Here is a 288,358-nt window from a genome sequence, read left to right as displayed (position 1 = left end):
CTTTACTCCCATCTCTCTCAGTATCTCATCTGTCTTCGTTTCAGCACCTTAACGAGTGTTTTCACAGCGTATTTTGGACATCTGTGTTTTTTTTCCTCGACCGTGCCTGTTTTGGGGGCTTTTTAATTCTTGCTTCTCCTCAGTGGATTTGTTTGCCTTATTCTGGATTTGACCTTTCCCCTGCCTCACCGTCTCCGTAAGCCTTTTTGTTCATTGGCTCCTTTTCCCCAGTAAATTTGTTGACCTGCCTCTGCTCAGCCTCCGGTGTCTGCGTCTCCTTCTGTTTTCACCGTTAACCGTGTTTGCACGAGCGTGACAGCAGCAGGGTGAAAAAGCTACCGTTCCTCTGTCCAAGCACCTCTTAAGCTCGCTAATTATTATTTTTTCGTATCATGTTCGTTCGTCACACACACGTACATAACTCTAAAAACCTATAATTAATGGTTTGAGGGCGAGTTAAAGCATGTAACTGTTTCCTGACAAGAAACAGCGAGGCAACCTGACGGGGGCCTTTGGACATTATCACAGTATCGTAGCCCGTGTTTGGTGTTTGTTGTGCCTGCAGGCTACAGAGACCCAAAAACCTGTGCTCACCGGCTGTATCTGGCAACCGGAGAGACGCTGCACGGAAGCAGTAGGTGGACAGATACACTTCTCATTAAGAGATAATCATTAAAAACTAATGAGGAAGGCAATTTCCATCATCTTTTATCTCGTCTGACAGGAATTACGTGCTGATGCTTGATGTCCCAAAAATTCCGGCAAGTCCTCGAAAAACAAATCCGAAATAAGTCTCTGTGGCCCAAAGTCCGTCCATTATTATACAGAAATATCTTGATATTAAAAAATATCAAACCTGCAGCCTGGAATTTGGGTGTTACCAAGTGACAGGGACCTTTCATTTGGAAAAGAAATTACCAACGTTGTTCTATCATGTTTTTAGGTTTTTCTTTCCCCTATCCAAGGGGAATCTCACAAACCAAGTCCTTTCTCTCTTTGTCTTGATCTCAAGAAGGTCATCCATGCTTTTGTTTCACCTCAGTTAGATTTATTCATCGTATTCAGAGTAGAGCCAAAGAACGAGCCCACACACTTTTGGCTAGCGCATAAAGCAGCTGCTCGGCTATTAACACATACCAAAAGACAAGATCGCATAAGGCCTGTTTAAGCCTCTCTTCGCTGGTAACAAGTGATACGTTTTAGAGTTGATGTAGAGATTTCAATGATCACCTTTATTGTTCAGCCACCAGCTACATTGCTGAATCGCTGCTCCTCACTGAGCCAGAGCACAGCCTTTCGATCCTTGCGCAGGGATCTGGTGGCACTTTCCGGGGCCTTGTTCAAGACTAAAGGTGATCGGGCTTTTGCAGGCAGCGCCCTCGGCTATAGAGCTCCCTGCCCAAGAATCTGAGGCCTGAGGGTCAGTGACGCCTTTTAAAGGTCACTTCTCGAAATGTAATCTTTTATTAAAAGCCTTTTTTTTATAACTGTGTTATTATTACTGTTGGTGTCTCTTTTTTGAATCTCTTGTTGGGGATTTCATTCCACTTTATAATTTTATTTTTAATAATTGTAATTGTCTGATTTCATTTGTCTCAGCCCTGAAATGAAACACTCTGTAACTTTTGCTTTGAAAAGTGCTGCATGGTTGAAGTTTATTATTATTATTATTATTATTATTATTATTATTATTATTATTATCATTATCATCATCATTATTATTATTATTATTATTATTATTATTATTATTGTAATATTTTGTGCAGATTACACAAACAAATATCATAATTTGTCAATTTTAGCCTTGTTACCCATTCCTTACAGTATTTATGCTACAGTCAGTGGGGCCAACCATGTTCTGGCACCAGGTCCTGTGTAACGCTGTCGTCCTACACTACACTGTAGTTACATAGTGCAGAAACAAGTGATGATGATATGTAATGTCAGAGAATTCTACTCATTATGTCGTCTACAGGAGTTTGCATGGACGCCCCTTTCTTGTAATACCACTTTGAGCCTCCAGGGGCTGCTGAGCCCTGTTACTTTGCACCAACACTCTCCTGTTGTTACCAGCTCCGGGTCATCTCAGGAACCTCTAGCTGTGCAGCCAACTAGCTATCGGCGGCTAGCACTTACACTGAAAGGTAATAGCGAGCAGCAGTTAGCAGTCACTCTGGTGATACGCGGCCTCCTCCCGTTTGTTTGGCGTGACCTTCAGCGGTTAGTTAGTTCTTACGTTTTGCACCTTTAATTCCCAGACATAAGACTGATAACAGACTTCTAATCTCTCAGGCAAAATGTTTCATAAAACTATTTGAATAGTAAAATATCTTTTTACTCTGTGACCTTAAACAGTTTCCCGCCGTCCTGGTCTTGGATTATAAGTCTGTTTGACTGCGTCTCCACTGGTGATATATTCTGTCTATCCTCCGGGCCACTGTGGATACTTTATCGACACTGATGTTTCATTGGGTATGACTGCAGAGTTTGAAAGCAGTACGCAGCAAATAATGTGGCTTATATAGATATGTGCTCAGTCAGTTCACTAACACCCTGTCTTGTGTCTGAATCCCCCACACCGCTGTGCACATAGACAAATGTATCCATCTATGTATTCATTTGTGTGCTTGTGTTTGTTTGTTTTCACGGTATACTCCAGCCAGATTAAGCAGATATCACACCAAGCAACACCTACTGCACCATAAGTTAACAAACAATAAAAGAAGCGGTGTGGTACAAGTAGGTGCCAGAACTACCCTATGTCTCTTATTACAAATACCACTTTAAACAGCGGAATATTGGTTTGGCACTGCGAGCGAATATCACACATTATAAAAAAGCATGCCAAGGATTCTGATTCAAAGCACTTGCATATTCAGAATCAAAAAAATTCAACCACCTTACCCTTCAAGGTTAAAGTGTCTGAAATGCATTTTAAATCTGCCAACAATTTTTGGATTTTGGTTAGCGTTTGATCCTGTGAATGTGAAAGGCTCTCTCCTTGGTGTTACGCCAAAGTGTTCATTTAAAAAAAAAAAAAACAACAAAAAAAAACAACTTTTGCACAATGTCATGAGTTGCAGGCTAAAATCCTTGGCCTATCTCGGTCGCTACCTGGCAAACCTGGAATCAATCATCCAATCAAGCAGAGCGTTTGCCCCCCCCTCCAAAAAAAAAAAAAAAAATGGAGCTGGTGGCTGGAGGCAGCTTTTCACTGCAAATTATAAAAACGAAGCAGCGCATCTGAGACTCATGTAGCTGCTTGGCGGTTTCATTTAAATTTGCATTACACTAGTTTTCTTGTGTTGATCACCTTTTTGTTGGACCTCATAAAGCACATTGATTCAAAATCCACTTTTTTATGTTGCATTTCTTTTACAGACTATGTGATCAGTTCAGTTTTGACCGATACATAATGCAGTTAGCCTCTTTAAAGATTTAGGAGGAACTGCACTGTCACCAATCGTGTAATATATGACATTTATCGCAAAGTCTACTGGAATATCAAAATAGGAATCCTACCAGTGAAATAAACGCAGGCCTGAAATAGTTAAATATGCACCAGAGATGCTGGTTTGAACAGTGTGGTGGAACGTGCCAATGTTCACAGATAGAAGGCAAACAGTCCACCAAGGCATTGTTGTCAACAAAACGGCAGCGGCAGCTTTATCTTTTCAAATGCCGGTGCCACGGTGAGGACAGGGCAGAATATGGAATTATAGCACAATAATACAGATTGGCTGGTAACAAGGTTAGAGGCTGATAGGATTTGGGGGGAGAACCTTGTGCTGCATTTCTGCGCAAGGGTGACTGGAGTATCAAGCCCTGGTTAAGAATAATGGTTTCCCTTCAGGAGGATGTGAAATTGGATTGCTCATACAAAGTGCTTGCCGAGGATAAACCTGTGTTATCCAATTATCCACCTAAACTACATTAAAAAGAAAAAAAAAATAGCGGAAGGTGTGGAGTCCTGGCAACATCGGTGCCCTAGACTGAAAATAACAGAATAACAGACAGGGGACAGAATAATACACAAATGAAAAAAAGGCAAAGACTCGTGCTTGCACATCAAAGTCACGGTGTTCTTCATACAAAATTGTGAAAAATTACCCTGTGGAGAATGAGCATTTACTTATTTTTCACGTCAGATTATGTGACAGTAGGGGGAGAGATGTCGCTTCCCTGAGCCTGCCTCCTCTGATAACCTGCTCACTGCACGCCGGAGCCAATGCAGATAGCACCGACGCCCAACAGAGGGCAATAGTTTATTGCATAATGCATTTCACACCCCAAGCACAGATTTGTAAATTAATATCTCTTAAACTTAATAATTCTTATCTTCACTTTAATTATGGTCATCTTCTCTGCAGCTGTGACATTCTCTGCAGAGACACACACTTGATTAGTGTTGCACTGCTGACAAAAGGTTTTTCTGCGATGGCACGAAAAGAGCCTTTAAGAATCGGTGCTTTTTGGATGCAGGCGAGAAACATCCTCTTTTTTTTTTTTTTTTTTTTACACTTGATTGTGGATAGCTTTAAATGCCGACACTGATGCAACACGGCCAGGAGCGCCGTTTGAGCCCTCTGCTAACAGAGCCTCGTGTCGCTGCAGAGATGTGTGCACAGCTGACTTTTTTCCTGTTTTCATCCAGTGTTGTGATCACGGCAACGGCACAAAACATCAGATGTAGTGACATCGCCTGCCGACATCGACTGTAATGCGGAGATGTATTGGGCTACCTGTTTGAGCACTTCCCCCGAGCGATCGACTCGGACGCCTTCCTTTACAGCAATTAATCGCTGCGCAGGCTTAAAGTTCGCAAATGTGGCGCCGTGATGATGCACGTAGCGAGGCGTGCTGTAAGCTTTTTGCTTTTGCAGCTCATTTAGAAGAGGAATTTCCATTTCCTAATGAGAGTGATTCTCAATAGGAAATACAAAAAGCCTTTCTACTTCTAAAAGAGTCAGTCAGCACACATTTGCATAAAAAAGCCTTTGATTACGATAGATATTGCCTGCAGTCTCAAAAACACTGGCCCGGGGTGGCTCTCCAGTCAGTTAGCCTCCAGTTATGGCTGATATTGTTCTCTGATATGAAAAATTATGCACCATGTTGCTCTGCTTAGAAACGTGGAAGTGACTCGCCTTCCTCATGTTCAAATTATTGAAGATTACATGCTAATTGGATACCAAATCCAAACACACAAACACATGATGATAAAACTTTTTTTTAAGCATGTGCTTTCTACCACAAGGGAACGATAAGCGATGCAATGAGTTCATAAAGACGGCTTTATTGTTGGCAGGATATATAAAACACCCGGCTTGGGACTCAGCATCCAGACAGACCGACTAAGTAAAAGATTAAAAGTGAAACTTCTAAAGTGGGAAATAAGATGAAAACCACTGGCTTCTGAAAAAGAGAGAGGACCAATGAATTAGTTATCAACCATTACTGACAAACCCGGCCGACTTCATGCCTCTTAAAACGCAAAGAAGACGGGAGCGGGTGGGTGGGTGGGTGGGGGGGGGGGGGAGGCGGAGGATGGGTGGGGGGTCGAGGGAATTAAAAAAATATTCTACATTTGCTGTCATGCTCTTTGGAATATATTATTAGGTACAAATGGGGAATGTAAAGCAGTGCAATCCAAGGATGGTATCACCAAGGCGAAGGAGACCCCGTGCTGCAAGATGTTTTTTTCTTTTTTTTTCTTTCTAAGTGACAGTACCGCTGACCTCCCACTGTATAACGGATTGTTCTTAAATACAGTAATTAGTGTGTCTGACGCTGTGAATACTCATTTATTAAAAGTAGGAGGGCTGGGTTTCTGGGGAGCGGAAGTCTGGCCCTACCTAGGCCTTTGGCCCCCCGTAGGGGAGTGAAGTGTCGGTGAAAAAGCTCAGCAGGCAGGAGAAGCACCCTGTGCCACGGGTGATCGGTTGGCGAGCGGCAGCAGCACCACGAGGAGCTCTCTTTGAAGGGCGGCGCAGTAATGACCTGTCCTTACTGTGTGGCCTCCAGTGGCGCGCCGAACCTCTGCCACCGCGATGCTGCTTTCAGATTAGGCCTGCAAGTGCCACATATGCGAGGGAGGGTGGAGAGGATCACAGGCTCCGGGTCAGTCTTGTCACACTGGAGCACTGCGATCGTTTTGGGCATGTGACAGGTCTGGTGCAGGCGGAGGACGTAGAGGGGAGTCCAATCGCCTGTTGGCCCCCCTGACACCCACTGCCATGTAGACCCGCGGTTCCCTGCAGCAGAGGGATGATTGCATGATCGGGGCCTGGTGCATTTGCGCCCCCCGTGACTATGATAGTCCCTGGCGGCAAGCATTTTTTAGTTCACTGTCTCATGCTCCTGTTAATTTGATGACAGTGAGTCTCGCACAGCTGCAGGAAAGTGTGTGCGGTTGCATTTCATAAATAATATCACTTAGTTAAACCACTACACGGGAGGGATGTAGCGCAAAAAGAAAAGGATCACGACGAAACCCACCAGAATATCGGAAAGTCTTTTAAATGCAATGCTTCTCTGTCCGTTACTTTCACTCTGGTGGATATAGCGTACAGATTAGCCGTCCGTAATGGGGAGGCTATCATGATTGAAGTCCCTACAAACATGTCATGAGCTCTCCAGAAGGGTGCACGACATCTTGGCAGCATGAAATTACAATGTAATGACTCATTTTCTGCCAAGGGCATTGTATAAGATAAGTATAATGGAGTTTTTATACCGAGGTGCACTGGGGAGAATGCTGAAATCTGTTGATTTTTTATAGATGCTCAGTTTTTCTGTGATAAAGTACATAAAAAAAGTGGGCATGGATGTAACACTCGGTTCAAGCTTGCAATGGTCATTTTCATCTCCCATTCTGCATCTCATATTCTCTGATAAGAAAGAATTCATTGTGGCAAAATCATCAAAACTGAAACGGAGAAGAGAGAAAGAAATGCCATGTACTGGGGAGTTATTCTGTCAGAATAAATGATAGCAATTAAATAATAGATTGTTGAATTTGAAAGGAAATGGGTTCATTGTGGGAAAGCCTCTGTGTGATTACAAAGAGATGAAATCTTTCTTTACATGTAATGAGAAGTGTCGTCACTTTGCCCGGGCTGCAGAATCCTAGACAGGTCATAGCTGGAAAATTCATTTCCCCGTGTCCCAATTAGAGCCCGGAGGATCCCAAAGCCTACTGTGATGTGACATGGCTCCATATGAGCTCCAAGGCAGGGCCCCACGCTGCACACCACACAGCACTCCGGGTGCGAACAAAGCATCAGCTTCTGATTGTGCTTTCTGGTATCGCCCTGAGACAATCTGCAGTTCTTTTGAGGAGTTTTCTGGCTATGCAGATGTTCCAGTGCTCGCGGAGCCCGCGGTGATGGTGTGAAAGAGGACTGAGCTGCCACCGGGAACGTCGCATGTTTTCTCAACTGCACTTTCTCGAGCGTTATGTTTTTGCATCTGCAGAGGAAGGACCTAGTGACTCAAATTTAGATGCAGCCCTGATGAACTCAACATGAACTGGAGCGAAAATTTCCATCAGATCTCAATCTACCTTTTAATCTAAATCCATGTTATTCTTCATCAAAAGTGCTGTATCTGAGGAAGACAGCATTATAAATTAAAAAGCATCAGTATCTTCTCAACTTGTTAAACCCGGTTACATATACAGTAACTGCAGCCTATATGTATGTCGATGTCATTTTTGTCTTTATTTGAGCATAATTTAACACAATAACTGGATGATTTGTGTGCCAGGAGCCACTAAACCGTTTCTACCATAAAAAAAAATGATTGAATTGGACCTGTCTTGGTGGACTAAAGCCTCCAAAGTGATAACGACGGCTCTTTCTTCTCTCATTCTTTTTGTTTTTCTTTTTTTCATTCCTCCTAATTCACTTTTTGTTCGCCGTGTTTTGTTGTTGGATGGCTTTTTGGAAAAATGGCGTCTTTGTCAGAGAAAGATGGCAAAATCGTGACAGCCGCCTAAAAACATGTGCCCGGTGATGTCTGCGTCCCTGCTACTCCCCATCGACTTATCTGCGTCACTGTACGGAACTGACAGTAACTCAGTCTGTGAGAAAAAAAAAAAAAAAGGCATCAACACCACCAACGGTGACTGAAGCGCTACCGTATGCGTTACAAAAAAAAAAGCACCTGCAAATACATTATTCATTGTCTCAACATCCAAAGCAATTTGATATACTGATGTGTTTCTATAATCTTGATCCTCTTATAATCTTTCCCGATTCCACTGGACTGCTTTGCTTTGAGTATTTCACGTTTCCATTTTGTGTCTAACAAGGCCCGGTACAAGAAATACACAGCAGAGACCTTAACAAATCATATTCAAATATATTCCTGTGAATGTTCTGAAGTTAAATCATAAAAATATGATTAAACAATGCCCAAAAGTGACAGGGCTTTCTTCTGCATTGCTCTCATGTCGGCCATAAATAAACAAGCGGCGGCTGGAACACAGAAATCAGCTGGCCGAGGGTAAAAAGAGTTATTTGTTGCTTTCTGAATGACAATGCATCTCAGACAACATAAATATGATTTATGTGCGGGACTAAAAGGAACACTGTTAAATGGCATGCCAATAATATTTCAAAGCAATTTCGCCCCCTTTGTCTAAGATGTTTCCAAATGCCGCAAAGAGCGCTCTGTAGGTCATCCGTGTTTGCTTGTGTGTCCCACAATTACCTCTACAGTGATTGAGCATAATTACACTTTTGCTGTGCATACCGCATGACATTTTCAGCGATGTAAACTAACAGCAGGGTAGGGAAAAGACCTCTGCATAATACTTCTGAATCCAAGTCAAGATCTTTCATCGTTTTTAATCAGAACTTGAGCCGACGATTAGGTGCGCATGATTGATTTACCACGCCATCTGCTACCATCTGTATGTGGGCAGTTCATATATGTTAAATATCAGAAAAAGTCAGAATTTACAACGTGATTTTTTTCTTTTTTTGCAGTATTTGGATCTCTAGGATGTACTCTTCAAAAGACTTAGAAGATCAAACAGGTGGGAAAAAAAAATCACAGTCCAAGCTAATTAAACATTAAGATCTCCAACATCTCTATTCTAGTTTCTTGTCTCACCCCTATGCTAATGTATTCCACTGGAATCCATTCATTACAGTCCAGTTCAATCGGGCACATTTTCAGCCACGGTGTCAAGAATGTGTTACACAATTTTACTGGCTTACAGTCGGAGAAAAACAAACCGTGCTGATCAAATAAAAGTCTTGTAATTCTATTTCCTAGATTTTTCCTGGGAGGTGTGCAGCAAGGGACAGGAACAGAGTGCAGTGCAGCCGCTGTAAATCCTGGACAGTTACTGCTCGATACCATCAACAGGGGCAATGGAGGTATAAATGGTCCCAATAAAGGTTAGAGGTTTTTTTACGGTTGCGTCTATGGCAACCAATTGGTTTCAGAACAAAAAGCATCCAATCATCTATAGTATGGCGATGCTATAGACAGTGTCTTTCCTCTGGGTCTGTTATTCATTTTGCTAATACCAATTATCACTGTGGCTACTGCGTGCTGCTACCCATACCTTTCACTACTATAACACTTTAACCGATGACGAGATGTAATAAAAACCCTTCACCGTGAGCAACTGAATTGTATTTCATGTCCTGGCATGTCGGTGCTCTAACATCCTCTTGATATATTGTGTGGTGAACTCCGCGGGATTATCTAGCGCTCCTCGCTAGCTGTGTGGAAAATGTGGCACAATAGCTAATATTCTTCCCAGGGGTTTATGTGGGATTTGGAAGGTCGGGTAACATTAAGAACCACTGGTGGATGATGCTGTGGAAGAAAATTACTTACCTGAAAATAACTTGCTCTCAGAGTGAAGTCTGACAATATTCCAAATGAAGTGTTCGATGGGTTGTATTTATTAGAGCGCAGATCAAGTCTTTCCGGAGATGGAGAAGACAAAGTGTGGAGTGATGGAGAGCGTCGGCGTCAATTACGTTCACAACAGCGGTAAGAAATAGCACGTCTCAGTCCAGTGTTCTTAATCACCAGTAAACTGAACGATTCTATTTAAAAGTCGTCTCACATATCAATGGTATACACTGTTTATTATGTCGAGCCGGCTATTCATCATAAATTAATTGGAAAAGGAACAATTTCTTTTCAAAAACAAGTTGAATTGACCTGAAAGAAGCTGCCATTTGCCACAAGTAAAATAAATCATTCGTCACAATGCATCTACTCACACTTCTTCATAGTCGCACCCCATGTGTAAAACTAGTCACATTACAAACACGTTCACATCATAGTATACAAGGCATACTCTTCACACAACACATTATGGAAATACTGTTGAAGGAGACTGTCTTCCCAAGGATCAGTGGTTGCAGAGAGCGCATCATAATGATGTTCTTCTTCAGCCTCTAGTGGCTGCAGTAATTGTGATGGGAACAACGGAGAAGGTAAGTTGGTGTTATCCCCACGTCCTCGTACAGTACATAAACGACTGATTAGGTTGATTGCTAATGGCTCCCAAAACGACATATATGAGAAGCATGTATGACTATAAGGGAGTACTGGCAACAGGCACTGTCCAAGTTGAAAACAGTTGTTGTTGTTGCCATCCGCTAACAATCTACTATGAATTAAGTAATTCAACATACATTTGCAAATAACACTTGTTTAAGTGAATGTTAAAGATGAGGCTCTGGTCCAAATGTTGTGCTGCTGACATGGGTCCTAGCTGAGGAAGTTGCTGCTGGCTCTAATGTTAAGTTGGCAGGACTACAGTAGCTGCTGGGTAGCAGGGAGAGAGCTGATCAATCCTAGATCTGGAAACTGATGTTGGTTCTGAGTTTGAAGGGGTATGTCCAGTCCTAGATTGGCACCAACCCCCTCCATATGCGGTCTTTGTTAGTCATCATGATTACCATGGCCATTAGAGGTGTCTACCTGACGACAAATGTTCCTGTGCTTCAAAAATATCAGACTTTAACTCAGAATATCTTTTTGCTTGCAGACTGGGGAGGACTTGTGTCTGAGCTATAGCCAAAGTGTCAGGAAGCTTGTTAAAAAACGAGTTCTGAGCTTTGCTTTTTTTGGTAGGTGGGGTGGCCGGTAAGCTGAAATAGTTCAGAAATCAACTAAACACCACCGACTGTAAATGCATTAAAATCATCCTACCGTGTGCATGCAAGACTACACAGAATTAGTTACTAACCAAATAGTGCAGAAGAAATAGTACACGCACACGGTGATGACTTTGCATAACCAAACCCTAAAAACTATAGTTGGGTAGTAGTATGGTTGTGTCATTATTGTGACATTGTGATTTGCTGAGCAAGGAGAGAAGCCAGAGGCAACCCTGGGCTGCAGAAGAGGAACAAAGAAAAGAAGCATTGTGTGTAAAACTGGCACATTTAATATGTATTAATCAAATGTGCTGGAACAACAACTGAAAAAAGATTCTACCTGTTCAAGAGTAAAATTGCATTTAGGCTGCAGGCCAGTGCTACATTATGTTTCAGCCCTTAATTGTGTCATTCAGATTGAAAACTGACGCTTGTGTGCTTCCTGTTTTTAAATGGGCCTCTTTTCTGCTGCACATCAGACTTCTCTGTACTTTCCGCTCTTATTGGGTTCAGCTATTGTGGCTGCTATTACTTTTCTGCAGCCTCATCTTGATAGCCACAGCTCACTGCAGGCTGTGTCCCTATGACACACTTGCACAGCAAATGGCCCAAAACGTACCCCAAAACATCCCCAGCACTATTAAAAAGCCAATTCAGGCAAATGGGGAAACCTTGGCACACACAAGGTGGTAATCAGACGCAAAGTGCTAATAATATTATGAAAGAGAGATGGTGTTACTGAACTCATCCATCTATCTATCTATCTATCTATCTATCTATCTATCTATCTATCTATTTAAAAGATTTATTCAAGCAATCTGTGATGCAACAGAACTAAAATGGACCGAATGAGTCACGGGTTAATTATGAAGGATAAAAGAGATGGCGGTGAATTAAACGGCGAACAGGTCGAAAGTTAAGACTTCTGTGGGTAGACTTTTATTATTGCTTCACTGCTTTATCGGCTCCACATTAGAAACATTAGATTTGAAGTCAAACATCATTCCAGCCATCGGTGTAACGATGCATACATTGGGGTGGTTTGTGTCTCCCCAATACCGCTAATATACCAATATGTCCTCCATTTACGAACCCTGTCATAAGAACTGTCCCTTGTTTCCTATTTAGCAGTAGGGCCAGGGTTGTTAACTGCAGCTACCTGTGAGTGTCAGTATCACCCGACTATGCAGTAATTACAGGTTTAGATATTGGCTGTTTAGTTTAAGAAGTTTAGGTACGAAGTTGTGTTGGGTGAATGATCCCAGCAGGACGAGGCTGCGGTTTATGTCCAATGTGCAATTAATATTGTATTTTTTGCCTTAGTTGACTTATTCTTTTCAGTTTTTTGTATTATTATTATTATTATTATTATTATTATTATTATTATTATTGTATTTAGTTTTCATTTGCAGCTTGTTGAGGATTAGGCAACAAAACTATTTGGTCAGGTTTAGGAAAAGATTATGGTTCGGGGTTAAATGAGACCCTCTATTGTGTGTAAATAGACACATTATATTCCTACCTGTGTGCAAATGGCATAAAAGGGATTTCTCATTCCAGTGGTGGGACTATAGTGCTGAACCGACTTCAATAGCTCACCGGACTTTAAGGATGGTCTTTTGTTGCACAACATTAAAAGTGACCCCCCGCGCCTTTATCCCAGTGATTGAGGAATATGGGCCCCTTGGTGCTAATAGCATCTGCCGATGATAAATTACAAACCATCTCCAAATATTATAAGTAAGGCTCAGGCTCAGAATAACTGTGGATTACCTATGCCATAGTATATCTTTATGTAGAGTCATACTTTCACCCCTGTTGGTCCCCCAATGTCTGACTGAAGATTTTGATCTTGATCTGTCCTTAAAAACCTGCATAAAAATAAAAAATGTTTGTGGTATAATCGTGTGTGCTGATTCTTTATGAAATCACGTGAACTAACAATATTCAGAATAAGCAATAAGCAACTCAAGTGCTGAACATGTCTCATTTGCTTAACAAGACTTGAGCGGTGGCACAACAGAAAACAATAATTATTCGTATCACCTGAGCTGGCAATTTCCGAAGTGTTATGAGTTTCTGCATGCGGATTATGAGTGGCTGTTAAAAAATACCTCAGTAGCTGCAGTACACACTGCAGGAGTGGATTTCATCAACATGGCCTGCTGTAAATCCTCGGCTCAGCAGGGGCTACAGTTTATCACAAGCACAAATCTGCTCCCTTTTCTTACTTGATCCATTCACTGATACGCAAAGGAATTCAATCAGGCCAAGCCTTCTGACATAAAAGGGATTTCTCATTCCAGTGGTGGGACTATAGTGCTGAACCGACTTCAATAGCTCACCGGACTTTAAGGATGGTCTTTTGTTGCACAACATTAAAGGTGACCCCCCGTGCCTTTATCCCAGTGATTGAGGAAGTGCTAATACTCATCATAGGTCAGTATTGAAAGATGCTTGGCAACATCATACCTCATTGAGAACAAAACGGGCAGCATCCGCTTATTTTGTCAGTTCCTACATCAAAACGACTGCAGCAAAGTGTCCTCCCTGATTTCAATCTGCAGACTTGCAGTGCAGTTAGGCTGTGCCATTGTTGGGAAAAGAGCATTTTTTTTTCCCCAATACAAAGACATCAGCTGGAACACATTGTGCCTGCGGGAGGAAATCTTTGACGGTTTACAGGAATACACCTAAAGTAATTTAAGGGTAAAAGTCAGTACAGAGGCATGTATGGACGAGATGGATTTTTCCCTTCTTAATAATTTAGAGTTTCTGTGCAACCTTTGTCCATTTTGAGATCCAACTCCTACTAAATTCTTGAATGTTAGGACCTGGAGCGATACAGAACGAATCGTGGTTATACGTTATATATCAGCAAAGTTGCCAACATAAATATGTTTGGCTCTGTCTGTTTTTGTTTAACATCCAATGCAATATGGTTAAGGTGAGGGACAGAGTGCGGTTAGAGACAATATGTTGGCTATGGTTAAATGTTAACTGCACATAGTTCACTGCCACTATGTAACAAACTAGAGAAACAGCATCTCCAGAACAAATGCATGTGTCCTTCACTCAGTAAGGCCGGGGACAAAAGGAAAGATTCATCTGAACACACACTGCTAACAAAATTCTGTCAAACAGTAAATTAGGCAGTGAATTGATATTCTGTCACTGCAGAGCCTATTTCTAACCTCAAATGTATTCACAGTCACATTTTTTGTGCTTAGCACAAGGCCCTGGGTTCAATCCCCAGTAGAACCACTAAACTTTATTGTATTCTCACTGTAGGCTACTTGGTTTAATGTGTCATTATTATATATATGTCATGATGTCACATGTACTCATATTTACCTACTGTAGGGTGGCTGTGGCTCAGACGCTGGTAGAGCCACCATCTAGGTATCAGAAGGTCTCTAGTTCCATTCCCCTGGTCTGCATGTCAAAGTGTCCTTGGGCAAGACACTGAACCCCAAACTAATGTGCTGGTCGGCACCTTGCATGGCAGCCACCGCCAGCAGTTTATGTAAGTCATTTTGGACAAAAGCATCTGGTAAATGCCCTAAATGTAAATGTTAGCATGCTCAAAGACTGACTGCGCACTGGTGTACATTTTATTTCATTATTTCCACCCCAGCCCCACAGACAGGCTCAGTTGCCACTGCCATGGATAAACATGAGATCCTTTTCGTTACCATTGAAGATGACAGATTGCATTGAATAATATATTGCTCTAAAAACAGAGGTACCAGCCAGTGTGCATCAAAAGTTTGGGGTTTAGAAGTTAACTTTAACTCCAGAGTTGTATTTTGGCAAAGCCCCTTCAATCACTGGGCTTAATATTCTGTCACATAGTCCTGTAGCGTCGACGAAGATTGCATTGTTGAGAGAAATTATAAGACAATCTGCAGCTGAAGTCAATTTACTTTGGATTTACTTGGGTGGATTTCAGATTCATTCATGCACCGCATTGTTTTTCTTTTGTGTTTTTTTATTTATTTATTTTTAATTTAATTTTATAATTCATTTCATAAACTGATCAAAAGGACTCACTGATTTCTGCCTCTGACTCGCATCATTCCCTGGCAACAGCAGGCCTTCCAAAGTCTACGTTTATTGACGATATTAGGGATACAGAACAGGGAAAAAACTGAAAGAAAACTATTGCAGAATCCCTTCACAACTCAAGATACTGGGCTAAAATACAATGTATTTATGATGAGAAAACAGGCTTTGGGATATTGACTCATTCCATTTGACGTGAGAGAAATATTTTGGAGGAGAAATTCTTCGGTTGGTATTTTCGGTGTTTAATGGAGAAACATGACGGAAAGCTTAAAACACAACATTTGCAGATTACACAGAGATTAATGCTCAACCAGACTGAAATAATGCACCATGATAATTCATTTGTGATAAAGACATATTTCTGTGTATTACACTCCAACATGCAACATTAAGAAGCGTAACAGCTTAGGGGGAGAGCGATTCCTGTGACATTACTGCGAGTCGCACTTGTGCATGTCTCACTATCTCTACAGGTCTGTGTTTCAGAGGACATTTCGGGCAGTAGGTGATGCTTTCATAATGCTGTGGTAAAGCAATTTCCTGGCAGCAATTCGGTCAGGGAGGAAGAAGCGAAAACTTGAAATTGAATCAGTATCACAACAATGGGAAAACATGCTTCCATAAATATTGATTCCTCATCTGTGGAATTCCACAAACACAATTTAACCTCGGGTGGATAAACATGGAATGAACAGCAAACACCGATGAAAGTGCATAATCTCACAGAGAGAGTGGGAAACTGCGAGGTTTGAGTGATGTTTAACTGATTTTAGGTGATCGCGGGATGAGCAGGTCGACGGAAAATTTACTGGTTTTTATTCCGAATAATAAAAACGTTGATTTTTTTTTATTGTAGGTTCATCCCAAAGGCGCAGTCGCGAGTTACAACTCCCAATGGCGATGGGAGGTTCTGTTAAGACTTCTCTTTTGTGCTCTGTACATAAAGCATTCCTATTATTTTTTCCTTCCAGGCACAAAACAGAAACAGCTCACAGTAAAGAAGAAACTTTTACATGGCGGCTCGAAAAGTCCTGGCTCTGCCTTCAGCTTGTAAATGAAACATTACTCCTCCTTTTGCTCCTCCGAGTGTGGTGGCTTTTCATTTCATGCCTCATGTTTTGGATTAACAAGCGCATGACACGACGGCACATGTAAATACGTTTTCGATTTTTCTAGCGTCGCAAAAAGTGAAGTTATTCTTTTGAGTTTGTTTCGTTTTCCACGCCCGCAGATGAGCCTGAAGTTTAATAAACATCGAGCCAGGTTTAGGAACTCAATTTGTCTCGAACGGACTCATTAACGCTGGGAGATGACTCTCGAGCTGAAAGTGTCCACTCTCGCCTTTGATTAGAAAAAAAAATCCAGTAATAAATTGGTGAAGAAGGTTGGTAATTGTATGTGTTTTTTTTTTTTTTTTTACAGCACTTTTTTTTTTTTTTTTCTCCGTCATGTCTCTCCTTTGAACACATATTTGTCATTGAACTCGATGGTAAGCCAGGTCATTAAGAAATAGCAAGCAGTGCAGAGGGCACAATTCGACTTCACACGCCAGCGAAACTGAAAAATAACTGATGCTGATTGATATCAACCGTTCATACTCACTTCTTGTTAACTTTGTGCTTTTATTAACGCAGATTTACATTCAAGCTTTGACTCTGCTTGTTATTGACGGATGTAGACTTTAATTCCCTCACTGTCTGAGACCTTGAGAGCGTTCCGCGCCTGAAGCGGTCCTTACTGTCTGCGGGGTGCCACAAATGCCAGTGCCTCGGACTGTTATTTGGCCAAAGGCTAAACTGCGCATTAACGGGCCAGATTTATTCACAGCCATGAAAATATTTAACACTGGCAGTCATGTTGTCATTACGGCTCGCTCCTCTCGTCATCGATCACGCCGTTTATATGTTGAAAACCATCCTCAACGCCTTGCGTAAAAAAAAAAAGGGAGGAACCGCGAAAAATGGCGGCGAGTGGCGTCATGCGATTGCGTCGGCGCGTTGGCATTTCAGACCGCTTTCTTCTAACTTCTCCCCCGAAGCGATGGCGTGCTGCGTGTGCATCTGCAGTAAGAAAAAAAAAAAGATGGCGTGATTTAATACAGCACTCCTGTTTCTTTTTCCTTCTTTTTGTTCTATTAACATGTGATTCATTAACACACCATTTACCCGGTTTGGTGGGTCTCTGAGGTCACGGCTCGGATGGTGAACCCACTGGATATGTGGATACTGGCGGCACATGAGGGCTGCGCGAACGTTTGATATAACCCTGCCACGGCGTGCTTGAGAACTGAAAAGAAAGGCAAGAAGTGCGACTGGGGGCTGAGGGGGCTACTAACAACAATGCGCCAGCCCCTGCTGCGGCCACCATGCTGGCTTTATTAGTTTAGTGGCGCAAGCCTCCCTCCGTGGAGAATGTGTACGAGGCAGGATGGAGGGGGGAAGTAATGCTTTGTTTGCCTGTGCATATGTCTGTGGGTCCATCTCCTTGTGTGCTTGTGCTCGTTACAGAAGAATATGTGCAATATACGGCTTTGTGCATTTTATTCTTTTATATACTCGCGCGTGGGCAGGAATCTGCGTGGGTGTGTGTGTGCATGTCGAGCTCTGTGATGTTCCCGGCACATTCTCTGATAGACACGAATCTCCGAGAGAAATAAACAGACGGTGACGCAAAGGCGCACAAAATGAAAAGAGCCTGTGAGGACCCAAACAAAACAAGACTGTAAAAATCCCTTTAAATGGCCAGCTCCGAAACAATGCCCTAACAAAGAGAGCTGACCTATTGAATTCTAATTATTGCTTTTAACATGGCCTAATCTGAATGTTTCTGCAAGCCAGAGGTTGTTTTCTAAGAATGTCAGGACTCGCCGCAGCAGTCTTCTCAGATGCATACGTCTTAGGGGCTGGAGACGAGGCGCAAGGTGCACTTCTTCAGGCACGAACGCCAAATAAGAGGAAAGGTTGGACTAGGTGTTGCAAAATTGAACAGCTGCAATAGTAAATAAGGTTTATGTGGCAAGGGGAGAGCAGTCTCTCATCAGTCACCACGGTAACTGTGAATGTTGTTGATCCCTTGGGGAGGAAGAGGCGTCTCTTTCTTCACACCAACACACTCACCTCCACCGCACACAGCCGCAATGTATCCAGCTCTAATCTCGAGTGTTAAACAAAGGTTTTTCTCCATAAACAGTGCAACATGTTGGTGCTTAATTAGTTTTGCTTTTTTTTTTTTGCATAAATCTATGTTGTGAAGGAACATAGCACGCAGAGAAAGGGAGAAGAGAAGTTTCATGGGGGTATACGATTTGGTTGTTGACCGGGTGACAAGAAAACTAAGAGACCTTGATTCAAGTGGGCTTAAAGCAGTCAAGCTGATAGTTAAACACAGCGATGCTGCCAGGAGAGGAACAGTAGGGGAGCCAGCAAACTATCTTCTTTTTCAAGACGTTTGCCAAGGAACTGGCTTTGGACCAGCAGCCCGCATTCTCGCTCTGAATCCGAAAACAGCAATTATTTTCAGTTTGCAGCGTGTTTTATCATGCATACACATTTTTTTTTTTTTTTCCGAAAACACAGATGGAAAAGAGTGAACTGTTAAGATTTTGACTTTGTTTGTTTCGGTGCCACCTTCGTCGCTGTGATTTTTCCCTTCTAATAATAACTGATTGTGGTGCAACAAACACTTCCCCTGTGTTATCTTTTATGACTGAGGGGAGGGGAAGAAAAAACTGCCTGAAACGAATTCAAGGGGGGGGGGGAGATGAAGCAGTCAAAAAAAAGTCCTACTCCTAGAGACAAATTCGACATGAAACTTTGTGAAGTTGCCTTTCATTCATTAAACGAAGAAGTTTTTTTTTGGGGGGGGGGGGGGGGAATCAGCATTGACTGTCAAATCAGTGCAGGGGAGAGCGGAGGATACCGGCTAGTGCTACTCCCCGAGGCGGAAATGAATCCTCCTCTTGTTTCCCTGTTGATCTCTCCCCGGTTGACATGTCCTGTTTTCCTCTCCGACTCATTCGGAAGCTAACAGGCTCATTTGAGCCATTTCTACAGGGAGACATGGATGTAGTCATTTGAATAGAGTTGCTTGGACCCGGCTCACGGTGGCATGGCTTCCTGCGCATTCAGGCCAATTCGTGATTGCCGTGCGGGGAGCCATTGTTGGTTCTTTTTCATTGCAGGACAAATCAGCCATTCAGCGAGCGTGTGCTTTTGAACTTCATTTACCCTTTGGAAAAAGAATAAACGCTGGAGGAACGTGCCACAATAAAAGTGAGCCTGTTAAGCTATTCTGATGTAAATGGTTGACACGTTTATAAGCGCGGGGAGGTTGTGCGCTTTCGTAATCGCACTTTAGCAGGTTCAAATCTCGCTTTTTTTATTATTTTATTTTTTTGCCATTTCCGCGTCGTATCTTTGACGGTACACATTCCATCCAAGAGAATGACTTCTCTCAAGTGCCACCTAAACTTGAAGGTTTCTCTGTGGACGGTATGTGGAATGATTTCAAATGGCAATGATTCTATGTAAAGTACGTGGCGTCTGCAGTATACCTGAATGTATTATTTCAGAAGGGCCCTGCACCGGCTGACCTTACCGCACGCACACAACCTTTTCTGTGCTTTTTCCATCAGTTTGCATTTCATCACACACTATACAAGCAAGGTTATATTGAAAGCTGTGAGCATGAACTGACATCCTGCCATTCAAAATTAAATGTGATTTCTCGAGATGTATCCTTAGAAACCAAGTAAGCCACGCTAGCCTCAAACTAGGCCTGTCACTGGTTTCTTTTGAGAAATATTGTCTCTCTCCCTCTCTGTGATGTGTCTGACTGAGAGTCACTCGCTGCGGAGACGTGAGTAACTGAAGGGACATGACAGAAAAATCAAGTTGCGTGATGCTGCCTGTACGCGGTGCGTGTGCTGCCGAGGATGAAAAGGTTTTGAGACGCGCCGCCGGCCCCTGCGGTTCACCCCCTCGCCGGGAAAACAGTCAAAATAGCAGAGTGATTAAACGTGTTTGGGGGGAAATTATGATTATTTCAGAATCCTGGCTGTATTTTTTCGGATGGAGGATAATCTCCTTTATGTAATTTTTGCAAGAAAAACACAAAACAATATTGTTGAATCACAATATTCACAGTTTAGCACCGCACTAGTCATTTGCATGCTTTTCCTCTTTTTTTTTTCCAAGGTAATGTTTGCCATCAGTAGCGCGTCAAGCCGTGTCTCGCAAGGTCAAAGCTCGAGGCTACACCCGCGCACTCGAAAGCCACATGGTAAGTAATTCATCACAATAATGATTCCTTTGAGATTACAAGCCAATGCATTGATACATTATTTATTTGGGGGATAAAGTAGATGGCAATGGGAAAAGCTAGCCCTTCGTGCATTTGGTTGAAGGACATAAAAGTAAGCACGCCGCTCTGCTGCTTGTTTCTCGCGCCCCTGGCCATGTTGTAATGAAAGTTCTGGCATTGTAAATATATGGCGAGGAAGAATTGTGGTGAAAATTGGGTTGTGATGTTTTTCAGTGTTCATCTGACTTCGGGGGTTCCCTCCACTCACCTGGACATACAACATTTATTTATTTATTTATTTTTTTGCTTTTCAGTGACCATCAAGGCCTCGTCTGGTGGAGCTCAAGGACTCAATATTGCTGTAAACTTTGGGTCTGGACGGCACCGGTTCAAAAATTAGACACAAGGGGTTTTTTGTTTTACTCCTCTTCCTGGAAACGTAGGCGAAAACATTCATTTTAAAAACTGCTGCTACATCAAATATCCATCACAGCGTTTCCTCCGGATGTGAAGTGATGATCCCGGGATGGAGAGGGCTGCGGAGAGCCGAGGCTTATTGTGGAATTTGAGTGCTGCATTTTAATGCAAAAAATCAAGTACTTTCAAGGTCATCCATTTATTTTCAAAAGCTTTAAAGGATTAGATTTTTTTCTTTTTAAGTTTTCTCCGACATACAAACTTTCAAGGGTTTCCGAAGCCTGTGAAGACCCTGAGGTACCATTCCCCTCTAAATTTCAAAAAAATTTTGTGTGCTTTTGGTAACATTGTGTTACCTCGCTTGACATATTCAGCAGGTGAAAAAAAAAAAAAAAAAAAAAAACAGAATAAAAAAAAAAGATTTTTTGTGACCTGTGAAATGAGTTGGTACAGTGTGCCCAGCATGACTTTTTTTGCAGATAGGACCCGGAGCCTCGGAGATAGGATCATTTAAACAAACGATTCCTATTTCAGTCGACGTTGTTGGAGTTAACATGCCATACTAGTTTTTACTGATCCGTCTCAGTTGTTTCATGCACAGCGGAGGGACTATGCAAACTCAGATTTCCCGAGCATATCAACTTTATCTTAGACACATTCAACAAACTCATCGCAGCGTGCCCACGCTTTCATTACAGGTCTCAAACGGATCGCTGCGGAGAAGGGGTTTTTAAAGAGAGTTCAGATTCAAATGCGAGCTGCGTGTATTTTTTTTAATTTGTTCAAGACGTTCTTCATGAGCCTTTTTGTGCCACAATGCGCTTAATTTCAACGCGTTAAGCAACTTCGGTTCCCCTGACTCACTTCATTCCTGCAAGTCCACTGTAGGGACACTGCTAACAAAACAAAGATGCGGGAAATGAAATGATACAATTATAGCTTCTAATTGCACTGTTTTTGCCGGTGAGTCGTCATCATTGCCACTTAAAAGCCGGTGATTTCAAAACAGGCCAGTGAGGGATCCAATGCAGTAGTCACATCAATTTAATACGTCCTTTACCAACAGCAGCTCCCGTGCAGGCTGATGCAAAATCCATACCGCAGCCTGCTATTTTCCTCCACCTTAACAAACTTCACAGAAGAATGGATTCAGTTAGGTCGGTGCCCCCCCTCCCCCCATTCATTCCAAGCTGAAACACTATGAGTAATTATTTGGCAAATCTTCCCCATGCAAACAGTGGCTGTCACCAGGAGCAATAACATCGAGCAGTGTCAGCCTGACCTGTGATTCTAAAACCGGCTGTTCCAATCAGCCTTTTTCATTACCGACTCTCGGAACATCATTGTAGCTTCACAAAGCAGTTGAAAGCACAAAAAAAAAAAAAAAAAGAGGCAGAACAACTGAGCCGGAACTCTCCGCTTTTCAGATTGTATTTCTCTGGAAACACAGTACAAACTTTTTGTTTTTTTGTTTTGTTTTGTTTTTTTAAATAAGACTTTCAGCGTCGGTTTGACCTGAACTAAGCGCTACTGCAGTTTTTTTTTTTTTTTTTTTTTTTCTGGCACATGACACATAACAACAAAGCCACAGTGCAAATAATGGTATACTGGCAGAAGAGGCTGACATGCAGGGTTCCACTTCACAAAGCTCACTTCACTTGTGCCCTGAGGAACATTTTTTTGAGCGAAACTTTGGTTTGACCTGATTTTAGTGCGAAGAGAAACAAGAACAGCGCTCGGAGCCGCTCTTGAAAGTGACCTCTTCCTTTTCTCTGCTTATTGTTTTTTTTTTTTTTTTTTTTTCTATCTCCCTCTCTTGTGAAATGTGTTCTTGTCCCTCTCCACGGGGAGGTCGGAGGTCGGGAGAGAGGGGTCGGACACAAAGCCGTGTCCGTGTAGTTGGGGAGGGATTTCGTGTCTCGCTCGAGATGCTTAAGCAAGGGCAGGTTACGGGGGCTGATTATAGGACGGTCCCTCCGCCGCCACGCCGCCCTTGTGACCGTAAAAAGCTTACAGTGACCTTTCGGAATGTCATACCCCCAAAACACCACCGCTGTGGGATAATGGGCCCTCGCCGTCACAGAAACACAGCCTCACGCACAAGAGGAAAACATGACCCGAGAAGCTCGCAGGAATATGTAAATGAACCCCGAGCTGGAAATGATCAAGCAAAAAAACTTAATCCTGACATAGATCAATAGTCAATCTGTCAATCAATCTCGGGCTGGCAAGTCTATCAATATGCTGACGCTGACAATGATCCAGACACTTGACCTTTTCCGTGGCTTAAGTCTTGGCATGGGGGCTTGAGAAGGTCTGACAGTAGAGCGCGTCGTGGGCGCAGGGAAAAGATGGGATGAATCACAATTTGGATTTTATTGGCAGGGTCAGAAATTAACAGGGGCCACCAGGGGGAAACGATACCCTTGAAAGTTCAGAAAATGCCTGTGAAATAAAAAATGAAGGGGAGGGGAACAAGCCCCCCGATAGTAATGGATACCCTCTTTTGTGTTTCAGCGCCCTCACATTATATTCATTGAGCTGTCAAATATTCACATGTGAATGTGCCAACTGGGTCGTTTGTGGTGATTTGTTGCAACCTATAACAGCGTGAGTCTTTCCAGTACGTCTTGGACAAGAATAATGGAGCTGCTTTTTTATTATTTTTTTTTTTTTTGTATCAGAAAACAGTGTGAGTGGTCACAAACACACACACACACACACACACACACACACACACACACAGCCTGCAGCGAATGTTTGACTTTTAACTGATGTGCTGATTTATTTCTGTTAACAAGTTGTGGATGTTGGGATATTTAATTACCAAGGTGCAATGCGAGTACAAAACTTAAGATACAACATTGAAGGCAGCCCCTTATTTCTTAATATACAAATACTTCAAAAGGAGGGGATGAAGAGAAACTGACAAATTAGAGAGTGACATGTGGTGGTGCACTGTAAATCAAGATTTAGTTTTAATTAAACCTGTGAGCGGTTATTAATTATTGTTATATGTTTGTTTGTTTTTTCTTCCAAGAAAAGCTGTTTCATTGCTAAATCAAATTAGTTGTTTGCACTTATCAGATGAAATAAGCAGCACAATAATCATGTAAAGCAAAGATTAGTTATGTTTCTGTAAGCAAACTTCCCAGCATGCATTGTTTGAACTAAAGCTCTCCTGAGACCCTTCTTGTTCATAGTTTGTAGGAAAAACATATGGAAACTTGCTGTGTGTCTTCGATACAATTCATATTTATATATGTATAAATACATAAATAAATACATAAATAAATATATATATATATATATATATATATATATATATATATATATATATATATATATATATATATATACATATATATATATATATACATATATATATATATACATATATATATATATATACATATATATATATATGTATATATATCAATGATACACAATACCTCTTTTGATAACTCAACAAAACGAAAAGTTCTTGGCACACAAAATAGGATAGTTTTTTTTCCTTTATTAACAACCTGCACAGTTCTGGTACAGAGAAAAATAAATAAATCACTGGTCTGTTTGCTGCAAGTTAAATTTCAGACAGAATAATTAAGACTGAATTGACCAGAGGTCCTCATGAGCACCTGGATAATTCAGCTTTATAACAGCTTTGGTACTCTCAATACTATACTTAACATATTACTTTTTAACAGAATTTGTATCTTTTAGCACTCTTAAAACTTTTGTTTTGACAGGCTTAATTGATGCCAATGTGCAAATCAGTTTTCCATTTCAGCAACAGAACTTAAAACATTATGATCAACATGGAAACTAGTTTAACCAAGTTGTTTTTCTTTGTGAGATAGTCACTCATCTCTACAGGAATCCCAAAATTGTTTATTTAGCCGATCTGGTTCTCAAAGTTCTTTGAATCCAGGCATGTACTTTGGGGTCTGAAAATCAGTCCTGCAGTGCTGAAAAGCTGAGGCAGGTAGAGGTATGTTGAGCTTCAGTGACACGTTCCAGACTGCTGGGAAAGATTTCAGGACATCCATGGTATCATCCGGGCAGGCCAGGTAGAACTCTAGCTTGGTTTCCTACAGTTTATGCTGCTTGGATGGGCCTTTATCTGATGTTCGACTTCCTCTTCACAGGTGCAGTGAGATTTTCGTATCTCTCCAAGTGACTCACATGCTTTCTGTAGGAGTGACATCACACACATATAAGACGTACACAAAGATAAGAGAAAAGTGGTTCACCTGACAGAATTGTTATATAAATGTTTAACGTTGTCTTTGTGCGGAGTTGACGTAGATGATTAACAACTATTGGCACACAGGGGACGTTAGCCTTCAGACCTTTCGGCTTAAAAGCTTTTACTGACAGAACATGTATTTATTTTAACCTAAATCACCATTCAACCCCTAAACCTACCCAAGAGGAGCTCTCTGCCAGAAAGCCCTGGCAGAGAGCCCTGAAGAGTAACGTCTCACAACAGTGGCAAACGGAAATTAATTGAGGATTATTGGGTTGTTGTTTTTTTTAACCGAGTGCTAGCTAGTGGTAGCTCTAACGTTATAGTATCAAAACAATGTGTTGTCATAGCATTGCTAACGTTGTAAACTGCCCAACTGGGCCTACAAGAAATGCTAAATGAGCTAAAGATAACAACTGAAAATACACCTTACCTGTATGTGTTTATTCAGATTTGACGAAGAGTTCTTTTATCGCAGAAGCTCGTGGTTTTTAGGTTGGCACAGGACACAACGCATTCGCCATGAATCATTCTTGGAGCCGACAACCTCACACAGTTCTCTTAAATAAGGTCATGAATGGGGAATGTCTTGCTTCTCCAAATATGATGCGTCGCCGTTCCCTGGTTTGTTCACTTTCTTCCTCCATGTCGCTGCTGCAAGTTTTCTCTCCAACATAACCTGTAACTCACGGCTCTTCTCTCCACGGTTGACTTTCCCTCTCTAGGTAGTTACGTGTTATACATCGTGTCGTCATCTGCGGAGGAAAAAAAATAAATAAATAACAAGCCTGTTTTGACAATGTAAGGAGTGGAAAGTACAAAAAAAAGGTTTTTAAATGTAGGGAGTAAAAGTAAAAAGTCGTCAGAAAAATAAATACTCAAGTAAAGTACAGATACCTGAAAAATCTACTTAAGTACAGTAACAAAGTATTTTTACTTTGTTACTTGCCACCTCTGGGCATAACATTATGACCACCTGCCTAATATTATGTTGGTCCCCCTTTTGCTGCCAAAACAGCCCTGACCCGTCGAGGCATGGACTCCACTAGACCCCTGAAGGTCTGCTGCGGTATCTGACACCAAGATGTTAGCAGCAGATCCTTTAAGTTCTGTAAGTTGCGAGGTGAGGCCTCCATGGATAGGACTAGCTTGTCCAGCACATCCCACATATGCTTGATTGGACTGAGATCTGATCAATACGCCACACTCGTTGTTGTACTCCTCAAACCATTCCTGAATCATTTTTGCTTTGTGGCACAGTGCACTATCCTGCTGAAAGGTCATAATTGTGTATTTACACCAATCAGGCATAACATTATGACCACTGACAGGTAGAGTGAATAACACTGATTATCTTTTCATCGTGACAGCTGTTAGTGGGTGGGATATAATAGGCAGCAAGTGAACATGTTGTCCTCAAAGTTGATGTGTTAGAAACATGAACGATGGGCAAGCGTAAAGGATTTCAGCGAGTTTGAGGGCCAAATTGTGATGGCTAGACGACTGCAGCTCTTGTGGGGTGTTTCCTGTCTGCAGTGGTCAGTGTCTGTCAAAAGTGGTCCAAGGAAGGAACAGTGGTGAACTGGCAACAGGGTCATGGGCAGCCAAGGCTCATTGTTGGTGCTTTGGGAGGGAAGGCTGGCCCGTGTGGTCCGATCCAACAGACAAGCTACTGTTGCTAAAATTAAGTTAACGCCGGTTCTGATAGAAAGGTGTCAGAATACACAGTGCATCGCAGTTTGTTGTGGATGGGGCTGCATAGCTGCAGACCAGTCAGGGTGCCCATGCTGACCCCTGTCCACCACCCAAAGCACCAGCAATGGGCATGTGAGCATCAGAATTGGACCACAAAGCAATGAAAGACAGTGGCCTGGTCTGATGAATCACTTTTTTTCTTTTAGTTCACGTGGATGGCTGGGTGCATGTGCGTAGCTTACCTGGGGGACGCATGGCACCAGGATGCACTATGGGAAGAAGGCAAGCCGGTTGAGGCAGTGTGATGCTTTGGGCAATGTTCTGCTGGGAAACCTTGGGTCCTTCCATCCATGTGGATGTTACTTTGACATGTACCATCTACCTAAGCATTGTTGCAGACCATGTACACCCTTTTATGGGAACGGTATTCCCTGATGGCTGTGGCCTCTTCCAGCAGGATAATGCGCCGAGCCACAAAGCAAAAATGCTTCAGGAATGGTTTGAGGGGCACAACAATGAGTTTGAGGTGTTGACTTGGCCTCCAAATTCCCCAGATCTCAGTCCAATCGAGCATCTGTGAGATGTGCTGGACAAACTAGTCCGATCCATGGAGGCTCCACCTCGCACCTTTACAGGACTTAAAGGATCTGCTGCTAACATCTTGGTGCCAGATACCATAGCACACCTTCAGGGGTCTAGTGGAGTCCATGCCTCGACAGGTCAGGGCTGTTTTGGCAGCAAAAGGGGGACCAGCACAATATTAGGCAGGTGGTCATAATGTTATGCCTGATCGGTGAATATACTGGCCCTAATCCTCTTCTGTTGTACAGTTTTGCAAACTAAAGCATAGCTCTTTTTTTGTATTATTTAAGTGTATGTACTGTATGTTTACCTTAAAATAGATATTTCATAGAACTTAGAAAAAGAAAACAATTTGTATGAACTTAAGATTTTGAGCAAAACCTACTAATTTATACGTGACATGTCTACTTCATCAGCATGGTTCCCTTTAAAATTATTTCATAGTTCACACAAATTACTCCCCGGAAAATGATGAAAAGCGTGTGAACAGGGGGTTGTCGGATCGGATCAGATCAGATCAGCGAAGCATAGGAGGAAAAAAGAGAAGCGCCCCGAAATCGACACAAAGCCTTGAGAAGAATAGCGATGATTTATTATCAATAGTCAGACAAACTGGGCCAACATGCTCATCACGTTTATTTTTACTTCCACACAAGTGTGCTTGATTGTTCTATTTTACAGAAAATTCTATTTATGTGATTCTAAGTACACCGAGTCATTCCAGGTATGGTTTATTTGGTGCAGCCACTGATAGATGATTTCTCAATACGTTTCTATTGTAACAGCAAAAACAGAAAGCAGGAATATGTTGAAAATATTAGCATACACATGATTCTGTGCAGGTTTAATCCAGCACTGGTTTATAAATGCTGAAAATAAGTGTACATTTATAAGACCCACCAACACTTTCCACAATCAGGGTTTTTTTTTTTTTGTCAGCATGCGAAACATGCAATGTTTTTTTTTTTTGTGTTTTTTTTCCTTCTTCGGGACCTTGAAAGTGTCCATGTGACTACATGTCTCTGACCATGTGTTCAATCAAAGCTCTTTTAAGACCATTTATCCTTGGAGATGCTTTATATTACTGTACATGGACAGGCAACCTGAGTGAGTGCTTTTAGCTTGTTCTGTGTTTTTTCACAGTGCGGTGTGGAATGTTTCACAAGCAACACGCGAACATCCCGAAATTCACGGCAAACGTACCTGCAGAATAAAAACCTAAGAGCTGACAGCATAACCTCCACCAGGCAGTTAACACGGAACCATGAGGCCAATTACATACATTAATTAAGTGAAAGGCAAAGTCCCACACACAGACTTACAATTGCGCGCACACACACACACACACACACACACACACACACACACACACACACACACACACACACACACACAAGCACGCCAGAGAGCCACGAGACAAATGCAGGTAAATACCTGATATGACAGATCCAATCCTACTTGTGTAACGTAAACAGGGATGGATAGGTGCAGGGCTAAACAAAAGATTAATAAAGAGTTGTGCTTCTGAGATGTGACGAGGGCCCCGGCATTACACTCATTCATCTTTCACTTTGCTTTTCCTCCCGGCCATAATATTTCTCATCAATCAGCAAGTAAGGTGTCAAGTGAGAACAATTCAGCACAAAGTGAATGTCAAGCTCTCTTCACTGCCCATTTTCCAATCTGGCAAATGAATGGCTCTCTGATGCTGATGAATATGTATTGATAGTGTTGAGATTTTTATGCAACAGGGGGGCCAAGATGACCTCACATGCTAATGTGCGGTGGACATCTTCCCCCTCGGTAATAGGACAAATGAACATCTTGTTCTTTCCGCGCGAAAACCACTTAACTGCTCGTGCACACGCGCTAGCGATGTTCCACATCATCTTCACCGGAGCTCTGTCACAATTCTGTCGCTTCTATTTTTATTCCCATATAATTCTCTTAGCTAGCTCTTAATTGCTCTCCTACAGTGAATCCACATATGAACGCGGGTGTGATATGCTCATTAGCAACTTTGCCCCTAAAACAGTCATATGCACACTGCGATCCTTGAGGGATTACATTATTGTTTAACTTTTTAAATTAGCAAAGCAGAGCTTGTTTGCGTCTCTGCTTGATCGTCACTTTTTTAATTATGTTTTAATGTTAACAATTAGTAGTGAAGTGGAGTCAGCAACACTTGATTGGTATCCTTCATACACGGGGCTGTCTAAATATGTTTTATTGGTAAGAGTAATTCAATAAGACCAAAAAAGAAAAAAAACAACAACTTTATATTGTTGGAAATGTTAATCCGTTTGAGGAAGAGATTTCAGAACAGTAAAAACAGGTGGATTAAGTTTTTTTTTTCTTCTTTGTTTTGTTTAAATGCAAAGCATATGTGTTTTGCATTCGTTTTTAATCCTCAAGATTTAAATATCTCGTGCATAAGTGCACGAAAAGTCCGGAGTGATAAATGAAGCCCCCTTTAAAGATGAAAAAATAATAGCACTAAGTAGGCTTTGAACTACAAGATACTAACACGCTGTGTGAATGACAGATAGTCATGACTTATGGACTACCGTCAGCACTTTGCAGAGCATATGAATTATTGTGCTGTTTACACATCAAGTCCTGACAAACATCAATACTTTATTACCCGGGAAATTATTTGCAATCTATTTTTATGGTGCTTACGCTGTCTGATTAAGCTAAAAGCTGCTGTCAGTGGACAACGGCCCCTAACACCGCCAGATGAAGCCTTTCATCATATATCTTTGCATTGAGACCCCAACAAACTGATCCTGTGCGGTACGCTGCAGTATGTACAGACTGTATGGATGCACAGAGCCTGCATTTACAAACTGCTTGTTATTTGCAAACTTCAGTGCTTTTGTGTGTGTGTGGGTGTGCTGTGACCGCAAATGCACATTTAGTTGTTTTCTTCTCATTGGAATTCATGTTCTGGAGATTAGAAAATTAGTGCATATTTACATATGATGATGCTTCATTTGCATTAATGCATAATGCGACTATTTGAAAATGTTCTATTATTGTCTGGATGTAAGTAATCTACTGGGGAAGTTTCATGTTTATGTCTGTTGGGTTAAATGTTTACCCTATTCACCATTTTTATTCAACAAGAAAAGGTATGGATTTTACAATACATTTCTTTATAGGCTATTTTCTCATAATGACTTCTGTCTCAGAAGCCAGAAATCTCCACTTTACTAGCACTAACATACAGCCAAATGTTCAGGTTGTATTCCTATCTATATTTTGTTCATACATCAATCATGGCCTGAATTAATATAACATTACATTCTTATAAACATGGCAGAAGTGGATCTTATATCGCTCTTCAGGGCATTTTATGATGTATGAATTGATTTTAAAGGGATATCCAAAACCTTTGAATTTAATATGTTAAGAAAATGAGACAATCATTCTGAACCTGGCTTCATCCGGTGTTCAAATGTTTTGCTCTAGAAATGTACACACAGACATTTATTTTAATTAAATAACATCTCATCTGCACATTTGAACATACAGTCTTAATGTTTTAATGCAAGTAATTAGCTGCGATGGTTTCATGGTGATTTTAATTACCATTCGTACCCTTTACATGTAGCTTCCACATTACTAGCTAACACAAGTGTATAAGCTTTAACATGTAACATATCCACATCAAGATGCACTAAAACAACTTGACCGTGGTTATTGTTTTGTTGCTTTTTACATCAGTTATTCTAAATGTTCTCTAAATGTTAAAATAAGTAATTTTATTCCAGCTAACTCTGTAGATGCTAGTTAGAAAGCTAGTTTTCGTTTGGTCACCGGTTGTTGGAACTTCCGAAACAAACACCAGGTGGCACATCTGAGAGCAAAGAAGTCTGCGAAAATAACCAAGTGTAACATGAGAAATACTTTACTTTATCACATGAATACTGTAAAGGTTACTTTTGAATTAAGTATTTGAGGAATTATGTTGCAGTCATTTAAAACAATTTCACATTTAAATGTGTGCGCGCTTCAGAAATACTATTGAGAACCTTTTTAATACGTAATAAATATTTTCGTCTGCACCCAAATTTTTTTTGTTGTTGTGGAGAATCGGTCATATATAAATCACAACATACATCATTTATAACGAGAAGCATCTGATTCAATATATATTTCATATTCAAAATCATAAAGTATGCAGTGCCACAGTGTTTTTGCGGCAATCAATAAACCAAAGTGTAAATGTGTATCTCGGGATAGCCTTAGCCTTGACCGCCTCATGCACACCTAGCAGTACGTACCATCATTCCTGAATTCTATTTGAGGGATCATTTCTTGGCTGTCAGCAGCACTCCACTCTCGTCTCACTCATCACTCAGAAACACATACATTGGGATGGGAGTAGAGGATTGGTCATTTGATGCTGTCACTTTCTTTTCACACCGCCCGCTTACTTTCTCCCCCAACGTCACTCGGCAGAATAGCAAAGTAAGTGTCAGCACTCAAGTGTGTTCCTCTAACCTAACTGCACACCCACCGGTCCACCCACCAATCCATCTCATCCATCCATCCGTTCAGCCATACGGTATATGTCAGAAAAGAGAGGGAAAAGCGTCTGACAATGACATGGCGGCCATCTGTTACTCTGTTAAAATGGAAAATTTATTGCGTGTGACGGTGGAGATAGTTGTTAAAGTGGAGGTTATGTGGTCCTGTGTTATCTAATTCTATTTTTAAGACACAAGTCAGTCCAAATCATTGTACAACATAAAACAAGAAAAGAGACAGCATAGGACGGAAATCTATCTATCTATCTATCTATCTATCTATCTATCTATCTATCTATCTATATATCTATAAAGCAAGAAATCTCAGTCTGCCTTTTTTTCTAACCATCCATCCGATTCAATATTAATACATTTTGAATAAACAATAAATACAGCTCTGTGCAGCAGTGGGTTGCGTGACTATAGCCCTCTGACTTAATGGCTCTGCGGGCTGAAGCTCAGCTCACATATGATCCTTGTCATGTGATCTCATGGGGAAGCAGACTTAAACAAAATGGAGATGAGAGTGCTGCAACAATTGTCTGTAGTAACACATTGCAGTGAGAAACTAGAATTACAGTATCGTGGTTATAGGCCTCCTTGCACCAGTCTTATTGCTGTTCGTGAGCTGTGGCGTTGAATAATGGCACAGTGAAGTTGAACTTTGGCCCTTTGGACATACTGTAAAAGGGCCATCACGTTGTCATTTCATCCTATGAGATATTCATGTAAAAAAATGTGTTACATCATTTGTTGAGAATGGCCAAAAGGTCTCAGCTTCTAGTGGAGTAGTATGCTAACTAACATTAGCCACAAGGGTTCACAACACCATCAGCTGATCCATGATGCCTCTCACTGTGTTATAATGGTCTAAAAATCAAATATGTTTGGTGTTTTTGAAGTGGCCCAGAAGGGTCTGTAAGCAGTTGTGGCGGATTAAGACTGCATCTGTAAATCTCTCATATTACTTAACTTAACAAAGCATTGAAATCAACTAGATGGAAATGTTCTCTTCAGACCTTTATTTATTTTGCCCTGCTCAGGTAAGTAAGTTGTTTTTAAGCGTTTTTCACTTTTTGATTCAGATATCCATCTTCACCTTGCACAGTGTGATTTACCATTATCTGCTGTATCGGACCATAGTTTAACTAAAGATTCAGCTCTTTACTGTCAGAGCCTTATTTACAAAATAAAGTTATTTTTAGATTGTGCAGTAGGGGTGGGACGATACGGGTAACTCACGATTCGATACTGTGACGATATTTGGCCCACGATAGTGATAATATCACGAAACACGATATCTGCAATATTCAATATATTGCAAGAAATTTCATCAACGATATATCACGATATGCGACTGAAAAAGAAAATCGTCTTATGCATCTATTGCATTTATTTTATTTTATTTTCTATAAATTTAACATGCCTTGATGTGTCCAGGTTGACCCAAAGCACTTATATGTTCCCACTTCCCAGGTACTGGATGGGTGAACATAACTCTGCACATAATTGGTTGCATACTGAAATGTGCCCAATATTTCATTTAATTTTTATGTTATTCTTATCTTGTTTAGCTATTGTTAAACTAAAACGGGCCCAAGTTTACATAAAACAAGTTGCCACTGACTTTTCAGTTTCAGAAAGCAATGTCCTGGTTTACATAAGACAGATTAATGTTCATGCACTTTAATGTGTCCAGGCAGCTCAGGGTTCTCTCCAGACGGTGGAACAGCAGCACTGCGCCGCTATACACATTTTCAATGTTAGCTGCTTTATAGTGGGTGTTAGTGGGCTGCCGCGGTCTTCTCGCTAAAAAAAGCGCCCCCCGGCTGACAGTGACGTCCATTCGTCCGTCGGTCTGGACGGACAGACGAACACTCATTTACCCTCATTTACGGGATTAGCGCGCCCACAAACAGGACAGGAGAGATTAAGTACTGACGGTGACAACGGGGTAAATCCATAATGTGTGTTGTAATAAAATATTGATATTTGCCGTCAGTATATCGATTATTTATTGCGACAGAGAGCACAACAATATATTGCAATATCAATTTTTTTTCCCACCTCTATTGTGCAGCATTATCTGCATTGTTTATCTGCAACTGTGCTTTTGTGGAGTTTGTAGAAGACATAACAGGACCTTTATTTGTTCATATTATTGTTTGCTAGTGAAAAAGCAGGTTATTTTCCCATCATACCCATCATTTGGTAGTAAATTATTCTTTGGGAAACATATTGGCTTATGTTGTCTTTTTTAAATAAATTGAAATTGTTGAACTTTATTGCACAATGTTATTGCAGCAACACTGCATATTTTCTATCAATGTGGTGTATGCATACCTGCATACAAAAAAATTGTATAGTTATAGTCATTATAGCACAACTAAACACTTTCTTTGACCCAGAGTTATTTTTAATGTATATTTTTCGTTGGTTTATTTACCAACTTTTTTGACCCTGTGTTACAGACAAAGTAAATTTTACCTCCACTGTCACAAATTATCTTTTGTTTTACTAAAAACAGCTAGTTGGCTATTACAGTCAGCAACCACACCATGTTTTAGTTTGGATAGTAGTGGCAGTAGTATGAGAAACAACACCAACAACACCTTGTCTTGAATTGTTTTGTATTCGTACTGTACTGGGTGAAGTTATACTATTATTGGTTATTGGCTAAATTGGTTGAGAACCATTTAGGGGGACATGTTTCCCTATTTAGTGTCCCATATATTCTGTGTTTCCCTCATCTCAGCCCTGTAACATGTTAGAGTGCTGTTGTCAAACAAGAAATGCAGTTTAGCTGGCAATTAAAGATTAAGTGCAATGATTCTTATTCCATCAGGGAAATGCTTGCTCTGTCTTTTTCTACCCTGAGCGGTGCCTTTGATGGCCCATTTAATTTGTCACTGTTTCTCCATGCTCAGCCAATTTTCATTAGGTTGAGGCAGTGTGGCCCCTGTCGACACGCGTACTAACACCCATTTCTTGTTGGCCATCATGTCCGAAACGTAAGCATCTCGTTTGTATTCCCCTCCCTCCCGCCTCACTGTCTGCCTCGCTCGCTCACTCGCTCAACCATGACAGACAAAAAAATCCCTAGCTTTTTGCTCATCTTCTCCACTTAACTTTAATAGTGTGAAAGAAGAATTTGCATGTTTGAGATCAAGAGATAAGAGAAGAAGAAAAAAACACGTCATTGTCATCTTAACACAGTATACCTTGCTGTTACCAGTCACCGAGGCAATCTTCCCCACCCCCCTTTTCCTCCCCTCTCTGTCTGCCGCTGTCTGACAGAAAACAGGACGACTCTTCAACTATGCATAGTGTTGACCAATCAGAGTCTTCATTAAAACCTGGCTATATGTGAACTCTTTTTCGGGTCTCTTGAAGATGAAGGGGTCAGCGTCTCTCGTTGCACTGTCATTTTAATGAGAATTATTGATGACCGTGCTGATGACATGCACAGCTCAGACAGATTAGCCACAGATTTTTGCAATCGTGTAAATAAGACCTCTGCATAATTGTGTAACATCCTGCTGATCTGTGCTGCCAGAGAGTCACCAACCTTTTTACATACAGATATCACCATAGAAACTGTAACTATAAGAAACTAAGGCAACATTAATCAAATTAAACAGGCTGAGAAAAAAAAAAGGGACATATTGGGCGAGGATCAAGGTAAAATTGTGGATTTATAGCTGTTTGGATCCAAATAGCCCATTACTGGAGCCATCCATGGTAATGTGCTATAACATTCTTTGGATAACAACTACTGCATTTGGATGGAATTTCTATGCATGCTTGTTTAGGGAGATGCTTGTTACTGAGTGGGTTTATTAGTTACAATGCAAAATAACAAGTGTCAGAGATTCATTATAATCCAGAAAAAGGAAGCGCTGTTCGTCTGAGTGTGCTCATATTCAAATTAAGTACGAACACAAAAACCATTTTGCAATCAAGTGTGACGGTAGCTTCATGGCAAAGCAGAGTATTTCACATATATAGCCACAAAGTTTCCCCCCTGGGTTAGAGCTCTGTGAGTCAGGAACAATTTCAGTTCGAGTTTATTGTTTATCTGGATCCCCACTGGTTGTTTCCTTGGCAACAATGACTCTTCCTGTAGTCAATATTCAAAAAAGATACATATAGTCATGCCGTAATTAATTAAGTTACAAACAAGAAAATCACATCAAAGCCATAAATACAAATACAAAACTTTAAATCATTTAAGAGTCAGCGCAGTCGCCAGATGAGGGTTGGCATTCAACATTACTGCAAATCATATATGTGCCTACATAATTACCTACCATAACATATTTTACAATACATGTCATATCAAATTACACTGTATAAGATGGCTTCCATGTTCGGGAGCAGAGAATAAAGGATGGTAGCATTACAGCAAAGCGAAAGGACTGCCAAGCCAGGGACTACTGTGCGAGATAACATTTCAACATTTGAAAGCGTGACACTATTGGACATTTTTGATGAGTGCCATTTTTATGGCAACAAAAAAATATATAATGGCAATGAGTCTTTCACATCACTGTGGAGGAATTCTGGCCCACTATTCTTTGCAGAATTGTTTTAATTCAGCCACATTGGAGGGTTTTTGAGTATGAACGGCCCGTATAAATTCATGCCACAGCATCTCAATTGGATTTAGGTGCGAACTTTGACTAGGCCACTCCATAAGCCATTCAGAGGTGGACTTGCTGTTGTGCTTTGGCTCATTGTCCTGCTGCATAACCCAAGTGCACTTGTCCTTAAGGTCACAAGCTGATGGCCGGACATTCTCCTTCAGGATTTTCTGGTAGTCTGCAGAATTCATGGTTCCATCAATTACAGCAAGTCATCCAGGTCTGGAAGCAGCAAAGCAGCCCTAGATCATCACACTACTATCACCATTTTTGACTGTTGGTATGATGTTCTTTTTCTGAATTGCTGTGTTAATTTTACGCCAAATGTCTTTGGAGCATGAAGATGTTTTTTGGCAAATGTTAGACGGGCCTCTGTGTTCTTTTTGGTCAGTAGTGGCTTTCGCCTTGGAACTCTCCTATGGGTGCCATTTTTGCCCAGTCTCTTTCTTATTGTTGAATCGAACACTGACCTTAACTGAGGCAAGTGAGGTCTGCAGTGCTTTAGAGGTTGTCCTTGATGAGTTGCCGATGCGCTCTTGGAGTAATTTTGGTGGGCTGGTCAGTCCTGGGAAGGTTCACCACTCTTCCATGTTTTCTCCAATTGTGGATAATGGCTCTCACTGGGGTTCGCTGGAGTCCCAAAGCTTTAGAAATGGCTTTGTAACCCTTTCCAGACTGAGAGATGTCAATGACTTTGTTTCTCATCTCTTCTTGAATTTCTTTGGATAGGAATGATGTGTTGCTTTTTGAGATCTTTTGGCTTACTTCATGTTGTGAAAAGGAGCTTTCCAAAAAATGTGGTTAATCACAGTTAATTTCTGATTTAAGAAGGGGGGACAATTACATTTTCACATAGGGTCAGGTTGGTTTGGATAGCTATTTTCTCAGGTTATCTGTCTGATATTAAGATTTGTTTGATGATTTCAAACATTTAAGTGTGAAAAAAATAGCAAAAACCAAAGAAATCTGTAAGGGGGCAAGTACTTTTTCACAGCACTATATATCATTCATCATTGCTCAAACCTAACCAAGTCGAGCCTAAAAAATGTAAAGTTGCAACATAAATATTCTATATACCACATATCTTTCCAGAAGTTTGGTTGTCAGCAGCTCTTTAGAGTTTTAATCCACAATAGAAGTTCCACTCTGCACTCTTAACCTGCCTCTAAGCCCCTATTTACATGTTTCATTTTGATATTTGGATAGTTTCCAAATATGGATGCCTACCATTATGACGCTATTAGGAAAGCTGAATAAAAAAAATCATAAAAAAAACTTTTTGATAGAAGTCACCTTTATGCCAAAATAATGTATTTTATGGCATTAATGTCTTTGTCATGTAATCCTCTTTGAAACAGAGGAGAGAAAGTGAGGCAAAAGCGTCTCATGAAAGCTAAGCCAATCCCACTGGGATTTTGCTTAAAACCTGGCAGGAGTCTAACAAACTCTGACTAATAACTGCATCTTGCAGATGGAGTTTTTCTAAGGACAGCGAGTGTGCTGAAGGAGAAAGCCGCATTCAGCAGATTAAGCTCAACTCTTGAGGCTCAGTTAGGAGTTCTCATCCTATTTCAGTGAATTTCACACTTTTAAACTCTCTTTCGATACCACCAAAATGTACTTGATTCCTAATCTAATGGGCAAACACACTTGAGTGTTTATATGAATCCAATGCAGCTCTAATGCACAGGGGTCTATAAAGGTGGAATAGCCGTAAATTCTGCTTTCAAAAAAAGACAGTCAACTTTTCCTGGAAAACAAAATGTCTGCATATTGTTTTGGCTTGCACAGTGCTTATGCAGTTTTACGCCGTGGGCGCACTACTAGGCAGATATCCTTGGCTCCCGGTGCCTCCTCCATTGAGCACAGAGCATTGCAGCAGGCAAGGCCAGAGGCCAAGCAAATATTGCCCGTCTCACCTATTCACATGAATTATAGAATAAATTCTGCATGAGCACAGCTGAGCTGCCTGATATATAAATTTGATGGGTAGTTCTCGCAGCTAGTTTTGCGGAGTGAGAAGTGCATCATTCATGACAAATAAAGTATTATGGTCCGAGTATTTAAATAATTAAAGCCGCTATCACCGAAAGCTCAGTTTTGCTTCCTGAGAAGAACAGAGAAGTTTCCCTGCATTTGTAATTGAAAGTATACTTCAGAGATTTTGTCGGAATAATACATTAGTGACATAAATTCACAAAGGGTTTTATTAGAGGAAATAAATCAGTGTCAGCGGCAAATACATACGGTCAAGGCAGATAGTACGTCATCGGCATATTTCCATAGGGAAATAAAATTGCCTCATTCTTCGGAGTTCTATGTGAGAAGAGATAGAATTGAAACTTTCTCACTTTCTTTCTGCTTCACTGGTTCAAGATAACCATTGTGGAGACCGACGCTTTTGAAATCACCCTGGAGGCCCTGTAAGACTACCAATACTGGGGAGTCCCTTGATTTAAGAGGTGACAGACGGAGAGAGTACAGCCAAGCCTCACTGTTCTCAGTGAGCCCAGAGACAGACAGGGCAGAACTGTGTTTAACATGGCCAGTTAAAGTGCTCATCAGTTACTGATTGGATCTGACACTGGTTGTACTCAGTTACTGATTGTTCTCTATTTAAAATAAAAACAACTATTTGTTAGTTTCCATTATTACAATGTATGTCTGACATCTGCAAGACATCCATGCGCATTTAGATCAGGGCATCACACAGTCGGATTTACCACAGAAGAATGCACAGATCTGTTGTAAACAAAACTGTATCATTTTTTCCATCTGTAACCATCTAACTGAATGCCTTGGCTGGATTAGCGCCACAATGAGCCAATGGGCCTGTAAGAACGAAAGAGTATTAGGGCCAGGGGTGAGAAAAAAACATTTCAGGAGGAAGTTTTTTTTTAAATTTTCATTATGTTCTTCAAGAAAAAAGTCAAAATGTCGAGATTAATCTTAAAATACAATTTTGCGTAAAAAGTCGAAATGTCGAGAATAAAGTTGACATTTCAAGATTAAACAAAACGCCTTGCGTAGATGAACTGAACTGGTGAAACTGTACTTCAGAATCGGCTTTAGTAACAAAGACATTACTTCTCTTTTGGCTCATAAACACAGTGTAGTCTTCAGCATTAGGACTTTCAAGAGATTGTGCCGAAAACATCGTCCGGTCGGAAGAAAAAAAAAACACACACAAGCGTGGAAGAGGTGGATGCATTCATGCAAGCTGAAATTGAAAGGATGTAGAGATGGCAGAGACCGGATGCTCGGGCAGCCCTTACAGCTGTCAGTCGCTCCCACTCGCTCCCAGGTCGCTGGCCTAACTGTATTTGAGGGACCAGAAGAGTTGGCTTCATTCACAACATTTCGTCTTTATTCACGAAATTGTATTACGATTTTATTTTCAACATTTCTTTTGCCTTAAAGTACATAATGAAAAAAGAAACATCCTACTCTCATTGTTTTCCCTCATCCCTGGCCCTAATACTCTTCAGTAGTGTAAGAGCCAAACCTATAACCAAACATTTTATTACCAGCAGTCTGTATTTTGAGAAGACAGCTCAGAAGTTGTTTTTCACAGGAAGACCTCAGTTTCCTTCCTGCAGATACTAAGAGATAGACATGTTGACCATGGATCGGCCTTCATGGACGGAACAGATATAAAAGACATAACAATGTCAGACATCTCCCATTCATACGTAGGATTCATTCTTTCCTGATTAATTTCTGTCTCCTCTCTGCAAATACAAGGGCACGCCTGGCCCCTGGGTGCTCACCAGGACACCCTGATTGTAGATCCGTCCCCAGTGAATGTGAATGAAGATATGGCCCTGGCTGCTAATCAGCGTCAAACAGTTCTATTTTTCTTCTGGAAATGAGCGAGACGAGGAGGAGGTTAGAAGAGCTCCCCGGATTGCTCTTGTTTCATAAGTTTTCCTAACTTCAAAGAAGAAAAAATCATAAGAATCATAAAAATCCCGACCCCAGTTCTTAAGTGTGAGAGTACTGAACAGGCACCGTGTTGCTTGGGACCTAAATTTAATAAATTCAAAAGCTGTTTTGTTGATATTTGTTCCAGCAATGCCTGCCCTCAACCAGGGACAAAAGTCAGCTTGCCTCCAGTCCCCCTTTTAATGAAAAACACAGTACTGAAAGCCTATTATGATTCTGTGTCTGACAAATTGCTACAGTGTTGCACATTATATGCATATGCATATCAAGAAAATGAAATATCCCGGTGATCACAGTCACACTGAGCTTTGACTGACAACACCTATGAAGAAAATCCCCGAGATCGTTGTCGAGGTGTGTTTCCTTGCTGAATGAATGAATGCGTCTAATAACACATGCACTTAATTGTGCAATATCAAAACCTAATCTTTGGGTCTTATTTACTGCACCGCAACGCTGCCAAATGGCCCTGAGGATCTCGAGATATAAACAAAGGCGGCGCTGAAAGAATTAATGACGAGCTCACGGTGTGTCGCTGCTCTGAAGGTGAGAAAGAGATAGTGTGTGTGTGTGTGTGTGTGTGTGTGTGTGTGTGTGTGGGGGGGGGGGGGGGGGGGGGGGGGGGGTGAGAGAGAGAGGGATCCATCAGTCTTTTCATGTGAAGTAATAAGGTTAGAATACAGTTATGTAAGGGTCGGACCTGTTTGTGTCATGCCTGTATTCGCGCAGCTCGGATGTGCTGGTACACAATGAACGGCAGCAAAGTATTTATATTCCCTGGCAATGGACTGAAATGCACTCTGATGATAGTACAAGAGCAAAGTTGTTAAAGTTACAGGGAAACTTTGTCCTCGCCCATTAGAGGGTGACTAATTGACTTCTGAATTTACTGTGGAGAAAATCACAACTAATGGGATTTGTGTGCCCAGTGTGTGTTTAAGGACTGTAAATTAAACCCCCTCTTTTTTTTTCTTTTTTTTTTTCCAGCCAGTAATGCTCACTTAGCCTGGCAGGTACCAGGGCAAACTATTTGTTAATGTATGGCAATAAAGCGAAGGAGTCTTTTAATGATGTCTTTGCACAACCTGGACGTTGGAGGTAGGCCGTAGTTGTTCTTAACACCTCATCTGTCTGCTCGAGCAGCCCAATGAGGCGGACCGCCGCCGGACAAACGTTCAATGCACGCGCCAATCTGGAGAGCAAAAGAGTTGACCAGCGCCAAACAACCTGTGACATCGAAATGAGGAAGATGATAATGATCAGTGGAAGTGTACATTGAACTTGAAGTCTAACTATCCATTTTCTGTTGTCAAAAATAAGGGTTTTTTTTATATTGTTTAATTTTGTGTTATTCAAAGGAACAATACAAGGTAGTCGGGTTGTCTAAATTGCTGAGGTGCAGGACAATAATAATGTGAGTGTCCACAGCCTGCCGTACCACCAGACTACGGAGCAGCTTCATCCCCCAGGCTGTGATACTCCTCAGTTTCATTTTTTATTTTTAATTGAAATGCTTGTGTTTTTTAAAAAAAATGACAACAACTTTAAATAGTAGATGTTCCTTTATTGAATTTGCAGGCAACAAAGCAGTACAGAGGGAAATACGGAACAGCACAACAGCAAGTCTCAAAAAATAGAGACAATAATAAAGAGATATTGGAAAGAATAACTGCCTGTGCAAATGTGCAATGCGCAGAGTTCCTGAGATAATAAATAACAAGAACAACAAAAAAAAAAAATCAGTCTTTGTGACAGAGAAGTGTCCTTAACCTTTTTACCTTGTAACCCTGACATTAGTGCTTTGTGATATGGATTGGTGGTAGACCTCCATCCATAACAGTTTTCAGTCAAATGTCAGGGGACGCCATAATACAAACAGAAACAAAAGAAAACAAAGAAGAGACCGTGCTCCAATGGGGTCGCACCACCCGCAACGTCCGTCAACATGTTCACGTTGTGCCCCATGACCACTCAGTAGTCTATGGGCTCTATCTTAACGATCTGAAACGCAAGTATCAAACACAAAACACAAGTAGCTTTGTGGGCGGATCTCAGGCACTGTTGCTATTATGCCGGCGGGATAAATGACTCTCGCGCCCGACGCTAATCTAAAATGGGTTGGTCTGAAGTAGCTACATTACTCATAGGTGTGGTTCGGGCGTAACGTGCAAAAAACCAATCAGAGCGTCATCTCACATTCCCATTAAAAGCAGGCATGCTTGTTGCATGGTGGATTGCTATTATAATGGCAAATTTGCCAGGCTCACGCCAGGAGCGGTTCACAGCCGAGGAGACCGACGTTCTCGTCAGGGCCGTAAAAGACCGAGAAGTGGCATTGTATGGGGATGGGAGAGATCCATCCAAATTTGCTTTGGTTAAACGGGCATGGGAGGAAATTACCACAATTGTTTCTACGGCTGGCATCCCCAGGACATCGCACCGGGCCTCGGGAGCGGTGCGCAAGGGCCAGCCTAGGAGGGAGCAGCGCAACACCAAAGTGCAGAGGATCCAGACCCACTACACGACGTGGCAGCATTGTCAGACCGGACCGCACTGTCCGGGATGCGGCAAGGTATTAATGCCCGTCTTGACCGGGTGGCGATGTTGCTGCGGCCTCTCAGGCGCATCGCCTCAAGTCTCCAAACGCATCACCTGCTCCTGTTGTGCCCCTTCCTCCTTCCTCCTCCTCCCACTCCATCTCCGTCCACCCGCTCCACTAGGAGCACATCGCGCATTGCCACTCCCGGACCCTCACGGCTACAGCGGGCGCGTCGCATGCCTATGAGAGGGAAAAAGAATTAGTTCTTCTGTTTAAATCTTTTCAACTTTTTTCTGTATGGTTTGCAAAATTGTGAACTGCTTCCTTGTAGATGAGAGAAGCAAAGTGTATGAATGTTGAGCACACGCTACATTATGGCCAAGCATGCGCCTTTAAAATAGCATCTGAAGAAGCGCCACTGACTTTAGATTAGGTTTTTCCTGGTCTGTTGCGGAATTGTTTTCTGAAACAGCAAAATAGCACCAGTGAACGTTTGCGCCGGAACACACCTCCTCTTTTCGCTGAACCGCCCCCCGGGAACGCAAATTCATTCCCTTATTTAAGGACGTGGGTCTGTGGAGGGAAAATTCCAATGTGCGTCGAATGCAAAATAGGAATTATACAAGCGCCAGTGTACAAAGTCAATTGCGCTTTGTGCAAGATAGAGCCCTATATCTATATATGCCACCAAACCCATCTTTGAATTCTGCCTTCATTTTGCACTCAGCTACACACAGGTCAATTTTCCTGACTGCATCGTGCACAGTTTAACGCTGTTGGAGCTGATAAAAATCAGCACACAGACAGACAGATAGCCAGACAAGGTGAAAACAATATACAGCTATACTAGAGTGGACTGGTATGATTCTAAATGGAGTACAGTGATTTCCAACTTCAGACAAATGTAGGCCAGGGCTGTAAAGTTGGGGGCCAATTGTTCTGATCATACTTCCTAACTCCCTAGTCCGGGGCCCTTTGCTTGCACGATGTTCGTTTTCAAAAAAACTACCTTCACTTTGATGTCAGCTATACACCCATGGAGTTTCATGGCGACGGTGTCACAGCTGATGTGTTTAAAAATATACATCCCCCCTTAGTTTCTGATATTTATTCTCAACGTGCTTTACACAGCACATATGTGTGCTGTAGCAGAAAAAAACAAGTTTTCTTCTACTTTAGTTCAACTTACGCACCACTAATGTGAGGAAACAAATTCAACAGCTGCTAGCTGGCCGTTAGCACACTGCATGTTGCTAAGTGACTGGAAAAGCGATTTGATTCAACGCGAGGGAATGATCTGGGTTATCTGAGGGCCACGGTTAGGTATAAGTAGTTCTGCACACAAATTATTTGATCAGCAGACCGCACATGAATTAATCATTCCTTGAGACACATTACTAACATGTCTGCACACATGATAAAAAAATAATACTTAAGACAATATTTATAATACTTAATATGACTCAAAACATAAGGAACAACAAGATAAGGTGCCGGAATTCATATTATTTCTGTTATATGTCATATTGTTTTTTTTGCCGTGCAAAGTCGTACACACTTCCCCAGGAAAGAAACGATAAGAGATGCTGTAGGAGAAAACATACTTTAAACTTTATATTTTGCTAATCAATAGGAGCCAGAGCACCCCGAGCAAACTGTATGTTTGTGTCCATGTGGGGAGCTGTGTCAAGGGGTCGAGAATTATAAATTCTTCACGAGTAATCAGAGGACTGTGTTTGCATTGAGGAGAGTAATATTTTATAGCGCGAGTTGGTCCCGTCCAGGAAATAACTGGAAATAACAACTTATTTTCCTTATGTTGTTTGAATAAAGCTGGTCCCAGTGCATCACAGGCCTGGACTGACTCAGGCTTTGTTCTGCATCGTGGTTTGTACTGTTCAGTGTATTTATCAGTGAGTTATTGGACCAGCCTCTGTAGAACTGTAGAATAAAATAAATAGATATGTTACGCTTGTTTTGGATTAACATTGCAAAAATACAGCCGTGCGTTTTTGTAAAAAAAAAAATAATAAAAATGTCACCGTCTTTATTAGCCTTAGCTTGAAAAATTGTATTTGTATAGTCTTTATTCTAACCCATTTCAATCACACAGCTTTTTTTTTTATTACAAAATGAATCTGTCTGCATCTAGCATCCGGAATGCACTGAGGCTGACATTTAATTATTATTACTGTGTCTGTTTTGAGAGGTGGTGGTCTGAAATGCATTTGCATTAACAATGCAAAACAATATTTAGAGTCTAATATATCTCCAGGTCGGAGATAAGAGCGACACAGAATTAACTGTCAGGGAGTTTTTATTCCAAAACAGAAGAAAAGAAAGGTTTACAAAGTGAGTCCTAAATACTATAAAAACCCAACACTTACGTGGAGTCATTTGTATTGATCGACAGCCCCATTAACACCCTGCAGGTACACAGTGGTCAGTTTTGGAGTAAGTGCGCGGTTAAAAAGCCTGATGCATGAAAATAGTTTCACTTTGTTGCTCACAGCTGATGCCACTGATTATTCTGCACTTCTGCTGTTAAGCATTGTCCATCGCCTCTGGCTTTCCAGTCGCTGCCAAAAAGACTACCTAAGATTAATGCCATGACAAGGAGTCGAGGCTGATTGATGGACACAACACACTCCGCTGGATAATGACCTCAGATTGGCTGCTGCGCGAAAAAAGAGGCATACACAATGTGTTGTGCTCCGCCGTGAATTCTACAAAAAGTAATCCCTTGTGACAGATGATCTGACGGAGCAATTGTGATTTATGCATCGTCCTTTTTCGCACAGTTCCATAAAAACGATACTTTTCCCCCCCTTTTTGTTTTTCATTTCTTACATTTGGACGTACACATTACATCCCGTTTGACCTCACCGACCACCCCCACCCCCTCTCTTTTCCCCTCCCCCCCCCAGCGCATGCCTTTACACACATGAGTGAAATAGAAAGCAACATTTTCCAGCAAGCTTTGTTACCCATCAGTCATTGTTAGTGTGTGTCATGGAGAGAAAAACCCTTCAGAGCGCTGAGGGAGTCTAAGCTGGATCTGGGGGAACGGGGCGCCTAAGACTGTTGGGAGGGGACAAAGGAGCAGGGCTGGATCTAACACGTGTGAGAGTACGCACGCACACACCCGCCTCGCTAATTAAGATGCAGAACGGCACGCTGTATCTTTAAATATAAAATGCATTCGTCTAATTCACTTACATTCTATGTGAAGACCAACAAATAGAGTACTTTTTGTTAAACTAAAGTCCTCTTTCCAGCCGAAGTTGAGGAACTTGCTCGTGAAGACAAATCTGACCTTGTCGAGTCGAACATGAGTTGAATGTGGGCGGCTTGTTTTTTTTTTTTGTACAAAGGTTCCATTTTACATTATGAGGAGGTTATGTTTAGACTTAAGATACATTAAGACACCAGGCATGACATCGGTAGTAAACCTTGTGTCAGTACTAACATATAAAAGCTGACTTTGACGAGAAAAAGCTGCGTGTTTATCTTGCCGTGATAAAAAAGTTTGACTTCCTCTTTTCGGTCCACTTGTGCCGGCTTTGTATCAGGAGAAACCGGCGGGCACCGCCGTTTAAAGTTGATTTGAGACAAATAGATCATATGTGTGTATGTCACAAAGGAGATTCTTGGAAACCTGCTTAGGAGTGGCTGTAGCTCAGGAGGTACAGTGGGTTGTCCAATGATCTGAAGGTCGATGGTTCAATTCCTCCAAGCTGTGTGAACGCGATGGGTGGGCTGGAGCCGCTCCGTGGAAATGCAAATCCATTTACCTTTCGGTGTTCAGCAAGCTCTTCATGCTCAGCATCTTTCATGAATCGAACGTAAGCTCACTGTTGAATATGCTCAAGTTCAAGCATCATTCTGAGAACATTTCTATTAATGAGGCCCAAGGAATTGAGATTTACGCTGGTATTTGTAGGTTATGCACATGGTTTCTTCTGTCACTGCCTATTAATATATTATCAATAAAAATCCATCTTCCCTACAAGCCCTTGTATATTAAAACATACCGGCTGTCCATAGAGATTCGCTGGCTCAGAAGTGAAGAGGCTTGTTATTATAAGGTCTCAATATTTCATGATATCCCTGCACACTCCGAGACCCCACCATATAGAATTTTTAAACATTTAATGAGACAAATCGTATCTGGGTTTGCCTAATTAGGGATTTACACTAAATGGCTGCATTGCTCGTGCCCCTTTAATAAAGTGTAACAGCTCGGTGACCTCTCACACGCCGCTTGTTTTTTTGTTTTTTTCTTGCGCTGCTTCGTTAGCATGAGTGGCAGGGCTCCCCCCCCCCCCCTCAAACAGTGGTAGGCTAATATTGTCAAGTAACTGTCAGCAAATATTGGCAGCTTGATTGCCTTGATAGGCTCTCGCTTTGCTCGCTCTCCCTTCGGCTCGCTCGCGCCGTTTTTCATATGCATATAGGTGCTTACCAGATGAGGCAGACGGGGGAGAAAACACATTTAAGATTTGAACATGCGGCGAAGGGAAGAGTATTGTTTGCACAAATAACGTAGAGGAGGAGGAGGAGGGGGAGGGAGGAGGGAGGAGGCTTTGGACAAAAAAAAAAAAAAAAACACGGCATCTTTGGATTTGCACATTGTTATCACATCGGTGTCAGTGCTGTGACTGTGAAGCGGAGAAGACAATGAAAATCTTTACTTCCGAGCGCAGACATCCTTAAATTCAGCTCGCCTGACACATTTTTTTTTTTTTTTGGGGGGGGGGGGTGAGCACAAGTACAATCTCCATCTCTGGTTGAAAGCTGCTTTTTTTCTGTCGGAGGGGGGCCTGTTATTTGAAATTAATGAACACCCTTCAGCCAATCAGAATAGCATATTCACGATGGCCGCGTAATAATGTAAAAAAAGATGTTCTACAATCAATGCATATGCAGACTGCAATAACTGTAATGAAAATGAAGATAATAGTTCTGTCTGGAATGAAGATGGTCCTCAGATTGCTGCCGGACCAGATCCTATCATCATTATGACACCTGCGAGAGAGTGAGATTGAGGGAATGCGACAGAAAATAGATTTAGTGAGACGGTAGGAAAAAAAAAAAAAAAGGGGGAAAGATGAGAAGAGGGTGGGAAAAGGGAGATCTACAGCATCGACATTATTGTTAAATACATACAATCACAGCCAGAAAAATGCTCAAAGACCTGCCGGAGTGTCAGTACTTGACTCACCACTCTTATACCCCTCCATCCCTCCAGAATCACTTTCATAGCGGGTGTACTAGTGCATAAAGTCTTCCATGGCTGAGACCTGACAGCCTCAGATGCCAAAAATCCATCTTCCAATGCAATTTAGCACAGAGGGAGCTGGGAAGATGGGGAAATTATACAGGACTCGAGTCAGAGTTTTAAGGTAGCGGTGGAGGCCCACAGACACATTTGAAATGATGACAGGTTGCAGGAATCTGACAAGTCAAAAGTTAGCGACTCCAAAAATAAAATTTCAGTCACTTTTCTCCAGACCCTTGCGACACGCCAGAGTGTCGAGGCGCTGTAGCACACCTTGTCTTTGTTTCCACGGGCTCAAGATAACTAGCAGGCGCGGTCAATACTCCTCTGAAGCCGTCTCATTTCTCAACTCAACTGGGGAAAATGACAGAGATATAGCGGCGCCGATTGTTGAAAATCGACTAGCTGGAATTGAATCTTACTGTCGCTGAAGTGGGAGTGAATTATGAAAAACAGCCTGCGTGAGTTCAACATGTGGGTGCATCTTTTGAAATGAGTGCGTTTTCCACTATTTTGCATTTCTCAGGGTTTTGATTGGTGTAAGCTCTTTTTCTTGTTCGAATGCAATTAGAATGTTTGATCTACGATGCGCAGAATTACTCAGACATTCGGGGTGTTAATTATGAAAAACATCCGTTTGTTTTCACTACAGAAGAAACTTAACAGTTTTTCTAAAACACCAGATTTACTGTTGTTGCAGTGTGCTCAGGTCCATTTTAAGCTTCTGTTTCTGAAGGTCATTCTGGAAAGTATGTTTGGAATAAGAATATCAAACTTTGGATCCAAATGACCCAATTTGCATCAAAACTCACAACCACCACACACATATTCCTCAGCAGAAGTCATTTTTTTTTGTTTTGTTTTTCCAGTGGAAGCAGCATCTCTGATGGTGGGTCTCCTTTGCAGATAAAAGGCCTCGAATGTGCTCATGAATGACAGAAAAGAGAACTCATGATTATTACATTCACACATTTTTTTTTTCAGTTGTCAAAGCAGGTGATTGTAGTGATTGTGGTCTGAACATGCATGGTTGCAGACCAAAGAGGAGAGAAAACGACATATACCGTTCCAAAAAATGACACGGTCGTCTGCATATGACACTCAGAGATTACCAGCAAGACTTTTGCTGGACCTCCATCATACCAGACCTTCGTCGGATCTTCACCGTCATGTGGTTAACACTGTGAAATGGTCACAGTTTGGTTTTGGTTTCAGCACCAAAGCCATTTGGGTAGGTTTCAGAAAAGATGATGGTTTGGGTTAAAATAAGTAGCCCTGCATAGTTACGTAACTTAAAGGGCATCATCGCCCCTTTTTTTGGGGAGCAGTGCTGCGTTCGTGAGAAAAGTATTAAAAACCCTCTTGTGGCTCCAGAGGAAGCTGCATGACATCGGATAATTGCCTCCAGGGAAGGTGCATTGTGGGTAATGTAGGTGCCAGGTTTTGAAAAGAAAGAAAGCGTGGAATAAAAAACCGGCAATGTTTTTGTGACCAATTTCATTATTTGTTTTGAAACTCACCAACAGTGGCATAGGAGTGCAATGCTAGATCAGTGGGCTGCTTTCAAAACCTGATGCATACATTACCCACAATGCAACTTTGCCACTGAGTGACATCACTAAGTTACAATTTAACAGATTACATGCAGCTTCTTCTGGAGCCACAGAGGGCTGTATACTACTTTTTCCACATATGCAGTTGTAATCCTCGGGTCCTGTGAGCACTCTTTCATTTGCCATAAAAGCGTTTTGGAATTAGAATTTTAAAACAGGTGTGGTTGCCCTTTAAGTAACGTTGTATGTAACGTTACGCAGCTCTCTACAGGTACGTACTAAGTTGACTATTGGTTCAAACAGGTCCATGGACAGCAGTCCTCGGGGAGAACATCTGGGTGTGTTAGACCCATTCATCCAACCGAGTCTTTTCCATGTGTGGTTCTTGAAATTCTTCATCCCATCGCCCTGACTGACTGACTTCTTTGCTCCCATTCAGGACTACCCAGCATTTTTCTCATGTCTTTGAAAGATATATATTGTCCTCAAATGCTGTATTTACTTTGTGTTTGAAAACGTGTACATACTGTTTAATGAAAAAAGAAAAATGTCCTTGAATATGTTTATTATCATTTCAGTGGATGGTATTTCTTAGCAGCCGAGCATATCTTGAAAATAATTGCATGACATGCTTTGCTTAGGCATGTGACAAGAAAACCTGTATATACAGAGAGTGGGAGGCCACTGTTGGCTGTTCACTGCTGCCAGACATTTCCAAATGTGTACTGACAGTGCAGGGAATAATCAGTAACGTCCTTAATTCTCCTTAAGAGAATTAAGGACGTTACTGATTTAAAAAATGTAACGATTCAAATTATGTCTTTTATCCCCAAATGCTCCCCCGTCCCTCACCTCCATGTGAAGCATTCATCACGAGAATGTGTTCCAAGAATCTTTGTGAAACGTCTGCCCATGAATTGCAGTTGTTTGATGTTAGGAAATTGTTTTAAATATTCACCTCCGTTTTGAAGTTTTGAAGAGATCTCCTAACTAATTTAAGTTCTTGCGCTGATGCTAAAAATACCAGTTTTTTTTCTTTTTTTAAATCAAATTAGTTGTTTTTTTTGTTTTAATTTCAGAGAGTAGCAAAAGTTGTCGCTCAGCGCAGGTGACAGCTCAGCCGGTGCGAGCCGAGGCAATTACTGCAGATCCCAGGCAAACAGACACAACACTTCACACAGTGGTGATAATGGCTCGACACAATTGGACCGGCTGTATCGAAGACATAACGCGGTGGCAAACAGATTATGCAAAAAAAAACAAAAAAAAAAATGTGGAAATAAAAATAGATTACCCTCAACGTACATTAACACACATTTCAATAGCTGCTCATTTAAACATATAAAAACCGAGCTTCTCCTAATTGTGCCCAACACGGCGATCTGTGAGAAGTGTAATGCGGGCAAACTGCTCGCGTCCCCCTCAGAGGGGCACATGATCCAACTGTCGGATGCCAAAATGCCAATGGCTTGATTGACAGTCTCGTGTTAAACTGCATGTTTGAACTCATTAGCACATTAGGGCCTTGCTACGTCGGAGGACCCGCAGTCATTGTGTATTAATGTTGTCCTCTTGATTCTTTCAACTCGTCATTCAACGCGGCACCCTCTTGAGAGCGCGAGAATGTGACGGTGAGACATTTTCTGAAGAGCCTTTTCAACAAAAGGTTGTTACCCATTGATACTTCAGGCATAACGTTTATCCGAAGTACTATGTTCTTATGCTTTATCTATGGGATAGCTTGACCACATACACAATATTTAGATTAGTAACAAACACACACGTTTAGATAGATACTGTTTGTCTGTAAAAGGGGTGCCTGGGCCCAGATAGACACACAAGCACACATGCACACATAGCACATCAGTCAAAAGTCAGCATGGGCTCTTTCTTCACAACAGCTGTAATTCCAGTCTCAATCATAGCACAGTGCTGAGAGCTCAACATCAGTCAAGTCCACCCACTCCTATTCTCACATCTGTCACATCAAACAATCACGCTGAACTTTAGGGTTCAAAAAATCTTTCAAGCTTCGCCGGGGAAAAAAAAAAGGCAGACAGAACTGTAAGGGCCACATAAACATGTGTTCATGCCAGGCTTGCTTTCGGTCTCAAAAGGTGAGCAGTGGGACAGAAGTGCAAAAATAAACTAATAGATCTGAGCCGCGACATGCAGACAATATTACTTCGGCACAGAGCAGGTTACAGAAAAGGTTTTCTTTTTTTCTTCTTTTTTTCTTCTTTTAAACCAATGCTTGCATTTTCCTTTTTAAGTTGTGGCTGTCACCCTAATGCATCTTTCATGGAAGTGATTGACGTATGGTGTTATCACCCTCAGTGGCATTCTAAAGAGGGCTGGTGGCGCTCTCAATGCATGCTTCATTTTTAACTAATAGGGACAGCATATGGCTGGAAGCTCTCGCCTTGTCCCTGTTTGACAATGATGTATTCCAATCCCAGCTTGAAAAATGCTTGGTCAATGGCCAGCCTCAGTGTGTACTGTACACTGTGCGTATGGTGGAGGCTCTTCTCCTGATTTTGTTTGAGATAATGCGCCCCGTGGTGCCTCGTAGTGTGCGTGGCGCAGAATCGCAGCTCTCTGTAGCACAGTTCTCTGTAGCACAGTTCTCTTCGTATTTTCTTTTTTTTTTTTTTTGCAATATGAAATACTCTCATGTCGCCAATCGTCCTGAGGAGGATGCTCAGACAATTTAGTCCGGTGAGTGACAGGAAAATGCCCTTTAGCATAATGAGACGTTGACAATTAAATTCCACTCTGACACACTTTTCCACCCAGGTTATAAATAATTAATTTGAAGAAGTAAGCAGTCAAGAGAATGTCATGTCTCATTTGGTTGCGCTGAGCGACAATGACGAGCCTGAAACACATCGGCTTACGGGATAGTGTTGGAAGGCTGCTTCACATATCCTCTTCCACCGTGACACGGATGCGTTAGTGGATCTCGGTAAGAGTAGTGATGTTCAAAGCGGTGGGGGGGGGGTTTATTTTGTTAATTCTCTTTACTCACATTAAGCATTTGTTAAATGTTTCGAGTGCACTCACTTTTTGAGCTGCCAAATCAATGACAATGAGTGAATATGGCACAGAGAGTCCTACAGGAAGGCTGCGAGTAGTTGAGGAGGGGGGATTGAGGAGTAGAGGAGGCGCCTGTCTGATTGATTAAGTGGAGTCCAGTGTGCTCCAGTCGCGAGTTTAGCTGGAAATGCGCATTTACAACATGCTTATTGTACTTCATTCTGGTTGGATTGTGTTCCCCCGAGATGACAAAAATAAATCAGCAGCTGAAATTGGGAGAGTAAATACGCGCACTCGTCTTATGAGCCCTGACGAGCTGTTGTCGTGCAATCAGAAGCGTATCAGATGCAAATGACTTGCGCGCTATTGTCTTTCACAGTGAGAATTCTCACAGCAATTCAAACAATTGTTTTTTGTGAAACAATCTCTCTTCCCACAGATTCCGGGAGTCGGCTGACTGTATTGAGCCTTCAGTTTAGATGAACATCCGTCTAACCCTCCCATTCAAACGCGCTGTATGATGCAAGTCAATGCAAGTCAATATTTTACGGGATTTCACTGAAATTACCATGCATGTCTTACAGGGTCAACATACCCTGAAAAAAAAAAAAGAAAAAGAAAAATCCCGAGCTTTCTCTGCCTGTGTGAACGTCAGCTTCTCCCGTCCACCCCCTGCAATTTGATGATGGAAATATATTCCTCTTTCAGGCTGACATGGAGTATCGCACAGGTCATATCAGTCTTTTGATCCAGCAGCCATTAATAATCATGGGGCATGAAAAAAAACTAGACTTGCATATAGTCAGTCCCATTAATAAATGATAGCTCTGATCCAATTAAAAGTCCTTGCAAGGAAGGGTTTCTCAGGGTGTCCTCACAGAACATTTTTTGAAGGCACGCAGGCCTGTAAATAATCAAGCCCGGGGCGATCCAGCCCTCAGTACCCAGGAGATGCAGGCTGTGTCAACAGTGTGGCACTGTGCTGTCACCACATATCACTCCTGAGCCCTCTCACAGCCCTCAGCCGTGTAAAAACACCACATCACTTATCTTTTCCCTCCTTACCACGCCGCCATGTTAGCCGTAGAGCATACACACCGGAGCCGGCGAACTACAGAGACTCGGTTCTCTTTTTTGTTTGCCCGCTCCATTTGGCTTCCTTTCCTTTGGTGGTTTGAGCTGTGTAAACTGAAATGCGGAGAATTGGTGGATCAGCGTGAACAAGAGGAGATATTGTACAACTTAGCAACTTGTCCCTCTCTATTACAATTAATCCTTTCCCAAATTTATAGTAAAATTTGTAAAATTAATACTGTTATCAGTCACTCATGAATAAATACATTGTTCCGTCTGTGTCTAAGCCAGTGTTCCTGCTGATATCCCTCAGAGCTTAAACTAGAATAAAGGCCTGTCACTGGTCCTGCATCATCGTTAAACACTTTCCTCATGCCACGCTTCGGTGTCTAATGAATGCATCAGACTGCTGCTTTGCTAACAACTATTGTCAACCGCCGAATCTGTCACTGGAAGTTGTGCGATTAAGGCGATTGCGGTCGTCGCTGGTTGCGGTTTTGTTTGCGACTAGTTATTTTTAAAGGGAAACACAGAACGGTATGAGGCCTTAGATGAAAATCCATGTGACTTGCCATCATTAGTGGAACGGACACGCTCATCCAGGTTGGCGTTTAGCTGCGCGCCCGAGGCTTGATGGTGCCCTAAAATATGAGCCATAGTGTGCGTGTAGAGCCGGCTGTGACCTTCTTATACAGACGTGTTAATACTCCAGAACAATATTACGGAACATGGGAACAAAAATGATCTTAATTAGGAGAGGAACTCATTCTGTCTGACACCAGAACAGTCACCAGTCAACCGGTCCACTCCACGGCGTCTTATTATTACTTAATGACTTGCATTGATTTGAACACGTCAGCCCGAATCAAAACACAGAATGAGAGACCAGTGCGGATTATAACGGAGTGGTCGGTCGGTGGTTCATGCAGAGACCAGTTATAATTAGGTATCAGGAGCTTATTGTAGGTAGCATGTAGCATTATACTGCACTGAGACACGGCCGAATGATTGGCATCTCTCACTTACCAAAACATGAAAAATCTATATTCGAGCAGGGGAGGGCTGCCACTTAGGCTTCAATTTGACGTAGTCGTCACTGTTAAGAGCGGCCTTGACTTTCAAATGAATTCAATTTCGATTTCGATGTTCGAGACAACAGGCGAGTCATTAAGCAGTGAATAGTTGCATAGAGTTTTTTTCATTTCGCTCACTGCAAACCCAATCAGTTTGTCGCGTCGCCACATGAAAGACCTGAGAACTGAAATTCAGCGTCATTTGCATGGAAAAAAAAGGTTGAGGTTATGTAGCAGATGTTCATGATTTTCTTTTTTTTTTTCTTTCAGACGCTTCATCTTCGCGATTCCCACACTTTGTGTTGTATTTTCATCAGTGTTGGATTTCAAATTCTTTTTTGCAGTTTACATTTGTAATTACTTTACTCCAGATTACAAAACCAAGCACCTCTGCCCCTGAATTCATGCCGATGTTCGCGTGTAAATGGCAACGCATTTTAGCTCTCAATTAAAAACTGCTATCTCTGCCGTACATTCTGCTCACCCCCGTGTAAACTCATTGTAATTCATGTGATAATATACCTGATTACAAGTGCAAACAGTTGCAGGTCTCCACTACAATTAAGATGCGTGCTCTTGATGACTTATTTGCCCCATACAATAATTGACACATCCCTGAAGTGCAAGCGAGGCATTAACTCAGGGATGAAAATAGACGTGAAATGCTATGTATTTATTGATGAAATGATCATCAAGCTGCAGTTCATTAGACCCTGCTTTATGTTTCAGGTTTAATTATTGGCCCTGGAAGATGTAACATGACAGGATCTTTAATCACCTGAGACAGAGGCTTGCTTCAAAAGGACACCTTGCTGACACGCTGAGCAGGGAATGTGTCTGCAATGCAGATTCACTGATCTCTATGAGTACATGTGTCACATCACCTTGATAATTAACAAAGGGATGTGTCAATTACCACTGGGCAATCAGGAAAGCCGTGCCAGCAGGTGGTTTCTGAGGATGGGGATTTCAATCGCGGTTCAGACATCGTTGCTGCCAATCAAAGGTGCACTCACCTCTCCGTATAGGTGGTGGTGGTGGTGCTGCTGGGGCGGGGGAGGCAGCAGCAGCATTCCCACAGCAAATATTCAAAGAAGGGCAAATTGGACTCAGCTCAGTGGAGCAAAGAGGGCACACAGCGAACCCTTCCACTGCCTTGTTGTGCACATGCGTACTGCGCGTCTCCTGTTCCCACGGAGATAATCTGCATTTCAGCCTCATATAACTCACCCAACGCTAGAGGTGTGCTGCAAAACCTGCAAATCTTAACCAGTTCTGAGACGCACCGCATCGCACTGAATGATAGATTTCACAGAGAACCAGCGTGAGATTTGTTGTCGTCTTGAATACGGATAAAATGTGTCTGGTTTTTTTTTCCCGCCTGTGCCTGTCACCGGTGATCCCGCTGCGACTGCTGGTCTAACAGGAGTGCGGATGATCCAACACGAATGAGCGCAATTAGTATGCACTTCACAGTGAATGGGGAATTTAGGTAAAGCTTTCGCTAGAGAAGAAGGAGCCAGAGAGAAAAGGGCTGCAAAAAACACAGGATGAAGGTATAGTGCTGAATAGTTTACGAGTTTTTAGGGGAAGGAGTTTCCTAATTGTTCTCCCTTTTAATTTAATCAGTGATTAGAATCGTGAATTAACATTTCTGGGTCACTTCAGGCTAATCTGGGCTCTCATTTGCTGTTGGCAGGCCTCACTGAAATAAATCCTAGACCAGTGCAGATGTGGGCTGCAGCGCTTGCGACCAAGTCGCTGATTGCACGGAAACACACAGTATATATCACACTGTGGATTTGTCTGTTTCGTGCAGGCTAGAGGCACTCTAAAGGCTTTGGCCACCTACTGTACTTAGGCAATCAAACTGTCTTTTTTTTCCAGAGGAGCGCTGCAACCCCATCATGCGCTGCAACTCCCGCCCCGAGCAACACAACGTGGACGCGTTTAACTTCAGCCGAGGACGACCTCATCTGCAATCTGTATGATCTGTGCATGTTTGGTTCACCGCTCACTTTGTTCGCTTCTTGGCGAAGTAGCTGCGGGTTGAAGAGGGCGGCTATTTGGCTTTATGTATCTCTCTACCAGCCTGGATGTATTACTATGGCGCCAGTAGATTAGAGTGGTAGCTGTGTGATGTCACAGTCTTCAAACTGCAGGTTGAGCGCTGCGGGACCCTTTTGCCTCTTCCCATGTCAACGCCGTAAAAAGGTCTACGGCTGTTGAGGCAGTGACTCGATCACTTGATGTAGTGGAGTTGAGGGTGAGGCCATGTGAAAGCTGTTTCAGCACATGAAAGGCTGACGAATATGTCAAACTTGTTGTAAATTCTTTCCATTTATCCTTTTTGAGTGAAATGATGTATACATTTTCTGAAGTCCTGGAATTAGGACACATTCCAGTGGGCGTACATTCCTTTTTTTTCAAATATTCAAGCTTTTGTGAGGCAGCAAAATCTCTCAGAGGGTTAGTAAGAAAAAAAAAATAATAAAAAATGCTTCACTGAGAAACCGTACCACACAGCCAATTAAGTAAACATCATGTCTGGTTTGATGTTTGTCAAAGTGATGTGATGCTTGCGAGCTCACAAAGTTGAAAGAGTGGACTAAGTTGATAACTTCGGTGCCTTTAGACTTGCATTTATGAAGCACTTCTCCGGTCTAATGACCACTCAGAAGCACTTGTCACATTCACCCATTCACATACACACATGCACACTGATGGCAGAGGCTGCCACACAAGGTACCAACCTGCTCATCTGGCGCAATTTTCAGCATCTTGCCCAAGGACACTTTGACGTGCAGCTCGGGGATCCTGAGATTGAACCACCGACCTACCAATTAATGGGCGCCTTGAGCCACAGCCTACCCCCTATCGTTACAACAGAAAGTGATGTTGTTCACACTGAAAAATGGTAGCATACCACAAAAAGGACTTTGATTCACTGTGAGAAGTGTTGCAGTCCTATTTGTTTGAAATAGGAGTGCGTGGCTGGTAGGTTATGTGTATGGAACAGCCACCAAGGCTGCTCCATCAAAAAAGATCATTTATTATGGGAATACTTACAGTATATGTATTATTCAGTATATACGGCACACACCGCATGTTTACTAATAAATACCTAAATGAGATATCAATCTTTGACTTCTTTATTTAGCCGAAGAAGCCGCTTATCAATGCGAGAGGACTGCTTTCCAATATTTCTCCCTTTACAGGTTCGATTTGAAACGTTAAACCATTTCAGCCAAATACTTTGAGGTTTATATTCTGTTTGACCCTTCTGTCTTTTGTTACCAAAATGCCTTTATTTCCCCACAGGGATTGTTAAAGTTTCCTCTCTCCATCTATCCTCCTTTTTCCTTCAAACAATGTTCAATATTATTAGTTTACCGCCTTGGATTTTTATGTTGGCTCAGAACATAAATCATTTTTATAAGTGGGCCCTCAACAAACTCATGATGACAGCCGGGAATGCTAGGTTAATTTACAGAAAGTATGCAAGTACATAGACTGGCAAGTAAAAAGCTGCATAAATGGATGCTGTTCTATAAATGAACCCAGCTGGTTGAGGACATGCTTCTCATTTATTAATCACTATTTCAACAAATAGAACATTAGAAAAGACGTAAGAAGCCTAGATGTGAGAAAGAAATGGCCAAATATTTCAGATCAGAGAAAGATTTTTATGACCGGGGGGTCATGTAGTTTGAAATATCACTGTTCAGAGAGCTGCCAGAACTGTAAAAACATGGAACTCTATCAAGCGCCAAGGTCAGGTACCACACACAAAACTTCAGTTTTATCTGTGCTGAAAACCGTGTCAGTAAAGTAAAACTGGGGGCTTGTTTTCCATCATGTGCCATATTCAGGCCAGTTAAGCCAAAACATTGCCATTTTACATTCCTGCAAACCACTGATATGTACAAATGTGTTAGATTGATATAATTTCCAGTTGTTCGGCCTACAGAAGCAGGTAAGATCTTTTCCAAACCTTGTGATATTTTTCCTATGTCTAACCAGACCATAAGTACAGAGCTGTCACAACATAAGATTTTGAGGAATCATGACGTTGCAAAAATAAGTTTCCACATATAAAATTTAAGGTTTCATCATACGGGTGGTTTGCATGTACATTTATTATGGTGATTGGGTTGACCATATTACAATTAAGTCATTCATGGTGTTATACATATTTTCTAAAAAGCTTAAAAATATTTGAAAAAATATTGCCAAAGATATGTGTTTTTTTCATTTCCCTGTCATTAAAGGGTAGCTCCACTAATTTCACTGGTCAAATTCTGTTTGCAAGTCCCGGGGAGTACTGCTGCATATGTGAAAGAGGTCCATTTTCTGGACCAAGAAGAAGCTGCATGTAATTTGATAAATCGGCTCCAGTGTTGACACTAAGTGGCTATGTTGCATTGTGTGTAATGTGGGCCCCATGTTTTGTAAAAAGAAGAAGAAGAATGTGTGGAATAAAAAAGGTGACGTCTCTGATTCTGCTGCATCGATTTTGATCCTTTGTTTTTAAACCATCCATAATGAATCAAAATTCTGTGTTTTAATGTAGTTTTTGGTAACTCTAAAGTGCAATAACACGTTTCTCTTTAGGTAAAACAGTAACGTAACATGTAGCTTATTAATGGCAGCAATGTTGTACCGTAATGAGCTACTAGCAACTTTACCCAACACTATAAATCCAGATAGCCCATTGAAAAGGAAGTGCATGTGCAAAAAGGCTTAGTTTGAGTTATCTGAGTAAACCCTTCAGTGTAGCACACCTGTCCGCGTGTTGCGAGGAAGCAGCACATCCAACTGCCATCTGTGTGGGAGGACATTTGTCGCTGATGAACCTCCATTACATATCTTTCACATCCATTTAAGACCTGAAAAAACAGTGAAGTCTGACTGTCAGATAAACAATATAATTGAGTTGAACTCTCAAGTCAACAAAAAGCAGGAGAAAGCGTTGGCATACCAACGGCCGTTGTTAATTAAGTACACTGTGTTGATCAGGTAGCTGAGGCACATGTTACTCCAAAGTATGTGCACAGAGGTCATATTCAATCTCATGAATATAACATCAGTTTGAATCAAGGAAATAGGCTATAGTGAGCTTTTCTTTACATTTCATACTCAAGTGTGTGCTGCCCTTGAAAGTTTAGAATGCCAAGATCTTATCTTAAGCATTCAATGTCACAAGTCATAAATCTTTCACTATCACACGTGGCATGCAATTCTAAACAAATCCCGCTCTGAGATACAGTAACCAGAGTTTCCCGGCTGAAGGTCTGGCTGCTTCACAAGTGTAAAGCTGTATCTTTGAGGACAACCCGGCCTCCTGTACTCATTCTGCTTCAGGGGACAACAGTGAGCTGATGCAGTTCCCCATCTGAAGTGACAATCCTGACAGAGTAAAAGTAATGGCAGCCCTAAACACTGGGCAACGGATCTGACAAACATTTAGATGCTATCTCCCAGTTACAGTGAAAAACTGCGCCGCCACTCCTACCGCACCAGCGTAGCCACTGGCAACACCAGCCAGACATGTAATCCCTTTGGACAAGAGAGCACCTCATCAAGCAGAGGCCCAAATCAAAGTAATTGACAAAAGCAGGGAAATAATGAATAAATCACGAATGGATAACCAGGCAGTTTCACCGGCGTAAAGGCTTCATGTGCCCTCCGAGTCAGCAACAGTGAAAGGCAAGCGATTTGTGAAGTTAAGAAATATAATGTAAAAAAAAAAAATATATTAATGAATAAATGTGTTTATCCATTTATATTTGCCAGCCAAAGTATCTGTTTAATGTATCTATATAACAGTTGTATGTGTGTGAAAACAAAATGGCATATTCAGTACATTCATTACAGTTGTGCCTGTTCATGTATCTCCCTCGTAGACTGTAGCCTTGATAAATGCATACAATCAAGCGTATGTGTCTGGGATAAAATGACTCCGCTGACTGCATTCTTTACTTTCAGCCCTTGCCTTGTTACACTTATTGTACCAAGCAGTCGTAAGGCGCAGTAAGCCAAACAATATTTCCTCATCTTGTTTATGTCCCCTCTGGGTCACAAAACAGTATCCGGGCAAGGACTTCATCACATACACAGCCTATTTACAGATGCAATCTTATCCCAGCCGCTGCGCAGGATAATTCTACGTTGCTTGCTTGATCGTGTTTTTCATATCCATTTTCATGTCTGCCTGTGTCACTAACCCCCCTCGTGTGCGTAGGCAAGGCTGAACCAAAATTTTAATGAGGTCAAAAAAGTGCATAGCCTTAGAGGGGGGATTGCGAGGGTCCTACCGTAGAGACGTTTTTCGGCCATTTAAAACCAATTTCCTGCTATTCTACAATAGATTTGCATATTTTATGTCCATCACAACCTCCCAAAATTGACTTATAGTGCAAAAGTTCTAGTCATCACAGCCGCCCCGGTGGATTGGTAATTGGGGTGCCATTTGCTCATTGAGATTCTTAATTCTTCTTGGCACCTCTCAAAGAGTTTGGCTCCCTGCGTGGTTCAGTGGCGGCTGGTGACTCAAAAGAACTGGGGGGAGAACAGGAGGAAAACCCACCCACGGCATCATGTTGTTTTACACCAGTTGGCTACCACTCTCAGCTGATTTATGTTTGAGTAGAACAATGTCTTCTTCAATACAACATTGTTTTATTCCATTCTGCTTATTGCAGATTAACTATGCAGACCAGAAGGTAGAGTAATTATCAAGGGTATTGATATGTAGGCCTAAACTACAGCAAAGATATAACAAAAGCATTCATTTAGTTGCCATTTCATGAGCTAGTGCAGTCTAATACACCATTTGATCGATTAGATAGATAGATAGATAGATAGATAATTTATTAATCCCATGAGGGAACATTAGGTTATCATAGCAGTGGGTACATTCAAATAAACTCAAAATACAAGGGCAAATATAGAAAGTACTATATAAAATAAAATAAAATACTGAGGTAAATAAAATACAATGCTGAGGTATCGAGGAGTTGAACATAAGGTTTTATTTACAGTGCTGTTTTATTTGGTTCCAATATTTACAGATGTTTTTTTACAATAAAGCCTGCATCAAGAAATTTGTAAGTAAATAAACTGTTTTATAGATGTGTTGTTTGAGATCATTTCGACGGCCCTTTGTGTTTCATTTTTCTTAGTATATTTAGTTTCTTAGTTCTTCTATTCTGTTTGTGTTCACTATAACAAATACCGTATGGTCAGCAGCTAGGATCCATTGCACAGCTGTTCTATACTCTACGGTCCATAAGATTTAGCCAGGTGTAAGTAACCTTGTAAATAAACAACTGAGTGACAGAAGGGAAAAATGGCACTTGGTTCAGCCGAGAGAAGTCACATAACACAAACCGTTCAAACTGCCATTAGTTTGACCACTTATCCTCAATGTCAATAACAGCTGTGGCTTCAGCGTGGCCGTGGATGTTGTCCGCTCCCCGGTGACTTCACTCAGTTCTTTCAAATTAAAATCATCGTCCAGGTAATTGGAGAAAATCCATTTGGCCTTTTCAATCCCTCACCGGCGCAAGAAGTTGGACGGTGTTCAGTCGAACTCCTCAGTGGCTGTTGTTCCAACACGGCGACGGCTTCCTCTGGTGACTGTTTCAAGTATCCACGGCTTTAAAAAAGTAAAGTGAGCATCCTCACGTACCTCACTGCCCACTGAATGCATGATCGGGTGGCAGACGAAACAATCTTTTAGGCGCACCGCTCAATTTTAAGTATTTCAAATCGATAAAAGTCTTATAGGGCCATTCCAAACTAGAAGAAGTATTTTCCTAATTTCCTTCTCATAAACTGAACAATTTTACATGAGTGGGGGGCAAAAGGCGATGCAGTGCAACCAACAATCCATCCATATACACACAACAGTTTGCAAACTTACATCTTTCAGCACATGCAAACACACACAGTTACAACTACCTTAAATTGACACGATATAAGATACGTTCCTTCTTCGTGTCAAAGTCTGTTCCACAGTCAAAGGATGGTACCGTCATGTTAGAATTATCTTTCCTGCATAGTCAGGACACACATATCAGTGGGAAACAGACTTGACATAATGTGTTATTTAACTCCCTTGTAAAATTGAAATTGAAAAACTCTTAATATATTTATTGTAAATGATCTCTCGGGGCCCACCTGCAGTACCTGCACAGGCAACACTTCAGGAATTCCTGCTATTACTAAAACAACTTGAAAATGATCACCAAGTTACTCTGGGACCAATAACTAAAATGGGCTAGGGGTTAGTGCTTAGTAAAATAAGAATTCATTTGAAAATTCTCCAGTTTTAAACAACCATTGTGACCATTCCAGTGTTTATTTCTTAATTTACGAGGTGCACTTGAATGCACCAGGAGTCCTTATTCAAACTCCGACACAGAGAGACAGCAGAGGACAGAAAACAGTGTGCTTTATATTACAGGACTATTAAAAGCTTTTACCCACCAGCGTCGCGGGTCGCCTTCCGAGATTTACTTTTTAATTTTGGATCCTGCTGGTGCATAATCAAGGGGGGCTGACGACGCATATCGCTCGCACGCTCGCTGTCTTCTGCTGGGGGCCAATTTAACACCTGCCTATCCTGAACCCAAGGCAGCAGAATGAAACGGCTTTAGACCGGCATGCACCGACCGACCTTTTCTTTCCACAGAATTATCTGCAATTTTAACCTATTTTTGTGCAAAAACAATACCTTTGACATCAGGCGAAACCTTCTTTGTTGAAAATATTTGCAAAAGCATTCACTGTTGAAGTTTCCCAGGCTTCCATTCCAATAATACTCACTTGTAGCGATGTAAGCATGACAAAGTACTGATCATCAGCCATCCCCCTTCTACTGCCCTCTTTAGTCAGCAGGAATGCATCACGCCATTTCAACGCTCAGGCGTGTGGACACGAAACCTTGTGATGAAAACATTGCTCTATCCGCTCATGAAAAAAACGTTCGCCCACAGCAACAAATGGTGGTGGAAGAACTCCACCGGGAACCTTAAATGTAAAGTCACTGTGCCTTCAATCATAATGTAGTTAAGCCGGCAGACAAGCCAATAAAAGGAAAGTTCCACTAAGTACAGTACATAAAATAAAAGTTCAATTAAAGCTAGATTTTGCCTAACCATTGCTTAAAATACCTATCAAATTCTTAAGGGAGAGCTGGTAATATTTAGATTTGAAATACTTGCTTCTGTTCACATCAAATTGGGCAAATTGATTTAATATGCGTCTGTCCAACACTTTTTTCACCATATGTCTACATATTTCACAACGTGTGTGCACTTGGCATGGACAAAATGGTAGCAGTGCTTGATTGACACCCTGAAGGTTGTGTCTCTCCTCCGGAGCGGGTGGAAAGGGTGACAGAAAGTAAAATAACCTTGAAAGAGATATCCCAAGTTTCCACTGTCAGCAAGTGCAGAGATCACAGGGGGTTGAGGTGTCTCACTTGTTTCCTCTTCCCCTTTTACCACCAAATTTGTGCAATGTTTCACCTCATTACTGTAAATGTCCTCTAACAACCCCGGCAATCAACCCATATCTGTCTCTCTCTGCACGCACTGGTACAGTAAGTTTGATGTATCTTCCCCTCCTAAAAAAAAGGCTCACGTGATGCCGTCACCTCATCTGACCCAGTTTGTGAAGTTATTACTCGACGGTCTCAAAGAAAACAAACGAAGAGAAGGCATTTGAATTCAGCTCAGTTTTTCGAGAACTGTTTGCGTCATATGTAGAGCGCTGGCGTTTGCCCTTGAGAAAAAAGGGCAACTTTGCTCAATTTTTCCACATTCCAGTCTCTTGAGCCGCAGTCATGAGACTCGCCTTCTAATGGCTTCAACATCATCTGTCAACTGGCGCAGCCGTATTCAATAATCAAAATGAATCCCTGCAAAGTAAGCAAGAGCAGTTACATTTTGTATTTATTTAATTGCATATCAAAGAGCATGTAGACTAAAGGTTTAAATAACATTTTCACATAGAAAACAAGTAAAAAGAAAAAAAAAAAAAAAAAAACTGTGAAATCATGACTGCGGAAACAGAGCACCTCATCAATATTGTGAAGGCTAATTTTGTTCCCATAATAGGATATTAATTCCAAAGTGGACAGATGGCACCATTTGCATGTCTACCAGCACTCTTAGGGATCAAGCAACAATTTTGCACTTCACTGCAACTGTCTCATAAGAAGGTCATCCATTAAGTTATGCGAGGCTTTAAAAGCCTTTTCATGTATTATGAAATTAATTTTAGAAAAAGAGAGTGGGGCGAGAACATGTGTCTCATTCTTCAGCCAGACACAGCCCGAGCCGAACTACCCACACTTAGTCGCCCTGCGCTGAAAAATAAACAGTTAATGCAACCGTTGGGGAGTTTTAGCATCATTTTCCAGTAATGCTACACTGTACACAAGCTTGGCACACGGTCGGGTTGTGCACAGGAATAGAAAACACCGAATCTGACCTTGAGCAGTCCTTTTCAGCTCCGTGTATACCCCCTGCACCTCTTTTGGGGGGCAATGTTAAAGACTTTTAGCTCATTGCCATTACAGAGGGGAAAAAATGTTTGGGGGATCATCTACAGCTCTGATTTAATGACGCATAGTGAAATCTTATGCGAGTCACTTATGTCCCATAAAATCCCTGGACAAAGCTGTAAAATCAATGACCTGTTTTGTTACTTAATGAGCAGCTCAACTGTGGAAAGGTTGGACCCCTCTGATTCCTCTGCCCCACCCCCTCGAAGTACGGAAATTTGCTGCGTGTGGCATCAAAAACACACTGTTATCTGATGTTTTTTTGGCACACTAAAATTGCGGTCCACGTTTGCACAGTTGCATGAATCTTTAAGCGATACAGCACAATCGCATAATCATCTCCCCCTCTATTATAAACTATATATGCAGGTTGGGATATTTTGCCGGCCATTGTACTACAGTGCAGTGGATGTCTTCCATAATATTGTACCTGCTAATCTCAGTGGGGTATTAAAACCGGAATGATTGGTATGCAGCCTTAATGTGGGAGAGTTAAGAGTTAGGGGTGAGAGAAAGGATATAAAACCAACCAGGGGAAAAATTAATATGAGGCAAGGTAGTGGAACTGATAGTATTCTATAATGTGCTGGCACCGAGATTGGAGAAAAAAAAAAGAAAGAAAAAAATAAATATCACCAAATATAAAGTGATGAAAGTTTTGCGGATTGTTTGGAACATTTTGCTTATAGCACAACAGAAGACGCTGTGAAGCTCACCGTGAGAGAGAAACCCTAAACTCTCGACCCGTCTGATGATATTCAGCGGGCCTGTGTCTCTGAAAAATACTTTAAAACAGCGAATTAAATTGTCCCCCCCACCCAACCCCCAATTTCAAACTTTCACCGTGAAAGCAAAGGTCTGTAGTGAAGCTGTAGATCCAGGTGGGGAGTGATTACGTATTCTGCCCCATCCTTGTAAATCCATAATCATTAACATCTGCTCTAGCTTTCTTTATTGAACTATTTCGCCCATGTGTGGTCCACTTATCCTCGTTAACTCCACTTTAGCCAACTCAGCACATAGATCGAAGGAGAGATAGAAGGGAAAAAAGAGGGGGAGACAAACAGAGAGGAGCAGGGAGGGACGGAAGGGCACCTTTTTGGAAGATAAAATAAATAACTTCTGGCTCTGCCTTAAGCTTTTTTCGGTCCAGGCTCGCTCACTATAGGCACGGCTTACTCACCTGCGCTCCGTCCCAGGAAGTAATTCTTTAGCCTGCCTGTATTTTGACCCATGGATTTGCTGTCTGGTTGCAGGATGTCTGGAATAATATCTATAATTGCCTCTCTGCAATATTGATTAAGACAAGGATAAAATAAGAGCACAGCATGTATATTGAGAATCTGTTGACTGCTGAAATTAAAAACTCATTAGAAATCCCATTGACCTTGTCCCAATAATAACTTTACAGTAAAGGCAGCTCGTTGGAATCAAATACATGAACCGCTGTGCTGATTATTATCATCATAAGTACTTATAATGCCGACAGCAGCGGTAGTAGTTGCAAAGCGGCCTTTAAGGTCGTGTGAAACACCGGACACAGATTTGTCAAATCACACATCATCCTGTTTGACCTATTGATATCAGTTGACATGAGACATCAATATGTCCGGGTCCTGTCAATATCCCGTACAGGAGGCGTGCTTTTGTGCACGGCCGCACAATTACGTTCAATTATAATTATTTTTGCAAAAGCAATTACATTTTTTGGGGCCTTTTGCCGGCTTGATTGGGTCTTGTGTGAATGCAAGTAACAATTTGAAGGTCATAGTGCAGCCGAAAAGAAGCAAACATTGCTGTTTAATTAATTAACTTTTGTCCTGGCCTCATCTTGTACTAGTACACAGCATTGACGTTTTTCCTGCCTGACCTTGACCAAGTGGTTAGATTGTCTAATCTTCTGTCAATGCAAGTCATGGTTACTATTGGAATAACCATTTGAAATGATCTGTACAATATGAATTGTATTGTATGACGTTAAATATAAGTGGCCCTCTGCCGAGACCAAACTTTAATCAAATCAAGCTTAACCAAACCCAACAGCTATGTATCATACTAAATTTGAAACCCCCATAACTGCTTAACCATAATTTAAGCAGATCCCATCATCAAAATCTGTATCATCTTGTGGATATACTTCTAAAACTACAAAAGATACATTTATTGGGATCAACCTGTACTCACTCACTCACTCATTGATACCACCCACCTCAATATGTCTGATTTCTTTTGGGTTTTTTTTAGCTTCATGTCTTACTCCCTGAGAAATTAACAAAAATGTCAAAAATAAAGAAAAGCCATGTTAAAAGAAGCGTGGAAAAAAAATCCTGGACCCTTCCCTTTTATCCATATCCACACCAAAAGTTAATTTGGTCTATGAAATTTCCTGGAAATCCATTCATTGGTTTTGTGTAATCCTGACAAACCAACCAACCAACAAACATAACCTCCTCGGCGTATGTAATAATTGGCTGTCTTAGAACCAAGCAGCTATGGAATATTGGGGCCAGGACTTCCTCTTGATTGTCATTGTTTACGGTCCGTATAAGCACCTTGAGACACCAGAATGGAGTTTGCATTGTGAATCTTAATTTCTCAGTGTATGGATGCAGATTCCTTTAAATAAAGTCAGTAGAAAGCTTAATCATCACCTGGGGTAACCATTGGGTGCCACCTATTGTTGCTCTTTTCACTGACTGTTTGCCTTCATGCAATCAAATCCCACTCAGGACGTGATTGGTCGATACCTATCGGACTGCACACGGACGACAAATTGCTACCCGGAATTTTTTCAAAAGCAAAATCTTGTACTTCGCCCACCGACTGTGCAGTATTATGCAAATATTTCTGTCAAGAGATGAGTTATTTATGGACCCGACATATAGTGGTGACCTGTGTAAAACAAATTATTGAGTTGGGAGATATTCGGGTTTAAAAAAAAAATTGTATGGTTATTATACTGTATTTCCAGGTGACCTTTGGGAAGTTCAGAGCAACACGCTTTGATGTTGCTGCTTTTGATGTTGCCGGACCGAGCAGCTTCAACACCCTCAAACAAACAGGCCTGGGCTGCTGTTGTACTGACACGTGATGTGATGTGATGTGAACAGAATGTCAGCTGGTGTCCATCACAGAAACAGGCAGAGAAAAATTGCGTATTTTTCACTTAATGTGAAAACTATTTCGCTGCGTTATTTCGACACTGCTGGTATTGTCAGTAAGAAACTTATTACAGTCTTAGATTCAAAGAGACAAGAACTCCTTGATGCTGTATTTACAACGATGCAACCTGGAATAACCAAGTTATATTGATTACTACTACTTAACGCTCACTCCAAAACACAGAGATGAGCTTTGAGCTTTTAATTATTATTACTGTAAAATGAACTGCACTGTAAATAAAACTGCACGGTATGTTCCACTTACCTTTACTCCTCGATACCTCAGAATTTGTATTCTATTTTATAACTACTTCAGCATTTTATTGTATATAGTATTTTATTGTTTCTATATTTGCCCTTGTATTTTGATTGTATTTGTATTTGAATGTACCTGCTGCTATGATAACTTAATGTACCCTCAGGGTCTATCTATCTATTAAATTCTTTAACAATCTGCAATTCATGATGCATTCATGAATATATCTGTTTCTATGTGATAGCACATGTCTCCCCTGAATGTCCTGCTCTGTACAGGACCATTTGAGAGCTGAATTACTTTTGAGTTTTATAAAGAGAGAGGCAAAACATCGATTTATTCCCCCCAAATATTACAAATGATCACTAAATTGTTCCATGTAAGAACGAGTTCTAAACAAATGCCTGCCGAAATTCTTCGGCCGTTTCCATCAGATACACTATTTTAGGGCACAGACCCCTCAATACATCACAATTTTCTCTTACAGCCAAAATGTTACACAATTGAACCTAAAAGGCTATTTCAGTATCATTGCACTTTCATGTACCTTTCTCTTAAATTGCCTCTCGAAAAGCAAGCTTTGAGCAAAACACATACCTGAGTTCTCTTTTTTGCTGGTGCACTCCTGCCTCTCTCTCTCTTGCTCGATCTTTCTAGCAGGTGATCAGGGCCATAACTAGAATATTATTTACTGGATTGGCAATGTTAAAGTTAATGTTGCAAAAATTCCCTTTCTACAGTCGGATTCCGGCTCTAATGAGGCTTCACTGATACAGCGTTGATGGCTCTGCAGAGGAGACGGGCGCTTCTGGAGGAATGTCAAACACCTACCTCTACATTCTTGTGTACCATCATTAGGGTCATTTAGTATTTCCATTGGAAGTGCATGGCAGAAACCGGCGGCAGCGAGGAGCCAGAGGTCCATGAAAAATCACCTTGCGCCTTGCACGTGTAAAGGACTCAAAGTGTATTTGCATGTTCAAGAGGAAGAGTGCGGGCTGCATCTGCCTTTTTAGCTCTTAGCGCACACAAATGTATTGATTTTAAAGCCATCCCAGTGATCAGAGTCACTCGCGGAGCAGCATTACATACCATGAAAAGCTCTTTTTGAAATAGTCTGCCATAGTGGAAGAAGGATTCCTCGCTGAAGTGATTTTCATGTTTTTTCCAGCTGCTGGTTGCTTTTAGTGAGTTAATATTCAGCATCCTGCTTCGGTGGTATATTCTTTTCACGTGACAAAGAAGCTCATATGAAAAGGTTTTCAGGTATCATAATTTATGAAAGTCCCTCCACTTGTTCACGTTAGGTCTCGTCCATTTGCCCATGTGATGGCATTTTAAAGTCCTTGCGGAAAGGCAGTGCTTTGACGTGTCAGGTCAGTCGGGTCTGTCGTGACATTTGCCGCTGACAAGTGTTGAATCTGTGAGGAGGATTGAGACGGCGCTGACTGACATTACAAATTAACAGCGGCTGGAAGAAAAACATATCCTGATGAAAAAGTTAAGTGGACAGTCGGGCAAGTCTGCCTCAAATGTAATGTATTCTCCATCACTCCTCGCTCCTCTCTTTATTGACTTCGAGATTTCATTTTTCTATTCGCGTAATTTTGATCAAATCCATTCGAGGTTGGAAATGTCTGGGCTGAACTCCTGCCTGTGTCTGACCCACGAATCATACAGTCAAAAGAACAGGTGATGTTCCCTGTTTTATATTTTTTGACAGGTCAGATGTCATACAAAGCAAAATGTAAATGTCTCTGACACAATCTCAAGCGAAGTACAACGGCCTGATGCCAACAGTGGCCTCTAAGAACCAATCTCATCAAAACGGTTTGAAAATAATCAAAATTATTAATGGAAAAAAAAAAAAAAATCCTCTCATGCCCCTCAGATCAAGTATTCCTTTGAAAGTGGAAGACCTGGACCTCTAAGCCACCCGTGGGCCACCCATCCAACACACACTCAATTTTTTACAACTTCAGTCCAGTGAAATTCAGCCTCTGCCGTGGTGCCACGGATTGAAATTCCTTTCCTGCCGAAAACCTTTCACTAAAACAGACGAGATGTGAGCAGTCTATGGTGTAATTAAAAATTTAGGTTTATGAATTCTTAATCATTAGGGATCAGCGGTACACACATCTGTATCTGTATCCGTGTCTTTACCCTGAACATGCAGGACTCTGACCTGAAGTGGGTGGTGCCTGTCCCCATCAGGAAAATGCTAATATGGTTTGAAAATTATGACCATACATTTGTTGTAAGGCGGCACCTCCAGTGGTGGTATAACTTATCACAGTAGCAAGGAGGGAGTGAGGAAAAGTAGAGTGCAAAGGGAGGAGGTCGAGAATGGACTGTTGGGTTAAGCAAGAACAGGACTTTAATTCAGGAAACCATTGTTTGCATCCAGTGTGAAGCCAGAGGTTGACAGTGAGTTTCTTTTAGCTTATAATGCGGCGAAGTAACTTTATGTACATAACGTGACGTCAGTTTTCGAGTAACATAGGTACGCTTGTTGTGGAAGTTACCGCAGTAATGTAGCGATTTAAATCCAAACCAGGATGTTTTCCTAAATCTAACCAAGTATATTTAGTCCCTAAACCTTACCAAGTATATTTAGTCCCTAAACCTTACCAAGTATATTTACTCCCTAAACCTTACCAACTAGTTTTAGTTTCCAAATCAAACCAAGACGGGTTAGTTTCTCAAAGTAACCAAATAATTTTAGCTTTAAAACCTAATCAAACTGCGACCGTACAACAAGAGGTCCAGTACATGTGTCGTTGTTACGCTGCAGCTGTGTGTTGTTTTGGCGACAGCGATACAGTAAGCGGTTGCTTTGGGAGACGATGCCGATCGACCTATTTAGTCTTTTAGGGATGAGGAAGTGTTGGTGTGGAATGAACATGGATTGAATAGAAGTGGCTAAATTTATTATTCGTTAGAAAACTATTTACAGAGCAGCCTCAGGATTGAGCTTCAGATCAATGTTTTTGATTGGAGGAGCGAGAAACAATTTTACAAAACGAGTCAATGATAAATTTTAATGACTACATTTCAGTCACTGAGATTTTTCCTTCATCACAAGTACATCGGCACATTTTACTCAGAAGTGCATTTTAAGTATGAAACTCATTTCAGCCAAGTTCTTGCTCAGCCCTACCGAGCATGCATTTTCTTATTGCTTCAGTGTAATTGATAAATAGTGTTTAGGAAACATTGTGTGCAAATGTTAGACAAGGTTTTTCAAATCACTGAATGTGATATATGACTGATCCGACTATTAATTGTGGATTACATGATATAAACATGTAAATCCCATTTTACATTTGAAATCCACAACTCATGATATGTACACGTCTTTACAACAAAGAGGGGCTGGTCTCCATTGATAAAAAGCTCGGGAGCATGGGTTCCATCAACGGTGACTAAAGAATGCCAGAGGATTTTGCTACTTCAGCGCGAGGAGAACTGTGATTGAGGTTGCGCTATGATATGGCTGGGAAAATGTTTTCCCCCGCCTTCAATAAAGCAGCTAAAATCCATATCCCAAAGCTCTCCCAAACTTTTACCTGCTGGGATCTGTCAGAAGCATTTAGAGTTTTAGCTTTTGCACTTCACAGAGAATTACGCATGGGGTTTTTCAACAGTGTAGGCTCAACATCATACAGACCTAATACATCCATGTTAAACAGTTGTCAAGATTAACCTGCCAAATATGTTTACATATCCTGCCTTCGGCGGGGAGGGGAACATCTAAGCTAAGGTCTCAGCGCGCGACTTTGTGATGTCTGAGTGATATTGCTCGGCATCATGGGAGCTTCTCGGCCTGCTGATGAAAAACGGCCAAATCTTTCATTTTCCTCTTGAAATGCATCGACCTGACTTTCCCCCCCCTCGCACTTTTCACGTCATCTGGGGGACCTGTGGCCGAAGTGAATGATCTTGCCTCGAGGCAACGTCTAACGCTCGTGGTAGTTTGAAACTTTTCACCGAGTAATAATTTTGTTTTGGACAAGCAAATTTATATCCTGGTAATCAAGTTTAAAACCCATAAAAAGACTGTAACTGTCAGCAGGGTGTGTGTTTAATGTGCATGCGCTTGTGTATGTTGGGCTGTGTGATGGGGGTGTGTGTGTATCCCTTGCAAACACAATTCTCTTATGCCTCGTATGCCCAAAAGCCATCATCAAACTCTTTGTGTGTACTGCATTGTCTTTGTCATTAGTCATACATTTCTATAAATATTCAATCAGCTTGACTAGCAGCAGAACACCAAGTTTCCAAAAAACAATCTCGCAGCCCGTTACATTATTTATTTCTGTGCTCTCTTATGATTTTTTTTTTTTTTTTGCTCAACTATCATGCCTTCTTATTTTGATGTTGTATTTTCCTGAATATAGACCTTGGCAAAAATAAAATCATGCTTCAGCTTATATATTCAGTCATAAATTCAATGTGTTATGTGCCTTTGAATGTCGATGCTGCTCTGGACGTTTACAGGAAGTTTTCTGATGTACACAGGGTGATATTTGGTTTACTGGGACACGGGGTACAATGCTCTACTATAAATATTTGACTTGCAAAAGGGTGAACGTAAATAATATTGAACACATTTACTACCACATTACGGAAGGTAGAAAAGGCATTTGTTTTCCTATTGTTTCCTCTTCCCTTTATGAATCCGGAGAAACAAAGGAGGAAAACCAAATGTTCATGTGTCATTAAGTTTGACTTATAAGTACCTTCCATAATATGTCAGTCCTTTGAATACAATTCCCCATTGTTTGCTTGTTAGGTCTGCGCTCAATCGTCAGTGGACCACAAACACGAGCCCATTGTTTAAGGCTGATACTCAGCCCAGCAGGTCATTAGTTGCTGTCTGTGTCGTTGCTCATATTCAAAAACCCATGTTCTTTTCATCATTCAGGCCATTTGAGCTCCATTTGCCTCAGACGTATTTGGTGATGAATTGGCCCCAACAGTGGCACTTCAATCAGGCCCGATTTTTCTATAACACGTTAGAAAATGAGAGAGAAAATGATATGGAAATAAATCACATTTTTCTACTTGATCAGAACCACAGTCTAGGCCGGAGCAGCTCCCTGCCTTGAGTCAATTACTCATTACACACAGCTATTGACCTTTCTTCCAACAGGAAGTTCAGTGAATATCTCTGCAAGGATTGTAATTGACAAGATGTCTCTTTTAATAGAAAAATGCCCACATTTCCTCACAAGTTAATTATAAATTCAATAGCCAACCCAACGGCCACTGCTACTGAGAAAGGTTAGTGTAGACATTTGTACCTGCCAGACCGCCCATACATGAACACATAATTTATCTGTGACAGAGAACCCATTAACGCATGTACTTTTATGCCATTTAATACTTGACAGTGTCACAATTTGAAAATCCAGATCCATATACAGTACATAATTCCACGAGCGTGTGACATGAAAATAGACACTTTTCGAGTAATTTGTGCAGCATGGAGTAGCAGGCGTGCTGTGGCTGCGTTGAATGTGAGACTGAGTAGGCTTGTCAGGGCAGTGCATACTTTACAGAGCTCCAATTTCCAAAGTGAAAATGATGTAATCGCGCAGCGATTTAGTCGCACATTATGGGACAATTTAGAAGTGGCATCACATCCGTCACCATAAGCAAAACATGACAAGTCTCTGCTATGATGCACATAGATCTGCCCTTCATTTGCCCTGGAGCCTCTCCCTGAACTCTGCTGAGTAATACGACGCTGATCAGCATGCAGCGATTCCGATGGTAAACAATTTCTTTGAAAGCAGTTCATTCTTATCTGCGGAAAAACTTGTGATACATCCTGACACATAAACTCCAGGGGTGCCTGGATGTTTCTAAAAAATCCCATCACGTCAGGCATCTAAACCTTCACAACCCCTCCGCTTATCTAAAGTGAGGCTGATGGGATAAAGGAGGGGAAGACAGCTTGTGCATGTCTTCTTTAAGAACTGCACACATAACACAATAGCTGCTGATGAATTAGAGCACGCAACATTTTTGTTTTGAATGATTTAACAATGTTTACAGGCCAATGTGCTCCTTTTTTTCACACCCTCTTTGTCTATTAAAGTGTAAAAGATTTAAAGAAGCACTTAATGGTATCATGCTGATCATAAAGCAAGTCAGCCTGAAGACTGACGGCCGGGAGCCACTCTGCTGACTGGCACCTCTGAAATCTTGAAAGAAAAGTGAAAGAGATAAGCTAGAAATATTTTACAACAGTGAATGCCAGCCACATAGGAAAGCATGGCATTAATCACCCCCCCCCCCCCCTTTTTTTTTTTTGCTGTAATCACCTTAACGGATGACACTGAGCTACACTGCCAATCTTCATCATTTCTCTTCTTGTGAGTCACTCACTCACTCATTTTTTTTCAGCAAATGCATCAATACATGTGAATTGGTCAGTAAATTTTTCTGCTGCCTTCTGCTTTTCACAATGTAAGATTCCATTCTGCTTTATCAAATGCCCTGCTGATAGATATCCTTGTCAACCTGCAGCCGTAATTCATCCATGCGACGTGAACAGCGTTCCATTTTTGTAGCAGTGCGGTGTGGTTTACCATTCAGGCTATAATTTCGATATCTGGCAGAAAATTCCAACTGGCACATGAATCAAAGACATGGGAAAGAATAATATAATTCATTTTGCATTTGATGGCTGCATTCGTGACATAAATACTGCCAAGTGAACACAGATTGCCAGCTGTCGCTTGTAAAAGTGTGTAAAAGTTTTACCTTGTGTCATATAAACCATCAACCACAATGTCTCTATATTTGCATGGATTTTTTAGGACAGAATTTAACTATAGTCAATAAACAGCAGACCTACCGTATTAATTCACTTTTTAAGCTAGTTTTCCATTGAAAGAACAAACCCTGACGAAATGATATAATGCAGGGACACAAGCGGCTGCTGACCTTATACAGAGTTCCACTCCTCACAGCTGAAAAGGTTGATGTGGTGGATGAAGGAACAAAAACACTCCACTAGATGATTGGAAATACAGATGAATCCTAGTCCCTGCTGTTCCAGACTGATGAAAAGACTTGAGTGTGGAGGAAAATCCACATGAACACATGCATCAATCATGCCACACATCAGGCCGTGGCACGGTGATGTGTGGTCTTTTTCTCCCTTTGGCACATATTTGGACCCTTGATAAAAGAGAAGCGATGGTTCGATGCCACGGGATAGCTGAGAGCTATTGCCAATCAGGTGCATCCGTAACAGCATGGAAGCACTGCTGTAAGGATAAGGATGTTTTCAGCAGGGTAATACCCCATGCCACATGAACAGAATTGTCCAGGAACGGCTCCATGAACATGACAGAAAATTCAGCTTACCGCAACAGACTGCCCAGTCACAAGATTTCAATCCAATTGAGCATCTGCTGGATGAGATTGAACATTTGGAGGGGAGATCTACTTCCAGTCAACTTGATGCTACTGTGGGAAGAACTGAAGTCAACATTGGCTAGAATCCCTGTGAACGCCTTTTGACAAGATGTGGAGGTTATTACTTAACAGGCTGACACTGTGAAGAGGGTGGGATGGGATGTGAATCTAAATGAATATCATCTTCAAACACCTATAAATCAGGTAGTAGAAAAACATAAAACAGTAATTAAAGTGTGTATTCCCCAAAAGAAGGGTGTCGCAGGCATCTCTTGACATTTTGGAAAAATATTTTATTTGCTATCTTGCTGGGAGATCAACACCAACCTGATGTCTGTATGGTAAATATGTAGCTGGCTAGCTATCAGCAAGCTCAGTTCAGCATTGCCAGACAATCGGTCGACGTTCCAGGAAGTTAATGGTCTTGGCCAAGAAATTGTACAGCACACAACCCCCCCAGCCATACATTGGCAAATCATTATTTTTACACCTTAGTTTTTGTGCAGATTCAACAAAGAAGATATAACAAATTAATTAGTAAGCTTTAGAGGTTCTGGTATCCAGATTTTGCATACCTTTAGACAGATATACGTTGGCTGTTGCCCCCTTTTCCCCATCTTTGTGGTAAGCTAAGCTAACTGGTTCCAGCTACAAATTTACCATATCGACATGAGTGTGGCATCAATCTTCTCATCGAACTCTCGGAAATAAAGCAAATTTCCAACTTTAAGGGAGATCTTTTATGCTTTTTTGTTGTTTTTGTTTCCCTTTCCTCCATTGTTTTACATGTCTTGAAAGATCTAAAACTCAAAGTCTGCGCCAATGGGAGCTCATCTCTCCCACGAAAGCACTGCTCCTGAAGTGCCTCAAACACCTAGCCAGTGGACCCACCTTATGTTCCGTGAATTCTTGGCATCACACTATGTCACACACATGATTGATGCCTATATTCATAGTAGAAGTTAAGCTAACTGGAAGATTAAACCATGATAGAGCTGACCAGAGACACAGTGAGCAATGCTGGCTCAGACATGTGTGAGCTGACCAATGAGAGCAGGAGGGGGGCCTTAAAGAGACAGGAGTTACTATAGTGGTATACAGTGATGCAACACTGGACAGTTGAGCAAACTGATATGTTTTTTCAGCATTAAAGTATGTCTTTTTAAGGTTCCATGAAGCGACTGCATAAGGAGCTTTTCTCGAATAGGAATGCAAAACTTACATCAGTGTTGGCTTTGAATATCCCACCTAGCACTATACAATACTTCTTCATATACAAGAGAATACACTGCAGCTGCATCATCTCAACTACATGTGCTGCACTTTTTGTTACAATAACAGAGACTGGTCTATTCTCAGAGTCATTTAAGTGTGGTAAAGTGATGATGCATCAACATTAATCTTTCTTTTCAATCGCATACTCTGGAAATGCATCTCTGGGGAAGTTTAGGGAACCTCTTGACACGCTGTTTCCTCTTCATTACCCAACCAGCTGTTGTTCCTAATGAGCCTAAAGGCAATCTCTCATTCTCTTATATCCATGGGTCTTGTGCAACTGGTGACATATCGTCTGCCCACAGAGTGAGGACCAGCCACCAGAAAATGAAGTTTGTTGCCACGAGTTTGCCCACATTTTTCTTGAGTGTTACTGAAGCGGAGGAAAAAAAGCTAGGTGGACCACTTAAAAAAAAAACATTTCTTTCCAGATTTGGAAACACTTCTTTTGATTATTTTGCATTAGACGTAAGGTGGCCCAGCCAAGAACATGCCAAGTGACAAACCACAAATATGGACAGCACAACAAAAATACATGTGCTGCAAATAGAGAAAACAATCAAGAACACAACTCACTTGTGTTTCCTGTCTTTGCAGCACGTTCTGTTGCCAGTGTTTTCTTTGTTTGCTTTTGTTAAGACTACTCACACACGTATTCTCTCAAGATGCCACATGCTTAGCTTTCAGGGCCATCATATGTATCCCCGGTGTAACTTTGTAACAATGCTCCTCTCTGCTGATACAAACAACGCAAACAAATACTTTCAGCATCATCACTGACAATAAAAAAGGTAAGTTAAACATATAACTCTAGAACTTTCAAATTGGTCTCAATTTAATTCCGATCACTCTATATTGACTGCGTGAGCAAACGAGACAATCAGAAAGAAGATCGGCTATTTCTTAATAATTCATTTAGTTGTCTTAATGCCTTTCACTGGGTGGAATTCTGACCCAGCCAGTTGGACAAGTCATACATTTAAAACTTATGGAGGACCGCTGTGGATAAACTGACGAGTCTTACAGCCTGAGGAAAGATGCTTCCCAGCAGTATGATGGTGTGGAAGCAGTTTTCTTCATTTCACGGTGCTGTGTTGTCCAAAGGGGCGGCCGAAGTAACACAAAAATTAAAGTTCCTTGTATTAACTTTAAGACTTGTACACAGTTTGCATCAGCCCATCTCGCCCTTCTCAGACAGAAAACATGTAGATGCACCGTCCCTTGGAGACGGCATCATTTTAGGCAGAAAATTCAGATTTTTAATGTCGCACTCATTGTTTTTGATAAAGCAACAACACTCCCTCATTGCCGCCTACAAATACAGGAACAATGTACAAAGGGAACACTCTCGTCTGTACAATTTAGCTTCAAAGTCCGTATTGGGAATATCAACACCTGAGCAATTTATCTGTATGTAGTCACACAAGTCTTTGCAAATAATCAGCATCAGCCCCTGACAGGGTGCTGCAGGTGTAGATTAGCTCCTACTCAGATTACAGCCTCATGAATCCTCACAGATAGAGTATGTACCCCGACGCCGAACGAGTGAGACTGCTTGTGGTGTGCCAGAGGAGAATTACTCCACTGATGTATCACATTAATATGTGATAAACAACCTTGCATTGCCAGATTACAATAAATAATTCACTGCCCTTCAGAGGCAGTGATATGTGCCTGCACAGATTATTTACAGCTTTGAAATTATTCTTTTAATCTCGTACAGCAAGCTGCCAAGGTGAACCCGGACTAAATAATGCATGGTAAAAGTTTATTCCTGCTATATGTTCTTTTTTTGGGGGGGGGTATATTTTTCTATTATTTCCCAGTGAATGGGGGAATGATTGGAGAACTCTGGGAGTGTGCGGTGGGTTGTTTCGTGTTGTTTTCCTAATAATCGAGTTTGGGATAATTTCAGGGTTATTAAATATTCTGCAGGCTGCATTGTTTGGTGCACAGCTAACAGAGGTGGTGAGAATTATATAGATACAAAAACACAATTAGACCCTTTACCAGAAAGTGATTCTTGGGCTTTTAAAAATTCAACTGAATTCCGTGCTTGCCCGTAAACCACTGCAGAACACACACATAGATTCAAGTACGGCTCGCCTGAACCAACTGGTGCTGAAAGTGGGTCTCTTTTTGTAGCATCCTTTGATCCTTTGATGGAGAAGCCTTATTTTTTAAACCATTAAATCAAAGAATCTCTGAAGTGCTTCTGATTAAAGCAGATTTCAATGCACATTTCCATTCATTGGGGAGCCGCGAACAAGTTTAAGTGCGAAAAATACAGACATAAATGTCAAGTTAGGTGGAGGAACATGATGTGTGGGGAGACTAGAAGCTCCCCGCCCCCCCCTTCTGCAAATGAAAATGTTGCCCCTTAATGGGCGAGCTCGACACATCAGCAGACTATTTCCCCCGTCTTTATATGAAAAGCCCTCAACTTCAAGAGTGCCTCTGTGACCATTTTGGAAAACTGGAAAAAAAAAAAAAAAAAAAGAAAAAGTTGTCTCATCCCTGTTGAGTCCAGGAGGAAGGAGGCCAGAGAACAGCTGCTTGTTCGTAGTATTTACTAATCTTGAAGCTCTACTGCAGACATTATGAATCACAGCTGGATTGAAACATTTTCGGCATTCTCCCAGAGTAATTAAGAAACAAGTGGAGTACGATGAATTTTGGATATGTGATGCCAGAAAGGGGACCACAGAAAATAATTATATCAAGGAGTTGTTGATGCTGTTGTATTTGTTCCAACTATCAAAACCAGTTGCTGTGGATTGGAGTCTTTTTCATTCAGTGTTTGAATTGATATCAAATCATTTATTTTTTTTAAAACTGAAGATGACTGCTTGCCTATTTACCTACCAGTTAATATGTGTGAGTGAGTTAATCCGCCTGTCCGCATTAGGAAAAAAACATATAGGTCAGTTAGGTGGCGGCCTGAAGTGGCTGTGGTAATTATTAGAGTTGTAAAGAAGGAGTCTGTATGTGGAGGAGATCTGGGATGGATGGTCAGGTGAAACAAGCACCTGACTTAATTTCAAGGAACTGTTGTTTGTGTGAAGCTGATGGTGAGTTCCTGTAAGTGAGGCAGGCACATTTGTAACGGAAGTCACAGAAGTAGCGTAGTGATTTTAATTGAGTTATGAAGGTGTGTATGCTAATGCTAAATGCTTATAAATAAATTGAACCCCCTTGGAGACCTTTGTTAACTAAATGTATATCTATCTGTGGGTATCTGTGAGCTTTTACAGTTAGCTCCTCGTCAAGGTTAAAGCCATTCAACTCTTGGTTGATTGGGGTTCTCCATGGCAACTGACAAAAAGAGAGATTATGGTGCAGTGTCTACTATGATTCTAGGAAGTAACTCCTTTTGCACCTTGTTTACACACTATAAACTAATCAACTGGTGTATAAATGAACAAATGTTCATCTCCAAAAGCTTTTTCAATGTATTGTATGGTTTGGGCAGTGATGTGAGATACTAGTTCGCTTCATAAGGTCAAGCTCCCGCCTCAGCAGACGTCCCTCATCATGGAGAGCCGCTTGCAGTGCCTTCCATAAACCCACCTGAAGCACGAAGACAATAATCACATTTAGGTCCTTTTTTCTAAAAGCATGATGTGACAATTGAATGCTTTGATCTAACCTCAAAAGTGAACTTGCTTCCCCGCAGGCGACATGCAAATAAGATGTGCCCCAAATATCACTGAGAAAGCCAATTATGGATTGAGCTTTTTTTATACATATGGGTGTATTCAGCTAACAAGGAAGGATGATTTTCATATGCCTAAAAACAAAAAGGTTAAAAATGTTCAGAAGGGTTTGTGAAAAAAAACCTCTGCTACTATGTGCTAATCAAATGTCTTGTGTGCATTAGTTAAACCGTAATAATAATCAAACCCACCAAACGTGTATTAGAAATAGTGATTTTTACATGTTGATGTTATCACAAAATGAGTAGCCTTAGAGAGCTTAGACTGACAGGTGGATAAAATCAAGATAAAGCTTCACAGCCACCAAACCCTTAGGCTACTTAGGCTACTTATATCCGCACCATGAATCTGTAAAGCAAAGCACCTGCACTGTTGCCTTTTTTATACCTTTTATTTTTTATGTACAAACACCTCGGTTGCTCGGCGCCTTAAGCTACTGTGTTTTAACTTCAGGAAAACGCTGCTGCCATATTTCAAACCTTTCAGATGGGAAGATTAGTGTGTTAACGCCTGAGGATTACAGCCAATGCTCCATCAGCAGTTCCCTGTATATGTAGCCATTTACCTGCACGCTATGATTGTTCCTCCCTTCCACAAGAATCCACACTACAAGAGATTTTCAGATTTACAAGAGGCGCAGGGAGGAAGCCGTGTTTGCTTTATCAGTAAAGGAACTGATAAATAAAAGGCTTTACGGCTTGTCATAACTATGTATGCCACGATTGTTATCATTACCATTAATTTGTTTGTGAGAATTGAGAAAGAACGGCTTTTAGATCGAACCTGATCTTTTCTGTTCCTCTTCTATTGCTCGAGGTCGCTTACAAAATCATTTACACAATATATAATAATACCATTAATTCTTTCCCCACTTGTTCCCCTGGGAGGGAATGTTGTGCTTGTGAATACATTTTTTGTCACTAAATAGATAAATGTGTTAAATGTCGAGGTCTAGCGCTCCTGCGCAGGCACAGCATCTTTTGCCAACACAGTTGGCAAACTTTGTGGCTTTCAATTCTTCTTTTTTAAAGAAAGTAAAGTTCAATTCATCCAAGCCATGCCCGACCATTCATTTGTAATAATGATCCGCCAGGGGGAGAGGAGCTGTTTAACAGTTTATTGAATGGAACGGTTCCAAGGACATTTGCAGGATATTGTGCACGTTGCAGTGACTCATTCAATTGTGTTTTTTGTTTGTTTTTTTCATATCGGTGGGAAAGCCAATAAATGAAATGTAGCTAAATACAAACACATTCAATGTGTTTATTAAAAAGTCCTCTCAGTGTTCTCACGGTTAACGCAAAAGCTCCAACTCATGAAAAGAATAACATCCTTGGAACTTCTACCCCTTTCTACCTGCTGTGTACAAGGAGAGCCGTGTTGTCAGACATATTTTGTAATGAATGCGATAATGAGCTTGATCCACCAACTAATTAGCTTTCCCTGTTTAGCCTAATATGATCTTTATGACAGGGTGTTACAGAGGTGAAATGTTTTTTGAGTTAGTTTAATTAATATGATTTTCAACTGTGAATAAAACAACAACATAGGATGTTATAGCTCCAATGCTTTAAAATGTAATTGTGGGAATAATTACTGCCCTGTTAAAAAAGGTGGCGGTAGTATGTTGCCGCGCGAGTTAAACCCTGTACATTTTCCCGTAGAGGAGGTCAGGGCGGATGTGTCGAGGCCCGCTTCGCATTAGTAGGATCTGTGAGTGCTGCATGATAGGTGAGAAACATGGCAACAGTTAGACATAACAGTCTTTGATACTTATTCATCAACTGCTGACATGAAACATCAATTCCCATTGCCGGGCTTTAATTAGTAATCTCTCTTAGCGTGAGCTCTGATATTGCCGTATGTCTCCTTTATTAATTCACATAGGTTCCTCCAATGTCAGCATATAAAATCTTGACAGGGGAGTCATGTTTCAGTTGGGAGCAAGTCAGATAGTTATTAAAGGGCTATTATTCATATTGTCAAGTGGTAAGAAATGTTAATTCAGCATTTGGTGTATAATGGAAGGTACTTTATTTTATTCAAAGGGCAGTTCTGTGAAGATAAGGCCCACATCTCCAAGAGAAGGAAATGTTCAGTAAGATGTAGTTTTGCTTGTGTATTTTACTATTTTTCATAGACGCTGTTTCCCCCCAGAAGGTGCCGAAGGTGTATCATCTTTGCGGGATGCATTCTCGGGCTCGGAGATTACTTAAGGAATAATGTTGGACCATTTCAGAATTTATTCACACCGAGATCCCAGGCCCACACAAGGCCTTGCCACTTCCGGAGACAATTTTCTTGCCTTGAAAAAAATAAAAAAAAGAGGAGAACGGTCACATCTCCAAGGGCTTGACTCCTCACCGTAACCCCCAAAAATGATGACACAGTAGTCTACAGAAAATCTGAGAGCTCAGCATTTTTCTCAGTGTAACTTGAATTTGATGGTAGCCTCTCACAGTGTGACAATACAGCAGGGAGAGATCCTTTAAGGTGAGGCGATACGAGGGGGGAAAATGGTATCTCGGTGATGTAATAGCGCACCTTTGCCCCCTCAAAACTGTTGTGGATTGATAAAACATTTCAGTTTCTTTGATACTACAGTACATGAAAAGGATGACAAAGCTTCCCCAAAGCGCTGTAAAATTACTTGTCCTGCGCTCCAAAAATTCAATTCAATATGCCATTAATAACGTTGTCCGTCTATTTGCCATCCCATTATGTGCATCATGAGGCTTAGGGGCAAGTTTTGGTTGGGTTGCAATGACAGCTAGATTGGTTTATAAAGGGAGTCATTTTTTTCCGCTGTTTTTCTTATCACTCTTTCAGGATCATTCATGAAATCTACTTTGGCGAAAACAATCACTCAGTGTCAACTTTAACAGGATTATGTTTTTGCTTTGTGTCATTTTTTTTTTTTTTCCAAAGGTTCCCTCACCCTCGGCTGCCAGTGATTTTAATCACCGGATTTCATTGACAGAACCATACTACAAATGGATCAATGTTACGCGCATGCAAAAAAGCTAAAGTTTCTTCTCTCCTTCACAGTCACTGCCAGGATAAGACGGCTGACGGCAACAGCCATACAATCTTCAAGTACAAATACAGCTAAGCCGCTAAGCTGATGATTGGTGTGGGAACACAGTATGTAAGCAAATGACTTTGAGGAGGAGGAGAAGGGCCCTGCTGATTTCTCAATTATACTTCCTCCTCGGGCTTGGGAGAGACAAAAAAAAAACTAGCCAAACTGCATCATTGACAGTCAACTGGGCCAGACCAAACTCTCACTCCCAGGTATTGTGGTCAAGCAAAAAAAAAAGGGTAATAGAGCTCGTTCCACGCGAGGATGGCTCACGTTGCTGTGGGACGACATTTGAACGATGCTACGACTGCTGGCTGTCACTCCAAAGACGACTTTCATCCTTTGCAGAGCGCGGAGATGGAATGATGTTTGTACATACGAAGCTGTTTTCCACAAATATGGATGCTACGGCGTTTGTATTGCACGCGACTGACACGCTGCGACACAGAAGAAGGGAAACCAGAACACATACAAATTACCACATGAGGCACCTCAGATAGCGGTACGGTGCACGCAAACAAAACAATTGTTTAAAAATTGAAACATGATCACCATTTCATTTTCATGTCCCCCCCCCCCCCCCCCCCCCCCCCCCCCCCCCGCCCCCTTCGTCAGGCCCCTCCCCATCAGAGCCATATGTGCTGGGAGCAGACGTGTGAAATTCGACTAATGTTTTAAACATGCAGGCACACTGTAATAAACATCGGCATTTGCATTCATACTGCGGTGATAAGTAGGTTACCCTAGAATAGGAATACATCCTCTGCGGTGCACCATTGTTGTTAAATACTTAATGGTGCTGCCAGTATCTTCAAGGAGCACCTGTCCCGTTGTTTTGTTAGTCTGATTAGAGTGTGAAAGAGCTGTAGGGAAAAAAAAGAATCAATAGGGAGCTGCGTGTTAAGTCAACACCGCGTGAACATACTTTAGAAATGGCATATTTGTTTCTACAGAAAAATGGCCCCACGAGTGTTATTTCAGCCATTATCTCATCAGGTGCTAAGCCCATGTTAGCATTGTAAATGAGAACATTCTATCGCCTCGGTGATTACCATCCTGGAAATCATTGATTCAAGGCGACAATGACTTAATCCGAGTGCCTTAATCTTAATGAACCCGCCCATTCCGTCGTGCTTGGCGAAGTTTGTCCGTCTCATATAGTTACGTTCGCTGAAGGACTAGTTTGCCCGTGCACCGGAGTTGCGACTTGCCAACTGAATGATCGCCGTCTATTGTTACGGCTAAACGCTGACATTCACACCACCAGGGAGTACATTTGCATGCGCAGTCGGCTGTTGGCCACGCTTTAGAGTCTTATCCAAGTTTAATTACACACGTGTGCCTTTGATATCCGTTGATGGAGTGCACTGTTGCTATGAATAAACCAATTACCACAGTAGTCATTTCTACCTGAGGTTACCCTACATGGATACCATTCTTCGGCAGAAGAGTATGAGAAAGGGTTCAGCTCAAAGCTCAGAGTCTTTGAACAGAAGCTTAGTCCTTATATTAAATTCATAATCCCAAAGGTAAAAAGTGAGAATTGCTGCTGCAGTGTTTTTTGTTGACAGTGAACTGTACCCACAACGCAGCTCGGATCTGATTTCACAAAGACAACAAAAAAACTAAATTGGAGGGAATGAGACGAGTTGCGCCACAGCGGGGGAGAGACGGACATTCACACCTCGTCACAGAGCAGGGGTTATGAACAAGATTACAGTAACTGGGTTAAGAGCTGAATTCTCATGTAAATGCACAGAGTTGTAATAGCAGCAGCAGCAGCAGAAGCGACAATGAGCTCGCGAGCAGTCGTCCAACTGGAATCTCCTTTACGTGTTGCCGCAGATTAATCCAAAACACTTCTTTTCAGTTTCAGCGCTACCCATTTTAAGTGTGCATGGACGTGTGTTTTGCAGCTATTCAACGGATCAAAAAATACCATTCAAGTGCGCAGAGATGCGGAATGCGCCATTCAAACACCCCGGTAGAAAGTACCTGTCATTCTCCCTCTGTGAAGGGTGTGGGAGTTCTCTCCCTCCCCGCCGAGCTCTTGTCTATTTTCAGTGATATGGTTTCCAAGCCAGCAATCACATAATTAAGGCCCTTCATCATATTTATTCATCCTCAAAGGTTTCTGACAACCTACAACTGTTTTCCACCCCCACTGCTAAACCTTGTACAAACATGAATACCCTTGGCAGTATCTTGATAATTTGATGCATTTTGTTTTGGGCTTGATTCATCTTCAGGAGAGTGCAAACACTCACTCACACCCTATATTGACAGTCCTTATAAACAGACGGAGCAAGGGTTTTCATTTTGTTCTCTCGCGCAATGCACAGTGTTCTTGTTTCGGTATATGCATGACGAGACTCACATGGTCCCAACTCGGATGCTCTGGCAGGCAGAAAGCCTCACGCTGGAAACTGTTCCAGAACACGTCAAAGACCTAATAATTAATGTATAGCTCCAGCATCCCATCAGAGTAATACGCTATCATTGTGCTCGCCATTAAAAGTTTATAAGTCTGTGTCTGTGGCCACCTTAAGAGCTTTCGTGGATAATTTAAGAAGCACCGAGGGACGATGTAAAGCCAAACTTCACTCCGCACACTTGTACAGCGTCCATCTGATGCCCCCTCTCGTGTGAAATATTGAACTATGTTTATAATAGACTCCTTGCGAGAAGTCCCCGGCAACAGCTGGCTGAAATCTGTGCATCTTTTATGTCTGAGTGCTGGGAAAACCGAGGAAAAGACAGTATGTGAAAATGTCTTACTTCCATTTGAGGTCAATTTGAGGTAGAAATGAGGACATTTTTATTAAGGGGGGAGCCAGCAGCTAAAGTGAAATCTTTTGGAGAAATGGGTTTAGAGAAAGCTCTCCTTAATGCTCTCCGCTTCTTCCTTTTTTTACGATTCTCCGGTTCCGATGCCCATCACATCATCATCATCATCCATTTACAGGTTGTGTGCTTGTGAACGTGTGAGATAGCAAGGGCTCCGAGCATGCATATGTGAGTTATCTAGTGTAATTCTTGCTGGGCAGCAGATGACAACCCGATGGCCAAAATAAATGTCAGCGAGGTGAGTTTCTGCAAAACCAAAGATAAGTTCAAACTTGACGATTCTTTATGTTGCAACTTCACGACTTTGGAGGTTCAGTTTTTTTTCTGAGTGTATGCTCTGGTTAGGTTTAGGAGCAAAAAAACAAAACAAAAAAAAAACACTCCGTTGAGGTTTGGAAAACATAATGTTTCGGCTCAAAATACCTGTTTCGGTTGCCACAAACAGACCTGAGAAATGTCCCGAGGTCTCGTTAAAAAACACCCAGTCCTGCAACCACAAACACAGCTGCAGACGGCACAGCTTCATGCTAAACATAAATGGTTTTTTTTGTCACCACCGACGGCGCTGGAAAATGTCTTGGGGTCGCCCTAAAATATTCGGTGATGTCACGCTTGCAAATGCAGAAACAGCGTGGCTTCTTGTTAAAACGCTGGTTTCACACTTACAAATACCCTAGCACAGCCTCGAACCACGAACACCACCGGCACCTTCACCTCGGGATATGAAAGTCAAGAAATAAAAGGTGTAACATGATCCTGATATGACCAATTTTGACAAACAACGATATGGCAAATGACATGTAGGTATGGACGCATATGCAGAATCGTTGACTGCTAACATTATATCCCGCCGACTGGGATGCGGATAACTGTTTCGTAATGTGTAAGCCGGTGTTTGTAAAGCTGCACGCGCATGTCCAATCAGAGGACAGAAAAGCTGAGCTGGAGGTGTGGGACACCCTCCAAGCCCGGCGCAGCTGCATTTCAGAGCAGCACTTCAATCATCCGCGAAGCCGTCGGAGGGAAAAAGGCCTCATTTATATCGTCTAATGTAAACAAATTAAAACCCAAAGAGCAAGTTTGATATAATTAATCTGAGTAGATCACAAGGAGAAAGCTGCGCGCACACAGCCCTAATGACTGCTGGGTAAATGACTAAATAAATATGAAACGTTTAAGAACAAGAGTGGGTTCACTTCCAGTTTTTTTTTTTTTTTTCCTAGTGTGTGCTCCACAGTTCTGGTGGCTAGGCACGCTGCCAGCACAAACTCATGAGGGTGTTGTGTCGTTAACAAACAAGCCCCACACAGCTCCATTCTTTGCCTCCTACAATTTAAAACACGAGATGGGAGAGTGTGCCAATGACGGAGCGGGGAGTGATGCCAGAGACTGCACAATGTGGGGGAAGTGCTAATGATCAACCGTCCCTCCTAAAACACGCAGCTGGAGCGGGAGGAGATGGGGGAATTGTTTAAAAAAAAAAACCTGTCTTGTTCCAGTCTATGAGTTTATCAACCGAAAATGTCTATCTATCTATCTATCTATCTATCTATCTATCTATCTATCTATCTATCTATCTATCTATCTATCTATCTATCTATCTGCATGTGGGTGGTGCTTTAAGGACAGAGGAATTACGAGAAATGGGGACATGCAATTTAAATATTTCACCATCTCAGCTCTTTCTTCTTTGCATTCTGAATTAACTTAATTTCAATCAGACTCAATAAACAGCTCCCTTCACATGCTGTGACTTGTGAAAAAATTCAAATCCACGCATTAGGAGCGGAGCACTTGTGCAGCAGCGGCGGCAGCATCAGCCCCGGACTTCTGATCATTAATTGACCCCGGCCTTTGCCACATATCACTTGTGTTTAGCCGTCGCTGTCTCGTCTGGAGCAACCTGCTATTTGAGGCAATTACCCCGGAGGACAAAAGTGTTTTCCAATACAAAAACAAAGTGAATTGCCATTGTTATGAACAATTTTCCACAACATTTGATGCATAAACACAAGGTCCCATGTATAGATCTCGGGGCCCGGCTGGCTGTGTAGCTGGATTAATTTGTTCCAAACTTGCAGAAAAACACCATTCAAAGAAATATGCAAACCGAGCGGCTCCCCATTCACACGCTCCGCCGTCTGGATTGAAGGGAAATTACTGTTGTGAACGGAAAGCAATTCTTGTTATTGAGATGAAATTAATTAGAAACAAGTCCTCCCTCAAACATTTGCTCACGGTAAATGTGCTCTCCAGCCTTGAAGATGTCTGTCATACCGTCACCGTAATGCATGTTAAGGAATCCTCAGCGTCACACCAGGCGGGAGCCATTATTGCGTCTGGCGAAATTTAAAAATTGGACCTTTATCTGTAAAGATCTGGACGGCGTCTAAGTAAATCAATTCCGTGTCATTAAAAGTCACTCGGCTTGTTACTGCGAGATGCCTCCCAATATTGCGTTTTTTAAAAGTCAATTACGCAATCAATATGGAGCAAATGTTTTAAACAGGATATTAAGAAAGATAAGACGCCACACTGTCAATATTATTAATGGCAATTTTCAGCCGAGTCCCTGTGTGGATACATTGTTCCGAGAGCACTGAAATGCAAGAGTCCAAACTGGGGGGAAAAAAATGAACTCAGGCAAGTTGGCTCCACTCTGCTGTGATTATTACTGAGCTTCCTCTAACTGCTGAAGTCAGGCTTCTTCCTGAGCACCAAGTTTAATTAGTTGGATGGACTGCCGGTGAGGAATGAACTTGTGTTTAAGAGTAAGAGTGTTATAGTGACACGCTCCTTGATCCCTGGCCCCGGTCATCACCTGAGGGAGTCCCTCTGTAAGACACAGGAGGTGAGAGAGTCTGCTGATTGCCCTCAGGAGGATCACAGCGGTCCGCCTGCAGCACTGGACATCTTGTTGAGGCTCAGTGGCTCACGGTGAAAACGAATAGGGCCCCCCCACACTTGAGTGGGAATTTTCAGGAAAGGACCATGGCTGCCTAACAAGCCAATCACAAAAGCCAATTAGGGCCGAGGCTTTGCTTTGGGGATACAGAGATTCCTAGGCCCGGGGAAGAGATAGCGGTCTATAACCTGGAGGAGAATTTCAACGTTGTCTGCAGGAGAGCAAACTCTGGCTCTGGATCAATCTCACCAGTGGACCGAATCAGATTTCCCTTGGTCCAGTGTGCATGGACTGAATGCAACATTACTTTACTTAACTTAGTGTTTTGACAACTTTCCAAGGCTTGTCAACAGGACCTGCACCGTGCATGCACCCGGGTTGTCAGTCGGTCCCACTTTCGTCAAAGTGCCGCTGAAGAAAGTGCAATAAGGTTTACCTGACTTGATCACAGAGTAGGATATCATCATAATGTATTATATTATTTGATTTGACACAAATCACCTCAGTTGAAGATTGTCCTCCCGGTGGTAACCTCGCCAATAACTCTGGCCTCCTTTACATTTGGGACATCTTTTAGGGGTTTTTTTCACCTTGGATTGTTTCTTCAAGCTGCAACAATGGGCGACCTGGAGGACCAGTTATAGACAGACAGGTGTCGGGGGTTTTTTGTATAGAAAGTCTGAGTGCAGAGGAAAAAACAAAACCACGAAAGCAAAATTAAAAACTATTTTATCTCTACATTTTCTTACCTTATAAATTTGATCAAAAAAAGACAAAACCTCACTGGACGGTAGTTAGTTACTCTGAGTTTCTCTGAGTGGGTTATGTCGTCCCTCCTATCAACATTTTTCCATCTTTTTCTTTTAGGAGTTGGAGTAACCGTTGCTATGTAAAAAAAAGTCTCCAATTATCAATTCTGGCATGCATCCCTCACAGGTTCTCTTTAAGGTTTTCCTCTGCCAATGAAGACACAAATGAAGATCCACCGTAAAATTATGCTATGAATCTCAAGGTGAATCTTTCACTAAGGATTTTTGGTTTTAAGGGTTTTTTGCCTTAAGAGTACTATTTTCAGATGTTTATACAAGATATGACAAAGGTTAAAGGTGGCACCCCTCATCTCATCTGTTTGAAATTATAATTGAGGTGCAAAGGGGTTAAGAGCTCGCTTCTCCCTTTGAAAAGCCTGCCCTCACAGTTTTTCAAATAATCCTCATTTAGAAGGAAGTGAGGTCAACTGGTCTCAAAATCATTGAAAGCGTCTGGGCAGCAGATCTTCAGTTAGAATTGATTAAAACCTTGTTACACAAAGATTGCACACATTAAAGACACAGGGAAATATTACAAATATAATGAGGGAGAAAACAAAGTTGCTCAGCACAGGGCCTCTTGAGTCACCCAAATCACGCAAACACATGAACATGGAGTATAATACTCGACTCTCCCTCTGTATCGACAGCGTGCTTTCAGTTCTTGTTTTATTTGACCCGATGTTAAGATGTCTGACTGCTGCTGTCACCCGAGTACAACTGAGCTGAATGGATTTTATTCACGTTGTTCAAAGTGTTAAAAGAAAATGACACTAGGAAAACTTCAGTATTGTTGTGCAGTGCTGGGGAAGTTGCTCTGAAAGCATTCAGCTTCCAATTTCTTCACACTGGTAGAAGAACTAGTTTTTCTAGGGTCTAGTGTTCGAAAGAAAAACTAGTTCAAACTATTCTGGGAAAAAAAAAAAAAAAAATCCACTTGACATTGAACATATGATTTGAAATTATATATTTAAAAAAAGTCACGTTACTAAAAATGCCTCTCAGTTGATTTAATTTAAAACGATTCCCATTTCTTCTCACATCAAATCAAACAAAAAACACAGTCAGCTTTGTATGTTTTGTTTTTTGTTTTTTTTGTTTTTTTAATACAATGTCCGTAGAGGGTATTGCACCAAGCAGGATTACTCATCTAGTCAAAGCTCCTATTTGTAAGATAGTTGGTATTGGGCCCTCATTCCCAACTCATCAGACTCTTACTCTTCGGGATTGTAGGTCTGATCGGCTGCCATCCAACAGCGTCAGCACAGACTGAAAAATCTATTATCTCACAAATACAAGCCATAAGTTAGTTGTAGAATAGCATGCAACACATTTCTTTATAAATATCAGTAATCAATACTTCCAATTCAATTGTAGTTGAACTAACGAGAAGCTACCACTAAAAGTAGTTACATTAGTTTAATTACATGTAGTAAACTACTCCCCAACACTGGCAATTTTGCCTTTCATGAAATGGAAATTTCCCAGTTACCTTGAATGACCCCAAGACCAGCATTTCATTGAGGAAGTATTTATTTATTTATGCCAACAGAAAAACTAGTCGTGGCCACAGCTGTTCGAACCCCTCCTCCATTCTCTGTCCTCCCCTCTCTCTCCATGCTGTTTTTGATTTTTCCTATCTCTCTGTTTTTTTTTTTTCTTCCCTTGTTTGGCCATTCCTCACCTGTCCATCAGGCACCCTCGGCGTTTTCCCCGCGTCCTGCACACCTGTTGCCCATTCTTATCAGCGCTGATCTGCTGCCTGCCTTCCCAGCTGCTTCTAATCTCTAATTAGTGTCTGCATGCGTGTGTGTGTGTGTGTGTGTGTGCGTGTGTGTGTGTGTGTGTGTGTACTGTATGTCGAGGCTGTTCTGTTGTTTATCAAATTGCGTGTCAGCATGCTCTTTTAGTGTTCAAGCTATTCCTGTTTCCTCTACCCTGCCAGTTGCAAGCCCCCGTATTCTGATAACCTGTTGCTGCCACTTCACCTCCCTGTGATTTTTTCTAATTTTCCTGCTTCATCAGTGCCGACAGTGAAACTACAGATGGACCATCTTATTTACTGTGTCACTCTGTGCTGTTAGGTCCACTTACCTGTTGCTAGGTTCATGAACTGTTCTAAAAACTGCGAGAAAATGACCACAGTGAGGTTTCCCAGAGAGCAGTGGAACAGCAACAGCCCGAGTAAATAATAAAAAATTTAAAAAACAGCAAATATATTGCAGAGAAGACACTGGGTGAACACTAGAATTCTGATTCACTCTTGTTTATGATAAATGCTGACTTCTGCCATCTGATTCTTCGGAGCCTGTCATGGCTTTCCAAGAGCCACTTACCCCAGGTGCTGGAAAAATGATGAATGACAACTATTGATATAAGATATAGATTTATAAGTTGAATTCTGGCTACTTTTTATGCAAACCAGGGGAGTCTAGTGTGACGCGCCGCCTCTGGAAACTCCTGTGTGCCTAAAATGTCTTCAGAGACACATTTCACTGGCTATTTCGGTAATATCAGAGAGTTTCATAACAAACAGCTGTGTATGAGATCAGTTATCACAAGGCCGACGAGGGGGGTTCATTCAATCAAGTGCAGCCACTGAATGTGACCAAAACAGGTAGACTATTTTAAGCCATAAACCACTGCTGTCGTCCTAGCCCCAACCAAGCCTTTGTCTAAAGTTTGCTTTGTGTCGAGAGAGAAATCGAAAGTTGAACCAAAACAATTTGAATAAGAATGTTCCGTTTTAACTTATCGGGGGGAACGTACCTAGCTAACATTTATTCTCATGATTTCATCCCTTTACTTAGCAGGAGTGGGTGCCAGTGGTAAAAGTGTGCCATCAACATGGTGGAGGCAGAGCTACTTCTTCGTCCTTTTGTGTTGGCATGAGGACAGGTTGGATACTACACCCCCTCACTGTTGCCTCCTAGAGTACAAAGTAGTACTACAAGACAGGATGGGCCGGTGCTAGCTGGTTAGCATGCTAACTTCAGTAGTTAGCCCAGCAACACAATACATGGACAGCTTTGACATAATGTCAACACTTTAATTTCTCTGTGTTCTGTTGATCATTTTAATTATACCTTTCTTTAATGTGTTAAGCTCTTATTCTTAAATATAGCTCCTTTAAAAATGGCATTTGGCATGAGTCATCTGAGGGAATAAACTTAAATATTAAGGTAACAGTCAGAAACACATTGCAATTATAATTTGCCAAAGTGTGACAGTGGAAATAGCTGAATTAAAAAGTTCAGCGGTGATAAAGAACAGCTGTGATGTCGTATACTGCATATTAGTTGATCTCTGTAAACAGTTTGTAACAAAACCCATCTTGGCTCGCTTTATCTGAATATTATACAGGCTTTCACATGACAGCATGACTTGGTTGACTTAGGATTTTGCTCAGCGGAAGTCTTGTTTAATTTTAGATAAACCTTTGAATATATGCAGCCATCACTGAAGGAATAGACACTGTAAAATAAATGTTCTTCATCCAACCTTCCTTCCCCCCCCCCCCATTTACATTCTGAACAGAACTGAAAGAGTCAGGTCGTTATTATGCTTCCATTCATATTGCGATGTGGTGTATCCATATCTTGTCGCCTCGGGGTGAAACCTTCAGGGAAAGCAGCCTGTTTATGTTTGGAATTCCTGAAAGCGAAATGCATTTTCATGAGCGGAGGTAATTGAGTCATACGTTATATTTTCCATATATTTTATTCACTCGGGTTAAGTCAAGGCTGGGGAAAGATGTTCATTAAGAAATCGGCCGAACCAAGTGAGATGAGCTTGCAGGCCTTTCTGTTTGACGCCACGCCACATTACCAGTTCTCCGTTGGTGGATTATCCAAAACTTTGTTGTTGAAAGCACCTCAATCTCGTTATCGCTCATGCACCAACGTCTACCCAACAAAAGACTTCCCAAAGCCTTGGCCATGGTTCGATCCTAATAGTCTTAGCAGCATTAGACTGAGAGCAGCCACAAAAGGAAGATCACTCTTCCCACCCCCACAATTAAAAAAAGATTAGGGGGTATGCCACAAATCCACTGCTTGTCTACAACATGTGAGGCATGCTGAGTACGTCTGCTTTACTGACGGAGGAGACACCAAGATCCCTCTTCTGAAAGAGATGTCACCTCATTCTGACATTACGTGTTCCTCACAACTTTGAACGCTATGTTTTTAATTATACACTTGGTTTAACATTAACAGCTACAAATTAATGTCTGTCTCCACTTCACAGATGTGACTGACACAATAGATAAACTGGTCCGGGACATGTAAAGGTCTGGAAACGATGGCGTGGAAACAGGTACTCTTCTTATCTGTATCCCCCCAAATAATACAGTTAGCTATGGACATGCCACTCTGCAGCTTACAGTACTTCAGAGCAGATATTCAGACTGTTTCGTCCTTCCCTTACACTTTTGCTGTCGTGTTTTTGGTTTTGGAAAGGGTAACTGCTCATTCAGGGGGAGTGTATAGAGAATTTAATTTGTTAGAACAATGTGAATATGCTTTTAGGGAGTAACAAAATTAAAAAAACATTTTCCAAGTATTTGACCATTTTAGGTATGGGCTCCATCAGTGTGTTGGTAAGTTAAGTTTAATGGCATTAAAGTTAAGAAGAGCCTCAGTCTAATTTATAATGCAAAATATGACTTAAAAAATGTTGTAATACAGCTGTAGATCATGAGATAAAAAAAAAGAAAGAGGAAACCCGACATAGGCCAACAACTGCAAGGGTGAAGAAACATCATTGATAAACTGAAGTGATCAACATTTGATTTTACCTTGTTAATGAAACAGACCAAGACCTATTTCTTCTATTTCCAAGTAAATCATATAAATGATTCAAAAGAGGCAAGCAGCAACCATTTGACTTTAGTTGATCTGGGTCTGATTAACTATTAATTTGACTGAAAATATGATGTTTTGTCCATTTTGAACTAAAAAGAGACACAAATAAAAGACAACTATTCCAAGATGGAAAGCACAATACTCTTGTGCCTATTTATCAGATGATGAATGTTGGTCACAAGTTGCCCCATCCCCTCGCCCCCGAGCTTACTGTAGCTAGTTTTTCAAGTGTTCACATATAATCAGAGATATTCATCATTTAGCAATTACTCCTTAACCAAAATAGTAATTTTGTTGGTTTCGCCTGTTTTTTTAAGCCAATAAATCTGAGCATTAATGACTCTGGCACGTCTCATGGGTGGGATTTTGTTGATTACTACCCTCATATGTATGTGTGCAAGGAGGTTTAGAGAACAAAAACAAGATGCTATTTGCAAAATTCAATCAAAGGTGTCAATGGGATGTTTTCTCTTAAAGTTTCAAAGGTGCACCTGTTTTACCAGGTACACAATTGGGCTACATCCAAAGGACACCGACCTTATATTACTCCTATACAGGGGATATCTTTTAGTGTATCGGTGCGGTCTGGAACATTTATTTTAACTGGCTGTAGCTGCCTCTGTCTCTCCATTTGATCAATACAAATTCACAGGTGCTGCGCTTTGTCATGCAAGCCAGCAGCACAACAGAGGAAAACATGAAGGGGGTGAGAACTGCTTACATTAGGCGAAGATATTTTTGACCACATACAATCAGGAGTTTAACTGTCAGATTGTGTATCTTGTAACATCATTTTAGTTTTCTAAAAGCACATAATGACTCCTTTTATATAATGGTTATGCTGAGAGTTAAAGGCGTAATATATGTATACATACATATATATATATATATATATATATATATATATATATATATATATATATATATATATATATATATATATATATATATATATATATATACACACATTATTCTATTAATTATATATTGTGTAAAATAGATAGTCTAATTGTGTCAAATATCATGTCTTGTTTAAACTGTGTCCGTGTGAGCGTGTGGATACTGTACTCCAGTAAAGAAGCCTGAGTGCAGATGAATTGACACATTAGTGCCGGGGCTCTTTAACGATTTGTCAAAGGAAATTAGAGCGACTGCTCTTTATGATGGTGCTGCATAGGAAAGTAACTGGGGGAGAATAATTCAGTCTCAATTCATTTTACGCTGAAGGCAGGTCAGGGTTGAATTGCACCATTTGGCTTTCGAAACTAATGTCCATGCATATCTTGATTGCCTGAACAAAAGCGCAGGGTGGCCTTTATGGGTCCTAGAGGACGGGTGTGGGGAGGGCTTAGCCTGTAATGCTCATTGCTGGAGATGATCACTGACAGCTATAACCTTAAGGCACTATTACCACCAGCAGCAACCATCATTTGGTTATTACATTCAACAATGTAGTCTAATGGGTATGCCATTGTAGATGTGCTACAGTATGCTGCTTTAACCAGAGAAGGCAATTGCTGACAATTTTGTATCCCCACACTGAATACTAAGTGAATTCATGATTTCAAAGGAATTTAAATAACAACTGAATCACAAATAAGTTTCATATTATAAAAGTAACATACTAATGGACCTCCCAACAGCTGGTTTGCTGGTTGCTCGGTAAAACCCGCTCAGCTTTTAAGTGGGCATGAAAACTAACTATTTGGTTCCCTACAGCAGCTACTGTTGTAAAAATACTTATGGAGATGTATTGGTTTTATATGTCGTGATGAAAAAAATCTTAAAATTTGATTTAATGTTTGACAAAAGCAATTACCCAGAAGAATCACAAGCCCTGAAATCACAGGGTTTTTTTTCTCACCCGGAGACGAAACATTCTATATTAAGGAAGAAGATTCTCAAGTTTTTTTAAAAGGCAATCGAGGTCCTCGTTCTTTCTGCTTCAGCACGTTTTATTTGGAAGATGAGCCATCCCTTAGAGCACCAATGCACCCAATGCAGTCCGCGATTAGAGTTCACTCTTCACATGGTACAGAACAGGGCGATATTGACTGCTTCCACTTCACTGGAGTTAGTTGAGATTGACACATAATGAAAGCACAGCGGGGAAGAGAAAGTAGGAGAAAAGTATATATACAGTCTCTGTGGGCTTGCAATTGTCTGAATTCTTTACCATTAGCTGTAAATTTAGAAATGTTGAGCAACATTGTAATTATAGTTTAAGACTGTAACCTTCGGTCTACTAGCACGGTTAGAACCCTCTGGCAGGTTCTAAAAGCCAATCCACTGACCACTGCCGAGGCACACGCGGATATTTCCGGGCACTTCATTGATTAATCAAGATGGACCCTCCAACGCAGACTGATACAGGTTAAATAAATGTCCGTTTTATTCCCAAAGCTGCTTCAACAGAGTCAGCACCTGGAGGATGAGGATAGGGTAGAAATAGATTACAACCACCAACTTCAGTTCACTTTGAAACAGGCTTCTTGTTACGATTAGGAGGTGTTTGTTGCAGGACCAAAGAGAGGACAGCCAGGTGAGGATAAGGTTTAAAGGAATTTATTGGACAACTGTAGTGCAGTGTAAAGGCAGCAGTGTCTGGCTCAGGCTGTGGATCACAGGTGGAGAGGAGGGGCTCACAGTGTAGACGGTAGCGGCTCGGTGGGAACACTGGAGGGGAAGGTGCAGGTGTAGACGTAGGCGGTGGATCAACCAGAACCACCACCTCATACCACGTCTAGAATGGGACGTGGTGCTGTTGGGACATCGTCTTTGGTTGTACCTGAAAAATAGTTGGTTATAGGATACACAAAACACCAAGGGAAACCTAGAAACACTGCCATTTTGGATCGGTGCACTCTAACGATGGCCACTGCTATATTTCTACCCCTTAGTGGCGGTAAGGGGGAGTAATATTGTCCACTCAAGTATGCAAATGCATCATCGTGCATGCATATATCTCCCCTTTGAGAACTTGACCATCGCATAAGTGCACACATTGAGTACGGTCTTCGGGGACTTTGTGTCAGCCGTGCCAGGTGTTGTCATTTGTGTTCCAGCGTGGACCGTGTTTCTGTATGCATATTCCCTCAATCACAGTATCTTGGACTTGACCAACTAGGTTAAGCTGGCCACACATTTTAGACATAGGTTTATCTTCTTCTGCTCGGAGGAAGGCATTACCTGCAAACAGAGGTGACACAGATACATTGAGCACGGTCATGTTGCCACTGGCTTCAGTGTTGCTGAGGTACATTTTATTTGGATATTAAATCATCTCTTTTTTCACACTACAGCAGGAGAAACAGAACACCTCCCATCTGACCAGCTAGCTGCAGCAGAGACAACACACACCACCACGTCTTCATCCAAATAACCAACGCCAGGGTGGAATTTCTCCGACCTGTTTGACAGTCTATTGAAGTCACAAACATTGGAACCCGTTTTTGTTTTTTTTGCTGCACCGTCTCCTGCCAGGCTTACTTGACCAACTGCCAAACCTCGCCCATGAAAGAAGCATGAAGTCTGAAGTCCGTCTGAAGTCGCATGCGCCCAGGAACGCAGGGGCCAAGTTCGGACAGAGATCTGTGGGAGGTGAATGCATTCCGCCGTTGCTGAGATATTAACTGGGAAGTCTTTATGCGGGGACAGTGGGGGAAACTCTCTGAAATCATCAGTGGGTACAGGAGAGGAACGCGTGCCTTGCAACTCACTTCAAGGTCATCATCTTCTGAAGGCGACCGGAGAGACAGCTGGATCTTGCCAGCAAGCTCGGCATGTGAAGAGGCGGGAGGCTGAGTGTCGTCATCGCTATGCCATAAGATCTTCGGCTTCAAAATCTTTCCACTGCTGCAGCGGGGTGGATTTACAGAAGCACCCCGCAGTCCAGACAGACAGGACTCTACAGGCAAACCTATAGCGCCTGTTAGAGGGTGAAGACATGTGAAATGGAGCTGCAATAACCAGCTATGTGATTGACACTGGCAAATACGGCATAAGTGAGTTCGGTATTGATTATATCAGAATCAAGGCAGACCATCTCGGACTGTAATATGTTACCAGTACACTAAAATATCGTACATCTACACATTGACCTGAGTTTTTTTTTTTTTTTTCTTAAAATAATTAATTCTATAACATAACCGACATGCAGCAGATTAAACTGGGAGCTTTAAGTGGACTATATGCCTTAATTTTTCATTAATGTTTTATCATTCCATTAGGAACTGACCTGCTGTCTCAAATTACTGCAGATGATACAGTCTGAGGTGTAATTAAAAAACAATTAGGAAAATGTGGCGGGCTAGGAGCACCTTCACCTCCCCTCAGTTAAAACGAGGTCATTAAGCATGCTGGATGTGACTTTTAGGAAACATCCAGGTGTGTGTAGGCAGACGCCATCGCAGCCCTACAAACAGCATCTCGAATTTGCACCGCAAAACATAAGATGTCACAACATGGAACACAAAACAGTTGATGAAAGGATGCTTGAAGGGATAAAACTTGCTTCTATAACCTGTTTTGACAGCTAACGACATGCATTTAGTTTAAATGCGCTCGGTCTGGTGACAGCAGAGTCAGTGCAATTTAAAAAAAAAAAAGAAGTTTATTTGAATTCCTGTTGTTCTTTGCAGTCTGTGTCTGTCAAGGTTTGCACTGATGTGTAAAGTTACATGCGTGCACGAGCTAATTAAAAAAACAAATGTTTGTGACCCTTCAGCAATCTGGATTTAGTTGGAAACTTGTTGCCAGATGCCACAGCTAGTCATGAGAGACTCACTAGTTCGAAGACACATCACTGCAGCTGTAAGTTAATGGATGAATTATATATGTGTCGTGTACATGTATTATGTATTAGTAAATATTTTGACGGTTGATTGTTTATGCAAAGATTTAAACCATGTAATGATTCCTTTAAATTAGCTGCTTTTCTCAGCTCTATGTTGTTGTAAACTCAGTATTACTGACATCACCTTGGACTCCAGGAAATTGTATGGGCACAGTCTTTGCAGTTTTCTGAAGCTTTAAATACCAACACCAGCGACGATCTACCAACCAGAGAAAGAAAAATAAAACAGAATGATGTTATAACGTGAACTAATGTCATCACAGAAATTTTTTTCAGGTTTTAATAAGATACTTTAACATAACTGCATATCAACATATTTTTCTGGTTATTATGACAAGTAACTTTTCTTGTATTAGAATATAATAAATATATATTTTTTTAAACATGAAAAGCGTGTTAAAATGTGATCATTCATATTGCTATAACAATAGAGGTTGTCACATTCAAACAAGGCACTTTTCATGTTTTGACAATATAAAGATTATATTGTCATAACAAGGAATATTTCTTCATAAGTGTGGATGTGCATAGTGTAATAATGTGAAAACATAAGTATCTTATGCATTTACATTAGAATGTTTTAGATTTAACGGGATGGCCGCTATATGTCTCATTAAAATTGACCACTGTCTGACAAAGCTATAAATGTACAGCATTTTCAAAAAAAGGGAAAGAACAATTGGTCTGTGCTCATTGGGACCTGATGAAGCCAAGCTGTTTAGATTAATCATATACTTCAAAACCGTCAAAAACAGGAGACTGATTGGTTTTATGTATAATTTGCTGATAAATTCGGAAAACAGTGATATATTATTAGAGAAAATATATAATAAGTGGACCGAAGACCTAGGCGCTGAAGTCAAAGAAAAATGAAAAGAATGCTTGTCACTAACATACAAATTAACCACTAATGAAAATGTGCGCCTAATACAGTTTAGGGTAATGACAAGAGTATACTATACTAGAGATAAATTTTGCAAGTTTGATAACACAGCTTCAGATAAATGTCTAAAGTGCAACTGATATAGCGATTCCCTCATGCACGCCTTGTGGCACTGCAAAGGTATTAAGAAGATTTGGAAGAGCACAAAGAGTTGGCTATGTAAATATACCAACAAAACAATTGTATTCTCTCCAAGAAGGTGTATCTTTCAAGATATTGGGGGCATGAGATATCCGACCAGTTGGCAATTACTTTTTTCTTCTCTTATCCTTAAAAAACTAATAGTGCAAAACTGGTAGATTAAGGAAGCACCCTCAATAGAAAATTGGAAGGCCTTGATGAAATACTACCTGTGTATTGAAAGATCAATGTCAGAGGACAAAAATAAAAAGAAACAATTTGAAAGCCAATGGAGTCAGATTTATAATGCCCTCTAGAACTTTTAAGTACCCTCACCCCTTATTTTTTATTTATTTATTTATTTATTTTATATTATTTTTTATTATTTTTTAATATTCTTTTTTTATTATTATCCTATTATTTTTTTTTTTTTTTGTGTGGGTTTTGTTTTGTTTTATCGGGTGTATGAGTGCGTAAGTGTGTCAGGTTTCGAATGTATACCAGCATTTAGATAGAAGCTTCAGCGGCTCCTTCTCCCAAGAGAATTCTTGTGTACTTGGGGTATTCAGCTCTATCGGGTGCGGGTGGGTGGGTTAAGGGGTGTGGGGTGGGATAGGTAGGGTGGATGAGAGGGTAGGTCGGGTAGGGTGGTAAGGGTGGGTCTGTATAACTAATTATTATTATGGAAGAAAGCATCGAACGTAAAAAATGTAACTCTGAATTTGATGATGAAACTCTGATGTTACTCTGATGTACTTCCTGGTACTTAACTATGATGACCCACAGAAAATTAATAAAATAAAATTATGAAAAGAAAAAAAAAAAAAAAAAGAGTTAATCATATACATTATCAACAACATGCACAATCAGATGAAATCATTTGCCTGTAAATAAAGTTTTTAGCAGTAGAGGAGAGTTGAGAGAGTAAAGGAAGCACTACTTTGAGGGTAAAAAAAAAAAAAAAAAACACGATCAGTTAATCGGCGGAGAAACATGCTTTGCCAGCTCATTTTTGTTGTAACTTGTAAAAGATGAAGAGCCCCCCAAGTGTTAGCAGCGCACAGTGCAGACTCTGCCTTTAAGGCATTTAAATTTGTATGTTCGACTATCAAAGTGAAAAAGGCAAAAAAGTCTAGTTCACAGGAAGTTTTTGCGAGCATGCACATTATGCCAACACTCTTTGATTTGTGATTAGAATTTGTACAAAAACACAGAGAGACACGGGGTTCTCTAAATCCTCTATTAAACATCCTGGAGGGGTTTGTCTGTGCTTCCTCTGCCTCCTATTCTCTGCTTCGCTGTGATCAGTTACAGGTTGCAGTCTGAGCACCATTTGCTGGCGACCGTGTGGTTAGGTCAAAGACAATTCCATTTAGCCACTTTGGGTAAATAATTTGTATTTTGGTTTTTGGACAATATACATCTATATACTCCTGGTTTTCGCCCATTTTACCTTTGGCATCCATTAACCATATTTAGAGGGAAAACAGATTGTCTGTCAAGTGATTCACGAATAATTCATTAAAGGGAGCAAATGAAGCAATTTGAGGGTCCATTATATCACCTACGCACAAATTATCAAAAAAAAAAAAAAAAAAAAGTTTACCGCTAATACCTGCCGGGCTCTGTATTTTAATATACAATGCTTCTTTTTATAACTTCAGACAATGAATAGCGGCTAAAAAATATAAATGAGCATTCATATTACGAGTCACTCTGATGCATCGCTCGGAGGCATATTTTTAAAAGAAATCTTCGGAGACTCTCTGTTGAAACCGGCTTCCTTATTGCCCTCCCTGTTTAATTTCTCAACCCAAGGAAATGGAGAGTAAAAAAAAATCTTTTTTTTTTTCTTGCTCCTCTTTTGTCTGTTCTTTTCTGTCGCCGTCTTCGCACCCTCCGGCTCTGGAAAGGTCCATAATTTCGCTGTTGTATCACGCAGCCTTTCTCTGTTTACTGCCGCTTCTCTTAAATTAAAAGTCACAATCTGGCTGTCAAGCAATTGGTTCTGCCTCGTGGCAATAAAATCATCAACTATTTTTAAGTGAAGATGCACCCTCTTCCCCTGTTGGTGCGATTAAATGGCAATTGTGCGCCGATATCACTTTGCATTAATTAGACCATAATGTCACAGCATAAATCCGAGCACACACCCGACTACTAACCGGCTCCCGCGTTTGTGTCCAATACAGTTCCTGCACTTTCAAATACATTTTTTGTTGTTGTTGTTGAATGTCACGTTGGCTCTCCGTAACATATACTGCTCTACCATCTACCATGAGCTGGCTTGACTTTGACGGATCACAACTTTTGTCAGTGATCTGTTCGTGCCCTTTAAGCCCCCCATTCATCCACACAGTGTGACCTACAGTATACTGACGTGACGGTGGCATGGCTGGTGTTTCACAGCAGGACAACGGGCCTAAAAGGAGGTCGTAGTTTCACTCTAATATCGTGGTCAAACTTCACTCTGATGGTAATACACATTATCCGCTTAGTTCACTGTTTAGGGAAATCTATGGGGATTTCATTATGGATCAGAGTAAGAAGTTTTATCAAAGAATAATCAGTGATGGAAGGTAACTATGTACAATTTTAAGGTAATTGTACATTATTTGAGTATTTCCATTTTCTGCCACTTCATACTTCCATTCCTCTTCATTTTGGGGGCGAATTCTGTACTCTTTACTCCTTATATTTATTGATAACTTTGGTTACTGGTTACTTTGCAGATTGCATTCTGCATCACAGCCAAAGAAGCACTTTTTTAAATAAATGAAATAATCAAGTACTGTTTCTGATGATCACAAAAAATGGGATCTGATAATCCGCCAGGCAGGTAATTAGTCAAGCCATAGTGTACATTGTAGGCTATAAACTGTATACATATATGCACAATTTACCTTTACTTGCACTTCTGATACTTAAGTACACTTAATATCAGATCGGATTAGACTTTTATTAACGTACTTTTCATATGGTTGGCTTTCACTTTTAGCTAATAATATTTTAACCCAATACAATTGTGACTTTTGGGTACTTTCTGCAGCACTGACAATGACTCATTTAATAATATTCATTCCAAACATTTAGTTTTATGCTGTTTTAAATACTCACATATTGTTTCTCTTAAAAGCCAGACTGGTTGTTTAACTGGCAGCACTAATGGAAAACAAAAGCTTGTGTATTTTTTCAGTCACTGAAATCATTAATTTTCCCATTACCTAATGAGCCTATATCGTAAACCTCATGCATCTGATGGTCTGAAGGAATTACGTCACCGTTACTCCTTTTAAGGTGTTTTGCATTGTTGTATGTTCCCCTTTCGGTATCACTAGTGCCTCAAAAAGTTCTCCCAGTTTTCAACTTATCGCGTTCGTCTGTCCGTCGGAAGATGATATCACCATAAATGTGCTAAATCAAACCGAGCACCGCTTTAAATTACATAACGCTCTACGCTAGTTCGGTGCATGGATTCTGACAGAGGAGGCAGGATGAGCACAGCACCACACCTGTTACCATGGAAACCATGCAAACAGAGCGGCGCAGAGGAAGCGAGTGGGAACAAGAGAAAGTCTTTTATATTATCTCATCTTCCTTTTTTTTAATAGGAACCTATAGTGATGTGAAAGGGGCCGTGCACACACATAAAACTATAAGCTGCCTCTCAAGGTTAGAGGGTGGATGACTGACTGACACCGAGGCTCTTCTGCAGCCTTGGCAAGCCGTGGCAGCCCTTCTGGTGTGTACTTCTTGACCTAACATCTGGAAAGCTAACTATTCCAGGACTAACAACTGGTGCCACACAACAGGTAGTAATTATAAAGTAATTTAATACACTGAGAAGAAAGAACACAGGTACTCACATAGCCCACATTTAAAGCCAGTTTCCTAAGCAAATGTACGCTTTTAGCTGTTGGATGTTATTGTTTGTTGTTCAATAACCATTCCAGAGTAATGCACGCTTTTGACGACCAGGACTTTAAAAGCATCACCCCTGCAACCGAGTATCTCTGTATCAGAGGCAATATTTTTGCTGCATGTGCTTTTAATTCCCTCAAAATGTAACACAGACTGTCCGTATTAATGTATAAATTGGGTTATCCTTCTTTCAAGGGCCTCCAGCCTTAAATAAATATGACATATTTGGCAAGGGAACTGGAATGGCTTTTAAAAGAATTTAATAAAAAAGCATCGCTGATGAAATTAGCTAATGCCCATTGACATTTTATCCTCAGCATTATCAAGTATAACTGGATCTGGTGATCGAATTCCCCATGGTTTCTGATGCTGCCGTCTGATGGATTTCAATTTAATTTCTAAGTGAAAAGTTAGTCTTAAGGTCAGGTGTGGCACCGAGGCCTATTTCCGAGGCAAGCGATAATGCCTCTGTACAGCATTTGGAAAAAAGAAAATAAAGATCAATCTGTTGTCTCTCTGCCAGCATCATTCAATCACGAGGTTTGGTTCGGTCTCTAGTTCCTGAAACATACGACAGCAAAGCATTAACTGGGTTGATTGCCCACCTTAGAAAAAGATTTTACAAGTGAGTCTCTGTCTGATATGATGTGTCTGTGTATTCTCATCTCCAATAAACAGTTGCATGCATTCACGCAGACTGCTCACAGCAAAACGGCAATTACGAACACGGGGGGTGCCTGCCATCAGTCGTGTCTGTTAATGTTACGTCCTCCACGCACTAGCCAGAAAAAAGAAAGAAAGAAAAACTAGTACAGATCCTTTTGCTTGTTTTATTTCACACGTCAGCTATAATGATGGAGGTCCACACACAAGATTCCAGCAGACAAAGCAGTAACCGTATGTCTCGGTAAACCCACGAGAGCAGCAGCCTGTGAAACAAAGCAGCTTTCACTTTTATGTCCTCTTCTCTCTGTGGTTGTTGTGTAAAGTTGCAAGTAAATTTGCCATTAAAATGGCAGCGAGAAACCAGCAGTTTTTTGAGCTCTCTTTCTTGCTGGCGTATAATGGTGGGGCTTTTTGTATGTGATGCTGTTGCACAAGGATGGATGAAAGTGCTGTGTTTTTTAAAGAACTTTATTTATTTCTTTCCTTTCAAAAGTCTATTTTTCTTGCGTTATTTATAAAGGAAAAAAAACAAAAAAACATGATCTGTTCTGCTGCTCGCTTGCTCTTCAAAGACACGATTGTTTTACTGTGATTAAACAAGATAAGGCCGTGGTGACAACAATGCTGGGAAAAAAAACGGTACGTTTAAAGATGTCTGCCCACTTTACGTCCGGCATACTCATTTGACGAGGTATTATCCACGGCCCGTAATGATACACCTTCTGATGTCGGCGTCATTTTGGGTGCTGGTGGATTGTTTCTGTGCTCTTCTTGAGGCATTCCCAAACTTTTTTTTTGACACTAAGCACAGTATTTTTCCGGGTCAAATGACACATTGTCTCGATACAATACTACTTTGCAACATCACATTTTTCTGCCTCGCTTTTAGTCGCGTTTTGACAACTTTTTTTTTTTTTTTTTAAAGTAGCGGTAAGTTTGTTGTTTGAAACAGAGAGGGGAAATCAACAGCATATATATATATTTTTTATTTTTTTCTGTTTTACAAGAGTCTTCAAGGAGGCCTTATTAAAGCACACTTGAGCTGTATGGTTAGCTGACTTTGAGCCATCATATCAGAGATTTTTTGACAACTCCCCTCTAAACCTGATTCCACAGTCACTGCCCCACTGAGGTCCAATTAGGACGAGGAGAGGGGCCTATATCATTCAGCCAAAGACAAAAAAAGGCATTATAAAATACTGACGAATAATAATAATACGTATTCAGCTGTAAGAAACTATTCTTTTGCTGTTGTTCTTTTTTTCCCAGAAATCTGCATCTTTGCTGCAAACGCCAGGCTGTTTGTGGCTATTAAATGCACAAATGTAAATGAATGCATGTAAAAGTAGAAGGTGTTCAGTAGTAACAGCAAAGATGGGTGGAGGAGGAGGAGACACAAAATGCCAAGTGCATTCAAAACATGCCTGGAAGAAAAAGATAAAAATCAATGAGCATCAGCTGCCGGTCTGGTCGTGAACCGAGACGGGAGCGCTTTGAATGCCTCGGTTTTATTGACCTGCATTAGGCTTCATTATGAATAACAAATATGCAAATATTAAATTAACATTTAATTCTCTTTTTGGCCAGTATTCCTGGCACGCAGTTTCTAGTTTATCCAGACTTGAGGCTAAAACTCGAGGCTCTTGGCAGGTGAGCCAAAAGTACATTTTTGCACACTGCGACTTGCCAAGTTAGTCCAGTATCGTTGTCATTAACCTCAGACATCTTTTACGACTAATGTATACATTGTGTAGGTTGTTGGATCTCTTGGATGCAGATCGTTTATCCGGCCAAAGTGCCGGTGGTGATCATTTATCGGACATAGTGACAGCATAATGTATGCAAATGTTCAACAGAAATGATCATATTGATGAAAGAACATTTCCAAAGACAACATTTGTTCCCTTGCGTGTCGCATGTTTGGAGCATCACACTGTATCTGAGCAAAGGTGTAGCATCCTCTAGCATTTACTCATGAAGTGTTCAGCCACAACAGCTCATCAATATTACAAAAAAAAAAAAAAACTTGCAAGGAACAGAACCATCAGCACCAAGAATATATTACCATGTAAAATGAGACCTACTACTGCTATTACTATTTTTTTTCTTTTTCTAATACTGTAGGGGTGATTCAACACAAAATATGGGAAATTGCTAAAAAAAAAAATTCAGACCTCAGCTGTGCTACTATCTGCGTCGAGTTTTTCATGTCAAGGTTGTGTGTGTTTTCTTGACCATGCAGTTTCTGTCAGTGTATACGCCCTGTGATAGACCTGCAACATGTTCAGTATATGTCGGGGGGTGTAACCTTGCCTTCTGCCCCTCTTGCATGTTCCACCCCATTCACCAGCCAGACCCCTGAATAGGAATGAGCCCGTAAAGGGAATGAAGGAACATGTGGGACGTGTTGTCACTGAGGGAAAAAGAGAAAGTCATACATGAGCAATGCGAGGCCTTGTAGTAACGTAAATCAGCAGTATATTACCCTCCAGTAACCCTCAAGCCCTGTCTGGCTCTTATAGTACAAGACAACACATAATTAACACCAGTGACAGAAACCAAGACACCGTTATAGCTGTTATTATTGCTCATGTGAGCACATGCACCCACCCAACCAGCTAATGTGTCACCGGTGCAGAAGTAAGCGGTGAAATGACTTGAGGTTCATGGTGAGGTAAGAGTACACGCTGTGTTTCCTCTGTGATATTCACACAAGCAAGGCGACAGTCACTTCTAGACTCAATTTGTCCAAATGCGACTTTTTTTTTTTTTTTTCAGAAGGAAAACACGACGTAGTGAAATCGCCGGGGAGGAGGATGAAGTTCACCGTCTCAAGTGTCTGTCTTTGACACCGAAGACCCGGGGTCGTGTTTTAGTGATGAGCGGAGAAGATCAGTCAAGCGTCTTTTTCATTTATTGACTCAATTTGGAATGCGCTAAAAAAAAAAAAGTCAACCTTCAGTATTTGCTTATATTCTAGTTCCTTTACGTTCTCCTTATGGATGACAGACTGCAGATTTCATTTCGTGACTTCATTAAAAAGAATGTGAACCCAGGGCATAAAGCGTGGGTTGCCAACTGAGCTTTTCAATTACACATGTGCTGGCTCGGCTTGAGACGGTTTGAGTCGGCGCGTCAGCCCGGCGCGGCAGATTTGCATTTCTTTTACAACAGTGCTACTTGCCTAAAAGTGTACCTTTCACTGACAACGGGCTTATTTTGTGTGGTGATCAATTGGGTGACCAGCAAGTTAAATTTCCCGTAAACTCATGCCGGTAAAAGTCCTCCATTATTTAGTTATTTAAAAACTTTTTTTTATTACGACATAGCAAAATCTGAAAATGTTGAGTTTTCACCTGCAGCAACTCGACAACAACTCCTGAAAACAGCTGAAACACAATAAAACAATAAAATGGAGCAGATGTCTGAAAGTCTAACAGGGACACTGGAGATAAACTTCATTTCAAACCGCAGAGATCCAGCTAGAAGCTACAAAAAAACACTGAGAGCTGAACACACTGAGACTTTTAACCTTTCTCTCAGGTTATTTTGCAGAGACATGAGTCGAGTCTTGCAGCACAAGCTTGTTTGAGGCAGAGACAAGGGGGGTCGTCATGGGTTGGTCGCGGTGGTGAGGCATCACCACAGCACTTCTGGAGGCGGTGCGGGCGCACTTTGGCCCCGCTCCACAGACGGTCCACCACGGGCGCTGACGCTCAACCCATGTCCACACGGTAAAACCGGTAACGGAAATGCAAATCGGCGCAGTTGGTTTGACTCAGGGCAGGCAAAAGTGCTTGTGGAAAAACCTCTGCATGGCCCTCCCCTGCTAACCCTTCATTTTGATCACAACCACATACCTGTAAAGTGCCTGCATCTTGCAAGGTTGTGATGTGTTTTTACATCTGGCAAAGTAGTGCATCTGTGTCAGTTAGTTTGGTGGCTCCAGGAGCACATTTTTTCCATGATGGCACACACGTACAAACAGACCAACAAGATGAAAACAGTACCAGCCACGCTTTTCCAGCCGGTAATACATAAACAGAACATTAAAAACCAAAAATGAAACAGTGGCAATATCTCCACCTCAATATAATGACCTTCAGATGCTCTGATTAAACATGGATAATCCCCAGACCTTGGTTTGATAATCCAATTAAAACCACTTGTTATTGTGCTGAGGGGTAATTGGTCCTTTTTTGTTAAACATTAAGCGTGAACTTAAAGCAAATGTTTCATTGCACTTTAGAGCAATGGCTTGTTACTAAAGATAACTGGAAAGCAAAAAAACAAAGACACCTTTATCTTTTTCGTTTTCTTTTTTTTTTCCCACTGCATAACAACTATGAAAGTAATGAATAAAAGTGGATTAAGAGTTTGATTCTGACAGAATATTTATCAATTCCATTGTTGTCAAATGAGGTCAAGAGGCAGTCTGGATCCATACTGTCTATATAAAAGAACTTTTAGAATTGCTATGTTTGTCTGTTTGAGCCACGATGTGTGAATATTCATTTATGATCACCAGACTTGTATCAAATCTCTGAAGAATCTACTTAATGTAATGTGACTAAGTGCACAGCTATGAAACAGTTGTGATATAGAGCAGACATGTTACTAACATTGTACCCATACTGTACAGTTGATTTATTATTGTTTGGCTCGTGTACACTAAAAGCCAAAGACAGGCAGCCTGTGTCACACTAAGTAGGATGCAAGGAACACTTTGGAACTCGGTGCTGGTTTTTTTGTTGTATTTGCAAGTTGGTCCATACTTTTTTTTTTATTTATTGTCTGTTTTCCTGTATTTTTTATTCTTTATTTACACCCTTCAACCCCCTTTTCCCAAAATGCAGAAGGCAGGAAAAACCGTAACCGGACGTACAGTCCTCAGCATCACAGAATTTGAGGTCATCTTTCATTGCGCTCACACTGCCCTGGTTTTTCTAACGGAAGAGCAGATGCCTTCAGAATCTGCAGCAGGATACCAGGTGTGAAGGTAGGGGTAGATCCCACAGCATAAATTACAAGAACAAAATATAAAAAAAAGAAAAAAAGAAAAAAACAAGAAAAGGGCCTCTGGGCAAATGTCTGTTTTACACAGGCTGAGCCTCTGGGTGGCTCCTGGCAAGATCCCCGACAAATGACAGCACTTGGTTGGTTGTTCTGAGGCTTCGAGGCCATTTGCCTTCATGTGACAGGTTGTGTATCTTTCTCCACATTCTCGAGAATCGACTGGCTATAGCCGGAGCCCCTTCTCTTGTTTTTTGTTTCTCTCTTTTTCATTCCAGAATTAGAGTTGGAAGAAATCTGTTTGGCAGTTGCGTATCGTGGATGCTTTTACCTCATTTCCAGCACATTTCCGCTGTCTTCAGGTGAGCTGCGGATCAACAATGTGCGTCAACAGATATGATGTTGGATTGACGGTCTACCCGAGGGATAAGGGATAATGGGATTTTCATTGTTTTGAGCACTGCAGGTCTGTAGTCTGTCATATGTAGTACCTCCACCTACAAGGAATCGCAGTCTTGTGCCAATCAAATGATGAGACAAGACACTGAAATCTCCCATCTGCTAAAAAGTCTATAATTGAGAATTTCGCATTATGACTCTGGTACAACAAAGGGAGCAATTCATTTGCCTTTGACAAATCCCTTTTTCCGTCGGGGCTTTATTTTTTTAATCACCAACAGAACAAAGCATGGAGCAGATGCTTGTATCAGACCATCAGATAAAAAAACATCAAAACTACACATTTCAATCAGCTTTTCAAACTAAACTAGCACAACATTGAGACAACACAAACAGTGCAGCGCCTTTAAAAGTGCTGCAAGAGATGCATCAGGCTGTGCGCCGAAACGCGCCGAAACACTCTGTAGAGCGCCAGTAGCAGCTCTTAAAATGGGACACTGTAGGTTGCAACAGTGACTATCCAACAGTGGAGAAAAAAAAAAAAAATTGAATCAGCGAAGCACTGTTCCTCAAAGAAAGTCCTTCTGCTCCTGTGCTTCTGTCTTTCTGGGGACAAACACTAGATTTTATGACCTGGAAAAGGTTCTGCAAATACCTCCCCTCCAGTGACTCACTTACAGCCATGCTGTCTGCAATAAACAGGATACACAGCATCCTGTAGCTGGTATGTGCTTTGCCGTAATTGTCTGTAATCATTAAAAGTCTGTAGATCTACAGCGCATAGGGTAGCAGTGATTTCATACCGCTTTCGCCTGTTCACTCTCTCAAAAAGAAATTGCAATATTCATATAAAGGATCGTAATAAGGGGAGACACTGCAGGGGTTGGGTAAAAAAAGAAAAAATGTAACTCATAAAATATCACCACAAAATGTCCCTAGTTGATTACTTGCACATTTGTTTGTGGATTAAATGTTTTTGTTTTTTGTTGTTTAATATGCAGTGTTGTGTGTTATCTGATTAAATATGCACCAGTTTGCATACATTAGCAGAAGAGTAGTGTGTACATAAGAAACACCTAAATGTGTAATTTGGTCATTTCCCTTTCCACCAGCCTGAGAGAAGGCATGTTATTGCAACCCAATCTCATGTGAAAATGTATATTAGCGACATTGGTCCACAGGGCATAATGTAGTAGTTATTTAGCATAATGTGAGATGTCTACAATTTTGGGGGGCCTGTTCTTCTCTATTGCCTTTGCCCACCTCACGTGACCATCAATTTTGTGGCTGCAAGAACAAAAAACATGGCTGCCATTCCTTCTATTTCCAGTGAAAAATGTTTTGAAGATATCTGTTACATTAAAATGTGTTTTGATGACATTTTTATCCTGAAATATGCACCTTTTTTTCCTAATCCGCGCTCAGTTAATGTGTGTGGTCTTCAGTTTGTTAGTTTGGTTATGGAGGTACACGAAAAAGTGCATGTAGTGTCTTACCTTAAACAGATATACAGTGGTCCAAAAGTCTGAGACCACGCTGAAAAATCTGGAATATTGTCACATTAACCTGGAAATAATTCGAAAGTTTAAGTATTCATTACGTAATTGAGAAGTGTTAAGTTGTTACCCTGAGCAAAGGGGGGCTTTCTCATCGTCAGACCATGACTAGACTCTAAGGGGAAAAGATAACGATTGGAAGACAGTGCATCAGTCGCATCCAGAGCACGAACCAGCAAGACCCAACGCGAGAACACCATCAGGAGATGAATACGCCGGGTTTAGTTTGGATAATGACCCCATCGCACCTCAGGGCCTTGCAAGAACCGATTCAAGACCTAAAAATGACAAGATGCACATGACGGGTCTCTCCACAGTCACCTGACCTCAACCCCATCGGACATTGAACGGGGGCAAGTTGGAGACTGAAGAAAGTCGAGTCATTCTGTAACACCATCAGAAGCTCTGCAGAATGCTGCCAAATCATGCTGAGATAACATGAGTAGCCAGGTTTCTGCAAAAAAACTTGAGGATTCCGCGCCAGCTCGAGAGCACAGTGTCATTAAAGCACCGGGGGGGCATACTGAAAAAAATATATATTCTGAAACTCATGCACATTCTTCAGGTTTTCACGATTGTTAAACTGATATGAAATTGAATGAGAAAAATATTGTTACATTCCAAACAATAGAGTGGTCTTTTTGTTTTATTATTCAGATGTTAATCCTTGATATTTAATACCATATTTCTTAAATACTCCAAATACAAATCAAATGCTGTGTTGAGTGTGGTTTAAATTCTCATCTGTGGCAGCATAGTGATCGGCAAGTGAGAGAGCAGTCAGCTCATTTATTTCTACACTGTCGTAGCTGTACATCCTACTGTAGCTGTAGCTGGATGGAGAATTACCCATCAGCAGCCAGCTGCTCCTCACCGTCTGACCCTGCGCTCGAGGCTTCAAGTGTGGATGATGCGCCCTCTCTACTTGCCACACTCTTCATATTTCTATCCTCCTACATGGAAATTATATCCATAAAGCTCAGGCACATGCGCAAGTGTTCCAGACTGACTTTTTTTGCACATCTGTATATAAAACCAACGGGGAAGGGGCTCGGATGTGTAGATCAGGCACACGCACTGTAGCCACTGTCACAGCTGTAGGCTGAGTCCCTCAGGGAGCGCTCCACCAGCCGCCCCGTAAAAAAGTGCCAGAGCACATCTGGGTCCCAGCAGGTGCTCTGAAGTCCCATGATAGATTGTTGTTTGCTGCTAAGCCTTTGGACTGGCATCCTTTCGCATCACTATGGAGCCTTATATTCAGTTTGGAGTATGCCTCGAGCCTCGGAGAAAGGGCTCAGGAATTAAAGGGATGACGTGTGCATAAATGTGAAAGCCAGAACAGTCACTGGGAGTCATATGGGGATTTTGATTGTGATGCCTGAAGGCCAAATATCAGTCCTGTAACAACTGCATTCTATCACAATATGGCTTATTTTCTGTATGTTGTTTCTTTTTTTTTTTGAGTTTTCAATTTAATAATCGGATGTGGCACGCTGTCCCCTGTCATCCATCTATGTAAATCATAATACTGTTGTGTCAGGAGTTTTTGGTCTTTAAGGACAAACTGTAAACATTGTTTACATTTTTATTGAAGTGGGGGAAAGGACAAAACAAGGATAGCCAAATGTCATGCCGTCTCATCATTATTCTGTGCTGCCATGTGCCAATATCATCAGAGATAAGCAAGCGCAGAGTAATTGCTAAAGATAACTTCCATTTAAGCGAGCTCTAATACTCGTCTGTGGCTCTTAATTTGTAGATGTGCTCTACAGAGCGCCGCTGACCTTCGCATCCCCGTATTATTTATCAGCGAAAACCATCAAAATCATATTTGACAGTATCTGTGAGCAGCGGCGATGAATGATTGCTCCTGGATTTACAGCGTCTAATTGCTTTCTATTACTGAATTTAAAAAAACAAGAACATGTTTTTGGCTGATATGCCAGATGCACTGCTGAAGAGAAAAAAAAATACACCTCTTCCCAAACGTGTTAATTAGCTATGTCTTGTAAAATAACAAATTTGTGTCAAATTTTGCTTACTTACGATCACACGCTGACACCTGGATGCTGCCTCCATTAACACTCATTTCATAATTTTGGGGTATTTCTGCAAGTGTTCATGTTTAATTTACATATATTTTGCATTTTTATGTATTTTTAATCAGTTGTCAAATGAGCGTCTCATATCATCGGACATTAGTTTATGTATTCAGTCTGCCAGCCGGAGCTGTATGTGATATATAAAGTTTGTTTTCAGGGGAAATTAAATAGGTCACACGACGCTGCTGCCGTTCAAGACAGACAGCATCCAAGAGCAGAAATTAGGAACAATTCTGATGAACGGCAGGGTCCTTGTGTCATCATATTAATAGTTTTGTGCACTTGCATTGGGGAGTTATCGATGAATAAACCAATCCGAAATCAATACGAAGTTACCCAAACGAAAGGGAAGCCGAAAACAAAACATTAGGGGGCACACCTCTCCAGCAGCTGAGTTTTCAATCATGAAAGCAGAAACAAGTAAACAACAATGCAGATGTTTGCTTTAAATAATTCAAAAGTCTTTGCATAATTACATCAACGGTGAAGACGCCAAAGATCTCCCATGAGGAGCCATGGCCCTGCGGCTGGTACGACGGGTGAACGTGGGGCAAAGCAGCATGTAGTGCGAACGACAGCAGCGGCGTGCAGTGCAACAGGAACAGGTAGTTTGAATAATCTTCTCTTCGGATGAGTGTTGGAAGCAGGATGCCTGCACATGCTCGGGAGTTCATTAGCTAAAAAGGTGGAGACCCAGTCAAAAAACATGACCAGAACAAGATTCGTGATTTTTGCTTAACTACACTAAACGCTTCATTAACATAATAACAGTTTTTTGCAGCTCTTTCCTCCACTTTTTGCGACAACAGGTTCAGATCACAGTTATTCCAACACCATTAATTAAAAGGGAAGTGTATAAAAGATAATCATCAAACTGCCAAATCCTGTCCAAACTTGAGAACCAAGTACAGTCTGAGTCCTATTATAAATTATAAATAGAGCGGTTGAGAAAACAGCTACAAAAGTGATTTTGTGGGTGTAGAAAGAGGAAAATGGCCCCTAATGAGAAGCCTGTCTTTTTCTTTGTGACATGCCAGTACTGCTGTCTTAAAATACCACACACAAAAATGTTCAAATGACATGGTCATCAAACTGTGGCTTGTTTAAAATGATGAGGCTCTGATACATTTTCTTTTTGCCCAACTTCGGAAGGACATGCATATGTGCATGCCTTTTTCAGAGTTAACATCACAGGCTTTACGCAAGTGGGTCAGTCGCAGGCTTGGCCGTCCCACTTTGAGGCAGAACAAGGTGCTGTGAGAAAAACAGTTTTTACATTGAAAGCACGACCAATTGAAAACAGCTAAGTGGAATATGATTTGAGCTGGGTTTTTTTTTTTTTTTTCCTCCACCTCCAGCTCTGCGAGAAAACACTGTGTATGTTTGTGCATCTGAATGCTCTCTTGCCTTAAACTTGTCTGGGCTTTGATTTCTTGACATATTCCCTTGCTGCGTTTTTGCTTCAATGCTCCATGCGCTGTGTTGTCTCCCATCTCCTTGTATCCGTCTCCTATCTCATCCCACATGTGCTTCCAGGCAACGCAAGGGCTCACAGACTGCTTTCCATAAAGATAACATTGCTGAGTTAAACAGATGGGGTATAAATGTTCTCTCAGTGATAAGTGTTGGCTTAGATACACCAAGAGATAGAAAAAGATTATTCATAGTGTCTTGAATTTTCAACTAAAATAGGAAAATCTTGAGTACAGTTTGGGGGTTAGTGCATGCGCACACTGCATGTAAGCCATGTTTTATGTGCCTGTTTTCATCACGGATGCGAGCCGTCAGTCCTGATAGGGGGAACGCGCTCTCTGAAGTGTGTTCGTCATCCTGAATGTGTTTCCTCTAAAGCTAATAGCCAGAACGCCATAGCTGCAATTTGTAATGTTTCACCAGTGTATCTGTAAGTCTGTGCATTTACATTTAGGGCATTTAGCAGACTCTTTGTCCAAAGCGACTTACAATAAGTACATTTGTCACAAGAAAGAAACCCTGACAAATCACCATCGATAGAGTAAAAAAGAAAAAATAGAAATGTTTTTAAAGCCATCATCTGAGCATCGAATTGCTTACGCTGGGGCGTGTGTTCTGACCAGTGTTTGGAGGTAGACAAGTGCAGTTCCGTTGATGGCCTTGAAGGCCAGCACCGATGTCTTGAATTGAATGCGGGCCACAACAGGAAGCCAGTGGAGGGCACAGAGGAGAGGGGTCACACGGGAGAATTTGGGTAGATTGAATAACAGATACCAGATTGCAATAGAGCTTTTTGCAGTGATTGTTATCAATGTTCTATCAAGTACAGAATAGATCTGGTATATGAAGCTCAAAAACATCATGTATAATACAAACAAATCTTGTCCCAGTCTCCCTTTTAATAAATATGACCAAATCTTTGTGAAAATAATAATAATTTTGATTTTAATCCAAGATATTTAGATATTACAAAACCTGTTAGCATGACACATTGTTTTTCGGAGACAGTGTTAAACCAGGATAGACCAAAAAAGCAAGTGGGTGGGATATATTAAAAACTGACTGTATGGGTTTTATTATGCAAAACCTCTGCAAAACAATTTGTGTGGGAGAAATTGATATGCAGACAGACCCCGATGGCAGCGAATTTCCGACTCCAGAAGTATACATTGGACCAATCAAATCCTTTGTTTCGGCTGATATCCGGGTCAAATGGGTGAAAACCTGATCAGTTTTGTCTCATAACTTGTACTGTATGGCAAACACCACAATGACTACCTCAGCAACCAATTCAAGGATATTATATGGCTTGGGTTGAGGGGTACAGGGGGAACTGAATGGGCATCATTCCTGAAACATTACAGAAAGTGTACTTATTGATGTTTTCCAATGTATAGGTATGGGGACGGAGACAAAAATAAGAGTATATCTTGTAGACTTTCCGTATCGCCACACCGCATTTTTCGCTTTACACTGGTGGGAAACACCTTTTAATCACAACAGAACTTGATATTTTTGATGAGACGTTGGGACAGTTTCATCTGGACAAGATATCTGCGGCAACAGAACCTAGTAAAGCAAAATCACATTGTTTCCTGTCCCTAACCAAGTGGTTTTTGTGCCTAAATCTAACCAGACTATAAACACAGTGTTGTCACAACATAAAACTGCACATAGAACATAAAGGAACATCAAGTTGAAACAAGTTGCCAACATTTATTCAGGCATTTAGGCTGAAAAATAAACTCCCCTGATATCAACATTCGGTATACATGTTATGTATCCATAGCCACATCCACAAAGATCTCATGGTCCCTGTTTTAGAGAGGTAATCTCAGTTAAAACAGACTCAAACAAACTGCTGTAAAACATGTACAGTATGTACAAGGTGAGCAGAGGCCACATGACCCAACTGTCCTTTTTCCTAAATCTCTGCTGCGGTCGCATTTTTATTCCACTCTGGTAGTTGCAACTTAATTCTAAGTGTTACTGAGCTCCCTGTCAAACATTGTGTGTTGATAAATCTCCTAGTTATACCTAAATCAATACAGGGGGGGGCAAGGTGGTGGGTGAAAAACCTTTATAATCCTTGCCCTCAGCAATCCTCTGCACGCAGGCCAATTTCAGTCTGGTTTTATCATTTGAACCTGACAGTTTGCAGTATGTTGAGTGGACCCAATCCATATTGTTTGATACCACTCTTGGCCCACACCCCATAAAGTATTCCAATCAAAGTTCCTGGAATGTATTTTTAGTGTCAGAGGAAAACCTCGTTTGTTTATGCACTTGTAAGATTTTCACACAGAATGTCGATGTGGGAGGCAACTGAGCAAGTGCTCTTCAATTTCTCCCAACATGACGAATGTTACAGCCAACCTAACGACAGGAAATATGATTACATTATTAAATGTTTTTGTTTTATTGCTTACAATACATAAAACAATAACTTAGAAATGTGGAATTATATGTAAATGTATCTATCTAGCCTCTATCCATCCACGACATGAATATCTGAATTTGCTTTAAAGTAGACATATTATGCTCATTTTCAGGTTCAGAATTTTAATTTGGGTTTAATAGAATAGTTTTACATACTTTAATGCTCGAAATTGACATCCGTTTTCTCACACTGTCCAGTGCTGCAGCTGCTGTCTGAAACACTCTGTTTTAACTGCTGTCTCTTTACGGCCCCTCTCCTGAATACCCAGTCCCTTTCTGATTGGTCAGCTCACAAATGCCCGAGCCAGCACGGCTTGCCACAACAGAGCAGCTGTGCTTAATCAACTTTAAGATGGCAAACCATGCAAATCTGTCATGCGGTGTGATGTCACAAAAGGCGCGTTCAAGTTGAACTCTAGCTGACCTCCGGCAACAGCGAGATCTGCTGGTGACTGCAGGGGCGGGGATACAAATGCTGCTATGAAGTCGGACACTCTCTACTTCCCATAGACGTGACGAGACATGGCTGAGCATGCAGCGTTTGCCTTCTTCGTCCGCGAAGAAATGGAGGAAATTGAAATTCCATTAATGTTTGAGGAAAATCAACAACAAAGGCGATCAGTTTTCCTACCTGATGCTATGGGAACTTTGTTGGCCTTTTTCTCATATTTATCTCATTCAGAAATTATTCAATCTGAGATGTTCAAAATAGTAGTCAACCAAAACTCGCAGGCTGAGGGAATAGAGCAGTGGAACTGCTGCCGTGTTGCATGCAGATGACCGGGGATCAAGACTGATGTCAAGTGTGTCTTTTGCAGAGGGTGTATTTACCTGATTAGTAACCTGATTAATTGCCTATTTGTTTGAAGAGTACTTATCTGTATAGATAGATAGCTAGGCTACTATAATATGTTTAATGTAAGTGAAATTCAGGATTCCTTCAGGAAATATTGTTTCATTCTCATCTTACTTCTGTAGGCTACCAGGTTATATATATATATATATATATATATATATATAAATATATATATATATATATATATAGTGAGTTTTACCTTTTAAGGGTTAGCCTACTTGCTCCAATAGTAAACCCTTCTGGTACAGGATTAGTGATGTGCAATCTATTTTACACATGCATATGGACAGTTCACATTTAGAGACAACAGAATGTGACAGCTTTGTCACAATAACAACTTCAAATTTGGATATTTTGTAATTGCTTTACTTCAAAACGGTCACACAGTGGCGCATTAATGGTCCAACTGGTTTATCAAGAGTAGATGAATAGCCAAAGTGTTGTCTTACTGTAAATGCACAAAATAGTACAATACAATACAATTACAAGAATTATTAATTATTATGATGAAAACTGTGATTAAGTGCATGATTATATCACAGCTGAGGGGAATTTGCTGACCCCCTTTAACAAATATGCATAACTATAGACACATAAGATGATGCATTTTCTTATAGCAACATTATTCACAATGAATGAAATACATTTCACTGAATGAGTAAAATACAATAATCAGAACAAATTACTGAATCAGATGCCTTGTCCCGCTGCGCCATCTCTCGCAAAATAGCTCAGGATAATTCTTTGTATTGTTAATGTGACGGGAACAGAAAGGCCTAATAAGAGAGGATAGTACAGACAATGCTGGACTTGAAGCTGTACTGTCTGCATGCAAGACACAGCAGTTAACCACTTCTCTATCATCACCACAAGTAAGGTGACAGAGCTGAGCAATTTATTGACGACATCTTTCAGGGTTGTTGCGTTACATGAAGGATTTTATAGGTTTATTCATCTCATAGGTGCGGCCATACAGCTGCTACTTATCTGAAAGTATGTGATATTTGAGTAGAAAAGAGGCACAGGCACTTTTGGATATGGAAATATATTGAAACACACGTCATATACATCAGCGTAGATAAAAGCCAATTAGGGCAAAGTCCTGACGTCATAAAGGTGGGTCTAGACTCGCGCAGTACTTGGAGAGCAACTGCTCTGCAGCCACCTTGCTCCTGCGATAACTTACGGTCATGTGACATCGAACGCAGAGCAGAAACCACTCCCGTTCACGTCATCATGGACACATTTTAACCAGCATGCATCACATTTTAGGCGTGATAATGAACTCGCCTAATGTCATGACACTGATGGCGGGACTACTGACGAGATGTTTCAATAGCAGCGTTCTCTGTGGGAGAGTGGAGCTTCAGTTCTTTGACCTTTTTAACTTTCAAGATTTTTTACAGAACCATATAAAACACTGAAGGAAAGGGAAAACACAAGAAAGCATAGGTCTCCTTTAATTGAAGCAATTTAGATCAGTTACAGCTTTGCCAGTTCACAGATCTGGACTTTCATATATTGTTTCCCAGTCAGGTTTATCAGTGTAATGTTCATTGTGTTCCAAAACTGCCATTTTTGTCACAAGTCTATCAATAGCATCTGGATAAATATACCAGTAGTTTGTTGGGGTTTTTTCTTAGTTAGGCATTTGCATTTAACAATTTAGCCTGATGACTACAGATGGTGTATTCTGAAACCCAGGATCCAGATGTGTTAAACAGATATTGTGGCTGTCATTACCTGATATATTCACCAATTAAATCAAGCCCTCGCAACATGTTCTTCATTCGTTAATCGTACATTATACCATATTTGTATTGGGCTATAGAGGGTCCAACTAAATGAAACACCATTTGCTGCCAACCCACATCTTAGCAGCAAAAAGGAAGCGAAGTGAGGCAAAGCACAAGAGTGCAGAATTTTAAACAATAACATAGTTCGCTGCTTACGAGCGGTTATCAAAGCTTTTGGTTGAAGACATAAGACTGTTTACACTTCAAAGAGACTAGAAGAGGGGTGCGATTGGGAGGGATGTGTCAGTTTGCACTCGAAAAAATATGGCACTTCAGAAACAAAGGGAACAAATAGTGAAAAAAGGTATTCTTCACATATAAAGACTTGTCTATAAACAAGTGACCTATATGTCATTGAAATGCAAGTAAAGGTGAACTTGTCTTTTATCAATTGTGATGAGATCTTTTTGATTAAGAAATTAGATGAATATACTCAGTAAGTTTTGGGGGGGTTTTTTGCAGGGTGATATTTGAGCGAAAAAAATATATATTTCATGAGACAGCAATAGGATCTGCAGCAAAAGAAAAGTCACAGTGTCTCAGCAGAATAAAATGTGTCAAAATGAAAAAGTTTTGAGCATTAAATGTGCTGATTCAGTGTCAGGAAGTCAAGCGTTGAGGGGTACTCCAAATCATCTGCAGGAAAAAAAAAAAAAACTCTGATTTGAGTCCGGAGCTCTTCATTCCAGACATTTTGTTAACACGAGTGAGTAAATGGAAGCTGTAAAGAGAGAAGTTCTTTCGGAGGTTTAAATCAACGTTTACGTCATTTTTCTCTCCTCACACATCAAGTTAAGTGACAAACAAGACAACGCTATCTCGCTAGATGTCAGAATTAGACGATACTCCGTCGCTTTCCTCTCATGTAGATTATTTGCAATTTGGCCCGGGCAGGTTTGCGTGTCTTAAAGGTGCTTTATTGAACATCATTGGGACATCTTGTTAGCGCTCCTCTGACTGAGGCCCATCTCACAGGTTGCAGGAGACAGAAACAATCTTGAAAAGCTCCTCCTAGGCTGCGAGAGGCGGCATCAAATGAGTGAAGTATCAGCACACCAACAGTTAGGGGGAGGCCTCAGGGACATGTATAAAATTGGATCTGCCATTTTCTGAAAAATGTGCTGTTGATTTGATACTTTTTCGAGTCCAGGTTTTGTTCCTGAGGATGTCCATAATAGTTGATGAAGACAAATTACTGGTGCTTCCCTCTAAAGGAAAAAGAAAGGAAAGGGAAAGAAGTGAAAACATTTCTCAGGGGAGGTCCGTCTCATCTTCTTATATATTCAGAGGGAGACTGTCCATATACTGTACACACAGCATTAGTCCATAGCAGAACAGATCAGAGGGAAAGGCTTATTAAAGGATAATACTAGACATTCTCAAGTATTCATAGGTTATTTTGGTGTCCCAGGACAGTTCCGCCGATGTCTGTGAACTTGCATCAGTCTTTTCTAAAGCTGGAAAAAATCAGAGGCACAACCCCAGACTCCGTGATGTCGTTGGGGTGTAAAATTACGGGGAGCTGATTTGCGGACGGCGACTGCGTGCAGGAAAAGTTCACCCCGAAGTAAAATTAAAAATCCTCGCTCTGTGAAGCAGAGTGTGAACCTCGCTCTGAAAAATCTCACGACTGCACAAAGTCAGCTTCCCCGCACAAACTCAGCTTTTGACTTAACTATCCAAGGGCAAAAGAACACGCCGTTTGGAAATTTTTCTCAAATGTATGCCGTCTCCCTTTGAAAATACGGAGCAGAAAATTAGTTTGTTTGCTGTTTGTGCAGTTGAAAAAGCACTGTGCTTGCTTTAAAACCAGCCCAGTGCAAGCCAACGGGGGCTAAATTAAAGCGAGATGATGCCCTTATGATACTTTAAGCTAACAGTGAGTTATTCTTCAGAAGGCGACAGGGGAAAGCCAGAGAGCTTCACAAATAAATGCATATTTGTCTGCTTGTGTGTTGTATAATTTTTCCGGCGCCGGTTGTGTTTCGAGGGAGAGGCTGTGCTGTGCTGCGGTGGTGGCTGTCAGCCTTATTGGCATTTTCTACGGTGATTTCTATGGGCTCACTCTATTAGAATCACACAGGGCTTCCATCTCGTCCGCGGCAGCCTGCATGCAAAAGAAGTGTCCCTGGAGCCTCTGTTTACCAACCAAGTCGGATTTGCTGCTCTCATACGCAGCCAGGCTAAAGCTCAGCTACCCAGCAACCCCCTCCAGTGTCCCTCCCTTAGCCCTCGCCACCAACACCCCCCACTTACACACACACACACACAACCACAAAAAATAAATAAATAAAATAGAGAGAAAAAACCCGCCAGTCCTTGAGGCTTTCATTTGGTCGCTCATCCTTAGTCTACTTTTCGCCAGAATCTGTTCAAAACTTTCCAGACTGCGGGCTTTTTATGTAAATCTTGTGGTACAAAAAAGAGAAGCCGTGGTTACAAGCCAAATCTGCATCCTTAAGAAAAAAAAAAAAAAGAAGGAAAGCAGAAACACTTCAAACAGAATTGTTTAAGTCTCAAAATAATAAAATTGAAGGGGCAATGTATTGTTGCTTTGACAGAGTACAGGGAGGGGACTTCAAGAGCTTGTTAATAAACAGTGAATATAAGCCTTTTGTTTTGCCCGAGTGAAAATGTCTTTGGTCGGGCGTCAAAATAGAATAAAAATATTTAAGTTGTTTCTCATTCATTCACATGTTTGAACATCCTGAGCGTGAGGCGTGAAGTGTTGTCATGTGCTTTTATTACACGCCGCATTTTTTTTCTTCTTGGCACTTTGATATTCCCAAACGTAATCACTCTCAGCGGGCGAGTGTGAAGTATCATTCGTCGTCACAAAAAAAAAAAAACCCCTGTCTCGATGATAAAGAAAAACAATCCAAAGACTAGACAACAAGGGAGTGTGTCTGTCTGGTCCACATGGCTCTTCGGGGAAGAAACTTCTCACAGTTGATGAAGTTAGTCAACAATGCCGTGCTTCTGCTACTTGAGATGCCATGCTTTACTTTTACTCTCACAAACATAGAAGGGGAATCACAATTTTTTTCTCTACTTAAGACTATCCTGAACCTTAGTTATAAGTATGAATCCATTTTCCATAGTGCACCAGGGCAGCGTCTTTTGTTAGACATGCATGATGAGTTATCATAATTTATTTGTAAAAAAAACAAACTATTACATGCCCCTTTAAAGAACCACTATGTAGGATTTAGGAGGTTGCAGATCGCCAGGCAAGGCAAGTTATTTGTATAGCACAATTCAGACACAAGGCAACTCCAAGTGCTTTACATGGGCATACAAATAACATTACAAGATAAAAATCACATTTGAAATGCATTTAAAAATAAGTAAGACAACGTCAAAAATCAAGACATTAAAACAAGTTAGGAAATAGAGAAGTTGGCAAAAATAGAAAAGACTTAAAAGAGACGAGACTAGAAAAAAAAAGCCACAGTGCAGTTTAAAGCTTTGAAATTGCTTCAATAAAAAAGCAGCGGCAAACAGAAAGGTCTTCAGTCTTGATTTAAAAACTTAAACTTAAAATCTTCCCCTCGTCCATGCTTGGCACTTAAAAATGAAAAAACAAACAAACACGGAGGCCCTCTCTAGAGCCATTAAAAATGGTGACCTCCATGGAAAAAGACCCACTCTATGTGTAGATTCAAGTGGTTAGTTCCAAAGTTGGAGAATCTGACAAAGAAATGTGTATAATTTCAATGCTTCAGATTGCTCAGCAACTGAAAGGCAATGGATAGAAAAACATCTGGAGAGACATTGGGCCATGTTTCGAAGTAAAACAGCATACTGATGGGTCATTTGATGACCCATTAGCTTCTGGTAGATGACAGCTTATGTTAGCATTCAACCACTTCCTAGCTAAACATTACTGTTTGATAGTGTTACACGATACGATAGTATGAAAGCATATGCCAGACACATTTATTTTAAACCTGGAAGTGAAACACACTGGATATAACGCTAGCTAGGAAGTGGTTGAATGGTAACGTTAGCTACTGGTTATCAAATATGTCGTTTTACCTCAAATATGGCTCAATTTCACTCCAGATTTTCATTGTCCAATATGTTTATCAGTTTCTACTCAACTGTTAAGTGATGAAATGATAAAAATGTTCAGATTAAGTTTCTAAGTTTATATAACAATGTATCCCAGCATCTAAGCCTCCCACTGTGAGCACTATGCCAGAAAAATACTGTGTGTGAATGGGGTCAATTCCTAGTTTCAGGTTTCATTAATGAAAACCTCACTATTAACATTATGATTATCATTTTCCATTTCTGCCCATGAATCCTACACACTGGACCTTTAGTTGTATGTTGCACAGTTTGCTGTGATTATAAAAAATATATATAATATTTATTATGTAACAAACAAACAAACACACTGTATAACAGTATAAATTAATTCTGCACTTCACAGTAAGCTTTGCTTATCACATCTTTTTGGCAGCCAATATTTTTGAATTTAACTCTGGAACACACACTTGGCTCTGTGTTTATATGCCCTGGCCTATCTATTTGCCCTCATTATAAAGGTCTGACCTGACAACACATAAAAAAACAATAAAAAGTAAACATCTACTGTCAATAAGCGAGAGGGATGGCAGCATACCAAACATGAGAACAGGACAAAACTGATACCATCGTTTTCATTATCCTTATTTCTGTTGTTCCTTGGCAAGAAGATTAATGTGAATTTACACAGAGATGTTGTGTTGGCACCCACGACTGGCAGACTGCCATAAACGTGGCATACTACTGTCATTCTTCATATCAAAATAAGCTGGAAGATGGTTATGAGTTCAGCGATGCTATGTTAACTAGTTGGCACCCGATGTTTCTTATGACATTGTCAAGAATATATTATTTTCTGTCTTTGGAACAAACATCTGCTCGATCGTTTCTCTGTGCACCTTCAAAGCTCTTTCCCTATCAGCTTTTGTCTGTCACCGAAACCGAGCTGAGTCACTGACAGTCACTTCCAGCTGCAGTCTGTAGGCCATCCAGACATGAAATCAATACTCTACATTTTCCTTCTGATGGACACATACTGGGGACAGACAGATTCCCCTTACCAAGACTGCACTTGATTGAGTCCCACTTAGATTGCTAATGTGACTGATGGACTGACACAGACAGCTCTACGGGAAGTTACTGTGTGATCTATTGTGACAATCTCTTGCTGACAGCGAGGAAGTGTATTTGAACGAGTTTGTGCTGTTGTCTCCAACTGTTAAATGCTCTTTGCTTTGGCACTTCCTGTTACTTCCTTTTCAAAGGTCCCCATCATGCCACGACAGATGAATTGGTTCAAAACTTTGAGTCACTTCCAGCGCTGCATTTGTATTTGTACCGTAGCTCATGTTTAATAGACCGTAGCGTTGAAATAAAAGACTTGAAAGACAAAATGCCCTAACAAGAGGACATTTCTAGCTTTGTCTAATTGGTAATGAGTCCAACAATGGAGTAACTGCGCACAACAGAGTGTAACAATACGGGTCTTTATCTCAAGTGAAGAATATGAATTGCAGGGTAAAATCCATTGTTTGAGGCAGTCATTAACTACAGCATCTGGCAGCGTGGGATGGGGCCATGATCATGACTTTAAGTCGCTCGCAGACAACACTGACATGCAAACACTTTCAAAATTTCTCAAAAATGATAAATTTGGCAATTAGCTGTGAGATGAGTATATTCATCAGGGAATTTGTGTCTCTTTTTGATTCTTACACTACATCCCAAATATTTCTTAACTAGAGCAATATTAGACAGTGATTTAAAAGAGACTGTATAGCAACTAGATAAGAGGGGGCTATCAATATGCTGGGGAAAAGAATACAGTGGAGAAATTATCTTTATGTGGTAGCACATGTGATTGGCTGGTGACCTATCCATGATGTACCCTGCCTCCAGTTATGAAATGCAAACACAAACAATCGCACAATAACTAGTACAAGAATGTTTTTCCCCTCTACTCTTGATGTTACATAAGATTTTGATCTTAAAATACATGAGAAATGTCTCATGAATGGTTACCTGAAAATTCTCCCACAGCCCAAACCTAACCCTAACCTTAATTGACAGTCAGTGCCAATCCTTAAGGTTAACCTTAACCCTAAGGTTACAATATTTCCACATCAAAATGTCCAAAAACAAATAAAGAGTTGATACATAACATGTTTTCCAAGTCTTTCCAACAATGTTCACACCCAGAGAAATCCTCTGGAAGTTTATCTAAGGAAACGGTCTCTTCTGTTTTGTTGGCTGCCACCATAACACAGGCAATACCAAATGATATGTCAGAGACTGAAGATGTAAAACAACAAACGTGACTCAACATGAATTAAATCTTATTTATTACCTCCTCCATGATGAACATTTCAGCCTGAGCCACATCAGAGGTCATCATCGGCAATGGGGGTTGTTTACCGATAAAGACAAAAGCTCCCATGATCCCACGTTATTTTGCAACCTTATGAAACGATGTCTTTCGTTATCATTGCTTTGATTTTTGTTTGTTTGAATTCCATCATTCCTTTCTGCAACCCTGCATTCCATGTTTTGGCACGCTGCTGTTGACTTCTGAGGGTGCAATGTACACAGGGCATACAGAAATCACCTTTTTCAGTTGGGCCTTAGATTTTAATTACAGTGCATACCATCAATTCCTCTGAATGAAAGCAGCACAGATGGCAGCAGTGGCCCTGAAGTGAGTCGCTGTCTACTGCAACAACAATCTGCAAATTCCATTGGTGCGAACACATTATATTCATTTGGTCATTCCTGGCAATGGCATCCAGATTTCTGACCTCCCTACCTTCCATTACCATTCCTCTCCCACTTCTCTTCTGTCTCCCTCCTGCTATTAGACCATGTCACACTAATGTGGGCAGTACTAAAAGAAAAAAAACATATTTTTTTTCCTCAGTCTTTTGGCCTTGGCTCTGCACTAAGCTGGCATTATACAATGGCAATTTGATCCAAGGACCCAACACAGGAGCTCAGCAATTACCGTTTGCCTTGGTAAGCAAGTAGCGTTTTAAGACCCAACCCATTAAGTTGTTATTGCAGTTACATTTCGAAAGAAAGATATGTCAGGGAAAACATCTATATTTGACATGGCAGATATTGCTTTGCCCTCTTTGTCTTTCACAGCTTTGAAACACACAAAAAGGCACAAAAATAAAAAAAAATGGCCAGAATGGAGTGGAAAAATGAGAAGTCATTGCTCTATGGCATTGACCACCTCTATATGAAGAGTACCATGAACAAAAATGGGCATTCTCTTTCATTTAGCAAATGAAATTGTAACAACGCCTTCAGAACACCTACCATCAACAGCCAACAAAGACTCCCTCTCACCCTTATGCTATCTAAAAGTGCCCCTTCCTGTCCAGGTCACACACTGGCAGGTGAACCTCATCTGACCTGCAACCTCTGCCTGAGAGCTCAGCTGCTGCTGGGGGGTGTCCATGACCACTGGGGATGTTTGGAGCACAGGTTTCTAACCTTACCTCTTTGCGCTTATCTTGGGATTCCAGTTGGTTTATGAAAGCTGCAGAAGCATCTCAACATTTAAGACTCCATTCTTCCTGCCAACAAACAGTCTGGTGCTAGGTGCTCTTCATCCCAAACTATGGTAACGTCAGAGCACGAGCGCTTGAACCCAGCCATTTTGGTCGAAGCGCCTTCTTTGGACAAACTTTTCAGAGTGCCTAGGGGATATTGTATTCATGCACAGAGACTGTAAAGCACCTATCCTTCTCTTCTTCCCAGGAATATGTTCCGACTGCAGTACGACAACCTGATGGGGGTTTCACAAAGGGAAGCTACCTGGTTCCAGAGATATTTTACAGCTGAGACATCTCTACCCTTTTATTGCCGTCAGTAGTCCAAACAGAATTTATGCAGGCGATGTGTGTGTCCCTCTCCGTGATTGGCTTCTACTTTGTTGGCAACTTCTTTTGGCTCTGTTTTTCTCATGGTTGGAGAGTTTCCTCTGAGTACTACTGGTGAGTACCTCCATTGTTTACTCTGTTAAAGCCCACTCCTCTGTTTAGCAACCCTCTATTGCTTTTCTTTATATAGCTAGAATGCATTTGTCGGCCAAGAATCTCAACCATCTACTACTTACGGTTGCCCTGCTGGCAAACTCAAATCTTCGGCAACCGTGTTCCCCTTTCGTCTTGAATAGCAACTTTGTGAAGCAGCTTTTCCTCCCTGCCCCACACATGATACCCTGCCATGGAGATTTTAGGAGACAAATCTGACTGTCTTCGATGATAAGTACATGGCTTTACCACCATGTCCAAAAATTCCCCACTGCTGGCACAATAGGAAAAGATGCCATGTCTGGATTAAGCATCCATGTTATGAGACTTGACAGGCTGGAAAATTTGGGATTATCCCTCTTATTTGTGTGGAAAATTTAGAGTGCACCTTTCCAAGCTACCCTCTTTCCCACTGGTCTCAGCTCCACAAGATATTTTCTCAGAGGTTTACTTTTTTATTTGGAAAGGTTTTCTCTAAAAAATCTAAGTCGTTGGGCACTGTTTTGGGAAGTTCAATTTGAACCCCTTGTATTTTGAATGCATGCAACTTCCATGTGAGGATTAAATACTGCATTGTGTCCAAGCATCATGGGAGCCTCTAAATGAATGCTAACAAAAGAGCGTTTTACACGAGGACTAGACCAGTGCATGTTAATGAAGGTGAAAGACCATTTGCTGATTTATTAGTTTGACTGGTAATGTGTGGAAGTGACTGGAGGTTTTTTCTTGAAATGGTCATGTTTGTTATCTTTCTAGGTCAGTGTTTGCATAGAGGCCAAGGGGTTTCATATTCAAGTATCAATCAGACATGTTCTCAAATGACTGGTACATATTAATATGTCATATTGATGTCACGACTGGAGGTGTCAAATGTCAGTCTTTTCCTCCAGACTTTACTGAGCATGTTAGAGGGCAAAGGCTTCCTAGAATAAACAAAGCTTACCCATTGTACTGGTTTATGATCAAATGTCTAGCTGCATACAGTAAAGGAGTGGTTTCACAAGAGAAAACCAGGCACATTCTGTTTGGTCATAGAACTAGTGATTCATCTGAAACTCATGTCACACCTCAATCTTTTAAATCGTACTCCTCCTTTGTCCTTATATTGTTTTGGCCATTCCGCATGGGCAAGGTTCCAGATGGAAAACATTTCAATGTGTTTATCCACGTTATTTTGCTACTGCCAGACTCGCTCATGTGAAAGAGCATTCAGGAGGAAATGAATTATATCCACACAAAGCTTTACTTTATATTTCACCTTGGAATGTTTGTTTACCAAGGTGACTGTATAAAACGTCTTAGAGTCTAACACAATCTGCAAGAGTAAATACATTTACTCTCTGCATACGGGGTACATAAGTAAGTTTTATGCTTTGTTTTATGAGATTTTACATGAAAGTTTTATTGACAATGTGGACCATTTTACAATCTCTATTCTTGTTAAACACAAATTACTTGTATATTACATCAAAATGCAAGCACCGAGGCTACATTTGCTCACGCCATTACACTCAACCTTGAATTTAAGATTAATTGGATAATCAGTCTGCACATTTTAGCATCTCCTCTTCTGTGCCCAAGTGGCTTTCACAAATTTCAAGTTGAAACAAAGACAAAAGTGTCAGTCACAATAAACTGTGTGTCCTTTGGAAAATAACAGCCATCCTTAACACTCCCCGAAAATGTTAAAAAAAAAAGTTGCTTTGACTGATGAATAAACATGCTGATTCCCTCTTAGCCGTGTTGCTTGTCAAACTACACTGCTTTGCTGTCACTTAGCCTTACTGCCCTGCTAGTCCCCTTTAAGCAACGCATGTGCGCTGTATCTCGCCTACGTGAATTGTCTCAGACATAGCAGGGTGATTCTTTCAGTGAAATAATACCACCTTAAGTGTAGTTAGAAATAATTTAACATCCTTGTGTGACAGTGGGAATGGGTGCAGAAACCAGTGAATTACCTTGGGGGCCATTATCGTCTGTGCTTTGCATCAGTAACATTTATACACTAGATCAAAAAGGCCTCCACAAACATATAAACAGCATTACTCATGCAGACCTTCAAGGAAACATCTTGTGGAGTGGGAGAGCAAGCTACTAGCTCCAAGGGTAGCATTAGCTAAAGTGGTCTGAAACCATAGAGAAAATAAAAACACTATGCCGATGATCAAATCTGAACTTCTGACGAGCTGTGACAGCTTGAGGTGGTCAAAAACCAGCATACATATTTTATAGCAAGAGACTTGGCACACCAAATAACTACAAAACAGGACAACACAAAGATATGGCACTATATTTACTGTGTTTACTTTGTGTTTACTTTGTCAGTGTTGCTGCTGTGTACTCAGAGTTACAGTCTGCCCAGATATTCTTCTGAAGCTCTTAGACTGACAAGAATCCTCTTGCTGCTTCAGTGTGGGATATTCATGGAGCAAAAAATCAAAGTACATCTGAGGTCTGCACAGTCTGGGTCTTGGTAATGTTTGAATCAATATGTCTGCTGTTTGCAGATGATGCCATCTTTCTGACTTCAGCGGAATTTGCATTGAGAGTGAAAAACTAAGCACAATGGAGGAACCAAAGTTTACATGAAGAAAAATATATGGAGCGTCAAACAAATGATATAACAGCCTCCACTTCTTCTTCAATACCTTTCCTAACAGTTCAGAAGCTGGCTGCAGGTGGTTTATCCCATTTACCAGAACATAAGTCAAGTCTGCCTGCCGATATTGGCCAATGTGACCTACTTGTAGTTCCAGTTTATCTCAAAGGTGTTCATTAGGGTTTGGGTCGGGGCCCTGAGTCGACCCCTTCTCACTGCCAATGCATCAATAACAGCAGCTTGGTCCGTAGCCCTGTGCATCAAACTATGATGCTATGGGTACCCATGGGGCATTTTTTCTAAAGGCTCCCCTCAAGCATAGTAGTATAAAGAGACAGAAAACTTGGCGCTGTCGGAATTGATGGATGGGTCGAGCATGACTAACACCCAGGGGGATCTGCGATGAAGTGTGCATCCAAAAATCAAAGTTGACTTAACTTAAGTCATTTAAATAAACACTTATTTGAACCCAAAGTACAATCTTTTCCTAAACCTTACCATGTACTTCTGGTACCCAAACTTAACCAGAGTGCAACCATATCACACCATTAAGAGTCCAAAACCCAATATGTAAAATGTTTCTCAGCAAGCTTTACTTTGAAAGTCTAACTGGACATCGATGATGTGAAGGGTGTAAGTATAGCGTAGCGTAGGGCCAGACACCAATGCTGCCATAATTGATGAGTTTGGAGTGAGAACAGGTTGTCTGAGCAGATCAGTCAAGTTCTTACTCGACTTAACTTTTTACTCTTGGGCGCTGTTATGTTGAAACAAGAAACAACCTTCCTCAAACTGTTTCTATGTTAAACACCATATCATTAATGCATAATGAAGTCAGAACTCTCCGAAAGAAACTCAGTGACCCAGTCTAAACCATAAAGAACATATAGCAATCAAAAGCATGCGCACCTCAGTATGGAAGGACGAAGACTTTTCCTCCGTCATCCAAGTGGAAAAGTACTGTCCTCATTGAGAAAAGACCCAGGACAAGCTGAAGGACTCATTGAAGAGGTTATGGTGGGGAAACTGATCTCTGAGTTGCACTGATTGCTGTGTCGCCATTTTGACCCTTTATCAGGACAACAAAATGAATGCATGGATGACTAAATAAATGGAGTGGATTGGTGGTTTGGTGGTTGTATGTTGATAGATGTATGCTTTGCATTTTTTTTCTGTTGCTCCTAAAAGCACTTATGGCACTCAGAGTGTCTGATAATTTTAATCCAATCAAACATCAAATAAAACATGTAGCAGAGCTGTGTTGCTGGCAGGGGTTGTCATGACGGATGTGCAAAGTTGTTCTCTGTCAACTGAGAGGAAAATCTGTACACTGCAGAAGAGTTGTCATCTACAAAGCAACATAATCTGTGGTACGTGACATGGTGGTTTAACATAAATCCATTGTGGTAAAAGGTCCTTTTTTTTCAACAATAAAAGTTTTCTAGCCCCAGAAGTTGTCAGTCCTTTTCAAATAATACAGACTGCTCCCTCTCTCAAGTCTCCAGCTAAGGAGCATGAAGTCTCAAGAGTGCAAAAGAGATGTCTGCACACATTGTCTTTGCAGTGCCATGTCTTTGGCAAGGGGGCACCCACAGTTTACAAGGCTTGCCTTCAATTTTACTCATCAAACAATGGTTGTGTACACAGCCCATTCAAGGCAGGGAAAATGCAACACAACGTGACAAGAACATCAAGCATTCGGCCATCTGGGGGGGAAGAGTGCCAAATAATGACTCCTTGGTGATTATGGAAGCACTATTCTTTTTCTCTCCTGTCACACCCCTAAAAAATAGTGGATGAAGGAGAAATATGTGAGTATTGATCTCACCATGTGTTTCAGTGTCATTGGTCAGCTTCTTCTTTTCTTGTGTGAAAAAGAAAAGAGGCGATGTGAAATTTCAAACATGGAGGGAGAAAAGGCTGCCAATTCAGAGACGTTGATTGATTTAGACCCCCCCCCCCCCTCCCAAACGCACCCACCCTCAACGCACTTCCATGCAATTTATTTTCCACTTGTTTTGTCACCACCAGGGCCAGTGTTGTTCTTGACCTCACAAAGGCTTGTCATTAAGATTGAAATCTTCACCACATAAAATTTTATTTGAAATCAATTCTGTGACCTTCACCATGCAAAGGCAACACATTGTGCAATCCCATCCGAGGTACCCGGTTAAACAAGTGTTGCATATCTTTATTAATCAGTCCTGTGTGAGTGGTATTGAAGAATTTAAAACTTCATTATGATGTTTTTGTTTTGTTTTTTTTTTTCACTTTTAATAGATGTGGTAATAGATCATTTTTATCCAAATATTGAGTTTGTGCGAGTGATTAAACTGAGTCCAACTGACTTTTCTTGGGAAGTTTTATGTTTTTCCCTAACGATTGTGCAAATGACTGAATGCACAGATGCACATGAGTACAGATGGGACTTTATTCAACTGAATGTACAGTATACAGCCAAGCAAACCATTCTCATCTGACAGTGTTGCCCCAGGCTCTGTTTCACAGCAGACAGATGGAAAGAAACATCACCACAGCGTGTACAATCGCCTTCATCAAACAACCAACAAAGGCTGTTTTAACAGTCAGTTACTTCTTAAGAAAGAGAAAGCTCTCCGAAAAAGCAGAATTGATAAGAGTTAAGGCATCCATCTTGAAACGGAAAACACTGACACGTTGAAATCTGTTGATGTTCTGCATGTATTTTTAAGCATTTGTAATATTTGTGTTTATTTTGAGCGTAAACTGACAGATGAAAGTGAGCAGGTGAAACATTTGTTCTTCTCTTGCACTCCAAATTGATCCTGTGCTGTTCCGTTAGAGGGAGCAGATGTGTGATGTACATGAAACGGAGCAGACGAACAACACACCACCACTGCCTCATTATTAATTTACACTCAAAGTCATATCAATGCATGCTGTCATTAACTGACACTTTTCCACCCGGGCTTTATCACACGACGATCACATTCGGTTTGCACTATTTATAACAGCTGTGTTACTTTTATGACATAAGGTTTTCGCACAGACACGCACCGTATGATGTCAGCGTTGTAAATAGGTGATTCATAAATTATTTATGGTCATCGCTGATTTCACATCGGCACTTAAGTACTTAATAATAGGATTACCCTTACTTGTTAGTCTGCCAGAAGCAATTAACAGCGTCGCACCTGACGGGGACAAAAACATGACGCGACAAAACTGCGGAGAAGTCAAGCCAAACCTGTGCAAATTCTTGTATATGCAATTAGTGTTTTTTCTGCGAGACATTAAGACACATTTGAATCAGCTCTTGCGGACAAAAACTGGTATCTCTCTCTCTCACGCACACACATACACATATTAATTTTCCAGTGGAACATTAGGTGAGAACATGTCAACTGACAATAATGGAGGTTCACAGTGCTGGCTGTGGTCTAATTGGTATGTTGCAAATGCACGTCAGTCAATGTTAGACCCTTCATTAGCCTCGAGAGTTCTGTGCATTGTGGTGAATTCTGTCTCGTCCTGCTTTAGCCATGTTTCAGCCTCATCTGACAGGATTTTATTGTCAGCGGTCTTCTCAGGAAAAAAAGGATTTCCACGTCAAGTTGTGGCTGAGGCTTGATTGAGATCAAATACAAGGACATTTTTAGTTTTTAACACACACATGCAATTACTGATAATGGGCACTCCTTTGCTGATAGTACTGTGTAAATGATGATGGCCACAACTTTTCTCTTAACATGAACCGTTTTTGACACGGTCAAGGCGTAGCGCCACACATTGAAGCGACACAATCTTTTAAAGTACCAAACAGTATTTTTCAGTACGTAATAAACAAAAATGCAGTTACTGGGAAAAGTGCTTTAAAGGTCGAATTTGAACCAACTCGTCAAATACTGAGGCTTCTGTTTGGTAGGTTGAGCTGTCCACCATCCCAAAGTATTTGATGAGTTTCAATTCAGTGGTCGGTTCAAGTTAACTTTCGGTTTCCTCTGAAATTGAATCACTACTTGCAATTAAAGATTGTACCTCTACTAACAGGGTATTCAGACCTGATCGTAACATCTGTCTTGAGAGATCCAATCACGAGCGGACATCTTTAAACCCGTCAGTTCTCTCCTGGTATTAAAATACATCTCGACGTGCGCCTTGACGACTACTTATGATCAGATCTCATTTCAACAAAGCCATCAATGGAACAAACGCACACCATGTTGCGCAAAGAAAGAAATATTGTCACGAATAACATTTGCCAAATTAACAAAACAGGCCCAAAGAAGGCTCAAATGTTTTAGATTCCATCCTCACTCAACAACTCTAAACATCACACACATTTTCAGAGAGTCTGGGGATATTGCGGTTACCATTTCAATGCTTAGCTCAAACATACAGTGTGTGTGTGTGGAATTCACACTCGTGCTGAGAGCTTTGATCTTGTGATCGGATCAGTGTGAACATGCGAAAAGCCTCTTAACATACGTGAACACAAAGTAGACACAACATATCCAGTAAATAAAGTAAGTTGTAAGTCTAAAAGCGGTGCTTCTTGAGCAACAACAAAGGCAAAGATTATTAAAAGCTAAAACGCAACTAGAAATGTCATTCTGTTTGTGTATGGAGACCTCTGTCGTGAAAAACTAATAATACTCAAAGTATCAGTCTGATACGGACGACCCTCTGCTTCTTTTCGCCATTTCTCCCCCAGACATGACAGACTGTAATCATCTTGCCTCGAGGCTTTTTATCGTCTTCACTATCAGCCACGCACACTGCATATTCACACTGTATGGAAGAATTCAAATATAATTTTGTTCATGGTGCCTTTGACTATCTCTGGTGTCTGCACTGTTTCTCTGAAAGTCCTCCTCTGTTGCCAATAAGGTAAAAGCAAATATTGAATTGTCCTGGCTCTGTCCACTCGATCTTTCTCAAATCTTTCTCTTTCTCCAGAGATCCTTGAGAAAGTGGGAGAGAAAGAAACAGACAGAAAGAAATGAGGCAATAGAGATAGTTTCAACTCATTGTGGTAAATCTCAGCGGTTCTCCAAAGTTGCCATGGATACAAACCCAGCCTGTATGGATAAGAAAAAATGTTTTGTCAGTATGTCTCCCAACTCCTCAAAAATGTCTTCTGTGTTATTCGGACATACTTCAACTGCTCTCTTTCCGAGTCGCACTCTATTTCTACACATCCTGCAATATCCACATTAACAATTTAGGCCCAAATGCTCACATAAACATATAAAAAACTAGATAATAAAATAATTGGCTATGGTCGGCAAAGACTCTATTCTTTCTCGAAACCTCTGGATGTTAATACATGGCGACCTTGCAATTTAGCTCAGCCACCCCTTCTTTCACCCATCCCCTTCCCCAGCTGTGCCTGACTGATATGGTATATTAGTGAGGGTGCTTCTTTCTTCCAATTATTTCTTTTACATGTGTGCATAACAAGTCATGGATTCAGTGGGAGGCCAACAGCAGGCATAATTAAAAGCATTGTTGTGGGGAAAGGTCTATTTGATCATATCTTTGCAAAACAAAAGCGAGCCACGCATCAGACCAAAGTGGCAGGCAAAAGATTTGTAAATGTCTTAAGGGGATAGTTCACTTCCGAATATCAGACATACATATTTCTCCTCATACCTGCAGTGCTATTTCTCCATCTAGATCGTTTCGGTGTGAGTTGCCGACTCTTGAGGTTATCGGCCATTTGTGTCTGACATCTCTGACATATAATGGAACTACATGGCACTGGGCTTGTGGTGCTGAAAGCTGGAAGAAAAAAAAAAAAAAAAAGCATTTGAAAAACTCAACAGCAATGTCTCTTTTCAGGAATCATGACCGAGGTACTCAGGATAATCCACAGCCCTTGTTGTGGTCAGTTCCATGTAGGAAGTACTTTCTTAGAATCGAATCACTGAAAGGACACGTGCATCTGCCGATGCTCAAGAGGCTTGTGCTCCTGACAGGGAGGGATGTTGACATTAAAAGTGCCCTCCTCAGCTTGCTGTAGTGTTAGCTATCTTAGTGAGCTAACCTCTCATCCATGAGTAGATGCACACTTCTATCTGTGCAGTGATACAGAAAGAAAATAGTCCCTACATTAAACTGCTCACAGTCAGGTTTTCTTTTTTTTCTCTCTTTCTTTCTTTCTTTCTTTCTTTCTTTCTTTCTAAGCATAACAAGTCCAGTACCAACTAGTTCCATTATATTCAAGAGAAGGCACACGGCTGGCCCATATCTCCAAAACTTGTCACAGCAAAACAATCTAGAATGATCAATAGGAATACAGGTGAGAAGAAAAATATGTGTTTTGGATTTTGGAGAAAATGGTTTTCTTAGGTTAGCATCGCACGCTAATGCTCATTATCCTATCCGGTTTGATATATGATAAGAAATATGCGACAGTTTTACAACCCCATGTGTCCCGCTTAACTCAACCTTGACCTGTGATGACCTCCAGGGACATCCTGTGTCCGTACTCTTCACAAGCACCACTATCAGTGAGTGGACTTCACGGCTGAACTTCTGCTTTGGTTAAGCTGCTGCAACATCATAACACAGGACCTTGACAATCAGTGATTGAACAGTAATCTCCGCCAGTATCGGACAGATTTTACACACATGCTGTAAAATATCTTCCTTTCATGTGGAGGAGTTAAAACACACTGTTGATGTGTCCAACATAATTGGACTCGGTGTGCTCAGTAGATTTATTTCAAGTTGTTAGAAAGGCCCAAAAAATTTTCTCCTGAAAGTTCAAATATCAGAATAGCAATATGCATCACGCATGAGGTATCCTGTGCCCCTCAGGTCCTCTGAACAAGTCTTTTAAGAGATCATCAGACACTAACGGTAAAATGAAGAAAAACACACATTGTGGTGCGCTTTGTTGCAGCAGTCGCCTTTGGACTTTAAGTATGATGTGGACTAAACAAAGAAAAACCGCCACCTGGCCCGGCCACTGCTCCCGCGTCTTCGGGGATGAGTGTTGTGACGTGTAATAATGTGGAAGGAATCGTTGAGCAGGTGAAGAATGCTGTTTGCGAGACCTTGCCAGGGGCTAAACTTGTTAAAATGCAAAGTTACAGCCATTTGTTGTGTGAGGTGATGGCGGAGGGACAAGGCTAATCAGCTGTTACGTGGTGGTGGTGATCGTTTGACCTTAGCGTGACCATAACCCATAATGCCCCCCCCGCGCCCCATAAAAGCAACCTTTGATGATCTACTCGAGGGTATTTAAGGACGGGAGCGCCCATTCCGTTCGCGCAGCGGCAGAAAGTGACAGCGCGATGATTTGTGATTGGTGATTTTGGAGTCGGTCAATATGTTGCATTGATGCCTGTCTGATTTGTTTGCCCTTGAGCTGCAATGAGATTTGTTGATTTTTTTTTTTTTTCACTTCAATTAGTTTTATGGCCATAAATACACGCTGTTAATACAACTTTTTTAGCACTTCACTGATAAGGAATATCTGATCCCGCATCGTTTTAATGAGGCGTTTCAGCTACCTCGTCGATTTTCATACAGGTGTCCTCCATCACCCCCCCCCCCACACACACAATTTTCCAGGTAATGCCTCGCTGCCATTCTTGCATTTCAAGTGTTCATGGTAATAATCTGAACTCTGATGGGGCACGTCGGCAGGGAAATGAGTTGACACCATTATAGACATGGAAGCTCTGGATAAACCCATTTCCAGGCTAATTTCTCCCTCTCATCCCCTTGCTAAGAGCCTCACCGTGGCCCGTTGACACTCTGGGGAATGTCTGAAAACAATCTTGAACGTCATCCTTTATCCGGGTGGCGTCGCTGATACAGTAGACCTAATTTGGAAATGGAAAAACAGAAGAAAAAATAAATAAATAAATAAATAAAAAATAAAGCTCCGTGTAAAAGTGAACAGTGCCCCCCTCCTGCTTTCAGGCGGATTTTCTGAAGCAGTGTGGCTACTGCAAACGGCAGAGGCGTCTGTGTTCCGCACATACACACAAACGCAGAGAGAGCACGGCATCCACCTACATCTCAGAGCAAGCATCTCTCTCCAACGCAGTGCGGCTTTAAGAGGACCGGGGCTCTTAAATCTGCGGCTGGCTCCTCCTTCAGCCCATGATGTCAGTCGGAGGGAGAGCGAGAGGGAGAGAGGTGGGCAGTATTGAGGAACTGAGTTCATACAATACTACTGAGACATCTACAGCTTAGCAGAGAGATACGGTGAACCGCCTATCCCGGCTCCTGTAAGTGATGCTGCACTGAGGCACACTTTGATCCAACTCCACTGGGGGGGCGATGCGCTCGCAGCATCCCTCCTTTAAGAGTTTTTTTGGGGGGTTCGGGAGCGTGCACAACCTCGAATCAGTCAAAACAAGTGGTTATGAAAATAAATTAGGTTTCAAGCGCTGAGTTTTTTTCCAGCAGAAGTCCATTTTTGTTCGCTATTTTTTTATATATATATATTTTTTTTGCGCTCTTGGATTGAAGTTTTACGCGCAGGTCGAGAAATCCTTTTTAACGCGCACGTGTAAGTTCGGGGTACCGGCGATTTTTCATGCCGGTCCAGTTAAAGTATAGGGATTTTATATAGGCTCGGGGGATGCAAAGTTAATGTAAAAAAAAATAATTTAAAAAAAGAAGCTTGGACCGATGCGTATCTCCGCCCGTGGGATTGTGAGCCCGAGACATCCGAAGAGGAATTACAGCGTCCTTTCCAAACAAAGTTGGTCGCTGTGCCTGATTTGCTTCGTTGTTTTTGTCTTTTTCTCCTGCACATGAGGACCGCAGCTGTTGTTTTTTTTAGCGCATGGATAAGTTTTTGTAGTGGATAACATTTTTTTTTCTACTTGCAACGCATTTCTGCTGCCGCTTCTGATGAGGATCCTTTCTCCCCCTTTCCCCCCCGACTTCAGTTAAAATCGTGGCACTTCTTTTTTTGTAAATCAGTGATGTCTCGACGCGACGGCACTCACGGTTGATTTTTCCTCCTGTTCGCTCGGAAAAAGAACAAGAAAAGGTAAGCCCCGCTCCCTTATTCGTGTTTATGATGTTATTTTTTGTTTTACTTCAGCCGTCTCTTCAGCAAATGCCGTTCACATGACTAGTCTGTCTCCTGAGCGCATTCAGACACGCTGGAGACTGCCCAGCAGCCAAATTTATGTGCTCCGTATGAAAAATCGAAATTGATGTCCCGATATCGGCGAGCCTCTGTGCCGTCTTTTTTTTTCTTTTTTTTTTTTTCTTTTACAACCAGCGACATGAGCTTGGCGCAAACCTAGTGCCAGTCTTACGAGGCACTTGGATGAGTCAGTGTGCCGCGATGGCGGGTCATTTTGGTGTTGCCGTGGCTTTTTCCTAGAGCTGCTCCAAAAAAGAGTAAACAGGCGTCCCCCCCACACCCCCCGTCCCCGTCCCCCCGAGCACCTGATGTAAATAGAAATTATCCACGGACAGCGGTGCTGAGCCGAGCTGTCGCATTAACCGAATGTGCACCCGCGCGTCTGCATGGTCACGACTTCGGGCGTTTATTTAGTCTTGCTCAACACGCCGATCGCCCGGGTAGATAAGGCCCATACTTTCCAGGAGCGTCCCCAAAACTGCGGGGACTTGTCAGTGCGGGTTTTTCTCAGGGCAGCTCTGCCGCTTGAGCTCGGTGCGTGGGTGCGCGGTAACTGCGCGCTCGTCGGTCAAGCGGTTGCAAGAAGCCGTCACAGACCATAACCTCCGGGACTAGTGCGTTCACGCTCAGACTACAGGAACAAACACATACATTAAATACATAAATAAATAAATAACTGTTTTCTACCAGGAATAGTTCAAATAGTCACGCTGTTAATCCCCGCTGGGTTCGAAGATTAACCACCACAGTTGGTTGTGTTTTTTGGGGATTCCTAATATCTTCTACCTGATCATTACAGGATAGATTATGTTATTATTGGGGGCCCGTTGTGTTTTTTTTTTGTTTTTTTTAAGACTCCCAGGAGCCCCCACCCCCAACTCCTACCGCCACCCACCCCCCTCCACCCCCCCTTCAGAACTCTACATTTGCTGGAGAATTAAATCAAATGGTAATGTGAAACCTTCCCAAGGTGAGCAGCATATTCTGGCTGTAGGCGTTTATATTAAAAGAAGAGGCAGCGAGCAAATGGAAGCCGGTTGAGTGTTTGATTGATCTGATAAACGCAGTCAAATAAAATAGAAAAACATTTGCTCGTGCAACATTCCGTTTTATATTCATCCGTAGGTGCGGGGCAATTGATCACATAGCCTGATTTACTGTATGTGTCGGCCACCATACACACCCCCCAGTCTTCTTCCATCCCCCCTTTGGTAAACACAGCTAAACGTGGGTAGATGCACTTTTTCAAAGAGTTCATAAGAGTTGCTAACCTGTAGCCTCAGAGACGCCTCCAAAGGTGCCGCAGATGTTGTCTGTTCTTTGCTTTGCGTTTTAGTTGGGTTTTTTCCCCCCCATCTTACAGTTGTGTGCTCGGCAGCTCCACTGGTGACACTCAGGCTCCATACATTAGAGATATGTGACTGTGGAAGGCAGAAAAAGCTCAGTGAAGAGTTTTTAATCCATCACTTCGGGCCGCGTTTGGTTTCAGATCTTCCCCCTGAATGTCTCGTCGATTGTCACAATGTTGCAGTGGTTGAATTGTCCTTGGGTGTTTTTTTATTGAGCATGAGTGAACGAGCCAATTTCAGGATCCCATTATTGTGTCAGAAGCACATTTTCCAGCTCAAATATTTGCCACTTATTTGAGCTGGAAAAAAACAAAAGAAGGAGAAAATGGTCTTTAAAATGTTTTGTATTATCAGATAAGAAAACTAGCAAGTATTCATGATATTCGTGTGTTTTATTTGGTTCTGACTCTGGTTTAATTCATGGGTTGGTTTCTCCGACTGTTTACTGACCTGTCCAGATTTTTAGGTCAATAAAAACGAGGGATTTTTATTGCAAAGTTGGCGTCCGAGATGATGTAACGCCATGCCGCAGTGGTCGCACTTGGCTCAGGGACTGCGTTTGCATGTATGGACTGCCCTCTTGAGGTCCGTGATCACAGCACTGTAAATTAGCGCGCCATTTTGCTAATGCAGGAGGGTAAGAATTATCACCTGGCGACCATTTAATCATACAAGGAGTCGTACACAACTCTTCATAATCCAACGTCCGTTGAAGATTTAAGAAGCGGATTTAAGTGTGAACAGCCACTGGGATGTGCGGCCGAACACCGCTGCCAGGGTTTAATGCAAACACTGCGTCTGATTTTCATACACCATCTATCTCTTTGCATTGCTGAGAGATGGCGCGATGTGCAGATCAAAGTGATACTTGAACTTGAGTGCACGTCTTTTGTCAGTTTTTGAAATCCATTATTAACAGTGTCAATGTTGCCATTTATTTCCGAGGGGCAATTTCTCGTACTTCCTCACATTCCAGCACAATTCAGGTAATACAGTCAAAGTTTCCCCAAGAGAACGCAACTTTTTTTTTTCTCCTCCTCCTCCTCCTCCTCCTCCTCCTCCACCACCGTGTTGTTAAGAGAATTGTTCTGGCTGCGTGGACTGAAAAAGAACTGACTGATCTTGACAGAAACCTGGTCTGTCAGGCTGTCAGTGATCCTTAAAGCAGTTAAAAGAGAAAAAAAAGCCCAAGACAATCAGAAGTATTACCTCAACCGATGCCCCTCGTTTGAAAATCTCTTTGGAATCCACAGGCAATACTGATAGATACCGCGGCGGGTTTTAAAACCTGCCTTTGACAGTTAAAGGACTCCAGATGTCTGGGGTCCCAGCCTTAAACTCACTTCACTAAAAGTTTCCAGCTGATGGTATTCTTAGGGGTGAGGGTAGGGGGTGACAGTAGCTGAATGTCTCCCCATCTTGCTGCTACCTTGTCGGGTGCACACACCAGGAAGGCCTGTCCATCAAATCGTTGTGTAAAGTGATCGAGGGGCCGGCCTGCTCCTCTTCACTCTGCGTCTCCCAAGAGGGAGGCTTGAGTTTGCCTACTGGATTCAACCTGCTGTCTGGGGCTCAAAATAGCATTTCAGGAGACTAGTGAAATGTAAGCAAAGGAGACACTCTGACTGACACCTAGGATTCCTTTCTCCCTCCCTCTTACTTTTTTTTTTCCCCCCCTCCAGCACAATTCCTTCTCTCACCTAGCTTATCCCTCATGGACGGGTTTTATAAAGAGTTGTGACAAGTGCAAAGCCATGCAGATGTTGGAAGAAATCACGGGTTGTGAGAAAGGAACCCATTGTTAGTTAACAGAATAAGAGGTTTTGCCGAGTATGCTCGAGGAGGGCAACGTGCCTATAAAGCATCTCGATGCATAATTGTAGCATTCGAGCCCTGTGTTTGAAGAGAAGTGGCTCCATACATCTGCCTTCCCCCAGCGCCAGTGAAAACTGTTTTCCCTAACATCGCATTAGCATTGGCCACGGTGTCCTGTCTGCAGCTACATCTGTTCTCCTGCATGTACCCCGAGTCAAAAACATGCTAAACCCCTTCATCCCGCGGAACATTATTGTCACTTACAAGGGAGAGGAAATCTAGATCATGCTTTGATCTCGTCTGTTTTTTTTTTGTTTTTTTTTTTCTTTTTTTCACTGGGGCGAATCACATCCCATTTAAGGATGTAATTTAAACTTCATTATGCGTCGAGCGAGCTCAGCCTTGGACTGCCTGGCGATCATCACAGTGAAGCAATTGCTGCTCCCTCTAAGAAAAAAGCAAAGATGCACACTTCAAAGTAAAGTGTGTCACAGTCGCTAATGGGATATATCTCATCAATATTTTGACGTGACGGCGCAACACTGGCTGTGCTGTATGTGTAGAATGTATAACCCTCGCGCTGATCAATGTCAGCCACGCTTTTTTTTTCTGTCCAACTGTTCTTTAATGAGTCTCATGTGACTGCTTTATGAAACGTGTGAAAAGAAAATCTGTCTTTACAGGCTGCCCGAATGCCTTGCAATTGTTGCTGATTCAAAACCGGCTTAATTAAATTCTTATTTTTAATCAATTCCCCTTTGTCGGTAGGCCGAGAGCTTCAATGGCTATGAACGCTGTTGCCTTGCCAATTTAGAGAACCCCTGTAGTGCAGTTTAGGTAGTCATACCTTTTCTACTGGATATTGTTTGACTCATGTAAATGGATGGATGGAAATTTCATAAAGTAGGAAAATATTACGGCTCCCAGTGAGCAATTTGTGGTCCCTTGTTACTGCAGGTATGTACGCATTCGCAGCACCAGCTGTATATCGTTGCCGTGATGGCTGTCACACAATTCTTGCCTTACTTTAAAGGGAACGGACGTTTGATTTCCCGGCTGCTGCTTTATAAATAATATCTCGAGGAAAATCATATTAGATTGATAAAAAATACTCAGGGGGGTGTTGGACCTAAACACACAGGGGGATGCGAGCAATGAAATTATATTCGCGGTTAAATATATTGCGCTGGGATGCACATGGGGGATTTTTATGAGACGTAAACAAAGCTGCGCATTGGTGGCTTCACCCTGATACGTCATCGCGCACCAAAAAACGATCTCAAGACCAGAAACGTACTTCTCTGGTTCTACTGAAAGAAAAAAAACAAAAAACGCTGAACATGGATATGCATTTATAATTACACCGCAACTGTAATGTCAAAAGCACATCAAGGCCTGCCTGGCCATGCCTTTTACGGAGAGGATTCCATCAATTAAATATATGCAAGGAATAGATTAAATAAATGAACGAGTCAAAATGTCAGCGAGCAAACCACACGAAGTAACTGCGCCAATGACTGACTAAATAACCTACTAATTAACTGGTGGAGAGCAGTCAATATTTCATGCAAGTGTATACTGGCAGGGAAGGCGTCGCAGAGTATGACTCCTTCATCCTCTTCCAATGACCTACTTGGGTTTTGGCAATAGGGGTTGTTGCCCTTTGGCAAGCATTCGGTGATATAAAACAATTAAAGATTTTGTAGAACAACAGCATCAAATAAAGTGGCAGCCAACACAAGAGGACTTATTAATCAATTATATTCGGTGATGGCTAAACACAATCCACGCTGCACTTTTTCTGTTAAAGTTTTTTTTTTTTTTATCACAGGCATCGCTCAGTGCAAACGGTAAACTGGATGCTGTTTAAATTTGATGTCGGGAGAAAACACATTCGTCAGGATGTAATGAAGTTATGATTAAATTTCGCTTATTTGACTGATGGCTGCTCCCACAATAAATAATTTCACGTTGTTGTCTCTTTCCGCTGCGGTTCCTCTAAACAGTGCTCTTATCATATTGTGTGTGTTTACACACATGGGCGTTCATGAAATATTTGCGAGCTCAATTGTTTACATTCAGAGCAAATGAGGTTGTCCATTAATAGCTGCTGTCAAGCGTTTACTGCGAGTGTGTGTGTGTGTGTGTGTGTGTGTGTTTTCATGCATGGAAGCACGGATGCTTAAGGCTCAATTCCGCTGCCTCCGAATCAGCTCAAGTGTGGATGCGAGGTGCACTTTATGGAGACACCACTGCACCATATTGACTCACATTGACTCAGATATGAAAGTTCCTCTCTGTGCCGTGTCCCATTTTTTTTTTTTTTTTCCCCCGCGTGCGCAGTAGTTTGTGAACAAGCTTTTTCAAAGCAAAACAATTTTATCGCAACAGTGAACTCAACTGCTTTCATGTGTCTCAATAAAAATATGAAAGGGTTCATTACAGTGATGAAATGGATTGATGGAATATGTGAACTGCTAACCTTTACGTGTCTGCTTGCTCAATGGATGTCATCAAAGGTTAATTGTGTAAAACCGCCGTTAATTTGCTCTCAAAGACATGGGAAGGATGTGGGCTCATAACTAGTTAGAATGAATAGGTCAAGTTGAAAACTCTCCGTGAGGGAGAATAGTACTAATTACAGCAGAGCTTGAAGGCCATGTCACTTTGTGCATTGACATTGTGTGTTCTGTCTCCCTCTCTTTTTTTTTCTTCTGTTTCTCTCTGTCTCACTTTTCTTGTGGCAGAATTGCTGCTGTAGAAGTGAAGCCCCAATCCACTCTTGAGTATGGACTTAGCAAGTCAGGCTCATGTGCTGGTGGTCTTGCTCACCTGTGTGGTCTTGCTATGCCGGGCCCAGGAGAGGGACTACACGGTGAAGGAGGAGCAGCCAGAGAACGTCCGCATCGGGAACCTGCGCAAGGACCTGGACCTCAACCTGGACCCCAACATCAGGCTATCCTCGCCGCTGCAGTTCAAGCCTGTGTACAAGACAGGCGACGTGCCTTTGGTGAGGGTGGAGGCCAACACGGGGGAGATCTTTACCACCAGTCACAGAATCGACCGGGAGAAGCTGTGCTCCGGGGTCTTCGCCGAGAAACGCTGCTACTATGAGATCGAGGTGGCCGTGCTGCCCGACGAGATCTTCAGATTGGTCAAGATCCGCTTCCTGATCGAGGATGTAAATGACAACGCGCCGCTTTTCCAGTCCACTGTAATCAACATCTCCATCCCAGAGAACACAGCCATCAACACCCGATACCCGGTGCCCTCGGCATTTGACCCCGACGTAGGAATCAATGGGATCCAACATTATGAGCTGGTCAAGGTGAGGCTCCCTCCTGTTTCATTCCTCACACCTATGAACTGAAGAGGTATTTTACTGTGTTTTGGGTGATTGGATTAATTGCTGGGGCATTTTCCAAACCCATCGTGCCTTTGCTATTGTAGGTATATTGTAAAAACTTCTGTTAGGAGTGTTGGTGTACATGAAAACTGTAAGTGTTTGGTTGGTGAGGTTGATACCATAAGGCTAGATTTCTAGAGCAGGGTCATGAGCTGATTAGTGAAACTGATTTTTAAAAAATTGGGCTTGTGCAACATCAGCTTAAAAAAACAAACATGTTTCTCTGAATCACTATCGGTTTTATGTTAATATGAAGCTTAGTTATGAAGGTAGGGTGAGGGAATATTGGTTCTATTGCGGTTTACAATGTAAATATATATATTGAAAATACATTTGCCCTTCAAAAATGCTAGGACTGGGTGATAAAATCAAATATCGAGGTAGTTTTTTCGATACATATTTTAGGGGGTGAAAAAATTCAGATGCTGTGTGAATGTTGATATTTTGGCCGATACACGCACAATTTTTTCCAGAGATCCCTCAAATGTGGTTATGAAACACCGGTGACAAAATATGCAATTAAGGCAAGATATCCAACTTCATAGTTTAAATTAACATCAGTGAACTGAAACAGTAAACATCACTCAAAATGTTATAATTATAAATCACCCAAGTATCGTTTCCTGCCCTGGGTTCTTTAAAACCAAAACATTTTCCCACCAGCCGATAACATCAGCGAATCAATATATCGGTCTGGTTCTAATTAACAGATTTATGATCATCAGTAATATGATGACTAGGTGGGTAAAGGCAAGTATTGGAACAAGTAGGACAGTCTGGTTAGTCTGGTCAGCCAAACCAGGGAAGAAAATGAAGATGCAACAACAAACAATATATCACCTGACCCTACCTGGAGTTCTACTTGTTCATTTATGAATGCTGATCTCGTGCTGATACAGAGCCTGGGAACACACCAGTCATGACTCGTATATATATTTTATTTGATATTTTGTGAATTGTCAGCTTCGATTGAATAATTAATAACGACAAACATCCTGAGCTGAATTTCTAAGTGCATATTCACCCGACTAAAACTGAAGTTGATAGAAGCTATTACAGGATATCTGCAATCTCTCGGCTAAACTAAAAGCCATCTTGTACAAATTAATTTAGCACAATAGCGACTGAGTGAAAGATATTGAAAGATACGAGGGCCTGAAGCCTCATGATACCGGTGCAGTCTTCAGGTTTCGACGTTAGCAAAATGAATAGGCCTTTTCTGGAAATCGGGGTCCGGAACAATTACGTCTGTTACATTCGATGAACCAAAAGACCATGTAGCAATCCATCGAGGAGAAACACTTAAAAAGAGATAAAACCGGATAGAAGGTATGAAATGAATCGTCTTTTCAAATGATCTAATGGATGACTGTCTCCGGTGCAAGCAGAATATTATTAGTCAGCACACATATTACTGATGAATGTCTGACACACTGCTATGCCTGCAGCATGCCACCTGTCTATATCAAGTCTGATTAGTTGGCTATTTTTAATCAGGAAGTTTTCCCAACGTTTTTTTTTTCTTTTGCCAGATCTTTCATCCCGCGTGCTTCTAATGCGATATGATTGAGATTCTGCATTGTAGCTCCTGCTGTAAACCTGCTGCATTACTATAGAGCTTTAGCGCCGCGGTGTACAGCCATATAGGAAATTAACTTTGACTTGTTGAAAATATGACCTACTTTTTCATAAAGCTGAATATGTCATGAGGCCTGCAATTTTTTACGCCAGCCGTTAACATGTCCATACGCTTTATATCATTATGAGAGAAGGCTGTAAAGAAGGGGGAAGTTTTTCACCATGTACAGTAATATCAGAGTAACACGCCGCGGAAAAATGCTCACGCAGCATTTACTGCGTGTCCAATTTTCAAGCAACAGGTTACATGTGCCAGTAGATCCATGCAAGGGAGAGGGAATGTACTATATTATGTTAATCGGTGTCTCATGCAGAACTAGGAAAAAGCCTCTCTTCATCATCTAATTGATGCTTTATTAAACTGCGGTGCAATATTCTCCGTTGCCTAATGGAGTCGGCCCTAAATCTTGAAATGTGGGATAATATCATGCATTCTTCATTTACAGTCTAGACAACACTCGGTTCTTTGTGGATAGATGAATATTGGAGATGACATGAGCTCTTACAAATGGAGTGTAATTAAAGAGGGAGATGCAAGCACTCTGGAGGGAAACCTAAACAAAATAAATAAAGGGAGGTTACAGGATTTGAGAGCACGGTGCGAGGCAGAAATGACAAGTCCATCTCGGTGCCTCGGATGAAGTTAACACTGGCTTTGAATGAACAGAATCGTTGCTGTCCGTGTCTGCTTTGAATACCAATTTGCATTTTTAAAGAGTCCCACTGCCAAGGCCTCTCCAGCGCGATGTCCTGAATTGTTTATGCCTGGAAAATCACCAACCAAATGTTCTGCTCATTATGATGATCATCTGCAATCATTTTCTTCTCTTTTTTTTGCCTTTTTCACAATATAAAGCTTTCTTAAATCCTCGCCTAGACTGTGGTCGGATTATCTCTCGCAGGCAATTCTTCTTTGAGCATCCTCAGCACTCCGTCCCTGATTCAGTTCTTCTCATTATGTTCTTATTGTACTCAAGATTAATTTCCTTGTGTTCCAGATTCCATAAGAGTCTAACACAGGGAGGAGCATTAAAAGAGCAAGAACATTTTTCAACCTTTGGTATCTTTTATTTTAGGAGTGCAGCAGAAAGCCAAGGGTTTAGTGGGGAAGGAATGTGCAAGCACTTCCTAGAATAGCTCCTGGCTGCTAAGCCACCCTTGGACTATCTTTGTATGGTCCTGAGAGATTTGTCTCAGAAGCTCCCTCAGAATGATAGTTTGCCCAGTTTTCTTGTGTTGTGTAGGGCACGGTGCTGAAATTGCTACCATTGTGTATCACAGTGAGCGATACTCAGTGGTACGTCACTCCACATGTGGCATGCCTCAGTTGTCAACATACAGAACGAATGAAAGAAGTGTGGCAGCCTTTTTTTGTACAGCTTTGTCCTTTTCCAAAGCTGTGAGGGACAGCGGGTAATTCCATCCTACACAGTGCGTCTAGCCCTTCACATAATAGGCGGTAATCACAGTTTGAGTGAAACTCTGACATCAGTGTAGTGCAGCGGCGTGTTACGTCACCTGAACTGCAGGGGAGGCGTCCTAAGAAACGGTCGAGGTCAGAGAAAGCAATCACATGCATGGATGGAGGTGGATCTCCCATGAAAGCAGATTTGATCAGTTTACATATTCACAGGATAACTCGGTGGCCAACACACAATCCCACTCGAGGCTAAAGGAGATTCTGCTGGTTGGGATTTTGACTCTTCACGACTATTGCCCCCTTCTCTTACCTGACTCCAGCGATATATATGATTTGCAGCGTCACACGCTACATCAGGCCAAGTTTGCATCTTAGCCAGCATCTTCGGACGCATTGAAAGTGGGCGTCTTGTTCAATTCATTTCAAGTAGATCAGTGTTCTGCTGCTGGCTGGGCGATGCCTCGCTGGCAAACTGGATGATGAAGTGGGTGTCTGTATTTTGGTTGGTCGATCTGGAGGGCTCTTGGACTTAACCTTTTGCCACCTACCTAGGTTTTTCCTGGGGTGCGTGTCGCTCCACTTGATTACAACACGACTATCCCAAATATACCTAAGATTTTTAAGTGGATGGAGTGGTCTTTTTGTCGGTACTCCAAGTAGGAGCTTGAATAATTTTATTCCAAACTGATTCTAACTTTGCATGTGAAGATGCAAAATTTATTCAAGCTCCATTCCCAAGCAGCAAGAGAAATTTGATTAATGCACTGCATGGTGCCTATAGGCAGTGAATAGGACTTTTGGGCAGAGAGCTCACAGTCTAGCGTTTCCAGTTTTCATTTGCATCCTATTTTGACACATCATCCTCTTCCAGGGGTTGACAAAAAGAGACAAACAATTCCCAGCTTCTTTTGTCTTAATTATATGCATGAGATCATTGCCAGGGGCAGGAGTGTGTGAGGTATGGAGAGACGGAAAGAGGGAGGAAGGAGAGAAAGAGAGAGGGAGGCAGAGAGGGAGTTTCTATCAGCATTATAAAGAGGTGCTATAGCTTATGATGAATAGCCCTCCCCAGTTAGCCCCATCCATGGGCATCACCGTGACTAGAGTCCTCCTGATATATTCACAGCCCAATCTCAGTCTCCTCTTAGTTTTAATAAGGTCATCAACTTGAATGAAAGATGCATCCACTGATAATCTGAGGCGCCTGTCTGCAGAACAGGGTTCAGAATCATCCTTCCCTCATCATCTGCCACCTCTGCTTCTGTCAGTGTCCCTCAATCATTTTCATTTAAATAAGCCAACTCTGATTAGATTGTGTACCTCTCACATCCCACATATACATCGGCCCGATCCCTCTCATCACTGCAGAGAGATGGGCTCTGCAATGTGGAATGAACGGCGAAATCATCCGACGACAAATACCTGTACAGTACATATACGTGGTGAGAGGGTGACGCGTGGCATAATGTGCGCACTTAGCCGTTCAGACAGCTTTGTCCTTCTCGCTCAGCCGTAGGGTTTCCAGTGAGTGATTCATGCTAGTATTTGGCCTTTTCTTAGCCTGCCCTAGATCTTATCGCAATCCACCAGACTAATTTTGCATTCACGGGGATGCACAGCCTGAGAGATAGCTCTCTTCAACTTATTGAAATGCACTGAGTGCTGTCTTGTCAGTTGTAAAATTGGGTGAAACCAAGACAAAAGCATAGAGGAAATGCTGGCTCATAAATCATTGTGCAGCATTCCCTTTGACACATCCTAACTCAACATCCTACTATTAACATCAGGCTTTGCCAAATATCAGTGTGCAGATACTGTGCCGAATCTGTGAACTATTCAAATAACTGAGGATTGAGGAGCTTTGTGCGGATGGAGCAGTGCTTAGCAGTAAGAGCCCAAGGAGTGTTGCTTTGGACCTTTCAGTTATGATAGAAATAGTTGTGCAACGTGCATAAAGCTGCGGCACAGTTCATCCATAAGGCAGTATCTCTGCATTTCCTCACATATATTTATACGCCATGTCCTCTTATCCCTATGTGATTTCTGCTTGCCAGAAGGATCACAAAATCAGGTCTGAAAGATCACTGCTGCAGCGTTGGCTGGTTTAAGTAGTTCTGTCAATCACTGACATGTTGACAACGTTCCCTCGGCAAGCAGTTTTTCTCTGTACACAATAATTTACATGCTGCAGCTGCACGTTTCCTTGTCTCGGCTGTGTTGGCACAAGGACAGTTCTCGGTTTTAAAACATGCTGAGGACTCTTGTGCTCACAATTTGGTTGAAATGTTCCTTCCTTGAACGAGGAGAATGTATATATCTTAATCTCATTTGATAGCTGTGCCTAGACAGAGTAATCTCTTCCAACATTATGTGCAGCATGAAGCTTATCTCTTTAAAGAGGATGCTTTTTCTTGTTTTACCATGAAACTGCTTCTGACTGAAAGAGCTTCAAAGGGCTTCTTTGTTTCATAATGTGCATGCAGCTCATTCATGGGCTTGATCTTCTTATTTCCTCCCCCTACTCTCTCTTTCTCTCCTTTTTTCTGTCACTTGTCTCTCTCCCTCTCTGGTCCACCCTTCCCCTCCACTCTCTTATAATTTGAAAACATGCCTGGATCCATACCATACCCCATCAGAAATTGTAAATATCAGTGCAGATTTTTTTTTTTTTTTTTTTTTTGGGGGGGGGGGGGGGGGTGGAAGGCAATTACTCTTAACAGCCAGTGCCAGTGCCTCTGGTTTCTCGTGGGGATTACTTATGCATTTGTTTTCATTTTCCTCCGGCTTTACTTTTGCCTAGATTTAGCCCTTCTTGAGCAAAAAGGCTTTCTAATATGCAGGATTGTTCGCTCCCTCCTCTTAATCTATAGCGATCTGGTCTGGCAGTATATTTAAAATGGAAGCTTAATGGTGTGTCTCAAATTCATGCTGTTTGTCTTTCATTATGAAGCCGAAAAGTCACTGCTGTATTCTACCTTGACACAAGATGGGAAGATAGAGTGCAATCTCATTTTATTGGAGGCAGAGGAAATCTGATGAGGAGGCTAAAGAGCTAAATGAAACCCCTCCAAGCAGTGGCTCCAACGAGGGGTGGATTTGATTGGATTTTTTTTTTTTAATACAATGATTGGTCATTTTATAAAAGGATTAGTAAACACACATTTAGTATTTTTCTGTGGCTTGTATTGCATAGCATAGCATTTTAAACAAGCTAGTGATGAATTCAAATGCATTTGATTTACTGCTACCCAACCGAGATGAGTGGAGCAGAGCCAAGAACCAGCTGCCTTGTTTAAGAATTTCCTGGGCCGTTTAATTTGCTCTTGACATTCATCACTGTCTAAAAGCCTGATTCTAAGAAGGGTTACAAATGAACCTGAGTAACCTAAGGAAATACCTCGACAAGCTGCTTGGCTTTTTGAGACAACTGAAAAATCTCCAATCTAGGAACAAAAAGGATGAGCATTTTATGCATCGCTAGCGCAATCTGTACTTCTATTTGTGAAATTTTGATATTCTCACTCGCGGATGTGTCAGTCACGGCTCTACAACTTGCACATCATCTGTCAGCCTCAAATCATATAAAGAAAAACTAAAAGCGCAATCAACACAACAGTCAAAACAACAGTCAAAACATTTGTGTGTAAAGAAGTGTCTGTGGTATTCTCTTTTAAATGTTATGAGTACTAAACCGAATAAACATAACTCAAAATGTCATCTTGTCTTCGCAGAGCGTCAGCGAGTTTGGCTTAGACATCATTGAGACTCCTGAGGGCGACAAGTGGCCGCAGCTCATCGTTCAGCAGAACCTGGATCGCGAGCAGAAGGACACCTTCGTCATGAAGATAAAGGTGGAGGATGGTGGCAACCCTCCCAAGTCCAGCACTGCCATTCTCCAGGTCACCATCTCTGATGTCAATGACAATCGTCCAATCTTCAAGGACAGTGAGCTGGAGGTCACAGTCCCAGAGAATGCCCCCATGGGGACATCGGTCGCTCAGCTTCACGCAACGGACGCTGACTTGGGTTCCAACGCACAGATCCACTTCGCCTTCAGCAACCAGATCTCTGCCTCAACCAAACGTCACTTTGCCATCGATAGCTCTACAGGACTGATCACTGTGAAGCAGCCACTGGACAGGGAGGTAACTCCTGTTCATAAACTCATCGTTCTCGCCAGTGACGGCAGCTCCACCCCCTCCAGAGCCACAGTGATTGTTAATGTAACAGACGTTAATGACAATGTTCCCACCATAGACACTCGCTACATTATCAACCTGGTTAATGGGACTGTTCTTCTGTCTGAGAATGCACCTCTCAACACCAAAATAGCCCTAATTACTGTTACTGACAAGGATGCCGATCTTTATGGCAAAGTAGCTTGCTACACTGACCATGATGTTCCTTTTCGGTTGAAGCCTGTCTTTAATGATCAATTTTTACTAGAGACAGCTGCCCCCCTAGATTATGAGACGACTCGAGAATATGCAATTAAGATAGTGGCCTCGGATAGGGGGACGCCTCCTTTGAACACTTCAGCTATGGTTTTAATTAAAATCAAGGATGAGAACGACAATGCGCCAATCTTCCCCCAGCCGGAAATCCAACTTTCCATACCAGAGAACAATGACCCCTCTACACAGTTAATAAAAATCAGCGCCACTGACGCAGACAGCGGACATAATGCTGAGATTATTTATACTCTTGGCCCTGATGCGCCTGATGGGTTTAACATAGACAGACGGTCAGGAATCCTCTCTGTTGGCAAACGACTGGACAGAGAGAAACAGGAGAGGTACTCATTCACTGTCATAGCGAGGGACAATGGCTCCGCGTCCCTGCAGAGCAATGTCACTGTCAGGCTAATCGTCCAGGACCTTAATGACAACAGCCCGGCTTTCACACACCCTGAGTACAACTTCTATGTGCCTGAGAACCTGCCTCTCTATGGAACTGTTGGGTTAATCACAGTGACGGACTCAGATGCGGGAGATAATGCTGTTATAACGCTGTCCATTTTGAACGGGAAAGATAATTTCATCATCGACCCCCAAACCGGTGTGATCAAGCCCAATATCACCTTTGATAGGGAGCAGCAAAGCTCTTACACATTTATGGTCAAGGCAGTTGATGGAGGGCAACCTCCGAGCTCCTCCTACGCCAAGGTCACTATCAATGTAGTCGACGTGAATGACAATCGCCCTGTGTTCGTCATCCCATCCTCCAATTACTCATATGACCTAGTGCGAACCACCACCACCCCTGGCGCTGTGGTCACCAGAGTGTTTGCCATTGACAATGACACAGGTATGAATGCTGAGCTGCAGTACAGTATTATCAGCAGCATCATCATCACATCTAGGGTCTCCCCTCGAGGGCTCTTCGCCATCGACAAAACAACGGGTAACATAACACTGCAGGAGAAAATAGTGGCAGCTGATCAGGGGCTGCATAGGCTGGTAGTCAAGGTCAAAGATCTAGGCCAGCCTGAGTCATTACATGCTATTGCACTCATTCACTTGTTTGTCAATGACACTGTGTCAAACGCTACCTTTATTCAAGAGCAGCTGCGAAAAAGTATGGAGACACCCTTGGACCGTAACATAGGGGACAGTGAGGTAACTCCTCAAGCCAACGGATATGTGATTGTTGTCATAGCTATCATAGCAGGGACCATGACTGTCATCTTGGTGATATTTGTGACTGCCTTGGTGCGCTGCCGGCAGACACCCAGACACAAAGTGGTACAGAAGGGCAAGCAGAGTGGCGAGTGGGTATCACCCAACCAAGACAACCGTCAGATCAAGAAGAAGAAGAAGAGAAAGAAGCGATCCCCAAAGAGCCTCCTGCTGAACTTTGTGACCATAGATGAATCCAAGCCTGACGACCCAACCCATGAGCATGTAAATGGTACACTGGATCTCCCTGTGGAGTTAGAGGAGCAAACCATGGGGAAGTACAACTGGGCCACCACGCCCACCACCTTCAAACCCGACAGCCCAGATTTAGCCAAGCATTACAAGTCAGCGTCCCCTCAGCCTACATTTCAAATCAAACCGGAGACTCCAGTGGCCCCAAAGAAACACCATGTGATCCAGGAGCTCCCATTGGACAACACGTTCGTGGTGGGCTGTGACTCACTCTCCAAGTGCTCATCGACTAGCTCCGACCCCTACAGTGTCTCAGAGTGCAGCTGTCAGGGGGGATTCAAGACTGCAGGGCAAATCACCACCCGACAGGTAATTCATGACTTCCTTTTTAAACCCACCCACACTAGTCCCCACTCACACTCCCCTTGCTGTCCCATGGTAGGTGATGTGAAAGGGGGAGGGTGGCAGCATGGAGGCAGGGGATTTTCCCACACAGACCATGACCATGTCTACATGAATGTCATTTGCACTTAAAAAAAAACGACCGGGCTCGAGACTTGCCGTGAAACGAAAGAATAAAACATTAATTGTTGCCATTAATACAGCAAACCTTTCACTGTACGGATTGTTATCAATTCATGTATTCACCCGCCCTCATAAGCATCCATAATTGCATAATCATTTACAAAAATACATGCGCAGGTTCATTTCATATTCAAAAGTGTGAGTAATGGCAGCAGTGCAATTAGGATGGCTAGCTATTTAAAACTTCAGTGTGAGTGGTTGGTGGCAATGTAGCCTGATTTAGAAGAGCCTGGGATAGGCGGCAATGATTGAACTCTCTCCTGATGTATTTAAGGTCAAGGGCGAATGATGCTGTGTGCTAATCTATTTGACTGACATGTTATAACAAGGCGAGCACAAAACAAATATGACAGCCAGAGTGGCAATTCATCAGGTATTTATTTAAGCAAAAAAGTGTGAAGGTAATGGCACAAAACAGAAAAAAAATAATAATAAAAAATCCTCTGACGTGCTAAAACAACTTGACAAATAATCCCACTTTTTGTTGCTTCTGTCCTCAAAATATTAAGTGCTGCCTTAACTATGCCAGTGAGGCTTTGTGGGAGAGAAGCTCATTTGAATGCCAAGGTACAGCAAAGGGCTTATGATTCCCTAAGAGATATGTGCCAAATGCGAAGTGCCCCAATAAATAAAAGCTGGCGAGGGAAATAAATGTAAATCAGAGGTAAGGAGAGGTGGCCTTGCTCTATGTTGACAGCCGGAGCCGAGCGCTGTGGGGAAGACTGAGTACTGCTCCGGGGCGGGGGAGGGGGTCACAGGGATCAAGGTGACGCAGAGCCTTTAGACCAATATACTTAAACACCAAGGGAGCAGTAGTCCATAAAAAAAGCCTGCCTGGTCGACGTTGCATTTAGCCCATAAATGCTCTGCTTTAATGACCCCAATTATTGTTATAAATGGCACATGTAGATACACATTCTTTACAGTCTTTAAATTAGCTCACATAGGAGAGGATCTAATGGCATCACAACAATGGTTCGCCACTGTGATGTGTTGCAGCTCGTGTTAGAGGCTGCGATCTTTGTATCCCTAACACATGACAGAGTATGTACATGTTCACATTTGACCTGCTATCACAAGCACAATGGAACTAATCACGGCTGACTAGGCCGCGCGCGGGGTACCAATTTACTCACGATGATGTGTGTACTCATAGTTTCACCTAGTGTCATACATTCAGCTGAATTTGCTGGCTTTGTCAATCATTTTTGTTGCTTTATATTTTCATTTTTTTGTATTTATTTTTTTTACTTGTTAAAGATTTCTTGCGGATTTGGTTGTTGCTTGGTTGCGTTGGCTTTCATTTGTGTCACTGTTTTGATCATAATTATCACATCTGCCATTCATCCAATTCTGGGTCAATTTCATGATATTGCATCAATAATTGATTTTGTTTGATGAGGTGCTTGCTTTTGTTTGTGTCTAGCCTCATGTTGCTTTGGTTCATTCTTCCTTTATTTTTCGCTCCCAGTGCGCCTCTGTGTGACATCTAGCAAGCATCAAAATTCCTTATGGCATAGTTTTGGTAAATGACTGTTGATCCCGCAAAGTATTGTGCTTCGGATAATTTATGAAGACACCCACACAGATTTGATAGTCACTGCCTTCAACCACCTTTTATTTAAAGCCCTAGTCAAAAGCTATGCTCTGCCGTGGTACATTATACATAAGCCTACTACATGCCCTTGGTACCAAAGATTTAATTCATAATGTGTTTATACGACACACTGACGAGTTGTCAGGATGATTTCCCCGTGTTACTGATAGTGACTGCCCTGAAATATGCAGAAATATTCAGACTGTGTTCCACAATTCCGAATTATTATCCGTCATGAATTTTATGCATCAAGGATTCAAATTGATTTTCACTTATGTTGCTGATCAGAGTGGAGTATTTTTGTCAGAATAATTTAAAATCGATGAATATATGATTAGAGAAACGTCCCTCCAAATCTTCGCGGCTCTTTTTTGTTTTAGATTATTTCTGCGGTTTATTTGTTCATTCATCTGAGAGAGGTCAGGTTCAAGTGAATCTGTGTGACATCCTTGTATTTGGCGTCACGTACTCCCAGCATTTGAATATAATCAAGAGAAATCTGCCCTCATTGGTTCCACTCACCAACCATATCTTCAGAGATGTTAAGATGATAATAGATCAAACTTCTCCTGTCCCCTCGAGCAATTGACAAGTGATGCCTCCCACTTTAGACATTAGATTTCCCACCAGCTTTAAGTGTGCTTATTTAAAGCCTGTGTCATTGAAAAAAATGGCATGAAGGTTTGCCTGATGAGAATCGGTGGCTGCAAAGGTTAATTAAATGCACTAAAGGGTTAATCACTCGTAATACAGTATGATTAAAATCACTGTAATTAGGTTTCGAATGAGGCTGATAAGAAAGATGAAAAAAGGCAGCCATCCTTTAAGATTATCAGCGATGCCACGTACTATCCCTGGGTGAGTCACGTCGTCAGGATTCCAAGCGATGGGACAGTAGATGAGCAGCTGTCCTGTTTGTCAGATAATATTTTCGTCTCTGCTTGATGCCGTCTTTGTGCAGAATCTATTTTCAAAGTCAGAAGAAGAACACTTAAAAACAGCACTCTTTAAAACAGGAGTTGTGAGTGCTTTCATCCAATGAGGTAAAAAGAGAATATTTGAGCTCTCCAGAATTGGAGGATATGAATTCGAGTGTGACTTGTAAAACAGGAGCTATATTTGGTCTTTCAGGACTAGCTATCCAGCCTCTCTTGAGCCTAAGACTGGAGGTCCAAAGGCAAAAGATCAGAGGCAGGTTGTCGTATATTTTCCTTTTTGTTCATCAAAGTGACAGATGGTGCTTTACACTGATCTCTCGTTGCCCCCACACTCTCCCACACACCTAAAGCGGCTGAAAAATAAAGCAAAGACAAAATGCCCACCCGTGGAATAACAATGGGGAGGGGATGCGGGAGGAGATGATTACGGTTTAAGGTCACTGAAATGTTTTCAGGGACTTTACAGATGTAGCTGATAAAGAGCGAAGCTTGTAAAAATACTTCAGAGACTACAGATTTGTGCCACCATATGGCTTCATTATACAGCGAGAGCCATATTTGCAGGCGCTTCCTCCCCTCCCTTCTCTTCTCAGTTTTTTTTTTTTACGCATCTCATCATTTTGTTTTAACCCCTACCCCGTGATATTAGAGGTCAATCTGCCTCCAGTGATGAGGAACTCTTGTGAGAGTATGTGCTTTGACGGAGGCAGATCAAATGAGTACCACCCTGCTTGAGTGATCTCAGACATCACCATGAATATGCAGGGAATAATAAAGGCTAATACATTCTTTTGTTTGGCACATAATTCTGGGCCTGTAGAGCTTGTAGGGTCACTCCCCGACGAAAAAATAACCTCCTGTGACTCAATATAGGAGACGCTGCTTTAAGTGTTTTCTGTAGTATCACATACGCATGCATTACAGTTTGATTAAATACCCCGTAGACCATAAGTGCTGTTTCTTATGCCTTATTTATAATGCAATTTATGGTATTATCTTTGTGGGAAAAGATCATATTATAAATGCATTGGATAACGAGGGCAGCGGTGGAAAGGCATTTTGCATATCGTCGTTTGTTTGTGTGGGTAACGATACGGACCGTCTACGCGAGCCACCTATGGTCTGATGACAAAGCGCTTGTGCTGACTAACAGTGGGTGCATAGCCAGGGGTAGAAGCCATGATTTTAAGAGGCTAAGTAGGTTCATTAATCAAATCCGATGGCAGTGTTAAATCTGAGCGACTGATTGTGGCTTTAATTCATTCTATTTTATTCTCATTGTTCTTTTCTGTTTTTTTTTTTATTTTTTTTTATTATTATTATTTTTTTTATTATTTCTGTTGAGTCATCGCATCTGTGATCACTGTGCCTTTGCTAATGTAAGCACTACCAGGGCCAGACTCCTCCTGATTCAGATATTGGCAGATGTGTCGCTAACCTTTCTAGGGACAGCAAAATGTCATATTCTGTACATATCAGATGACCCACTGGCAAGGGTCCGAAAGAAAGAGTGGGCCTAAATTGATCCAAATGGCTTTTTGAGGGGGAAATGAAGAGTGCTGCACTAGTGTGGTGGGAGACAAAAAAGACAAATTGGGAGTGATAATTGGATAAGATTGCATGCTCTGATAAGTACAGGAAAAATGCACAAGCTTGTGACACTTGTAGCATTCTTCAAGGAAACCTGACAAGATAATGACTTGATTGCCAGCCGTGCCTTGAAGAATGCTTCATTTTTTTTTCCTTTTTTTTTTTTTTTATCTTCCACGCTCTCTTCAGAGATTTTTTTATTCAGTGTTGGGTGTAGCCTCGCACTGATAAGGCTTACAGCTTAGGCTGCTCAGAGCTCGATGATATTGTAACTACAATCTCCCTATATCTGTCTGTCTCTCTATATTTCAGGAGACGGCACTGAAACCACCACACTATGGCACACTCTGTGGCACAGGTACAGCTCGCTCCCACAGGATTAAAATCAATCTCTAGCTCCCACTACCTAAAGCGAGGGAAAAAGAGAGAAAAAGAGAGAGAGAGAGGGCAGAGGGAGGAAAGAAGGAAGGTGAGAACTGAAGAGGTGAAACAAGTACTTTATTGTCTCTACAGCCTCAAACCCCACCTCTTCATACAATCGAGAGAAAAAGATGAACTTGGAAGGGGGGGAGAAAAAAAAAAAATCTCAGAAAAAAAAAAAGAGAGAGACGCTTCATGTTGCCTGCCTGAATCTTGACAAAGCTCCTCCTGTGAACCTGTTGGAAGTTTGAAAAATGCTTTATTGAGTCCTATGCTATTACTTACTGTACCTGTGTCAGTGAGGATGATACTGTATGCCCTGAAACCCACCTCGAAAATTGTCCCACTCCAGCACCCACTCTGTAAAATAGGTGTCAAATACAGTCAGTAGATCTGTAAAGTATGTTTATATGTATGTATGTATATCTATCACAGAGTTGATGGTGTTTATATTTATTGATTCAATTTCTTTGCCTTGTTTTCAAAACTGCCTGGTGGCCATTTTATTTTCTTACTTTCTGAATTTTTTTTTTTTTTTTTTGTATCATTTGCTCTTTCTGGGCTTTGCTCATGGAACTAATGACTTATAATGTATTTATGCTGCAAGGTCTACACACCGTAGGCTTACATTAGTGTTGAGCCCACGTCACAGTGTATCTTTTTTTCCTGTCAACTTTTCCGTCCCACTCTTGATGCCACTGATAGCATTTTTGTTAGCGAAGATGTGTGGCGTGCATGGCCCCACAATACGACCCGCATTTCGTAGAGCTTTACAAGCGTGCTACTGATCGCCATGCTGTTATTACACTGGGAGGAATGGTAGGACAAGTTTAATACGTCAAGCTAAGCCACAATCACAGGGGACTAACTGCTGGGGTTATAATCAAAAGCTGTTTATGTAGGGCAGATTTGAAGAGCACTAAGCCTAACCTTTTTGTGTGTCGCTTCCAATCCGGAAGTGATTTAACCTGTGAGATCCATGTTAAAATGAGACCAGATGATAAAGAATAAAAAAGAAAGAAAAAAAAAAAGAAGTATAATCCTCAGGCAGTCTTTAATATGAGTCGGTGGGCTTAAAGCAAAAAAAATGGCTTGACTTTGTGCACTTATTCACACCGACAAAAGAAATATTCTGACAAGAAGAACATGAAACACCAAAATGAAAAAGGTAATCCAGGCTTCAGTTTGAAAACAGCAATAAGTTAACATTTGACGGAAACCCACTACGGTGCACTTACTACTTCTTCCTAGGCAATTTTGTTCAGAGCATCATTTTGCTTCTACTGTTTCTACACGTTTAGGATCATAATGGTACAGTTTGTCCTGACTAGAAATAATTTCTACAGTATACACCTGTAACTGGCTTGATGGGTTAGCAGCATTGTTGTTCAATAGTCCTGTTAATTGGTAAGCTAAAGACTGCTTTGATAGGTAAGGCCTACAGTACATACATATAACCATAGAATTAGAGTCGTTAAAATGGACATAGCCTTGTGTATTCATTTGGAAATGTGCAGATGGACTGGACCAGAGGCGGTTCTCCCCTCTTGTGAGAGACTATATATAGTTTTAATGAAATTATCGCAAGGACCGGAAGCCTTTTTTATGATTTAGGTCCAGTCTCGATATGTCATGGTTCTACCGACTATGTCTATTTTAAAGCTTTTAATTTTATGTGTGTTGCCTCTCTGTGAGGCAGGTTGTTATTATCGAAGGAGGTATATTCATGTAATTATGGTATCAAATGTATTCACTACTGCGTAGGAGCCACAGTATGAAGTATACATAGCATCCTAGCACTGTGTAATGATTAGATTTTGCCTGATCTTTGGGGAAAAGAAGAAAAAAAAAATACTCATACATGGGGAGGGCTTTTTGTCCTTGTAAGGCAGACAGACAACCTCACTTTTATTCAATGTGAAGTACAATATGCACCTTACATGATCTTTGTAATTGACTTTGATTTGCCAGTGTGGAGAAAACTGTAAATGTTTTGTTTATGTATGTGTGCGCTTCTGAACTTTATTAAAGTCTTTTGCATTGTATTGCATATTTTGACGACTCTTCTTATTCATTGTTTTTTGGGGTTTTTGTTTTTCCGAGCATTCAATATTAGTTCTGCATCACAGTTTTCCCGCACACTCCACCGTGCATCTGCTTCGAGAGAACAGTAAGACTAAAAAAAAAAAAAAGAAAAAAGAAAAAAAAATGAGGCAAAAGCACACGTTGTAGAGCAATCATTTGTTTTTCTCATATACAGCCGGCAGCATACGGTGCATGTCAAGCAGGCTGCGCCCTGTGCGAGTATGTGTGGCTGTGTTGGTTTGGACACCATTAATTGGCTCACTCCAGCCATAGAAAACACTGCCCCTTACCTCCTTTCTTCTTAGTTTTTTTTTTTTTTTTTTTTTTCTGCAACACTATAGCACTTTACTGGGAGGAAGAAATGGAGAAATGGGTGTAGATATACATCGCTCATTAGGAACAGATTACAGATAAAAAAGTTATGGAAATTCGGCGGGAGCACATCCTTTGAAGTGCGCAGGCAGAGAACAGCAGAGCAGAGGCTTTATTTGGAACAACACAACTTTTTTTTCTTTTTTTTTTTTTCGTTTCCCTTCCATGAGAGCTGATAATGATGATTTGATAATGATAACCCCGCTATTATGATGTACAGTAGTGCACAAACACGGGCCTTTTACACATCTGAGAGGAAGATTGATGCTAGAGGGTACAATAACCGCCGCTCTAACATTGTGTTAGGCGGTGTTTATGCGGAATTTGATCCAAAAATACAGACTTGAAAGGCATAAAACAAAGCCGGCGCCGAGACAACAGAAAATGTTTAATTGCTTATCAAAGTTGCTTCATATTTTTAAAAAACTGAAGGAAGAGCTAATCAGTTCCCTCGGGGGAAGTGTCCTCTGTGATTTCAGAAAAATGGTGCACGCTCAAGTAGAACATCCGCATATAGAGAGTGCAGAAAATGTCAGCTTTCTATTAATAGATGAATGTAAACGTGCTAAGTGTCTCGTTCTTTCAAAAAAAAAGAGAAAGAAAAGCTAGGGTAGGGTAGATCATAAGGTAGTTGTATCCCTTTGAGCTAGATAAATTATGATTTGATATTTCCTGTTGTGCATAATTAGGTAATGGACTGATTTCAAATGAGCCACTAATATATAAATAAAAAAAGAAAACAGTCTCCAACAAAGCCACGGCATTAATGAGTCTTAACATTTGCGCATGGAGACAGAGTAAGCGGATTTTCCTCTGCTTCCGAGTGCAAAGTCAAAGGTGAGGAAGAAGAGATGGGGGGAGAAGTTGGGGGGGGGGAGAAGCCTTAATGGAAACAGGAGTTACAGGTCTGGTTTCTAACAGAACTCGTCTTCGGTGTAGTCTTTGGACCGCTCTGTCGTCACTCTCTCTATTCCTCACAGAGAGGCGCAGTTTGTCAGGGGCCACTCAGCGTTGTGATCTCGGTCGGCTCACATTGAGGCGCATTCCCAGTGATTTTTATCATCTATAAAACGTCTCTTAAAGGTTGTCCCAGCGGTTGTATTACAGTATGCCACCGAGGGAAGTGTTTCCCGAGTTTCTTTGCTGACATATTGATTCATGATTTATGAAGAAGCGGTATTCAATTACATCTAACAGGCCAGGAAGCCGGCCGAATGTAGTACGTTTGATTACATTTAATGCAATGATATGTCTGCGGATGGAGCGGCGAACACACGCGCGCAAACACACGCGCGGGGAGGGTGCGTGGTGCTGTGTGGTGGTGTGGCTCTCCATGTGGACTCCATTAATCCCATCCTCTTTTTTCTTTACCATTCACAGCATGAGTATGAGGCGAATTCAGTGAAACTTCTATTTATGCAGCAGTTTCTTTTAATAAAAAACCTTTCAGATGTTCCACAAATCGAGCACATGTTTATTACCAATTATGAGAAATGAAACTCTCGGGCGAATCAGAAAAAACGCGTATAAAGTTTGTTGTTCTGAAGAAAGTGCACACGCCCCGCCCGGTGTCTTTCCGCAACCTTGACAATGCAATCAGCGCAATCAGTACCTCAGTGCCCTAATATCAGTTCTCCCCCCCCCCCCCTCGATAAATGTAACATAAAACCAGAACATGTTCGCTATTCATGCAGATAACATTGCGACGGAGCTATCGAGATGGCAAAAAAAACCCATATTCTCTTCACATCGCATTGATTTTACAAGTCACTCGCATTTTTCCGCTGAGATCACAGTCATCCGCTGCAGCAGTATAGAATGACAATTCAAGATTACAGATTGCTTAAGACAAAAGCCACAGTCGTTGCTGCGTCAGCTGGATTTTTAGAAAGAGATTTGCACTGAGTCATCACTCAGATGACTTAATGCTGCAGGGGTAATTTGTGAGATTTCTCTATAATTGTATGGAACAGTACAGGAGTACAGTGATTGAAAGCCTGGCTTTGTTATTACCTCAACCAGAAGTTGTTCCGCATGTGAAAGAAGCCAATTACATATGAATGTATGTTATTCATATCCGAAAATGTGCACTTTCTGGTGTGAAAATTGTCATTCATAGGCAAAAACAGACCAAAAAACGTGTTCAGTTCACATGTCATTACATTTTCACATGTTTAAATGTCAGTCACATGCGGAAGAAATGCACTTAATCACCAATGAACATATGTAATTCAGATTTGGAAATGTAGAGTTTGTTTGTCAAAAATGTCCATTTGTTGTGTAAATGTTCACATGTGACGTTCATCTGTTTTTGCATGTTAAAACATTTGTTCAAATGGCCAATCAGCATGTAAAATGTGTGAAAACATGGAACTCACCCATGTTTTGTTTCCACGTTTGGAAATTTTAATCCCCATTTCCCCCAAAAAAGCCGATCTCATCTGAACTTTTGAAAATGCAAATGGGAATACTGAGTGTTTAATTGAGGAAATGTCATAATTTGTACAAAGCCTGTCACTTGTGAAAATGTCCAGCGCACGTGTGGCGTTAGTTCATCTTCGCATATTGAAATTTGAGATCACGTGTGAAAAAAGCAAATCCCGTGTGACAATGTGGAAATTCACATGTGAAAAAGCACATTTCAGCTGATGACATGTGACATGACAGTGTGAAAACTGTCAATTTCAATGAGGAGACTTTCAGTCTTATGTGTAAAAAACTTAATACCATAGAACATATGACAGGTCACACGTGTGTTATTGTGTGAATGTTATTTTCTCTTCACATGTTAAAATGGTAGTTCACGTGTGAACACAGCCAATTCAAATGAGAAATTCTAACACAAATGTATCATTCTAGTGGTGACATCAGTTATATTGAGCTGCCTCAGAGATGGCACTTGTATTTTGGGATTTTGCGCTACCTCTAAAAACCATGCCTCTCATTGAAATGTTCAAATATAAGCGCTTTAAATGCCTTGTATTTATCTTTTATCGTCCGTGGGGAGGTGTGGGTCAATTAGCCGAGCAGCGAGCATGTTAGGGGTATGATGTGAAGTCCTCCTGAAGCGATGCCGTCTGACTGTCTAAGCAGGGGCTATTTATGCATGTGCTGTGCAGCGGTGCAGGAAACAAGAAGATGCTGTCTTTCTGTTGCACTCCACTCAAGGCAACACTCCACACAATTGCTGCCAAATCTCTGCCAAACTGAATAATTCAATCATCCCCCATAGCTGCGGTGGTCTAGCTACCTTTGTGTGTGCAACAATCAAATCAGTGTGGAAGCCCGCCGAGTGGTTCTTTCTGAGACACTGAGTAGCTCCACAGCCCGGAGATTGTTTTCATTGAAAACAATTCTGTTGATTAAACGAGGTGTGACTGTGGAGCGGGGATCTGAGGAACATCGATTGCTTGTACAATTGTTTGTTCCTTGTTAAAAGTGTGATCTAAAACAGTAGTCGCTGATAGTGTGGCGGGGAGCATAAGGGTTGATGGCGTGCCTGCGAGACGGTTAGCACGTCTCCGCCATGCCCTAGAATAACACAGGTAGAGAAATCCGCCATGATTGTCCCGTGTAGGATTAAAAAAATTAAAATGCCCTCATGCTTGATACCCACGCAAATGTGTTTGTTTTTTTTCGGAGATGTGGCTACCGGTGCTTTTGGCGTGGCTTTGTCAGCGCTGGATTGTTTTTTTGCTGTATGTATTTTACTCCAGTTGTAACATGGGGATAAGTGAGCGTGACATGAATTCTTTAAGAGACACCCACTCCCCCCCCCCCCCGTTCCCCCACCCCTCTCTGAAGTAATCACAAGGTTACAACCTCAGTTCTGCCCATGTAGATTTAACACTAATCCCTGCCTGAACACAAAAACAAATACAGTAAAGAGGAGGCAACATTTATTCATCATTCGGGCCGGCAGGTCACCGGTGGTGCATCTGCATTCCGTGGACACTCGCAGTGAAACTACAGCCACGGAGGGGGTTGTTTGCATAGAAATTTGTGCCTCATTTTACCCTCTTTGAAGCGTACGGTGGGGAAACATGTCCGGCAATCTATCATGCTGCTGTGGCTAATAAATGCAGTTTTCAGAACCTAGCCATGTCCCACTGTGGGTCATTGTTCAGCACTCTGTCATGCTGGCAATGTTGTGCAAGGCAAAGGGTCTGAGTGTAACCGAGCTCTGTGACCAAACGAGTTCAGTTCTCAGCAGTCAGGAATGAATGCATTGGAACAGCGCGGTGCTGCATTAGATGGTCGTGTGGCAAACGCGTCGGCCGCATTCAGTGTGTCACGAAGGCGAGCCCCGCTTCCTCGGAGTGATGTTTGAGCTCGAGAGCACTAAGCAGCGTGAAGGACGGTGTCACAACAGGATGCAGCCGTCGCACGTTTGCAGGCTGAAGGTAGCCAGACTGAAAGGCAACAACTTAAGACATTGTCCAAGGAGGGCCATGTCTGTGTCCTCCCTAATCCTGGTAATCCTCCGTTCAGAATTCTTGATTTGCTTTTGTAAAAGAGATTGGGAGATGATAAGATGCTCGTCCGCCTTCTTAGAATAGCTGATAATCTGGTTTGAACAGAGGACTCAGGGGGTATTTAGCCTGCCTTAACATTTGCCCAAGCAGATGGCGCTGATGGGGGAAGGCGCAACCTTAGCCTCCAACCCCCCCCCCCCCACCACCACCACCACCCTCCCTCTCTGCATGGTCCACTTTGAGAAAAGGAAAAAAAAAGAAAGAAAAAAGAACAGTGGGATGATAATCAATGTTGTTTATTTTGCTGCTTGACTCTTTAAGTACTTTCAGACAGATTATAGGCTTTTGCAGGGGATAATCGGGAAACCGCAGACAATTGCCTTTTTTCCATCCTGACGGTATCCCCCCACGAACGCGTAAAGAAGGCGGGTTTAAAGTAGATGCCGACTCTTAATTCCTGATTAGTCCCATTGCAAACCCTGTTGAAATTAACTGGACACTGCGCTAATCGCTGCATTTCAAACACCCCCCTCTGCTCCGGCGCAGTGGACACACCACATCCAGCCGTGAGAAGCCATCCCGTGAGTGATATCTCCATGAGTGCTTGTTTTTTTGGGTTCCTTAACGTGATGACACGCACACGCTAAGAAAGCCAGAAATCTTCTCCGGGGTAAATGTAACACTTCAGGGCTGAACAGTGAGTGTGCTGACCTCTTCCGACTGCAGACTGAGGCGAGCCCATTCTCTTCCTAAAAACAAGAAAAAGGAAGAAACATTTCCTCGTCTTTGAGTCGCGATGGAATGGAAATCACAATAGACGTCGAGGCAACTCTTACTTGCAAGTCGACTGCGTGACATGTCACCGTAACAACTGCGAGATTCTTTTTTTAGAAATGTGGCAGTGTAATACTTATGATCCCGTACAGTGTGTAAGCATCACTAGATATAAGCCATTAAGTCGTTTATAGTGGTTTCCTAAGCCCACCTCTCTAACCTTATGCCTCTGGCAATCTTCTCAACCCGGACTGGACACCTGCAACAAAAGCATTTCACTAATGAGATCAGCCCATTAACTAATTAGAGCTTCGCATGACATAAGTGGGATGACTGTGGAAAGGTTTGTTTGCACATATGGGAGGCGCTCCTCAAACAAAGCATTTGATGCTTTTCTCTCATTCTCTGTCTGTGCAGTTGTGATCCGTAACAGGATATTGTGCATAGCTGTCAAGCTCAATCTGGGGCAGTAACACAGAAGACAAGCAGAGGCCCCAAATGCATCCTGCTCAGGCGTGTACACAGTGCAAAGTTAATCCACACATACACAATAACATGCTGATTTTTCCTCTCTGTGCTCCCACTTCATCCAGTGACAAGTGGGAGGGTTCAAAGTGAATGCTTGAAAAATGCTCTGCAACAAGCATTTGAGGGAAATGTGAATATCTGATTGCATTTGAAGCAGTTTGTATGAGGGCCGCGGACGTTTTTCCGTTATAATTGGAACTACATTCCGCAGCTTGATAACTTTGTGTCGTACTCGCGATGATTAATGCAGTAATTTCATTTTTTCATGTCATCAGAGCTGGGCTATGTAAGCGCGTCTGCGTATTACAAATACACAGCATGTCGGCAGCTTCGGATGTGTGTGAAAACCGGTTGCGTGCCACCAGTGAGGTATAGCATAGCACCGCTAGCGGAGAATAATGGATGGCGAACCACAAAAAGCTAACGCCAATTAGCGGTAACACACACTTTGCGGCTCATCGTGACGGCTTGATCCTGACCTGTACTAACATTAGGACACTGTTTGACAGCTCGCGCAGAAAACATCTCGAAGCCATTAGCAAGGTTTCACCTAATCACTTTCCTTCATCAGAAGAAGCTCTGCATACCTTAACACCTTTACCTGAATAACGAGATGCTTTTAATATACAGCAGGCCGTAGTGTGAAAATATAGTTATATAGCCCTGGATCATATTCCACAATAAAGTGGAAGGATGGCTCGGGCTCACAACATGAAAGGATAATAGAATCAGGGATATTTTGAAGAGGCTTCTTAAATAATGCGTGTGATATTCACTGATGGTCATAAAGAATTTATGTGCATGCAGTCTTCAAAAAGAGCAGCAACTCATCCCCAAGATCAGTCGGACAGATTATTACATGTCATTCTGACAGTTTTTTTTTTTTTTTGCAGAGGTCTTTGTTGCTTGACTGGTCACAGAGTCATTACGAAGTGATACGGCTTCCCATCACGCTGCGCCATGAATTTTGAGGGAAATTGGTGCTTTTCGCCACCCCTCGAGACTCATCCCTCCACCACCACCGCCACCTTTTTTTTCAGCCCTATGTCTGGGTTATAATAGTAACTTCTTAAAAACACCGAACTGACTTCATTTGCAGTCTCTCCTGATAGGGTATTGCACTCTCTCCACCAATTTTTTATGAGCTAAAACCAACGAGACAAGAATCTGACCGCTTTCACAGTCATTTTGTTTTTAGGCCCGCCTCTCCACAAAAAGCAGACTGTAGCCAATCCAATGTGATTAAAATATTTCAAGGGATCAGAATACCTCAATCCCATCTGCCCGTAATCACCTACTTTTCTTTTTTTCTTCTTTTCTCACTTAATTTTAAGAGCCCATGCATGCAGACTCTTCTCTTCGCATTCCCGCTATGTTCTCTCCGAATCATTTCCTTTCCCTGCCCGTGTTTTGCCGTGATTGGGGTTACAGTCTCTGTTTCGGGGGGAGAAAGAGATAGAGCCAAGCATCCAGGAGAATTGCACACGTATTGCGGACAAATTCGCTACATATATTACCTATGCTCCACACTTATAGACAGGCGCTGCTCGTGATGGAGCACATGTGTTCAAGCCCAGAGGTAATGGACAGCACTTCAGTGAATTGTGCCGACCTTATTGTATTGTGTGGATGATTGTGTTATGCTCCCTCAGATAATGACTGTGCCCTACTTTGACTTTGAGGCAGTGACCTGAAATAAGGCACACAAGTGAAATCCGAGCCTGGATGAACCTGGAAGTGATTAAGGTCACCCGGGCGCACCACATTTGTTTGACCCCCTCGGTGACTCGCAATCGACCGACGTCTGCAAATCCTCCGGGAGCCTTTTGTGGGATTCCTCCTCGACGCAAACACTGGTCATTGATAACGTGTTTGGGAAGAAGTGCCGGGATGATTAAATACACCTGTGAGAGCAGGCCCTAATTTTTCAGTACCTTACATTCTTGGGAGGTACAAGAAAACACGATGCCCCCCCCCCCGCCCTTATCTGACATAAGGTCTTTAGATTTCTGATTTCAACACCACAGATTGCGTTTGTGTAGAAAAGAAAAAGTGTGTTCCTTCCTACACGTTATTCTCCTGGTGCGACCGGCTCTTGCGAATATGGGCCACAAGACTGATATTTTAACGCCTCTGTTGGCCTGAAATCATGTAATCGATGAATGGTGCACAGCGTGCCACTACTCATGTGTCCAATATTGCTCTGTACCCGCTATGGGTGCTGACTGCACAAAGGGAGAGTCGCCGAGGTCATAAATAGTTCAATGGCAACTATCAATGGACGTGCGAAGTAATGCAGAGCACTGTCAGTGAGTCAAAGCAGTAAGATGAGCAAAGAATTATTCATAGTTTCTGGGGGATATGCAAATGCGTCTAAGTAGTCTAGTATGCATAACATATAGGGAAAAATAAAGCGCGGAGTGAATGACACTGAGTGCATCAGAAAAGATGATGCAACGCTGAATCCCGGATCCGTCTCAAATTAAACACATTCGGCTCCTTGATACATTATTTAACACGGTGAGCGATAAATGAGTTTTCATAGTTTCCAGGTCTCATTCACATGATGCATACATGCCTTTTCGCTTCGGGGGAAACATGGATAACATGAGATCATGTCTGCCTCCCGAGGGTTTGGATGCACCGAGTGGAATCTCTGGCTTGTTTTTCGCGTCTTGCCATTCTGCTGGGGATCAGTACACAGCCACTGCCATGACGCTCGGATAAAAATTACTCTTCCTCTGGTGTGCATGTAAATCAGAGTGGGGCGGGGTGGGGATATAATGAAATAATGAAGTGTGCCTCTGCTTTTTTTTTTTTCCAAGAGAGACCGTTGGGAGCCACTATTTTTAGACACAACAAAGAGATTGCCAGGGGTGTCCAGTCTCTCCGGTTAAGTTATGGAGTTTTATCCACTTGTCAATGTACAGTCGCTCGTCTACGGGCTTGGATGCACACTGGGAAGAAATGGAGGCCAGCGTCTCCCTCCAGACAATGTCAATTAAAGCCTCTGTGGGATTCTGTGGACGGATGTTTCCGAGCGTGGCCGTTCCTTTCCGTCCTAACGGATGATGGACGTCGTGAGTGGGATCAAGAGAGTTGATTTGAGTTATGTACTGTGCGCATACGTCCGCCACATGCATGGTAACCCTGTAAGATGACCCTCCCTGCCAGCAGGAAATGCTTTGTCACACAGACAAATGTGGCAGATGAATACTCAGCATGATCCTGGGGTATTTGTCATCTGGTGTTCTCTTTCTAATGGGTTTACTGCTGATGATCCAGGTCAGAGAAGGACAAGGTGCTCCACACGGAAAGTTAAGAACAGACTCTTATGCGGGATCACAAGACAAGACCCTAACCCTCTCAACCCTTTAGCTTCCATACTCTAAATGTTCATCTTTTTCCACTCTGTACCTTTTAACCTCAACTCCTAACAAATCTTTCCCCTTGTGTTTGGGCTGCTTTTTTTTCAAAATCTCTGCTACATGCTAGCTTGTCCCTACTTTTATCACCCCCGCGGAGCCGTTCAAGCATCGATTTATTCAGCCGGAACTGTGCAAGGGGATGCATTCCCATAATTTATTGTAACACCATTATCTCCCATATTCTCGATGCAACATTTGACCTTGAAAATGTGAATTTGCAGATGCAGCGAGACCGCATCTTTGCAAAGTCAGATATTTTCTGGCATCCTTGGCAAGGAGGAGGGGAGGGGCCGATATTGCTGCCATGTTTGCCTTTTGGAGATAACACCTCAGAGGTCATTTGAATGACTCGGTGTAATGCGGGTCATATGGTTGCGTAGCCCCGAACGCACTGAGCAACCAACTTCCCAGCATGTGAGATATTTCCTCTCTAGCATTTTTATTATCATTATTATGCGACAGTGGCTGGTTGCTTATGCACGTACAGTCACTCAGTGGACTATTCCCTGAGCGCAGGGCCACACATATGGGGATGGGCGATAACACGAGGGCCAACCTGTACACATCAGGCTGGTTTAGTGTGGAAGTTACGGCGGCGTCTGTTCTCCTTCTATAAGATTTCTCGTGAAAGAAGACTCCATGTCACAAAAATGGAAACCCATAAATGATTCCCTTAACATTCAGGACTAGAATACCTCCAAAACTAACTGTCCTTGACTACTTTGAAAGGAAAACATAAAAGGCAGTGCATGTCAAGACACACATTCCACAGCAAAGTGAAAATTCCTGCCTCTTATCTGTTTGATTTTGCACTTAGGGATTCTTTTTTTTCTTCATCTTTTCTCTTCAAACATCAAGTACCAAAGTCATTTACATGTGCTGGGGGCAACCAGAGTTAAAACACAGACATACAACTTACTGCTGTCTAGAGGCAGTCTCTGAAGGAAATAAGGAAGTTGTAAGGGGTGGGTAAAATAAGGAAACGGAGGAAGGGTAAAATGAAAGGAAAGAGAAAAGCAAGGGAGGAGGAGGAGGAGGAGGAGGAGGAGAATGAGAATGAGAATGAGGGAAATGAGGACGGTAGGGGGTGAGGCCAGTGAAACACAGAGAGTGTAATTCAATTTGACTAAAACTCTCTGTCGTTTCATACGACTGGGGGATTGGCCTAACCACCGAGATGAATTAAAATTCATGAACTATTGAAGAGTGAGCTGCCAGTAGAGAGAGTGGATAGCATGATACAGTTTTAAAAAAAAGCAGGATATTATTTTTTCTTTTTTGTAATTACAAATAAATGAAGCTATTAGTTTACCTTAAATTAAAAGCAGGAGGTTTCCCACAGAGATATCTGATCCCATGTGAAACTCATTTAAGACTGATTTGGGCCCCTATTGAGCTGGCAGGCGATCTGAAATTAGGGTAGCGGAGCATTCTGACTGCATGGTACTGTCTGAGCTCCTCCTGGCTCCATGCCCTTTTTCTTTAGCTTGGATACGGCTAAGGTTTACTCGGAAACCATATCTGCAAGTTACAATTAGGTAATAAAGAAAAGGGGAGGAAAAAAAAGCCAAATTTCCGGCTTGCTAAAGTTTCCCCCACTCGAATGTGTAATCTTATACAGATTCATGAATGTGCTCAGTGGAATCTGGCAGAGGAGAGAACGCCACGCAGCCCCGTTGTTCCTAATGCTTCCCAATCCAGACGAAATCAAAAGAAAATCCAGTGTTTGACTTTCATCCATCCACAATATAAATAACTAATTTATCAATTGTGCTTAAAGAGGCATACAATGGGCAGAACAGAGAACATTGTGTAGCCGGGATAATCCCTTAGAAGATTTATCCTGACGTTGCCTTGAGGGGAATAGTGGGAGCAAGAAGCAGATCCTATTCCCTCCCTCTCAGCCTCTCTATCTCTCTCTTTCTCGGGATACATAGCCACTATCGCGGCTCCTGATCAGCCCTGTTTAGTTATATTGCATTGTGTTCTTTGATATTCCAGTTAATCCGTCAAGTGAAGAGATTTAGCCGAAGATTACAGTGATTCAATGAACTTTTTGATGATACACTGCTCATGTCTGTAGCCCTAAGGCATCTTTCGGGATGCACATTATGTGCATTTGTATGTACGCGTGGTGTTTCTTGTGTGTGTTTAAGTGAGGTGGCAGTCTTCGTCTCCCGTGTGGGCGACTTTGACTGGTACAAGATAGCGGGAGCACTGCCATCGATGGTCTGACAGCCCCAGAGCTTCCCCTCAAGCTACTCTGGAGCTGCTGTAGGCGGTTTGCATTCTAAACATGGATGAGAAAGCATAAACTGGGAGAGTTTGATTTTTCTTAATGTTTTTTTTCTTAAAGTTTTTTTATGCTGTTTTTTTAAATCGGCATGCGTGCACAGTGCTTCCCTTAGAATGTCTGTGTACTTCTCACCTCAAGGACTTTTTCACCCATGATTCCGTTGTCATAACAGCAGGTGAGCCGCCCGCAGTGTGAGCGTGTTGTTGCTTATCTAGTCGATCAAAACCAATGAGCTGCGAATGGCATCACAACAACCGGGTTGCCCTTACAAAGTTTAAAGAAAACATACTTAGTAGTTAATAAAAAAAAATTGTGAATGCTGCATATGCTATAAAATGTTAAAATGGGTCGCCAAATATACTTGGGTGGCCCGCCCAGGTGTAATGTATGTGTGGGAAACACTGCTTGCAGCGGTAGAAAAAATAGGTTCCAAGACACTTGATTCCCTGTTTGGATGGAACTGTTCCCTAATTGCAGCTTCAGGCTTGAGCCAAATCGCGACCACCAAGTCGCGAGTGTATTAGTTTGTCTGCGGTCTGCGTAGCGAAACCTGGTGACTCGTTCTATAGGCACGTCTCCAACAAACAGACCACAGAAGTGTAATCGCGCCCCTCGGACTGCCCGAGCCTGTCTTACAAATTCACCACGCATGTGTTGAACCAAGGTGAGCTGCGTTGCCTGGCAACAAAGCAAACAAGCCGGCACGGATTTGGATAACATCTGTTTTCAGTTCATGAATTCTATCAGTGGGAGCATTCTGTATGTGCAATTACTTGAACCAATCACATGCAAAAGCTTTTTCAATCTGGCTCCTTGAGTGCTGTCACTAGTTATTACAGCGCGTGCTATTTAGCAAAAGTGCATTTGCAGTTTGAAGAGCATCCCAAGATACTAGTGGCATCTAATTGCATTACCTGAAGGAGACTGATGGCGCCAGTTAAAACGGCTGGCCCCTGCTCAGGCTGTGTTGAAGGCAAGTGCTTCTTTACAGGTCATACGTCATGTTTCTGACTGGAATCTTTTGTCGACTAAGTGATTTTCTGACAGCTTTAAGCCTCCACTCGCCTCACCAAATACCCCCATTCCCTAAGCAATCGTACATCTTGCCATTAATCCACTTTCATCCATGTGAAACTAAAACAATGACAGAATGATAATGGCGGCTAATGCTGCCAAATTTTGATTGCACAAATCAGATTCGCTCTCATTAGCTTGCTCTAAATTGATTCATGCATTCGTGCTTGTTTACCTAGCAATAGCGCAAAGCGTCCCAGCAGTGCAATCCATATTCAAGCAGGCCAGCTGTGAGGCCCGCCGCAGCACTTGTCCATGTTGAGCCCCTGAAAACGGCAGGTTTCATTCGTTTTTTTTTCCTTCATTCTGTCATTTCATCATCTTTCCATCATTGCGCCGTCACCCGATTGCTGCTTAATAACCACTGATCAAATCTTTACATCTCTTCATTACGCCGCTCTGCATAATTGAAATCTCTATGTCGCTCCTCCTTGCCAAGGTGACAAAAATGCCACTTTTGAAAATGTACGGCTTCCATAGAAATATAAAAGTCATCTCATGGGCGGCTCAACATCATTTTCCGAAAAGGAGCCAAAGGCAAATCTTGATGACTGAGAAATACAATAAGGTGAAAACTGCCAAGTGACCCTCACAGGATATGTCTCTAGCACCTTCTGTCTTCCACTTCTAGATTTAGTAGGGACTGGAGGGGTTTTTTACCTCACAGTCCTCGTGTCGTCCGGTGGGACTCTCATCTTGGGAATAGCATGCCAGTTTTATTGAGCGGGGAGTGGCAGTGGAGAGAGACGAGGGCCCTCAGAGACGCATGGATGTTTTCCATATTAAACTGCCGAGAGAGAGGGAGAGAGAGAGAGAGAGAGAGAGCGAGAGAGAGAGAGAGAGAGAGAGAGAGAGAGAGAGAGAGAGAGGCTTAAGATCTCACTGGCGAAATGACTTTCCTTTCAGATATCCAAATGCCACTTAAAGTAGCATAATTATGGGAGCCCTGACACATCTATCTCTGTTGTTGGTTTGAGATTCTACCCAACGTTTTGCTATTCCGCTCCCGCCCCTCCTCTCATCTCACTTCTTACCCCACCTACTCATTCCTCCCTCCTCCGTTTCTCCCCCCGCTCTCCCTCCCTTGCACCAGTACCCTTCTTGCTAATTCCCCAACCTCTAACTCCTCCTTTTTTCTGCCTCACTTCCTGCGGAGAGTAAAATGTCTATGGGCATTTATAGTCACATTAATATGAGCGAAAGGATGTGGGGTAATAAATCGCTTTCTCCCTCCCAATGAGCCATAAGACGCGGTGATAAAAACAACTTTTCTGTTGTTGTGCGCTTTTTGCCTCGTGAGGTGAGGGAAGGAAAAAAAAAGAAAAAAAAAGAAGCTGTGTTTGAAGTTCAGATTAGTCTTCAGGGAGTCCCACCTATTGGGACTGTTAACCTTTAGCCATTCAGCTATAAAGCAAGTGAGTTCCATTAAAATACATAATGCATGAGGTGCAGAGATTGCACGCCATTGATCAGCACTTGAATAAATTGAGTTGAAATCCTATTAACATAACCAGTAACACATAAAGTGAGATGAATAAAGTGCAGTATAACACCTGCAAAAATTAGCCGCCGTCAGCTGGGGGTGGGGGTGGTTTGGTGGTGGTTTGTGATGGTTGAAGTGGTCAGGCTAACTGAAGGCAATTTAGAAATGAGCGGTAATGAAGTGTAATTCCGGCTTTTGTGCCGCGTTATGCTCCGCGCTTACCCTTTTTGTTTATCTCTTTGTCTCGCATTATGGGAGCAATCGTGGCCACAACAGCAAATATTAGTGTGGGTAAGACCCTGGTGTGACCATTTCTTAAAGGATTGGAAAACAAGAACATAACCTCATCTGCACCAAGTTTGTTTTGTTTGACTTTTCGGTGCTGCTGATTAGTTTCCTTCTTTTGGCCGGGTATGAAAAGTTGCCATGAGAGACACACAAGTAGCAGCTCAGTGCAATGCTGCGGCATCCGAAGCCAGCATCTTGACTCGCGGCGCCTGTCTGCTTCGCCGTGTGCGTCTATGTGTCTGTGGTAACAACACATACACGCACCCCCAACAACCGCACTCCATTCTCCAGCATAAAGCCTTTTAGAGCAATTAAGGGTTAACCTGTCATCTTTCGTTGACAGGTAGCCTCCGTCCTTCTAAATGGAAGCATGCCACGGCTAACACGCCATGCTGTTTTAAAAAGTGTTTTTCTGTCTTTAGCTTCCCACTCTCCCCCCCCCCCCGCCTTCTTGTATCAGGAATAATTAGGGCAATTAATTCAGGTGGATACCCAGTACAACATATGTGTTTTCAGATTGGGTGCAGGGGAGAGGCTCCGTCACCCGACCCCGCGCAGACTGGGAGATGACCCAAATTAAAGCATGTTTCCTCCCCTCCCCCCGTCCCCCCTTCTCCTCAGATACCCCTAACGACGCCGCCCCCAAACCGCCACCCCCCTCCACCCCGCCTCGCGGTGCCGTGCCAGCCTCCTCACAACAATGCCAGGGAACGCCTGCCAATGGTAGCAGCTCCTTAATGAAATAGTAATTGTGACTGTGACTTGCATGCATCAGTTGCTTCCCTGTCCTGTTCTGTTCCGTCGCACAGTACAGAGGGAAGTGTACTGAGTTCCAGCTCTGTAATTTCATTAATGCTCAGTGTTGCACCTCTGCGTACAGTTTGTTTTCATTACAGCTTTACATTAGCCGTGATTGCCTTACCAAGTCGGTCGCTGTATTGTTTCAAGGTCTTAATAACTTAAGAAACGCCATGTAGAGTGCGCCGGTATGAATCACGTTTTATGGTGTTACACCCAATGAGTGAGATGCATGAAGTACATCGAAATATTCACAAAAGAAGAGCCGTAACGAGATTTTTTGTGTGCTGGCAGTAACAGCTGCTCGGAGAGACGCGGGAGAGTGGAATATTTAAGATCAATATATCATTTATTTTTCGCTGCGAGTCTATAATGGGGCCCCGCAATCGTACGCTCCATTACTGGACACAAGGGCCTAGACTGCTGACCAATCCCACCTAATGAAAACAAATGTACTGGCGGGCTCAAGAAAAGAAATACACTGCAGCACAGTTCATGTTCCAGTGTCATTTGGCATGAGGACTGTGTGGCCCCGGTCTACGCAGAACGGCGGGGCTTAACAACTCAAGTGTGTCATTATGTGTGGGCAGGGAGAGGGAAAGCCAAAAAGTGTCCTAATAGCAGAGCTCTCCTGACACCGCAAACCAGATTGGAGTCATTTCATAGACGCCTAACTGCGGTGGATAACACATTCATTGCAATTAACAGTGCTCAGGGGAAATAAGTAAATCTATCAATCTATCTATCTATATATCTGAATTCTCATTTTGCTACTACAATAAAAAATGCTGGATGTCATGTTTCAACTGTACTGTCTGTCATAGCTCTTTCATCAGAGCACAAATGAGATCAGGACTATTATTTCCAAAGTACCCATGCTGATCTAACATCAGTTTTAGCCTTAGATCATGCCAAAAATGGAAGAAAAACAAGGACACATTTAGTGATCCCAGATCAGCACACCTCCTCTGAGAGGAGGTTTTGATGAGCGCAGCTCCAGATTAGATTAGAGGCCTCGCGCTGATGAATGTAATCCATCATCTTGTAAGCGATGGAAATTTATGACAATTTAGTTTCAGTTACTCTGTCATAAGCCCTTAGCTTTTAGTTTTCAGAGTTGCATAACTACAAACAGAATAAATAAGAACAAATGAAGGCTGTCGGGGTGGCGCGTTTCGTGAAACTTGGGGAATTTTGATTTGTGACCATGACAAGGGACCGGAAACCCATCCTGCGACGAGCCTCTTTTTTCTGCTTCTTTGTTTCACCTTTTGCCTCCTCACCGCGGGCAAAACAAAACGCGTGGCGGTTTCATTTCATCAGCTAAGCTCGGAGATAAAACACGCATAAAACTGGATGTTTTGTGAATGTCTCAACACTTTATTCCAGTTAGCAAGACGACAACTTCTTTGAACTTGCGTTTTTTTTTTTTTTTTTTCCCTCCCCGCGGCGCAGCTACTGTGTAGCCCGTGAAGCAAGTCTTCTGTCTGGGCACCGAGGGAAACGAGCTGATCGGCCCGCTCGACACAAATCTTTTTTTGTTTTTGTTATTCGTGTCATATTTCTGTCAGGTGTGGCAGCTCATCAAGCTGAAATAATGAGGCCATGTTTCATGATTAGTGACAGGACTCTTTAGATATTTATGTGATGGTAAACAGTTTCTTTTGTCAAATAGTTGCTTCCTGTGATTATCTTCACCAAAGATCATTTTACCATTTATTTGCGGTGTTTACATCATGAATGCACATGGAACACACTGTATTTTTTGCAGAAGAGCCTAAATGAATCACTGAAAACGTCTACGCGTACCATAAAGGTTGAAACCATAAATTCAACAATCCAGTGTACAAGTGGGCGTAATAATTTAATTAAGGCAGGATCTGTTGGGCGTGATAGAGGAGTGTGGGCGGGAGTTTTAGCTGCTGAGGAGTCTAAATGTTTTTGCTTTTTTTTTTGGTTTTACATTTCCTAATACCCATTAAGTGACATGAAACAATGCAATTTGTCAGAGGAATACCAATTTAAGTATCTCAAAAAAAAGGAGTCTCCCCCTGCGGTGTGATGTTGTCGTGCACGTACCGTACACAGACTAATCACATCATGCACCGCGGTTCTGATTGGCGCCGTTCGGAAGACAAACGGTGGTACGTTGTCTCCAACATATCACGAGCCAGCGTGCTAACAACAGCCAAGCCACATATCCATTCGAGCGCTTCAGAAAAAAAAAAAAAAAAAAAAGAAATAAAGTGCAGGTTTGGGATGAACTCTTTGTATGCTGCCTGCACAGACAACAGCTTGACAGTTGGTTTCAAAGAACGTCTCGGCACCTGAAGGGAGGTGAGCGGGGAAGGAGAGAATCACAAAAAGTGGTTCAGTCATGCACATCACACCGCTCTTGTTTTTATTAATCCCTACTGTACATCTCTGCCGCACTTAAAACAGACTTTGGCTAGGACCCTCCAACTCACATCAAAGTCCGAGCTTGTTTTGTTGTGCCATCCTCAGAAATGAGACGTTTGCCCAAACGACTGACAGCCTTATTATGCAGATGGGTGGTTCAGGAGTTTGGATTTTTTCTCGGCGTAGGGTAGCGCCGGTTTCACATCAGGTTACAGGTGGAGGAAAACTGATGTGCCGGCTGAATGAGATTATCAGTTTCCAAAATTTGATTTTCCTCACTTCCTGCTGACTTAAAAGTAAAATGGTGTAATGTGAAGCAGCTGGGCTTGTTTAAGCTGAAACCTGACTACCCCTGGACTCCAGTGCAACTGATTTAAAAAAAAAAGAAAAAAGCTAAACCGTGATTGCACTGGAACGATGCTGAGCCACGCACCATATGTATAGTTTCGGAGAGCTGCCTGAACCACTTTACCTTTGCGTGTCTTGCGAGACTGCGCATTGAATTGTTATGTGATTCGACTGTGGGTGTCGCCTCCGATTCCGATGCGATTTCGAAACGGTGCCCCTTCAGTTTGGTGCACACGTCATATTAAAAGTTAATTAAGGCTCCATCCGCCATTATGATGAGTGCGATGTGAGCCGAATACCGATGACGCGTGGCAGTGGGGCTTCGCCGAGCGTGGCGTGCTAAAATCGCACTAATTTAAATAATTGACATTATACATGCTGTGTTGAATAAATAATTAAATAAATAAGTAACACCTCCGGATCATAGCTCGGAATTCTCATTAGAAGGCAAGCTGTGCAACTCCGTGCTCAGGAATGAAAGTCAAGTGAAGCAATTGCAATAATTACAGCGGCAAGAAAAGAGTGTGCGTGCGCGTCGGGAGGGGTGGGGGCTTTACGGAAGGCAATGAGGAGGGAGGTGCTGACTGTCAACAGGTGCCTCTGATTAAGGGTAATCTGGGCAGCCCTCCCCTTCCTTATCTCTGCACTGAGCCCTACTGCCTCTGGATGCCTCGAGCTCCGTGGCTGCCTGGCGTAATGAGCTCCGCAGCCACACAGTGGATGCCCTGCAGGACAGTCCCTACAGAGGCATAATGAGCACTCCAGTGTACCAATCCGTGCTCCCCACCAAGGGGCCCCCCAAGCCTGCCTCCCCTCAGACACGGGGCGGGCACGGCCCGCTCGCCAGAACCTTCCCGTAGCCGACCTGCACTCCCAGCTGCGCTTCTGAGCTAACGCCATCCCCTCTGGGTTCGGTGTGATGTCCCTGCGTGTGCGGTAGGGAGGGATGGCCCGGAGCCCAGGCTTGGCATCAATCACTTTACATCGAGAGTGAGGTGGAAAAAAAAAAAAAGGCAGAGGCGGCGATAGGGATTGAGTTGCAGCACAGATAGAAAAGGGAGGCACGGGACACTGGGATGGAGTGCCGGGTGAAGAGCGAGGACAGCTGAAGTAGCCGGGGATGGAAAACGGTAAATGATGGTAGAGGGATGGAGAGGGTGAGTGAGTGCGAGAGAGGCAACGAAAGATAAATTGTACGAGAGAGGGAGATAGGTGTGGAGAGAGAAAAGGGAGAGAGAGAGGGAGAGAGAGAGAGGAGTATCCGGGTATAATGAGGTCTATGGAGGAGGGTGGGTAATGAGAGGGGGGGGGAGAGTGTCAGAGTCCAAGGTGAGGAAAGATAGTGGAGGAGAGAAAGGGAGAGATGGAGAGAGAGGCTCTTTTGCCAAACAGCGGTCCCTCTGTTGGTGCTGGGGTGGATCTGTGTGTTTAAGAAACTGCACCGCTGTGCTTTTGCTCTCTTAAACAACCGGGAGGTGGGTGAGAGGATCGACGGGCCTGACCACGGAGCCAGGGCTTTGAAGCTGCCTCACGCTGAGAGAAACTGTATTGGATTTAGAGAGACTGCCTTTCAAAATAGCAAGAAAAAAAGAAAAAAAGAAAAAAAAAAAAGAGAGGGGAATATGAAAGACAAAAAGCAAACGGAGGGGGGCAGAGAATCAAAGGGAAAGGGGAGGAATATGCGAGACACATAAGCTTGACATGACTCAAACATGTGATGTTGCTCATCTCTTTCTCCGTTTGAGAGATTAGCATAACAATTATCATTTTTTCCGCGAGCCCGCGTGCAGATAGCGAGATGGCAATCGCGAACATGGTGTAGCATTCATTAGGATTATTCACCATCATTAACTGTGGTCATGAGCAATCTCCATGGTAAGAAACGATTCCATCTGTTTCCTCGGATTGGTCGTCCTTTTTGCATTGGACGGGGGGGGGGAACATTAAGCAGCGCAGCTTCAGACGTATGTGTGCCAGCGTTTTTGCATTTTGTGGATGCGTTTTTTTTTGTCCGTGTGAACGCCTGCGCATGTGTGTGTTCTAAGACTTTCTCTGTAGTCCGGGAGTAAAAACGGCACTCATCATCTTTCATCTGTGCTGCATTTATTCTACAGTTAGCACTGCAGCAGCTGTTGCAGCCATACTTTTTTCCTTTTCTGTTTTTTTTTTCTTCTTGCCTTCTTCTCTCCCTCAAAATGCTGTAAACTTGGCATTTTTAAAACTTAAAAATCCCGTGCTTCTTCAATGGCAGGGAAGTCGGATCACTAGTCGCACCTGCCTGCATGTGAAAAGAATACATTTCCGTTTTTCTGAAGGAATTCACTCGGGGAATGGAGTACGAGCACGGCATTATATACTGATACACAATAGATACAGTAAAATGAGAAACTTTCCTACTACAATAGCTACATCTGTATCAGAGAGGATTAGCATGGCGGGTAGGATTGGACAGTGTGTCTTGTTTTAATTGCCGTGTATTTTAAATGACTTCCCAACGCTCTTCTTCTTGAATAGAACCTCTGCGGGGCCCAAAAAAAAATCGTCTTTTCAGAAAATGGTTCCATCTGGGAATAAGGATTACATTATTATTATTATTATCTTGTGAGGGATTAAGGATTTGTCTCAACCAGTGAGTGTTGCCCTGAAAAATACAAGTAAATCACAACACAGTGTCACAAAGTCTATTGTTCAGATCCTGAAAATGTATAAGAAAAAAAAAAAAAAACAGACATTAAATCCTGAAAAGGAGAGGTTTACATCCTCTGAACAAGGGCAATGTGCTGTTTTAGCTGTCATAGAATTGAGGCTCGGAAAAAAAAAAAAAAACGTGTTAGAATGATGCCTGGCAGCAGAGTTCAGCTACAGTTCCGGTAACAGTTTTCTGTCTGAAATGACAAACCTGTGTTTGGACTTTTTGTTATATGCCGGTGTCACATGCGAGCTCATCTTTCACAGGTGACAAACGACTTGAATTCAGGCAGTTGCAAGCTAGTTGCCGAATAAAGCTTGCAGACATTCTGTCTGTTTGTTAGTTCTCTCTCAGATTTTAGGTGCCATCAGTAGCTATTATCTTGCTGTTATGTTGCACAAAAGGGGAAATAAACATGAAGTATGAAGACACGGTATATTGTACATCGAGAACTACCGCTAAAATGCACCCAAAATTGGTATCATTGCTTGTTTTCACATCTGTCACTTGGCTTCAGCGCAGTATAAACAGTGAGGACACCATAACAAAGCACTGCCCACAGCCACAATTGACCTTTGGGGTTCTGATCCCTTAATGTGTTTCTCTGTGTTGCTGCTGATAAAGCCTTCCTTCGCCTCTGTCCAAATCTATAAAGCTTTTTTTCCAAAGATGCTGGTAATGCGGAGTGAGAGACACAAATATCCTCCCCATTCCATGGTCATAACCTCTGCGTCTGCCATCGATAGCTCTAATAGGTGTTTAGAAGGCCTTGTATGTGCCTGCCGTTTGATGGCCAGCTGACGGTTCCGCATGTCATTCAGAGAGAGTGGTTTGTGTTGAGGAGGGACAGGGGGGACGGGGGGAGGGGCTGAAGCCGGAGCACAGTTTTCTAGCAGGATGTCAGAACATGTAATCAGGGCCAATCTCTTGTACATTGTAACGCTGTAGATTTACATTATTCATATATGTCGGCATGAAACGGAAAAATAAAAAGATTTGCAGTTGTGTTTGTGATCATAGCACACCAGCGATTATGTTCAAAACAGGCGAGGATTGACAGGGCAGCCTGGAGAGCTCCGGGTTACAGATTGATTTCTGTTCAGCGCAAATTATTGACCATGTACTGGCGAAGACAGTATTTCACTCTAAATGACTGCACTACGAGTTTATGTCTCTGACACTGTTTCCCAGGGCATAATTGAGTATTGTGGGGACACAGACAGACAACAACAAAAAATAACTTTCTTATCAAAAACCTTGAGCTGTATTAAAAAAAAAATCTGCAGTTTAACTTAGTGAACGAATAACTATAAAGCAAAAGGACCTCTTTCAATATTTCCTTTGCACATCTCGAGAACTCTTCATCCGATCTGGGCTGTTCTGAAAGGTTGAGACCGGATCTGTAAACCTCTCACATGACCACATAATCCGTACTGAACAGCGTGTTTTGAAGAGGCACTGCGCCGGTTGTTCAAAACTGTGATTTAAAGCAGCAGACAGTTTCTGACGTTAGCACTTCCCAGCGGTGGTTTCTCAAAGGTGCAACAGACTGACTGGCCAGTGTGCTACTGTACCTACTGTCTTGTGGCTTGGTTGTTCTAAAGGTTTGGTCATTTTCACCGCAGTCGCGCGGCCCAGCATAATGTTGCATTTGTTTGAGAACTGTGGTCATGAATTATGAACACATTTGTAGCATGAGTTCCACATGTAGCGAGTTCCTTCATGTTCAATATCCATGAGTTAGCTGAAAAATGTGAAGTTGTTACTGGAAATGTAAGGTTCATTCTCATGTAGAGATGGGTATGAGCTATTCTTTGTCAGATATCAATGTCTTATGGCTTGAATAGAGGTACATTATAATATTCTTTGTCAAAATTAAATTGAAAAAAATTGAGGGTCATATTATATTGAGACTAATAATTGTCTGTAGAAAGCAAGCATTTTCCTTTTGAAGTGACTATCCTTCACCAAAAGGACGAATCTGCTGGTTACTTCTCATTCAGTTGGAGATGGGGAAATTAAGCATCAATTCATAATGTTGCACAAAAGGAAAACTGGGATTATATCATCAAGGTACTTCAAGCTTCAATGAGAGATGGTCAACAAGGTGCTGGTCTTGAGGTCTATCTAATCTCGCGCATGATTCATTATTATTATTATTGTAACTCACAACTCTCTGAAAAATATGAATACGGACTCACTTTCAAAAATGCTTGCCCACGGCAGCAGTCCAACGCAGATTACTTGCCCTAACGAGGGCTAAATTGCATTCTTTTGCTCAGGATGAGCAGTGGGATTCGTAAAATTAGATACCTACTGTCTTACCCCCTGCATCTCACATTGGCCTGCAGCAGCCTGCTGCTGCTCGGCCAGAAAAACTCCCCACTGTGGTTTCACGAAACCAATGAGATTATTTCTGCTTGCATAGCAGCTCTGCCTCTGAAAACTGTTTGTATAGCTAAAACCCCAATCTGCCTGCATGTCCTGGTTCATGTGTGGCCGTAACTCCCTAGACTGGGGGTGTTTGGTCGAAGCCTCTGCGCCTGCTAGTAGTGTGGAACACATGCCTGGCACAACCGGTGCCACGGGGGAATGGCACACACAGCTGGTTTGATTGGGCTCTGGCCTTAATCGCCCATGTCTCTGCCATCAGCGCTCAAGGAGCAGTCACACACATGCTAACTGTGATCATACAAGGGAAACTGATTGGAACCTTCCAGATTCATTCCCAATCAAATCCTGAATCACGCTCAGACAGATAAAAGGCTGCTGTTGCTTTGTGAGATGGGTATCAAATGTCTAACGAGAAAGCTCGGGCCAGGCATTCAAGAAGCTACTTAAAGTCCCAATTCTTATGCGGACGGACGAAAAGGGTCTATTTGGAGAGAGCTGATTGTTGGGCGCAGACTGCTGGGTGAGTGTGTATGTGCTAAAGATAAATACATCTGTGCAAATGCATTAGCCATGCATACTTTAATCCTAAACATGCTTTCAAAAGGCTGCAACATAAAAACACAAGGGGTCAGAGAGGTCGTCACCGAGCATCTCCGCCGAGAGGAGAGTAGACTGCTCATCGAAACAGAGTGGCTTCTCTGTAATTTGAAAAAACAGAAGGTGATTAGCATATGTTTGCAAAATCTACCCCCTGAAAAGGCTCACGTTCGTTTGTTTCCTCAAATGCAATGTTTTGCATCGCCGAAATCAGAGCAGCCGAGATGTTTATCATTCCTGACCCCTGCTCTCGAAAAATGCAGTTAAATGAAAAAAAAAAAGTCATAGAGTGGATTTGCTTATGCATAATACATACATCGGGTAAATAAACTCGATAAAGATTGCATTTATTTTCATTCATCAAAAAATAAAGTTTCGCCCTCGCTGTGAGAAGCAGTCAATAACAATGCGTGGCTAATGTAATTTTGAATACACTTAATGCTCTGCTCACCCGACTAGAGAGAGAACCGCGGTAGTAAATTGGTTGACTGTTACTGATAAGCTTAACAGCATCCAAGCATTTGAATGAGGGCATTAATGGTTGTTTAAAGCGGGAATAATGAAGTGACAACGACAGTGTTGTGTTGCCTCTTGCTCTTGAGAGGAGTGCCTGCCAGCAGAGGGGAAAAATGGTGACTTCTAAAGGAAAATCGGCAGAGAAGTATCACTAGTAGGTCATCAGAAGTTAGAGAATACTGTAATTGCGGACTGCGAAAAAGGAAAAAAAAAAGGAGAGAGAGAGAGAAAAAAAAAAAGCTCAGCCTCATTTCAGGATAATTGTGTCTTTATGTAAAAAAGAAAAAAAAAAGCAGCTTCACACACCCTCACGCGTGCACACACAGATATATTCAGTCACGCACTCACATACGAACGGGCGTCCCCCCCCCCCCTTAATCTTTCCGGCACACACCCATGCACACTCGCGCGCAAAACACACACAAACAAGCACAAAATGCAAGTGCACGGACACAAAAGCGAAATGTCCTCGCAAAGTAGATGAGCCCCATTCTGTGTCGAATTGAAAGCATCTGCAAAGCCAGTTCCTCTCGGCCGTGGAGGCGTGCATCAGCCGGCAGAAGCGCCTGCTCGGTGTCCCAGAGTGGCTCGCGTAACACTTGGCCTGCTCCCTTGCCACTGCCTGGATCAGAGAGGCCCACTGCTATCATCTAGGCGCTGGCAGCAGTGAGGCTAGGCTTAGAATGACAAATTGGTTAGAGGGAGTGAGTGACGAGAGCAGGCCAAGAAATATACTTTGAAGAGAGAAATGCATTCCGGGTTGTGACAAGCATGCCGCATTATATGGTCAAGTGTACAAGTCTGACTCCCGCCATGTGGATTGATCCGGATCCCAAAGACACTTAAATGAGGCGAGGCGCTCTCATCAAGACAATGCCAAAGTATTTATCTTAGAAAGTCACCCAAAATATTACTGGATTAGAGGGCTTTTCAGCGCAGTCTCTCGTCTCGTGGCCTCAATTTGTATCAAACTGCCCCTCCTCTCCAAACTATCTGAGCGACAATGATTTTGTGCTGTTTGCCCGTTAGCTTGTGTTTTAGACGCTGACGGCATGGTAATAATCACAAGTCTCTAAACACACATATAATTATATGCAACTTAATCCGAGGAGACCTCTCTCCTCCCAAATCGGGGAAATAACTCATTTGAGACGATTAGGGAGAGAATCAGCGAGAATTCACATGGTTTTTATTATTTATTTATAACGCCATGCAAATGCAACTCGCACTGATGATTCATTGGTTCTTACTCTATCACTTAATTCACTATTTCAGCAAACTGATCATTTCCAAATGACTTTTTCCCCATCGTGATCATCTGTGATTACAGCCGGAAAATAATGCTATCTGATTACAGTCTGGCAGAAGCTGTCTTTTCAAATGAAAAAATACGAGGGAAGAAGTGCTACGTTTAATAAATGTTTTGGTTACGAATTGAGCTGCCACTGGAAGTGGTGAGAGTGCATACAAGATGTGGTCGTGCGGCTTTTGTCTGGGGTGAAATAGTGAAAAAAAGCTCCTCTCTCACTGGAAGCTCAGGTGCTGCAGCTGCCAGCATTGAGCTGAAGTAAAAAAAAACTTGAAACCGAAAAAAAGACAGAAACAAAATGGGCGCACCAAGGCAAGAATTACAAATTAAGGTGGCATATCGCCAGAACGACTGCCAGCAGCCACTTACTGGATTCTTTTTATGCAGCCATAAGCATAGCTACTGTTAGCTTGTTAGCTCGGTTAGCCATGCAGCTATAGAGGAGAGCCCGGGGAGCGCTGGTGTGTACACTGACAGCACAGGTGCTTTAGAGCTCCAGGAGAAAGTGATTTATTGGCCCAGGGCTAACTGGATAGCATGGTAACTTCAGCGGCTATCTTTTCACAACACTGTTGTTTACTCACATGTTGTTGATAATTCAAGTACATGTTTTTTTGACATATTGCACTTTTCAAGACATCACGGCCATAGAACTGATACATAAGCCTTTGCATAGCCACTGGATTTGCAGTGTACGTGAAGCAGTCCTGTGTTTTTATTTCATTTTTTGAAAACATATTTTCCTAATGTATAGTCATAGCAGTTGCGCAGGCGATAAAAACAGTGTTAAGCTTCCTCGACATGTTTTAGATTATTATAAACCCGCATCGTATGAAATCCTGTTCAAGTTAATCCACAGCGATACTGTAGCACTTGTAGAAACAATCCGCGGTAGCAGAGAATCACACGGACGGCAAAAGGATCTCTAGAGAATGAGGATTGGCGATCGAGTTGATAGCGGCTGGCTGCTTGGTTGTTGGATGTGCATTGGATTCTACCCAGCGAGAGTAAAATACACCGGACATTTTTCACAAAATGTATTCAAACAAATCCAGAGCAGCCCCTGCAGTTTGCATTTGATTTGAGTGTATAAAAAGGAATAATGAGAATGAACCATTATGCATGAGCATTGTAGCATTGCCACATTTGTTAGTCATGCCCATTCTGAAGACTGACTGATTTACTAGTATGTGGTCCCGCTGTATTAGAAGTGAGTTTGTTCTAAACACAGCAGCTTTGTAGGTTGTAATTACATTGTTTTTCTGCAGGGTTGTTGGCACCTTGGTCAAAGGCAAGCTCCCGTGTGCCTCCAGGACTCCCTCTCATGTAAATTAGGCGCTCTTTCCTTGCCAAAGCAATCATGACATTGCACTGGTGCAATGCTAGGTCTGCAAATAAGCCATGTCAGAAGCGCACACACACAAGACACCGGATGTAACCCTCTTCAATTCGCTCTCTGAGCAAACTGCGGAGCTGTACCAGTTGGCATCTCTCGAATTTCGGTTTGAAGTTGTAGAGTATTTTACTTTTGTTGTCAAATTGCTTTGCAAATGAGGCCCACCCTGGCACGATTTCAAAGAGCTTCTGCTATATGTGCAGCTTCCTCCAGGCACTACTTTCTGAACCTTCATCATTCTGTATGCATATGCACAGTGCTGCACTAAGCTCACATGGAGGACTAGATAAACATGCCAAGCTGGGAGGAAGATGGAAGGCAGCATGCTTATGTCTTGTCAGCCTGTCTGTATGTTGTTTCTGTGTTCCTCAGCTTGACTGACATGGTCTATCTAATAACATGGCAGGTAGACAGTATGAAAGCCTCGTAGGTTTTTGCCCATTAAAATGATATTCAATCATTTTTTGATGGGGCGTTTATTTATTTATTTTTTTATGCCCGAAACCACGCCTTATAATGATTCAGGGCTCGAGTGCCATTCACATTGAAAGGTTGAGTTGCTTGAAGCGAGATCAAAATAATTGTTTTGATATGTCCCATTTTTTTTTTCTTGGCAATGACATTAATAGGGGGTGATCGTACAATGATAGAAAAAAAATGTTTTGAGGTTTTTGTTGACTAAATTTAAGCCATGGATCCCCTGGCTCGCTGTTATAGGGTTTTTTCGTCTGGGCATTGTGGAAAAGGCATTGCCGTGCGATACAAGTGTTGCACATATTGCGTGTCCCTTTGATTGCATGTCCAAGTCAGCCACTAAATAATAATAATGCAGGGATTGAAACAGTGCAAAATAGCCCAAGGCTCAGAAATTGCTAATGAACAGCAGCAGGGTGCAGTTGGGGGTGCGTTTGGGGAGGGGGGCGAAACCTTACTTCCTGTTTTTCAAAGGCAAATAATCTATGGTCGCCTTTCTTTATACTCAAAACATCTATGCCGATGCCTCAAACGCTGGGGAACCATTAAATGTATGAGTACCTCACTGTGCACCATAGGAAGAGTATCATACAGGGGCTCTGTGGAAACAATTTGGGGCTAAAATAAATATGCGTCTTCTTCTTCATACATGTCATAGAAGTGTTAAACTTCAACACATGGCAGCTTTATCTGGCATAGCACTTTGGGTTTTTTTTTGTTTTTTTTTACACTTCTTACACTGTCTTCTTTCACTGCCTGTCATGAGGTCTTCTCACACTGCAGAGAACCATCAAGCAGGGGGGAAATCCGTGGAGAGCGATAGAGACAGAAGACAAGAAAAAGAGAATATATTTGGTGCTATGTGCTGCAGATCAAAAACATGGCAGTCACATGATCAAAGGCATTTGATAATCCTTGAACTACATTGCTCCTTTAATCCTAGTGAGAGAACTATATTTTATCGGGGGGGGGGGGTGAAACAATGTCAGGGTGGTGAACGGATCGGGAAAAAAGCAGTAACTAGCTGCTGGAAATGCATTTTACATTTGAGTCGGCGAAAGACGACGACATAAAGCCTCCTTGTGTGTGTGGGGAATGGAGGATGAGCTGGTGGGGCTGCAAACACAAATGTGCCACAAGTCCCTGTCCACTCACCACTGAATAGTGCTCTTGTTTTTTTCATGGGGCTCGGGGAAGTTGGCTTGTGGAATGTGACCGGACTACTATATACTACATCTGGCACATAGAAACAGAGGGCGAGTTACGCAAAGGTCTGGGCTGATATTCCTTTTAAAGGGACACTTCACAACGAAATCAAATATAAATATCTTCTTCCAGACTTCCAGAAATCATAAAATTGTGTCACTGAAAGGATATATTATCCAAATGTCCTTGCGCATGTAAAACATAAATAAAGTTCAAAAGTCTGCACCAACAGAAGCTCCCCTCTCCCACAGAAAACACTACTCCTGAAATGCCACGTCATAACTCTTGCATTGAAATCTGTGACTCTGTGACATCACACTACGTCATCATGTCACACTGTTTTACCACAGCTGCTCTATCGTTGTTAGCGGTGCTGGGTCAGGTATGTACAAACTGACCAATCTGAGCAGATTGAGTATTCAGGAGGGGGGTCTTAAAGAGACAGGAGCCAAAACAGAGTGTTTCAGACATAAGGGGAAGACAGAGCTGCAGCACTGGACAAAATTAGAAAACTAGTGTGTGTTTTGAGCATCAAAGCTTTCAAACCTTTTCTCATTTTCACCCATAACACAATTTTGAACCTGAAAATGTGCATTATATGTCTTCTTTAACCCATTTGTGCCCAGATTTTTTCCAGATTTGTAAGGCATATCATTTTATCAGTTGAGTCCCTCTGAATCATGTTATGTATTTATTTTTTCCATTTTGTACTTAGTTTTGAAGAAAATAGCATTTGTATGACTGGCAACAATTGTTGCCAGTGGGCACACAGCTTGTCACTAGGTCAAATGTCACGTAATAATAACATAGAAATAATAATGATAATAATAATAATATAGTAATAACAAAATAATAATATAGTCATAATGAATAATAACAAAAAGATGGAGGGGGGGTGGGGGGTGTAAAACAAGAAAAATATTTATAAAACTGTACATGGATACCAATGGATTTTATCATCCCAGGAAGGTAGCTAATGATCATGGTTCAAACCTTGGTTCCCCCTGTATAAAATTCAAAACAAACAATTTGAACTAGTTTCTTTATTTAAAATAACCTTTTTATCAGATATACATCTCAGCAGTGGCGTGCACAGACTTTTCGAAGGGCAGGGGCGAAAATACAGCGCGTTCTCGCCACTGAAGAGGGCACTTTAGCGTGCATTTTGGCTCCCAAGAGGGCACTTTTGCCCGCATTCTTGCCACCCAAGAGGGCAGTTTATCATGTTTTAACCAGCCAAGGGGGCAGTTTATTGTGTTTTGCCAAGCAAGAGGACACTTTAGCATGCGTTTTGGCTCCCAAGAGGTCACTTTAATGCTTGTTTTGGCTCCCAAGAGGACACTTTAGCGTGCGTTTTTGCTCCCAAGAGGGCAGTTTAGCGCACATTTTTGCCACCTAAGAGGGCAGTTTATCATGTTTAAACCAGCCAAGGTGGCAGTTTAGTGTGTTTTGCCAAGCAAGAGGGCACTTAAGCATGCGTTTTGGCTCCCAAGAGGTCACTTTAGTGCTTGTTTTGGCTCCCAAGAGGACACTTTAGCGTGCGTTTTTGCTCCCAAGAGGGCAGTTTAGCGCACATTTTTGCCACCTAAGAGGGCAGTTTATCATGTTTAAACCAGCCAAGGTGGCAGTTTAGTGTGTTTTGCCAAGCAAGAGGGCACTTTAGCATGCGTTTTGGCTCCCAAGAGGTCACTTTAGTGCTCCTTTTGGCTCCCAAGAGGGCACTTTAGCGTGCGTTTTGGCTCCCAAAAGGGCACTTTAGTACGCGTTTTTCAACAATTGGGCCACGAGGGGGTGGCGACCACCTAAAAATCTTATAGACACAGGCCTTGAATACCTGTGAATTTATTTAGCCAGGAAGAGTATTCTAAGAGGACTAAAATGAGCCGTTGTACATCATTCTTCAATTTGAAATAAGTTAATTATGAGCAATCCTACAGACAGTGTTTTCCTTTAGTTAGCGACAAGCTATGTGCCCACTGGCAACTTTTGTTGCCACTCACAGAAATAAGCCCATGAACAAAAAAATATTCATCCCAGGTAAAATTTTTTGGGGGAGGGTTAATCTAGAGACTTAAATGATTAAATAATTATAAACATGTTTGGGGGGGAAATCATAAGAAATTTATGAAAATTGCCTCTTTCCAGGAGGATTTGCATCAACCATGTCTTCAGTCAGAAGTAGCAGGAAGCAGATTTTTGAGATTTTTTATTATGAGTAGAAAATGACAGTGATACACTTCGGCAACAATTGTTGCCAGTGGGGCAAAACGGGTTAAGATTATCCACATACCTTGCTGTAACCACTTTAATGCGGGAACTATTTTCTCTCTGCCGATCTACCTAAGGTGCAGCAAACAGGATCGTTGCTAAATCAGCATGTCTCCAAGAAATCAGACGGAGAAACATCATGTTTCAGTTATCTTTCCGTTTCCTCGGGAAATAAATTTTATTATATATCATAGCATCGTGCTCTCTGGGCCTCATCAAATTACAATAACCACGCCAAGCACTGTGAAAAGACAAAAACATCAATATGTGGTGTAATCCAAGACCCTCTGTTGCAGGCCTTGTCAATAGTGTTTGCCTATCAGATATAAAATGTTCCAGACCAAAGGTGAATCGAAAAATGACAGTAGTTTTCTCTTCCTCATCTACATTTTCCTGTCTTACACGATCCTCATCACAATTGTTTTTCCTGTAAAAACAGGAGTCTGAGTTATTGCTCGTGAAGCTGAATGGTTTTCCACGCGGATGAAAAATTAATGACTAATAATTACCTTTTACATGTGTGTGTTAGAGTGTGACAGTGGAACAAGGGGTAAATAAAAAGTGATGTTTTGTTCTGCTCAAAGAATAAAATGAGATTGTATTAAAAAAAGAAGAACAACAACGGTGATTATAGCCCGGGGAGATCTTGCGATGTGTTTGTGTGTGTGTTCAAGAAAAGGGAATGGGATTTAGATTATCTATGGTTGGTATCAAGCTCAACCAGCATCCTTTATTCACTACAACTAAAGCGCTGAATCCAGGCAGTTTTCCGCTAAACACACACACACACACACAACAAAAAATGCTTCTTTCACATCATTTGTGCTTTTAAATTAAAATGGTTGGACTACAGCACCACATTTGCAATTTTTATTTTTTTTCTTTAATTAAATCTCTTAAGAAAACAAAACATTTCCTACTCGGTGAATCCTGTTTTGGCTTCTGACTTTTCCGTGCTGATTACACGGAAGATTTTGACCTTTTGATTTTTTTTATTAACACCTCGAACCATTCTGGCGTGACTGGGTGGTTGTCAAGTCGACTTCAGATGGCAGGGAAAAACATACGCTGCAGGGTTATCTTGGGCTTTTCATTCATTCATTTGCAGTATTGTTACTCTTGATCGACCAACAGTGGCGTGGGCCGGAATCATTAGCATATTGTAAGAGCTCCGGCTCAGGCCAAAAATTAATTTGACCGTCCTCAGTATTGTTCGTCCGGCGCCACTTCGATCAGAAGTATACAATATTTACGTCACAATTCTGAAGGCAGTTTCTTGAAATCTAGGTCATTGTGTCCCCCCCCCCCCAACAGATATACTATCATACCATCTACAACCCTGCAACACACACAAGCAAATTCAATTTCCTGCTTTCATCCCCAAAGAAAATAACTCATGTTTATTTGTCACATCAATTAAGATATCATGCTCGTATAGCCTACTCAATCTGTAGGGAAAATTTTGTCTGTTAATTCCACCGTCCCAGTAAGACCCATTTATTCATTTATATTTCATGACGTGGTGTTTATGCAGTGAAAGCCTGGCATTTTTCTTTTTTTCTCTCTCTCTCTCGGTTTGCCTTGGCCATTGAGGTGTTCTCCTTCGACGTCGCAATGAAATATAGATGTAAAGAGTCTGGAGAGTTGAGTGTCTCATCTGTCCTGGTGATACCATAAGGCAGCCATTAATAGTGTCAGGGAGCATCAGACATACCACAGGCACATAATTGGATATGAGGGCATAACTGAAAGCACCTGCTTGAAAATCAACAGGGCCTTTCCCAGGAGGCAGGCCCTTTGGTAGATTCCCAAAGAAGTTTGCAGAGCCTATTCACTTCCCTGCTGTTTTTTTTTTTCCTCAGCCATTGCTCTTTTCATTTCTCACTGAGGTCAGCTCAAAAATGGCTTCTTGTTTTCCTTTTCTTTTTTTTTTTTACGGTGGCATTGTGAGTATGCAAATACTTTGGATCTTGCATAATCACAAGCAGCAGGACCATCTGTTGTTGGCTTGTTGACTTACCTTGCGTCTGCCTTTTTAATGGTGTTTTCTTGTATCTGAGTGATGTATTGGTGTATTAACAATGTGATAATCAGTTAACCTCAAAAAAATGCATCCGGGCGTGTGTATATGCAAAAGTCCAAACATATGTTCAGTGAAATCTTCTGACAAAGACGGATTTATAATCTTTGTGGAGGGATAGAAGGAAGGGGGGAAACAGGCAACACGAAAACAATAATACATCACCATGCCCGCTCACATGATGCGCGCTAAGATAATATTGTCAAGATAAAGACTTAAAACGTGACTGTTGGAAAAATAAAAGCTGCGGTCTTGGATTAGTGGGCGGCAAAGGACTGCTTGTTGATTGAGAATCTCTTAGCCCCTCTGAAAGATATTGCGGAATATGCTAATGGACGGACCCAAAATAAGCTGCAACTACTGTCGGTGAAGATTTGCTGGGAGATGCCCTCTACTGAAAACATGTCCCTGATAATGTGTTTTTCTTGTAGAACCTGAGCCAGACACTGGAAAAGTCTTTTAACTCACCGCCCCCCATTTGTCCTCATAAGGTAAGCTCCAGCTTGCTTTCAGGCCAGAGAAAAACAACATTATGTGAACTAATTGCACATATTTTAAGCATCTAATGAATGAATTTATTTTTTCTGCATTTCATTCACATCTCATGTCAGTAAACCATGTCTATATCACGTCAAGACCCTTCTCATCTCGTCACATATTTGCCCCGTTCGACTATCGAGAGACTCTTCGCTGAAAAAGGCAAATTAATTTGCTCATCAGCGACTCTAGAAAGAAAATAAAAAATGCATTAAAGCATGTCTTTTCTGTCCCCGCAACTTCTTTCTATTGGCATGTTTTTATTCAGCGTTCACTTGACATGAGGCGAGAGGGGGCAGATTTATTCGATCCTAATTAGTCCTGCACATGCACAGTCAGAGTCGTCACTTCACTCTGATGCTCTCAAGTTGTCTGAAGTTACTTTTCCCCTTCACTTCCTGCTCCTGCATGCATGCCTCTTGCAAATGTGATAATGTGCTATGTAGTGAAAATCACACAATTTCAGTTCACTTAGCACCAAACGTGTCAAAAATGCCTGTGTCCTTTTTCTGGATGAATGGCTGGTATGGTGGAGAGTGGCTTATTGCAAGAGTGGACCTTAGTAAAAAGGAGCCCGATGGAGGGGAGCCGTCTGACAGCCTGTCATCAACTGTTCAAAACCTAACACGGCTCTACATCGCTAATGCACAGCTAGCTGTCTGAAATGACTTTGGTGGCATTGAAAGCTGCAGACGGTGGTAGGACAGTAAATAATGATAAAATATGATACTCCCCCCTCCCCCTTGTGTGTGCCTGTCATTGGGAAATCGCGAGGAAGTCAATTGACTTTTGTTTGAAAGTCTGTCGATGCAAAAGCAGCACCGAATGTCCTTCATATAGGACGAGGACTCTCGTATTTAGGTCGCTCTTGGTCAGAAAGTGTCTCGCGGAGTCTGCTATGGGATCGGGCGTTCAGACAAGTTTTAATACAAGGACACCTCTCCTTCTGTAGCTCCACCGATCGGTCCGGTCTACGTCTTCCTCTCACTTGCTGCCTTCCCATTTGTGCACGGCTGAGCAGGGCCGTTGTAATGGGGAATCACCGTGGGTTTTGCGGAGAGTGTTGTTCACATTTTAGCTGTTAGCAGCGGAACATAATCTCCCTCTAGTCAGCTCACATTAGTCTCCATGATCCGCACCAACCCAATATGTGCAGCGAATGCAATGGGCCAGCTGGGCTAATTTAGTATGTCAGTCAGCTCAGGAGGCTGGTAAAATGAGTAAATGGCTGGATATGATTTATATGAGAAGAATATTCAGATTATAATGGCTCTCAGAATAGAATATCCTCTGTCTTTTTACACTTCTCTTCATCTGCATTGTGTGCATCCCCCAGATAGATAGTGAAATGAACAGAGGGCTTTTAAACTGACTGCTCTGTGATTATATTAAGAGTGTGAGAGTGAGAGAGCGAGGAAAGAGAGGAGAGGGAGGAGATCGGGTGCCCGAGCACTAAGTATATATAATTGCTTCTTGACACATTGGCCAAATTCTGCAGTGCCAGGATCTGAGCGAAGATGATTAACGGCTGTCCGAGTGGGTGGGCACGGCAGGTCGTTCAGGGCCTTTGGTTTCCATAGCGATCTTAGTATAAAGGCCATATATTGCATACGGAAAAATCCCAGAGGTCCACACATTGTTAAACTACAATTATAACTCAACATTGAGAGCATTGTCTGTCCGCCGCGAAACTCTCTTGTTCGCCCGCCAAGCGCTTCCAAGCTTGCTGATTTTTTTTTTTTTTTTTTTTTTTTTCTCCTTCTATTTTACTATATTTTCTCTCTCCCTATTTTTCTTAAACGGTCTCCTCGAGCTGGCGAGAAGATAAAGAGTGAAAATCTTGCATTCTGTGAATAATTGATGAGTGGGCTCACCTCAGAGCATCGTTACAGTACGGCAGTCGGGGTAAGAGGTGAGGGTAAGATCATATTTCTGACACCAGGCTTCAGGCGGTAGAAAATTGTGTCAGTTTTTCACAAGGTTTCTCTTCTTGAACCTACAGCGTGAATAACAGCTTCTCATTACAGCACAACAGGATGAGAATGAAATGTGAGCAGGGATGTGAGCACACATACATGTTTCTGTGTACAAACATTTGTTGCCCAGGTGGTAAACAGAAATTTATGCCACATCACTATTAAGTGCATGTTTATTCCACGTATTCAACAAACTGCTATACAGTAGCTAGCTCAGAGAGTTCTTTGCTATGCGAGGGCAGCGCTCTAGCCGATACGATTGTTTGCGCCTGACAGTTTGTATGTGTGTAAGAATGTGCGTGCATGCATGCATAAGTGCATGTTATGTGTCTATGTGAACAGCGCAATCTAGTGAGGTGACAGATGGAGAGGGCAAGGATGGGGGTGGGGATCAAGCACCTCTGACGGCATGGGGCCCTGCATTGCACCCTGTTCCTGCCAGCTCTGAAATTGCTAAGGTAAACTAAAGCCGTGCAACTCCAGGATGCCATTTCACAGTTTTATTTTCCACACAGAATGAGAGCCTCTCCTGTGACATGTCACCTGACAATGGGAAAGTTAAGTACGGGAAGCCAATTTTGGGCAGTATGTCATGCCATGAAAGCGTGTGCACAGAAACTGACATTTGTCACTACCTACCACCTTCACACACGTGGGATACTGACAACTTGTGTATGCATGTAAAATAATTTCACCTGCAAGTGTTTGTAAGTGTTCGCGCGTAATATATTTGAACGTGTTAAATTTGTGTTCGTTAATTTCCTGAACACAACAGAGATATTTGTCTCGGTCTCCCGCCCAGGGACTACACATGTAAATTAGCTCATAGCTAACTCTACTTTCACTCAGGACTCTCACAGCAGTCATCAGTAAACATCCTGAGTGTGATCCACAACTCTAAACCCAAACTGACACTAGAAGGGCACATCATTCAATCACAAATCCATAATGCATCACGTCCGCCCTGATTTTATTCTGAAAGGTGGGTCAGGAAGTAGTGGTGTCTAATGTTACACGACAATAACTGTTGATCCTTTCAAATGACTTACAGGCACACACTCGGATATCCACACACAATTAGTGATGGAAAAAAAAAGTTAATCACCATATATATATTTATCTAGCGCTTACTACATTAGCGCCACGCTAACATGTAATGGTAATTACCAAGAACAGGCTGATGGTAATTAGCATGCTTTACAATTGTTTAACATAAAAAGGATGCATGCTCATACTTGCATACTTCAATTTAATGTGTGGTAAAAAAAAAAAAAAAAAAAAAAAAGATTTCCCATGGTCAATACTGATCAATACTGGTCATAACTTAACAGTTGCAATATGTATCGAATTGACACCCAAGTCTCATGTTAGTATTGAATAAAGACTAGTAGTATATCATCCCACCCCTACACACACGGAGCCTATATCCCGCTGTGTGTGAGGGTGTGAACTTTTTCAGTATGTTTGTCCACATTTTCAACACACATGTGCACTTGTTTTTATGTTTTTACTCTATTCTGCCTCCCAAAGGTCGGATGACATGACTAGACAGACATCCTGCCTCTCAGAACACTTTACCCTGTGAAGCGACCGGGATGCAATTGTAAACACACTGATTGCCGCAGATAGAATGCTTTAAGAAACCCTGTGTGCAGGAGCATTTTTAAGCTGGGGAAAGGCCACTGAATAGGCACATCTTAATGATGATTCATTCTGTATAATAAAAGACGATCCCTTTGGCATCCAAACAAGAGGCTAGTCATGCAGCAATTAAGCTTATTTAAAGGCATCAGGCAGACTATGGGCTGTTAGTGAGGCATCTTCCTGGACATGTCCACATGCACGGCTTTTCGCATGCAAGCGCACCAGTGCACACATTCACTCACTCAACCCCTCTCACATACACGTACACACGATTCATCCGAGGTAAATGTGATCTCAGAAGACAAGCAGCAGCAACCCACGGCTCCATCGGGGTGCCCGGGGTTGCATTGGTGGCCATCGTCAAACAAATAATCCTTTGTGACTGAAAAAAAGACAATCCAAAAGGTCATTTGTGACCCCTGGGACCAGTACTGTGCAGCATCTGTCACTAGCAAGCACCACATGTCTGTGTCAAATGGCAAAAGGTATGCGGTGCAGCCAGCCTGCCGTGTAATAAAGGCAGCGGGCCTGCACATACGTAGCATCGCGGCCACAGTTGCATTAGCAGGGCTCTCAGGTCTCCTGGCTTATCTGCGGACGAACCAACATGTCATGCTGTATACATTACTGTTCAGATACCTTGAAGGGCTGGTCACAACATGCATGCTTTAATATTTCAACGCTTTTGAAGGCCACATGTGGAATACTTTTATAAATAAACACGATTGCATTCGCATTTTGCGGTGGTAATTTGACAGAGGAATTGTACTTGATGTCATCAAAGAGCTTTTTAACTACTTCAGAACAATTTTTTCAAAGACATCTTCAAAACCTTCAGATGCATGCCAAACATAAAGATGGGTAACAGATTACATTTCATAGATATTATAAGTATTCAGCAAATCATTCATTCGTGTGTGTGTGTGTGTGTGTGTGTGCCCTTTCATACAGTGCTCTTCCTATAATGGTTTATGAGGTTGAGGTAATCCCCCGGGGGAATTACTGACATTGACTGGCCTCCATGTTTGATGCTATCTCTCTTGTCACACAATGTCCACAACAAGGGTTAGTGGCATCAAAAATTCAGGGGGAAATTGATGAAGAAATATATAATCCATGCCTCCCCTCCCAACCCTGCCGCGCTCATATATCTGCATCGGGCCACACCTCGACGTGGAACAAATCAATAATATTCCATTTCTAACCAAATACCTCTTTTTTTTGGAGAGGTGAAATCCAATCTTCATGGATGCACTAACAAATTGGATATTCTGACAGATGCATTAAAGAAAGAAACAAAAACAGCGATGACATGGGTGATTCTGCAAAAGAATATAGATACACCTGCCCCCAGGTGTGTGTGTGTGTGTGTATATATATATATATATATATATATATATATATATATATATATATATATATACACTCATATATATATTTTATGCAGGAATTGCATATCTCACAAAATTTCATTCTGAATTCTCTCAAAGTGCAAATGAGGCAGAGTTCTGTAGATTTCCCAGGTCTACCGCGTTGTATTTTCTCTCTCTCTCTCTCTCTCCTGCTGGCTGTCCTTCGCTCTCACTTGCAACACCATATCTCTCCCCTACATCCAGCTAAACCAATCAGGGATTTGAGGGGCCTCACTTCCAATCAATTACCACCCAAATCAGTGCAGAGGCCTTTGATATAGAATCATTTGTCAAATCAGCGCAGATGGCTGGGGGCAGGTACCCCTGTGCCATAGGCCATATCCACATGGAAATCTCTGCTCAGGGTGGGCTCTCCTGACGCTCCCCAACCTATTAATGGCAAGTCATTGTGCGCTCCAGGACTGCAGTCCAGCTGCCTGGTACCCTAGATTGCTCATGTATAAGCATCTTAGCCTGACCGATGGATAATACCAAGTCCCAGGGTCTATCTTAATGATTTGGACTATTTTTAAGGCCTGGCGAAAAAATGTGACTTTCGCAGATCCTACTTGAGGTGCTCATGTGGTTTGCATAAAAAGCTGCAGGAGGTGTACCGAGGTGCATTTTTTAAAACGCAGCTTTATCACATTTGACCTGCTGCGGCAGAATGTAGCGCGATTCAATCCAGTGAAGCAGAGGGCCCGGTAATACCCGACAGAAATTCCGATTTTCATCATGCGAGTCCTGCAGGTGTTCACATATGCAGCATCGCCACGTCTCGCTCTTGTCAACTCTGAACAGACAACCTCCTTATAAAACGGTGCAGTGGGTCGAGTGAAATAAAAGAGTACCTGCCAACTTCTTACACTAATACCTGTAGAAGAGGTAAACAGTGTGGTAGCAGCGCGTGAATTAAATCATTATAATTAATGAAATGTGGCTGCAGCTATCTATTTAAACAGAGATCTATATCAAGCAAGGGGGTGGTAGTTAATACAAAGTGTGCAAATGATCACAGAGTGACTGGAACAGGTCCAGCTGCCCGTGTTATATCACTCAGTACTACCAGGACCTGGATGACTGAGAACATTCATCAACACATTTCAAGTAAATAGTGAGTAGTAAGGAGTCCGTATCATTATCTATAACAAGTAGCATCCATCCCTCCTCTTCTCTGCTGCTCACTTCCTTTTTTCTTTTTTTTTTTCAATGTCAATTCTGCACTCACAGACCGGCTCTCGAATGGGGGGGAAAGTTTCCAAACACGAGGCTACTCCTCCATAGATTGCGCCATTAATGCGTGATTGGTTCATTCATTAAGCGGGCTTTGGAGAAAAGCAATTTGCCGCTGTTGATGTAGGGTGGAACAGTGGGAGGAATATTAGATGTAAACTCTGTTCTGTTCTGTCGGAGTTTTATCATCAAAATTCCAAGCAATTTCATCTAAGTGAGGAATAAGGTCATAGCACGGTGAGCACCATAGTAAAGCACAGTTAATTGAACGGGGCGACTCTTTCATCTCTCTTAATGACTCAACACACATACATACAGCATTATGTGTATGTATGTTTATGTCTTGTATATGCTGGGTCAGCTACACACTCTGATTAGACACCGTGCCCCTTCAGTTACTTTCTCAGGTCAGTGTATCGAGGCCTGTTCTACACAATTCTTGTTGCTCTAACCAAACCGTGTCACCTATGACACCTACCACTCACAGCCAGGAGCCAGATGCATGAATCGCATGCACATCAACCATCAGTGCGCCATTACCCACTCATAAAGCTGGTGCCTACAAAGGATAAGTGTGCGGCGAGAGTATGTGCAGACGTCTGACACTGATAAGATAAAGCGGACATGAAACATAAAGTGTGAGATGTAACCTTGTTTGCTCAGGTTGTTTTCCCCAATCTCACTGATTGTGCCGTTGCCGTCGGCCTCGTTTTGTAACAGTTCGCTTAAAGGTGCATCTATAAACTTAATCTTGCATTTTGTATGAGTGATGAATCGTAGTGTTACTTCTATTTGCATTTGAGCCATCGTCTCCCAGTTATTAACGAGCTTTTGACTTTTTCATTTGTTATCGTGAAGGACTTTTTAAAGTCTGTTTCGATATGAACTCCGCAAATGAGTCATTGATCATCCTTCTGATATTTAATAATGCCGATTGAGATATTACAGCAGAGGATGGTTTGCAGGTATATCTGATTAATTAATGATACCGGTTGCTATAGATAAGCGCGGCCATGCATACTGATAGCCGTTGCAGTGCTGTTGGAGAACACTGCCGATGTAACGCAATCAGTGAAAATGACTTCCTTGCCATTCTACTTATCGATATAAGAATGATTAACAAACAGGTGATTGAAAACATTGATAAACAAACAGGTGATTGAAAACATTGGTAAACAAACAGGTAATTGAAAACATTGATAAACAAACAGGTGATTGAAAACATTGATAAACAAATAGATGATTAAAGCCTGACTCCATTATTATTATGCTATTTCATATTTTTCTGACTAATTTCCTAACAGTGTTGATAAGCCACAATTTTCTCCAAATATTTAATTAACAAGTAACTAAATGCAGAAGTTAAACAAAGCTGTCTCTGAGCAGAACTGAATAAAACCAATCCCCCTCCCCCTCTGAAACTTGGATACTTGGCACCAAAATGGTAGGAATGTAAAATTTCTGCATTACAACGTTAAAAACAGTCAGACTTATGTATACTTTTTGTTGTGTTGTGTATGCTTTCCAACAATACTGAAACCCTGAGAAAGCCAGGATTGAATTCACGGCAACATCGCAGTTCATTGGGTCGCCTTTCAATGGTTTTCATATCCCCTTTGCCACGACTTTTGGGGAAACAAGGGAAACACCAGAGGGTGATATCTCGGTGAGAATGAGGGAGTATCTAGCAAGCCGCTCACTGTTGTTTGTGTGGCTCACTCGTAACAGAGCGCGCATCGTTTCCATCGGAAAGTGCGGTTGTTCAACAGTGCCGGCAACGACATCTACTTCACGATGTCATCGAGCTCCATTTTCTGTTCGTGTTTCGACCGAGAAGAGGAGGCAGACGTTGCATAAGTTGATGAATTGTGGATAAGATTAGTATCATGTGACAAAAGTCCTCTTCTATTTTATCGATGATAACTTTACCTAGACTAATTTGTCTACTTCAAGGGAATTGTGTTGTATTTTGTTTCAGGTTGGGTGATAATAGAAATAATCAGTATTATGCAGTATATGTTGCTTTAAATTAGACTTTTTCACTGGTGAAGAAAAAATGCAGTATTGAGATGTAAAAGAAATGACAATTAAATGTTTATAGAGAATATTACATTGTTTAATTGAGGTCTAATTTAGGCCTTCTTGTTAAAAGAGATTGAGGCTGTATGTGCCAAAAGGAAGGTCTCGACTATTATTACATGGATGCATGCTCCGGGTTAATAATGTTTAGAAATGAAAGAAAAGCCTGCACACATATATATTTTAACTCACCTAATGGGGGAATGGCATGACTTCAGCTTAGGTTACGAAAGGTTATTCATTTTATTTCCCCCCAGCACTGACCAGTCAACCATTTCCAATTCTCGGACAGGTGTTGAATTCCCCTGGTTGAAACATAAACAGTGCAACAACATTGTTTTTCTCTGACATTAATTTTCCTGGCCAGGTTGTCTTGTAATTGTTTGCCATTAGAAGAAAAGTGTGTAGTTAGATTTCCATGTTTAATGACTTAAACAAAGCCTCGGAGGCTTCATTAGTTCGCACAGTGGTGCGGCCCAAACTAGATTGTCTCAGAAATGGATCTCAGAAGTTAAAGCAAACAAAAACTTGTGTCCTCAGGTGATCTTGCCAGTCAAAACTGGAATGAAATAATAAATAGATAAATAAATATATAAATGAAAACCTTCAAAATCTAAAAACCTTTAATTTATAGATGAAGCATTAATCATAGAATGCTCAAGATTCATGGTTATGGTCTAAGTTTTATAAGAGCTTACTTTAATGATTTTATTCATGAGCAAAGTATTATTCAATGCCTTCATGTTTCAGTGATGTATCCTGGCCTCTTATTTTCTGCTCCCTACCATTATAAATCAGTGCAGTGCTGCAGGATGACACGGATGCCAGCCCTCAGTTCTTTGTGCAAGAATCAAGTTCTCTGTGGTGTTTGATACACATTCTTCTAGAATCTGTCCTCGGATCAAAACAGCAGGCAGAACAAAGATCGCCCCAAATTGGAAATGAAAAATAAATCTTAAGAAATAAAAAGAACTCCCAAGGAGCCGATGACTGCGAGCGCACCGACCGAAACGACCGCAGAGGCCGGTTGATATCTGCAAACACATTCTAGCCAAAGCCTTGTTTTAGCAGCAATCAACATAATCATCAGCAAGCTGCAATCGCAGATAGCCTAGTGGGTGTGTCGCCTGTTCTCTCAGCTTCACAATTTATACGCATCATACAAGCAACACTTTCACTCTAGGTGCTAATCAAGCTGCATTTCTAATTCATGTTAATATGTTTCCCTGGATGTCATCACCTCTGTTTTATGAACTGAAGAGGTTATACATGACGAGCACATACGTGAGTTAAATTAACTGCAGACATATGATGTCCTGTCAAGGATACCCTGCTATACAGTGAGAGGTGTCTCAGTGTGCCTCATTATTTTCCCCTCCTGTTACTTTTCTTTATTCAGCACGCTGTAGTTTGAGTATCAAAAGAACTGTTTAGACAATAGTGAGTGTCATCTCCGAGCTGTGCACCAATTGAGAAGGACATGTCTTTATTCCGTGACATATATTTCATGATCTCTTCAAAGAAAAACCCAAAAAACAAATGGAATAATGAGAGGAAATTGCAGTTTGGAAATGATTACAAGCGTGTAAGCTCTCTAGGCAAGAACATGCTGCATTGCTCAGGATATTTTTCTCACCCTCTGCCTTTGAATATTTCACACTGGCGTAGTCTTTGGAGATGTAAGTCACACTGAGCGAATTTGACTCTGCATGCTAAAAAGGCATAAATATGGGTGAAAAAAAAAAAAAAAAACATAACCAGCAGATGACCTTATTACGCTCAGTGTGTACCATGCAGTAGCAATATTGCCTTTATTTGTCATTATTACCACCCGCCATTACTGTGAGTGGGTGGAATATCAATTTGACAAAGAGGGCCTCTGACTAAATGTTAAGGAGCCCCCCTGTCATGTGAGACACATCCCTACTGTTCTGAGTGGGTAGATATGGCAGTGTTTTACTACTTATGGATATTCAATAGAAGAGCACAGAGCCGGTCTTGCTGTAATAAGGCATTTACCAATGCAGAGTAGCACTGTGCACTGTGAGAACATATGTTAATGCACTTGGCTGTGGCCAGAGAAACAGCAAGAGGTTTGGGGAAAAAAAGCGCATGGGACCGGCCTCCTGGAGCACACATTTGCCTTCTACAAAGATATTAATATGACTGGCGCTCAGCGGTGGAAGAGGAGAAAAATTACCCTGGCAGTGAGGAGAAGTTTGTTTTGGTGATGGTGATGGACCCCAATTGGGCGAGGCAGGCTGGGGGAAAGAGAGGAAAAAGCTCTGTACTCTGTGGCTTTTGAATCACATCAATGGCACACTTTTTAACTGACTGCGCTGCCAGAAAAACTGACATCAACATATTTGAGGAAGATATGCATGGAGCAAATGGGAATATGACTGTGAGCCTTGTCTCCGTGCTTTATCAATGTTTTACCAAGACTGCGCCATTGGTGTTGCAAGCAAAGGATTGTCTGTGTTCGCTTCTCAAGAGTTGACAGTAACACTACATATTGGAAGGAAGTTGTCAGTTGAGGAAAAATATTTAATGAAATGTATGCCGTGCGTGGTACAAGTCACCGTTAGGGAACAGGAAGGGGGAAATCGTGTCCTGACCCAGTATTTAATCTTACTGCCTTTGTACTGTGTGTCCAGACACGTTTTTCTACAAACAGTGTGTAGATGTATAGACTTTATGTAGACAAGGATTTGCTGCAGCCAAAGACAGCAAGCAATCGCCATGCTTGCCTTTCACATTCATATAGATTACCTGAGAAAATATTCATGAACTTGGCGTTGGTCTCACTGGAGGTGGTATAAGAGGCACGCTCCTAAATATCCCTAAATATCCGGCATGTTGACTGTTAATATTTTATTGTTGCGGCAGTGGTAAAAAGTACTTCTTTAGCTCTGAGTGCACTGAATGTTAAGCAGCAACTTATGTTTTTCCTTCCTGTGTGTGTGTGTGTGTGTGTGTGTGTGTGTGTGTGCAGTCCCCTTCTTTAAACAATCATGTCTATTGGCTTGTTTTTGCAGTCTGTTCTTCAGCCTTTTATTACCATTTCACTGGTAGGAAAAATAAACGCTTGCCCTTGCCTGGGTTTCATGGGCTTTTTTTTTTTTTTTACGACCTGCAACATCTCTACTTTTTTAAGTCCATTAAGAGCAAATGATTAAAAAGAAAAGATACAGCACAAAACTAACTCATTTGCAATATTAAAAAACAAAACAGCGACAGTCGCACTCTTTTCACTTAACAGCATCGTTGAGATTCTTCAAATGTACTTGTGAGGTTTGCTAAACACAAAGAGTGTTGCTTATGATAAAACCGCATCAGTGATAAGCAGTCTGGGCTATTATATTGTAGTCTTTCAGTTCTACAAAACTTCCATACAAAAGTTTCTTGTAGGAAGGTTACTGCAGAAATGATTATGGGTGATACTTTGGGTGCTCAGCCAAAACACGGTTACGAAACAAAGTTTCATAATAACTGACGCACTGGCAGCACTTTCAAGGCTTTAAACATCCAATTTGTAAGACATTTGGTTATTGAGTGAAATACAGACGCTCTGGGTTGGTGACCAGCCCGACAGACCAACCGACCTTGGAAATCCAAAGCATCAGTATTTGACAGGTTGGAAATGAGGCTCAGTGATCAACTTTCTTACACACTGGACTGTTAAAAGCGTTAGCTATGTGGGTCAAGCAACAATAATAGTGTAAGTCGCTCTAAGAACAAGGATAAGGGTCCGGTAACCGTGGTAAATGCTGGTTCCAGTTAAGTGACTAGATATGGCAGAGTTGTAAAGCTAACCAAGTTGTTCTGAATCTAGCAAGTGTTTCTCAATGTTCACCACATATTTACAAGGTCTGCTGTGGTGCTTGTTGCTGGTACACTGGTACCGGACAATCATATACATCATTTGGCAGTCAAACGATTCAGTCGTTCAGTTATGTGTTGAAATTGCAATAACATAGGAAAAGCAGTATGATGTTTTCATATCTATACATTTATTTATTTACCATTTAAAAGATAGACACACAGAAAAATGTAATGCACTTGTCCCTTAAATTGGTCATAAAAATTGAGATCCGTTGATCAGATTACATAAAACTGGAATGGCAACAGATGCACTCCTTCTTTTTTTGAATGACACTCAGACAGGAAGGCGTATAATCCTCCGAGACATCTATCAAGTATTATCACGTCTTGTTCTGGGGTTCTCATTGTGATTTAAACAAGGCCACAGTCGTTTGGATTTAAAATGTTTCACAAGCTTCTTTGTGAAGTCCTTATGCTTGTGATGATGAGTGAAGAGTGACAGCGAATACATTTTGAAGCCCAGATGAAATGAACTGAATGACATTACACCGAAAGCGTTTGGCTATCAGCTGTGACTGCGAACTGGAGTTGGCAGAAGCCCACAGTTTTTTCAGGAGATCATTTCCATAAGCGTTCCGCAAATCATTAATCAGTATCATCATTACGCTCCGTGTTTGCCAAGTGAACGACAGCAACTCTGGCTCTTTGCTTTAAACACGAGCCTGCGATACAGGATGTCACTGCACATCACAATCTATGGACAATGCCTCTGCCAGTCTCAATGAAGGAAACTGTCAGACGTCGCAATCGGGAGGGGAGATCAAACGGATGGAAAACTCACATCGCAGGCGAATCTCGATAAACTGAAATTTTGACACACGGAGAGGGGTTTTCCGTCTCTTCTCCGCCGTGCTTTCTCTTTGGTGGTACGCGTAATGGCTACTTTATTACACGCGCCTCCCCATTTATGCAGCTCACTCCTCCAGACGGTGAGTCAACCCTTTGTGACTCACTGTGCAGGCAGACGGAACATGCAAACAGGGTTGAGAGGTTCGTTTAATGTCCAGAAAAACTTGCAGGCTCCACGCACGTGTCACCAACGTCCACAGTAGATCTATTGTCAGCGCAGTAGGCACCGTTTTCTCTGATGTGAGACGTCCTTTCTAGCGAACGCGTCGCTGCGGCGTTGAGTCGTGTGCATATCTGCATACTATGACACACATGGAGGGAGGCTGTTAGACTTTGAAACAGACATGTTACCGAGGCATCAGTATAGGCATCATTAAAACTGAATCCCTCAAGGGTGGAGGAATCTTTACTAGTCTTACACATCCCTGTTCCCGTTGCAACACGCAGATGATCTGAATTTGACTCAAACTCCATGGATCCATCCCCTGTTGTCGACGTCATGGGGGGTAATGTGGCGGGGAATGTTTTCTCGGTACAATTATGCCCATAGATATCACATACTCTTCAAGCCACAGCAAACTTATCAGGTTACTCAACCCTACTGGTAGGATAAATTATCAGGACTGTACATAGTGTAATAAAAAAAAAATAGATGTGACCAGGTCAAATCGTCTGTAACATGACCGAGCAGCACGGACATTAAAAACCTCCAAGAAATCCCTCCCTCCTGCCACTGGCGGTCAAGCATGTATAGAAAGGTCGTGGGTGTAGCTGAGTGTTTTGTCAGCAAATAATAAGTGCAACATTGCGGATAATATTTGAATGCACCAGGGTCTAGTGAATGTAATGTTTCTGAGGCACTTGCTTTCATTCCCGTCCATCCTCTCGTTCTGTCTCATAGCAAGCAGCCCGCCGGCCGGCTGAGCAAGCTGGGTTGGCAGGGTCTTCATTTTCTTGTCGATGCACAGGAACGGGAACATATAGCAAGCTAACACGTTCTCACTCCCACCCCGCCAAATGTGACAGCTCGGTCAGCGGCTCGCCGTCACCAAACAACAGAGGAATTAAGTCATGTAGAGGTACAGTAGGTGGGATGTGCTAATTGAGGGAGAACAAGCACATTAAGTATTCGGTTGTTGTGTGTTGCAAAAAGGAAAAAAAGCTTAAAACATTAGCCGAGGTGACCTTATCTAGGGCGTGTTGGTGATAAGGATCCTTCTGCATTTCAGTGAAGAAAAAGACCTGATATTGTAGGAGCTTGACTGAAAGCAGAAAAGACTGCCTTATCTCTGCCAGTACTTGGTGTGTTTATGATATTTTCTTTTTTGCTTCTATAAATACAGCTAACGTCGTCGCTGACCAGGTGCGACCCTTCATATTGACAGTGCGCTGTTTTTTTTGTTGTTTTTTTCCCTAGCGAGATAATGTGTCATTGTCTCAAGATGGTGCCCAGGAAATTACTTTACTTTCCTCCATTGGTCTGCGGAGCCCCCAAGATCACTGCCTAATAAAACACTTCTTGCGATGGGGTGAAGTGGGATGTTCGCAGCATTCACACCGCCGAGAAAAACTGCAAAGACTTCACTGTCAAGTCTGTATAGATCAAAATCCCCTATGGAACATTTCTGACACCTTGTTGAATCAATGCCTCAAAAAGATTGCGGCTGCTCGGAGGGGTCGGAGAGCGGCCTACACAGTAATGCCAAGGTGTACCTAATAAAATTGTCAATGAGTGTATTTACTATACCGGTTAAAGGACCACACTTCAGTCAGAGACCTCCGGCTGAAATATTCCTTTCCCTTCCTTGGCTTCTTAGCATACACACCATGACATCCTGGATTTGCATAGTAGTAGAGATCAATGTAGCTCTTGGAGGCTGGTGTGACACTTATTCAAAACAGCTCCCCTTTTTTTCCCCAGTGTAGTCTGGAGCAAAAGGGGGTGAGCAGGCAGTGAGTGATGTGGGTATAGAAAGCCAGACACTTCCTCAGCTGTAGTCAGCCTCAAAGAGCATTTTGTCATGTATCTTCACTTGGTAAAGTACCTGCAACCCTCTTCACATCACCGCTGAATCAAGGTCTGTTTCGCACTATTTGATGCTGTTTGATGTCAGCTGAGATGTGAAACAAGTAACAGAGGAGTTAAAAAAAAAAAAACTCTAAAACTGGCATAGCATTTTTTTCATTTTTTTTTGGGGTGTTTATTTTCTTTCTTTTTTTTCATCTTCTTTCAACACACGAGCGTTTTTTTTTTTCCTTTTTCTTTTCGGTAAGCGGTGAGCGTTAAGTTAGATGTCACCGCGTCGTGGAGGATGTCCTTCAAGGCGCGCCTGATTCCAGGGGACAGCTTGACAAAACTCACTTTGAATTTGGCTGAAAGCATGTCTAATTGAATTTTGATACGTAATTAAATCAAGCAATAAATCAGCCCAGATCCCACTGCAACCGACAATTCAGCACTCCTGAGCACCACAAGCTAATTATGATGAAGTTATTATCTCGGCCAAAGGGAGTACTCCGGATGGCTCCTTCTGCATCATGTAGAATCTCTTCGACTAGAATGTGCTCAACCTTGAGGAAAGGGCATCTCTCATATTAAGGATCCAAAAGATCCTATAAATGTCACCCGCTTGGTTGCTAATGTACCCGCGTTGAAACATCGGCCCACTTTAAAGCAGGTGATTACTTAAAGCGGTCCCGGTGAATTGTTTTTGACTCACTTGTGCAGATAAACAGGCCGATGCGCCGAGACAGAAATTACCCGTTGTGTTGTAAGTCAGCCATTACAGCTGGTAGTAATTTCTCTCAATAATCCCTCGAATGTGTAGGAAGTGGCTATATTGATTTAGCATGGATTTAGAGCATCATCCTCATCATCTGGTTCCCAGTCTCATATGGTTAATCAATTACACTCCCCTGGGATTTAAGTGTGCTTTAGATGCCATGCACCGCTCGTGTAATCTCGTGACATAAGGTATTAAATGAGATCTAATTATAAATTTGCAGCTATGTGTCATATCATACTCCTTTAATACCTCCGCTAAGAAGACAAATTGGTGTGCCAGTACGGAGGGGTGTGAAACAAATTTTTAGAAGTTAGTTATGTCTCTTGCATGATCCCCTGTAAATAAATACGCATAAATGAATAAAAAATGCGTTTTAATGATCAGCCCCGCTTGAAAGCCGAGGAAACCTTTTTTTTTTTTTTTACAAACACATAAAGAAGTGGGGAAAAAAAAAAAAAGGCGTGATTCTCTAACTCCCCAGACAACCTCACTAGATCTGGCTGGTATGGTTTTTGTAAATTAATCCGCTGCAACAATTACTGGAGTAGCCTCCTTCTGCATAATTTGATGAGCAAAGAGAACATTGATGAACTTTTTTAATTATTACGCCGCTTGGGATTCTGACACAAGCGCCACGGAGGAGAGGGGGGGGGGGGGTTGTGGGGGTCCGCCGCCACAGCTGCTTGGGAGCTTTTTTCCATTTTCCCTTTCGTTCTCTCTTTTCCTCTCGTTTTTTTTTTTTTTTTTATTCACCCAATTTGTCGGTCCAAATGAAACAGCAAAAGGTTAGAGTGTGGAGTAATTAACAGCAGCTAGCCTTAATGAAATCAGGAGGGGCCGGTACACTGGGAGGATCAATACCTCACTAAGAGTGAAGCGGGGGGGATCGTCCAGGGGAAACACACACATACGGACCACTTAATAATAATAAGCTGATGAAAAGGCAACATGTTGTCCACTTGTAAATCAAAATTGGCTCGAACACACTGCGACGTTATTGCTGTCTAGTAATTGCGTTAAGGGGAAAGTTGCTCCTCGTGCCGACTCGAGAAGAGGGGTTCGGGATTTACGCCGCCAAGCACGGTTTGCTGAGAGGGTTTCCCTTTATTGAATGTCAATAAGCACGTCGATACACTTTGGACAACTGAACACCAATGCGCAGGGAAATGGGGATTCTATTTATCTAAGGCTACACTTAAGTATATTGAAGACTTTATTAGCCCCTTTTGATGAGGAGGTGTTTTGTTTGCAACAGTTTTATCACGCTGTCTAAGACATGCTGCGTTCGCCAGAAATACAAGGGGATGTAAACTTGAACCCTCCCCACTGGTTTCTTGGCTGAGAGCTCCGTGCCTCTCGAGGCCCGCACGCATGAGCAGATGGCGCGCACGTCCACAAGTTTTCCACTGTGAGTATCGCTGTATTACGCGGCGCATATGTCTGCACGTGTGTGACTTTGACACCGCCACCTGACGAAGCTGTCATTTTTTCGTCCTTATTGTTGAGTCTAGCTGTAGCCACCTCCGCCACGGGGACAACCGGTTGATGGCGGGCCACATGCCTTCTCTCCCACCCTCTCCGCACAGCTTATAGTCATAGACTGTGGCACTGCCCTGACATTTCTGGAATATAGAGCAGTCCTGACAAGTCCCGCTCGACCATTATTTTCACGGACTTCATGCAGGGAGACTGGCTGAATTGAACAGCGGCACACTATAGCGAGCCTCACCAGTGAACCCCTGAGTCACAGTCAAAACAAATGTAAAAATTTGCCAGGGTGAGCTCTGGCAGCTCAAGCTAGCGTTGCTCCCCATCTCTTCGCCTCACTCTGCTTCCCCTCACCTTCAGAAGTATTTACTTAACCGTAATGTGCGGCGGCTGTAGAGATTAGCGTTAGTGTTAAACTATTAGGAACGTGGGGACCCCGGGGAGGAGGGGTTTTAAGGCTTTCTGTGTGGCTTGAAGTTAGCACATTACACACGCTTTTTAAAAAAAAAAAACTGCATCAGAGCGTCTTGAGGCGCCGTTTTTTCTATTTTCAGACTTTGAACTTACTGCTAATTGAAAGAGCTCAAGAAAGCTTTGTATTGTGATACTGTCCTGTTGCTGGCAGATTGCAGAGGGCAGCCAGTTCAGTTGGAACATGCAAAAAAATGGTTATGCAGAATACGTCCTTGTGCAGCCAACGGATCACTCTGACGCCCAGGGAGGCTGGATGTATAAATGTTGTGCATGCACAAAAAACCTTGCGTGTACCTTCTCACCCATATAAATTAATATTTATTAAGAATGTGTGACATCACGCATGCTTGGGGCCATGCATTCACCTGTTTTTTTCTAGAGCTGATTGCGGGTGAAATGGTGAGGTGGACGTGAAATAAAAGGCTGGCGATGTAACCCTGGAGCCTTTGTTTAGATCGCTATTATTTTGTATTTTCGTCTACACGGCGATCAGAAAATGTTACTCAGGGGCACAATCATGAACTTGATTTTGAATTATGTATGAGTGATGAATTGTATTATTCTTTAATTTGCATTGGAGGCATCATCTGCCTGTTGGTGATCTTCACATTTGATCCTACAATTGCGAAGCCTGTTTTCAAAATGAGCCATACAGATTAATCACTGATCACCAATCTGACGTTTAATAACAATGATTGAGATATTACCGTGTTGATGGTTTTACAGGTACATCTAAGAGCCCTCCGCGTACGTACGTTTGTGTGAGGGCGTTTTTTACATCCATTCACGGATAGCTGTGGGAATGGAAATAAAACACGTGCAAATGCGATGACTGAGATTTACAAAGCAGAATCCAGCGTCTGCACAGCTTCACAAACCTGTTGAGAAGAATACATATTTCTGTTTTTGTGCACACACACACACACACATCCTTGAGTCCACACGGAGTTGTATGCATCCGGACCCAGCTGTAGTAACTGCTGAGAATGAGTGCGAGGAATAGGGAGTTGACTGTCATTCCTCAGTAATCTCGCGTTGCCCGACCTCCGTGTCAAAAGGTCGGGAGAAAATCTGATCAAAGAAATTGAAGTAACGAGATCTGGGGAATCCAGAGGTAGTGATTTGAGTCTCTGGAAACGGTGCCGCCGGCTATTTTTTATACGGATACAAATATTAGTTTTACATATAGTGGCTGCCAGCTGTGTTTTTTAATTGTGCTTGGAGTCAGGGATTGATGAAACACGAGCCTCACGTCCATTGGTGAAAATTGGACGGGGGGGGGGGGGGGTCTTGCTAATTATAGATGCTAATTACGGACGCAAAACAATGTGTTTTTATGTACATCATCACTCGGTACAAGTGTCTGTGGAGCAGCCTCTGTGAGTGTGTTGTCGGTGGCTGACCTCCAGTTAAGTAGCTACTTTGCAAAAAAAGTTAACTTGAAACAAAAGATGCGTCAGACAGTTTTATTTACTTCTGCCATTCAGTACGATAAAGCAGCCTCATCTGTGATGTTTAGCATCCAAGTCTTCTGCCATGCTGGTACAACTCTCAACTTATTTATTTACCTTTTGCATTTTCCAGGAGCTGAGCAGTAATCACCAGCATGTTCCTCTATATACATTTGATTCAACAGTGTGGTACTTTATCTGTCTCCCTCATGAATTGCTCTTTTGAAAATGAAAAAAACAAAATAAACCACCCTCGCTGCTCATGTCACGAACCTCGCATCAGCTGAGACAGCTCTCAATCACTTACAACCGAGGCTTGCTTTTTGCCTCCTCATCATGAGATTACTTTGATGTTTGCTCAGCCTTTTTTTTTTTCTTCCTCGGTCATAGTGTAGGATTTTTTTTTTGTAGAGACACATTTGTCTAAGTGTGGTCAGCCTCTAAAAATGACTTATTAAATGAGGCGGGGCTATGGGGATTTCTTTAAAATCCTGTGGGGCGTGTACAGTAATAAATAAAGAACTTGTTGGCCTCGTGTAATACGATGGAACTTGAATAAATCTTGATTACTATGGATTCATTTTTTTATACTTTTGATGTAAATGCACTGAGGGAGATTGATTTACTAGCCTGTAAACAAATGCCGACGGAATAGTGTCTTTTTAATATCCCTGATATGCACCCAGTGGGCTCATTGTGTTTCTCCTGCAGGCTGCCGGCTTGGTTTTCCCGCTGTAGATGTAATATCAGCTACCCCTCCAGCCACCTGCGTACAGCTTTAATGCACTCTTACCTACCTTCTGCCTATGATTTTTGATTATTACGCAGTCCCCCTGCCTCTGTGCCAGCATGCAGTGCCATAGCTCAGATCCTCACTAGAAGGGAAAAAAAAGGGTTGTTGCTGCACCTCAACCTGTCAGTTCATACTGGAGCACGGGGGAGCTTAAAATACAGCGCTGCAGTCAAAATGTGCTAAAATAGTTACAATGATGTCAAATTATTTTATTTTTTTTGCATACATTTTGGGAATGCATGCCATATAGTGCTACAATATGTGTCGAACTGTACGCTGCTTTCATTCCCACTACATTTTTTTATTCATTCGTTGTGCAGCCACAGCGTCTCAAAAATTGGGATACGTTTGGATACAGAAACAGAGCACAATAAGGTCTGGTGTTTTTAATCAATTATTTATCCAATATTTTAATGATCAGAGTGCCTGGGGTGATCAAAGGCTCGGTTTCGAGGCTCCACTGCCTTTGCTCGCTAAGACATCCCTCTGTACTTTGATGTGGTTCACCAACAAATGCACTTATCTTAAGCATAACTCTCTTGCAGGCTTGCATGTGGGTGCTTTGAAAGCTCTAGTTTGAGAGGCGTACATACAGAAGAGAAGGTCACTGACCAATCCATACTGAAGCGGGGCGAAAAGAAAGAGCAAACTCACATTTATGGTCTCGAGCAATCAGATGTACAACCACTATTTTGAACGCCGTCTAAATATGAGACAAGCATAGGTCACCTTCTCAGATCCCCTCGTGTACATTATCATATATTTAATTGGTTGGCAAGGTCTCCAACTTGAAGTATGTGTCACGAGATGCTGAATAAAACATTACTTGGAGAAGAAACAACTGCCTGATGGCAGCCTCAAGTAAAAACCCTGCTTTAAATGACCAGTCAGTGGATGCAAATGAGCAACTCCTCAAACGGACCTGACAAATGTTGGTGCGCTAGAATATGCGAAAAAAAAAAGAAAAAGAGAGAGAAAGGAAAGAAAAGCACGTATGTTTCAATTACATTTATTTTTAAAAATAAAGATGAAACACTGAACATTCCTTATCCCTATCAATTAATGTATATATGCTGGAACAGTTCAAGCCTGTTGTGTCATTCTTGTATAATGACAGGTACAGTATGAATTATACTTACGAGCTCATGACAAGGTTATTAGACCTATTTAGACATAACTTATATGCAGGATGTCATCATATGCAGAACAGGCACGTGTTAGGTTGATGTTGTTGGCAGTTGAGTTGCCTATACGCAATTTTGAACAACCTTCTTCATGTTACATGAAAGTCATCTCGACAGCCTCCACTTATGCTTAATACGTGTAGTTACTGAGCTATTGAATATATGTTCATAGATTTAGTATTTATTATAGGTGTTGTTTATGAATATCTTTATTTTATGACTCACTCTTTGTGCCATACGTCATAATATCATCCTGCATCAACTGCCCGACTTTCACTAATTTAACCAATATTCATTCATGTTTTAGACATTTTGGGGGGCATCTGACATATTATGACAATGACACATTATGACACTTACATATTACCTCACATTCTAAAGTTGTAATGGCAAACATTTTAGCAAACAGCTGCACACAAAGCAACATTGTCATTCATATGTCATGTTTACATGCAACGTTACGATGCTAGCCCTGATTTTTGCACGGTTTTGGTCTCCACCAGCTCTTGTGGGAAATGATTGACTCTAATATGTTCACCAGCTAGCTGCTAACTATATGTCTTTTATCGGATAGTGCTTAGGTAGCAAGTGTCTCTGAGCCAAACAGTTAAGTCGATGGCCATAAAACCACAACAATAGGTTGAAAATCTGATTATCTTATTAACAATAAGAAGTATAGCCCTCCAGTGCACCATTCTCTGACCACCTTGTAGCATGGTGCTGCTACAAGAAGCCTTCAATTGCTCGACAGTTAAGCCAGCTCACACTTACGTAGGTAACCGAAGTGTTTGCTGGCTAAACTGGCTAAAATCAGTAATAGTTAGCTTGTTAAAAGGTGGAAAGAAAACCCTGTTTGATTTTTAAAAAGTTGGGAAAACTTGTTTAGCATGCTGCAAATTTTTATTTACTGTTTGTCGACCTCAGCCACGCTGTTGACTTCGAAACTTGCTAGCATAACATTAGCATTCAACGTTATGCTTTCTGGACTTTCAGCAGCTAAGTCGTTTCAAAGGTCTGCCCCATTTACTGAAACAGTGAAACCATGTTTTCATCACATAAGAACCTTATGGGATTGTAAAGATTGTCTCATCCATCAGGCAAATTCTCTGGTGTTGCTAGGGAAACAAAGTCACTGCTTCTGAAAACATGTAAAAATATATGTTAATGGTCTGGTATGAGTGGGATAATGTCGTTTGAGGTGCCCATAATCAGTGATTGTTGTAAAAAAGTTTCCTAAAATTAGGTTTTTCTCTATTACAAATCTGAAAAATGTCAACGTAGAGCGATTCCATAATGCCTATAAATGCTAGAGTTTATAACCACCGTGTTGCAAAATATGCATTCAGTCTTGTGGTCTTCTGTTAGTCACATGTTATGTATTCGTCTCAGAAAACCTTGTCACAGAAGACCGCATGCATGGCTGCAGTTAGATGGCACTCAGGTGATTCCATGGGTACCTGCCTCCCCACAAACTGAGAAAAGTAGGCGGAGCTTACTTTTTAATTTAGTTAAGTTGTCCAGCGTGAAGCTCCATTTGAGTTTTTGCTGAATAGCTTTGGGTGTGCTGCTCCACCACTCAGTCAGTATAGCAGCCTCCCTCGGTGAACAATTATGGCGGGATAATCTGTTGACATGAACTTGTTTCCTGTTCATTGTTTTACCGTTCCACCCCAGCAGTCCTCCGCGCTGCTCCCCTGTCTAAGTGCCTCCTCACCGCCAGATTTCTTCTATTTTCTTTGCAAATCAAGTCATGTACTCAGATTATTATACACAGTACAAAGAAAACAAAATTGGTGATTAAAAATTAAATACTCTTATCTCTCTGTGAGTTATCTCGGTCCCCAGAGAGAGGATGCTATTTTGCAGGCTTGCGGGTGTCTTTTGTTCCCAATTTAGAAGCTTGTCGCTGTTTATTGTTAATTTTTGATGCTTCATTTGATATTCTGCTCACTTTTCCTCTCTGACATGCAGAGAAAACATCTTCATCAAAGTGTCAGTTGTGTGGCTCGTGTTGTCAGGATGTCAGGTTTGCCCTATTCTTTACATTCTTTTCTGGGGGGGGGCAGGGCGGGTACGCCGCAGCACGGGTTTTTCTGGCAGGCACTGAAGATGTGCTGTACAAACTCTGCGTCTGAAGAGGAAATCAATATGTATCCTAAAATCTCAGTTCCAGCTTAAAAAAAGACTTTAAACCCACCCAAAATCTATAAGGTTGTCAATTGTGAACTCTGACTGACTTTCAGAAGCCTGGAAAGTTTCCCAACGCAGTCTCCCTTTTGTTTGCTCCGAATAACCATTTCCCTGCTAAATCCTCTGTAAAGTCAGACAACGACGTGAAATCACTGTTCTTCTGTCTTCGCAGGAGGCCTGTCAGCTCGGCAAGATCACTTCTGTGAATGTAAGTCTCACACACACCCTATGCTATGCTTCTTTCTTGCACCTGCACTTCCATAAGCACCACCGGAGCTACTGTACTGTGCAGTTTCTCTCAGTACAATTACTAGATCTTGCAGCTACAATAAATCTGCATGTCGCCTTCATAATCTTCCTCGCTAGAAAAACATAGATATTGTTGTCGCCATTTGGAAAAAAAAAAACCTCAAAACCACAGTGTGGCGTCTGTTGAGAGGATCCTTTGGGTTAACTGTTAGGAGGATTTTGCAAGCATTAGGGCTATGAAAACCCCTCGTGTTTCATACAAAACATATACAAATTCGGAAGGCGCAATGTTTTCATCCAGCAGCAGTGATTCATCTCGCTCATCACTCAACATGTTTTTGTTTTTTTTTCTATCTTTCTTTAAAAAAAAAAAAATGCTTTGTTACTGTGGCAACCATGTCGTTTTGTGAATATAACTGAAAGGTTGTGGGTGAAGTTATTTTTGTCAAGGTGCCGCATATTTATGTTGCTTCCGACCGTCTATACTGGAATGGTAATACAGATTTGTACTTAAACTTCAGACTTTTCCATTTAAAAAGAAATCTGCATTGAAAAGTTTCCTTCTCATTGCTTTAAATGTTTTTTTTTTTCTTTCGCAAAGGCAGCTGTGCTTGACCTTTTTGCTGAAAATCAGATGAAAATGTCTTGACTTTCATTCGTCGGTACTGTTGCATGTTTAAGTGAAGTATTTTTCTCACCTCAAAGGCATTCCACTCGTAAGACATCTTTAACATCGAATCCAACTGCGAAGCATCTAGCTGTCTTACTACATTTGATTTTCAATTCAATTCAAACAACTTTTCTTGTCTCTGGGGGCAATTAAAGGGAACGTGGAGCGGTTGTACACAAGTCAGCATGTTAAGTGCACAGGCACAAACAAAGTCAGATAGAACAGAATAGACTAAATAAACTAAAATAAGAAATGTACAGCATTTACATGAGGTGCAAAGTAGTGTTGAGGAGGTAGGGTTTGGGTTGGGTACGTTTTCTTTTCGGTTTCACTCTTTCTCACACGCGGTTCATCTCCGCACACAGTTCACTTTGGTCAGCAGCAGCAGGACTGTTGCAGTTCTTCCTGAACCTAGAAGAACAGTAACATGTACCTCAGCTTTTTTTTCCAGTTTCGGCAAACAAGGTTGACACGGTGAAAAATCATCCAGAAATCGTCTACACTACAAACACTTTTTTTTTGTGACATCGCGTTAACATACAAGTTCACTTCGGAAGCCGTAATCAGGAGCTCGATCAACACATTCAAATCACTCCCTGAATAAACATGATCAGCATATTATTAGCAGACTTCCCAGCATGAGCTCTTCTCTTTTTTTGGGGGGGATGAAAACCTGAGCGAGACTGCCACTAAAAGGTGTTCACAGGCCTTGATGCGTACTCCTGCATGTAATCTGATAAATTTGCTTCAGTGATGTCACTCAGTGATGTCACTCGGTGGCATTATGGGTAATGTAGGCACCTGCTTGTGAACACGAAGAAGAATAAAAACTGAAATATCTCTGCTGCATCTATTTTGATAATTTATCCAACATCAGTCCGACAGTGTTGTAAGAGTTCAATGCCAGACCAGTGGACTGCATTTTCAGAACCTGGTGCTTACATAACCCACAATGCAACTTAGCCATAAGTGACAACACTAGAGGCCATTTATCTGATTACATACAGCTTCTTCTGGAGCCACAAATGCCTAGTTTCTTCACATGCGCAACAGAAGTCCCCAAGAAAACACACTCTTATGTGTTAAACTCATGGAGTTACCTTTTAAGTTGGTTGTTTTCACAATAATGAAAACATTACAAGCCAGGAGCGACGGTCAATATTTAATTCAGAGAACAAACGACTTTAAAAAGACTTTATTCAAATATTAAAGGCAGCAGTTTAACTTACACTTTAAAATCAAAACAGCTCAAAAGTCATTCATTTGTACATTCTGCACACCACAGCTTGATTGTTACCAGTCACACAGTTCTGAACATTGCTGATATATATTTTCATTTTAATGGACATTAATGGACTACTTTGGCTTTTGTACACATACACATAAACATCATATCAGTGACATTTGACCAGTTTCTTCCAGTGCTCAGAAGTGTTTCATCTGACTCATAGTCATAGTTCATGTTGCACACAGAAAATCATCACAGCAGATGACTTAGTGACAGATGAAATTAGCAAAAAAATCTTTTGACCTGTCAAAAATCACCCAGTAATCTCTCAGTCCGCTCGCTAGAATCACCTCCTCCTTGCATGTTCCTGCTAACTCATCATTTCACACACAGTGGCATATCACCTCACACATAATAGGCAGCGCTGGAACAGCACGTCCAAAAAGAAAAGGGACGCACCTCGCAAAGAAAAAACGCGCGTTGTGCGATCTTTGACGTGAAGCTGAATGGGGACATGTAGGAGAGCGTTTTTGGGGATAAATACATTGCCAGCGCTGTTGTTTATTTTATTTATTTTTTTCCCCCCATTCCACATGAGACATGTGCGACATGACAAATCACCATCTCCTCTGAACAGATTTATGCAGGCCTAGGTGTGCCCGCAAGCTGATCCTTATCTGAAATGGCAGAGCCAATCTCCCCTGATTCACTCCTAAGTGGTCCCTGTTTATCACTCAAAGTGAGGTGGTTGTCAGCCAAGTCCTTCTCTGTACAGCGCCGACTTCTCTGCTATTTCTGGAGAGTGTTAGTCGGGGAAAAAAAAACTACATAAAATAATAAAAACTCCGAGAGCAGGGAGGGGACCTACCGAAAGAACGAGGGTTGCAGCCACTTGGCCCTCTCCTCCTCTACATCTAAATATAACGCACTTCTAATCCAGTAACCAGCGAATCCGGCCCCATCTGCCTATTGTCTGGGCGGTTACCAGAGGGAGGGTTTTGCATTTTGGCTGGCTTGTTAGATGGTAGAACTTGGCATGCGCCTCTCCTGTTCATTTTATCTCTGTGTACATACTTCTCAAGGCAGTGTTTTATCTGGCTGAACGGGCTTTGTTTGGTCTTGATATCTCTTACCGCAGCTTGTCTTTGCTTTATGGATTTCTGGCAGCTTCTTTAAATAAGTGATAATGCCTCGCAAAACACTCACCTTGACTCCTCGGTGGGGTGTTTGTTTTTGTTTTGTCGTGTTTGTCTTTTTCGACATTAATGTTTTACTCGCATTAAGACGCGCGGTGGGAGAGCAAGAAAACTTTTATTTATTTAACGCTCATTAATGGCGTTTAATTGTAATTAATATCGGGGGCCCTAAACGAATTAGCAGCGAGTGCATCGTGAAATCAAATTAGTCTTTTTCTTTCCTCAACATCTGGCGCCACATTCAAACAGGGGCCCGAATAAACAGCGGTCTCTCAAAAATGAAGACACTCCCTTATGCAAAATGACTGTGTCCTAATTGTCACGGACAGCTGTTTGTTCTAATAGATTCTGGATGCCATTGTTGGAGCAAGTTTCCAATAATTAGAGTCATGTGGAGAGGAAGCATGCTTTTTGTAGAGCTGCCAAGCCTCCATAAGTGGGCTCTTTCTTTCTTTCTTTCTTTCCTTTCGCTGGAACCTGGACTTTTGCTTCCTTTTTTTCTTTTTGTTTTTTGCGCGCATCCTCCAGTAATTTTGGAGAAACAGCTGCCAACGCTGTTTGAGAACAAGTAGATATTTAGACGACTTCAAAAGCGTGGGCAAACATGGCACGCAGAGGTATATGGATTGGTGTTTCGTCTCCTCTCTGTCTCGGGGAAAATTGGGGAAAAAAAAGGGAAAAAAAGCAACGCGGCGAGAAAAGGGAAAACATTCCTTTGTAGACGGAACTTAGGAGATATACCTCGTCATTTGGCAGCGGGAGATGTCAACACACGCAGGCAAACAGGATTAGTTTTTTCGGGAGCATTGATATATTTTTATGTACTTAGGGAAATGTTCTGTCTTTCTTATTTTTTCCCCTAATAGAATCAACAGAAAAAACTAAACAAAAAAAAAAAAAACTTTTTTTTTTCCCGAGATGGTTATTTCACACGAGAGCTGAAGGTCGCGTGTTCTCTGACTGAACGCGCTCTCTCTCCTCATTTCTTCATCACACAAACACTCGCACACACTCACACACACAGACGCAGTGATTTGTGGCCTCAGGATCTAGATGAACTGAGTAAATAGAATATTTAGCTGGCTGTTCCAACATCACAACATTGGAAAAGCACTCAGTTGTGCTTTCAGGGCGCTAATTGTGTGGATTTAGGTTAGTCAACCCTCTCTGATAGTTTTTAAATGAAGCTTTTTGTGCACTTGGTTTTTGGCAGTTTGTCCTTCATTAGTGCCAGACTTTATTTCTCTCTCTCTCTCTCTCTCCTGTTTCCCGAGCCTTATTTAGGCTTATCAAAGAAACAATAAGTGCTTTATCCAGGCACTATAGAGGCTAAGGGAAAATATGTTTCGCGCCGAGACATCCCCCTCCTCCTGAGCCGAAAAAGGAGCATGTGTTAATGATGTTTTTGTAATTCAGGACTTTGCGTACTGCTTTTATTGATATGGCGATGGAGGAAGGAAATCAAGATAGTCGGTCTTGTTCGGTCTCAGAAAAAAAAAAAATCTCTTATCAGTTTGAATAATGGGGCGAATAAAATTCACCGCAATAACCGAAGCTGAGGGCGTAATTATGTTTTATGTGTTTTATGTCCCGGTACAGTGTGATCCAGTGTGATGTTACTCGGGGAATCATGTGAAGACATGAATTTAAGCCGCAGACTATATAACTGCAGCCATGCTCAGCTTTACAGATATTACCTCAAAGCAAAAAGTCAGATTTTGTGTCTCCACCGTTTTTTGTTTTTTTTTCCCCTCTTCGCCAAACTCCGAGCAGCAGATATCAAAACGCTACAAATTAAACCAGTGGTGTCTCCAGATTACCCAGCGTGCCTCACAATATGAGCAATTGTAATTGTGGCGGGTTTGGTTTTTTTTCCGCGGGAATTGCCGACGTGCAGACAAACACCACACAGAGGATGTGTTTTTCTTTTCTTTTTTAGCTCCAAAGAAAGGTCGCAACATGAACTTGTGCAAAGCTCCAGAGAAATCAAAGAGGCCTGCACCTTTCAGAAGAAAATGCCCACACTCCTGTGATCCCCAAGACTTTACAAATCAAAGTCTCAGCCTCCACACACGCGTTTCCACTTCTTTTGTGTCGCAACTCAGTGAGCGGGAAAACTAGGACAGAGTTCAACCTGTTAATACACATCCCATCTATTACAGGGCCGGGGAGTCTCAATTATAAATCTTACAGTCAGTTTATTATCTGAAAAAGTAATTCACGACACTCAACAGACCAAAAATCATTTTTTGGGTTACGAGGCCACTGTTTCAATTAGTCCCCCTGGTGACAGGATGCAATTTTGGCATTTCTTTCAACTAAAAGCAGGTAAAGATGATGGATGCGGTATTGGGCGTGTAACAACACTCGATACAATTAGGCGAGGCTTCCCCCTTTGTAATTGCCGTCTCACGGCGCTCGTTCACCCATAAAAAGCACCGCTCATGATGATATTAATAATCTTTGTTTGTCAGTGGTGGCGTGCCAAGATTGTCTCTCTGGAAGCAGAGAGAATATACCTGTAGAGGACACTAATACTATTCAATGCTAAGATGCACGGAAACAACAGGCTTCCTTTTAAAACAAGGTGCTGGAAGACGGACGCGATTTCAGCTTTTTCTTTCTGGAAGACTTTCAGTGACTCGCTAAGGCTCTGCACAAGGTTGATGGGTTAACAGATTCTCTCACCTCGCCGTTGTGATATAAATGCAGTAACTGTGGCTTTATGTGTCCATCTTGTTGGTTTCACCTCAACACAGTGGAGGTGAATTGCATTTTTTAACCTGGCGCTAAAAGCATTGAAATTGTACATTTCTGAGAATTGAACAACAGTTGGTTCCCACAGAAGGAGCGTCCTTGATCTTCTAGATATTACATCGGAGCTACTGCTAAAAAGTATTGCTCTCATTGTGTTCTATGGATGTCCGTGGAAGTGTTCGCTGTTGGCTCTTAAAATGTGGTTTTAAAGTGCTGTGAATGTCGCAAATGTCGATTCTTCTTTGTATTTGGGGCGATGGCAGAAATCTAAAAGAGAAAAAAACTTGAAATCTCTTTTTTTTCCTGCAATATTTGGATTAACTGACCACTTATTCTTAAATAATTAAAGACTAAAACACAACTTTAGTTAAAGAGTAGCTAACATTTTAGAGCCCTTGATGAACTGTAGCTCCGTGTTGTCTGCCGATGGGGTCTGCTCCGTTGTCATTTACTTTGCAATGCAATCCTTTATCTGACGCTTTTATCCAAAGTGACACAGTAAATTTAACTAATAATGCATCTAATGATTCAGAAAAAAACACATTAAGTTCAACAGATTTTTGTTGGTTTGTTAGTCTGTTTGTGTTTTCGAGGACGACAGTGCGTTCTGAACCGACGGCTTGATGTTGCGTCTCCTGGTGTAGAGCCAGGACAGCCAGCGTTTTAATGTGCTTCTCTGTTCTCACCAGAGCTGTTAAGATAGAGTGCCCAGAAGTGATACATGACCGAAAGTAAAGATATCGTGTTAAAATATTACTGTAGTAACATTCAAAGTCACCCACACATATAGTACTTGAGTAAAAGTCTTAAAGTAGCTTATGTGACATGTAGTTACATACTGAAAGTTATTTTCTAGCAATTCTGCCTATTAGTAACCTTAAATTAGTTACCTATTATACTACTACTACCTACTGTAGTAAATAGTAACTACACTTTTCAAATATATAGCTGAGTAAAAGTACAGTATGTGCCTACAACTTGTAGTGGAGTGGATATAAAGCAGCAGAAAATACAGTAGTTGAGTAAATGTGCTTCTTAACTGGTACTCACCCACATCTCTCTGCTGTAGATCTTTGTTTCCAGGATTTTTCGTTTTGTTTTGTTTTTGTGTGGTTGTTGTTTTTTTTGTTTTTTTTTTCACTTTTGGCCATTTCTGAAACAGAACAGAAGAGTTTCTCACAGAACATTTCTTGTTTGTTGGCGTGCTCCAGACCCAGCGCCGTGTCACGTTCCATCTCCCAGACGGATCCCAGGAGAGCTGCAGTGACAGCGGGCTGGGAGACCCGGAGCCGAGCAGCACGGCCAGCACCACCCTGCCTCTTCCCCTCAGCTTCCCTCAGGAGGAGTACTACGAGCAAACATCGCCTAACAGCCGCACTGAGGGAGACGGAAACTCAGACCCCGAATCTAGTGAGTACAGAATTCTTTGCTCTGCTCCAGACAGCAGGCAAATATTTAATTTATGAGTTCCACTGTTATTGTTTTTTTTTGGGTGATTTTCAGAGGCTGACTTTCCCTTAATGCAGTTTACAAGCGGCCATCTGTGTTTTTTAGACAGGGAAATAATTTACTGGCATTACAGCTGTGATCGTCATAGTAACAACACGGCCTCGCAGAACGCTTAATAAGCGACTTCGTTCCCGGCAAATAACCGGTAACACTGTCACAGAATGTGGTTTGCAGTTGTTTTGTTTTTTTTCTTTTGTCTGGGTGAGGTCACTCTTCAAACGTGCAGGACGACAGCTTTGTTGCTCAGGAAGTCAAGCAAGACGGAGGGGTTGTTCCACGCACCGTGTCTATCAGCTTTAAAAACCAAACCACCGTCTCAGTCATGTTGGGTATTCAAATCAATTAGATTTGATCAAAACAAGCAGTTAATCCTCCCGTCCTGAGAGGGCAGAGCTACTTGCACAATCACGCGCGTGTTGTTGACGCTGAATTTTGCACGGCTGGATTTTGTAGACGGGGTCCGGTGCTGAGCCTCGCGGCGCCGAGGGGGGAATTTCTTTACCTCTGAAGTTGGAACTTTGTTGCTGAATTTATTCAAATGATTCACAAGACAGCTGTCACTGCATGGCTTACTGCCCAATGATGTTCCCCATAAAAAGCCCCATCGAAACGCAATGATGCACAACCCCGTCCTCATACATATACAACAAGATTTAAAAAAAAAAAAAAAAACATCATTGCTCAAATAACTGGCTGAGGGAGAGGGAGCGCGCTTAAGAACACACCACAGAGGACCCGGCACTGTGGATCCGAACACTGTAGCCACCAGCAGCATGCCGATGATTCTGCTGAAGTGATTTTGCTCCACCTTAACATGAACAAGGCTATTTTTGAGTCCCCTATCAATGTGTCCTTGTCACAAGCTGGATATTCTGGTCCAGGTGCATCAGATTTTATTTTCTGGTGGTAACCCTGCATCGCATATTGCGGTCTGGATCGAGGCTCTGATCGGCCCAGACCCTCCCTCCTCCTGTGGCCCCTGTGTATCAATGCAGAGATGCTTCAGCCTTTTTTCGTGGAGTTACCTGTCAAAAAAAAACCAAATAGTCTCCTTTTTTCATCATCCAGCAGAGAAAATCAGGACAGGGAGAAATAGATTGCTTTGCATACACCTACATACAGTATAGCTATTGTGTCATAGCTGTAAGTGAGACAACAGCCCTCGGTGCATCTTCCTCCCCAGCAGCTGCGCTGACAGGTCCGGGGCCCGGGTGTCAGAGCGAGTGTGATTGTGAATGCATTTGTTAGACATTAGACGAGACGGGTGACATCCTGCCGATGGCTTCCTGTTCATGTGCATGCAAAGGTCCGTCCCATTTGTGATTCTCCTGTTTTTGATAACAGTATAACGCAAGATACAGCAGGATAACCAGCTGACCTGCATATTCTCCCTCACACACACACACACACACACATATCTGTACACCAGGCACGTGTAACTCACACACAAGCGCGCACATCTAATGTTCAAACCTCTCCTTCTACCAGCTGTTCTCTTTAATGCATTCTCCACAGCGACACCAGTGATTCATACATGTGATTCATTCATATACGGCGGCAATTGCTCATCATCTCATTTATATTCGGCGACATAAACATCCCATACTTCATAAACTTACTCAAATACTGCACTTATTACCCACTTTCCCCCCTCTGGGATAATATTTGCTGGAGCGCATTACTTTTTAAATAGAAGGCCCCCGCTAATGTATCAAATGCATGTGTACTTTTACAAATTGACGCATTAAAAAGAAGCACGGCGGACTGAGAGTCTTAACAGAACAGCCGAGAGTCTAATGTTAGTGGTTGGATATTAGAAAAAGTCATTTTTGGTTATTTGACCACAAAGCTCCCCCTTATAATGCTCCGTGTAAGCCTATCGCGCCACATGATATCGAGGCCGGCGCGATTCATGTCACTATATAAAACAAGTCTAACAGCCGACGGGACCGGATCATATTAGAAGGTTGTGCAAACACCACATATGAAGTGATGTGATTGCTTTCGTGATCACATTTTACCCGCGAAATACATATAGAGCGACGCGGCACAGGGATATGTAATACCTGTCGTTTGCATTTCTAAGAAATACAAGAAGCTCATATTAAATATTTGTATAATTTGATTAAAAATACCCCTTTTTATATTCTCACCTACTGTAAAAACCACTAAAGTTCTTTCATTTGCTTTGAGATGCTGCTGATTTCGCATCACACTCGTGCATTCTCACATCATTTGCAGACGGCGAGAGCGAAAGTCGACTGACTCACACCCGGCTCCATCTTTTTTTTTTCTTCCCCCACCAGAAGTTTTAAAGATAAACTCCGACTCTGTAGCGCTCTCTGTTCAAAAAAAAGGAGAGACGGATCCCTGCGCGCGTTGACCGTCTCGGAGATGAGTGCGTCGGTGACAGAGGGGGGCCTAAGATGGATTAGATATGGTTTTATCAATGAGCAGCAGGCCGGCACGGCGGTGGCAATCTCTTATTGCGTCGTCTCAATTTGTAAAGCAGGAAGAACAAGGGAAAAGTGGGAAAAAGAGAAGGAAGGTGGGGGGTGGGATGGAACGACTCCAAGTGAGAAGAGGGGAAACGCGGCTCGGAGATTGGAAGACCGGAGCCGACGGAGGGGAAGTGAATTTTTCAGGGAGTCAAACGCTGTATTGTTTTGCAAAAGGTGCTACAGCTCGGGCCTGAATGTCAACGCGCGCTGAATAATTGTCTGTGCCAAAGGCGAGCCGCGTGGCCTTCTTATGACAATGAATTTCTCAACTCCTCTTTAAACCTGCATCTTTATTAGACCACCCACTCTTGAAATAAAGTTCATATGACATTTTATGTTTCTATTATTTATGAGTTAGGCGGCTGTTCATTTTATGGGTTCTAGCCCCCCCCCCCCTCTCCTCCGGGCTTACTTCAACACCCAGCCATCAGTCTTGCGCTGTCACCTCTTTTTGTCACGCGTCGTTCCAGAAGTTTTGATATTTTCCTCCTCTGTCTCCGCAAATAGATAACAGGTGCGAATTAACGCCATTATGAGGGTTTAACCCCCCCTGTATTTCTCACAGGCGGCTTTTTTTTTTACATAGCTACACATCTAGAACGATTGATGTGACGAGTGGTACCTGTCCCTTTTGGCCAAGTCGCAACAGTCCAATCAGAAACAGGAATGCATAAAGATACGCGATGCATCTCATAAGAAGGATGCGCACCGCTGTTTCGTCTGACGCGCTCTCCTGTAGTGACTCACGATGTGGCGTCCTGCGATTTCGGCATAGTTGCACGGGTTCAGCTCCTGGGCATCGGAGGTGACTGACATTTCCTGGAATCACTAAGAGCTGTTTTACATGAAAACACTAAAAGCATCCAGTTGATGAAAAAAAAAAAAAAATGTCATTCTTGACATGTCTAAGCGCCGACTTCGCACCCTGTGGAATCTTTTGTCAACGCTTTTTAATACTAATAATTTCCAGTGGCCTTGTGCTGTACTGCACTCGCGGTCTGCTAAGCTTTGTTGACGTGGAATAATTGAATCCGGTGTGTTTTTATTAATTTCTTACACAGCCCGCTCTGTTAAGTTGATGTCGGTTTAATGACGTCCTGAAAGGCTTTCTGCTGAATGATGGGAATCATCATGTCACGAAACGACGAACGGGGCGCTAAGCCCCTCAGACAAAGTGCAGGAAAAGTGGGGAGCAAATCCCTGAGTCTAAATCCTTCACATTTTTTTTTTCAAACAATACACAATTTTTGTTCTCTGGACGATTTGTAATATACTTATTTCTTTCTCCTGTTGCCGGGAGTTGAGGGATTTAAGGGGCTTGTGCCTCTCGCCCACTTACAGGCAGCTCACCGAAGGCAAGTTTTTGAAGTAGTGCATTAGTCTCCGGGAGAAACATGAAAAGAAGCTGTACAGTACGGTGCCGTATCTTAATCTGTGGCATATGGCTTTCAAATGACCAGCTTACACCTTGTCTGGCTAAGATCTAAATCTGCTATTAAGATAAGCCGATCCTTTTTAAACACTGCAAGTATAATGAGATTATAGTTTTAAAACATGCCGCGCGCCGTATTTGTAAAAACGACATCGTTTTATGAGAGAGAACTGCTTCATCAGATAACTAAATCGATGATTTTTGTTTTATTATTTCACTTATTTTTATGATTTCCCTTCATGCAGTTTTGTGTCCAAGGCTTTTATAGCGTATTATATAATCCCCGATGCCAGCAGACAAATAATCTGATTAAAGGCTTGCTGAGTTCATACTTTGTGGGGGGTTAAGTTCTCAACTCTTTGATTTCTGTAGGTCGCAATTTTTTTTTCATAATGGCTCTCAGACTTTGAGTTTACGGTTGACCGATTTGAAAACTGCCCCCCCCCCCCTTTTTTTTTTTTCTCGTCTGTGGAAAAGGCCACTTGACTCGATACAGTGTGCCGAACACGTCGGGACCACTTGATTTTTTAATACTCCTCAAACCACCGACTTTACCCTGTACGTCTGGGCCACCGATGCCGAGTTCAACTGTCTAGACACAATCTGCCCATGAATAAAAGGGATTTCACGAGGACGAACAACAACAACAACAACAAAAAAAAAAGTTGGACGGCTGTGATTGGGACTACAACTAACCAGCCTTCCTTGCGACACTGTACCACGGAATTCCTTTGTCAGTCACACGGCTACACCGCGCCATAGTGTTCAGCGCAGTTCGTTGCATTAATTATTCATATGAGTCCAATCTCAGTTTCACTTTGAGGGGTTCTCATATGCAATTAGAAGTAATGAATGTGCTTCTTAATTACATTCATTTGTGCAAATTTCCATTCCCCATTGAATTTTTCTGTGGAAACATTGTGACACTGACCAATGGCGTATCATTTGCAATGTGACTAAATCCATTCAGCGTAGAACAATTAGCCGTAATTAGTGTTACAATGTCATCAGCGACCAGGGGGAAAGAATAAGCTGACATGCGGAGGGAGACGAGGACCCCTTGTTCGGAGAGTTTTTTGGCGAGATCGGGATAATTGGCTGACCACAGGTTAGAAAACGATGAACTGCTGTAAGACTGCAGGGCACAAGGTTTTTTTTTTTTTTTTTTCCTTTTTTCAACTTTTATTCATGTAAAAGTTAGCTGATCAGGCATTCTCTTTGATAGAAGTGCCCTTCTCCGCATTTAGACACTTAGGGGCTGCCAGGGCAACCTTTTACTCCTGCCAGCCCATCTCATCGTCTGCTGCTGACAAATGAGCAGCTCCACTAAAGTAATTAAGAATGAAGTGCCTTGCTTTAGGATACAGCGCCGGTAGTTGTCGGAGGGATGGCGGTGGGGCACTCCTCATTCATTTCACATCGTGACCTTACATACTGTCATGCTATCAGAGATATTCTGGTTTGCTGTGTGTATATTTAATTCATGCCGCACATGAAATGGTAATGCAGTGTATTCCTTTTTCTCACAAGTTATCCCACAATCTACAAGAAAACGTCTTCTGAGTCTTTTTTTTTTTTCTTTCTTTCTTTTTCACATCATTTGCACCAGTTTGCTTCCCGCTATATATTCTCCCTCATATAAATAAATAAAAGCCTTTGTGCCTTCTGGCTCCCAGAACTTTTTACAGCTGCCCCAGTGGGCCTGCAACGGAGCTAAATGAAGCAACACTGAGTATTAACCTACATAGATTGGACCTTCCCTTTTAAGATGATTTTAGGGGTTTGGCTTTTTTTTTTTTTAATGCCTTCCTCCTTATTTTGACTGCCGGGGGTCTATAGCTGAGTCAGACAGGGATTTAGACGGACTCCTCTGTATCCTCCTTTACCGATTGGGATTTGGTGGGAGTGCTCAGTTTCTCAGAGGTGAGGTGGAGGGGAACCCTTGTTTTATCTGGTTCAGATGCCACACCAGTTGTCTCGGAGAGAGAGAGAGAGAGAGAGACGAGCTATTGATCTGGAGGAGTCAACTCAGCTCGCAGAAATCTCTCTCAAACCCTCTTCAAACGACTGGAAAGTGTCACGTTAGAAACCTCCTTTTCCAGAGTATTAGGCCCCGTCTTTGTTGCCCTGCCAAAGTCTTCTGTAAAGTCGAGGCCGGGAGCTCTTTCTCGGTAGAATCGTTCCGATCTAAAACAGGAAAAAGCTCGAAAAAGATATTAAAAAGATCTCTCGCATTTACTGTACAGGTTGTTTTTTGTTTTTTTTTATACCAATGGAAGCACTTTTGGTGTCATGACCAGACGGAATCAAGAGCTGTAATGGAAGTTAAACACATTCCAACAGTGTCGAGAGCTGATTCACAGACTAATTTTAACTGGCAAGCAGACTTAAGGGTCCAGTGTGTAGGATTTAGGAGAATTTAAGGGCAGAAATGTTGTGTAATATTCATAATAATGTTTTCATGAGTGTACAATCATTTGAAAGTGAGAGTGGTTGTGCTTTTGTAACCTTAGAATGAGACTTTCATATCAACAGGGGGAGCGAAGTCTGCCATTTTCTACGGTAGCCCAGACCGGACAAACAAGGCAAGGGACGAGGGATGTTGAGGGGTGATTTATCACTAAATCCTACACACTGCACCTTTAAACTATACAGACACATACTCACATGCAGCATTTATTTTTAAATTTAATTCTAGTGCAAATTATAATTTTCTTAGTTATTAGTTACTTTGATTTTGACAAATAGTAGATAGCAGGTGTAGTTTTTGACGGTTGTTTTAAGCAGGGGACTAAATACATTTCTAAATCCAAAAAACATATTTTTTGTCATTAACGCTTCCTTTAATACTGTCATCAGAATTTGTAAATGCTCCAGTGGGTCCCGAGAGATCAACGCGCTCGATTTTTTTAAAGAGAAAAACAGGAAGGTTTTGGCTGGACACACCACGCTTGACTGTCCAAAAGTTGCTGCTTGAAGATTCACTCGGCAGCGCCGTGACTTGAGTGGGCTTTTCAAAGACATGTACAATTAAAATGCTCATTCCGAAGTTGTTAACATGTTCAGTAAGTCTCACGTCTGGTTTGGGAAGGGATCAATAGCTGCCAAGTTTGATCGTGTCTCTGGACAATGTATTCTGAACTCGGCGGGGATAGAGAAAGACTTCAAACAAGGATAGAGGCTCAAAGGCTCCAGCCGGCAATTCACTTTGTTCCATTTCACTGACTCTGTGATTCCTAAACTGGAATATGGCTCGGACTGCATATTAAACCCGTGACACGCTCTGTTCGAGAAAGGTGAACTGCTTCAGTCCTTGATCCCGTCTTGCTGATATGATCTCGGTGACTTCAAACGTGAATCATTTAAAACAACAACAACAACATACCTGAACTCAAACATGGGCAAGCTGTTTATTGGATGCTAACGGTATTTGGCATATGGCACAAAAGGCTGTGTGGCGGATATATTCGTCCTCATTTAGTTGAACCTGGTTGAGATCAAGCAGGGAAGTAAACACTGTTATAATTCTAAGTCGAAAAACACACCTCGGACAAAAAAATTTCTGAAGATATCGCACACATTACATACATTCACATGTGACCGGCCTTTTGGCATGTGGATTCGAAACATGGCACAATGAAATGACATGAAATTTGCTTGTGAATGCCACATTTCCCCACATTTTCACATGTGATTGGCTTTTGCCATGTGCACTGATATTTTAATGTGTAAAGATAACATGATGTCACAAGTGAATGACTTTTTTTCAAGTATAAACAAAAATCATTGTCAGAAATCGACATTTTCAAATGTGTATTGCGTATGTTCAACAGGTTTTCTCGCCAAACTTGTTAAATAACTCAGTCAGCGGCCTTAAGCTCCAAACGATGATGCTCTAACTGCCCCCCTAACATCCGCGTTGCATGTGAACCACTTAGTGCTCGAATTGACACGCATTACGTTATATGTAACGTCTGGTTAGACTTTCAAAATGAATTGTGCTGATGAATCATTTGCATTTCATGACATAGCACAACTTTTGGAATGTTATTAACGTCATCAAATGGTCATAGTTTGGTGAGGTTTCAGCAAAGAAAAAAAAAACCCTTTTGGTTAGGGTCGCTACGTATGTACTGTCACTTCCTTGCATCGCATACATTACAAAGGAATAACCCATGAGTCTTGATTCAAGGTGAGCGACCAAACAAACCGTCCCAGCCACTCCATGACTGACCTTCTCGCTCTTTATACTCCTGCGCTAGGGGAGCCTCAAGAAGTGACACTACAGGGGGAGCCACAGCGCCAAAAGCAAAGGGCCACTGATGCGTTGGCAGTATTATCACTGGCAGCGAGAACGGGCTGATATGCCTATACCCGATTGGCGGTTTTTTCACGCTGAACTTTTAAACTTTTGAAGAAATCTCCACTGCAGTTTCTGGACACCGCAACCAACCCCCCACCACCACCCACCCAACATTTCTCCAGAATCACGCTGTCCTTTCAGTGTGATGAGCCGAGGTTATACCTGCCTGAAAGAGCAGAAACTTTCACTCCCTTCAGAAGCGGGAGGAAAACATGGGAAGCTATGAAATATAGATGTGCTAATGTTTTATTCAGGGCCATTTGTTATAGATAGCTTTTTACAAAAAAAAAAAAAAAATCCCACTCCTTTTCATTTTGAGTTTGAGAGCTTGTGTTAGCATTACCATTTTTTTTTCCCTGCAATTTAACTGCTGCCGTCCCACCCACCAACCCCACCCTGCACACACACACACACACACACACACAAATACACATTGCCATTTCCCAGTGCACATACATGAGCCCAAAGCATTGCATTATGGATATGTTCCACTAAATTTCCGGACATTTAAATCGTGTCTTTAAAATGCGAAGCTACTTTGGCTTTCAAACAGTCAAAAAAATGTACTTCTGTGTAAATGAAAAGAAATCAGTGAATACAAAATGTCCCATGAATGTCTATGAATTCTGTCGTGGGGGGGGGGGGGTCAGAGGTCAGTCTGATTCGTGTTTCAATAAAGCCATTACGCTCTGGCCTGGAGGTGTTGTATTTCACTGTAACCAGTGTTATGGTTTATTGTTAACAACAGCATTAGCGAGGCTGAGACGGGGTGAGAGGAAGTGCATCTCCCTCTCTCTCTCTCTCTGTCTCTCTCCCCACACGGCTCCTCTCGTCACTTCACCCCCCCCCTTCGAGATACAGCGCCATGGAAAGATTAAAATGCATGGTCTCATCCCTTTCTCATTTTTCACATGCAGTCGGTCTCAAGGATAAGGATGGCCTCTGCTCAGAAGGACTTATTGACCAAAATAACTGTGCATCAATATGTCTCCTGAAGGCTGAGCAGGCCACGGCATCGCAGGGGTTGTATTTTCACCGACTTCTCCTCTCCGCCTTTAATGTTATTGACCTGGCTTGTCCTGTTATGCTGCAGGACAAGCACAGCGGGCCAGAAAAAAAAGCATATAGCAAAAGGCGCGTTAAATCTTCGTTGTCCTAAAAAAAAAAGAAAAAAGGAGCGTGTGTATTGATGCAACAGAGCAAAAGATAAAAAACAGCAACAAACAAACAAAAAAAAACCAAAAAACCAATGGTACTAGCGCTGACGTATGAGACGGGGGAACAAAAAAACAAGAAGGGGTTTACAGTTTTGAGAGCGGCGCGCTGTGACCAGCAGTGTAAAAATTATATTGCTGCCTTTCTCCGGCTTATTTTTTCAATGAGGGAATCACCGCGAGATAAACTGCGGTTTTGATGAGACTCAATTTAACAGTGATGGCTGCAGTATTGCCGCAATGACATCAATGATACGATGACAGACGGCCTCAACTATGATGCCATCTGTCTATATTTCACGTATTAGCATATTTCAGCTAAAATGTGTCATTCACGAGGAATGCAATATTTTCCTGTGAAATCATTAATTTCACAAGCACGGGCATAAAATTGCAATAAATCTCGTACGTAATAGCCCCGCCACCCCCATCCCCCACCCCGTACGCACACACACACACACACACACACACACACATGCGCGCAGAAATCCTGATGAAGTTACCGGCAGTAAATTCGATTGGTTGGGATGTAATAAAGCATGCAGGTTACAGTGTTTATAATCTGCATCCTGAGTCGCCGGCTCTCATTTAATCCAGGTGTCGAATGCACGTGCACGACCAGGATCGGTCCCCACCGTACTGTATATAGGACCCTATCCCCCCACTCCCGATCAATGTGTTCACCGACTGGTTGATAAATTGGTATTCGCGGACAAATGGATCACTTCAGAAGCCACTCACATGCTGGTAACTCTGACAAATGCAGTGAGAGTGTGGCAGGGAAAAAGAAGAGGAAGGAGGTGAGTGCAGGAAGGAAGAGAGGAGGAAGAGGATGCGGCGGTCAGATGGGACATGCTGAGGGAGTAGATTTTCAGGTAGGCCCTGCAGGATATGTTTGGACTAACAGAAAATGACAGGGGGCTTTTGAGGGGCCTTGACACTGAACACTTAAACCCGGTTGTTGTGCACCCTCCTCAGCGAGCGAGCCGAGGCATTCATCACACTCGCCGTGGTCGAGCTCGCGAGGCACTTCTGCCAGGGCTCTTTGCGAGGCATCTGTGGGGACCTCAAGGCAATGTAGCACTAGCGAGGTCAGTCAGCTGTCTGCCATTCCATGCAGAAGCGGGGCTGGTTCTCGAGCCTCGCCAGGAGCTCCAGCAGAGCGGGCAGACAGACTGTGTCCCTTTGTCCCCGGTCTCCCCAGACACCTGCATGATTGCATTGATTTGTCCCGATTCCATTCAGCCAGGGGTCCCGCTGGATTTCAAGTGTCGAACATCTGTCATACAGAGGTTGCCTCGTGCTGAGCAATTAAATCGGGAGATAAATCTGCACAGAACTGTTTGTGAATATGCAACAAAAAGTGTATGGATTTTTTTTTTTTTACAAAACCTGTATTGGATTTATGATAGATACGCGCTGACAGTTAATCAAAATATTAACAAAATCGCAACAGGGCCAAGTGCAATTTCTAAATCAAATGAGTTTGAAGAGAAAGATCAAATGCATCACAACATATCACTATGAATGATGCATTGTGGTGCTGTAGAGACAAGGGAGTGGGGCTCGTGATGTCTTCAACATATGCAATGTAATGGGGAGACTGTTATGAGGTCAGTGTAGGTTATCATGCTGGGAAAATATCTGCATAACAGCACACTGAGATTCATTTAATTTCATTTGTTAGTTCACGTTTTAGCACATTGTTTTACTAATTATGCTTGTAAACAGTGATGGGGACAAAATCCGTCATTTCAAACTGCGTCCCCAGTGTAAAGGACACGTATGGATGGAGACGCTCCAGTTCTCCTGATGTGAGGCAACGTGCTTGTTTATAACAGACCACGGCAAAAATTCATATATTATATATTTTTACTGTTAAAATGCAAAAATACTGGAATCATGACTCATATTGCCATATCTGTCTAATATTTGCAGTATTACTTTTTTATCATATCATTCAGCCCTATGTGACATATAAAAAGAATACCGTGGTGTGGTAAAAGAAAAAAAAATAAATCAAACGTGCTTTTGGATCCTTTTTTTGGCTCAGAACCCTAAAAATATCTACTCCGACTCTTTTCAAAGTCTCTAAAATACATTTTTAAACAGTCGTGGCTGATGTCTTCACAGACATAAATCCGGATTCTTTGGATGTATCCCTCGGTGTTCATTTTAGGTAGAGTGGCAAGAGAGCGAAAGAAAAGCGGTGTTAGACAGAGTGAGTTCACAGTGTTAGCAGAAAATAGACTGGAACGTCTCCTGAAGCCAGTTACAGGCAGCGGCAGCAGCAGAGTCTTTGTTATGATAAAATCAGGGACCTCTACGAGCATGCCCTTGATTCTGCAGTTGGCTTAACTCGGCAGGTCACCAAGGGGAGGCAGATGTTGTCTCGAGGCATGTCCCACTGCCTCGGTGAGGGCTCCGGCTGGTGTCGCCGGGCTCACAGGTGCAGAGGGGATGGTGGATGAGGAAGGGGGGGGGATTGGAGGCGCGCTAAGCCGATGCTCAGTCGCCACAGGCCAGCACTGGGGATGTTGGAATGAGCAGATATGCTCATTTTGATCCACTGAGGTATAATAATTGATGATCAGCCCTTCTGTCGCATCTGGGAGTCACTGGTCCATGTCATAATACACCCTTAATGCAACACATGGTGGTGTGGACAGAGGTGCCATGAGGTCTCATGCTGCCTTCTATTTCATGTGGTAGATAGGATGATTGAGGGACCACAGTTCCATATAACATAGCGTAGATGAACCCTCTCCTGCACCTTAACTTGTTATACAGGTGTGTGTATATATGTATATATATATATATATATATATATATATATATATATAAATGCTGAACTCATTCCTGAAGGAACGGAATAAATTTGATAACCAAAAGCTCTCTTATAAAATGTGTTGTTTCCTTGAAGCTTTGTTAGACCTTTTATTGTTGTTATGCCTGTCTAAACATACAATGGAGAGAGACAGAGCACCGGCAATGAATGTTCAAGATGAAGGAGAGTAGAGACGATTGGTAGAAGAAAGAGGCAGCTGCTATAAAATGCAGGAGAATGTCAATTTGGGACTATTTCATTCTCAAAGTTAAACAAATGCACGGCGTATAAACACAGAACTTACTAAATGGACCACATATGCGCAGCGTTGGTGGGTCTGTAAACATAAAAGAAATGTCCTAATTGTTCATTTTAATGGATCTTTAGCGAATACAGGAGAAGTGGTTGCTATGAATGTTCCTTTTTAAAGTCCAACTTCATCATATTTGAGGCTGAAAAAACCTGACCTACTTTTCTCCCCTCCTCTTTATAGCTGCTCTTGTTCTATAAAATGTTTTTTTTTTTTAAATCCTATTTGGTATTTGGTTACTTGATTAATCACCAGTATTTTTCACAGCTGCGCAGTGTGTGCAGCAAAAAACTTCACACACAATACAAGATGACACGCATACACAGGCACATGCATGCACCTTGATCTGCATCTAGCTGAACAAACCTCCCACGTTGAACAACAGTTAAGATCTCGAAAAGAAACAAAACGCTACCATTGACAACCTGAGGGGTCTTTGAAAGCCTCCACTCGCTGATCCCTCTCCAGCGCGGTTCTCCTGCAAGGACACATCAAACGGAAGCGCGGCGGCCCAACACGAGAACGTTTTTTAAAAATATAAAAAACGCAGCTCGCATAGTGTCAATGCTTTCTTTTCTAAATTAATGTGAAGCCGGGAAAAAACGAGGGGTTTCGTAATAATCCCGACAGGATCGATAAGCTGCCATTATCCTGGCCACAGTGAACAACATTTAAACCACCGAGAGGCTTTCTGTGCTCACAAGAAGGGACTTCTGTTCCGTGTTTGTTGTCATTGTTGGTCGTCAGTGATCCGATCAAATTTTGATACACTACTCAGCCTCATTGATTTCAGTTTACCACAGATTGTGTTGAATGTTGAATGAAATATTGTTCTTTTCTTCTTCTTTTTTTTTCCTCCATCATCGGCAATTACCTGACAATGAAAGGCTCGATATCACAGCACATTAGAAGGCATGGTGCATGTATAATACCGGGCCTGTGCTTCGTGTCGGCAACTGCCTGCCAGGCTCACATGTGTACGCGGTCACGTGTGCGGCCAACACATGCCCGCGTGCTCCGGCCTGGCGGGCGCTCATTTACTCTAATACACTTAAACACCCACACGTCCAACGCTCTGCAGAACAACTGTGGACAGAAAGACAATCACACACACCATAAGCAGTGAATGGAAGCCTTTTCTCGTGTTGTACTGTTCTATTGATTGCTCAGAGAAGCTTTTTTTTTCCTTGACTGTGCTTTATCTTCATGGTTAGTGGCAAAAGAGGCCATACATTGGATACAAACTATATGCTCCCTATGCTGCAGTTTCCTGGACTGTCTTCAGCGCTGAATGAAACGTTTTGCTTTCAAGGTCGATCGCGCAAATAAGCCCTCGCCTCTGGTTATTTTTAAAGAAACACCTGAAAATGTATTAGAGATTCTGAATCTGTAATTTAACAGTTCCAATCTCGAGGATCTTAAGTTTCTTTTCCCTCTTTTATCATTACCAGCATGGCATTGCAATTATCACTGATGTGTTGTAAATGATGAATATTAATTTTTCCAAAGTGAAAAATGTGCATACTTTCACAGAACTCCGGCAAAATCCATCTGTCTTACCTTTGGAGCATCTGCCATCGCTTACAGGGCCGTCCACCTCACGAGTCACAGGGACTTAGGGACATCTGTCCCAACAGATAGAAAATCAGGATAGGGCCATCCATTCTGTGAACGCTCCACTGAACTTTGCGTTATGTTCACCATAATTTGCTTTTGGTTGCTGCAGCATCCCGGAATATTGCTTTGCAGCAGCTCAGACAAAGTCGGCTGGTTGTAATGTGTCCCTTTTCGGCCATTCTGCAAGCAGATAATTTGATAAACCCCCAGACGTAATGGCTATGCTGCATCCTGATAAATGTGGGTAATATGACAGGGGACAGAGGATTTCCCTAACAATTTCTGAAGAGAAGTTTGGCTATTAGGATGATTTGATATTTTCCGTAGAGAGTACATTTGATCTGAGGGGAATGTATTTTGTTGGCGTTCAGTGTAACACTGTATGACTCCTTTTTTTTTTTTTTTTTTTTGTTACGGGAATTGATGCATATTGTCTGTTTTCTTCCTGAGCTTGTTTGTGGATGTGGATGTTGTATTAGGATTTGTGCGGGCAATATTTCCTTTTCAAATAGCTGTCGCGGTTTCAGATACGACGCCCGTATTCCAGGGGGAGAAGACATAAAATAGGGTTACAAATACAAAGTGTTACACCACCTCCTATCTTTGGCTATAGCGCCATATGTTCTCTCACTTCTACCCGAGCAAAGAACGCTCTCTGCTCTCTGCACATATTATTCATAATACCTTCTTGAAAACACAAATCGGAATAAAGTTAGTGAAACTGACCATGCAGTGACCCAAAAGCCCACTCAGCCGTTCCTCCTCCTCTCATCTTGCGTTCTCTCAATCTTCTGAGGGTAAACGCGTCAGCTATTCCTCATATGGTAAAATATGCAATCTGTGCCTGCCAGTCTATGAGCGAGTTTTGGGTTAATCCTCATGAATACGTGACTTTGTCTGCATGAATAAATAAAAACCTGCTCACTGGGTAATTGAGGTGCCGTGCCACTAACAAACGAGGACACAATTTGTAAATGGGATTTTTTTTTTTTCTCCCCCTGATCTAGACCCATGGCATTTTATATTACATTACCAAAATCATATTGACACACTATATAAAGCAGATATGACATTGAAATGTTAGATTCTCCCCCGAGGACTCTGGGAAAGTTCTATTATGTTCCTGTTATTTTATCATTTGCTTCATTTTCGGAGAACCTCAAGTGTAAAAATGTCAGGGAGTGTTGATGGCTAAATCTTGTGCCTGGTGGCTGGAAATATTGAATAAGCCATGATTTAAACTGATTTAAGTCTACAGGAGCGGTTGACAGTAACCGAAACTCTATTGAGTGCTATTCCAAACACATTTAGAGCTCTTATATGTGAATTAAAATGAGTCTTAATGGAGTATTTACCTTAATTTAATATGAAGTATAATGTTTGTATAATAAGCAAAGCTGCAATGGCCTTTAGAAAAAAAGCATAAATAGCAAATTTGGAATAGAGCTGGAGAAAAAGTTAAAAGTGAGCGAGAGAGATGAAGCAGACAGAGACTGACTCGAGGTCACCGGTGATTCCATCACGGCTGGTTGCTCTTCACAAAGTGTTCAATTTTGTATTTAAAGTGGTCCCAATTATGGTCAATTTTGTGTTGTGTGTGTGAGGGATTCCATATGTTGATCCCCTTTATAGAGAGAGAGAAAAAAAAAAGCTGTCTGTCCAAAGGAGGTTTTGTGACAGAGCACTTTGCAATTTCCCACAGCAGCGCCTCTGGTAATTGAGCCAAAAGCGCCCAAAAAAGGTTTTTCAACATGTCACTGAGAACCTGAGCAGCGAGGTTATGTAAACCTTAATAGAAGAGTGTAGTGTTTGAGAATCATTGGACCGACACTGGAAAACAAAGAGCATCCGGACACTATATAAGGAATAAAATCTGCAATACTTTGTAGCTCATTTAAATGTGCTCTAACATAGCTTTGCTAAAAGACTTTTGATGTCTGAAACATGTATAATTTATTCCTTTTTGTATTTTATATAATCACTTTATCCGTTGAACGTTGTCTCGTGGACCAAAAAAATGCATATGGACATTGTTGTTGTTTTCTCTCCACTTGCCTATGCATACAACGGTTGATAAGATAGGACAGGATAGGATAGGATAGGGTAGGATAGGATAGGATAAGATGGTATAGCACAGGAAAAGATAGTTTAGGATAGATAGGATGGGACAGGCTTGGATAGGATAGGGTAGGAAATAATAGGATAAGTCGGGATAGGATGGGGTAGAATAGGATGGGATAGGGACAGATAAGATAGGGTCGGATAGAATGGGATAAGTCGGATTTGATAGGACAGGATAGGGTATGACAAGATAGGAAAGGATGGGTTTGTTTTTGTTACTTACAGCCCATTAGTGACTTTAAAACATCATATAAAGTCCAATCTTCATGACTGAAAATCCACTAAGTTACATCTTGAGATTGCGAGGACGGGAATAACACATTTAACGGTGTCGATTAACATCTCCATTGGAGTACTTTTAAATTAAGATCGCAATTGCTCAGTCTTTTTAGAATTTGAGGATTACTGAGTGAAAAATGCTACAGTACTTGGCCTAAATTGCCTGATCAGGTGAAAGCTTTTCTTGTATGTTCTGCCAACTTCAGCACGAGACTACGCAGTGGCATTAAAACATTCAATTAGATGAGTGGCACCTACCAGAATATTACCATATTAGTCAGATGAAGAGTTCAGATAAAAAGTATTTTTGAAGGCTCAGTAGTGATTTTTTTTTTGGTGTAATTCTGAGATCATCTCCTCGAATAATTCACATGAAGATGAATGCCTGGTGTAATTTCCTAAATTGGCTGTATTGTACTGGATTGTTTAAAATGATCAATCTACATAATAAATGCACTTGCTTATAATACTTTTAAAAAGAAAATGCCAGCAGTGTACTGTTAGTGATGTGTGATGAGATATTTTTGAAGAAAAATGAGGCTGATATTCTTGGTAAGAAGTTGGTTTCATTTATAAGAGTGCTTTGCTGGGAGTCATTTTTCTGTTCCTGGTTGACCGATAGCAATAACAACTGCAAATTCATCGAGTTTTAACCAATCAAAACCCTTGCCAGGTTTCTCTCTAAAGGGTCGAGGTCTTTTTGCTAAATGTCCTCCACTTTTGCAAATCAGAATAGTGCTTTGTGAAACTGACAATAAATGAAGGTCACTAAAAGTGTAAAATGATATTGGTTTTATTTTGTCAGCGTTGTTTGTTTTTCCTCTCATGATATCCCTGGTAATTGCTGTGGGGGCCATCTTGCATTTGCTCAGGGACTGACAGAACAATTAGCTTCTTTAACACCAGAACCCCAGTGATGTATCATCCTTTCTGTCCTGGGAGGCAAGTGTTATAATGGACCACGATTTGGGTAGCATTTACTGTAACAGCAAAAATACACAACTATTATGATACTTATCGCACAAGATCTGATGACGAAGAATGCCCTGGGAATGATATAATCAAACTCAGATAGGGCACCTCCAGCTTTTAGCCCGTCATTTACCACCACAGTACACTTTCGTACTGTTCGATATCCCACCAAAGCAAGCCTGGAGAAGCGCATTGATTTCAGTGGGGTCCTCTTCGCCAGTCCTGCTCCTCACGCCTCGTGCTTGACCCACTTATTTTCTCATCTTTCCCTGTTTTCTCAGGAGAGTTATGCCTGCACGCTGCTTTTCCCATTACAGTGGGAGTGGATGCAGGCCAAGTATGATTGCATTGCATAGTCTGTCTCTCTCACGCGTTCGTTGTCTCTCTGTATGACTCACACAAACACACACACATGCATGCACTCTGTCTACCTGAGCGAGTTAGGCGATACCAGCTGAGTTAGCCAACAAATAAATCAACAGACAAATTGACATATATGCCACAAGAGAGACGCCTTTAAAGGAGTCGTTGAACGCTGCAAGTGCTATAAGAATTTCAGCCATGATGGATATTGACAAAGCACCTAGTTTAAACCAAGCGGGCACACACTCATCCAGTAACGCTACAAAGTATCACAGGCCACATTGAGCTGGACAGCACCTCACCAGTGGGGGACACACACTCACTGTCGACACACACTCACTGTAATGTCGCTTTTCACTGTCAGAAAAGCGACCTTACAGAAAGCAGGTTATTAGACCCCACATTCTTCGTTATAAAGCGGTGACCTCTACTGGCTGTAGCAGTTATTACGGCTGCAAAGGATGAAGTGAGGTGAAGTGGTATGAAGAGCGGAAAAGGGCGCTTGTGGAGGAAACGGATGTTCAGGCTAAACAAGCGCAGAGCTTTCTCTCAGGAGACAGAGACAACACGTTGACGACCTAATGATAGCGGGCTAACAGTAGCGCATTTTTGCTAGCAGCAAACTAACGTCAAAGTTTGAACGTTTGACTTAAAACAATTATGAATACATTGCTCTTTTAATGCATTCATTCAAATGTTTTAAATCTTCATAACAAGCTGTCATTAAGCGCAGAAGCTTATGAACTGGAGGGTTTAAACTCTGAGGGTCTGCCCATGTCTACCTTCACTCCACCAGCGATGCATGCTGGGTAAACAAGGCCACCTGATGGGTATTGATGCTATATGTTTATCTATTCATACCCAATTGAATCACAACATGAATTGTATTAATGAAATGCTGCTGCTATAAAGCAAACGCATAATATATAACGGAGGAGTAAAAGTAGAAACAGCCTTCAGCGACAGTATATCATTTATAAGAAGATGATAACAGAGGAGAGTCAAATTAGCGAGTGTACGGAAATTACTCTTGGTTAAAAAAACACCTAAGAATAAGCTAAACTTCTGAATTAAGCAGTAGGATGAGGGAAGAACTGCATGCTTTTTAAACACAAAAACACCTACAACAAAAAAATAAAATAAAAAATACACATCTGCAATGCTCTCTGACCCGCTGTGAAGTGCTCGCTACATGTAATGAAGCAGAGTCCCACAGTTTGCCCGAGGCGGCTGCACGTATATAGCTTGAAGCCTGAGCAGAGCACTCTTATATGCGGCACTGTTCAGGGATTTGGTTTGGGAGTGTGAGAAAAAAAAACAAAGATCTGTATTTTTCACCTTGTAACAGGTACATTGAGGAGAACTAGTTTTTTAAGGCATTTTTGCTGATCTTGTAAATCACCGTTAAGGCTCACTGAAAGCAGTCGATTTGTTTTCCGAAACGGCGGGGGGGGGGCTAACTAGGGAGATGCCTTGTTGTGGTAGAAAAGAAGTACAATTAGAAACGACATAATGAAGAGAAAATTGTTACACTGCAATACACCTGAGATTATGTGAAAGGCTGTCAGGGGAGAATCATGCATCATCTATTATTTGACAGGTGCTCTGAGATTTTCATTTTGATACTTCAGCCAGAAGAGGATGAGGCCAGGGGAGGGAAGCAGAGAGGAGTTTAGGTTTCTTTGGAAGGCTGCATAATATTTCTTAATAGGGTTGAAAGCGGGCTTGAGGCAGGTCTGTGGAGATTCTCCTTTCCTCTCCCGGATTATCATTTTTAAGCAGCCTCCTTGGGAGCTTGCGGAATGAACATTATAAAAGCCAGGGTTGAAGAAAAAAAGAAAAAAAAAAGAGCCTACCAATTTAGTTATTTCACCAATTAACTTCCTTTCATATGATTTGCAAAAATTACTGGCAAGCTCAGGCAAGTTCTTGCCCCGTTTTATTCCCAAAAGAAAATACCTACAGCTCCACTGTGCTGTGCTGACTGATACTGTAGCTTTTGACGTACTCTGTTTTCACCGTCTGAGGCGTTCAGCCTTGGCACATTGTTCTCACATCTATGTATTTTCTTGAGGACCGAGCAAGAGCTGTCATCACAATAATGCAGAGAGAATCCTTGACTCTTGATTTTGTATTTATTAATGATGAGGGAATAGCACGGCAATATCACAGCCATTGTCGACGCGGAGGAAGTCTGTCTGTATTCATTTTCTCAAAGAACTCACATAAACTTCAGTTTGGAAAAAGGAGGACCCGGAACTGTACTCGCAAGTGTACGGAAAACAGTCCCTTTTTTGGCGGTGGAAAAGTGTCAGTGATCTCTCGGTGGACTTCACTGCAAATATCAGAGAGGCATCCTGCTTTATTGTTTTATGCAGTTGTCACCCATTGAGCAATACATATATGCAGCACGGCAAATCCTTGAGAGCAACTTGCTGTTTTATATTAAAATTGCAATTCGGTATTGTCAGCGATCCAAAGCTGAGCTCCAAAAGGATCCACCATGCGGAGTGGACTCATTTTCACGCTCCCGTGTCCGGGTCATACCCGTAAGACAAAGCCAATCTGCAATTAAGATGGATAATCTGAACTTCTCCAGGTACCCCTTCCTGATTTCCCTCTCGCAGCAGTAGCATTTGCATTTTTCAGCAGAGGCAGGATTTGAGCAAAGAGTGTGATTGCTCTCTTTGCTAGTTAAATGTTTAAAGAAGACATGCAATTTGAATTGCTGCAGAGCTCATCAATATGAAATTGGACTAGTGGAGGGAAACAAAATGTGAGGAGGCAGCCTGGCACTCAATATGCCCAAATCCAAACTCTCCATTTTTCCACCGCAGCAACGCAAGCAGGGGTAGGCTTGCAGGGGGAAAAAATAAATAAATCCTTGGGCGAGTGTACCTTTTGAGGTTTTTTTTTTCCTTGTCATCAACAGCATAAATACTTGCAATAGATATCAGAGCATCTGCGGGGTAGAGGAATCTGGGTCGTAAACAGAATGGCTTTAAAGCATCACAATGGAGGATTAATCTTTCATACATATTTTAAAAACATATGCCGAGCTCAGTTATTGATTAACCAAAACAAGCCAAGAAGTGTTTTCAAAGTCTGTTGTCAATCAGTCTACAGTCAGGCGATTAATGTTGCTTTATTGACGGCAATAAACACATCTGTTAACTAGCGCGAGGCGCTCTATCCCCACATCGGGAAAAAAAACTTGTACGGGTCCCTGAGCCTGTTATCTGTCACTCAAAAAGTGATCCAATAGCAATCATAATGCTGCTAAAGCCCACCCGGTGTTTTCTGCCCTCAAATCCCGCTGTGCTTGAAGATGTGTTGGCAGCAGCAAATTATTAAATTGTATTTTCCCCGTTCTCCAGGGTTGTCAGCAGCCCCGCAACAAATAGAATTTCCCAATATAATTACGAATACTAGAGAGAGGCTGGAGAAAGGGAGAGCTGATACGAGGTAAAGAGGGACGCTCCCGGCAAACAAAGCGGGCCGAGCCGTCTGACAAGCCTCACCTCCTTAGTTCACACTGGTAATGTACAGCAGGGACCGCATTTGACTGATAATCAAGCCCCGTTCCTCGCACAAACACTGCTCAACGGGAAAGGAATCACTTGTATGGAGAGACAGTCAGAGTTCAATAGACTTTCTGTCATCGACTCCTCCAGCTGATAAAACACACAGGGCAGCGGGGCGAAAGGGAGCCATTTGCGGAGTTGACAGATTCCATCATGGATGACTTTAGCATACCTGAGCGCTGCTCTTTCCCTGCCTTCCGCGTGCCCTCTGCCAGCGAAAGGGGTGATGAATCAGACTTTATGGGCCTTCAGAATGCAGCGGAGGTCAATCCGCGCGAATGGCTGTTAAAATCTGACATAACTTGACCAGGCCCTTTTAACAAGCTCGAAGCCATTCTACACCCACATGTCCAGGCTGAACATTTTTCTGTCGTTCTCCAACACACTTTGCCCTGATAAGCCTCTCGCCGAGTTACTGAATAGCAAAGTTGGCCGCCGCACTAAGTTGAAGCGGAAAAAACAAATATTTTTCCCTGCAATTGAGTTCACGATCCGCCTCGACTTGCTCCCTGACTCTCACTGCCGCTCGCAGAGATGGAAACAACAATAGCCTCTGATCTCAGGCTCAATTATGGTGAGATTTTTTAAACCACTGTTTAGCACATTGGCTGTTTGCCATTGCACTGTCCTTGCCCTTCCCTCTAATGAAAGGTGACTAAGATAAATAAATAAATGCAGAAAGAGAGAAAGTACACTCAAATTACAGCACGTACGCTTTGCCGATGCCTAACGCAGCGGCTGCAACAGGAGGAGAAAAAGACACGCTTTTGCCTTGTCTCGTTATCATCCGGAGCTGATGAGTTAATCTCTCTGAAGCTTCCCCTTCCATTGCTGAAGCCCCCAAAGCATATATATATATATATATATATATATATATATATATATATATATATATATATATTCGTTTTGTTCTTCCGCTTTCTCCATGAGGGTCACAGGTGATGTTACCGCTTTTTGTACCACCTTTTTTCAAGGGGTCGCGGGGGTTACTGGGGCCAAATCCAGTGACTCTATGGGCGAAGGCCAGGGAACTCCCTGGATGAGTCGCCAGCTCATCGCAGGGCCCTTACTGATGGCAGTGGCTGCCACACAAGGTGCCAACTGCACATCAGGAGCAATTTTGGGGTTCAGTATCTTGCTCAAGGATACTTCAGCATGTAGCTCAGTCCCGCCCCAGGGAGCCAGGGATTCGAACCAGCAACCTTCCGATCACTAGCTACACTGAGCTACAGCCGCATGTGTGTCTATTTATATAGACACACAAGCAAATCAAGTTATGAAAATTTGAAATCATAAAAATAAAGCTAATGATAAAGATAATCGATCTGACCACCACGACTGAGCAACATGAATGAAGGAGGTCAGGAGATAACACAAATGGAAAATGAGCCGGTGTTCGGCATGTCTCCGCGAGAAATTGTGAATGGTGGTTGATATTTTAGTGCATGGTTGTTTTGTATTAACAGTGGTAGCCAATGTCTTTGGATTTACCAACCACAGCCGTATTTTCAGAATGACTTATGGGGCCAGAATCCTACATATCTATTCAAATGGTCCAAAACATGAGCTGAGGTCCGTCTGCCTGATTGTGAAGCGGCACACTGAGACCTCATTCCTGGCCCCCGGTATTGCCTCTTTGTGTGCTTCACACGGTGACATGTATCCACTACGGCAATCGCATTGAGACATTGCAACCCTGAAAGCCTCTTAATTTTTTATTTTGATACGTCCATCGCGTTGCCTTGACAACAGACTGGGCTAATCCATAGTGCAAGGAGCACAACTGCTGGGCCATAGAAAAAAGGGCAGGCTGCTGCACAAAAAATGGTAATATCACCTGGACTCGAGTGTCTGATGTCTCTTCACTCTGATCTTTCCTCTGAATATTTTGTTGATGTTGTGAAGTCGCATTTTCACACTGCCTTGCCACGTGCACATGTGTGTGTGTGTGTGTGTGTGTGTGTGTGTGTGTGTGTGTGTGTGTGTGTGTGTGCGCACTTTGCCAGTGGACTGGCAATCATGGGGAATAACACAGCTCCATGATTGCACACTGCCCTTGAAAAAAAAAAATATCTATTCCCAGTTGAACTCAAAACAGCCCGAAGCCTTTCTCACCAACTCAATATTTTCGCTGTATACATTCTGCTATAGGTGGAAACGAGCATTCGTGGCGCCGAGTTACACCAGGACGCCGACAATACTCAATTCGCACTCAAAATGTATCATTATGATGCAAGTGAACTGCCTCTCCGCTGACTAATTATAAGATTACAGTAGCATAGAAGTATCAGATTATGTCACAACACATCACCGTATATGTGGATTAAACTCTTTGTGTTCCGCACAAACGCAATTAAGTGCATCCAAGGTTAAGTGCTTTTTTCATCCGCATGTCAGCCGGTCGGGTCTTTTTCTCCCTCTGGAAGCATTTCAGATCTGATGTGCTTTCTTTTTTTTCATCTTGTTAAATGTCACTGACTGGTTTTGACATGAAAACTTAAGTTAGCAGTATCCAACCTGTCATACTGTATTTGTAAACATCTTACGTTTCCTTCTCCGAGCTTAGGGGGAAGGAGGTGAAGCCTGACAGCAGACAAGGGTTTTTTAACAAACATCCCCGCATGCATACATAATGCCCCGTTTTCAAAAAAGGAGAAAAGTTGCCGCTCCATTTGGTGCGTGGTATTTGTTCTCAGAGTGCCCAGAGGATACCTTCTGTCCAGGGCTGCGTGCGCTATACTTAGCACCCTCGAATCTCGCTGTATGGCAACAGGGTTTACCCGCTCCTCCTATCCATGCATCGGGGGAGTGAGTGATTTAGTGTAATGAGATTATGCCTCCCGAGGAATCTGCGTGTCCACGCAGAGTCCAAGTTTTCCCGGAATAATCCATCTCGTGATGAATTACCTCGAGTTTTCGCTGGATGAACTTTGGTTCGCTGGCAAAAACTTTGGACGTCACGCATTGGCTACACGTCGGCCGCCGCACGCTGTGCCCATGTTGCGTGGATATTGATTGATGTAGCTAAGTAGTGCGATCGCTGTCCTACACAGCAGCAGACACGGCCGATAGAAATCCTGTGGATTTCTGTGGCTCAGGCAGGTTTAACTCATCAGCAGAATAGAAATCTCTCGGGGCCCCTCGGGGGAATTGGGCTGGGGGATACATCAAGGGCAGGTGTGAGGGAGACAGGTGACCCATGGCCTTTGCCTCCCACTGGCTGACCTTGGAACGAGATTTCTGTCTCCGAGCTCTGGCTTAAATCCTCCTCACTAGATCAATTTGATGATGTATGGAGGGGTTAGGCAGGAAGCTCGCGATAGAAGCTCAATATCTAAGTATAAAGAGACACATGGGACGCCGTGTGGCTGCTCAGTCACCTTTTTTCAGTTTTTCCCGCACGTTTCAGATCTGCTTAACTCGGCAAAAAGAAAAGTGGCAACACGAGAGCACGCAAGTCTTTAAAACTACATTCATACTTACATGGTGTTTTTTTATATATTATTTGCTCAGTGAGCTGTATTCAGAATTGGAAGCCTTTAATCAGCTGCATAAATTCAAAAAGTTAACACAAAACATGTGAAGGTGGGGGGGGGGGTTGTCCTACGGTGCTGCTTATTGCGTGCAGCAACATTCAGAATTATTGAAATTCCCTGTGTCTCGCCTGTACTGCTGAAATCGCAGAATCACACTGCTGGTTCTCCAGTAATGATCCTTCTGTTTTTTTTTGTTTTATGTGATCATTTAGTCGACCAGCTGAATAAACAACTGTAATACGCATATATTCCTAAAGTGTTTTTAAATGCATTTCTGCATTCCCGACCAGTTAATTCTAAATAAAGAAAAAATTTAAAAAAAAATCTTTCGGGGAAGATAATCATCATCATGAAAATTGACTTCAGTGCAAATCGTGACACTTTTTTTTTTTTTTTTTTTTTTTTTATCCACAGCTGCATAATGCGCCGTACCAGGTCCGGCGTTTTCCCACACATATCAGATTTATCGTGCTGTTTGTAAACCCCGCTGCCCTCCCCGGGATGTGCTCACACGGACGGCACAACATACAAAGGGGAGGGGAAAAAATGTGGTCACATCGACTTGGCAACCGGATGTGACGAAGAATTAAAGTGTGCCTCGCTTGTCAAAACGCAATCTCTGAGCACGGTGATGATCCATAAGCAACAAGACATCCCGTTCGGAGCCTGAAAGCTCTTTTTTATTCCCTCTACGAGCAAGTGTGCTGCCGCTGGGAGGAGGAGGGGGAGGAGGAGGAGGAGGAGAAGGGGCCAGAACATGAATGACTGGACACGTTATGAATGAGCAGAGCATGAGCGAGCCTGTTTCATATGGCCGCTCCGCTGTTGCAAATATATAGTTGTTTTGTTCCGCCCCATGAAAAGTTAAACATCACGCTGGTTTTTAGGACTGGTATGAATTTTGGTAACTTTGCTGGAGTTTTGCGTCTGAATAAGGAAAAACTGGAGACCTCTGTCCTGCAGGACTCAGCATGCACATTCTGATCGGCACCAAAAGAAATCCATAAATGCATTTGAGATTTTTGGCAACAAATGTGGGTAGTTTATTAACTCTGAGATGAATAGTTTTCCTGAGCAAATAATGTTAACACGACATCACACTCAGTGTGTGACATTTCATAAAAACTCCCCGAAAATGAGAGTATTTGTTTAAAACATTAACAGTTAAAGGTGCAGTATGTAGTTTTGGGGGAGAAATGTTAAGATAGGAGAACAAGGGAAAACGAGAAAAGCATCAGTCATGATTGATTGTCAGGACTGAGTAAGCAGATTAAACAAAGGGTTTGACATTACAATACAGGTTATTGGTTTGTATTCTCATAGTATTCATATTTTAAAGAGTCTGAATTTCTTTTCCCAAACTACATAGTGCACCTTTAATGTCCGAGATGCCTCTGTACAATGTCAATGGCTAAATTCACGGCTAATTACACTTCCGCTTTTGGCATCTCGTGTCCTCTTATTGCACGTAAACATTCTATTTTTACAAAATGTGTACACGGGGCTGGAGTGAGTAGGTGTCACGCTTGGCGAAAAAACATCAACCAGGTGGCGGTTTTGAAATTTCTCACCTTTGGAAGGAGCAAAAGTAAGCAGATGGCGGGCCTTTAGGGTCCATAGCACATTGTCGACAACGAATTACAGTCCAGAGGGGAATGGGATGGCTGATAACCTCCATCCCATGGTTCCATCTGCTGAATCCTAAGCAAGGACAGTGCATGCAGACACGCGAGCCCAGACACTGACATCTTGTATGCCTGATGTAGAATTATACAAGAGGTGAATGGGGATGGAGTAGCTAATTGTTTTCAGGATGTGTTATGTGGCCTTCCTGGAAAATTATGTATCAAGCTTCTATGGCTCTGCAGTTCAATAGAACCGGGCAACATTGTCAGCCCTTTTGTCGCAGCGTCTGATAAGTTTTTAATTGTTAGGCCGCTAAATTTAATATTTGTGAGACGGAGCGACTGGCGGCGTTTTTTGTTTTTTTTCTCCCTTGAATCTCCCAATAACCGAATAAAAAAAAGCCCGCGATGAAAGAGCGATGATGTAACCGACTAAATTAGATGGTTATTCAAAAAAAAAAAAAAAAAAGGATTCAACTTGGCATTTGTGCCTCCACTACAAAGCAATCTCCAGACTGTTTTTCAGGACACCTATACAAAGCCCCCTCTGCGCGGCTCTTTGGGGGTGATCTAAAGAGAAAAAAGCCTCGGGAAAATAGCAAGCGACGCCGATTGTTGGAGAAACAAGCGCCAAGCCAGTCCTTTGTCCCCCCCCCCCCGGCTGAAACAAAGTGGCTCGTCATGTTCTGTACGTTCACTGGGTTTTTCAAAATAGGCTTTCATTACAATGGGACTATCTAAATCCTATTGTGGCGGGAACAAGGCAAATGTTCTCGGAATCAAACGGAAAAAGGAATAATGTTGTGTCTAATTGCGGTTCCTTCACTGTATTCTCCAACTGGGTTTAATCTAGCCCCATTCATGCCCAATGCTAATCACAACATGGTCTGTGCTCTGCAGAATTACCGCCAAACATAATTCAGGCTATTATAATTACACAACAGGCATTGGCAGGAGCCTCCGGAGCCATCAATATGAACCGGGTTTTTATTTATTTATTTACCCGTCAGTGATGTCTCAATATTTGAGCTGCTGCGAGGAGGACTGGACATCAGAAATGTGACTTTTCATCCGGCTCCGGCGGGAAACTGCGACCGGTGCCGCAGCCACCTGCTCGCTCTCCGACAAAACCTGCTGCCTCCACAATATTGTTCAGCCTATTTTGTATGTGACGGGGAAGGTCCTCTCTCTCTCTCTCTCTCTCTCTCTCTCTCTCTTTCTCTCTCTCTCTCTCTCTCTCTCTCTCTCCCCACCACGCTTTCTGTGAGGAGCGGGTACAGTAAGAAATCAGAGCCCTCCGCCGACCAAAAGAAAAAAAACAACAGCTGTTTCTACTTATGTAATGGCTGCGGGATGACTGTTCATATCCTGGCTCGTTGAAGCTGTCACAAATCATTAATCACGGGGGCCTGTCTGTGGGGCCACGCTGTCAAGTTGTTTTTGGACATCTGCGGCGAGACAGAAGCGGGACACATCAGTTCGAGCGGGCGCCTCACACCTTTCGCAATCTTACGAGACGTTTTTTTTTTTTTAATCTGACCTCACTCGCAGCTCTTTTCTGTGTCAAAACTGAGGCCGGGGTGATTAAATGACATTGAGGCTCTTTGTCAGTGCGAGGCTGATGAACGTTAAACATGGCCCGGTTGGCTTTAAACCAACCATATGGGCAAAGAACATATCCTGATTTCCTTTTTCTCTTTTGTGGGGCACTCGACTGTTCAAGGAGGACTACAAGAGCAGGAGAGGAAAGGAGGGAAAAAATCCACATTTTGACTCGTGAGCACTAAAGAAAAGCCACTGCACATTTCTTTTTTTTTTTTTTTTTTTTTTGATGCCGGGGTTTATGCATGTCTGGGTGGATGTATTGCTGCTAACACGCTGCAACAGAGAGCCCTGCAGAGGTACCTCAGACCGAATAGCACATCAAGGGGCTTAGCTGCAGCATTAGTGAGGTCTTAAGTAACTTTTCAATACAGCAAGACAGTGAAGAGAGACACGGAGGGAGGCGATGTGCCCTCTACTGGCGGATGAAAGCAAAAAGGATGATTGAGACTTCCTCGTGTGCTCACTTGACATAATGTGCTTAACACTAAAAAGACAGACAAAGAGAGATTCGAGCGTGACTGTATTTATTCTGTTTAAAGCAGTCAGCAGCAAATATATACATGACTTGATTCAGGAGGAACCATAAGTGTCAGATTGACTCATTTCTAATTCCAATTTTCTTTTCTTTGATTTAACTTACTTCCTGGAATGTATCCTATTTATTTATCAATGTATTTGTTTATTTACGTATATTTAAAAAGACATACTTGGATGTTTTGGACTTCCGTTTGGATTCATGTCTACATCTGACCTTTTCTAATTAAGTCACAGCCGTGTATTTTAAGACTATCATAGGCTTTTGCCAGTGAAAAACAGGTGTTACCCTACTACATTTCATAGTAAGTAGTAGATGCATCCATAAACGTTTAAAAGTAAATACAGGGGTGATTAAATCATAACGGAGGACACGAAAGCAAAAGTGACTTTTTCCAGAGACATATGTCATCCATTTAACACGAACAGCAAAAGGGGTTAACGTTACTTATTTACTAGTCTCTGTATTGAGGGATAGGTAATGTAATAAATAAATAATCATGGTGTGGTTGTGAACAACCTTCACAACCTTTTTGCTTGACTTTGCAACGTGTTAAAAGTGAAATAACTTTACTTTTGGAGTGATTACAGGTATAAATGCGTTATTATTCTGAAGTACAGGCTAAGGTGAAGAACAATAGGTGTTTGATTTTTGAGCTTGAGACGGAGGCTCATAGTAAAGAAAACACAATTTTTTTTTTTCTATTTATGCTTTTTTTGACCTACTTATTGCTGATATTTTGCAAATGAGTAACAAATGAATTACAAAGGTACTGGACCGTTAAAGTGAGATGTACAGTTAGCTGCAGCTTCATGATTGCTTTTTCAAAGACCAGCCTTGGAAGTAATTAGAGGTCTGGGTAAAAAAAAAACAAAAAAAAAACACTAACCATTCAGATAATCAGCCTGCCATTTACACCTAAGGGGCTATATTCCGCCATCAGCTTGACCCTACTTGGGGAAAAAAACACTCTCTCCCGCTTGATTTGCAGACTTTACCACTTTAGACACAAAGTGTTCATGGATTGATTAGTGCAAAGGTCATCATGTATTACTCCCAGCATATTCGTGGCCCGGGATGTTATTGACTAAACAAATCGTTGGCATCAAAACGGACGCTTTCTTTTTTTTTTTTTTTTTTTTTTTTTTCACAAGACTGTTGTTTAGCAGCCCCATGTTGGGAAGAGTAAACTCATTAGACAGCCCCCCCCCCCCCAACAAAAAAAAATCACAAAATCTCCTTTTTATTGCTTGACCTTTTCGTGGTGGCAAATTGACAAACTTGTGATTGAGTGTGAATTTCATTATGGAGAGAAAACTCATCTTCATTGATCAAATTAAAGAGGCAGGTCGCGGGAGGGGAGAAAAAAAAAAAAAAAAAGGCTGACAGGTGTATTCTAGTGAATATAATCCCAATCATCGGTGCTCCGAACTCCAACCTCTTATTTATTTATTTTTTTACCACGTTTCACTTTGAATTAGCCTCACTGGATAGGTCTGACGTACACGGGTGGGTACATGTTAAGAGCTGGATTACATTCAAATCATACAAAAAACGTCGGTCCAAACCCTTCGGATAATTATCTTGCACACAAATTTCAAGTCATGTGAGAAGGGAAATCAACACTTCACTCATGTGAGACAACCATTTTTTGGTTGTTGCCTGACCATATGGCCTGGTGTTCATTTGGCAACAGGTATAAGGTGCAAATAGCTGTGAATAATCCACGCCTGCTTTCACATGCCAGCGCCTTGACAGCTCTGAAGAAGAAAACAATACTCCGCTTTCAGTGGGAAGTCATGCGGTTTTATTTATGGTTAATTTAATTTATTTACAGTATTTCAGCCTCAATAATTGATGCGCCATCCATGGATCGCTCCTTTTCACGAGGAGGGGAAAGACAGCATCCTATTTAATTTTGTTATTTTCCCATTAAAACCTGAGAAAACATCAAAGGCAGAATGATTTAATTAACAATGTGGAGAGTCTGTGTACAGCCCGTCTGCATTTTGCAAATTGCTCTTTGCTGAGAATAAGAGACTTATCAGGCCTGTACAGACATCGCTGCACACCTCAAAAGAAGTTGTGTTGACTCAAGGAAAGGGGGAAAATACATGTCTCCCCCAGACAGAATTATCCACTTCACAGGTATTTTTTCAGTTTACAGTTTCCAGGTTTGGAAAATTAATACCCTTTCTTCTCCCGCCAGTAGAGTTTACAATTCTTTGTTGCGTTCTCTGTGAAGTGCAGTCTGAGCGGGGTGTCGACGAGGAGTTAAGTGTCGTATACTGAAACGCATTGTGATTTGTTCCTTATAGCATTTCACTTCTTGATAATTGTTTTTTGACGGGGGGAAAAGTGTTTCCAGGAAAAGCTGTTTTCTTAATGATTATTCCCCTCTTGCCACTTGGGGTTTTTTGGGAGCTTTCAGCCTGTTCGTCGCTGCTACTTGCGGCTAAGATGTAAAATATAGCCTCGGCAGAACCCGCAGAAGTGCTCTCCACGTGTCTAACAGTGAAAGTGAACAATGTTTCGTATGAAAATGGAAAGAGATACCAGCTGGGGCATGTTAACCACTTTAAATGGTAATTGTCCCACCTTGCTCTTTAAAGACCTATATGAATCAGAGAGCAATTGAAATGAAGGGGATGGGAGCCGACGTATTCTTCGCAGTCTCTGAGCGCTGAGCACGTCGTTGAGATTGTTTCAGCGGCGCAGATAGTTTGTTTAAAAGTCTCTCGTGCAATGTGGCGTGTTTTTTTTAACATCTCATCAGAGTTGGTGAATGTGCACTCTCATTGGGTGTAAAAAAAGACTTATAAAAGTAGAAGTACTGATTCCGACTTCTTTGCTCGTGTAAAAGCAAGATAGTACAGGCATGAAGATTAATCAAAGTATAAAAAGTGTCCATCTAAAAGACATTTCTCCTGTAACTGAACCTTGCGTCATATTCATACAATTAAAAGGTTACTTGACTTTAAAAGTAGAATCTGAAAGATTTTGTCTGAGCCATTGGATGTGGACTCAGGATGTTTTGGTGGCAGGGGCAGCATTAAGAAGGGCACCAGCTGTGTGTGGTGGAGAGACGTGATATATGATGCATATAGTGAAGATGGTGGCATCCGAGAGGCCACTTTGGCAGCGTTTTATTCTGGCATCAGGGCACCAGGGCCCCCCCCCCAATTCCCCTCTATCAGGTGTACTAGTGGTCCGAGCTGTTCATAAACGCACCAGAAAGATGGTTGATTGTCGTTTTGGGCTGGTGAAGCATCCCGAGAACTGCAAAACATTGGGAAAATGAGAAAATACACAAGGGCCGGATCACTCATGGACATACAAGACAATAACACGCCTTTTCTCCCCATGTGGGCATCCCTCTCTCGTTTGCATCTGTCGTGTTACGTCTTTTTGAAGGCCCCTACCCACTGCCCAGACCAAACAACAGCCAACTGCCTTTATCCGACCACTCCGTTGCCTCTCGCCTGACCCGTATGGCAGGAAAGATGGATTGAAACATACCGCCTCGACGGCTGCCAATTACACAGTAGCGTGTACACTCTGCGCTTGCGAGATTGGGTGGCACTATTCTCGGGCCAGTAATCCGAAACACGAAAACAGGAAATGACGAAACGGAGTGCATAGAAAAACAAAGCGCACACCATAGAGTTCAGCGGCGCATTCCGCCCTTCCCACACACCACGCTGATTCGCAAGCACAGTCGCCAATTTAGAATGGTCATACAGCTAGCACACAACCAATCAGAGTATCCAATGGCTCAGACAGCCAACACCCAACGTTCTCAGACTTTCGCATGTTGAGTCGGTCCCAAAAGCTTCCAACGAAGCTGAACACACCGGACAGATTTGTTCCTGAACTCGTCCGAGTCTCCCCAAATGCTTCAGATGGAAGAACAGTTGGCCCGGTGTGTTTCAGGCTTTACATCGACATTGTGATGCAAAATAAAAATAATCAATAATCCCCCCTCAGATGCATTACAGCCAATGTAACGAGCCTGCTTTGAAAAATGTGAGGAGGAGAAGGCGCAGATATTTGTGTTAAAATCTACGGAGTAAAAGTAAAAAGTTCTCAGAAAAATGGATACTCAAGTACAGTACAGATACTATAAAAGATACTGCTAAAGAAAAAGGACAGTAACCGAGTCCTTGTGCTTCAGTGTATCCCACCTCTTCAGCCCAGTGTTGTCTTTGCTGAGGTATGATGTCTGATTATATTTCCATAATGAATTATGAATAGAAACGACTGGGGTCATGTGCTTGCAAATTAGAAAATTGGTTTATTCTCCTTGTCAGAGAGATGGATGGTTAGCACCCAGCCTTTCTTATGCCCGACTTCGACGTGTGGACTCTCTGTAAATAAGAGGCCACTGCAAACAAGAGCGGACATGAGGGTGAGGAGCGGCAGAGAGACAATAAAGGAAACTCAACAAAACCAGCCGCAGGAAAACCATCGCCAGGAGAACATAAAGTCTGGTCTTTAGACTGCATCCCCTAATGCCTTTCTCTTGTTGTATGGGCAGCTTGCAGAGGAAGTAGCCTGATCCAGCGTGTGCTTTAATAATAAAGGAGAATACCTGAGCCTGTCCTCGCAAGATGAGAATGAAATCTGGAAAAAAACAAACAAACAGACAAACAGCGAGAAGAGAGTGCATAAGACGAAGAATAACGAGAGGTAGCGGGGAAGGTAAAGGCAAAGACAGAGGGAGGGGGAAGAAAATAATGTTATTTTATGTCTACGGGTGACACTTCCAGCCAATTCAATATCATACCCATGTTTTGCTTCAGTGTGCCTCCTCCCCGCTTGACATTTCTGGGTTAGGAAGTGCCTATTTCGGCTCACAGTCGCCGTGTTACACACAAATTCACGTAAAGACGTTCCCACTGAAGTGATCACTTTCTCGCTGTCGAGGAGTGATCCGGTCCCTCTCATTTCCTGGTCGCGAGCCGGGGCCGACACAGGTGGAAGGGAAGGTAGAGCGACGGGGGGGGGGCGTCTCGCTCGATAGAATCACTTTAATCCCACGGAGCGGCTTCTCTGGCAGCCTGTGCATTGTGTAGGCTAATGCCACCCTTTGAATGACATCCTAATTCGCGTTATTATTTCACGGGACAATGACGGGAAAGCATCTGGTGCTTTATCATTTATTCTAATAATCGCTTTAATTATGGCTTGAATCAATCACGGACGACCTTTCGTAACATTCGATGAGAAAGCAGTTTTCCTGGGGAAGGGAAACAATGAAGACATCAAAACACGGTGACAGAGGCTTTAAAGCTAGTTCGGAACAATGTTAAACAAGACTTGTACTACTACTACTACTACTACTGCTACTACTACTATAGTAGTGGTAGTACTAATGATAATAATAAAGCTTGGATATCCTCTTGATTCCCCCCTCCCCTGATTTTAGCATACACCCTGACTGTTTATTGCAGATAATGCTGGGGAGGCTGTTGGTGGTTGGGTGAATGTCATCAATCAGCATTAACCATCAGCTCTGAGCTATTGACTGATGATTCACCACGGCAGAATCTCCTCTGACTCTAAAATGAAAGGCAGCAGCAGCGGCGGCGGCAACATGAGGCAGAGACACTCTTAAGAGTTGATTGGCACCTCATTGAGTCTGGCAGGGGAGCCTTTGATTGCACTCGCTGTCAATATCACGTAATTGTTTTTCTTACATACATGGTGCCCTCTTTTTATTTCAGCAGGATCTACTATTTCGTTTACCGGCATTGTGTCATCGTGAAGCTGCTCTGCACAACTTAATTTCGATACATTATTGCGAACGCTGCACCCACAGCGCCCATTTTGCAACGACGTTAACCCCCACTGGGAGCAGAGGACAGTGTTGGTAAACCACCATCGCCCGACGTGTCATCGCAACAGCGCCGCATTAATATTCACATCCCCACACTAGACAGCTAGATTAGCCGCATATGGCTGTAAATCTGTCCTTCACAGCTACCCCAGGGTGTATCGGAGTAGCCAGTTATGCCTCTAAGCTTTAATTGGGCCCCTTTCAATTATCACATTAAGCGTGTTACTGGAATACATATAAGGAGCACACTTGTGTCTTGACAAGGGGGTGAACTCAGCGTGTATCCTCCGAAGTCGGGCTAAAAATTGAGTTTAAATTTCTTCTTAAATGGCACCCATAACTGTTCCGGGGCTGAGAGCACAACCCCCCGTTTCCCCGCCCCAAGGTCGGCGGGAGAAGACGAGATTTAATTGAAATTGAAAACTGTCTACCTGATAGTTTGAAATAATTAGCAATATCAGAGCGGAGGGAGGAAGAGTCAGGGATGAAAAAAAAAAAAAATAAAGAGGGCATCAGCACGAGATAAAAACGCCAGACTGGTGGCAAGTCATCAATTTCTGGTGAATTGAATGTCAGTGTGATTGACTGGACTTTGCTCCAGATGTCACACGTGGAACTCAAACAAGTAATGCAGACAAGATGTATGATACCGAACTTTGTCCAGAGGTTCGGAGAGGTGAGCAGCCGTTTCTATATATTTTCTTGGAAAAGGCGAGTGTGTCGTCTGAACTGATTGGCTTTGACCCGGGGTCTCACGCATTGGCGGCTAAATGCTCATGGAAACTGAGCGTCTTGTCTCTGGCAAATGCACCATTATGGATGCATGGCTTTCCAAAATCATCTCCCCCTGTACTAGTAGCTCTCTCCTCCCACCCGTAAAACAAACTCCGCCACCCTTCAGCCCTGAAAGACTTCAGAAGTCACTTCTGCGAGGCCCAACATTTCCGCACCAGTTAATAAAGGGGAAATGAATTGTATCAGTGTTGCTGTCTTTGCTCATGGTGAATAGGAAATTATCATAGAGATGGGTATTGGTGCCTTCACACACTGAATTACATAGAGAGCGAGCCTGTTTCTCCCTCTGTCACATATTCACACACTCACTCGCACACACGCACACACAGGGGCATGCGTGCGTGTGCGCACAAAAACACAGTGGCTCGAAATAAACTGCAGGGTGAAATTGGCTGTAGTGATGTCATTGCAGCAGCGGTGGTGGTGGTGGCGGCGATGACGGTTGAGCCAGGAGCGCGGGCAATTTTCTCCCGCAATTCTACAAACACCCGGACATGTTAGTGACATTTAGGGCTCTTTATTTTCTTTCCTGCCAACTTCCTCTCTCTCCACGCCGTCCCCCAGGATCTGCTAAGACATGTCAACATTAGAGTCGATACCAGAAGCCCAGCAAAGGAAATGTGACATACCCTTGCCTCTCTGTGGGTGTTTGTCATGTTAGAGGAGGAACGAAACATCTGACACAAAGAGGATGGTGCCCAGAGACAATATATATATATATACAAGCGTCCTCAGGGCCTGACAGGCACACAAAATCACAGACGTGGGGTGTTAATATCTGATAGTTAGCGCTCGGGGCTAAATAGCATAAAAGACATGGAGGTCAATGGGTTGCCGGCTGTCTCTGGAGCAAAGTAGCTGCATGGCTATTTTCACTGTCTCCTTCTCTGTGGACTGTTGTAGCCACTGGAGCATTCTCTTCATCATCACAGGCGGAGCAAATTCAGCGAACCTACTTTCTGCTTTTACCCTTTTATGTTATTAGAATATTTATTTATTTATTTATCATAGTAAATTCAGATACAGTCCTGCGATGAACTGGCGACTCATCCAGGGTGAACCCTGGCCTACGCCCATAGAGTGAAACTGGATTTGGCCCCAGTAAGCCCCGCAACCCCTTAGGGGGGAAAAAGCGGCAACATCCCGCGACCCTCACGGATAAGCGGAAAAGAAAACGGAACGGAACGGAACGGAAATTCAGATACAACGATGTAAAACTGAATAAAATGGATAATTTGTAGGAACTGTATGTCCAAATCTGTATCATAATATAATATAATTAGCAAATTGAATCATTTCTCAGTATAAGTAGTACTGAGCTGCATCCAAAGTAGCTACATCTTAATTACAAAATAAACAGCAGATTCTTCTGGCTGCTGCCAGAACAAGGCAAATAAACATAGATCAAAAAATACAGCGCTTAGAATTAACATGACCCAGATGACTGAGGACCTGAATCAATGCTTTGGTAATATATAGCACTTGACAATATTACTTGATTAAGTCTTAAAGTATCTGATATTAAGTGTGCATACAGGGTAATTCCTCCAATGTTACACAATAAAATGTGTTTAACAGGGAGTACTATCGCATATGTGAGAAAAGTAGTCGAAAATCATTGGCATCTGATAAATCGTGATGACAGTGATGTCAATGATTGGTCGGGTTGCACTGGGGGTAATGTAGGCGACATGTTTTGAATGGGTGTCCATTACTCTAGCATTGTACTCATATAACATTGTCAGACTTCGTTGTGGACAGTCAGAGATCCTGACCTTTTTATTCATAAGTTCATCTTTTAAAAGCTGTCGCCTGCAATACCCACAATGCTTAGCCAGTGATTGACATCATTGGAGGGAATCAATCAAATTACATGCAGCTTCCTCTGGAGCTACAAAAGGCTTTATACTACTTTTTTCACATATGCAGTAGTTCTCCCCAAGACCCAAGAAAGTTACCTTTTAAGTATTATTGTAAAAGTACAAGTAAATGGACTGGTATACTACGCATGGGCCGATTATTGGATCCAATATTCAGCATTTTCCTATTATCAGAATCAGTTCGGCTCTGACGCAGCATTCCATCTGCAAAGTAACTAATCACGAAAGTTGTCAAATAAATGCCTTTATTTGCCTCCAAAATGTAGAAAAGTGGGAGTATATAGTAGCGGGAGATGGAACTAATCACGTAAAGTGCAAGTAACTCAGAATTACACTTAAGGACGTTACTTGTGTAAATGTAGTAAGTTACATTCCATCGTTGGTTCTCATCAATTTTCCAACTCAAAAGTATCTGTCCTTCTCTAGGCAGCGGTGCATTTAATTCAGTCCCGTTGCCGCCATAACTTCCAAATGTGAGTTGGCGGGTGAGAAAGGAGGTCAGCCAATGAGACGTAACGTAACAGGAATGAAACGCCACCTGGTAAGCGAACATCTCTGCCCGAGTCACAACGATAGCTTTTGTCAGGAATGGTGGCAGTTTAACAGCGAAGACAACAATCACCATCCGCCCACTTTCCGAGAGACCCCTATCGGCAGAATTCGCATACTGTGCATTCAAAGCTAACATTTACACATCATCTCAAAAACTCTTAAGTCTATGCTGCAGTGTTGAGTAAGATCAGGGCGCGTCTTCATTATGTGCTGGAGTTAAAAGCGCAGTGTGATGTTGCAGAGACTGGCTGGCGACGTCCCTTAAGTGTTAATGCGAGGGTAATAGTGTTTATGAAGAGACGGCAGCGCGGTTATTCGGTCTGAGAGTGAAACTGTAATGAATGGTTCGGCCCATTAAAGTGCCGACACAAACAGGCGAAGTGAGGAAATCACCGCAGCAACAGTTTATTTTAAGCTGCCCCGCATTACTTTAGGTATCAGAAATGTTTATCACTTGATGATTTTTTTTTCTTCGCAGATCTTGAAACATGTTCCCATTTTGCTGCATTATTTATAGGCCACACTTAACGCCTTTGCTTTTTTTGTGTTTTTTTTTTTTTTTGCCTGTGTTCATGCATCTGCCATTTTGCACACCCTCCCTCTGCCTCCCTCCGAGTGTCTTTCTCTATCTGTCGCTCCTGCTGTTGTTGAACGTTAGTTGACAATGCCTGCACTCAGCGCACCCCAAATAAAGTGCGCGGTGACAGAAACATTAACACAAGCCACTGAGTACCTCTGTGATTTTAGTGAGAGCGTATCTGTCAGCGGGGCCCGGAGGAGTAAAAAAAAAAAAAAAAAAAAAAGGCATATATCTGAACTTTCAGCGGCTGGTGTTTGGGTGGAGGATTGTGACAGTCAACATCAAAACTGTAAAAGAGTAAAAGCTGTGATTTATTGAATGCGCCGCTCGTGTCGGCTTTCATGTTTGCCAGCGATACGTTATTTGACTTTTTTCCCCGTCTGCTTTCAAGAACATGGGCGACGCGGATGAATTAAACATGTTAAGCAGGAGCCGGTCGTTCTCTGAAAGCCTTACCCTTTTCATGATAACCCCTTTTTAGACATTCAGTGGACTTATCACGGCGTATAAATAGGACAGAATTCATTATTCAGGGGAGGTTTCGGTGAAAAATTAATAGTTGTCCCCGGAGGAGGGTCTGTGGCGCTCCGGAAAAGGAAAACCTTTAAAGTGTACATGCACGGGTGGGACGGGGGGGATCTGGAAGAGTCTGCCCCCCTCATACTAAAAACCTTTACCATGCTACACTACCCACCGACACTGCAAATATAAGTTTTCTCAGCGCTAATGACCGCGACTAATACCGTACACAGTCTGCATTCAGGCCTAAGCTGTCCTCAAAAAATAAATTTTAAGGAGAGGGGGGGAAAGAAAAGGGAAACAGAAGAGGGAGGGAACAGCGTAGGAGTGTTTGCTCCCGACACCGACACCTCGTGTAGATAACACACTTCTCCAACAGGGGACAAAAACGCTGAGGCTTGAGCCTGTTGACATCTGAAGAGAGACTCCCCTTTTTTTTTTTTTTTTTTTTTTTTTTCTGTGACTACACTAAATGATTTCAACTCAGAAAATTCCCCACTGCACAATAAAAATAATAAAAAAAAAAAAAAAACACCAACACAAACTGTACAGCAGGTCCTCCCTCTCAGCTCTGCCGTGTAAGAGATTACAATTTTCAGCATTGCCCAGATCACTCATGCACTGGAATCACGCCGCCCGCCGGTGCTGAGTGGTTTTCAGCCTGCCAGTTATCCGCTGAAAGATGGGCTTCCCAATGCCTTTGTATCCACTTCCTATCTGCCTGGCCGTGGAGGCAATAACAGTAATGTATGGCTAAGGGAAAACAGAGCTAATCATCAATGACTGCAAGATATATAGCATATGCAGTGGCACCTTGTTTATTACCCTCTCCTCTCTCCTCCCGCTGAATCCATCGGCTACACAGACGGGCTGCCAGATCCAAGAGAGCGTCTTCAATGTTAATTTGATTCATTCTTGTTTTCCATAATAATTGGGGGCAATGGGTCAGCGTGATGAATTTGCTTGTTACATGACACAGGATGTAGCACAATGGCGGCTCCCGTGCAGTTTGTCTCTCTCCGGCCTCTCCTCCATCACGCAGAGAGCCGAGAGGCTTCGTCTTTTTTTTTATTTTTTTTTGTTTAATACATCCGAACACATCCAGGTAATTTATCTGCCAGCTCCTAACTCAACAGGTTTTAATTCTTTGAGGGGGCGCGCTTATGCCTCAAATCAGCTTCTAATTTGATTTTAAAAGGAACGCTAAGAGTGTCGTAAGTGACATTTACATTTTTAGATCAAAGTCATCTCCCCAAAAAATCACGGCTGTTTAGATAGTATTCCGGCTGGAACAATCCAATCTCCCTGCAAATATCACACAGCTTTGTCAGGTCTTCCACTTAATCAGTCTATTTCTCTTTTTCTTTTCTTAATCCCCTCTAAGATATTTTCACTTCCTTTCTTTTAATGCCATGCTTTTTTTTTAATATTATTTTCATATCACAGACCTCGCATTATCTACACAGTATGGAAATGTTGGGACATTCATCCATGTGCAATGAATTTTAAGGCGGATTCACATATTTTTTCCTCTAATCTTATAAATATGCATTTATTTATTGCCTCCTTGCCAGTGACAGCACACCTAGAGTGCATCCGCAGTATCGTCCGGCGTTTTTTTTTTTTTTTTCCACGAGCGCAGACTCACAAAGAAGAGAAGGAAATATGAGATTTTAGACTGGCATTGGTATGTGTGTGTGTGTGTGTGTGTGTGTGTGTGTGCGCGTGCATCTTCATGAGTCTTGTGTTTCTACCCCCTGCAGAAACCCTGTTCCTCCTCTTCTGCGTGTCACTGTGGTGATGAGCGCTGATTGCAGATTGTTATGGTGTTTGCACCTCTCATCTATCTGGCCCACGCTGGGTATTTGGCCAGGCCTGATTGTGTTGATGGTGACACCGGCGTCTTGTCCTCAGGAGGGGAGGCCCAATAGTGGTCCAGACATAATGAAGGAGATGTAATCAACCAATGTCACACACACAAAAAGTCAAGTGTCGAGGCAAAAAAAAGGGAAGAAAAAATTTTTTAAAAAGCTGCTGTTGTTGCCTCTCCGTCTTCCCAGCTGTGCTCTCTGTTGATGGAAATCACACAATCGCTGTCGTTGATGTCTGGGCTCTCTCTCTCTTTTTTTTTTTTTTTTTTGGGGGGGTAAACATTTTATGCTGAGGCGATATGAAAAATTCAGGTGTTTTTTCCCCCCCTCTCTCTCCTCTTTCTCTCTCTCTCTCTCCCCCTCTGACAACAAAGGTGACTTTGAGATAAAGGAATTTACATTAAATTAAGTCCGTACATTGTGTTGGTGTTGTGTACTCTCGGCGGAGAAACGGCCACTTCAGCCTGCAACATACTTTTAATCAATGGCAACAAAAAGAGAAGAGGCGAGAGCTTGGCATCGGGTTGTTCAAGGGATCCTTTCTTTTCATTGTGCACTTTGTCCTCTCTCTGTGCTTTGTCATTTGTTTTGGTGTTCTAATCTCAGCCAAGTCAATAATATTCTTTGTTGTTTGAAATTGTGTGTGGGGAACAAAAAAAAAAGGGCCTCCTCCTTTTGTTGAAAGTACCTGTCTGTGACTTTTCACTCTCTCTCAGACTCCCAGATAAAGTAATCATTAGATGTTGTTTTCTGCCTGCAATTACTTTCAGCTACAATGGGTCAAACACTAGGAAAGCAAAAGGGGTCGAGAGCAGACAAGGCTAGATGGATTACAGGCGAGGAACTGTATGGGTCCCACAAGTGCTGATAAATACGTATGTGGCTCAGAGACCCGCTCCCGTTCAGCTCAGTCTGAGTAAATGCATCAAAAGTAATTAGTCGAGGGTATATATGGACAACCTTGCTCCCCTCTTATCTGCGTCACATTGTCTCCCTTTTAAAAAAAAAAAAAAAGGGGCCATTCACGCCATGTGGCATTGTTTGTTTTAAAAAATGGAAAAAGGAGGAAGAATGGCTTCGGCATATCTTATATCTCATTTAGTAGCTCTGAAGTGTATGGCTTAGTGGGAAGATCCACCACCCCATTGTTGTAAGTAACCCATTACCAGGTTCTTAGATCGTGAGCTCTCTGATGAATACGGCCACGAGATAAAGGCCGTATGTCACAATGACAATTGTATTGTGTATTGTGGAGATACGTGAAGTCAGCGTACTTGTTAATAATGTCTGTCGCCAATTTCAGCCGTAACTGTGACATTTAAAGATATATAGTGAAACACGCTTCTCCGACCTATCTAACGTCTGTACTGGGCTTGTTTTATGCTGTGTTGCTTTGCTAGGATCTTTGATATCTACGCACCAGCGACGTCTCAGACTAGTCGCTTGTTTTTGGTAAACTTGAGCTGTCATTTTAACAATAACATAGTGAAAAAGAACAATTAAGTCATATGTAATGGTCACTAGTACCCCTTTTCCACTGATCAGAAATCCCGCTTAGACCTGCTGAGATCTGTCTTTTGTGTGCAACGGGAGTGTTTACACTCATTTGCGTTTTTATCACCTCAGCCCGGCTTGGCTTTGATCTGAACAAAGGTCCCCGGTGAACACGCTAAATTCATCCACACAAAGTGACCAACATCTGGTGGTGGCATGTAAATGAGGAAGGAATTTGGGAACAGGCAGGCCACCGGGACGAGTGGCAGGATCTGAAGCCAGTTTTTCATAATGGCCAAACCATTTAAATACATCGTCAAGTAATGCAGTGGGGCCCAAAAAAAACTTCTTCCCCATGTGGTCAACAGGCCACTTTTAACAGGTTGATCCACTTTCAAAAAACCTTTGTAGACCCATTCATAAAAACCGGAGATGGAATGGAGATATATCGGTGATACTTTTCAGAATACATATGTCTACAGTGCATTATAAGGCACTATAAACATACATAATAATGCACCCAAAGTACAGTGCTGTACAATCATAGGTATAAGCACATCATAATGCATTATAAGATCTTATGATGAACATACTTATGATGCATAATAATGCACATAAAGTAACAATAATCAAAACCCATCGTGACACTGGTGTCTATAATGCATTATAAACATACTTAGTGTTCTATGATGTGCGTACATTTCTATGCAATGCTTAGAAATGTAAAATGCTCAGAATGCTTTCTAACAATAATCACTGTTCATCAGAGAGCATGTTGTACAGTATCAATGGTTCGTAATTGCTGGTTACTCACTGTTTTTGCAAGGATCATGGTGCATTTAATTTCTCATAGTTGTAATATATCAGAATCCTTTTAAAACACATTATAATCACTTCTCAGAATGTGATTATAAGTGACTGTAAATGGCCATCGGGTGCTTTGAGTGAAGTAAGGAAATTCCTGAGGGAAAAGGCAGATATGAAACATCACTGGCTGGTTATAAGCCACCATAAGTGGTTACTTTTTTCAGTGAAGGAGACATTTTATGCTCAATTTCAGGTTCATAATTTACGCTTAAGTGCTCAAAAACACATCAGTTGTCTCATACTGTCCAGTGAAGCAGCTCTGTATTCCCCCTCCGTCTGAAACGTTCTCTTTCAGCCCCTGTCTCTTTAAGGACCCCCCTCCTGAATACCCAGTTTAATCTGATTGGTCACACACGCCTGACCCAGCACCACAGAGCAAATCAATTCTTGCATGCCAAACTAGCCATGGACATGGTGACGCAGTGTGACGTCACAAAGTCGCGGGACTGCTGCCGGGGCATTCTCTGACTTCAACCTTTTTAACTATCATCTTTTACATGCACAAGAAACTATGTAAAATGCTGTGATCATGTAAAAGACGAGGCAAAAAACTACGATTAAGTCAATGAACAGCCCACAAAAAAAAAGCTAGCACTAACAAACAGGGAATGGATAACTTCAACTTTACACAAGTTTGCTGTGTAAAATCAGTGACATCTATCGTTCTAATATGTGTCATGTATTGATGAAATAATCAGGTATGACTATGTTATAAAGCATTATGAAGATCCGTGTGCTCTACAATAGACCTATGATTATTTTGCAGTGTGGGCACATCATAGCGCGTTATGAGTATGCTCACAAGGGGTTATAATGCAATGTTGACACGGGCTTCATTGAAAGTGTTACCGATTATTCAGTTGTTTCATTCTGCATCCTAAAATAAAATCTGTTTGCACTGGCACGGCTCCTTATAGATCTCAGTGCATGTCAGCCTCCTACATGGCTCCACTGACCTCTGCAGCTCAAGTTGATCGCTGCCTTTTCCATAAGAGCGCGCCAAGTTTTCACCGCTACAATGGGATATTTACTTCCTCCTCTACGCCCTTGTCAGCAGTGACAATGACAGCTCCTATTGCCTTCGCTAAGGGATTATACTGTACCTCTCCCTGATAAAAGTAAAGAAAAAAACCAAATAGCAGATGACTCTGACGTGCAGAGAAAAGTTAATTTTCAGACTCATTGCCATAGAGACAGGCGTTTTTTGTTTTTTTTCCAGAGAAGTCTGCATATCCTTATTTCACTGTTAAAATAATGTATGTGCAGGACTCGCGCCGCAGATGGCTGTTGTTCCTTCACACATCAGACTCTCGGAGCTTTGTGATATCTTAAAACAAGTGCATGAAATCATATGTGAGCACACACCATCAGAACTATGAATCAGTCGCAAGTTTGCATCCCAAATATCAGCGGCGGGGACGGCGAAAATGCATCAAGCATTTTGAGCAAGCCGGGTTTGTATTTGTAATTCAGTGAAAGCGAGACATTAGCTTTCTCCTTTCGAAGGATGATTGCCAGAGCCGAGACGAAACTAATGGCATCTCTCTTTTTCAACACCAAGGGGTTTTAATAGCGCTATTATTATTAATGGCCATCCATTTGCTTATCCAGATTGTACGTTTTGGAGTGAGTGTAAGGCCGAGTGAAGTGATAAAGTCTCGGTAATTACAAACTCAATTATTCCTACCGAGATTCTATTTGTTTGAAGGAATCGTCCACATTCCTGTGTTTCTTGTCTTTCGGTCTCCCTCGCAGAAATAAAGACATGTGCTCGTGCATCCTCCCTCTCTCCCTCTCTCCCTCTCTCTTGTCTCATCTCCTATTCTCCTATCAAGAACACATAATATGATAATGATAATACTTTTTGCACTCGCGATAGCTGTAGTGCCACTCCAGGATGGTTCTGTAACTCTCGACGGAAGGCAGGTTCTCCGTTTTAAACATCTCGTACAGCCAAATATAAGGCTCTTTGCATTTTTCTTTTATTCTCTGGCGCCATTAAACCTGTCGAGTCCATATTAATTGACACCGAAAGGGGAAGGGCTGTAGGGGGAGGGGGCAGTGAAAAGGTTTATTTTCTTGGCGTAGTTACATTCTGGAATGTGTATGAACTTTTGCACTTTTGTAAATGTTGTGTGAGTGGAGGAAAGAAAAAAGGAAAAAAAATAAATAAATAAACCTCTGAGTTCCGAGAGTCTTTGCAGAGAATGTTAGAGAAAGAAAACAACTGTGCTGCGTAGTGACAGCCCATGCATCACAACCTTAGACAATAAATTGAAAAAAAGAGTCCAATAGAAAGACGAGAATAGAGATTTACGGTGTTTCAACTGTCGCTGGAAAGACGTGGATCCTTTTAAGTCATAACACGGAGCACAAAGCAAACAAATATAATTCAATCGGGGCATTATGCTTACATGGAGGCAGGTGATAAAGCCTTCATTTTGACAATACATAAATTTGATGCACGTACGTTTTCAGGCTTAGAAGGCATTGAAAAGACCGCGCGTTTTTGAACACCGTAGGATGAGTCAGGGGCCATCCTGATGGCTGTTTGAGGAATTGAATGTCCTAGATGCATGCAATTATCCTTTTAATTAGCAATAATGAGTTTGTGCATGCTGAAATAATAAGTCGAAGCGCGACGTGTGCAGGCCTTAATGCGAAGCTCATCAAGATGTAACCAGCTCTGTCAGTAAATATCATCAACTGTCATGTTAAATATCTCATACCATTGTGCTGAGACGCCCCGATCAGGCGGTTAATATGCATGGTAGCTGTGTGTTAGTGTGTGTGAGTGTGTGTGTGTGTGTGTGTGTGTGTGTGTGTGTGTGTGTGTGTGTGTGTGTTTCTGCCTGTCAGAGCTCACATTTGCATTAATGGATTTCATGGCCATCGAGGGGGGCAAAAAAAATAAGTGAGATTGAATGCATACTGGTATAATAAAAAAGGTAAAATATGACACTTAGGTGCAAAATGACGACATTCCAGACATCTTCAACAACCTCATGGGACAAGTGTTGTGCTGTTTGTCACGGCTTAATCAAATCGTTACGACATTACCTTGATGCCGAAATGTAACCAATTATCTTTATATTACCCGCTGTGTACAGTTACCTCGCCATTAGCATGCAGCGGCACGGGCCTGGAAATTTGAATTACTGCTCATTATTTCAGCATTACGACCCGTATTAATATCCAAAACAAGTATGTCCCATACACACAACAAATGTAGAATAATCCTACAGCACATTCGCCACATTGTTGCAAATTGACGTCGCTGGTGCATCGAGAAATGCATTAGTTTTTGTTCTGGGATGATTCAGTGTCGAAGCTGCACATTAAAAGGGCATTATTATCGATGAATCATCTGCACGCCAGCTGATTGGAATATTATACGATGTTTTCTTTGAACAGGGGGTGGATACGAGTGGAACGCGTTCGCTCTAATGCCATCCAATACAATAGACTTTCGAGGAAAGAGGTTTCAGAAAGGCTTTTATTCGGATCTTTATGTGATGTTGTTGATGCGATACTCGTGTTTTTTTCCTGATTACAACAACACAAACATAAAAAAGAAGTATCAGAACGTTTTGTAGGGCTACTGACTCAGATGGGACTTCAAAATATCCCGGCCATTCAAAACCTGTCCATGTATGTAGGACTGAAACTGCCAGCATCAAATTTAAGATTTACATAAAATGACTCAATGAACAGATTCGTATGCCGTAAAATGTACAAAAACATTTAAAATTAATGTAGGCATTAAAACATTTATAAAATCTGACAAAAATGTATATTTTTATGAAAATGTATACACTGGATGAAGTAAATACAGAAATAAAAATGTAATTACAAAAATTGAGAAGTAAATGGACATGTAAATACATAGGAAAATGAATTCAAGGGAAAATAAACAGACAAAAATTAAAACAGAAATATTAATTTATACCAAATATTATTACTATCATTAGTAGTAGTTGTAGTATACATTGATTATCCCGACATTATTTTTTTTATTTTGGTGCGTTATATTAATTCATTTATCAAACCATTTATTTTGGCAATTTCAGTCCTCCATATCCAACCCCCTTTTAATTTAAAGCACTCAGATGATAAAGCCTCTGCACCATGTTAACTCACCTTGTCTGCAGTCGACTTGTACACTTTCATTTGTCCAGTATTGAGCTTCGGTGCAAAAAAAAAACATTTTATTGTAATCCTTTGCGTGCAGTGCAGGATACTCATACCTCTCTCTTACACATGTCCGGTGTTTATACAAGCTGTAATGTTTGACCACACGAAACGGAAGGTCGGCTGAAGGTGGATGCAGCGGCGTTCGATCTGCGACCGGCCAAAGGATGTGTTGATGTTGCAGAACAAGATTGCTTTAGGCTACCGCTGCTATTGACCTTGCGTATGACCATAAGATCCACTAGAAAAAAAAGAACGAAAAAAAAAAACAGAACCGTGGCACTGCGGGGTGTCGAGCAATATACAACAAGACCATGGATAATAGATTGCTTTATGACAGAGCAGTCGAATTAGCCTGCGGGCTGTTTAGAATCAGAAATGAATACAAATTAATTTTTTAGAGTCAACAGTAGCCAGTTGTTTGTGGTTTAGGGGAGCTCATATTAGTTGCTCAGTCAAGTCGGCAGAGTATCTAAACAGGTATCACAGTTTTGTCTCAAGCACATCACCACCGCTCAGCGAAGATGAATCATCTCAAATGAGAACAGTAGGCCTGATCCCAGTCGTGCTGTCTATTAAACCCAATTGTTTGCCATTATCCCCACTTGTCTGCCATTCAAATTTCCTTGAACGAAAAGTAGAAAAGAATGTTCTCAGCATCAGGGGATCCTGGGCGTCAGTGATGTGTGATTCCTCCCGAAAGCTCCGCGGGGTACAGTTGTTTCCCCTGAATACAAAAGACAGCGGCATCACAAGCAGGCTGCGGCATACCTCGAGCTGACGAAAGCAGCCAGAGCTGTCAGCGACATCACTCAAGCCGCGCTCCCACCCTCCCAAGCCCGCCACCGCCTCATCCAAACTGTCCCACTGGAATAGAAAATAGTACAGGCCCGTGTCTTTCGGAGGGGCTGGATGTGAAATATTGCATACAAAATTTGGGAGGCACTGAAGGCTGTTGACACAGAGCTGCTGTGAGTTCAAGCCGTGTGAAGTCGCAGAGCCGCATACCACCTTTCATTTGCAAAGTACGCTCGCGACTGCGCCGATCATTTCGAGTTGAAGTGGAGGGGAGGAAATCTGGCAAAGAAGCAAGGTTTTGAATGTGCATCTTCCAGTCCGGGCCAGTCACTTTTATTTGTGCGTCCGGTTGCACGCTCTTGGAATAAAGAGTTCATGCTAACAGCGTTACCTCATCAAAAAAAAAAAAAAGGCATCACCACCAGCAGAAAACCCTCAGAGAGAGATTGAGTCAGGGCACGGCCCAGACTTGGCTCAGCCCTATTGTGCTAGCTCAGAGAATGAGAAAGCAGCATCCATTTTTGCCTTAATGAAGTTAGTGACCCTCTGAAAGGTGACACATTTACCGCCCAGGGGATTTATACACTCCTGCTCCAAGGCTCCAGTTCAATATGGAGAGGACAGATTTGACTCCACGTGAGCGCTCCAAATATATCCTCACAATTTATACCAGGCGATTCATTTTCAGACACTGCTCTCATAATTAAAGTTGACGCTGTGCTATTCAATCTGCTGTGGTACAGAAATGCAGGGGGGAAAAAAGAAAAAAGAAGAAGTGAGTGCATTGAGCCGTTATACGACAGTCTAGATAGTTTTGGGAGGGCCGGACCTGTATCGCAAAACGGAGGCTAATCAGAATATTCATTTTCATTTTGTAGAATGCCGTAAAACAATATACGAGGTAGCAGGAAGATCTGCAGATGTCTCTTCAACAGAACCACGCGGGGCATGCGGGTCTTGTGTGCATGGAGGAAACAGTCGTCCCTGTGTAGTCGGGTCTGAGACTGCTTAATTATTTATAGCATTCTTACTTATGCAAATATACTAAATAATTTCTACATGACAGCTTGCAGCTGAAGCCTGGAGGAGTGATGTGATGTTTGAATGAGGACCCCTCTTTCCTTTGCATGGCCTAGGAAACATAACACTGCGGGCTCCTGGTTGCCTTGGTGCACACTGTTTTACATTCTAATTATCTGGCTTGACAGGCTTTATTGCTGAGGCTCAATGCTGAGGCCTCATCCCAGACTCATTTCACATGTGATGTCAGTGCCGGGATAATGAGATAAGATAGTTTGAGTGCTTAGCCTTGCCCAGTCGCCTCCTTATTCAGTTTTCTTCTTTCTTTCTTTTTTTTTTCCTCCTTCCCTTCCCCTTGCATGCGTGTAACTTAAACGCTGCCACAATTAACCACGCTAATTAACTGCACCTGAACATGCTAAAGATGCTCACAGGATCCTTGGATAATGGTTTCTTCTCTACCTGTTTGAGTTTTTCTCATTCAAACCAGATTTATTTTGGATGCCGAAAGATAAAAAAAAAAGGGGGGGGGGTTTAAGGTGTGCCACGTTGACAGTGATTAAAATAAACAATGCTTTGTTAAGACGTTCGTCTTTTAATACTGTAAAGCCAATCCGAGACGCAAACAGCAAGACATTTTTTTTTTTTTTTTTTTTTTTTTTTTAAACTCTAATTAAGCTACAGGGAATTCCTTGCATATTGTAGGTAAACAGACAGAGTCGTGGGAATACCAGTGGAAATTAAATGCTCGGCTGGTGTTTTTCTCATTACAAGATGAAATTAAACATTTATCACTGACTTTCATTTCGCTAAAAGGCTGACATTTTGTGGGTCAGCCGCCGATAAGGCGACAACTTTCTTCTGTTTACATTATGATTCATGAGTGCAGTCGGGTGGTTTCCACAGCGCCACGCTAACGGTGTCACATTCCAGCTGCACTTCTGTACGTTCTGACCCGTGTTGTTCTCTGCTTTTTTTCCCACAGCCATCGAGGTGAACCTGCAGAAAGCCCTGGCCGAGGCCTCTGAGACCTGTACCCAGGAGTGTCTGATACTGGGCCACTCCGACAGCTGCTGGATGCCCCCAGCCCTGGCCCAGTTCCAGAGTCCTGGTAGCAACAGCCCCACCTCCACCCCTACTGCCACCTCCATCACCGCTACAATGCCCTCTTTTGGCTTCCAGCAGAGCTGTGCCCGGGGAGCCAAAGCCAACATGGGCAGCATGGGGCTCATGGATGGTCGCCACACCCTGGGCCGGTCCGTGCCCAGAAAAGATGAACTGGACAAAGGGATCAACCGGCCGCAGTTCTACAACACCCTGGACAGACACTGCAGTAAGAAGGAGGACCCCGTCAAGGTCATCCCACTGGCGAGCTTCTCCTCCCCCGCGGAGCAGACCACCGGCGGGGGCAGCGGCTCTTTCTTACACGAGCACCAGCTGTAAAGAGTCAAAGACAGATCTCCATCGCCCCTGACTCTATCCACAGATGGCTTCTCGTCAGCGACTTATTGATCAGTACGTATGCGTACCCGTGGAGGTGTGCATCATATGAAGAACTCTAACCAGCTCCAGCTCATTATTACTAAAGAAGACACGTGAGAGAGGATTCGATCACGACGGCATTGCTCAGACACAATCAGACGGGATCGGTCTGACAGCCGCAGCGTTTGAAAAGGACAAATAAGTCTCAACATAGCAGGCCCATGTATAATAAATCAAGGTAGTTCTATACCAAATTAGTCCCATCACTGAAAAAAAGAAGAAGTTTTGCTTTCAGTTTGGTGATGTTTGCTTAGTGAAAGGGCAACGTGCGCTTCAAGCTCCCCGGGCCCAGCTTTGTGGAACTGCGTCCTTAAAGACCGTTTCCTTCATGCAGAAAAAAGAAAAAAAAAAAAACATGCAAAATATAGTACTTTGTGTTGAGTGAGCTAAATCGGGCTAAATGTTAATTATGAGCTCTGGGTGGATGGTGTTTCTGTTCAAGTTCTAGTGAAGTATTGCTCTGTATAGCACGCAGCACAAAAACTCCTTTGGTGGTGGAAGATATTTCTTTTGTCTCGCCTGAACGTGTTTCAGAAGTCTATTTTGGTCAGGGGACTGCAGAAGGATAAAAAAAAAAAAAAAAAAAAAAGTCTACAAAGCATAACTAGGCCAGCGGTAGATAACACCGGTAATCTGTCGCATTCTACATTCTCACCGTGGACCAGTTCACAAATTATAACATAAAAAAAAAAACTCCTGCATATACAAACACACACATACCCAAGATGTTTTCCATATGGTCGTTGCTTCATCTCTGCCAACTCCATTAAGTAAAATGTTCTCTTACTATCTAGGTAGCTTAGCCTTGGAAGGCGCAGAGAGATGCGCTCTGGAAACATACCCTTTTTTTTTTTTTACCATTCTCTCTGTTGCTATTTTTCACATTTTGCCGTTTCGAATAAGAAAAAAACACTCACACGATAACAGCCACGGAGCCAATAATGAAATCCTCGGTCTAATTACTTTGATGTGTGATCTCAGTAGCGTTCTTCGTTTGCGGTTAGGAGGTCTGAAATGCTTCTTTTGGTTCGTGCGGTGGCGGAGGAAAAGGTGACACGGAAAATTGCTGCTTTTTCTTTTTTTTTTTTTTTTTAACTCTCCTCTCATTATATCATTACAGACTCCTACTGTTCCCTCTCTTAATCGCTCTCCTGTGTTTTCATACAACTCACTTTGGCTGCAAAGTTTCAATTATCAGCTTCTACAATGCTGGAATAATAGACCAGGGTGCGAAGAATTTCTTGAGGGCCCTGAGTCAAACTGAATTATTGATCTCTGTGTTATTTTCGCAGTTATAGGCCTTGGCACTATTTAAAAGGACCTCCCTGCAGGCCGCCCCTCACCGTGGTTTCATCACACACACACATATACATACACACACACACACGCCGCCTCAGTGCCTGTGTGTGTAAATCGTACTGATGATGATAACTACTTCGGACTAACTCGCCGCTGTAACAGATTGGGTGCAGTATAATCTATTGCTACAGCAATAAGTGACTTTGCTGATATCCATTTTTCTTTTTCCAGTAACATCCAAGCCAGGTGTCTACATCATAAGGTATATGATTCATGCGATTCATTTTCGCGTACCATCTTGCAAATTGGGAACAGGCCTAAATCTATAATGCAACTCGGCATTCTCGAGGGGAAGGTGCGAGGCAAATTGTGTTTGCATGCTCTTAGCCACCGCCCCTATTCTCTCTAATACTTAGGGTCAGGACTCATATCATTATAAAGAGGATTTATCCGAGACTCGGTAAAACGATCACTTAAAGAGACGGAGTGTCAAGGACACGGAAGAGGGGCAATTCAATTTCACCTCAGTCAATTACGAAAATGAAATTGATTCAAAACAAGCAACTTAAAGAAATCCTCCTATAAACATCCGTTGATGAAAATGTCCCTGTTTGGGAATCCAATTTCTTCTCATTTGCTAGTTCTCCCCCCCCCCCCCCCCCCCCCCCATCACTTTTCATCTCATTTCATTATTATAGTCAGAACCGAATGGTATAAACAATACATATTTCATCAAAAGGAGCGCGTATCAAAGGGAACATACATCATGATGTTTCATGCCTCTGACAAACACAAAGGCAACACTCGTGACGAGATCCAAAAGTTGCCTCAAAAATCCTCTTTTTTTTCTTCTTTTTTTTTTTTTAAATTGTCTCTGTTTACAATTATGCGAATAAGTAGGGCAAATAAATTCCTGGTTGGATCTTTTCAACAAAAATAAATACATTTATTTTTTTCCTTGAAGAAACTTTTCTTTTCATTAACAACGAGACATACAAAAAAATGACCTGCTGCTGGAGTGTTTATAATAATCCGACGTGGGGTAATTGTGCCCTTCCTCATATCACGGAGGGAGAGCATATCTATTGAAATATATATGGGATAATACACTGTCACACTGTAATAAAGAATGTGATTGTTTGAAAATGAGTCATCCGATCACGCGTGTACAGTAAGCACAATATTACATATCTGTAACCCTCACTGTGTTTTCAACTTACTCTGCCTACATACTCCTATGAACTGTAACGTCGCAGCAGCTGCATCGAGGTAGACAACTTCTAGAGGGGAATAGTATAATAACTGCATGAATGTACATCTGTAGGATGTGGATTTTCATACTGACTTCTTCTTTTTTGTCTACTGCAGTCCTGTTTTTTTTCGGTTTTTTACCATTCGCCTTTCTAGAGGTAAAAGTGGTGTCATTTTGTTCATTTAGTTTCTCAGTCAACAAGCATACCACACGAATGTGCATTTGGAATCCTCTGAGTGAGTGTCCCGCTCATCATTCACGGAAACGAAATAGACGAAATGTCAAGGCTGAGCGCAGATTTGTACCACTTTGCATGCTCTCGCTGTTATTTTCATATTTTTCTAATTCCCTCCTCCCCTGAGAGTACAGATAGTACACCTACAAACTGAAGATTGCTTCTTTTTTTTGTATTTTATTTTCAGACTTTTTCTATTCAAAAATGCGTGTCATGATGACCATGTCAACCTGTGTCTTAATTTGCATGAACTGTTTGGACTCCCACATGGCATTTTTGAACACTTGACTATGTAGCCCATGCATCCATCGTTAGATTCAGTGTCAGTATTGGTGTTTACTGCTCTACCTGTTCGTCTGTCTTATGGAACAAGAACAAAATGTTACACAGTGTACACATTCAGAACTTTGTAACGTGTGCGTACCACTTATGCCTCCACGTACACACAGTTATCTTTACTGTCAGGTAAACTGGATTTTCAAAACTGTACATAGCAGTACCCCCTATGAACTAGCATCATGGTTTCAAACTGGAAAGACTTAACGGCTAAACAGGCTAAATACTGGAATTCGCACTGTCGACGGAAAACATAAGAAGGGATGAGATGACAATCTCTGCTGTAATGTAAATGGATACATATGCATAATATTGATGAGAGTTTGTTTGAATGTGTTTCTAGGTGACCTTGTGTGTGTGCGCAAAGGGAGAGTGTGTGCGTCTCCTCGCATGTATGGGTGCGTGCGTTTCGCGTGTGTGCACATACGTGTACACTGGCATGCACTTTTGCCAGTGATATTTTGTGTACACAAATGTATCTTGTACAAAAAAAAACTATATCAAAAATATAAGACTTAAGTATATGCTTGTAAATTAGTCATCAGTGAGTCGGGTCGAGTTTTGCTTTTGAGAGAAAGCGTCGATGCTTGCCAGCAAAATCTGTATCGGTCAGTTAAAGCTATACAGTCTGTGTTGTTATGCCTTTGTAAGATATCCCATTTGAATCTATGAAAAAAATGACCTTCCATATGGTGAAATGATTTTTCTTGTCATTGAATTTTACTTGAGCCATTAAATATTGAGTCCTCAAAGTAAACACGTATCGCGCTTTGTCCTTCACTTGACATTGTTGTTTGGTTCACTTGTTCTTGGAGCGTCGCCTTGATGGAACGGTGATAGATGTGACGTGAGAGCATACTGTCGCCATGTCCCAATTACGGCAATTTCGAGCTAAAGACGTAAGACCCATCAAATCGGACAAGACATTTCACCTTCATCATATCTGAGAATGAATATCCCTGGGGAAACAATTAAACCTATGATATATATGTTTACATGCAAGGGAAAAGAGAAACAGAAACTTCATTAAAGACAGAAATACCACGGAGAGAAGGCTCACGGAGGGTTTTTACTTTACATCACTGCATGTCTCCTTTGAAGAACAGGTTCTTTGTCTAATTACAGCAGATGAAAGTAAGTATGTTAGCCTCTACGTCATACATATGTCATACACCCATCTGTTTTTCTTTTGTGTTAAATGATCACTTGTCATCGTGCGGACATAGTGGTCACATTAAACCCACATCCAAGTATACAGCTCTTCTTTTTCTCCCATGCCGGGCATCAGCTAAACCCAGGATTGTTGAGGTTGCCACATTCACATGGAATTACAGAGGACGTGTGATCTCAGCTTTAACACGTTCTCATCTTTGCACTTAATAGGATCTTTCTGCAATGCAAACAAATATATATATGTGAGGCCATATATTTCAGCTAAAACAGCAACATCTTTATTTTCCCGCCACTTGGGGCCAGGAGAGGAGAAAAAGCTGTTCGAGGTGCAATATGTTATAACTGTGGACATTTTTGGGGTTTAAAACATTAAAAAATCAACTGAAATTATCAACAGAATATAAGGGAGTATCAGTTTTAAAGTTATGTCAACGACATCCATATATTTCTGTCAGAGATGTCGACTAAAGTTAGCGTGCAAACTTTACTGAAAAAAAAACAGTCAAGGAAACCAATCACCTCAAAATGACCAAGAAAAGTAGACTAATTATTTTAAGTTGTTAAAACGTTTTATCCTTTACAACTTACTGAATTGTAACTTTTTGCAATTTTACATAGCAGCCTGCAGTGTAACAAACCAACACTCCCCCATTGCTCCAAGCTCTGTTCTGGGAAGACTCGAGTCAGCTTAAGGCCATTGTTCTCTTGGCTAACTATCTAAAAGCAGCAGGTAACTACAGCCTGTATAGTGAGCAGCACTTGTTTGGATCAACCTTCAACAGGTGGCCAGTTCTTACATATTGCATCTGTTAGCCATCATTGACATAGTATTACCTTATAAATTTGATGCTTTGAATGTATTAGCAAACACCCCCATCCATCAGACAAAGCAACATTAGCATTCACTTGTAATTGTGCCAATTACTCTCCTTTTAACTCCACTGATTCCTGAGGGAAGCATCTGGATCTGTAGCTGCTAAATGCTCCATTAAGTCAACCACCTAGTTACTAAATGTGGTGCTGAAGCAGGCAGTGAGTACATATATATATATTTTTTTAATGAAACAACTGCTTGCTTTCGATCAAAGCAACACTGATGAGACTGAACCAAAACAGAAAATGATGAGCTGGACAATTAAAACAAAGCTAAAAGACACTATAAAGTCCTCTACAGCAGTTGAGAACTGCTCTCAGGAGATCATTTCCTGTGAGTTCATTGAAAGCAGCCCCATGTCATATTCAACTAATCATATGATCCATTGATCCAAAAAAATATAGATTATAGGAGCAGTAAACCCAATTTAATTAGACATTTATAAGTCGTAATGTCCTTATAACCCTCAGGATGGGCAAATGATACAGTAAATGTGTAGAAATCTGAGTCCGTCGTTGGTGGCTGAACTTGAGTAAGTAGTTTAAACACGTCTTTATTTCTTCTACTGAACACAACACAGTCTTCATTGTCTCTGCACTGAATTACAGCTCACTCGTTGTGTTAGACGGCGGTTGGCTAACGTTGTAGTGTTGGTTTTCTTTGTGCGGATTCCCTGGTGTAGATCCCTCAGAGTGTTCGCCAGCAAAGCTGCAGCACTACTTTTGGTTTCCCCCTCAGGTAGTGCTCTTGAGAAAAGTTCATGCGGTTGTCCCCTCCAAAGTTGATAATAGATTATCGCCCCTTATGTGCTCAAAGAAAATAATTAGGCATTTAAAATAGAACGCAGCCCCTATAAAGTCTAAAGGGCACTTTGATGTTTTCTCTTTAGGAAGGGAAAGGAACTCATCGATCAGTTCTACATTTTTGATTTGCTCCAACAATACAAATCAATGAACTTCCCGTCACAAGGTCGCTCCTCTACTCCTTAAGTCGGCGAGCCATTATCAGATCAGCATAGGCCACAGACTGGAGGAAGTAGCCTATAAATTTCAGATGAAAATCAATAGAACACAAAAAACCTTCATTTTAGCCTTTTAGATCTAGGGCCAAGAAGTAAATGTAAGTTTAAGCAAGGAGTGGGGGGAAAAAAGTATCCACTGATTCATGTGCTGTGGCTGCTCAGAATGAAAAGTTAGATTTAGCTTAGTCTCACTGTGCATCATCATCTCTCAGCATATCCAGAGGCTGTCTCCAAATAAACTAAACATGCAGGAGGCTTTTCAGCATTTTCTTTTTTTTTTTTACACCTTGTAACGGTCGTTGCTTGTTATACACTTGCACTGTGTTTCTTCATTCACTCATCCATCCATCCATCCATCCATGAGCTTTGATGCCTCTAAGGAAAACTCTGCAACAGCTCCGACAATCCCCCGGGGCTACGTGTCCTACCTGAGGCCCTTTTGCCTCAATGTTTTATCCACTGTTCTCTTATGAACACATACAAGCCCTCGGAGAGGAAACCTCGAGCTCACACTGCAGTGCAGGGGTTGATGTTCACGACAACAGGACATGACAGGATCTCTCGGCACTGACTCCGAACTCATGCGACACAAAGAGCCGTGTCATGTACCTCGCAATGCACCGAAGGATTGCTGGACTGTGTCATCTCGCCTCATCTTCAGCATATGTTCAGTCCCCGGTCTCCTTAAGAGAGCCGGCTGTGACCTGCCCCATTAGTTTTCCATGGTAATTGGCTAATAATGAGACAGTGACAGTACAGAGGACGTCCACGCTGTCAAAACACATGCATATCTAACTACACCGATCTGCATTTCCAGTAATTACTGCATATTTGAACAGAAAGGACTTTGTGAACTTAATAGCGCACTCAGTGCTTGTTGGCCCCCGCAACACACACACACACACACACACACACATACACCCGCACCCTCTGTCCCCATGTGCTAACAAGCCAACTTATTGTAAGCCTACTTAGTTCTCAAGGTGTCGTCTGTTGAAGTGTCAGGAGAACATATAGAGATTGTCAAACAGTACGCTCATTTCAAATTGTAATTAAACTGGCCATCAGGTACCTCGAGGCTGTTTAGTCAACAGCAGGGTACTAATTACTATAAGATGACCTTTGGAATAATATCTGGTGAATTATTCATAGTTGAGAAAATTGCTTCGGAGACATGCCAACGACATCCAAGGGACGGCGGAGTGTACACACAGAAAAACTCCACTCAAAGATTTCGGCCTGGCCGTGAAAATGAGGTCAGCAGATGGATGAAACTGTGGCGCTTTTTGTGCGAGAAAATGAGATTGTGGCGATAAGCCCCCTGAAAGACAAAATGATTATTATTTTTTTTTTTTTTCAACACAAAGGGAAAATGTTACCGAGCAGAAAATAGACTGATTCGTGTAAAGTTAATGTAAAAGATTTTTTGGAGAGCAAAAGATAATCTGTCACAGGGAGGCTTAAGAGCCAATATCGCCCTGCTGTGCATGTTGACACTGCTTTATCGAGGACTCAACTCTGCCGACTGTCAAATAAAACCGTGCAACTGGCGGTTGTACCATCAAAACCTAACAAGAAATAAACCACAATTCAAATCAAGCTTGATCTGAACTGAAAACAATAATGCATATTATTTTCCATTTTTCTTGCAAGCCTGTTGGGATCAAAAGTGATCTCCAAGACAACACAAGAAGAAGGAATGTTGAAGAAATGCACACAAGAGAGGGGGCAAAAAAAAAAAAGTACAGACAAAGGGAAATACACAAAGAGAAAGAGAGCAATGAAGCAGTGGCAATGCATTTCAACAGATTCATCCTCCCACGGTGACTTTCAAAAGCACTAACAGCTTCTACTCCCTCATGCTTTAAATGTTTC

General features: G+C 42.0%; 1 protein-coding gene across 3 annotated transcripts; it reads left to right on the top strand.

The window, feature by feature from the left end:
* Positions 1 to 140,857: 140,857 nt before the first annotated feature.
* On the top strand, positions 140,858 to 284,172 carry pcdh11 (protocadherin 11). Of its 3 annotated transcripts, XM_030396509.1 has the most exons (7): positions 140,858 to 141,863; positions 147,877 to 148,457; positions 155,325 to 157,832; positions 198,303 to 198,362; positions 222,025 to 222,060; positions 229,164 to 229,362; positions 279,737 to 284,172. In XM_030396509.1, the coding sequence occupies exons 2-7, from the start codon at positions 147,918 to 147,920 to the stop codon at positions 280,192 to 280,194; spliced, it is 3,801 nt and encodes a 1,266-aa protein (XP_030252369.1). In that variant the 5' UTR covers positions 140,858 to 141,863; positions 147,877 to 147,917; the 3' UTR covers positions 280,195 to 284,172. The 3 variants fall into 3 exon arrangements, with proteins under 3 accessions (XP_030252369.1, XP_030252370.1, XP_030252371.1); XM_030396510.1 differs by lacking the exon at positions 198,303 to 198,362; XM_030396511.1 differs by lacking the exons at positions 198,303 to 198,362; positions 222,025 to 222,060; positions 229,164 to 229,362; positions 279,737 to 284,172 and adding an exon at positions 162,486 to 164,643 and having other exon boundaries at positions 140,864 to 141,863.
* The last annotated feature ends 4,186 nt before the right edge of the window (positions 284,173 to 288,358 follow it).

This window comes from Sparus aurata, chromosome 18 (genome assembly GCF_900880675.1).
Source record: "Sparus aurata chromosome 18, fSpaAur1.1, whole genome shotgun sequence".
NCBI lineage: Eukaryota > Metazoa > Chordata > Actinopteri > Spariformes > Sparidae > Sparus > Sparus aurata.
Note: the sequence above shows the minus strand (reverse complement) of the source record. Positions and strands in the feature narration are given on the sequence as shown.

Coding starts and splice junctions, on each gene's coding strand:
- pcdh11 (XM_030396509.1), top strand. CDS start 147,918: ATGGACTTAGCAAGTCAGGCTCATGTGCTGGTGGTCTTGCTCACCTGT. Junction 148,458..155,324: donor AACATTATGAGCTGGTCAAG/GTGAGGCTCCCT, acceptor TTGTCTTCGCAG/AGCGTCAGCGAGTTTGGCTT. Junction 198,363..222,024: donor CCCCCATTTGTCCTCATAAG/GTAAGCTCCAGC, acceptor CTGTCTTCGCAG/GAGGCCTGTCAGCTCGGCAA.